This window comes from Camelus bactrianus, chromosome 21 (genome assembly GCF_048773025.1).
Source record: "Camelus bactrianus isolate YW-2024 breed Bactrian camel chromosome 21, ASM4877302v1, whole genome shotgun sequence".
In the NCBI taxonomy this organism is placed as follows: domain Eukaryota; kingdom Metazoa; phylum Chordata; class Mammalia; order Artiodactyla; family Camelidae; genus Camelus; species Camelus bactrianus.
The window spans coordinates 31,730,370-32,018,727 of NC_133559.1; positions in this window are offsets into that span (position 1 = coordinate 31,730,370).

Consider the following 288,358-nt stretch of genomic DNA (forward strand, 5'->3'; position numbering starts at 1 on the left):
TAAGTGTGTGTGAAAGCCGTACATCACCTAGCTTGTTGGGAACACAAAGTTTCTTTTCAGTTGCAAACTGAACTCCATACATATATATTTGGAGGTTCAAGATCCAACTTTATTTTACAGTGAAAACTGCAGGAAATTCAAACCGGCACTAGGAAACAGACTTTGAAACAAGAGTAAATGTTTCTCCTGCAACCCGTTCCATTTGAGCTAGATGAACGAACGTCTCTCCAAATGCTCAGTTCTGAGAGATATGTGTGTGTGTAAGCCGTACTTCCCCAAGCTTGTTGGGAACACAAAGATTCTTTTCAGTTGCAAACACCAATCCATACATATACAAAGGAAAGTACTAGCTCCAACTCAGTTTTACACTGAAACCTGCAGGAACTTCAATTCGGCAGTAGGAAACAGACTGAGAAACCAGAGAAAAAGTTTCTCCTGTAACCCGTTCCCTTTGTACGAGATGAACGAACATCTCTCCACATGCTCATTTCTGAGAGATAATTGTGTGTGTAAGCCGTCCTTCACCTTGCTTGTTGGGAACATGAAGTTTCTTTTCAGATTCAATTTACCATTCATACATATATATGGGGAGGTACTAGCTCCAAATCCTTTTTACAGTGAATACTGCAGGAAGTTCAAACTGGCACTAGGAAACAGACTGTGAAATCAGAGTAAATGTTTCTTCAGCATCCGTTCACTTTGTGCTAGATTAGTGAACGTCTCTCTACAGGCTCAGTTCTGAGAGATAAGTGTGTGTGAAAGCCGTGCTTCGGCTAGCTTGATGGGAAGAAAAAAATTCTTTTCAGTTGCAAACAGCACTCCATACATATATATGTTGTGGTACTAGCTCCAACTCGGTTTTACAGTGAAAAATTCAGGAACTTCAAACCGGCACTAGGAAAGAGACTTTGAAACAAGAGCAAATATTTCTCCTGCAACCCGTTCTCTTTGGGCTAGATGAACGAACGTCTCTCCAAATGCTCAGTTCTGAGAGATATGTGTGTGTGTAAGCCGTACTTCAACAAGCTTGTTGGGAACACAAAATTTCTTTTGAGTTACAAATTCCAATCCATACATAAATAAAGGGAGATTCTAGCTCCAACTCGGTTTTACAGTGAAAACTGCAGGAAATTTAAACAGGCACTAGAACACAGACTGAGAAACCAGGGTAAACATTTCTCCTGTAACCAGTTCCCTTTGTGCTAGCTGAACGATAGTCTCTCCACATGCTCAGTTCTGAGAGGAAAGTGTGTGTGAAAGCCTCCCTTCTCCTAGCTTGTTGGGAAAACAAAGTTTCTTTTCAGTTGCAAACTCCATTCCTTACATATATAATGGGTGGTACTAGCTCCAATTCGGTTTTACAGTGAAAAATTCAGGAACTTCAAACCGGCACTAGGAAACAGACTGAAAAACCAGAGTAAAATTTCACCAGCAACCATTCCCTTTTTGCTAGATGAACGAACGTCTCTCCACATGCTCATTTCAGAGAGATAAGAGTGTGTGAAAGCCGTATTTCAGCTAGCTTGATGGGAACACAAAGATTCTTTTCAGTTGCACACAGCATTCCATACATATATATGGGGAGGTACAAGCTCCAACTCGGTTTTACAGTGAAACCTGCAGAAACTTCAAACCCGATCAAGGAATCAGACTGAGAAACCAGAGAACTAGTTTCTCCTGCAACCTGTTCCCTTTGTGCTAGATGAATGAACGTCTCTCCACATGCTCAGTTCTGAAAAATAAGTGTGTGTGAAAGCCGTTCTTTACCTAGCTTGTTGGGAACAAAAAGTTTATTTCAGTTGCAAACTCCACTCCATACATATATATATGGTGAGGTCCTAGCTCCAACTCGGTTTTACAGAGAAAACTGCAGGAAATTCAAACCGGCACTAGGAAAGAGACTTTGAAACAAGAGCAAATATTTCTCCTGCAACCCGTTCTCTTTGGGCTAGATGAACGAACGTCTCTCCAAATGCTCAGTTCTGAGAGATATGTGTGTTTGTAAGCCGTACTTCAACAAGCTTGTTGGGAACTCAAAATTTCTTTTGAATTCCAATCTCCAATCCATACATAAATAAAGGTAGGTACTAGCTCCAGCACGGTTTTACAGTGAAAACTGCAGGAAATTTAAACCGGCACTAGAAAACAGACTGAGAAACCAGAGAAAAAATTTATCCAGCAACCCGTTCCATTTGTGCTAGATGAAAGAACGTCTTTCCACATGCTCATTTCTGAGAGATAAATGTGTGTGAAAGCCGCCATTCACATAGGTTGATGGGAACACAAAGATTCCTTTCAGTTGCAAAGTTCAGTGCATACATATATATGGGGAGGTACAAGCTGCAACTCGGTTTTACAGTGAAAACTGCAGGAACTTCAAAGCGGCACTAGGAAACAGACTGAGAAACAAGAGTAAAATTTCCCTGCAATCCTTTCCTTTTGTGCTAGCTAAACGAACGTCTCTCCACATGCTCAGTTCTGAGAGATGTATGTGTGAAAGCCGACCTTCACGTAGCTTGATGGGAACACAAAATTTCCTTCCAGTTTCAAACTCCTCTCCATAAATATACATGGACAGTACTAGTTTCAACTCGGTTTTACAGTGAAAACTGCGTTAACTTCAAACCGGCTCTAGGAAACATACTGAGAAACCAGAGTCAAAATTTCTCCAGCAAAAGTTCCCTTTGTGCTAGATGAACTAACGTCTCTCCACATGCTCAGTTCTGAGAGATAATTCTGTGTGAAAGCCGTACAACACCTTGCTTGTTGGGAATACAAAGTTTCTTTTCAGTAACAAAATGCACTCCATACATATATATGGGGAGGTAAAAGATCCAACTTTATTTTACAGTGAAAACTGCAGGAACTTCAAAACGGCACTAGGAAACAGAGTTTGAAACAAGAGTAAATGTTTCTCCTGCAACTCGTTCCCTTTATTCTAGATGAACGAACGTCTCTCCAAATGCTCAGTTCTGGGAGATATGTGTGTGTGTAAGCCGTACTCCCCCAAGCTTGTTGTGAACACAAAGTTTCTTTTCAGTTGCAAACTCCAATCCATACATATACAGAGGAATGTACACACTCCAACTCGGTTTTACACTGAAACCTGCAGGAACTTCAGTCCGGCACTAGGAAACAGACTGAGAAACCAGTGTAAAAGTTTCTCCTGTAAACCGTTCCCTTTGTGCAAGATGAACGAACGTCTCTCCACATGCTCATTTCTGAGAGATAATTGTGCGTATAAGCCATCTTTCAACTTGCTTGTTGGGAACACCAAGTTTCTTTTCAGATGCAAATTACAATCCATACATATATATGGGGAGGTAATAGCTCCAAATCAGTTTTACAGTGAATACTGCAGGAATTTCAAATCGGCACTAGGAAACAGACTGAGAAACCAGAGTAAAAGTGTCTTCAGCATCCGTTCAGTTTGTGCTAGATTAATGAACGTCTCTATACAGGCTCAGTTCTGAGAGATAAGTGTGTGTGAAAGCCGTCCTTCAGCTAGCTTGATGGGAAGGAAAAGATTCTTTTCAGTTGCAAACAGCACTCCATACATATATATGTTGAGGTACTATCTCCAACTCGGTTTTACAGTGGAAAATGCAGGAACATCAAATCGGCACTAGGAAACAGACTGAAAAACCAGAGTAAAATTTTTCCAGCAACAGTTCCCATTTTGCTAGATGAACGAACGTCTCTCCACATGCTCATTTCTGAGAGATAAGTGTGTGTGAAAGCCGTATTTCAGCTAGCTTGATGGGAATACAAAGTTTCTTTTCAGTTGCACACAGCATTCCTTACATATATATGGGGAGGTACAAGCTCCAACTCGGTTTAACAGTGAATACTTCAGGAAATTCACACCAGTCCTAGGAAACAGACTGAGAAACCAGAGAAAAAGTTTCCCCAACAACCAGTTCCCTTTGTGCTAGATGAAAGAACGTCTCTCCACATGCTCACTTCTGAGAGATATGTGTGTGTTAAAGCCGTCCTTCACATATCTTGTTGGGAACACAAAGTTTCCTTTCAGTTGTAAACTCCATTCCTTATATATATATATAGGGATTTACTACCCGAACTCGGTTTTATAGTGAAAACTGCATGAACTTCAAACCGGCACTAGGAAACAGACTGAGAAACCAGGGTAAACATTTCTCCTGCAACCCGTTCCCTTTGTGCTAGATGAACGAAAGACTCTCCACATGCTCAGTTCTGAGAGAAAATTGTGTGTGAAAGCCTCCCATCACCTAGCTTGTTGAGAAAACAAAGTTTCTTTTCAGTTGCAAACTACACTCCTTACATATATATGGGGAGGTTCTAGCTCCAACTCGGTTTAACAGTGAAATCTTCAGGAAATTCACACCAGCACTAGAAAACAGACTGAGAAACCAGAGTAAAACTTTCCCTGCAATCCGTTCCTTTTGTGCTAGCTAAACGAACGTCTCTCCACATGCTCAGTTTTGAGAGATGTGTGTGTGAAAGCCGTCCTTCACGTAGCTTGATGGGAACACAAAGTTTCCTTTCAGTTGCAAACTCCATTCCTTATATATATATAGGGATTTACTAGCCAAAATTATGTTTTACAGTGAAAAATGCATGAACTTCAAACCGAATCAAGGAATCAGACTGAGAAACCAGAGAACTAGTTTCTCCTGCAACCTGTTCCCTTTGTGCTAGCTAAACAAACGTCTCTCCACATGATCAGTTCTGAGAGATGTGTGTGTGAAAGCCGTCCTTCACGTAGCTTGATGGGAACACAAAATTTCCTTTCAGTTTCAAACTCCTCTCCATATATATACATGGACAGTACTAGTTAAACTCGGTTTTACAGTGAAAACTGCGGGAACTTCAAACCGGCTCTAGGAAACAGACTGAGAAAACAGAATAAAAGTTTCTCCAGCAACAGTTCCCTTTCTGCTAGATGAACTAACGTCTCTCCACATGCTCAGTTCTGAGAGATAATTGTGTGTGAAAGCCGTACATCACCTAGCTTGTTGGGAACACAAAGTTTCTTTTCAGTTGCAAACTGAACTCCATACATATATATTTGGAGGTTCAAGATCCAACTTTATTTTACAGTGAAAACTGCAGGAAATTCAAACCGGCACTAGGAAACAGACTTTGAAACAAGAGTAAATGTTTCTCCTGCAACCCGTTCCATTTGAGCTAGATGAACGAACGTCTCTCCAAATGCTCAGTTCTGAGAGATATGTGTGTGTGTAAGCCGTACTTCCCCAAGCTTGTTGGGAACACAAAGATTCTTTTCAGTTGCAAACACCAATCCATACATATACAAAGGAAAGTACTAGCTCCAACTCAGTTTTACACTGAAACCTGCAGGAACTTCAATTCGGCAGTAGGAAACAGACTGAGAAACCAGAGAAAAAGTTTCTCCTGTAACCCGTTCCCTTTGTACGAGATGAACGAACATCTCTCCACATGCTCATTTCTGAGAGATAATTGTGTGTGTAAGCCGTCCTTCACCTTGCTTGTTGGGAACATGAAGTTTCTTTTCAGATTCAATTTACCATTCATACATATATATGGGGAGGTACTAGCTCCAAATCCTTTTTACAGTGAATACTGCAGGAAGTTCAAACTGGCACTAGGAAACAGACTGTGAAATCAGAGTAAATGTTTCTTCAGCATCCGTTCACTTTGTGCTAGATTAGTGAACGTCTCTCTACAGGCTCAGTTCTGAGAGATAAGTGTGTGTGAAAGCCGTGCTTCGGCTAGCTTGATGGGAAGAAAAAGATTCTTTTCAGTTGCAAACAGCACTCCATACATATATATGTTGTGGTACTAGCTCCAACTCGGTTTTACAGTGAAAAATTCAGGAACTTCAAACCGGCACTAGGAAAGAGACTTTGAAACAAGAGCAAATATTTCTCCTGCAACCCGTTCTCTTTGGGCTAGATGAACGAACGTCTCTCCAAATGCTCAGTTCTGAGAGATATGTGTGTGTGTAAGCCGTACTTCAACAAGCTTGTTGGGAACACAAAATTTCTTTTGAGTTACAAATTCCAATCCATACATAAATAAAGGGAGATTCTAGCTCCAACTCGGTTTTACAGTGAAAACTGCAGGAAATTTAAACAGGCACTAGAACACAGACTGAGAAACCAGGGTAAACATTTCTCCTGTAACCAGTTCCCTTTGTGCTAGCTGAACGATAGTCTCTCCACATGCTCAGTTCTGAGAGGAAAGTGTGTGTGAAAGCCTCCCTTCTCCTAGCTTGTTGGGAAAACAAAGTTTCTTTTCAGTTGCAAACTCCATTCCTTACATATATAAGGGGTGGTACTAGCTCCAATTCGGTTTTACAGTGAAAAATTCAGGAACTTCAAACCGGCACTAGGAAACAGACTGAAAAACCAGAGTAAAATTTCACCAGCAACCATTCCCTTTTTGCTAGATGAACGAACGTCTCTCCACATGCTCATTTCAGAGAGATAAGAGTGTGTGAAAGCCGTATTTCAGCTAGCTTGATGGGAACACAAAGATTCTTTTCAGTTGCACACAGCATTCCATACATATATATGGGGAGGTACAAGCTCCAACTCGGTTTTACAGTGAAACCTGCAGAAACTTCAAACCCGATCAAGGAATCAGACTGAGAAACCAGAGAACTAGTTTCTCCTGCAACCTGTTCCCTTTGTGCTAGATGAATGAACGTCTCTCCACATGCTCAGTTCTGAAAAATAAGTGTGTGTGAAAGCCGTTCTTTACCTAGCTTGTTGGGAACAAAAAGTTTATTTCAGTTGCAAACTCCACTCCATACATATATATATGGTGAGGTCCTAGCTCCAACTCGGTTTTACAGAGAAAACTGCAGGAAATTCAAACCGGCACTACGAAACACAAAGAGACTTTGAAACAAGAGCAAATATTTCTCCTGCAACCCGTTCTCTTTGGGCTAGATGAACGAACGTCTCTCTAAATGCTCAGTTCTGAGAGATATGTGTGTTTGTAAGCCGTACTTCAACAAGCTTGTTGGGAACTCAAAATTTCTTTTGAATTCCAATCTCCAATCCATACATAAATAAAGGTAGGTACTAGCTCCAGCACGGTTTTACAGTGAAAACTGCAGGAAATTTAAACCGGCACTAGAAAACAGACTGAGAAACCAGAGAAAAAATTTATCCAGCAACCCGTTCCATTTGTGCTAGATGAAAGAACGTCTTTCCACATGCTCATTTCTGAGAGATAAATGTGTGTGAAAGCCGCCATTCACATAGGTTGATGGGAACACAAAGATTCCTTTCAGTTGCAAAGTTCAGTGCATACATATATATGGGGAGGTACAAGCTGCAACTCGGTTTTACAGTGAAAACTGCAGGAACTTCAAAGCGGCACTAGGAAACAGACTGAGAAACAAGAGTAAAATTTCCCTGCAATCCTTTCCTTTTGTGCTAGCTAAACGAACGTCTCTCCACATGCTCAGTTCTGAGAGATGTATGTGTGAAAGCCGACCTTCACGTAGCTTGATGGGAACACAAAATTTCCTTCCAGTTTCAAACTCCTCTCCATAAATATACATGGACAGTACTAGTTTCAACTCGGTTTTACAGTGAAAACTGCGTTAACTTCAAACCGGCTCTAGGAAACATACTGAGAAACCAGAGTCAAAATTTCTCCAGCAAAAGTTCCCTTTGTGCTAGATGAACTAACGTCTCTCCACATGCTCAGTTCTGAGAGATAATTCTGTGTGAAAGCCGTACAACACCTTGCTTGTTGGGAATACAAAGTTTCTTTTCAGTAACAAAATGCACTCCATACATATATATGGGGAGGTAAAAGATCCAACTTTATTTTACAGTGAAAACTGCAGGAACTTCAAAACGGCACTAGGAAACAGAGTTTGAAACAAGAGTAAATGTTTCTCCTGCAACCCGTTCCCTTTATTCTAGATGAACGAACGTCTCTCCAAATGCTCAGTTCTGGGAGATATGTGTGTGTGTAAGCCGTACTCCCCCAAGCTTGTTGTGAACACAAAGTTTCTTTTCAGTTGCAAACTCCAATCCATACATATACAGAGGAATGTACACACTCCAACTCGGTTTTACACTGAAACCTGCAGGAACTTCAGTCCGGCACTAGGAAACAGACTGAGAAACCAGTGTAAAAGTTTCTCCTGTAAACCGTTCCCTTTGTGCAAGATGAACGAACGTCTCTCCACATGCTCATTTCTGAGAGATAATTGTGCGTATAAGCCATCTTTCAACTTGCTTGTTGGGAACACCAAGTTTCTTTTCAGATGCGAATTACAATCCATACATATATATGGGGAGGTAATAGCTCCAAATCAGTTTTACAGTGAATACTGCAGGAATTTCAAATCGGCACTAGGAAACAGACTGAGAAACCAGAGTAAAAGTGTCTTCAGCATCCGTTCAGTTTGTGCTAGATTAATGAACGTCTCTATACAGGCTCAGTTCTGAGAGATAAGTGTGTGTGAAAGCCGTCCTTCAGCTAGCTTGATGGGAAGGAAAAGATTCTTTTCAGTTGCAAACGGCACTCCATACATATATATGTTGAGGTACTATCTCCAACTCGGTTTTACAGTGGAAAATGCAGGAACATCAAATCGGCACTAGGAAACAGACTGAAAAACCAGAGTAAAATTTTTCCAGCAACAGTTCCCATTTTGCTAGATGAACGAACGTCTCTCCACATGCTCATTTCTGAGAGATAAGTGTGTGTGAAAGCCGTATTTCAGCTAGCTTGATGGGAATACAAAGTTTCTTTTCAGTTGCACACAGCATTCCTTACATATATATGGGGAGGTACAAGCTCCAACTCGGTTTAACAGTGAATACTTCAGGAAATTCACACCAGTCCTAGGAAACAGACTGAGAAACCAGAGAAAAAGTTTCCCCAACAACCAGTTCCCTTTGTGCTAGATGAAAGAACGTCTCTCCACATGCTCACTTCTGAGAGATATGTGTGTGTTAAAGCCGTCCTTCACATATCTTGTTGGGAACACAAAGTTTCCTTTCAGTTGTAAACTCCATTCCTTATATATATATATAGGGATTTACTACCCGAACTCGGTTTTATAGTGAAAACTGCATGAACTTCAAACCGGCACTAGGAAACAGACTGAGAAACCAGGGTAAACATTTCTCCTGCAACCCGTTCCCTTTGTGCTAGATGAACGAAAGACTCTCCACATGCTCAGTTCTGAGAGAAAATTGTGTGTGAAAGCCTCCCATCACCTAGCTTGTTGAGAAAACAAAGTTTCTTTTCAGTTGCAAACTACACTCCTTACATATATATGGGGAGGTTCTAGCTCCAACTCGGTTTAACAGTGAAATCTTCAGGAAATTCACACCAGCACTAGAAAACAGACTGAGAAACCAGAGTAAAACTTTCCCTGCAATCCGTTCCTTTTGTGCTAGCTAAACAAACGTCTCTCCACATGCTCAGTTTTGAGAGATGTGTGTGTGAAAGCCGTCCTTCACGTAGCTTGATGGGAACACAAAGTTTCCTTTCAGTTTCAAACTCCTCTCCATAAATATACATAGACAGTACTAGTTAAACTCGGTTTTACAGTGAAAACTGCGGGAACTTCAAACCGGCTCTAGGAAACAGACTGAGAAACCAGAGTAAAAGTTTCTCCAGCAACAGTTCCTTTTGTGCTATATGAACTAACGTCTCTCCACATGCTCAGTTCTGAGAGATAATTGTGTTTGAAAGCCTTACATACCCAACCTTGTTGGGAACATAAAGTTTCTTTTAAGTTGCAAACTGCACTCCATACATATATATGGGGAAGTAAAAGATCCAACTTATTTTACAGTGAAAACTGCGGGAACTTCAAACCAGCACTAGGAAACAGACTTAGAAACTAGAGTAAATGTTTCCCCTGCAACCCGTTCCATTTGGGCTAGATGAACGAACGTCTCTCCAAATGCTCAGTTCTGAGAGATAATTGTGTGTGTAAGCCGTACATCCCAAAGCTTGTTGGGAACACAAAGTGTCTTTTCAGTTGCAAACTCCAATCCATACATATACAAAGGAAAGTACTAGCTCCAACTCGGTTTTACACTGAAACATGCAGGAACTTCAATCCGGCACTAGGAACTGACTGATAAAACAGAGTAAATGTTTTTCCACCAACCCGTTCCATTTTTGCTAGATGAAAGAACTTCTCACCACATGATCATTTCTGAGAGATATGTGTGTGTAAAAGCCGTATTTCAGCTAGCTTGATGGGAACACTAAGATTCCTATCAGTTGCCAACTACACTGCATACAGTTATATGGGGAGGTACTAGCTCCAACTCGGTTTAACAGTGAAAATTTCAGGAAATTCACACCAGCACTAGGAAAGAGACTGGGAAACCAGAGTAAAAGTTTCTCCAACAATCATTTCCCTTTGTGCTAGATGAAAGAACGTCTCTCAACATGCTCAGTTCTGAGAGATATGTGTGTGTGAAAGCCGTCCTTCACCTATCTTGTTGGGAACACAAAGTTTCCTTTCAGTTGCAAACTCCATTCCTTATATATATATAGGGATTTAATAGCCCCAACTCGGTTTTACAGTGAAAACTGCAGGAACTTCAAACTGGAACTAGGAAAGTGCCTGAGAAACTAGGGTAATCATTTCTCCTGCAAAGCTTTCCCTTTGTACTAGCTGAACGAAAGAATCTCCACATGCTCATTTCTGAGAGATAATTGTGTGTGTAAGCCGTCCTTCACCTTGCTTGTTGGGAACACGAAGTTTCTTTTCAGTTGCAATTTACAGTCCATACATATATATGGGGAGGTACTAGCTCCAAATCCGTTTTACAGTGAATACTGCAAGAACTTCAAAACGGCACTAGGAAAAAGACTGAGAAACCAGAGTAAAGTTTCTTCAGCATCCGTTCACTTTGTTCTAGATTAATGAACGTCTCACTACAGGCTCAGTTCTGAGAGATAAGTGTGTGTGAAAGCCGTCCTTCAGCTAGCTTGATGGGAAGAAAAAGATTCTTTTCAGTTGCAAACGGCACTCCATACATATATATGTTGAGGTACTAGCTCCTTCTCTGTATTAAAGTGAAAACTGCAGGAAATTCACAACGGCTCTAGGAAACAGACTGAGAAACCTGATTAAAAGTTTCTCCTGCAAAACTTTCCCTTTGGGCTAGATGAACAAACGTCTCTCCACATGCTCAGTCCAGAGAGTTAAGTGTGTGTGAAAGCCGTCCTTCAAATATCTTGTTTGGAACATAAAATTTCTTTTCAGTTGCAAACCCCAATCCATATGTATATATGGGGATGTACTAGCTAAAACTCTGTTTTACAGTGAAAACTGCAGGAACTTCATACCGGCACTAGGAAAAACAATAAGAAACCAGAGTAAAAGTTTCTCCTGCAGATGGTTCCCTTTGTGCTAGATGAACGAATGTCTCTCCACATGCTCAGTATTCAGAGATATTTTTGTGTGAAATCTGTCCTTAAATTAGCTTGATGGGAACACAAAGTTTCCATTCAGTTGCAAACTCCACTCTTTACATATACATGGGCAGTACTAGTTCCAACTCGGTTTTAATGTGAAAACTGCAGGAAATTCAAACCGGCATTAGGAAACAGACTGAAAATCCAGAGTAAAATTTCTCCAGCAACCGTTCCTTTTGTGCTAGATGAAAGAACGTCTCTCCACATGCTCACTTCTGAGAGATATGTGTGTGTTAAAGCCGTCCTTCACATATCTTGTTGGGAACACAAAGTTTCCTTTCAGTTGTAAACTCCATTCCTTATATATATATATAGGGATTTACTACCCGAACTCGGTTTTATAGTGAAAACTGCATGAACTTCAAACCGGCACTAGGAAACAGACTGAGAAACCAGGGTAAACATTTCTCCTGCAACCCGTTCCCTTTGTGCTAGATGAACGAAAGACTCTCCACATGCTCAGTTCTGAGAGAAAATTGTGTGTGAAAGCCTCCCATCACCTAGCTTGTTGAGAAAACAAAGTTTCTTTTCAGTTGCAAACTACACTCCTTACATATATATGGGGAGGTTCTAGCTCCAACTCGGTTTAACAGTGAAATCTTCAGGAAATTCACACCAGCACTAGAAAACAGACTGAGAAACCAGAGTAAAACTTTCCCTGCAATCCGTTCCTTTTGTGCTAGCTAAACGAACGTCTCTCCACATGCTCAGTTTTGAGAGATGTGTGTGTGAAAGCCGTCCTTCACGTAGCTTGATGGGAACACAAAGTTTCCTTTCAGTTTCAAACTCCTCTCCATAAATATACATAGACAGTACTAGTTAAACTCGGTTTTACAGTGAAAACTGCGGGAACTTCAAACCGGCTCTAGGAAACAGACTGAGAAACCAGAGTAAAAGTTTCTCCAGCAACAGTTCCTTTTGTGCTATATGAACTAACGTCTCTCCACATGCTCAGTTCTGAGAGATAATTGTGTTTGAAAGCCGTACATACCCAACCTTGTTGGGAACATAAAGTTTCTTTTAAGTTGCAAACTGCACTCCATACATATATATGGGGAAGTAAAAGATCCAACTTATTTTACAGTGAAAACTGCGGGAACTTCAAACCAGCACTAGGAAACAGACTTAGAAACTAGAGTAAATGTTTCCCCTGCAACCCGTTCCATTTGGGCTAGATGAACGAACGTCTCTCCAAATGCTCAGTTCTGAGAGATAATTGTGTGTGTAAGCCGTACATCCCAAAGCTTGTTGGGAACACAAAGTGTCTTTTCAGTTGCAAACTCCAATCCATACATATACAAAGGAAAGTACTAGCTCCAACTCGGTTTTACACTGAAACATGCAGGAACTTCAATCCGGCACTAGGAACTGACTGATAAAACAGAGTAAATGTTTTTCCACCAACCCGTTCCATTTTTGCTAGATGAAAGAACTTCTCACCACATGATCATTTCTGAGAGATATGTGTGTGTAAAAGCCGTATTTCAGCTAGCTTGATGGGAACACTAAGATTCCTATCAGTTGCCAACTACACTGCATACAGTTATATGGGGAGGTACTAGCTCCAACTCGGTTTAACAGTGAAAATTTCAGGAAATTCACACCAGCACTAGGAAAGAGACTGGGAAACCAGAGTAAAAGTTTCTCCAACAATCATTTCCCTTTGTGCTAGATGAAAGAACGTCTCTCAACATGCTCAGTTCTGAGAGATATGTGTGTGTGAAAGCCGTCCTTCACCTATCTTGTTGGGAACACAAAGTTTCCTTTCAGTTGCAAACTCCATTCCTTATATATATATAGGGATTTAATAGCCCCAACTCGGTTTTACAGTGAAAACTGCAGGAACTTCAAACTGGAACTAGGAAAGTGCCTGAGAAACTAGGGTAATCATTTCTCCTGCAAAGCTTTCCCTTTGTACTAGCTGAACGAAAGAATCTCCACATGCTCATTTCTGAGAGATAATTGTGTGTGTAAGCCGTCCTTCACCTTGCTTGTTGGGAACACGAAGTTTCTTTTCAGTTGCAATTTACAGTCCATACATATATATGGGGAGGTACTAGCTCCAAATCCGTTTTACAGTGAATACTGCAAGAACTTCAAAACGGCACTAGGAAAAAGACTGAGAAACCAGAGTAAAGTTTCTTCAGCATCCGTTCACTTTGTTCTAGATTAATGAACGTCTCACTACAGGCTCAGTTCTGAGAGATAAGTGTGTGTGAAAGCCGTCCTTCAGCTAGCTTGATGGGAAGAAAAAGATTCTTTTCAGTTGCAAACGGCACTCCATACATATATATGTTGAGGTACTAGCTCCTTCTCTGTATTAAATTGAAAACTGCAGGAAATTCACAACGGCTCTAGGAAACAGACTGAGAAACCTGATTAAAAGTTTCTCCTGCAAAACTTTCCCTTTGGGCTAGATGAACAAACGTCTCTCCACATGCTCAGTCCAGAGAGTTAAGTGTGTGTGAAAGCCGTCCTTCAAATATCTTGTTTGGAACATAAAATTTCTTTTCAGTTGCAAACTCCAATCCATATGTATATATGGGGATGTACTAGCTAAAACTCTGTTTTACAGTGAAAACTGCAGGAACTTCATACCGGCACTAGGAAAAACAATAAGAAACCAGAGTAAAAGTTTCTCCTGCAGATGGTTCCCTTTGTGCTAGATGAACGAATGTCTCTCCACATGCTCAGTATTCAGAGATATTTTTGTGTGAAATCTGTCCTTAAATTAGCTTGATGGGAACACAAAGTTTCCATTCAGTTGCAAACTCCACTCTTTACATATACATGGGCAGTACTAGTTCCAACTCGGTTTTAATGTGAAAACTGCAGGAAATTCAAACCGGCATTAGGAAACAGACTGAAAATCCAGAGTAAAATTTCTCCAGCAACCGTTCCTTTTGTGCTAGATGAAAGAACGTCTCTCCACATGCTCACTTCTGAGAGATATGTGTGTGTTAAAGCCGTCCTTCACATATCTTGTTGGGAACACAAAGTTTCCTTTCAGTTGTAAACTCCATTCCTTATATATATATATAGGGATTTACTACCCGAACTCGGTTTTATAGTGAAAACTGCATGAACTTCAAACCGGCACTAGGAAACAGACTGAGAAACCAGGGTAAACATTTCTCCTGCAACCCGTTCCCTTTGTGCTAGATGAACGAAAGACTCTCCACATGCTCAGTTCTGAGAGAAAATTGTGTGTGAAAGCCTCCCATCACCTAGCTTGTTGAGAAAACAAAGTTTCTTTTCAGTTGCAAACTACACTCCTTACATATATATGGGGAGGTTCTAGCTCCAACTCGGTTTAACAGTGAAATCTTCAGGAAATTCACACCAGCACTAGAAAACAGACTGAGAAACCAGAGTAAAACTTTCCCTGCAATCCGTTCCTTTTGTGCTAGCTAAACGAACGTCTCTCCACATGCTCAGTTTTGAGAGATGTGTGTGTGAAAGCCGTCCTTCACGTAGCTTGATGGGAACACAAAGTTTCCTTTCAGTTGCAAACTCCATTCCTTATATATATATAGGGATTTACTAGCCAAAATTATGTTTTACAGTGAAAAATGCATGAACTTCAAACCGAATCAAGGAATCAGACTGAGAAACCAGAGAACTAGTTTCTCCTGCAACCTGTTCCCTTTGTGCTAGCTAAACAAACGTCTCTCCACATGATCAGTTCTGAGAGATGTGTGTGTGAAAGCCGTCCTTCACGTAGCTTGATGGGAACACAAAATTTCCTTTCAGTTTCAAACTCCTCTCCATATATATACATGGACAGTACTAGTTAAACTCGGTTTTACAGTGAAAACTGCGGGAACTTCAAACCGGCTCTAGGAAACAGACTGAGAAAACAGAATAAAAGTTTCTCCAGCAACAGTTCCCTTTCTGCTAGATGAACTAACGTCTCTCCACATGCTCAGTTCTGAGAGATAATTGTGTGTGAAAGCCGTACATCACCTAGCTTGTTGGGAACACAAAGTTTCTTTTCAGTTGCAAACTGAACTCCATACATATATATTTGGAGGTTCAAGATCCAACTTTATTTTACAGTGAAAACTGCAGGAAATTCAAACCGGCACTAGGAAACAGACTTTGAAACAAGAGTAAATGTTTCTCCTGCAACCCGTTCCATTTGAGCTAGATGAACGAACGTCTCTCCAAATGCTCAGTTCTGAGAGATATGTGTGTGTGTAAGCCGTACTTCCCCAAGCTTGTTGGGAACACAAAGATTCTTTTCAGTTGCAAACACCAATCCATACATATACAAAGGAAAGTACTAGCTCCAACTCAGTTTTACACTGAAACCTGCAGGAACTTCAATTCGGCAGTAGGAAACAGACTGAGAAACCAGAGAAAAAGTTTCTCCTGTAACCCGTTCCCTTTGTACGAGATGAACGAACATCTCTCCACATGCTCATTTCTGAGAGATAATTGTGTGTGTAAGCCGTCCTTCACCTTGCTTGTTGGGAACATGAAGTTTCTTTTCAGATTCAATTTACCATTCATACATATATATGGGGAGGTACTAGCTCCAAATCCTTTTTACAGTGAATACTGCAGGAAGTTCAAACTGGCACTAGGAAACAGACTGTGAAATCAGAGTAAATGTTTCTTCAGCATCCGTTCACTTTGTGCTAGATGAAAGAACGTCTCTCAACATGCTCAGTTCTGAGAGATAAGTGTGTGTGAAAGCCGTGCTTCGGCTAGCTTGATGGGAAGAAAAAGATTCTTTTCAGTTGCAAACAGCACTCCATACATATATATGTTGTGGTACTAGCTCCAACTCGGTTTTACAGTGAAAAATTCAGGAACTTCAAACCGGCACTAGGAAAGAGACTTTGAAACAAGAGCAAATATTTCTCCTGCAACCCGTTCTCTTTGGGCTAGATGAACGAACGTCTCTCCAAATGCTCAGTTCTGAGAGATATGTGTGTGTGTAAGCCGTACTTCAACAAGCTTGTTGGGAACACAAAATTTCTTTTGAGTTACAAATTCCAATCCATACATAAATAAAGGGAGATTCTAGCTCCAACTCGGTTTTACAGTGAAAACTGCAGGAAATTTAAACAGGCACTAGAACACAGACTGAGAAACCAGGGTAAACATTTCTCCTGTAACCAGTTCCCTTTGTGCTAGCTGAACGATAGTCTCTCCACATGCTCAGTTCTGAGAGGAAAGTGTGTGTGAAAGCCTCCCTTCTCCTAGCTTGTTGGGAAAACAAAGTTTCTTTTCAGTTGCAAACTCCATTCCTTACATATATAAGGGGTGGTACTAGCTCCAATTCGGTTTTACAGTGAAAAATTCAGGAACTTCAAACCGGCACTAGGAAACAGACTGAAAAACCAGAGTAAAATTTCACCAGCAACCATTCCCTTTTTGCTAGATGAACGAACGTCTCTCCACATGCTCATTTCAGAGAGATAAGAGTGTGTGAAAGCCGTATTTCAGCTAGCTTGATGGGAACACAAAGATTCTTTTCAGTTGCACACAGCATTCCATACATATATATGGGGAGGTACAAGCTCCAACTCGGTTTTACAGTGAAACCTGCAGAAACTTCAAACCCGATCAAGGAATCAGACTGAGAAACCAGAGAACTAGTTTCTCCTGCAACCTGTTCCCTTTGTGCTAGATGAATGAACGTCTCTCCACATGCTCAGTTCTGAAAAATAAGTGTGTGTGAAAGCCGTTCTTTACCTAGCTTGTTGGGAACAAAAAGTTTATTTCAGTTGCAAACTCCACTCCATACATATATATATGGTGAGGTCCTAGCTCCAACTCGGTTTTACAGAGAAAACTGCAGGAAATTCAAACCGGCACTAGGAAAGAGACTTTGAAACAAGAGCAAATATTTCTCCTGCAACCCGTTCTCTTTGGGCTAGATGAACGAACGTCTCTCCAAATGCTCAGTTCTGAGAGATATGTGTGTTTGTAAGCCGTACTTCAACAAGCTTGTTGGGAACTCAAAATTTCTTTTGAATTCCAATCTCCAATCCATACATAAATAAAGGTAGGTACTAGCTCCAGCACGGTTTTACAGTGAAAACTGCAGGAAATTTAAACCGGCACTAGAAAACAGACTGAGAAACCAGAGAAAAAATTTATCCAGCAACCCGTTCCATTTGTGCTAGATGAAAGAACGTCTTTCCACATGCTCATTTCTGAGAGATAAATGTGTGTGAAAGCCGCCATTCACATAGGTTGATGGGAACACAAAGATTCCTTTCAGTTGCAAAGTTCAGTGCATACATATATATGGGGAGGTACTAGCTGCAACTCGGTTTTACAGTGAAAACTGCAGGAACTTCAAAGCGGCACTAGGAAACAGACTGAGAAACAAGAGTAAAATTTCCCTGCAATCCTTTCATTTTGTGCTAGCTAAACGAACGTCTCTCCACATGCTCAGTTCTGAGAGATGTATGTGTGAAAGCCGACCTTCACGTAGCTTGATGGGAACACAAAATTTCCTTTCAGTTTCAAACTCCTCTCCATAAATATACATGGACAGTACTAGTTTCAACTCGGTTTTACAGTGAAAACTGCGTTAACTTCAAACCGGCTCTAGGAAACATACTGAGAAACCAGAGTAAAAATTTCTCCAGCAAAAGTTCCCTTTGTGCTAGTTGAACTAACGTCTCTCCACATGCTCAGTTCTGAGAGATAATTCTGTGTGAAAGCCGTACAACACCTTGCTTGTTGGGAATACAAAGTTTCTTTTCAGTAACAAAATGCACTCCATACATATATATGGGGAGGTAAAAGATCCAACTTTATTTTACAGTGAAAACTGCAGGAACTTCAAAACGGCACTAGGAAACAGAGTTTGAAACAAGAGTAAATGTTTCTCCTGCAACCCGTTCCCTTTATTCTAGATGAACGAACGTCTCTCCAAATGCTCAGTTCTGGGAGATATGTGTGTGTGTAAGCCGTACTCCCCCAAGCTTGTTGTGAACACAAAGTTTCTTTTCAGTTGCAAACTCCAATCCATACATATACAGAGGAATGTACACACTCCAACTCGGTTTTACACTGAAACCTGCAGGAACTTCAATCCGGCACTAGGAAACAGACTGAGAAACCAGTGTAAAAGTTTCTCCTGTAAACCGTTCCCTTTGTGCAAGATGAACGAACGTCTCTCCACATGCTCATTTCTGAGAGATAATTGTGCGTATAAGCCATCTTTCAACTTGCTTGTTGGGAACACCAAGTTTCTTTTCAGATGCAAATTACAATCCATACATATATATGGGGAGGTAATAGCTCCAAATCAGTTTTACAGTGAATACTGCAGGAATTTCAAATCGGCACTAGGAAACAGACTGAGAAACCAGAGTAAAAGTGTCTTCAGCATCCGTTCAGTTTGTGCTAGATTAATGAACGTCTCTATACAGGCTCAGTTCTGAGAGATAAGTGTGTGTGAAAGCCGTCCTTCAGCTAGCTTGATGGGAAGGAAAAGATTCTTTTCAGTTGCAAACGGCACTCCATACATATATATGTTGAGGTACTATCTCCAACTCGGTTTTACAGTGGAAAATGCAGGAACATCAAATCGGCACTAGGAAACAGACTGAAAAACCAGAGTAAAATTTTTCCAGCAACAGTTCCCATTTTGCTAGATGAACGAACGTCTCTCCACATGCTCATTTCTGAGAGATAAGTGTGTGTGAAAGCCGTATTTCAGCTAGCTTGATGGGAATACAAAGTTTCTTTTCAGTTGCACACAGCATTCCTTACATATATATGGGGAGGTACAAGCTCCAACTCGGTTTAACAGTGAATACTTCAGGAAATTCACACCAGTCCTAGGAAACAGACTGAGAAACCAGAGAAAAAGTTTCCCCAACAACCAGTTCCCTTTGTGCTAGATGAAAGAACGTCTCTCCACATGCTCACTTCTGAGAGATATGTGTGTGTTAAAGCCGTCCTTCACATATCTTGTTGGGAACACAAAGTTTCCTTTCAGTTGTAAACTCCATTCCTTATATATATATATAGGGATTTACTACCCGAACTCGGTTTTATAGTGAAAACTGCATGAACTTCAAACCGGCACTAGGAAACAGACTGAGAAACCAGGGTAAACATTTCTCCTGCAACCCGTTCCCTTTGTGCTAGATGAACGAAAGACTCTCCACATGCTCAGTTCTGAGAGAAAATTGTGTGTGAAAGCCTCCCATCACCTAGCTTGTTGAGAAAACAAAGTTTCTTTTCAGTTGCAAACTACACTCCTTACATATATATGGGGAGGTTCTAGCTCCAACTCGGTTTAACAGTGAAATCTTCAGGAAATTCACACCAGCACTAGAAAACAGACTGAGAAACCAGAGTAAAACTTTCCCTGCAATCCGTTCCTTTTGTGCTAGCTAAACGAACGTCTCTCCACATGCTCAGTTTTGAGAGATGTGTGTGTGAAAGCCGTCCTTCACGTAGCTTGATGGGAACACAAAGTTTCCTTTCAGTTTCAAACTCCTCTCCATAAATATACATAGACAGTACTAGTTAAACTCGGTTTTACAGTGAAAACTGCGGGAACTTCAAACCGGCTCTAGGAAACAGACTGAGAAACCAGAGTAAAAGTTTCTCCAGCAACAGTTCCTTTTGTGCTATATGAACTAACGTCTCTCCACATGCTCAGTTCTGAGAGATAATTGTGTTTGAAAGCCTTACATACCCAACCTTGTTGGGAACATAAAGTTTCTTTTAAGTTGCAAACTGCACTCCATACATATATATGGGGAAGTAAAAGATCCAACTTATTTTACAGTGAAAACTGCGGGAACTTCAAACCAGCACTAGGAAACAGACTTAGAAACTAGAGTAAATGTTTCCCCTGCAACCCGTTCCATTTGGGCTAGATGAACGAACGTCTCTCCAAATGCTCAGTTCTGAGAGATAATTGTGTGTGTAAGCCGTACATCCCAAAGCTTGTTGGGAACACAAAGTGTCTTTTCAGTTGCAAACTCCAATCCATACATATACAAAGGAAAGTACTAGCTCCAACTCGGTTTTACACTGAAACATGCAGGAACTTCAATCCGGCACTAGGAACTGACTGATAAAACAGAGTAAATGTTTTTCCACCAACCCGTTCCATTTTTGCTAGATGAAAGAACTTCTCACCACATGATCATTTCTGAGAGATATGTGTGTGTAAAAGCCGTATTTCAGCTAGCTTGATGGGAACACTAAGATTCCTATCAGTTGCCAACTACACTGCATACAGTTATATGGGGAGGTACTAGCTCCAACTCGGTTTAACAGTGAAAATTTCAGGAAATTCACACCAGCACTAGGAAAGAGACTGGGAAACCAGAGTAAAAGTTTCTCCAACAATCATTTCCCTTTGTGCTAGATGAAAGAACGTCTCTCAACATGCTCAGTTCTGAGAGATATGTGTGTGTGAAAGCCGTCCTTCACCTATCTTGTTGGGAACACAAAGTTTCCTTTCAGTTGCAAACTCCATTCCTTATATATATATAGGGATTTAATAGCCCCAACTCGGTTTTACAGTGAAAACTGCAGGAACTTCAAACTGGAACTAGGAAAGTGCCTGAGAAACTAGGGTAATCATTTCTCCTGCAAAGCTTTCCCTTTGTACTAGCTGAACGAAAGAATCTCCACATGCTCATTTCTGAGAGATAATTGTGTGTGTAAGCCGTCCTTCACCTTGCTTGTTGGGAACACGAAGTTTATTTTCAGTTGCAATTTACAGTCCATACATATATATGGGGAGGTACTAGCTCCAAATCCGTTTTACAGTGAATACTGCAAGAACTTCAAAACGGCACTAGGAAAAAGACTGAGAAACCAGAGTAAAGTTTTTTCAGCATCCGTTCACTTTGTTCTAGATTAATGAACGTCTCACTACAGGCTCAGTTCTGAGAGATAAGTGTGTGTGAAAGCCGTCCTTCAGCTAGCTTGATGGGAAGAAAAAGATTCTTTTCAGTTGCAAACGGCACTCCATACATATATATGTTGAGGTACTAGCTCCTTCTCTGTATTAAAGTGAAAACTGCAGGAAATTCACAACGGCTCTAGGAAACAGACTGAGAAACCTGATTAAAAGTTTCTCCTGCAAAACTTTCCCTTTGGGCTAGATGAACAAACGTCTCTCCACATGCTCAGTCCAGAGAGTTAAGTGTGTGTGAAAGCCGTCCTTCAAATATCTTGTTTGGAACATAAAATTTCTTTTCAGTTGCAAACTCCAATCCATATGTATATATGGGGATGTACTAGCTAAAACTCTGTTTTACAGTGAAAACTGCAGGAACTTCATACCGGCACTAGGAAAAACAATAAGAAACCAGAGTAAAAGTTTCTCCTGCAGATGGTTCCCTTTGTGCTAGATGAACGAATGTCTCTCCACATGCTCAGTATTCAGAGATATTTTTGTGTGAAATCTGTCCTTAAATTAGCTTGATGGGAACACAAAGTTTCCATTCAGTTGCAAACTCCACTCTTTACATATACATGGGCAGTACTAGTTCCAACTCGGTTTTAATGTGAAAACTGCAGGAAATTCAAACCGGCATTAGGAAACAGACTGAAAATCCAGAGTAAAATTTCTCCAGCAACCGTTCCTTTTGTGCTAGATGAACGAACGTCTCTCCACATGCTCATTTCTGAGAGATAAGTGTGTGTGAAAGCCGTATTTAAGCCAGCTTGATGGGAACACAAAACTTCTTTTCAGTTGCACACTGCATTCCATACATATATATGGGGAGGTACTAGCTCCAACTCGGTTTTACAGTGAAAACTGCTGAAACTTCAAACCGGATCAAGGAATCAGACTGAGAAACCAGAGAACTAGTTTCTCCTGCAACCTGTTCCCTTTGTGCTAGATGAATGAACGTCTCTCCACATGCTCAGTTCTGAGAAATAAGTGTGTGTGAAAGAAGTTCTTCACCTAGCTTGTTGGGAACACAAAGTTTATTTTAGTTGCAAACTCCACTCCATACATATATATGGGGAGGTCCTAGCTCCAACTCCGTTTTACAGTGAAAACTGCAGGAAATTCAAACTGGCACTGGGAAATATATAGAGCGACCTGAGTAAAAGTTTCTCCTACAACCAGTTCCCTTTGTGCTAAATGAATGAACGTCTCTCCACATGCTCAGTTCTGGGAGATAAGTGTGTGTGAAAACCTTACTTCACCTAGCTTGATGTGAACACAAAGTTTCTTTTCAGTTCCAAACTACACTGTATAAATATATATGGGTGATACAAGCTGCAACTAGCTTTTACAGTGAAAACTGCAGGTACTTCAAACCGGCACTAGGAAACAGACTGAGAAACCAGAGTAAACGTATCTCCTGCAACCCGTTCCCTTTGTGTAGGCTGAAGGAAAGTCTGTCCACACGCTAAGTCCTGAGAGAAAATTCTGTGTGAAAGCCTCCCTTCACCAAGCTTGTCGGGAAAAAAAAGGTTCTTTTTTATTGCAAAATACACTCCATACATATATATGGGGAGGTACTAGCTCCAACTCGTTTTTGCAGTGAATACTGCAGGAATTTCAAACCGGCACTAGGAATCAGACTGAGAAACCAGAGTAAAATTTTCCCTGCATACCATTCCCATTGTGCTAGCTAAACGAACGTCTCTCCACATGCTCATTTCTGAGAGATAAGTGTGTGTGAAAGCCGTCCTTCACGTAGCTTGATGGGAACACAAAGTTTCCTTTCAGTTTCAAACTCCTCTCCATAATTATACAAGGACCGTACTAGTTCCAACTCGGTTTTACAGTGAAAATTGTGGGAACTTCAAACCGGCTCTAGGAAACAGACTGAGAAACCAGAGTAAAAGTTTCTCCAGCAACAGTTCCCTTTGTGCTAGATGAACTAACTTCTCTCCACATGCTCAGTTCTGAGAGATAATTGTGTGTGAGAGCCGTTCTTCACCTAGCTTGTTGGGAACACAAAGTTTCTTTTCAGTTGCAAACTGCACTCCATACATACATATGGGGTGGTACAAGATCCAACTTTATTTTACAGTGAAAACTGCAGAAATTTCAAACAGGCACTAGGAAACAGACTTTGAAACAAGAGTAAATGTTTCTCTTGCAACCCGTTCCCTTTGGGTTAGGTGAACGAACGTCTCTCCAAATGCTCTGTTCTGACAGATATGTGTGTTTGTAAGCCGTACTTCCCCAAGCTTGTTGAGAATACAAATTTTCTTTTCAGTTGCATACTACAATCCATACATATACAAAGAAAAGTAGAAGCTCCAACTCGTTTTTACACTGAAACTTGCAGGAACTTCATTTCGGCACTAGGAAACAGACTGAGAATCCACAGAAATTGTTTCTCCTGCATCCCGTTGCCTTTGTGCTAGAAGAATGAACGTCTCTCCACATGCTCAGTTCTGAGAGATATTTGTGGGTGAAAGCCGTACTTCAGCTAGCTTGTTGGGAACACAAAGTTTTATTTCAGTTGCCAACTACTCTACATAAATATATATGGGGTGGTGCTAGCTCCTTCTCTGTTTTAAAGTGAAAACTGCAGGAACTTCAAACCGGCAGTAGGAAACAGACTGAGAAACCAGAGTTAAAATTCCACCAGCAATCCTTTCCCATTGTGCTAGATGAACGAACGTCTCTCCACATGCTCAATTCTGAGAGATAAGTGTGTGTGAAAGCCGTCCTTCACCTAGCTTGTTGGGAACAGAAAGTTTCTTTTCACTTACAAACTGCACTCCATACATATATATTGGGAGGTACATGCTCCAAAATTATTTTACAGTGAAAACTCCAATAACTTCTAACCGGCACTAGGAAACAGACTTAGAAACTAGAGTAAATGTTTCTCCTGCATCCCGTTCATTTTGGGCTAGATGAACGTATTTCTCTCCGCATGATCAGTTTTGAGAGATAATTTTGTGTGAAAGCTCTCCTTCACCTAGCTTGATGGGAACACAAAGTTTCCATTCATTTGCAAAATCCACTCCATACATTTACAAGGGCAGTACTAGTTCCAACTCGGTTTTAATGAGAAAACTGCAGGAAATTCAAACCGGCACTAGGAAACAGACTGAAAAACCAGAGTAAAATTTCTCCAGCAACCGTTCCCTTTGTGCTAGATGAACGAACGTCTCTCCACAGGCTCATTTCTGAGAGATAATTGTGTGTGTAAGCCGTCCTTCACCTTGCTTGTTTGGAACACGAAGTTTCTTTTCAGTTGCAATTTACAGTCCATACATATATATGGGGAGGTACTAGCTCCAAATCGGTTTTACAGTGAATACTGCAGGAACTTCAAACCGGCACTAGGAAACAGACTGAGAAACCAGAGTAAAAGTTCCTTCAGCATCCGTTCACTTTGTGCTAGATTAATGAACGTCTCTCTACAGGCTCAGTTCTGAGAGATAAGTGTGTGTGAAAGCCGTCCTTCAGCTAGTTTGATGGGAAGAAAAAGATTCTTTTCAGTTGCAAACAGCACTCCATACATATATAAGTTGAGGTACTAGCTCCAACTCGGTTTTACGGTGAAAAATGCAGGAACTTAAAACCGGCACTAGGAAACAGACTGAGAATCCACAGAAATAGGTTCTCCTGTAACCCGCTGCTTTTGTGCTAGAAGAATGAACGTCTCTCCACATGCTCAGTTCTGAGAGATAAGTGTGGGTGAAATCCGTACTTTAGCTAGCTTGTTGGGAACACAAAGTTTTATTTCAGTTGCCAACTCATTTCCATACTTATATATGGGGTGGTGCTAGCTCCTTCTCAGTTTTAAAGTGAAAACTGCAGGAACTTCTCACCGGCTCTACGAAACAGACTAAGAAACCAGATTAAAAGTTTCTCCGTCAATCCGTTCCCTTTGTGCTAGATGAACGAACGTCTCTCCACATGCTCAATTCTGAGAGATGAGTGTGTGTGAAAGCCGTCCTTCACCTAGCTTGTTGGGAACACAATATTTCTTTTCAGTTGCAATCTGCACAACATACATATATATTTGGAGGTACTAGCTAAAATTCTGTTTTACAGTGAAAACTGCAGGAACTTCAAACCGGCACTAGGAAACAGAATAAGAAACCAGAGTAAAAGTTTCTCCTGCAGATCGTTCCCTTTGTGCTAGATGAACGAATGTCTATCCACATGCTCAGATTTGAGAGATATTTTTGTGTGTAATCTGTCCTTAACGTAGCTTGATGAGAACACAAATTTTCCATTCAGTTGCAAACTCCACACCATATATTTACAAGGGCAGTACTAGTTCCAACTCGGTTTTAATGTGAAAACTGCAGGAAATGTATACCGGCACTAGGAAACAGACTGAAAATCCAGAGTAAAATTCCTCCAGCAACCGTTCCCCTTTTGCTAGATGAACGAAAGTCTCTCCACATGCTCATTTCTAAGAGATAAGTGTGTTTGAAAGCCGTATTTCAGCTAGCTTGATGGGAACACAAAGTTTCATTTCAGTTGCACAATGCATTCCATACATATATATAGGGAGGTTGAAGCTCCAACTCGGTTTTACAGTGAAAACTGTAGAAACTTCAAACCGAATCAAGGAAGCAGACTGAGAAACCAGAGAATTAGTTTCTCCTGCCACCTGTTCCCTTTGTGCTAGATGAATGAACGTCTCTCCACATGCTCAGTTCTGAGAAATAATTGTGTGTGAAAGCCGTTCTTCACCTTGCTTGTTGGGAACACAAAGTTTATTTCAGTTGCAAACTCCACTCCATACATATATATGGGGAGGTACTTAGCTCCAACTCGTTTTTAAATTGAAAATTGCAGGCACTTCAAACCGGCACTATGAAAGACACTTTCAAAGCAGAGTAAATGTTTCTCCTGCAACACGTTCCCTTTGGGCCAGATGAATGACCGTCTCTCCAAATGCTCAGTTCTGAGAGATATGTGTGTGTGAAAGCCGCCGTTCACTTAGGTTGATGGGAACACAAAGATTCCTTTCAGTTGCAAACGACACTGCATACATATATATGGGGAGGTACTATCTCCAACTCGGTTTAATATTGAAAACTGCACGAATTTCACACCAGCACTAGGAAACAGACTGAGAAACCAGAGTAAAAGTTTCTCCAACAACCCGTTCCCTTTGTGCTAGATGAAAGAACGTCTCTCCACATGCTCAGTTCTGAGAGATATGTGTGTGTGAAAGCCGTACTTCACCTATCTTCTTGGGAAAACAAAGTTTCCTTTCAGTTGCAAACCCTATTCCTTACATATATATAGGGATTTACTAGCCCCAACACGGTGTTACATTGAAAAATGCAGGAACTACATTCCGGCACTAGGAAACAGACTGAGAAACCAGAGTATTCGTTTCTCCTGCAACCCGTTCCCTTTGTTCTAACTGAAAGAAATTCTCTCCACACGCTCAGTTCTGAGAGAAAAGTGTGTGTGAAAGCCTCCCTTCACCAAGCTTGTTGGGAACATAAAATTCCTTTTCAGTTGCCAAAGCGAATCCATACATATATATGGAGAAGTACAAGCTAAAACTCTGTTTCACAGTGAAAACTGCAGGAAACTCAAACCAGCACTAGGAAACAGAATAAGAAACCAGAGTAAAAATTTCTCCTCCAGATCGTTACATTTGTCCTAGATGAACGAATGTCTCTCCACATGCTCATTTTTGAGAGATATTTTTGTGTGAAATCTGTCCTTCACGTAGCTTGATGGGAACACAAAGTTTCCATTCAGTTGCAACCTCCACTCCTTACATATACATGGGCAGTACTAGTTCCAACTCGGTTTTAATGTGAAAACTGCAGGAAATTCAAACCGGCACTAGGAAACAGACTGAAAAACCAGAGTAAAATTTCTCCAGCAACCGTTCCCTTTGTGCTAGATGAACAAACGTCTCTCCACATGCTCAGTTCTGTGAGATAAGTGTGTGTGAAAGCCGTATTTCAGCCAGCTTGATGGGAACACAAAGTTTCTTTTCAGTTGCACACTGCATTCCATACATATATATGGGGAGGTACTAGCTCCAACTCAGTTTTACAGTGAAAACTGCAGAAATTTCAAAACGGATCAAGGAATCAGACTGAGAAACCAGTGAACTAGTTTCTCCTGCAAACTGTTCCCTTTGTGCTAGATGAACGAACGACTCTCCACATGCTCAGTTCTGAGAGATAATTTTGTGTGAAAGCCGTACTTCACCTAGCTTGTTGGGAACACAAAGTTTCTTTTCAGTTTCAAACTCCACTCCATACATATATATGGGTTGGTACTAGCTCCAACTCCGTTTTAGAGTGAAAAATGCAGGAACTTCAAACAGGCACTTGGAAAAGGACTGGGAAACCAGAGTAAAAGCTTCTCTTGCAAACCGTTCCGTTTGTGCTAGATGAACAAAAGTTTCTCCACATGCTCAGTTCTGAGAGATAATTGTGTGTGAAAGCCATCCTTCACAAAGCTTATTGGGAACACAAATTTTCTTTTAAGTTGCATACCCCACTCCATACATCTATATGGGGAGGTACAAGATCCAACTCCGTTTTACAGTGAAAACTGCAGGAACTTCAAACTGGCACTAGGAAACAGACTGAGAAACTAGAGTAAAAGTTTCTCCTGCAACCCGTTCCATTTGTGCTAGATGAACGAACGTCTCTCCACATGCTCAGTCCTGAGAGATAAGTGGGTGTGAAAGCCGTACTTCACCTAGCTTGTTTGGAACACAAAGTTTCTTTTCAGTTGCAAACTCCACTCCTTACATATATATGGGGCGGTACTAACACCAACTCGGTTTTACAGTGATAACTGCAGGAAGATCCAACCGGCACTTGGAAAAACACTGAGAAACCAGAGTAAAAATAACTCCTGCTAACCGTTCCCTTTGTGCTAGATGAACGAAAGTCGCTACCCATGCTCAGTTCTGATAGATAAGTTTGTTTCAAAGCCGTCCTTCACCTAGATTGTTGGAAACACAAAGTTTCTTTTCAGTTGCAAACTCCATCCATACATATATATGGGGAGGTACTAGCTCCTACTCGGTTTTACAGTGAAAACTACAGGAAATTCAGGCCGGCACTAGGAAAAACACTGAGAAACCAGTTTAAAAGTTTATCCTGCAACCAATTCCGTTTGTGCTAGATGAACGAACGACTCTCCACATGCTCAGGTCTGAGAGATAATTGAGTGTGAAAGCCGTCCTTCAGGTAGCTTATTGGGAACACAAATTTTCTATTAAGTTGCATACTCCACTCCATAAAAATATTTGGGAAGGTACTATCTCCAAATCTGTTTTACAGTGAAAACTGCAGGAACTTCAAACCGGCACTAGGAAACAGACTGAGAACTTAAAGGAAAGTTTCTCCTGCAACCCGTTCCTTTTGTGCTAGATAAACGAACGTCTCTTTACATGCTCAGTTCTGAGGGATAGGTGTGTGTGAAAGCCGAACTTCACCTATCTTGTTTCGAAAGCAAAGTTTCTTTTCAGTTGCAAACTCAACTCCGTACATATATATGGGGAAGTACTAGTTCCAACTCTGTTTTACCGTGAAAACTGCAGGAAATTCAAACCGGCCCTAGGATACACACTGAGAATCCAGAGTAAAATTTTCTCCTGCTACCCATTCCCTTTGTGCTAAATGAACGAAGGACTCTCCACATGCTCAGTTCTGAGAGATAATTGTGTGTGAAAGCCGTACTTAACTTAGCTTATTGGGAACACAAAGTTTCCTTCAGTTGAAAACTCCACTCCTTACATATATATGGGGAGGTACAAGCTCCAAATCTACTTTCCAGTGAAAACTGCAGGAACTTTGAACCGGCAATTGGAATAAAACTGAGAAAACAGAGAAAAATTTACTCCTGCAAACCGTTCCATTTGTGCTAGATGAACGAACGTCTCTCCACATGCTCAGTTCTGAGAGGTAACTGTGTGTGAAAGCCGTCCTTCACCTAGCTTGTTGGGAACACAAAGTTTCTTTTCAGTTGCAAACTCCACTCCATACATATATATGGGGAGGTACCAGATCCAACAAGGTTTCACAGTGAAAACTGCAGGAACTTCAAACCGGCACTAGGAAACACACTGAGAAACAAGAGTAAAAGTTTCTCCTGAAACCAGTTCCCTTTGGCCTAGATGAACGAACGTCTCTCCACATGCTCAGTTCTGAGAGGAATGTGTGTGTGAAAGCCGTCCTTAACCTAGCTTGTTAGAAACACAAAGTTTCTTTCAGTTGCAAACTCTACTCCTTACATATATATGGGATATACTAGCACCAACTCGGTTTTACAGTGAAAACAGCAGGAAATTCAAACCGGCACTAGGAAACACTCTAAGAAACCAGAGTAAAAATTTCTTCTGCAAACCGTTCAATTTGTGCTAGATGAACGAACGTCTCTGCACATGATCAGTTCTGAGAAATCAGTGTGTGTGAAAGCCGTTCTTCACCTAGCATGTAGGGAACACAAAGTTTCTTTTCATTTTCAAACTACACTCCATTCATATATATGGCGTGGTATTAGCTCCAACTCGGTTTTATAGTGAAAACTGCAGGAACTTCAAACCGGCACTAGGAAACACACTGAGAAACCAGATTAAAAGTTTATCCTGCAACCCATTCCATTTGTGCTAGATGAACGAACGACTCTCCACATGCTCAGTTCTGAGAGATAATTGAGTGTGAAAGCCGTCCTTCAGGTAGCTTATTGGGAACACAAATTTTCTATTAAGTTGCATACTCCACTCCATACAAATATATGGGGAGGTACTATCTCCAACTCTGTTTTACAGTGAAAACTGCAGGAACTTCAAACCGGCACTAGGAAACAGACTGAGAACTTACAGGAAAGTTTCTCCTGCAACCCATTCCATTTGTGCTAGATGAACGAACGACTCTCCACATGCTCAGTTCTGAGAGATATTTGAGTGTGAAAGCCGTCCTTCAGGTAGCTTATTGGGAACACAAATTTTCTATTAAATTGCATACTCCACTCCATACAAATATATGGGGAGGTACTATCTCCAACTCTGTTTTACAGTGAAAACTGCAGGAACTTCAAAACGGCACTAGGAAACAGACTGAGAACTTACAGGAAAGTTTCTCCTGCAACCCGTTCCTTTTGTGCTAGATGAACGAAAGACTCTCCACATGCTCAGTTCTGAGAGATAATTGTGTGTGACAGCCGTCCTTCACCTATCTTGTTGGGAACACATAGTTACTTTTATGTTGCCAACTTCACTCCATACACTTATATGGGTAGATACTAGCTCCAACTCGGTTTTACAGGGAAAACTGCAGGAACTTCAAACCGGCACTAGGAAACACACTGAGAAACCAGAGTAAAAGTTTCTCCTGCAACCCATTCCCTTTTTGCTAGATGAACGATCTTCTCTCCACATGCTCAGTTCTGAGTATAAGAGTGTGTGAAACCGTCCTTCACCTAGCTTGTTAGGAACAAAAAGTTTCTTTCAGTTGCAAACTCCACTCCTTACATATATATTGTGAGGTACTAGCACCAACTCTGTTTTACAGTGAAAACTGCAGGAACTTTTAACCGGCACTAGGAATCACACTGAGAACCAGAGAAAAAGTTTCTCCTGCAATCCGTTCCATTTTTGCTAGATGAATGAAAGTCTCTCCACATGCTCAGATCTGAGAAATCAGTGTGTTTGAAAGCCGTACTTCAACTAGCTTGCTGGGAACACAAAGTTTCTTTTCAGTTGCAAACACCACTCCTTACATATATGTGAGGAGGTATCAGATCCAAAACTTTTTCACAGTGAAAACTGCAGGAACTTCAAACTGGCACTGGGAAACACACTGAGAAACAAGAGTAAAAGTTTCTCCTGCAACCCGTTCCATTTGTGCTAGATAAATGAACGTCTCTCTACATGCTCAGTTCTGAGGGATAAGTGTGTGTGAAAGCCGACCTTCACCTATCTTGTTTGGAAAACAAAGTTTCTTTTCAGTTGCAAACTCAACTCCGTACATATATATGGGGAGGTACTAGTTCCAACTCGGTTTTACCTTGAAAATTGCAGGAACTTCAAACCGGCCATAGGATACACACTGAGAATCCAGAGTAAAATTTTCTCCTGCTACCCGTTCCTTTTGTGCTAGATGAACGAAGGACTCTCCACATGCTCAGTTCTGAAAGATAATTGTGTGTGAAAGTCGTACTTCACTTAGCTTATTTGGAACACAAAGTTTCTTTTCAGTTGAATACGCCACTTCATACATATATATGGGGAGATACAAGCTCCAACACGGTTTTACCGTGAAAACTGCAGGAACATCAAACCGGCACTAGGAAACAGAATGAGAAACTAGAGTAAAAGTTTCTCCTGCAATCCGTTACCTTTGTGCTAGATGAACGAACGTCCTTCCACATGCGCAGTTCTGAGAGATAAGTGTGTGTGAAAGCCGTCCTTCAGCTAGCTTGTTGGGAACACAAAATTTCTTTTCAGTTTCAAACTCCACTCTATACATATATATGAGTTGGTACTAGCTCCAAAACGTTTTAGAGTGAAAACTGCAGGAAATTCAAACAGGCACTTGGAAAAGCACTGGGAAACCAGAGTAAAAGCTTCTCTTTCAAACTGTTCCCTTTGTGCTAGATGAACCAAAGTTTCTCCACATGCTCAGTTCTGAGAGATAATTGTGTGTGAAAGCCGTTCTTCACATAGCCTATTATGAACACAAAGTTTCTTTTCAGTTGCATACCCCACTCCATACATCTATATGGGGAGGTACAAGCTCCAACTCCGTTTTACAGTGAAAACAGCAGGAACTTCAAACTGGCACTAGGAAACAGACTGAGAAACTAGAGTTAAAGTTTCTCCTGCAACCCGTTCCCTTGTGCTAGATGAACGAAAGTCTCTCCACATGCTCAGTTCTGAGAGATAAGTGGGTGTGAAAGCCGTACTTCACCTAGCTTGTTTGGAACACAAAGTTCCTTTTCAGTTGCAAACTCCACTCCTTACATATATATGGGGCGGTACTAGCACCAACTCGGTTTTACAGTGATAACTGCAGGAAGATCCAACCGGCACTTGGAAAAACACTGAGAAACCAGAGTAAAAATAACTCCTGCTAACCGTTCCCTTTGTGCTAGATGAACGAACGTCTCTCCACATGCTCAGTTCTGATAGATAAGTTTGTGTGAAAGCCGACCTTCACCTAGATTGTTGGAAACACAAAGTTTCTTTTCAGTTGCAAACTCCATTCATACATATATATGGGGAGGTACTAGCTCCAACTCGGTTTTACAGTGAAAACTGCAGGAAATTCAAGCCGGCACTAGGAAACACACTGAGAAACCAGAGTAAAAATTTCTTCTGCAACCCATTCCCTTTGTGCTAGATGAACGAACGACTCTCCACATGCTCAGTTCTGAGAGATAAGTGTGTGTTAAAGCCGTCCTTCACATAGCTTGTATGGAATACAAACTTTCTTTTCAGTTGCAAACTCCACTCCTTACATATATATGGGGAGGTATCAGATCCAACATTGTTTCACAGTGAAAACTGCAGGAACTACAAACTGGCACTATTAAACACACTGAGAAACAAGAGTAAAAGTTTCTCGTGCAACCCGTTCCTTTTGTGCTAGATAAACGAACGTCTCTCTACATGCTCAGTTCTGAGGGATAAGTGTGTGTGAAAGCCGACCTTCACCTTTCTTGTTTGGAAAGCAAAGTTTCTTTTCAGTTGCAAACTCAACTCCGTACATATATATGGGGAAGTACTAGTTCCAACTCGGTTTTACCGTGAAAACTGCAGGAAATTCAAACGGGCCCTAGGATACACACTGAGATTCCAGAGTAAAATTTTCTCCTGCTACCCGTTCCCTTTGTGCTAAATGAACGAAGGACTCCCCACATGCTCAGTTCTGAGAGATAATTGTGTGTGAAAGCCGTACTTAACTTAGCTTATTGGGAACACAAAGTTTCTTTCAGTTGCAAACTCCACTCCTTAAATATATATTGGGAGGTACTAGCACCAACTCGGTTTTACAGTGAAAACTACAGGAACGTTAAACCGGCACTAGGAAACACACTGAGAATCCAGAGTAAAACATTCTACTGCAATCAGTTCCATTTTTGCTAGATGAACGAACGTCTCTCCACATGCTCATTTCAGAGAAATCAGTGTGTGTGAAAGCCGTACTTTACCTAGCTTGTTGGGAACACAAAGTTTCTTTCAGTTGCAAACTCCACTCCTTACATATATATTGTGAGGTACTAGCACCAACTCTGTTTTACACTGAAAACTGCAGGAACTTTAAACCGGCACTAGGAATCACACTGAGAACCAGAGAAAAAGTTTCTCCTGCAATCCGTTCCATTTTTGCTAGATGAATGAAAGTCTCTCCACATGCTCAGATCTGAGAAATCAGTGTGTTTGAAAGCCGTACTTCAACTAGCTTGCTGGGAACACAAAGTTTCTTTTCAGTTGCAAACACCACTCCTTACATATATGTGAGGAGGTATCAGATCCAAAACTCTTTCACAGTGAAAACTGCAGGAACTTCAAACTGGCACTGGGAAACACACTGAGAAACAAGAGTAAAAGTTTCTCCTGCAACCCGTTCCATTTGTGCTAGATAAATGAACGTCTCTCTACATGCTCAGTTCTGAGGGATAAGTGTGTGTGAAAGCCGACCTTCACCTATCTTGTTTGGAAAACAAAGTTTCTTTTCAGTTGCAAACTCAACTCCGTACATATATATGGGGAGGTACTAGTTCCAACTCGGTTTTACCTTGAAAATTGCAGGAACTTCAAACCGGCCATAGGATACACACTGAGAATCCAGAGTAAAATTTTCTCCTGCTACCCGTTCCTTTTGTGCTAGATGAACGAAGGACTCTCCACATGCTCAGTTCTGAAAGATAATTGTGTGTGAAAGTCGTACTTCACTTAGCTTATTTGGAACACAAAGTTTCTTTTCAGTTGAATACGCCACTTCATACATATATATGGGGAGATACAAGCTCCAACACGGTTTTACCGTGAAAACTGCAGGAACATCAAACCGGCACTAGGAAACAGAATGAGAAACTAGAGTAAAAGTTTCTCCTGCAATCCGTTACCTTTGTGCTAGATGAACGAACGTCCTTCCACATGCGCAGTTCTGAGAGATAAGTGTGTGTGAAAGCCGTCCTTCAGCTAGCTTGTTGGGAACACAAAATTTCTTTTCAGTTTCAAACTCCACTCTATACATATATATGAGTTGGTACTAGCTCCAAAACGTTTTAGAGTGAAAACTGCAGGAAATTCAAACAGGCACTTGGAAAAGCACTGGGAAACCAGAGTAAAAGCTTCTCTTTCAAACTGTTCCCTTTGTGCTAGATGAACCAAAGTTTCTCCACATGCTCAGTTCTGAGAGATAATTGTGTGTGAAAGCCGTTCTTCACATAGCCTATTATGAACACAAAGTTTCTTTTCAGTTGCATACCCCACTCCATACATCTATATGGGGAGGTACAAGCTCCAACTCCGTTTTACAGTGAAAACAGCAGGAACTTCAAACTGGCACTAGGAAACAGACTGAGAAACTAGAGTTAAAGTTTCTCCTGCAACCCGTTCCCTTGTGCTAGATGAACGAAAGTCTCTCCACATGCTCAGTTCTGAGAGATAAGTGGGTGTGAAAGCCGTACTTCACCTAGCTTGTTTGGAACACAAAGTTCCTTTTCAGTTGCAAACTCCACTCCTTACATATATATGGGGCGGTACTAGCACCAACTCGGTTTTACAGTGATAACTGCAGGAAGATCCAACCGGCACTTGGAAAAACACTGAGAAACCAGAGTAAAAATAACTCCTGCTAACCGTTCCCTTTGTGCTAGATGAACGAACGTCTCTCCACATGCTCAGTTCTGATAGATAAGTTTGTGTGAAAGCCGACCTTCACCTAGATTGTTGGAAACACAAAGTTTCTTTTCAGTTGCAAACTCCATTCATACATATATATGGGGAGGTACTAGCTCCAACTCGGTTTTACAGTGAAAACTGCAGGAAATTCAAGCCGGCACTAGGAAACACACTGAGAAACCAGAGTAAAAATTTCTTCTGCAACCCATTCCCTTTGTGCTAGATGAACGAACGACTCTCCACATGCTCAGTTCTGAGAGATAAGTGTGTGTTAAAGCCGTCCTTCACATAGCTTGTATGGAATACAAACTTTCTTTTCAGTTGCAAACTCCACTCCTTACATATATATGGGGAGGTATCAGATCCAACATTGTTTCACAGTGAAAACTGCAGGAACTACAAACTGGCACTATTAAACACACTGAGAAACAAGAGTAAAAGTTTCTCGTGCAACCCGTTCCTTTTGTGCTAGATAAACGAACGTCTCTCTACATGCTCAGTTCTGAGGGATAAGTGTGTGTGAAAGCCGACCTTCACCTTTCTTGTTTGGAAAGCAAAGTTTCTTTTCAGTTGCAAACTCAACTCCGTACATATATATGGGGAAGTACTAGTTCCAACTCGGTTTTACCGTGAAAACTGCAGGAAATTCAAACGGGCCCTAGGATACACACTGAGATTCCAGAGTAAAATTTTCTCCTGCTACCCGTTCCCTTTGTGCTAAATGAACGAAGGACTCCCCACATGCTCAGTTCTGAGAGATAATTGTGTGTGAAAGCCGTACTTAACTTAGCTTATTGGGAACACAAAGTTTCTTTCAGTTGCAAACTCCACTCCTTAAATATATATTGGGAGGTACTAGCACCAACTCGGTTTTACAGTGAAAACTACAGGAACGTTAAACCGGCACTAGGAAACACACTGAGAATCCAGAGTAAAACATTCTACTGCAATCAGTTCCATTTTTGCTAGATGAACGAACGTCTCTCCACATGCTCATTTCAGAGAAATCAGTGTGTGTGAAAGCCGTACTTTACCTAGCTTGTTGGGAACACAAAGTTTCTTTCAGTTGCAAACTCCACTCCTTACATATATATTGTGAGGTACTAGCACCAACTCTGTTTTACACTGAAAACTGCAGGAACTTTAAACCGGCACTAGGAATCACACTGAGAACCAGAGAAAAAGTTTCTCCTGCAATCCGTTCCATTTTTGCTAGATGAATGAAAGTCTCTCCACATGCTCAGATCTGAGAAATCAGTGTGTTTGAAAGCCGTACTTCAACTAGCTTGCTGGGAACACAAAGTTTCTTTTCAGTTGCAAACACCACTCCTTACATATATGTGAGGAGGTATCAGATCCAAAACTCTTTCACAGTGAAAACTGCAGGAACTTCAAACTGGCACTGGGAAACACACTGAGAAACAAGAGTAAAAGTTTCTCCTGCAACCCGTTCCATTTGTGCTAGATAAATGAACGTCTCTCTACATGCTCAGTTCTGAGGGATAAGTGTGTGTGAAAGCCGACCTTCACCTATCTTGTTTGGAAAACAAAGTTTCTTTTCAGTTGCAAACTCAACTCCGTACATATATATGGGGAGGTACTAGTTCCAACTCGGTTTTACCTTGAAAATTGCAGGAACTTCAAACCGGCCATAGGATACACACTGAGAATCCAGAGTAAAATTTTCTCCTGCTACCCGTTCCTTTTGTGCTAGATGAACGAAGGACTCTCCACATGCTCAGTTCTGAAAGATAATTGTGTGTGAAAGTCGTACTTCACTTAGCTTATTTGGAACACAAAGTTTCTTTTCAGTTGAATACGCCACTTCATACATATATATGGGGAGATACAAGCTCCAACACGGTTTTACCGTGAAAACTGCAGGAACATCAAACCGGCACTAATAAACAGAATGAGAAACTAGAGTAAAAGTTTCTCCTGCAATCCGTTACCTTTGTGCTAGATGAACGAACGTCCTTCCACATGCGCAGTTCTGAGAGATAAGTGTGTGTGAAAGCCGTCCTTCAGCTAGCTTGTTGGGAACACAAAATTTCTTTTCAGTTTCAAACTCCACTCTATACATATATATGAGTTGGTACTAGCTCCAAAACGTTTTAGAGTGAAAACTGCAGGAAATTCAAACAGGCACTTGGAAAAGCACTGGGAAACCAGAGTAAAAGCTTCTCTTTCAAACTGTTCCCTTTGTGCTAGATGAACCAAAGTTTCTCCACATGCTCAGTTCTGAGAGATAATTGTGTGTGAAAGCCGTTCTTCACATAGCCTATTATGAACACAAAGTTTCTTTTCAGTTGCATACCCCACTCCATACATCTATATGGGGAGGTACAAGCTCCAACTCCGTTTTACAGTGAAAACAGCAGGAACTTCAAACTGGCACTAGGAAACAGACTGAGAAACTAGAGTTAAAGTTTCTCCTGCAACCCGTTCCCTTGTGCTAGATGAACGAAAGTCTCTCCACATGCTCAGTTCTGAGAGATAAGTGGGTGTGAAAGCCGTACTTCACCTAGCTTGTTTGGAACACAAAGTTCCTTTTCAGTTGCAAACTCCACTCCTTACATATATATGGGGCGGTACTAGCACCAACTCGGTTTTACAGTGATAACTGCAGGAAGATCCAACCGGCACTTGGAAAAACACTGAGAAACCAGAGTAAAAATAACTCCTGCTAACCGTTCCCTTTGTGCTAGATGAACGAACGTCTCTCCACATGCTCAGTTCTGATAGATAAGTTTGTGTGAAAGCCGACCTTCACCTAGATTGTTGGAAACACAAAGTTTCTTTTCAGTTGCAAACTCCATTCATACATATATATGGGGAGGTACTAGCTCCAACTCGGTTTTACAGTGAAAACTGCAGGAAATTCAAGCCGGCACTAGGAAACACACTGAGAAACCAGAGTAAAAATTTCTTCTGCAACCCATTCCCTTTGTGCTAGATGAACGAACGACTCTCCACATGCTCAGTTCTGAGAGATAAGTGTGTGTTAAAGCCGTCCTTCACATAGCTTGTATGGAATACAAACTTTCTTTTCAGTTGCAAACTCCACTCCTTACATATATATGGGGAGGTATCAGATCCAACATTGTTTCACAGTGAAAACTGCAGGAACTACAAACTGGCACTATTAAACACACTGAGAAACAAGAGTAAAAGTTTCTCGTGCAACCCGTTCCTTTTGTGCTAGATAAACGAACGTCTCTCTACATGCTCAGTTCTGAGGGATAAGTGTGTGTGAAAGCCGACCTTCACCTTTCTTGTTTGGAAAGCAAAGTTTCTTTTCAGTTGCAAACTCAACTCCGTACATATATATGGGGAAGTACTAGTTCCAACTCGGTTTTACCGTGAAAACTGCAGGAAATTCAAACGGGCCCTAGGATACACACTGAGATTCCAGAGTAAAATTTTCTCCTGCTACCCGTTCCCTTTGTGCTAAATGAACGAAGGACTCCCCACATGCTCAGTTCTGAGAGATAATTGTGTGTGAAAGCCGTACTTAACTTAGCTTATTGGGAACACAAAGTTTCTTTCAGTTGCAAACTCCACTCCTTAAATATATATTGGGAGGTACTAGCACCAACTCGGTTTTACAGTGAAAACTACAGGAACGTTAAACCGGCACTAGGAAACACACTGAGAATCCAGAGTAAAACATTCTACTGCAATCAGTTCCATTTTTGCTAGATGAACGAACGTCTCTCCACATGCTCATTTCAGAGAAATCAGTGTGTGTGAAAGCCGTACTTTACCTAGCTTGTTGGGAACACAAAGTTTCTTTCAGTTGCAAACTCCACTCCTTACATATATATTGTGAGGTACTAGCACCAACTCTGTTTTACAGTGAAAACTGCAGGAACTTTAAACCGGCACTAGGAATCACACTGAGAACCAGAGAAAAAGTTTCTCCTGCAATCCGTTCCATTTTTGCTAGATGAACCAACGTCTCTCCACATGCTTAGTTCTGAGGGATAATTGTGTGTGAAAGCCGTCCTTCCCATAACTTATTGGGAACACAAAGTTTCTTTTCAGTTGCATACCCCACTCCATACATATATATGGGGAGGTACAAGCTCCAAATCTGTTTTACAGTGAAAACTGCAGGAATTTTAAACCGGCAATTGGAATAAAACTGAGAAAACAGAGAAAAAGTTACTCCTGCATTACGTTCCATTCGTGCTAGATGAACGAACGTCTCTCCACATGATCAGTTTTGAGAGATAATTGTGTCTGAAAGCCGTACTTCACCTAGCTTTTTGGGAACACAATGTTTCTTCTCATTTGCAAACCCCACTCCATACATTTATATGGGGAGGTACAAGCTCCACCTCGATTTTACAGTGAAAACTGCAGGAATTTCAAACCGTTACTAGGAAACACATTGAGAATCCAGAGTAAAAGTTTCTCCTGCAACCCATTCCCTTTGTGATAGACGAATGTACGACTCTCCACATGCTCATTTCTGGGAGATAATTGTGTGTGAAAGCCGTCTTTGAGCTAACTTGTTTGGAACACAAATTTTGTTTTCAGTTGCAAACTCCAATCCTTACATATATATGGGGAGGTACCAGATCCAACACGGTTTCACAGTGAAAACTGCAGGAACTTCAAACCGGCACTAGGAAACACACTGAGAAACAAGAGTAAAAGTTTCTCCTGCAACCCGTTCCCTTTGTGCTAGATGAACGAACGTCTCTCCACATGCTCAGTTCTGGGAGATAATTGTGTGTGAAAGCCGTACTTCACCTAGCTGTTTGGGAACACAAAGTTTCTTCTCATTTGCAAACCCCACTCCATACATGTATATGGGGAGGTACAAGCTCCACCTCGATTTTACAGTGAAAACTGCAGGAACTTCAAACCGGTACTAGGAAACACATTAAGAAACCAGAGTAAAAGTTTCTCCTGCAACCCATTCCCTTTATGCTAGATGAACGAACGTCTCTCCACATGCTCAGTTCTGAGAGATTACTGTGTGTTAAAGCCATTCTTCAACTGGCTTGTTGGGAACACAAAGTTTCTTTTCAGTGGCAAACACCTCTCCATACATATATATGGGGAGCTACTAGCTCCAAACATGTTTTACAGTGACAACTGCAGGAACTTCATACCAGCACTAGGAAACACACTGAGAAACCATAGTAAAAGTTTCTCCTGCAACCCGTTCCCATTTTGCTAGATGAACGAAATTATCACCACATGCTCACTTCTGAGAGATAAGTGTGTGTGAAAACCGTACTTCACCTAGCTTTTTGGGAACACAAAGTTTCTTTTCATTTGCAAACTCCACTCCGTACATATATATGGGGAGGTAGAAGCTCCAAATCTATTTTCCAGTGAAAACTGCAGGAACTTCAAACCGGCACTAGGAAACACACTGAGAAACCAGATTAAATGTTTATCCTGCAACCCATTCCATTTGTGCTAGATGAACGAACGACTCTCCACATGCTCAGTTCTGAAAGATAATTGAGTGTGAAAGCCGTCGTTCACGTAGCTTATTGGGAACACAAATTTTCTATTAAGTTGCATACTCCACTCCATACAAATATATGGGGAGGTACTAGATCCAACTCTGTTTTACAGTGAAAACTGCAGGAACTTCCAACCGGCACTAGGAAACACACTGAGAAACCAGATTAAATGTTTATCCTGCAACCCATTCCATTTGTGCTAGATGAACGAAAGATTCTCCACATGCTCAGTTCTGAGAGAGAATTGTGTGTGAAAGCCGTCCTTCACCTATCTTGTTGGGAACACATAGTTACTTTATGTTGCCAACTTCACTCCATACACTTATATGGGTAGGTACTAGCTCCAACTCGGTTTTACAGGGAAAACTGCAGGAACTTCAAACCGGCACTAGGAAACACACTGAGAAACCAGAGTAAAAGTTTCTCCTGCAAACCATTCCCTTTGTGCTAGATGAACGATCTTCTCTCCACATGCTCAGTTCTGAGAGATAAGAGTGTGTGAAACCGTCCTTCACCTAGCTTGTTAGGAACACAAAGTTTCTTTCAGTTGCAAACTCCACTCCTTACATATATATTGTGAGGTACTAGCACCAACTCGGTTTTACAGTGAAAACTGCAGGAACTTTAAACCGGCACTAGGAAACACACTGAGAACCAGAGTAAAAGTTTCTCCTGCAACCAGTTCCCTTTTTGCTAGATAAACGAACGTCTCTCCACATGATCAGTTCTGATAGAAAAGTTTGTTTGAAAGCCGAACTTCACCTAGATTGATGGAAACACAAAGTTTTTTCAGTTGCAAACTCCACTCCATACATACATAAGGGGAGGTAATCGCTCCAACTTGGTTTTACTGTGAGAACTGCAGGAACTTCAAACCGGCTCTAGGAAACACACTGAGAATCCAGTGTAAAAATTTCACCTGCAACCCATTCACTTTGTACTAGATGAAAGAACGACTCTCCACATGCCTGGTTCTGAGAGATAAGTGTGATGTGAAAGCCGTACTTCACCTAGCTTGTTGGGAAAACAAAGTATCTATTCAGGTGCAAAATCCAATCCTTACATATATATGGGGAGTTACCAGCTCCAACACGGTTTTACAGTGAAATTTCCAGGAACTTCAAAAAGGCGCTAGGAAACACACTGAGAAATCAGAGTAAAAGTTTTTCCTGCAACAGGTTCGCTTTGTGCTAGATGAACGAACGACTCTCCACATGCTCAGTTCTCAGAAATATGTGTGTGTGAAAGCTGTCCTTCACCTCCCTTGTTTCGATCACAAAGTTACTTTTCAGTTGCAAACTCCAAACCTTAAATATATATGGGGAGTTACCAGCTCCAACAGGGTTTTACAGTGAAAACTGCAGGAAATTCAAACCGGCTCTAGGAAACACACTGAGAACCAGAGTAAAAGTTTCTCCTGCAATCCGTTTCGTTTTTGCTAGATGAATGAACGTCTCTCCACATGCTCAGTTCTGAGAAATCAGTGTGTTTGAAAGCCGTACTTCAACTAGCTTGTTAGGAACACAAAGTTTCTTTTCAGTTGCAAACTCCACTCCTTACATATATATGAGGAGGTATCAGATCCAAAACTTTTTCACAGTGAAAACTGCAGGAACTTCAAACTGGCACTAGGAAACACACTGAGAAACAAGAGTAAAAGTTTCTCCTGCAACCCGTTCCCTCTGTGCTAGATAAACGAACGTCAGTCTACATGCTCAGTTCTGAGGGATAAGTGTGTGTGAAAGCCGACCTTCACCTATCTTGTTTGGAAAACAAAGTTTCTTTTCAGTTGCAAACTCAACTCAGTACATATATATGGTGAGGTACTAGTTCCAACTCGGTTTTACCGTGAAAATTGCAGGAACTTCAAACCGGCCATAGGATACACACTGAGAATCCAGAGTAAAATTTTTTCCTGCTACACGTTCCCTTTGTGCTAGATGAACGAAGGACTCTCCACATGCTCAGTTCTGAGAGATACGTGTGTGTGAAAGCCGTCCTTCACCTAGCTTGTTGCGAACACAAAGATTCTTTTCAGTTGCAAACCCCACTCCTTACATATATATGGGATATACTAGCACCAACTCGGTTTTACAGTGAAAACAGCAGGAAATTCAAACCGGCACTAGGAAACACTCTAAGAAACCAGAGTAAAAATTTCTTCTGCAAACCGTTCAATTTGTGCTAGATGAACGAACGTCTCTGCACATGATCAGTTCTGAGAAATAAGTGTGTGTGAAAGCCGTTCTTCACCTAGCATGTAGGGAACACAAAGTTTCTTTTCATTTTCAAACTACACTCCATTCATATATATGGCGTGGTATTAGCTCCAACTCGGTTTTATAGTGAAAACTGCAGGAACTTCAAACCGGCACTAGGAAACACACTGAGAAACCAGATTAAAAGTTTATCCTGCAACCCATTCCATTTGTGCTAGATGAACGAACGACTCTCCACATGCTCAGTTCTGAGAGATAATTGAGTGTGAAAGCCGTCCTTCAGGTAGCTTATTGGGAACACAAATTTTCTATTAAGTTGCATACCCCACTCCATACAAATATATGGGGAGGTACTATCTCCAACTATGTTTTACAGTGAAAACTGCAGGAACTTCAAACCGGCACTAGGAAACAGACTGAGAACTTACAGGAAAGTTTCTCCTGCAACCCATTCCATTTGTGCTAGATGAACGAACGACTCTCCACATGCTCAGTTCTGAGAGATATTTGAGTGTGAAAGCCGTCCTTCAGGTAGCTTATTGGGAACACAAATTTTCTATTAAGTTGCATACTCCACTCCATACAAATATATGGGGAGGTACTATCTCCAACTCTGTTTTACAGTGAAAACTGCAGGAACTTCAAAACGGCACTAGGAAACAGACTGAGAACTTACAGGAAAGTTTCCCTGCAACCCGTTCCTTTTGTGCTAGATGAACGAAAGACTCTCCACATGCTCAGTTCTGAGAGATAATTGTGTGTGACAGCCGTCCTTCACCTATCTTGTTGGGAACACATAGTTACTTTTATGTTGCCAACTTCACTCCATACACTTATATGGGTAGGTACTAGCTCCAACTCGGTTTTACAGGGAAAACTGCAGGAACTTCAAACCGGCACTAGGAAACACACTGAGAAACCAGAGTAAAAGTTTCTCCTGCAACCCGTTCCATTTGTGCTAGATAAATGAACGTCTCTCTACATGCTCAGTTCTGAGGGATAAGTGTGTGTGAAAGCCGACCTTCACCTATCTTGTTTGGAAAACAAAGTTTCTTTTCAGTTGCAAACTCAACTCCGTACATATATATGGGGAGGTACTAGTTCCAACTCGGTTTTACCTTGAAAATTGCAGGAACTTCAAACCGGCCATAGGATACACACTGAGAATCCAGAGTAAAATTTTCTCCTGCTACCCGTTCCTTTTGTGCTAGATGAACGAAGGACTCTCCACATGCTCAGTTCTGAAAGATAATTGTGTGTGAAAGTCGTACTTCACTTAGCTTATTTGGAACACAAAGTTTCTTTTCAGTTGAATACGCCACTTCATACATATATATGGGGAGATACAAGCTCCAACACGGTTTTACCGTGAAAACTGCAGGAACATCAAACCGGCACTAGGAAACAGAATGAGAAACTAGAGTAAAAGTTTCTCCTGCAATCCGTTACCTTTGTGCTAGATGAACGAACGTCCTTCCACATGCGCAGTTCTGAGAGATAAGTGTGTGTGAAAGCCGTCCTTCAGCTAGCTTGTTGGGAACACAAAATTTCTTTTCAGTTTCAAACTCCACTCTATACATATATATGAGTTGGTACTAGCTCCAAAACGTTTTAGAGTGAAAACTGCAGGAAATTCAAACAGGCACTTGGAAAAGCACTGGGAAACCAGAGTAAAAGCTTCTCTTTCAAACTGTTCCCTTTGTGCTAGATGAACCAAAGTTTCTCCACATGCTCAGTTCTGAGAGATAATTGTGTGTGAAAGCCGTTCTTCACATAGCCTATTATGAACACAAAGTTTCTTTTCAGTTGCATACCCCACTCCATACATCTATATGGGGAGGTACAAGCTCCAACTCCGTTTTACAGTGAAAACAGCAGGAACTTCAAACTGGCACTAGGAAACAGACTGAGAAACTAGAGTTAAAGTTTCTCCTGCAACCCGTTCCCTTGTGCTAGATGAACGAAAGTCTCTCCACATGCTCAGTTCTGAGAGATAAGTGGGTGTGAAAGCCGTACTTCACCTAGCTTGTTTGGAACACAAAGTTCCTTTTCAGTTGCAAACTCCACTCCTTACATATATATGGGGCGGTACTAGCACCAACTCGGTTTTACAGTGATAACTGCAGGAAGATCCAACCGGCACTTGGAAAAACACTGAGAAACCAGAGTAAAAATAACTCCTGCTAACCGTTCCCTTTGTGCTAGATGAACGAACGTCTCTCCACATGCTCAGTTCTGATAGATAAGTTTGTGTGAAAGCCGACCTTCACCTAGATTGTTGGAAACACAAAGTTTCTTTTCAGTTGCAAACTCCATTCATACATATATATGGGGAGGTACTAGCTCCAACTCGGTTTTACAGTGAAAACTGCAGGAAATTCAAGCCGGCACTAGGAAACACACTGAGAAACCAGAGTAAAAATTTCTTCTGCAACCCATTCCCTTTGTGCTAGATGAACGAACGACTCTCCACATGCTCAGTTCTGAGAGATAAGTGTGTGTTAAAGCCGTCCTTCACATAGCTTGTATGGAATACAAACTTTCTTTTCAGTTGCAAACTCCACTCCTTACATATATATGGGGAGGTATCAGATCCAACATTGTTTCACAGTGAAAACTGCAGGAACTACAAACTGGCACTATTAAACACACTGAGAAACAAGAGTAAAAGTTTCTCGTGCAACCCGTTCCTTTTGTGCTAGATAAACGAACGTCTCTCTACATGCTCAGTTCTGAGGGATAAGTGTGTGTGAAAGCCGACCTTCACCTTTCTTGTTTGGAAAGCAAAGTTTCTTTTCAGTTGCAAACTCAACTCCGTACATATATATGGGGAAGTACTAGTTCCAACTCGGTTTTACCGTGAAAACTGCAGGAAATTCAAACGGGCCCTAGGATACACACTGAGATTCCAGAGTAAAATTTTCTCCTGCTACCCGTTCCCTTTGTGCTAAATGAACGAAGGACTCCCCACATGCTCAGTTCTGAGAGATAATTGTGTGTGAAAGCCGTACTTAACTTAGCTTATTGGGAACACAAAGTTTCTTTCAGTTGCAAACTCCACTCCTTAAATATATATTGGGAGGTACTAGCACCAACTCGGTTTTACAGTGAAAACTACAGGAACGTTAAACCGGCACTAGGAAACACACTGAGAATCCAGAGTAAAACATTCTACTGCAATCAGTTCCATTTTTGCTAGATGAACGAACGTCTCTCCACATGCTCATTTCAGAGAAATCAGTGTGTGTGAAAGCCGTACTTTACCTAGCTTGTTGGGAACACAAAGTTTCTTTCCAGTTTCAAACTCCACTCCATACATTTATATGGGTTGGTACTAGCTCCAACTCCGTTTTATGGTGTAAACTGCAGGAATTTCAAACAGGCATTTGGAAAAGCGCTGGGAAAACAGAGTAAAAGTTTCCCTTGCAAACCGTTCCCTTTGTGGTAGATGAACCAACGTCTCTCCACATGCTCAGTTCTGAGGGATAATTGTGTGTGAAAGCCGTCCTTCCCATAACTTATTGGGAACACAAAGTTTCTTTTCAGTTGCATACCCCACTCCATACATATATATGGGGAGGTACAAGCTCCAAATCTGTTTTACAGTGAAAACTGCAGGAATTTTAAACCGGCAATTGGAATAAAACTGAGAAAACAGAGAAAAAGTTACTCCTGCATTACGTTCCATTCGTGCTAGATGAACGAACGTCTCTCCACATGATCAGTTTTGAGAGATAATTGTGTCTGAAAGCCGTACTTCACCTAGCTTTTTGGGAACACAATGTTTCTTCTCATTTGCAAACCCCACTCCATACATTTATATGGGGAGGTACAAGCTCCACCTCGATTTTACAGTGAAAACTGCAGGAACTTCAAACCGTTACTAGGAAACACATTGAGAATCCAGAGTAAAAGTTTCTCCTGCAACCCATTCCCTTTGTGATAGACGAACGTACGACTCTCCACATGCTCATTTCTGGGAGATAATTGTGTGTGAAAGCCGTCTTTGAGCTAACTTGTTTGGAACACAAATTTTGTTTTCAGTTGCAAACTCCAATCCTTACATATATATGGGGAGGTACCAGATCCAACACGGTTTCACAGTGAAAACTGCAGGAACTTCAAACCGGCACTAGGAAACACACTGAGAAACAAGAGTAAAAGTTTCTCCTGCAACCCGTTCCCTTTGTGCTAGATGAACGAACGTCTCTCCACATGCTCAGTTCTGGGAGATAATTGTGTGTGAAAGCCGTACTTCACCTAGCTGTTTGGGAACACAAAGTTTCTTCTCATTTGCAAACCCCACTCCATACATGTATATGGGGAGGTACAAGCTCCACCTCGGTTTTACAGTGAAAACTGCAGGAACTTCAAACCGGTACTAGGAAACACATTAAGAAACCAGAGTAAAAGTTTCTCCTGCAACCCATTCCCTTTATGCTCGATGAACGAACGTCTCTCCACATGCTCAGTTCTGAGAGATTACTGTGTGTTAAAGCCATTCTTCAACTGGCTTGTTGGGAACACAAAGTTTCTTTTCAGTGGCAAACACCTCTCCATACATATATATGGGGAGCTACTAGCTCCAAACATGTTTTACAGTGACAACTGCAGGAACTTCATACCAGCACTAGGAAACACACTGAGAAACCATAGTAAAAGTTTCTCCTGCAACCCGTTCCCATTTTGCTAGATGAACGAAATTATCACCACATGCTCACTTCTGAGAGATAAGTGTGTGTGAAAGCCGTACTTCACCTAGCTTTTTGGGAACACAAAGTTTCTTTTCATTTGCAAACCCCACTCCGTACATATATATGGGGAGGTAGAAGCTCCAAATCTATTTTCCAGTGAAAACTGCAGGAACTTCAAACCGGCACTAGGAAACACACTGAGAAACCAGATTAAATGTTTATCCTGCAACCCATTCCATTTGTGCTAGATGAACGAACGACTCTCCACATGCTCAGTTCTGAAAGATAATTGAGTGTGAAAGCCGTCGTTCACGTAGCTTATTGGGAACACAAATTTTCTATTAAGTTGCATACTCCACTCCATACAAATATATGGGGAGGTACTAGATCCAACTCTGTTTTACAGTGAAAACTGCAGGAACTTCCAACCGGCACTAGGAAACACACTGAGAAACCAGATTAAATGTTTATCCTGCAACCCATTCCATTTGTGCTAGATGAACGAAAGACTCTCCACATGCTCAGTTCTGAGAGAGAACTGTGTGTGAAAGCCGTCCTTCACTTATCTTGTTGGGAACACATAGTTACTTTTATGTTGCCAACTTCACTCCATACACTTATATGGGTAGGTACTAGCTCCAACTCGGTTTTACAGGGAAAACTGCAGGAACTTCAAACCGGCACTAGGAAACACACTGAGAAACCAGAGTAAAAGTTTCTCCTGCAAACCATTCCCTTTGTGCTAGATGAACGATCTTCTCTCCACATGCTCAGTTCTGAGAGATAAGAGTGTGTGAAACCGTCCTTCACCTAGCTTGTTAGGAACACAAAGTTTCTTTCAGTTGCAAACTCCACTCCTTACATATATATTGTGAGGTACTAGCACCAACTCGGTTTTACAGTGAAAACTGCAGGAACTTTAACCCGGCACTAGGAAACACACTGAGAACCAGAGTAAAAGTTTCTCCTGCAACCAGTTCCCTTTTTGCTAGATGAACGAACGTCTCTCCACATGATCAGTTCTGATAGAAAAGTTTGTTTGAAAGCCGAACTTCACCTAGATTGATGGAAACACAAAGTTTTTTCAGTTGCAAACTCCACTCCATACATACATAAGGGGAGGTAATCGCTCCAACTTGGTTTTACTGTGAGAACTGCAGGAACTTCAAACCGGCACTAGGAAACACACTGAGAATCCAGTGTAAAAATTTCACCTGCAACCCATTCACTTTGTACTAGATGAAAGAACGACTCTCCACATGCCTGGTTCTGAGAGATAATTGTGATGTGAAAGCCGTACTTCACCTAGCTTGTTGGGAAAACAAAGTATCTATTCAGGTGCAAAATCCAATCCTTACATATATATGGGGAGTTACCAGCTCCAACACGGTTTTACAGTGAAATTTCCAGGAACTTCAAAAAGGCGCTAGGAAACACACTGAGAAATCAGAGTAAAAGTTTTTCCTGCAACAGGTTCGCTTTGTGCTAGATGAACGAACGACTCTCCACATGCTCAGTTCTCAGAAATATGTGTGTGTGAAAGCTGTCCTTCACCTCCCTTGTTTCGATCACAAAGTTACTTTTCAGTTGCAAACTCCAAACCTTAAATATATATGGGGAGTTACCAGCTCCAACAGGGTTTTACAGTGAAAACTGCAGGAAATTCAAACCGGCTCTAGGAAACACACTGAGAACCAGAGTAAAAGTTTCTCCTGCAATCCGTTTCGTTTTTGCTAGATGAATGAACGTCTCTCCACATGCTCAGTTCTGAGAAATCAGTGTGTTTGAAAGCCGTACTTCAACTAGCTTGTTAGGAACACAAAGTTTCTTTTCAGTTGCAAACTCCACTCCTTACATATATATGAGGAGGTATCAGATTCAAAACTTTTTCACAGTGAAAACTGCAGGAACTTCAAACTGGCACTAGGAAACACACTGAGAAACAAGAGTAAAAGTTTCTCCTGCAACCCGTTCCCTCTGTGCTAGATAAACGAACGTCAGTCTACATGCTCAGTTCTGAGGGATAAGTGTGTGTGAAAGCCGACCTTCACCTATCTTGTTTGGAAAACAAAGTTTCTTTTCAGTTGCAAACTCAACTCAGTACATATATATGGTGAGGTACTAGTTCCAACTCGGTTTTACCGTGAAAATTGCAGGAACTTCAAACCGGCCATAGGATACACACTGAGAATCCAGAGTAAAATTTTCTCCTGCTACACGTTCCCTTTGTGCTAGATGAACGAAGGACTCTCCACATGCTCAGTTCTGAGAGATACGTGTGTGTGAAAGCCGTCCTTCACCTAGCTTGTTGCGAACACAAAGATTCTTTTCAGTTGCAAACCCCACTCCTTACATATGTATGGGAAGGTACAAGCTCCAGCTCGGTTTTACTGTGAAAACTGCAGGAAATTCAAACCGGCACTAGGAAACACACAGAGAATCCAGTGTAAAAATTTCCACTGCAACGCATTCCCTTTGTACTAGATGAACGAACGACTCTCCACATGCTGAGTTCTGAGAGATAAGTGTGTGTGAAAGCCGTCCTTCACCTAGCTTGTTGGGAGAACAAAGTATCTTTTCAGTTGGAAATTCCAAACCTTAAATATATATGGGGAGTTACCAGCTCCACCACGGTTTTAGAGTGAAAACTGCAGGAACTGCAAACCGGCTCTAGGAAACACACTGAGAAACCAGAGTTAAAGTGTCTCCTGCAACACGTTCACTTTGTGCTAGATGAACAAACGTCTCTACACATGCTCAATTCTCAGAGTTCAATGTGTGTTAAAGCCGTCCTTCAACTAGCTTGTTGGGAACACAAAGTTACTTTTCAGTTGCAAACTACACTCCATACATATATATGGGGAGATACTAGCTCCAACACGGTTTTACTGTGAAAACTGCAGGAAATTCAAACCTGCACTAGGAAACACACTGAGAAACCAGAGTAAAAGTGCCTCCTGCAACACGTTCACTTTTTGCTAGATGAACGAACGTCTCTACACATGCTCATTTCTCAGAGATCAATGTGTGTTAAAGCCGTCCTTCAACTAGCTTGTTGGGAACAAAAAGTTCTTTTCAGTTGTAAACTCCACTCCTTACATATATAAGGGGAGGTATCAGATCCAACACTGTTACACAGTGAAAACTGCAGGAACTTCAAACCGGAACTAGGAAACACACTGAGAAACAAGAGTAAAAGTTCCTCCTGCAACCCGTTCCATTTGTGCTAGATAAACGAACGTCTATCCACATGCTCAGTTCTGAGGTATAAGAGTGTGTGAAAGCCGACCTTCACCTATCTTGTTTGGAAAACAAAGTTTCTTTTCAGTTGCAAACTCAACTCCGTACATATATATGGGGAGGTACTAGCTCCAAATCGGTTTTACAGTGAAATCTGCAGGAACTTCAAACCGGCCCTAGGAAACACTCTGAGAATCCGGAGAAAAAATTTTCTCCTGCTACCCGTGCCCTTTGTGCTAGGTGAACGAAGGACACTCCACATGCTCATTTCTGAGAGATAAGTGTGTGTGAAACCGTCCTTAACCTAGCTTGTTGGGAAAACAAAGTATCTATTCAGTTGCAAACTCCAATCCTTACATATATATGGGGAGTTACCAGCTCCAACACGATTTTACAGTGAAATTTCCAGGAACTTCAAACCGGCGCTAGGAAACACACTGAGAAATGAGAGTAAAAGTTTCTCCTGCAACCGTTTCCCTTTTTGCTAGATGAACGAACGACTCTCCACATGCTCAGTTCTGAGAAATATGTGTGTGTGAAAGCCGTCCTTCACCTAGCTTGTTGGGAACACAAAGTTTCTTTTCAGTTGCAAACTCCAAACCTTAAATATGTATGGGGAGTTACCAGCTCCAACACGGTTTTACAGTGAAAACTGCAGGAAGTTCAAACCGGCTCTAGGAAACACACTGAGAAACCAGAGTAAAAGTGTCTCCTGCAAACCGTTCACTTTGTGCAAGATGAACGAACGTCTCTAGACATGCTCCGTTCTCAGAGATCAGTGTGTGTGAAAGCCGTCCTTCACCTAGCTTGTTGGGAACACAAAGTTTCTATTCAGTTGCAAATTCCAGTCCATACATATATATGGGAGATACTAGCTCCAACTCGGTTTTACATTGAAACCTGCAGGAAGTTCAAAACGGCTCTAGGAAACACACTGAGAAACCAGAGTAAAAGTTTCTCCTGCAACCCGTTCCCTTTGTGCTAGATGAACGAATGTCTCTCTACATGTTCAGTTCTGAGAGATACGTGTGTGTGAAAGCCGTCCTTCACCTAGCTTGTTGTGAACACAAAGATTCTTTTCAGTTGCAAACTCCACTCCATACATATATATGGGAAGGTACAAGCTCCAGCTTGGTTTTACTGTGAAAACTGCAGGAAATTCAAACCGGCACTAGGAAACACACTGAGAAACCAGAGTAAAAGTTTCTCCTGCAACCAGTTCCCTTTTTGCTAGATGAACGAACGTCTCTCCACATGATCAGTTCTGATAGAAAAGTTTGTTTGAAAGCCGAACTTCACATAGATTGATGGAAACACAAAGTTTTTTCAGTTGCAAACTCCACTCCATACATACATATGGGGAGGTAATAGATCCAACTTTGTTTTACTGTGAGAACTGCAGGAACTTCAAACCGGCACTAGGAAACACACTGAGAATCCAGTGTAAAAATTTCACCTGCAACCCATTCACTTTGTACTAGATGAAAGAACGACCCTCCACATGCCTGGTTCTGAGAGATAAGTGTGTGTGAAAGCCGTACTTCACCTAGCTTGTTGGGAAAACAAGGTATCTATTCAGGTGCAAAATCCAATCCTTACATATATATGGGGAGTTACCAGCTCCAACACGGTTTTACAGTGAAATTTCCAGGAACTTCAAAAAGGCGCTAGGAAACACACTGAGAAATCAGAGTAAAAGTTTTTCCTGCAACAGGTTCCCTTTGTGCTAGATGAACGAACGACTCTCCACAATCTCAGTTCTGAGAAATATCTGTGTGTGAAAGCTGTCCTTCACCTCCCTTGTTTCGATCACAAAGTTACTTTTCAGTTGCAAACTCCAAACCTTAAATATATATGGGGAGTTACCAGCTCCAACACGGTTTTACAGTGAAAACTGCAGGAACTTCAAACCGGCTCTAGGAAACACACTGAGAAACCAGAGTAAAAGTGTCTCCTGCAACACGTTAACTTTGTGCTAGATGAACGAACGTCTCTACACATGCTCTGTTCTCAGAGATCAGTGTGTGTTAAAGCCATCCTTCAACTAGCTTGTTGGGAACACAAAGTTACTTTTCAGTTGCAAATTCCACCCCATACATATATATGGGGAGATACTAGCTCCAGCTCTGTTTTACAGAGAAAACTGCAGGAAGTTCAAACCGGCTCTAGGAAACACACTGAGAAACCAGAGATAAAGTTTCTCCAGCAACCCGTTCCCTTTGTGCTAGATGAAAGAACGTCTCTCCACATGATCAGTTCTGATAGAAAAGTTTGTTTGAAAGCCGACCTTCACCTAGATTGTTGGAAAAACATAGTTTTTCAGTTGCAAACCCCACTCCATACATACATATGGGGAGGTAATAACTCCAACTCGGTATTACAGTGAAAACTGTAGGAACTTCAAACCGGCACTAAGAAACACACTGAGAAACTACAGTAAAAATTTCTCCAGCAAACCATTCCCTTTGTGCTAGATGAACGAGCGTCTCTCCACATGATCAGTTCTGATAGAAAAGTTTGTTTGAAAGCCGACCTACACCTAGATTGTTGGAAACACATAGCTTTTCAGTTGCAAACCCCACTCCATACATATATATGGGGAGGTAATAACTCCAACTTGGTATTACAGTGAAAACTGTAGGAACTTCAAACCGGCACTAGGAAACACACTGAGAAACCAGAGTAAAAATTTCTTCTGCAACCCATTCCCTTTGTGCTAGATGAACGAACGTATCTCCACATGCTCAGTTCTGAGAGATAAGTGTGTGTTAAAGCCGTCCTTCACCTAGCTTGTTTGGAACAAAAAGTTTCTTTTCAGTTGCAAACCCCACTCCTTACATATATAAGTGGAGGTACCAGATCCAAAACTGTTTCACAGTAAAAACTGCAGGAACTTCAAACCGGAACTAGGAAACACACTGAGAAACCAGAGTAAAGTTTATCCTGCAACCCGTTCATTTGTGCTAGATGAACGAACGTATCTCCACATGCTCAGTTCTGAAAGATAATTGTGTGTGAAAGCCGACCTTCACCTAGCTTGTTCTGAACTCAAAGTTTCTTTTCAGTTGCAAACCCCAATCCATACATATATATGGGGTGGTACTAGCTCCAACTCCGTTTTATAGTGAAAACTGCAGGAACTTCAAACAGACACTTGGAAAAGCACTGGGAAAAGAGAGTAAAAGTTTCTCTTGCAAACCGTTCCCTTTGTGCTAGATGAACCAACGTCTCTAAACATGCTCAGTTCTGAGAGATAAGTGTGTGTGAAAGCCGTCCTTCAACTAGCTTGTTGAGAACACAAAGTTTCTTTTCAGTTGCAAACTCCACTCCATACATATATATGGGGAGGTACTAGCTCCAACTCGGTTTTATAGTGAAAACTGAAGGAACTTCAAACCGGCACTAGGAAACACACTGAGAATCCAGAGTAAAAACTTCCCCTGCAACCCATTCCCTTTGTACTAGATGAACGAACGACTCTCCACATGCTGAGTTCTGAGAGATAAGTGTGTGTGAAAGCCGTCCTTCACCTAGCTTGTTGGGAAAAGAAAGTTTCTTTTCAGTTGCAAACTCCAATCCTTACATATATATTGGGAGTTACCAGATCCAACACGATTTTACAGTGAAATCTCCAGGAACTTCAAACCGGCGCTAGGAAACACACTGAGAAATCAGAGTTAATGTTTCTCCTGCAACCGGTTCCTTTTGTGCTAGATGAACGAACGACACTCCAAATGCTAAGTTCTGAGATATATCAGTGTGTGAAAGCCGTCCTTCACCTAGCTTGTTGGGACACAAAATTTCTTTTCAGTTGCAAACACCAAACCTTAATTATATATGGGAAGTTATCAGCTCCAACACGGTTTTACAGTGATAACTGCAGGAATTTCAATCCGGCTCTAGGAAACACCCTGAGAAACCCGAGTAAAAGTGTCTCCTGCAACCAGTTCACTTTGTGCTAGATGAACGAACGACTCTCCACATGCTCAGTTCTCACAGATCTGTGTGTGTGAAAGCCGTCCTTCAACTAGATTGTTGGAAACACAAAGTTTTTTTCAGTTGCAAACGCCACTCCGTACATATATATGGGGAGGTACTAGCTCCAACTCGGTTTTACAGTGAAATCTGCAGGAACTTCAAACCGGCACTAGGAAACACACTGAGTGTCCAGAGTAAAACTTTCCCCTGCTAACCGTTCCCTTTGTGCTAGATGAACGAAGGACACTCCAATGCTCAGTTCTGAGAGATAATTGTTTGTGAAAGCTCTATTTCACTTAGCTTATTGGGAACACAATGTTTCTTTTCAGTTGCATACGCCATTCCATACATATATATGGGGAGATACAAGCTCCTACACTGTTTTACCTTGAAAACAGCAAGAACATCAAACCGGCACTAGGAAACACACTGAGAAAGCCAGAGTAAAAGTTTCTCCTGCAACCCGTTCCCTTTGTGCTAGATGAACGAACGTCTCTCCACATGCTGAGTTCTGAAATGTAAGTGTGTGTGAAAGCCGATCTTCACCTAGCTTGTTCTGAACTCAAAGTTTCTTTTCAGTTGCAAACCCCACTCCATACATATATATGTGGTGGTAATAGCTCCAACCCCGTTTTATAGTGAAAACTGCAGGAACTTCAAACAGGCACTTGGAAAAGCACTGGGAAACAAGTGTAAATGTTTCTCTTGCGAACCGTTCCCTTTGTACTAGATGAATGAACTACTCTCCACATGCTGAGTTCTGAGAGATAAATGTGTGTGAAAGCCGTCCTTCACCTAGCTTGTTGGGAAAAGAAAGTTTCTTTTCAGTTGCAAACTCCAATCCTTACATATATATGGGGAGGTACCAGATCCAACACGGTATCACAGTGAAAACTGCAGGAACTTCAAACCGGCAATAGGAAACACACTGAGAAACCAGAGTAAAAGTTTGTCCTGCAACCCGTTCCGTTTGTGCTAGATGAACGAACGTCTCTCCACATGCTCATTTCTGAGGGATAAGTGTGAGTGAAAGCCGAACTTCAAATATCATGTTTGGAAAACAAAGTTTCTTTTCAGTTGCAAACTCCACTCCGTACATATATATGGGGAGGTACTAGCTCCAACTCGGTTTCACAGTGAAATCTGCAGGAATTTCAAACCTGCACTAGGAAACACACTGAGAAACCAGAGTAAAACTTTCTCCTGCTACCCGTTCCCTTTGTGCTAGATGAACGAAGGACACTCCACATGCTCAGTTCTGAGAGATAATTGTGTGTGAAAGCTCTAATTCAATTAGCTTATTGGGAACACAAAGTTTCTTTTCATTTGCATATGCCACTCCGTACATATATATGGGGAGGTACAAGCTCCAACTCTGTTTTACCTTGAAAACAGCAGGAACATCAAACCGGCACTAGGAAACACACTGAGAAAGCCAGAGTAAAAGGTTCTCCTGCAACCAGTTCCCTTTGTGGTGGATGAACGAACTTCTCTCCACATGCTCAGTTCTGATAGAATGTTTGTTTGAAAGCCGTCCTTCAACTAGATTGTTGGAAACACAATGTTTTTTTCAGTTGCAAACTACACTCCATACATGTATATGGGGAGGTAATACCTCCAACTCAGTTTTAAAGTGAAAACTGCAGGAACTTCAAACCGGAACTAGGAAACACACTGAGAAACCACAGTAAAAATTTCTCCTGCAACCCATTCCCTTTGTGCTAGATGAACGAACGACACACCACATGCTCAGTTCTGATAGATAATTGTGTGTGAAAACCGTCCTTCACATAGCTTGTTGGGAAAAGAAAGTTTATTTCAGTTGCAAACTCCAATCCTTACATATATATTGGGAGTTACCAGCTCTAACACGATTTTATAGTGAAATCTCCAGGAACTTCAAACCGGCGCTAGGAAACACACTGAGAAATCAGAGTTAAATTTTCTCCTGCAACCGGTTCCCTTTGTGCTAGATGAACGAACGACTCTCCACATGCTCAGTTCTGAGTTATATCAGTGTGTGAAAGCCGTCCTTCACCTAGCTGTTTGGGACACAAAGTTTCTTTTCAGTTGCAAACTCCAAACCTTAAATATATATGGGGAATTACCAGCTCCAACATGGTTTTACAGTGAAAACTGCAGGAAGTTCAAACCGGCTCTAGGAAACACACTGAGAAACCAGAGTAAAAGTTTCTCCTGCAACCCGTTCCCTTTGTGCTAGATGAAAGAATGTCTCTCCACATCAACAGTTCTGATAGAAAAGTTTGTTTGAAAGCCGACCTTCAGCTAGAGTGTTGGAAACACAAAGTTTTTTCACTTGCAAACTCCACTCCATACATATATATGGGGAGGTAATAGCTCCAACTCGGTTTTACAGTGAAAACTGTAGGAAATTCAAACTGGCACTAAGAAACACACTGAGAAACCACAGTAAAAATTTCTCCTGCAACCCATTCCCTTTGTGCTAGATGAACGAACGTCTCTCCACATGCTCAGTTCTGAGAGATAAGTGTGTGTTAAAGCCGTCCTTCACCTAGCATGTTTGGAACAAAAAGTTTCTTTTCAGTTGCAAACCCCACTCCTTACATATATAAGTGGAGGTACCAGATCCAAAACTGTTTCACTGTAAAAACTGCAGGAACTTCAAACCGGAACTAGGAAACACACTGAGAAACCAGAGTAAAGTTTATCCTGCAACCCGTTCATTTGTGCTAGATGAACGAACGTATCTCCACATGCTCAGTTCTGAAAGATAATTGTGTGTGAAAGCCGACCTTCACCTAGCTTGTTCTGAACTCAAAGTTTCTTTTCAGTTGCAAACCCCAATCCATACATATATATGGGGTGGTACTAGCTCCAACTCCGTTTTATAGTGAAAACTGCAGGAACTTCAAACAGACACTTGGAAAAGCACTGGGAAAAGAGAGTAAAAGTTTCTCTTGCAAACCGTTCCCTTTGTGCTAGATGAACCAACGTCTCTAAACATGCTCAGTTCTGAGAGATAAGTGTGTGTGAAAGCCGTCCTTCAACTAGCTTGTTGGGAACACAAAGTTTCTTTTCAGTTGCAAACTCCACTCCATACATATATATGGGGAGGTACTAGCTCCAACTCGGTTTTATAGTGAAAACTGAAGGAACTTCAAACCGGCACTAGGAAACACACTGAGAATCCAGAGTAAAAACTTCCCCTGCAACCCATTCCCTTTGTACTAGATGAACGAACGACTCTCCACATGCTGAGTTCTGAGAGATAAGTGTGTGTGAAAGCCGTCCTTCACCTAGCTTGTTGGGAAAAGAAAGTTTCTTTTCAGTTGCAAACTCCAATCCTTACATATATATTGGGAGTTACCAGATCCAACACGATTTTACAGTGAAATCTCCAGGAACTTCAAACCGGCGCTAGGAAACACACTGAGAAATCAGAGTTAATGTTTCTCCTGCAACCGGTTCCTTTTGTGCTAGATGAACGAACGACACTCCAAATGCTAAGTTCTGAGATATATCAGTGTGTGAAAGCCGTCCTTCACCTAGCTTGTTGGGACACAAAATTTCTTTTCAGTTGCAAACACCAAACCTTAATTATATATGGGAAGTTATCAGCTCCAACACGGTTTTACAGTGATAACTGCAGGAATTTCAATCCGGCTCTAGGAAACACCCTGAGAAACCCGAGTAAAAGTGTCTCCTGCAACCAGTTCACTTTGTGCTAGATGAACGAACGACTCTCCACATGCTCAGTTCTCACAGATCTGTGTGTGTGAAAGCCGTCCTTCAACTAGATTGTTGGAAACACAAAGTTTTTTTCAGTTGCAAACGCCACTCCGTACATATATATGGGGAGGTACTAGCTCCAACTCGGTTTTACAGTGAAATCTGCAGGAACTTCAAACCGGCACTAGGAAACACACTGAGTGTCCAGAGTAAAACTTTCCCCTGCTAACCGTTCCCTTTGTGCTAGATGAACGAAGGACACTCCAATGCTCAGTTCTGAGAGATAATTGTTTGTGAAAGCTCTATTTCACTTAGCTTATTGGGAACACAATGTTTCTTTTCAGTTGCATACGCCATTCCATACATATATATGGGGAGATACAAGCTCCTACACTGTTTTACCTTGAAAACAGCAAGAACATCAAACCGGCACTAGGAAACACACTGAGAAAGCCAGAGTAAAAGTTTCTCCTGCAACCCGTTCCCTTTGTGCTAGATGAACGAACGTCTCTCCACATGCTGAGTTCTGAAATGTAAGTGTGTGTGAAAGCCGATCTTCACCTAGCTTGTTCTGAACTCAAAGTTTCTTTTCAGTTGCAAACCCCACTCCATACATATATATGTGGTGGTAATAGCTCCAACCCCGTTTTATAGTGAAAACTGCAGGAACTTCAAACAGGCACTTGGAAAAGCACTGGGAAACAAGTGTAAATGTTTCTCTTGCGAACCGTTCCCTTTGTACTAGATGAATGAACTACTCTCCACATGCTGAGTTCTGAGAGATAAATGTGTGTGAAAGCCGTCCTTCACCTAGCTTGTTGGGAAAAGAAAGTTTCTTTTCAGTTGCAAACTCCAATCCTTACATATATATGGGGAGGTACCAGATCCAACACGGTATCACAGTGAAAACTGCAGGAACTTCAAACCGGCAATAGGAAACACACTGAGAAACCAGAGTAAAAGTTTGTCCTGCAACCCGTTCCGTTTGTGCTAGATGAACGAACGTCTCTCCACATGCTCATTTCTGAGGGATAAGTGTGAGTGAAAGCCGAACTTCAAATATCATGTTTGGAAAACAAAGTTTCTTTTCAGTTGCAAACTCCACTCCGTACATATATATGGGGAGGTACTAGCTCCAACTCGGTTTCACAGTGAAATCTGCAGGAATTTCAAACCTGCACTAGGAAACACACTGAGAAACCAGAGTAAAACTTTCTCCTGCTACCCGTTCCCTTTGTGCTAGATGAACGAAGGACACTCCACATGCTCAGTTCTGAGAGATAATTGTGTGTGAAAGCTCTAATTCAATTAGCTTATTGGGAACACAAAGTTTCTTTTCATTTGCATATGCCACTCCGTACATATATATGGGGAGGTACAAGCTCCAACTCTGTTTTACCTTGAAAACAGCAGGAACATCAAACCGGCACTAGGAAACACACTGAGAAAGCCAGAGTAAAAGGTTCTCCTGCAACCAGTTCCCTTTGTGGTGGATGAACGAACTTCTCTCCACATGCTCAGTTCTGATAGAATGTTTGTTTGAAAGCCGTCCTTCAACTAGATTGTTGGAAACACAATGTTTTTTTCAGTTGCAAACTACACTCCATACATGTATATGGGGAGGTAATACCTCCAACTCAGTTTTAAAGTGAAAACTGCAGGAACTTCAAACCGGAACTAGGAAACACACTGAGAAACCACAGTAAAAATTTCTCCTGCAACCCATTCCCTTTGTGCTAGATGAACGAACGACACACCACATGCTCAGTTCTGATAGATAATTGTGTGTGAAAACCGTCCTTCACATAGCTTGTTGGGAAAAGAAAGTTTATTTCAGTTGCAAACTCCAATCCTTACATATATATTGGGAGTTACCAGCTCTAACACGATTTTATAGTGAAATCTCCAGGAACTTCAAACCGGCGCTAGGAAACACACTGAGAAATCAGAGTTAAATTTTCTCCTGCAACCGGTTCCCTTTGTGCTAGATGAACGAACGACTCTCCACATGCTCAGTTCTGAGTTATATCAGTGTGTGAAAGCCGTCCTTCACCTAGCTGTTTGGGACACAAAGTTTCTTTTCAGTTGCAAACTCCAAACCTTAAATATATATGGGGAATTACCAGCTCCAACATGGTTTTACAGTGAAAACTGCAGGAAGTTCAAACCGGCTCTAGGAAACACACTGAGAAACCAGAGTAAAAGTTTCTCCTGCAACCCGTTCCCTTTGTGCTAGATGAAAGAATGTCTCTCCACATCAACAGTTCTGATAGAAAAGTTTGTTTGAAAGCCGACCTTCAGCTAGAGTGTTGGAAACACAAAGTTTTTTCACTTGCAAACTCCACTCCATACATATATATGGGGAGGTAATAGCTCCAACTCGGTTTTACAGTGAAAACTGTAGGAAATTCAAACTGGCACTAAGAAACACACTGAGAAACCACAGTAAAAATTTCTCCTGCAACCCATTCCCTTTGTGCTAGATGAACGAACGTCTCTCCACATGCTCAGTTCTGAGAGATAAGTGTGTGTTAAAGCCGTCCTTCACCTAGCATGTTTGGAACAAAAAGTTTCTTTTCAGTTGCAAACCCCACTCCTTACATATATAAGTGGAGGTACCAGATCCAAAACTGTTTCACTGTAAAAACTGCAGGAACTTCAAACCGGAACTAGGAAACACACTGAGAAACCAGAGTAAAGTTTATCCTGCAACCCGTTCATTTGTGCTAGATGAACGAACGTATCTCCACATGCTCAGTTCTGAAAGATAATTGTGTGTGAAAGCCGACCTTCACCTAGCTTGTTCTGAACTCAAAGTTTCTTTTCAGTTGCAAACCCCAATCCATACATATATATGGGGTGGTACTAGCTCCAACTCCGTTTTATAGTGAAAACTGCAGGAACTTCAAACAGACACTTGGAAAAGCACTGGGAAAAGAGAGTAAAAGTTTCTCTTGCAAACCGTTCCCTTTGTGCTAGATGAACCAACGTCTCTAAACATGCTCAGTTCTGAGAGATAAGTGTGTGTGAAAGCCGTCCTTCAACTAGCTTGTTGGGAACACAAAGTTTCTTTTCAGTTGCAAACTCCACTCCATACATATATATGGGGAGGTACTAGCTCCAACTCGGTTTTATAGTGAAAACTGAAGGAACTTCAAACCGGCACTAGGAAACACACTGAGAATCCAGAGTAAAAACTTCCCCTGCAACCCATTCCCTTTGTACTAGATGAACGAACGACTCTCCACATGCTGAGTTCTGAGAGATAAGTGTGTGTGAAAGCCGTCCTTCACCTAGCTTGTTGGGAAAAGAAAGTTTCTTTTCAGTTGCAAACTCCAATCCTTACATATATATTGGGAGTTACCAGATCCAACACGATTTTACAGTGAAATCTCCAGGAACTTCAAACCGGCGCTAGGAAACACACTGAGAAATCAGAGTTAATGTTTCTCCTGCAACCGGTTCCTTTTGTGCTAGATGAACGAACGACACTCCAAATGCTAAGTTCTGAGATATATCAGTGTGTGAAAGCCGTCCTTCACCTAGCTTGTTGGGACACAAAATTTCTTTTCAGTTGCAAACACCAAACCTTAATTATATATGGGAAGTTATCAGCTCCAACACGGTTTTACAGTGATAACTGCAGGAATTTCAATCCGGCTCTAGGAAACACCCTGAGAAACCAGAGTAAAAGTGTCTCCTGCAACCAGTTCACTTTGTGCTAGATGAACGAACGACTCTCCACATGCTCAGTTCTCACAGATCTGTGTGTGTGAAAGCCGTCCTTCAACTAGATTGTTGGAAACACAAAGTTTTTTTCAGTTGCAAACGCCACTCCGTACATATATATGGGGAGGTACTAGCTCCAACTCGGTTTTACAGTGAAATCTGCAGGAACTTCAAACCGGCACTAGGAAACACACTGAGTGTCCAGAGTAAAACTTTCCCCTGCTAACCGTTCCCTTTGTGCTAGATGAACGAAGGACACTCCAATGCTCAGTTCTGAGAGATAATTGTTTGTGAAAGCTCTATTTCACTTAGCTTATTGGGAACACAATGTTTCTTTTCAGTTGCATACGCCATTCCATACATATATATGGGGAGATACAAGCTCCTACACTGTTTTACCTTGAAAACAGCAAGAACATCAAACCGGCACTAGGAAACACACTGAGAAAGCCAGAGTAAAAGTTTCTCCTGCAACCCGTTCCCTTTGTGCTAGATGAACGAACGTCTCTCCACATGCTGAGTTCTGAAATGTAAGTGTGTGTGAAAGCCGATCTTCACCTAGCTTGTTCTGAACTCAAAGTTTCTTTTCAGTTGCAAACCCCACTCCATACATATATATGTGGTGGTAATAGCTCCAACCCCGTTTTATAGTGAAAACTGCAGGAACTTCAAACAGGCACTTGGAAAAGCACTGGGAAACAAGTGTAAATGTTTCTCTTGCGAACCGTTCCCTTTGTACTAGATGAATGAACTACTCTCCACATGCTGAGTTCTGAGAGATAAATGTGTGTGAAAGCCGTCCTTCACCTAGCTTGTTGGGAAAAGAAAGTTTCTTTTCAGTTGCAAACTCCAATCCTTACATATATATGGGGAGGTACCAGATCCAACACGGTATCACAGTGAAAACTGCAGGAACTTCAAACCGGCAATAGGAAACACACTGAGAAACCAGAGTAAAAGTTTGTCCTGCAACCCGTTCCGTTTGCGCTAGATGAACGAACGTCTCTCCACATGCTCATTTCTGAGGGATAAGTGTGAGTGAAAGCCGAACTTCAAATATCATGTTTGGAAAACAAAGTTTCTTTTCAGTTGCAAACTCCACTCCGTACATATATATGGGGAGGTACTAGCTCCAACTCGGTTTCACAGTGAAATCTGCAGGAATTTCAAACCTGCACTAGGAAACACACTGAGAAACCAGAGTAAAACTTTCTCCTGCTACCCGTTCCCTTTGTGCTAGATGAACGAAGGACACTCCACATGCTCAGTTCTGAGAGATAATTGTGTGTGAAAGCTCTAATTCAATTAGCTTATTGGGAACACAAAGTTTCTTTTCATTTGCATATGCCACTCCGTACATATATATGGGGAGGTACAAGCTCCAACTCTGTTTTACCTTGAAAACAGCAGGAACATCAAACCGGCACTAGGAAACACACTGAGAAAGCCAGAGTAAAAGGTTCTCCTGCAACCAGTTCCCTTTGTGGTGGATGAACGAACTTCTCTCCACATGCTCAGTTCTGATAGAATGTTTGTTTGAAAGCCGTCCTTCAACTAGATTGTTGGAAACACAATGTTTTTTTCAGTTGCAAACTACACTCCATACATGTATATGGGGAGGTAATACCTCCAACTCGGTTTTACAGTGAAAACTGCAGGAACTTCAAACTGGCACTAGGAAACAGACTGAGATACCAGAGTAAAACTTTCTCCTGCAACCCGTTCCTTTTGTGCTAGATGAACGAACGTCTCTCCACATGCTCAGTTCTGAGAGATAAGTGTGTGTGAAAGCCGTCCTTCACCTAGCTTGTTGGGAAAAGAAAGTTTCTTTTCAGTTGCAAACTCCAATCCTTACAAATATATTGGGAGTTACCAGCTCCAACAAGACTTTACAGTGAAATCTCCAGGAACTTTATACCGGCGCTAGGAAACACACTGAGAAATCAGAGTTAAAGTTTCTCCTGCAACCCGTTCCCTTTGTGCTAGATGAACGAACGACTCTCCACATGCTAAGTTCTGAGGTATATCAGTGTGTGAAAGCCGTCCTTCACCTAGCTTGTTGGGACACAAAATTTCTTTTCAGTTGCAATCTCCAAACCTTAAATATATATGGGAAGTTATCAGCTCCAACACGGTTTTACAGTGATAACTGCAGGAAGTTCAATCCGGCTCTAGGAAACACCCTGAGAAACCAGAGTAAAAGTGTCTCCTGCAACCCGTTCACTTTGTGCTAGATGAACGAACGTCTCTCCACATGCTCAGTTCTGAAATGTAAGTGTGTGTCCAAGCCGACCTTCACCTTGCTTGTTCTGAACACAAAGTTTCCTTTCAGGTGCAAACTCCATTTCAAATATATATATGGGGATGTAATGGCTCCAACTCGGTTTTACAGTGATAACTGCAGGAAGATCAAACCGGCATTTGGAAAAACACTGAGAAACCAGAGTAAACATAACTCCTGCAACCCGTTCCCTTTGTGCTAGATGAACGAACGTCTCTCCACATGCTCAGTTCTGAGGGATAATTGTGTGTAAAGCCAAAATTCACCTATTTTATTGGGAACACAAAGTTTCTTTTCAGTTGCAAACGCCAATCCTTACATATATATGGGGAGGTACCAGATCCAACACGGTATCACAGTGAAAACTGCAGGAACTTCAAACTGGCAATAGGAAACACACTGAGAAACCAAAGTAAATGTTTGTCCTGCAACCCGTTCCGTTTGTGCTAGATTAACGAACGTCTCTCCACATGCTCAGTTCTGAGGGATAAGTGTGAGTGAAAGCCGAACTTCAAATATCTTGTTTGGAAAACAAAGATTCTTTTCAGTTGCAAACTCCACTCCGTACATATATATGGGGAGGTACTAGCTCCAACTCGGTTTCACAGTGAAATCTGCAGGAATTTCAAACCTGCACAAGGAAACACACTGAGAAACCAGAGTAAAACTTTCTCCTGCTACCCGTTCCCTTTGTGCTAGATGAACGAACGACTCTCCACATGCTCAGTTCTGAGAGATAATTGTGTGTGAAACCTCTACTTCACTTAGCTTATTGGGAACACAAAGTTTCTTTTCATTTGCATGCGCCACTCCATACATATATAGGGAGGTACAAGCTCCAACTCTGTTTTACCTTGAAAACATCAGGAACATCAAACCGGCACTAGGAAACACACTGAGAAAGCCAGAGTAAAAGTTTCTCCTGCAACCCGTTCACTTTGTGCTAGATGAACAAACGACTCTCCACATGCTCAGTTCTCACAGATCTGTGTGTGTGAAAGCAGTCCTTCACCTAGATTGTTGGAAACACAAAGTTTTTTTCAGTTGCAAACTCCACTCCGTACATATATATGGGGAGGTACTAGCTCCAACTCGGCTTTACAGTGAAATCTGCAGGAACTTCAAACCGGCACTAGGAAACACACTGAGAAACCCAGAGTAAAAGTTTTTCCTGCAACCCATTCCCTTTGTGCTAGATGATCGAACGTCTCTCCACATGCTGAGTTCTGAGAGATTAGTGTGTGTGAAAGCTGTCCTTCACCTAGCTTGTTGGGAAAACAAAGTATCTATTCAGTTGCAAAATCCAATCCTTACATATATATGGGGAGTTACAAGCTCCAACACGGTTTTACAGTGAAATTTCCTGGAATTTCAAACCGGCGCTAGGAAACACACTGAGAAATCAGAGTAAAAGTTTCTCCTGCAACCGGTTCCATTTGTGCTAGATGAACGAACGACTCTCCACATGCTGAGTTCTGAGAGATAAGTGTGTGTGAAAGCCGTCCTTCACCTAGCTTGTTGGGAAAAGAAAGTTTCTTTTCAGTTGCAAACTCCAATCCTTACATATATATTGGGAGTTACCAGCTCCAACCCGAATTTACAGTGAAATCTCCAGGAACTTCAAACCGGCGCTAGGAAACACACTGAGAAATCAGAGTTAAAATTTCTCCTGCAACCCGTTCCCTTTGTACTAGATGAACGAACGACTCTCCACATGCTCAGTTCTGAGATATATCAGTATGTGAAAGCCATCCTTCACCTAGATTTTTGGGACACAAAGTTTCTTTTCAGTTGCAAACACCAAACCTTAAATATATATGGGTAGTTACCAGCTCCAACACGGTTTTACAGTGAAAACTGCAGGAAGTTCAAACCGGCTCTAGGAAACACACTGAGAAACCAGAGTAAAAGTGTCTCCTGCATCCCGTTCAATTTGTGCTAGATGAACGAACGTCTCTACACATGCTCTGTTCTCAGAGATCAGGGTGGGTGAAAGCCGTCCTTCACCTAGCTTGTTGTGAACACTAAGATTCTTTTCAGTTGCAAACTCCACTCCATACATATATATGGGAATGTACTAGCTCCAACTCGGTTTTACTGTGAAAACTGCAGGAAATTCAAACCGGCACTAGGAAACACACAGAGAATCCAGTGTAAAAATTTCCCCTGCAAACCATTCCCTTTGTACTTGATGAACGAACGACCCTCCACATGCTGAGTTCTGAGAGATATGTGTGTGTGAAAGCCGTAGTTCACCTAGCTTGTTGGGAAAACAAAGTATCTTTTCAGTTGCAAACTCCAAACCTTAAATATATATGGGGAGTTACCAGCTCAAACACGGTTTTACAGTGAAAACTGCAGGAAGTTCAAGCCGGCTCTAGGAAACACACTGAGAAACCAGAGTAAAAGTGTCTCCTGCAACACGTTCACTTTGTGCTAGATGAACGAACGTCTCTACACATGCTCAAATCTCAGAGATCAATGTGTGTTAAAGCCGACTTTCAACTAGCTTGTTGGGAACACAAAGTTACTTTTCAGTTGCAAACTACACTCCATACATATATATGGGGAGATACTAGCTCCAACTCAGTTTTACAGTGAAAACTGCAGGAAATTCAAACCGGCTCTAGGAAACACACTGAGAAACCAGAGTAAAAGTTTCTCCTGCAACCAGTTCCCTTTTTGCTAGATGAACGAACGTCTCTCCACATGATCAGTTCTGATAGAAAAGTTTTTTTGAAAGCCGAACTTCACCTAGATTGATGGAAACACAAAGTTTTTTCAGTTGCAAACTCCACTCCATACATACATATGGGGAGGTAATAGATCCAACTTGGTTTTACTGTGAAAACTGCAGGAAATTCAAACCGGCACTAGGAAACACACTGAGAATCCAGTGTAAAAATTTCACCTGCAACCCATTCACTTTGTACTAGATGAAAGAACGACTCTCCACATGCCTGGTTTTGAGAGATAAGTGTGTGTGAAAGCCGTACTTCACCTAGCTTGTTGGGAAAACAAAGTATCTTTTCAGGTGCAAAATCCAATCCTTACATATATATGGGGAGTTACCAGCTCCAACACGGTTTTACACTGAAATTTCCAGGAACTTCAAAAAGGCGCTAGGAAACACACTGAGAAATCAGAGTAAAAGTTTTTCCTGCAACAGGTTCCCTTTGTGCTAGATGAACGAACGACTCTCCACATGCTCAGTTCTGAGAAATATGTATGTGTGAAAGCTGTCCTTCACCTTCCTTGTTTCGAACACAAAGTTAATTTTCAGTTGCAAACTCCAAACCTTAAATATATATGGGGAGTTACCAGCTCCAACACGGTTTTACAGTGAAAACTGCAGGAACTTCAAACCGGCTCTAGGAAACACACTGAGAAACCAGAGTAAAAGTGTCTCCTGCAACACGTTCACTTTGTGCTAGATGAACGAACGTCTCTACACATGCTTTGTTCTCAGAGATCAGTGTGTGTGAAAGCCGTCCTTCAACTAGCTTGTTGGGAACACAAAGTTACTTTTCAGTTGCAAACTCCACCCCATACATATATATGGGGAGATACTAGCTCCAACTCGGTTTTACAGTGAAAAATGCAGGAAGTTCAAACCGGCTCTAGGAAACACACTGAGAAACCAGAGAAAAATTTCTCCTGCCACCCGTTCCCTTTGTGCCAGATGAAAGAATGTCTCTCCACAAGATCAATTCTGATAGAAAATTTTGTTTGAAAGCCGACCTTCAGCTAGATTGTTGGAAACACATAGTTTTTCAGTTGCAAAACCCACTCCATACATATATATGGGGAGGTAATAACTCCAACTTGGTATTACAGTGAAAACTGTAGGAACTTCAAACCGGCACTAAGAAACACACTGAGAAACAAGAGTAAAAGTTTCTCCTGAAACCCGTTCCATTTGTGCTAGATAAACGAACGTCTATCCACATGCTCAGTTCTGAGGTATATGTGTGTGTGAAAGCCGACCTTCAACTATCTTGTTTGGAAAACAAAGTTTCTTTTCAGTTGCAAACTCAACTCCGTACATATATATGGGGAGGTACTAGCTCCAACTCGGTTTTACAGTGAAATCTGCAGGAAATTCAAACCGGCCCTAGGATACACACTGAGAATCCGGAGAAGAAATTTTCTCCTGCTTCCCGTTCCATTTGTGCTAGGTGAAAGAAGGACTCTCCACATGCTCAGTTCTGAGAGATAGTTGTGTGTGAAAGCCGTACTTCACTTAGCTTATTGGGAACACAAAGTTTCTTTTCAGTTGAATACGCCACTTCATACATATATATGGGGAGATACTAGCTCCAACTCGGTTTTACCGTGAAAACTGCAGGAACATCAAACCGGCACTAGGAAACACACTGAGAAAGCCAGAGTAAAATTTTTTCCTGCAACCCGTTCCCTTTGTGCTAGATGATCAAACGTCTCTCCACATGCTGAGTTCTGAGAGATAAGTGTGTGTGAAAGCCGTCCTTCACCAAGCTTGTTGGGAAAACAAAGTATCTATTCAGTTGCAAACTCCAATCCTTACATATATATGGGGAGTTACCAGCTCCAACACGGTTTTACAGTGAAATTTCCAGGAAATTCAAACCGGCGCTAGGAAACACACTGAGAAACCAGAGTAAAAGTTTCTCCTGCAACACGTTCACTTTGTGCTAGATGAACGAACGTCTCTACACATGCTCAAATCTCAGAGATCAATGTGTGTTAAAGCCGACCTTCAACTAGCTTGTTGGGAACCCAAAGTTACTTTTCAGTTGCAAACTACACTCCATACATATATATGGGGAGTTACCAGCTCCAACACGGTTTTACAGTGAAATTTCCAGGAACTTCAAAAAGGCGCTAGGAAACACACTGAGAAATCAGAGTAAAAGTTTTTCCTGCAAAAGGTTCCCTTTGTGCTAGATGAACGAACGACTCTCCACATGCTCAGTTCTGAGAAATATGTGTGTGTGAAAGCCGTCCTTCACCTACGTTGTTTCGAACACAAAGTTACTTTTCAGTTGCAAACTACAAACCTTAAATATATAAGGGGAGTTACCAGCTAAAACACGGTTTTACAGTGAAAACTGCAGGAACTTCAAACCGGCTCTAGGAAACACACTGAGAAACCAGAGTAAAAGTGTCTCCTGCAACACGTTCATTTTGTGCTAGATTAACGAACGTCTCTACACATGCTCTGTTCTCAGAGATCAGTGTGTGTTAAAGCCGTCCTTCAACTAGCTTGTTGGGAACACAAAGTTACTTTTCAGTTGCAAACTCCACCCCATACATTTATATGGGGAGATACTAGCTCCAACTCGGTTTTACAGTGAAAACTGCAGGAAGTTCAAACCGGCTCTAGGAAACACACTGAGTAACCAGAGAAAAATTTCTCCTGCAAACCGTTCCCTTTGTGCCAGATGAAAGAATGTCTCTCCACATGATCAGTTCTGATAGAAAATTTTGTTTGAAAGCCGACCTTCACCTAGATTGTTGGAAACACAAAGTTTTTTTCAGTTGCAAACTACACTCTGTAAATATATATGGGGAGGTACTAGCTCCAACTCGGTTTTACAGTGAAATCTGCAGGAACTTCAAACCGGCACTAGGAAACACACTGAGAATCCAGAGTAAAACTTTCCCCTGCTACCCGTTCCCTTTGTGCTAGATGAACGAAGGACACTCCACATGCTCAGTTCTGAGAGATAATTGTGTGTGAAAGCTCTATTTCAATTAGCTTATTGGGATCACACAGTTTCTTTTCAGTAGCATACGCCATTCCATATATATATATGGGGAGATACAACTCCTACACTGTTTTACCTTGAAAACAGCAGGAACATCAAACCGGCACTAGGAAACACACTGAGAAAGCCAGAGTAAAAGTTTCTCCTGCAACCCGTTCCCTTTGTGCTAGATGAACGAACGTCTCTCCACATGCTCAGTTCTGAAATGTAAGTGTGTGTGAAAGCCGATCTTCACCTAGCTTGTACTGAACTCAAAGTTTCTTTACAGTTGCAAACCCCACTCCATACATATATATGGGGTGGTAATAGCTCCAACTCCGTTTTATAGTGAAAACTGCAGGAACTTCAAACAGGCACTTGGAAAAGCACTGGGAAACCAGAGTAAAAGTTTCACTTGCAAACCATTCCCTTTGTGCTAGATGAACCAACGTCTCTACACATGCTCAGTTCTGAGAGATAATTGTGTGTGAAAGCCGTCCTTCACATAGCTTATTGGGAACACAAAGTTTCCTTTCAGGTGCAAACTCCATTTCAAATATATATATGGGGATGTAATGGCTCCAACTCGGTTTTACAGTGATAACTGCAGGAAGATCAAACCGGCATTTGGAAAAACACTGAGAAACCAGAGTAAACATAACTCCTGCAACCCGTTCCCTTTGTGCTAGATGAACGAACGTCTCTCCACAATCTCAGTTCTGAGGGATAATTGTGTGTAAAGCCAAAATTCACCTATCTTATTGGGAACACAAAGTTTCTTTTCAGTTGCAAACGCCAATCCTTACATATATATGGGGAGGTACCAGATCCAACACGGTATCACAGTGAAAACTGCAGGAACTTCAAACTGGCAATAGGAAACACACTGAGAAACCAGAGTAAATGTTTGTCCTGCAACCCGTCCCGTTTGTGCTAGATTAACGAACGTCTCTCCACATGCTCAGTTCTGAGGGATAAGTGTGAGTGAAAGCCGAACTTCAAATATCTTGTTTGGAAAACAAAGATTCTTTTCAGTTGCAAACTCCACTCAGTTCATATATATGGGGAGGTACTAGCTCCAACTCGGATTCACAGTGAAATCTGCAGGAATTTCAAACCTGCACTAGGAAACACACTGAGAAACCAGAGTAAAACTTTCTCCTGCTACCCGTTCCCTTTGTGCTAGATGAATGAACGACTCTCTCATGCTCAGTTCTGAGAGATAATTGTGTGTGAAAACTCTACTTCACTTAGCTTATTGGGAAAACAAAGATTCTTTTCATTTGCATACGCCACTCCATACATATATATATGGGGAGATACAAGCTCCTACTCGGTTTTACCGTGAAAACTGCAGGAACATCAAACTGGCACTAGGAAACACACTGAGAAAGCCAGAGTAAAAGTTTCTCCTGCAACCCGTTCACTTTGTGCTAGATGAACGAACGACTCTCCACATGCTCAGTTCTCACAGATCTGTGTGTGTGAAAGCAGTCCTTCACCTAGATTGTTGGAAACACAAAGTTTTTTTCAGTTGCAAACTCCACTCCGTACATATATATGGGGAGGTACTATCTCCAACTCGGCTTTACAGTGAAATCTGCAGGAACTTCAAACCGGCACTAGGAAACACACTGAGAAAGCCAGAGTAAAAGTTTTTCCTGCAACCCATTCCCTTTGTGCTAGATGATCGAACGTCTCTCCACATGCTGAGTTCTGAGAGATAAGTGTGTGTGAAAGCCGTCCTTCACCTAGCTTGTTGGGAAAACAAAGTATCTTTTCAGTTGCAAACTCCAAACCTTAAATATATATGGGGAGTTACCAGCTCCAACACGGTTTTACAGTGAAAACTGCAGGAAGTTCAAACCTGCTCTAGGAAACACACTGAGAAACCAGAGTAAAAGTGTATCCTGCAACACGTTCACTTTGTGCTAGATGAACGAACGTCTCTACACATGCTCAAATCTCAGAGATCAATGTGTGTTAAAGCCGACCTTCAACTAGCTTGTTGGGAACACAAAGTTATTTTTCAGATGCAAACTACACTCCATACATATATATGGGGAGATACTAGCTCCAACTCGGTTTTACACTGAAAACTGCAGGAAATTCAAACTGGCTCTAGGAAACACACAGAGAAACCAGAGTAAAAGTTTCTCCTGCAACCAGTTCCCTTTTAGCTAGATTAACGAACGTATCTCCACATGATCAGTTCTGATAGAAAAGTTTTTTTGAAAGCTGAACTTCACCTAGATTGATGGAAACACAAAGTTTTTTCAGTTGCAAACTCCACTCCATACATACATATGGGGAGGTAATAGATCCAACTTGGTTTTACTGTGAAAACTGCAGGAACTTCAAACCGGCACTAGGAAACACACTGAGAATCCAGTGTAAAAATTTCACCTGCAACCCATTCACTTTGTACTAGATGAAAGAACGACTCTCCACATGCCTGGTTCTGAGAGATAAGTGTGTGTGAAAGCCGTACTTCACCTAGCTTGTTGGGAAAACAAAGTATCTTTTCAGGTGCAAAATCCAATCCTTAAATATATATGGGGAGTTACCAGCTCCAACACGGTTTTACAGTGAAATTTCCAGGAACTTCAAAAAGGCGCTAGGAAACACACTGAGAAATCAGAGTAAAAGATTTTCCTGCAACAGGTTCCCTTTGTGCTAGATGAACGAACGACTCTCCACATGCTCAGTTCTGAGAAATATGTATGTGTGATAGCCGTCCTTCACCTTCCTTGTTTCAAACACAAAGTTACTTTTCAGTTGCAAACTCCAAACCTTAAATATATATGGGGAGTTACCAGCTCCAACACGGTTTTACAGTGAAAACTGCAGGAACTTCAAACCGGCTCTAGGAAACACACTGAGAAACCAGAGTAAAAGTGTCTCCTGCAACACGTTCACTTTGTGCTAGATGAACGAACGTCTCTACACATGCTTTGTTCTCAGAGATCAGTGTGTGTGAAAGCCGTCCTTCAACTAGCTTGTTGGGAACACAAAGTTACTTTTCAGTTGCAAACTCCACCCCATACATATATATGGGTAGATACTAGCTCCAACTCGGTTTTACAGTGAAAACTGCAGGAAGTTCAAACCGGCTCTAGGAAACACACTGAGAAATCAGAGAAAAATTTCTCCTGAGACCCGTTCCCTTTGTGCCAGATGAAAGAATGTCTCTCCACATGATCAGTTCTGATAGAAAATTTTGTTTGAAAGCCGACCTTCACCTAGATTGTTGGAAACACATAGTTTTTCAGTTGCAAAACCCACTCCATACATATATATGGGGAGGTAATAACTCCAACTTGGTATTACAGTGAAAACTGTAGGAACTTCAAACCGGCACTAAGAAACACACTGAGAAACCACAGTAAAAATTTCTCCAGCAAACAATTCCCTTTGTGCTAGATGAACGAGCGACTCTCCACATGCTCAGTTCTGAGTGATAAGTGTGTGTGAAAGCCGTCCTTCACCTAGCTTGTTGGGAACACAAAGTTGCTTTTCAGTTGCAAACCCCACTCCTTACATATATAAGGGGAGGTACCAGATCCAAAACTGTTTCACAGTGAAAACTGCAGGAACTTCAAACCGGAACTAGGAAACACACTGAGAAACAAGAGTAAAAGTTTCTCCTGCAACCCGTTCCATTTGTGCTAGATAAACGAACGTCTATCCACATGCTCAGTTCTGAGGTATAAGTGTGTGTGAAAGCCGAACTTCAACTATCTTGTTTGGAAAACAAAGTTTCTTTTCAGTTGCAAACTCAACTCCGTACATATATATGGGGAGGTACTAGCTCCAACTCGGTTTTACAGTGAAATCTGCAGGAAATTCAAACCGGCCCTAGGATACACACTGAGAATCCGGAGAAGAAATTTTCTCCTGCTACCCGTTCCATTTGTGCTAGGTGAAAGAAGGACTCTCCACATGCTCAGTTCTGAGAGATAGTTGTGTGTGAAAGCCGTACTTCACTTAGCTTATTGGGAACACAAAGTTTCTTTTCAGTTGAATACGCCACTTCATACATATATATGGGGAGATACTAGCTCCAACTCGGTTTTACTGTGAAAACTGCAGGAACATCAAACCGGCACTAGGAAACACACTGAGAAAGCCAGAGTAAAATTTTTTCCTGCAACCCGTACCCTTTGTGCTAGATGATCGAACGTCTCTCCACATGCTGAGTTCTGAGAGATAAGTGTGTGTGAAAGCCGTCCTTCACATAGCTTGTTGGGAAAACAAAGTATCTATTCAGTTGCAAACTCCAATCCTTACATATATATGGGGAGTTACCAGCTCCAACCCGGTTTTACAGTGAAATTTCCAGGAACTTCAAACCGGCGCTAGGAAACACACTGAGAAATCAGAGTTAAAGTTTCTCCTGCAACCGGTTCCCTTTGTGCTAGATGAACGAACGACTCTCCACATGCTCAGTTCTGAGAAATATGTGTGTGTGAAAGCCGTCCTTCACCTAGCTTGTTGGGAACACAAAGTTTCTTTTCAGTTGCAAACTCCAAACCTTAAATATATATGGGGAGTTACCAGCTCCAACATGGTTTTACAGTGAAAACTGCAGGAAGTTCAAACCGGCTCTAGGAAACACACTGAGAAACCAGAATGAAAGTTTTTCCTGCAACCCGTTCCCTTTTCGCTAGATGAACGAACATCTCTCCACATGATCAGTTCTGATAGAAAAGTTTTTTTGGAAGCCGAACTTCACCTAGATTGATGGAAACACAAAGTTTTTTCAGTTGCAAACTCCACTCCATACATACATATGGGGAGGTAATAGATCCAACTTGGTTTTACTGTGAAAACTGCAGGAACTTCAAACCGGCACTAGGAAACACACTGAGAATCCAGTGTAAAAATTTCACCTGCAACCCATTCACTTTGTACTAGATGAAAGAACGACTCTCCACATGCCTGGTTCTGAGAGATAAGTGTGTGTGAAAGCCGTACTTCACCTAGCTTGTTGGGAAAACAAAGTATCTTTTCAGGTGCAAAATCCAATCCTTACATATATATGGGGAGTTACCAGCTCCAACACGGTTTTACAGTGAAATTTCCAGGAACTTCAAAAAGGCGCTAGGAAACACACTGAGAAATCAGAGTAAAAGTTTTTCCTGCAACAGGTTCCCTTTGTGCTAGATGAACGAACGACACTCCACATGCTCAGTTCTGAGAAATATGTGTGGGTGAAAGCCGTCCTTCACCTACCTTGTTTCGAACACAAAGTTACTTTTCAGTGGCAAACTCCAAACCTTAAATATATATGGGGAGTTACCAGCTCCAACACGGTTTTACAGTGAAAACTGCAGGAACTTCAAACCGGCTCTAGGAAACACACTGAGAAACCAGAGTAAAAGTGTCTCCTGCAACACGTTCACTTTGTGCTAGATGAACGAACGTCTCTACACATGCTCTGTTCTCAGAGATCAGTGTGTGTTAAAGCCGTCCTTCAACTAGCTTGTTGGGAACACAAAGTTACTTTTCAGTTGCAAACTCCACCCCATACATATATATGGGGAGATACTAGCTCCAACTCGGTTTTACAGTGAAACCTGCAGGAACTTCAAACCGGCACTAGGAAACAGACTGAGAAGCCAGAGTAAACGTTTCTCCTGCAACCAGTTCCCTTTGGGCTAGATGAACGAACGTCTCACCACATGCTCAGTTCTGAGAGATAAGTGTGTGTGAGAGCCGTCCTTCACCAAGCTTGTTGGGAATACAAAGTTTCTTTTCAGTTGCAAACTCCACTCCATACATTTATAAGGGGAGGTACTAACTCCAACTCGGTTTTACAGTGAAAACTGCAGGAACTTCAAACCAGCACTAGGAAACAGACTGAGAAACCAGAGTAAAAGTTTCTCCTGCAACCCGTTCCCTTTGTGCTAGATGAATGAACGTCTCTCCACATGCTCAGTTCTGAGAGATAAGTGTGTGTGAAAGCCGTCCTCCACCTAGCTTGTTGGGAACACAAAGTTTCATTTCAGTTGCAAACTCCACTCCATACATTTATATGGGGAGGTACTAGCTCCAACTCGGTTTTACAGTGAAAACTGCAGGAACTTCAAACCGGCACTAGGAAACAGACTGAGAAACCAGAGTAAAAGTTTCTCCTGCAACCCGTTCCCTTTGTGCTAGATGAACGAACGTCTTTCCACATGCTCAGTTCTGAGAGATAAGTGTCTGTGAAAGCCGTCCTTCACCTAGCTTGTTGGGAACACAACGTTTCTTTTCAGTTGGAAACACCATTCCATACATATATATGGGGTGGTACTAGCTCCAACACGGTTTTACAGTGAAAACTGCAGGAACTTCAAACAGGCACTAGGAAACAGACTGAGAAACCAGAGTAAAAGTTTCTCATGCAACCCGTTCCTTTTGTGCTAGATGAACGAATGCCTCTCCACATGCTCAGTTCTGAGAGATAAGTGTGGGTGAAAGCCGTCCTACACCTAGCTTGTTGGGAACACAAAGTTTCTTTTCACTTGCAAACTCCATTCCATACATATATATGGGGTGGTTCTAGCTCCAACTCGGTTTTACAGTGAAAACTGGAGGAACGTCAAACCGGCACTAGGAAACAGACTGAGAAACCAGAGTAAAAGTTTCTCCTGCAACCCGTTCCCTTTGTGCTAGATGAGCGAACGTCTCTCCACATGCTCAGTTCTGAGAGATAAATGTGTGTGAAAGCCGTCCTTCACCTAGCTTGTTGGGAAAACAAAGTTTCTTTTCAGATGCAAACTCCGCTCCATACATATATATGGGAAGGTACTAGCTCCAATTCGGTTTTACAGTGAAAACTGCAGGAACTTCAAACCGGCACTAGGAAACAGACTGAGAAACCGGAGTAAAAGTTTCTCCTGCAACCCGTTCCCTTTGTGCTAGATGAACGGACGTCTCTCCACATGCTCAGTTCTGAGAGGAAAGTGTGTGTGAAAGCCGTCATTCACCTAGCTTGTTGGGAACACAAAGTTTCATTTCAGTTGCAAACTCCACTCCATACATATATAAGGGGAGGTACTAGCTCCAACTCGGTTTACAGTGAAAAATGCAGGAACTTCAAACCGGCACTAGGAAACAGACTGAGAAACCAGAGTATAAGATTCTCCTGCAACCCGTTCCATTTGTGCTAGATGAGCGAACGTCTCTCCACATGCTCAGTTCTGAGAGATAAGTGTGTGTGAAATAGGTGCTTCACCTAGCTTGTTGGGAACACAAAATTTCTTTTCAGTTGCAAACTCCACTCCATACATGTATATGTGGAGGTAAGAGCCCCAAATCGGTTTTACAGTGAAAACAGCAGGAACTGCAAACCGGCACTAGGAAACAGACTGAGAAGCCAGAGTAAAAGTTTCTCCTGCAACCCGTTCCCTTTGTGCTAGATAAACGGACGTCTCTCCACATGCTCAGTTCTGAGAGGAAAGTGTGTGTGAAAGCCGTCATTCACATAGTTTGTTGGGAACACAAAGTTTCATTTAGGTTGCAAACTCCACTCCATATATATATAAGGGGTGGTACAAGCTCCAACTCGGTTTTACAGTGAAAACTGCAGGAACTTCCAAACGGCACTAGGAAACAGACTGAGAAACCAGAGTAAAAGTTTCTCCTGCATCCCGTTCCCTTTGTGCTAGATGAACGGACGTCTCTCCACATGCTCAGTTCTGAGAGGTAAGTGTGTGTGAGAGCCGTCTTTCACCTAGCTTGTTGGGAACACAAAGTTTCTTTTCAGTTGCAAACTCCACTCCATACGTATATATGGGAAGGTACTAGCTCCAACTCGGTTTTACAGTGAAAACTGCAGGAACTTCAAACCGGCACTAGAAATCATACTGAGAAACCAGAGTAAAAGATTCTCCTGCAACCCGTTCCCTTTGTGCTAGATGAGCGAACGTCTCTCCACATGCTCAGTTCTGAGAGATAAGTGTGTGTGAAAGAGGTGCTTCACCTAGCTTGTTGGGAACACAAAATTTCTTTTCAGTTGCAAACTCCACTCCATACATATATATGGGGAGGTACGAGCTCCAACTCGGTTTTACAGTGAAAACTGCAGAAACTGCAAACCGTCACTAGGAAACAGACTGAGAAACCAGAGTAAAAGTTTCTCCTGCAACCCGTTCCCTTTGTGCTAGATAAACGAACGTCTCTCCACATTCTCAGTTCTGAGAGATAAGTGTGTGTGAAATCCGTCCTTCAACTAGCTTGTTGGGAACACAAAGTTTCTTTTCAGTTGCAAACTCCATTCCATACATATATATGGGGTGGTACTAGCTCCAACTCGGTTTTACAGTGAAAACTGCAGGAACTTCAAACCGGCACTAGGAAACAGACTGAGAAACCAGAGTAAAAGTTTCTCCTGCAACCCGTTCCTTTTGTGCTAGATGAGCGAACGTCTCTACACATGCTCAGTTCTGAGAGATAAATGTGTGTGAAAGCCGTCCTTCACCTAGCTTGTTGGGAATACAAAGTTTCTTTTCAGATGCAAACTCCGCTCCATACATATATATGGGAAGGTACTAGCTCCAACTCGGTTTTACAGTGAAACTGCAGGAACTTCAAACCGGCACTAGGAAACAGACTGAGAAACCAGAGTAAAAGTTTCTCCTGCAACCCGTTTCCTTTGTGCTAGATGAGCGAACGTCTCTCCACATGCTCAGTTCTGAGAGATAAATGTGTGTGAAAGCCGTCCTTCACCTAGCTTGTTGGGAACACAAAGTTCCTTTTCAGATGCATACTCCGCTCCATACATATATATGGGAAGGTACTAGCTCCAATTCGGTTTTACAGTGAAAACTGCAGGAACTTCAAACCGGCACTAGGAAACAGACTGAGAAACCAGAGTAAAAGTTTCTCCTGCAACCCGATCCCTTTGTGCTAGATGAACGGACGTCCCTCCACATGCTCTGTTCTGAGAGGAAAGTGTGTGTGAAAGCCGTCATTCACCTAGCTTGTTGGGAACACAAAGATTCATTTCAGTTGCAAACTCCACTCCATACATATATAAGGGGTGGGACTAGCTCCAACTCGGTTTTACAGTGAAAACTGCAGGAACTTCAAACCGGCACTAGGAAACAGACTGAGAAACCAGAGTAAAAGTTTCTCCTGCAACCCGTTCCCTTTTTGCTAGATGAACGAACGTCTCTCCACATGCTCAGTTCTGAGAGGTAAGTGTGTGTGAGAGCCGTCCTTCACCTAGCTTGTTGGGAACACAAAGTTTCTTTTCAGTTGCAAACTCCACTCCATACGTATATATGGGGAGGTACTAGCTCCAACTCGGTTTTACAGTGAAAACTGCAGGAACTTCAAACCGGCACTAGGAAACAGACTGAGAAACCAGAGTAAAAGATTCTCCTGCAACCCGTTCCCTTTGTGCTAGATGAGCGAACCTCTCTCCACATGCTCAGTTCTGAGAGATAAGTGTGTGTGAAAGAGGTGCTTCACCTAGCTTGTTGGGAACACAAAATTTCTTTTCAGTTGCAAACTCCACTCCATACATATATATGGGGAGGTACGAGCTCCAACTCGGTTTTACAGTGAAAACTGCAGGAACTGCAAACAGGCACTAGGAAACAGACTGAGAAACCAGAGTAAAAGTTTCTCCTGCAACCCGTTCCCTTTGTGCTAGATGAACGAACGTCTCTCCACATGCTCAGTTCTGAGAGATAAGTGTCTGTGAAAGCCGTCCTTCATCTAGCTTCTTTGGAACACAAAGTTTCTTTTCACTTGCAATCTCCAATCCATACATATATATGGGGAGGTACTAGCTCCAACTCGGTTTTACAGTGAAAACTGCAGGAACTTCAAACTGGCACTAGGAAACAGACTGAGAAACCAGAGTAAAAGTTTCTCCTGCAACCCGTTCCCTTTTTGCTAGATGAACGAACGTCTCTCCACATGCTTAGTTCTGAGGGATAATTGAGTGTGAGAGCCGTCCTTCACCTAGCTTGTTGGGAACACAAAGTTTCTTTTCAGTTGCAAACTACTCTCCATACGTATATATGGGTAGGTACTAGCTCCAACTCGGTTTTACAGTGAAAACTGCAGGAACTTCAAACCGGCACTAGGAAACAGACTGAGAAACCAGAGTAAAAGATTCTCCTGCAACCCGTTCCTTTGTGCTAGATGAGCGAACGTCTCTCCACATGCTCAGTTCAGAGAGATAAGTGTGTGTGAAAGAGGTGCTTCACCTAGCTTGTTGGGAACACAAAATTTCTATTCAGTTGCAAACTCCACTCCATACATATATATGGGGAGGTACGAGCTCCATCTCGGTTTTACAGTGAAAACTGCAGGAACTGCAAACCAGCACTAGGAAACAGACTGAGAAACCAGAGTAAAAGTTTCTCCTGCAACCAGTTCCCTTTGTGCTAGATAAACGGACGTCTCTCCACATGCTCAGTTTTGAGAGGAAAGTGTGTGTGAAGCCGTCATTCACATAGTTTGTTGGGAACACAAAGTTTCATTTCAGTTGCAAACTCCACTCCATACATATATAAGGGGTGGTACAAGCTCCAACTCGGTTTTACAGTGAAAACTGCAGGAACTTCAAAACGGCACTAGGAAACAGACTGAGAAACCAGAGTAAAAGTTTCTCCTGCAACCCGTTCCCTTTTTGCTAGATGAACGAACGTCTCTCCACATGCTCAGTTCTGAGAGGTAAGTGTGTGTGAGAGCCGTCTTTCACCTAGCTTGTTGGGAACACAAAGTTTCTTTTCAGTTGCAAACTCCACTCCACACGTATATATGGGGAGGTACTAGCTCCAACTCGGTTTTACAGTGAAAACTGCAGGAACTTCAAACCGGCACTAGGAAACAGACTGAGAAACCAGAGTAAAAGATTCTCCTGCAACCCGTTCCCTTTGTGCTAGATGAGCGAACGTCTCTCCACATGCTCAGTTCTGAGAGATAAGTGTGTGTGAAAGAGGTGCTTCACCTAGCTTGTTGGGAACACAAAATTTCTTTTCAGTTGCAAACTCCACTACATACATATATATGGGGAGGTACGAGCTCCAACTCGGTTTTACAGTGAAAACTGCAGGAACTGCAAACCGGCACTAGGAAACAGACTGAGAAACCAGAGTAAATGTTTCTCCTGCATCCCGTTCCCTTTGTGCTAGATGAACGAACGTCTCTCCACATGCTCAGTTCTGAGAGATAAGTGTGTGTGAAATCCGTCCTTCAACTAGCTTGTTGGGAACACAAAGTTTCTTTTCAGTTGCAAACTCCATTCCATACATATATATGGGCTGGTACTAGCTCCAACTCGGTTTTACAGTGAAAACTGCAGGAACTTCAAAACGGCACTAGGAAACAGACTGAGAAACCAGAGTAAAAGTTTCTCCTGCAACCCGTTCCCTTTGTGCTAGATGAGCGAACGTCTCTACACATGCTCAGTTCTGAGAGATAAATGTGTGTGAAAGCCGTCCTTCACCTAGCTTGTTGGGAATACAAAGTTTCTTTTCAGATGCAAACTCCGCTCCATACATATATATGGGAAGGTACTAGCTCCAACTCGGTTTTACAGTGAAAACTGTAGGAACTTCAAACCGGCACTAGGAAACAGACTGAGAAACCAGAGTAAAAGTTTCTCCTGCAACCCGTTCCCTTTGTGCTAGATGAGCGAACGTCTCTCCACATGCTCAGTTCTGAGAGGTAAGTGTGTGTGAGAGCCGTCCTTCACCTAGCTTGTTGGGAACACAAAGTTTCTTTTCAGTTGCAAACTCCACTCCATACGTATATATCGGGAGGTACTAGCTCCAAAACGGTTTTACAGTGAAAACTGCAGGAACTTCAAAACGGCACTAGGAAACAGACTGAGAAACCAGAGTAAAAGATTCTCCTGCAACCCGTTCCCTTTGTGCTAGATGAGCGAACGTCTCTCCACATGCTCAGTTCTGAGAGATAAGTGTGTGTGAAAGAGGTGATTCACCTAGCTTGTTGGGAACACAAAATTTCTTTTCAGTTGCAAACTCCACTCCATACATATATATGGGGAGGTTCGAGCTCCAACTCGGTTTTACAGTGAAAACTGCAGGAACTGCAAACCGGCACTAGGAAACAGACTGAGAAACCAGAGTAAAAGTTTCTCCTGCAACCCGTTCCCTTTGTGCTAGATGAACGAACGTCTCTCCACATGCTCAGTTCTGAGAGATAAGTGTCTGTGAAAGCCGTCCTTCATCTAGCTTCTTTGGAACACAAAGTTTCTTTTCACTTGCAATCTCCAATCCATACATATATATGGGGAGGTACTAGCTCCAACTCGGTTTTACAGTGAAAACTGCAGAAACTTCCAACCGGCACTAGGAAACAGACTGAGAAACCAGAGTAAAAGTTTCTCCTGCAACCCGTTCCCTATTTGCTAGATGAACGAACGTCTCTCCACATGCTCAGTTCTGAGGGATAAGTGAGTGTGAGAGCCGTACTTCACCTAGCTTGTTGGGAACACATAGTTTCTTTTCAGTTGCAAACTCCTCTCCATACGTATATATGGGAAGGTACTAGCTCCAATTCGGTTTTACAGTGAAAACTGCAGGAACTTCAAACCGGCACTAGGAAACAGACTGAGAAACCAGAGTAAAAGTTTCTCCTGCAACCCGATCCCTTTGTGCTAGATGAACGGACGTCTCTCCACATGCTCAGTTCTGAGAGATAAATGTGTGTGAAAGCCGTCATTCACCTAGCTTGTTGGGAACACAAAGTTTCATTTCAGTTGCAAACTCCACTCCATACATATATAAGGGGAGGTACTAGCTCCAACTCGGTTTTACAGTGAAAACTGCAGGAACTTCAAACTGGCACTAGGAAACAGACTGAGAAACCAGAGTAAAAGTTTCTCCTGCAACCCGTTCCCTTTTTGCTAGATGAACGAACGTCTCTCCACATGCTCAGTTCTGAGGGATAATTGAGTGTGAGAGCCGTACTTCACCTAGCTTGTTAGGAACACAAAGTTTCTCTTCAGTTGCAAACTACTCTCCATACGTATATATGGGTAGGTACAAGCTCCAACTCGGTTTTACAGTGAAAACTGCAGGAACTTCAAACCGGCACTAGGAAACAGACTGAGAAACCAGAGTAAAAGATTCTCCTGCAACCCGTTCCCTTTGTGCTAAATGAGCGAACGTCTCTCCACATGCTCAGTTCTGAGAGATAAGTGTGTGTGAAAGAGGTGCTTCACCTAGCTTGTTGGGAACACAAAATTTCTTTTCAGTTGCAAACTCCAATCCATACATATATATGGGGAGGTACGAGCTCCAACTCGGTTTTACAGTGAAAACTGCAGGAACTGCAAACCAGCACTAGGAAACAGACTGAGAAACCAGAGTAAAAGTTTCTCCTGCAACCCGTTCCCTTTGTGCTAGATAAACGGACGTCTCTCCACATGCTCAGTTCTGAGAGGAAAGTGTGTGTGAAAGCCGTAATTCACATAGCTTGTTGGGAACACAAAGTTTCATTTCAGTTGCAAACTCCACTCCATACATATATAAGGGGTGGTACTAGCTCCAACTCGGTTTTACAGTGAAAACTGCAGGAACTTCAAAACGGCACTAGGAAACAGACTGAGAAACCAGAGTAAAAGTTTCTCCTGCAACCCGTTCCCTTTTTGCTAGATGAACGAACGTCTCTCCACATGCTCAGTTCTGAGAGGTAAGTGTGTGTGAGAGCCGTCCTTCACCTAGCTTGTTGGGAACACAAAGTTTCTTTTCAGTTGCAAACTCCACTCCAACATATATATGGGGAGGTACGAGCTCCAACTCGGTTTTACAGTGAAAACTGCAGGAACTGCAAACCGGCACTAGGAAACAGACTGAGAAACCAGAGTAAAAGTTTCTCCTGCAACCCGTTCCCTTTTTGCTAGATGAACGAATGTCTCTCCACATGCTCAGTTCTGAGAGATAAGTGTCTGTGAAAGCCGTCCTTCATCTAGTTTCTTTGGAACACAAAGTTTCTTTTCACTTGCAATCTCCAATCCATAAATATATATGGGGAGGTACTAGCTCCAACTCGGTTTTACAGTGAAAACTGCAGAAACTTCCAACCGGCACTAGGAAAAAGACTGAGAAACCAGAGTAAAATTTCTCCTGCAACCCGTTCCCTATTTGCTAGATGAACGAACGTCTCTCCACATGCTCAGTTCTGAGGGATAAGTGAGTGTGAGAGCCGTACTTCACCTAGCTTGTTGGGAACACATAGTTTCTTTTCAGTTGCACACTCCTCTCCATACGTATATATGGGAAGGTACTAGCTCCAATTCGGTTTTACAGTGAAAACTGCAGGAACTTCAAACCGGCACTAGGAAACAGACTGAGAAACCAGAGTAAAAGTTTCTCCTGCAACCCGATCCCTTTGTGCTAGATGAACGGACGTCTCTCCACATGCTCAGTTCTGAGAGATAAATGTGTGTGAAAGCCGTCATTCACCTAGCTTGTTGGGAACACAAAGTTTCATTTCAGTTGCAAACTCCACTCCATACATATATAAGGGGAGGTACAAGCTCCAACTCGGTTTTACATTGAAAACTGCAGGAACTTCAAACCGGCACTAGGAAACAGACTGAGAAACCAGAGTAAAAGTTTCTCCTGCAACCCGTTCCCTTTTTGCTAGATGAACGAACGTCTCTCCACATGCTCAGTTCTGAGGGATAATTGAGTGTGAGAGCCGTCCTTCACCTAGCTTGTTAGGAACACAAAGTTTCTCTTCAGTTGCAAACTACTCTCCATACGTATATATGGGTACGTACAAGCTCCAACTCGGTTTTACAGTGAAAACTGCAGGAACTTCAAACCGGCACTAGGAAACAGACTGAGAAACCAGAGTAAAAGATTCTCCTGCAACCCGTTCCCTTTGTGCTAAATGAGCGAACGTCTCTCCACATGCTCAGTTCTGAGAGATAAGTGTGTGTGAAAGAGGTGCTTCACCTAGCTTGTTGGGAACACAAAATTTCTTTTCAGTTGCAAACTCCACTCCATACATATATATGGGGAGGTACGAGCTCCAACTCGGTTTTACAGTGAAAACTGCAGGAACTGCAAACCGGCACTAGGAAACAGACTGAGAAACCAGAGTAAAAGTTTCTCCTGCAACCCGTTCCCTTTGTGCTAGATGAACGAACGTCTCTCCACATGCTCAGTTCTGAGAGATAAGTGTCTGTGAAAGCCGTCCTTCATCTAGTTTCTTTGGAACACAAAGTTTCTTTTCACTTGCAATCTCCAATCCATAAATATATATGGGGAGGTACTAGCTCCAACTCGGTTTTACAGTGAAAACTGCAGAAACTTCCAACCGGCACTAGGAAACAGACTGAGAAACCAGAGTAAAAGATTCTCCTGCAACCCGTTCCCTTTGTGCTAAATGAGCGAACGTCTCTCCACATGCTCAGTTCTGAGAGATAAGTGTGTGTGAAAGAGGTGCTTCACCTAGCTTGTTGGGAACACAAAATTTCTTTTCAGTTGCAAACTCCACTCCATACATATATATGGGGAGGTACGAGCTCCAACTCGGTTTTACAGTGAAAACTGCAGGAACTGCAAACCAGCACTAGGAAACAGACTGAGAAACCAGAGTAAAAGTTTCTCCTGCAACCCGTTCCCTTTGTGCTAGATAAACGGACGTCTCTCCACATGCTCAGTTCTGAGAGGAAAGTGTGTGTGAAAGCCGTAATTCACATAGCTTGTTGGGAACACAAAGTTTCATTTCAGTTGCAAACTCCACTCCATACATATATAAGGGGTGGTACTAGCTCCAACTCGGTTTTACAGTGAAAACTGCAGGAACTTCAAACCGGCACTAGGAAACAGACTGAGAAACCAGAGTAAAAGTTTCTCCTGCAACCCGTTCCCTTTTTGCTAGATGAACGAACGTCTCTCCACATGCTCAGTTCTGAGAGGTAAGTGTGTGTGAGAGCCGTCCTTCACCTAGCTTGTTGGGAACACAAAGTTTCTTTTCAGTTGCAAACTCCACTCCATACGTATATATGGGGAGGTACTAGCTCCAACTTGGTTTTACAGTGAAAACTGCAGGAACTTCAAACCGGCACTAGGAAACAGACTGAGAAACCAGAGTAAAAGATTCTCCTGCAACCCGTTCCCTTTGTGCTAGATGAGCGAACGTCTCTCCACATGCTCAGTTCTGATAGATAAGTGTGTGTGAAAGAGGTGCTTCACCTAGCTTGTTGGGAACACAAAATTTCTTTTCAGTTGCAAACTCCACTCCATACATATATATGGGGAGGTACGAGCTCCAACTCGGTTTTACAGTGAAAACTGCAGGAACTGCAAACCGGCACTAGGAAACAGACTGAGAATCCAGAGTAAAAGTTTCTCCTGCAACCCGTTCCCTTTGTGCTAGATGAACGAACGTCTCTCCACATGCTCAGTTCTGAGAGATAAGTGCCTGTGAAAGCCGTCCTTCATCTAGCTTCTTTGGAACACAAAGTTTCTTTTCACTTGCAATCTCCAATCCATACATATTTATGGGGAGGTACTAGCTCCAACTCGGTTTTACAGTGAAAACTGCAGAAACTTCCAACCGGCACTAGGAAACAGACTGAGAAACCAGAGTAAAAGTTTCTCCTGCAACCCGTTCCTTTTTGCTAGATGAACGAACGTCTCTCCACATGCTCAGTTCTGAGGGATAAGTGAGTGTGAGAGCCGTCCTTCACCTAGCTTGTTGGGAACACAAAGTTTCTTTTCAGTTGCAAACTCCTCTCCATACGTATATATGGGTAGGTACTAGCTCCAATTCGGTTTTACAGTGAAAACTGCAGGAACTTCAAACCGGCACTAGGAAACAGACTGAGAAACCAGAGTAAAAGTTTCTCCTGCAACCCGTTCCCTTTGTGCTAGATGAGCGAACGTCTCTCCACATGCTCAGTTCTGAGAGATAAATGTGTGTGAAAGCCGTCCTTCACCTAGCTTGTTGGGAACACAAAGTTCCTTTTCAGATGCATACTCCGCTCCATATATATATATGGGAAGGTACGAGCTCCAATTCGGTTTTACAGTGAAAACTGCAGGAACTTCAAACCGGCACTAGGAAACAGAATGAGAAACCAGAGTAAAAGTTTCTCCTGCAACCCGTTCCCTTTGTGCTAAATGAGCGAACGTCTCTCCATATGCTCAGTTCTGAGAGATAAGTGTGTGTGAAAGAGGTGCTTCACCTAGCTTGTTGGGAACACAAAATTTCTATTCAGTTGCAAACTCCACTCCATACATATATATGGGGAGGTACGAGCTCCAACTCGGTTTTACAATGAAAACTGCAGGAACTGCAAACCAGCACTAGGAAACAGACTGAGAAACCAGAGTAAAAGTTTCTCCTGCAACCCGTTCCCTTTGTGCTAGATAAATGGACGTCTCTCCACATGCTCAGTTCTGAGAGGAAAGTGTGTGTGAAAGCCGTAATTCACATAGCTTGTTGGGAACACAAAGTTTCATTTCAGTTGCAAACTCCACTCCATACATATATAAGGGGTGGTACTAGCTCCAACTCGGTTTTACAGTGAAAACTGCAGGAACTTCAAAACGGCACTAGGAAACAGACTGAGAAACCAGAGTAAAAGTTTCTCCTGCAACCCGTTCCCTTTTTGCTAGATGAACGAACGTCTCTCCACATGCTCAGTTCTGAGAGGTAAGTGTGTGTGAGAGCCGTCCTTCACCTAGCTTGTTGGGAACACAAAGTTTCTTTTCAGTTGCAAACTCCACTCCAACATATATATGGGGAGGTACGAGCTCCAACTCGGTTTTACAGTGAAAACTGCAGGAACTGCAAACCGGCACTAGGAAACAGACTGAGAAACCAGAGTAAAAGTTTCTCCTGCAACCCGTTCCCTTTGTGCTAGATGAACGAATGTCTCTCCACATGCTCAGTTCTGAGAGATAAGTGTCTGTGAAAGCCGTCCTTCATCTAGTTTCTTTGGAACACAAAGTTTCTTTTCACTTGCAATCTCCAATCCATAAATATATATGGGGAGGTACTAGCTCCAACTCGGTTTTACAGTGAAAACTGCAGAAACTTCCAACCGGCACTAGGAAAAAGACTGAGAAACCAGAGTAAAATTTCTCCTGCAACCCGTTCCCTATTTGCTAGATGAACGAACGTCTCTCCACATGCTCAGTTCTGAGGGATAAGTGAGTGTGAGAGCCGTACTTCACCTAGCTTGTTGGGAACACATAGTTTCTTTTCAGTTGCACACTCCTCTCCATACGTATATATGGGAAGGTACTAGCTCCAATTCGGTTTTACAGTGAAAACTGCAGGAACTTCAAACCGGCACTAGGAAACAGACTGAGAAACCAGAGTAAAAGTTTCTCCTGCAACCCGATCCCTTTGTGCTAGATGAACGGACGTCTCTCCACATGCTCAGTTCTGAGAGATAAATGTGTGTGAAAGCCGTCATTCACCTAGCTTGTTGGGAACACAAAGTTTCATTTCAGTTGCAAACTCCACTCCATACATATATAAGGGGAGGTACAAGCTCCAACTCGGTTTTACATTGAAAACTGCAGGAACTTCAAACCGGCACTAGGAAACAGACTGAGAAACCAGAGTAAAAGTTTCTCCTGCAACCCGTTCCCTTTTTGCTAGATGAACGAACGTCTCTCCACATGCTCAGTTCTGAGGGATAATTGAGTGTGAGAGCCGTCCTTCACCTAGCTTGTTAGGAACACAAAGTTTCTCTTCAGTTGCAAACTACTCTCCATACGTATATATGGGTACGTACAAGCTCCAACTCGGTTTTACAGTGAAAACTGCAGGAACTTCAAACCGGCACTAGGAAACAGACTGAGAAACCAGAGTAAAAGATTCTCCTGCAACCCGTTCCCTTTGTGCTAAATGAGCGAACGTCTCTCCACATGCTCAGTTCTGAGAGATAAGTGTGTGTGAAAGAGGTGCTTCACCTAGCTTGTTGGGAACACAAAATTTCTTTTCAGTTGCAAACTCCACTCCATACATATATATGGGGAGGTACGAGCTCCAACTCGGTTTTACAGTGAAAACTGCAGGAACTGCAAACCGGCACTAGGAAACAGACTGAGAAACCAGAGTAAAAGTTTCTCCTGCAACCCGTTCCCTTTGTGCTAGATGAACGAACGTCTCTCCACATGCTCAGTTCTGAGAGATAAGTGTCTGTGAAAGCCGTCCTTCATCTAGTTTCTTTGGAACACAAAGTTTCTTTTCACTTGCAATCTCCAATCCATAAATATATATGGGGAGGTACTAGCTCCAACTCGGTTTTACAGTGAAAACTGCAGAAACTTCCAACCGGCACTAGGAAACAGACTGAGAAACCAGAGTAAAATTTCTCCTGCAACCCGTTCCCTATTTGCTAGATGAACGAACGTCTCTCCACATGCTCAGTTCTGAGGGATAAGTGAGTGTGAGAGCCGTACTTCACCTAGCTTGTTGGGAACACATAGTTTCTTTTCAGTTGCAAACTCCTCTCCATACGTATATATGGGAAGGTACTAGCTCCAATTCGGTTTTACAGTGAAAACTGCAGGAACTTCAAACCGGCACTAGGAAACAGACTGAGAAACCAGAGTAAAAGTTTCTCCTGCAACCCGATCCCTTTGTGCTAGATGAACGGACGTCTCTCCACATGCTCAGTTCTGAGAGATAAATGTGTGTGAAAGCCGTCATTCACCTAGCTTGTTGGGAACACAAAGTTTCATTTCAGTTGCAAACTCCACTCCATACATATATAAGGGGAGGTACAAGCTCCAACTCGGTTTTACATTGAAAACTGCAGGAACTTCAAACCGGCACTAGGAAACAGACTGAGAAACCAGAGTAAAAGTTTCTCCTGCAACCCGTTCCCTTTTTGCTAGATGAACGAACGTCTCTCCACATGCTCAGTTCTGAGGGATAATTGAGTGTGAGAGCCGTCCTTCACCTAGCTTGTTAGGAACACAAAGTTTCTCTTCAGTTGCAAACTACTCTCCATACGTATATATGGGTACGTACAAGCTCCAACTCGGTTTTACAGTGAAAACTGCAGGAACTTCAAACCGGCACTAGGAAACAGACTGAGAAACCAGAGTAAAAGATTCTCCTGCAACCCGTTCCCTTTGTGCTAAATGAGCGAACGTCTCTCCACATGCTCAGTTCTGAGAGATAAGTGTGTGTGAAAGAGGTGCTTCACCTAGCTTGTTGGGAACACAAAATTTCTTTTCAGTTGCAAACTCCACTCCATACATATATATGGGGAGGTACGAGCTCCAACTCGGTTTTACAGTGAAAACTGCAGGAACTGCAAACCAGCACTAGGAAACAGACTGAGAAACCAGAGTAAAAGTTTCTCCTGCAACCCGTTCCCTTTGTGCTAGATAAACGGACGTCTCTCCACATGCTCAGTTCTGAGAGGAAAGTGTGTGTGAAAGCCGTAATTCACATAGCTTGTTGGGAACACAAAGTTTCATTTCAGTTGCAAACTCCACTCCATACATATATAAGGGGTGGTACTAGCTCCAACTCGGTTTTACAGTGAAAACTGCAGGAACTTCAAACCGGCACTAGGAAACAGACTGAGAAACCAGAGTAAAAGTTTCTCCTGCAACCCGTTCCCTTTTTGCTAGATGAACGAACGTCTCTCCACATGCTCAGTTCTGAGAGGTAAGTGTGTGTGAGAGCCGTCCTTCACCTAGCTTGTTGGGAACACAAAGTTTCTTTTCAGTTGCAAACTCCACTCCATACGTATATATGGGGAGGTACTAGCTCCAACTTGGTTTTACAGTGAAAACTGCAGGAACTTCAAACCGGCACTAGGAAACAGACTGAGAAACCAGAGTAAAAGATTCTCCTGCAACCCGTTCCCTTTGTGCTAGATGAGCGAACGTCTCTCCACATGCTCAGTTCTGATAGATAAGTGTGTGTGAAAGAGGTGCTTCACCTAGCTTGTTGGGAACACAAAATTTCTTTTCAGTTGCAAACTCCACTCCATACATATATATGGGGAGGTACGAGCTCCAACTCGGTTTTACAGTGAAAACTGCAGGAACTGCAAACCGGCACTAGGAAACAGACTGAGAATCCAGAGTAAAAGTTTCTCCTGCAACCCGTTCCCTTTGTGCTAGATGAACGAACGTCTCTCCACATGCTCAGTTCTGAGAGATAAGTGCCTGTGAAAGCCGTCCTTCATCTAGCTTCTTTGGAACACAAAGTTTCTTTTCACTTGCAATCTCCAATCCATACATATTTATGGGGAGGTACTAGCTCCAACTCGGTTTTACAGTGAAAACTGCAGAAACTTCCAACCGGCACTAGGAAACAGACTGAGAAACCAGAGTAAAAGTTTCTCCTGCAACCCGTTCCTTTTTGCTAGATGAACGAACGTCTCTCCACATGCTCAGTTCTGAGGGATAAGTGAGTGTGAGAGCCGTCCTTCACCTAGCTTGTTGGGAACACAAAGTTTCTTTTCAGTTGCAAACTCCTCTCCATACGTATATATGGGTAGGTACTAGCTCCAATTCGGTTTTACAGTGAAAACTGCAGGAACTTCAAACCGGCACTAGGAAACAGACTGAGAAACCAGAGTAAAAGTTTCTCCTGCAACCCGTTCCCTTTGTGCTAGATGAGCGAACGTCTCTCCACATGCTCAGTTCTGAGAGATAAATGTGTGTGAAAGCCGTCCTTCACCTAGCTTGTTGGGAACACAAAGTTCCTTTTCAGATGCATACTCCGCTCCATATATATATATGGGAAGGTACGAGCTCCAATTCGGTTTTACAGTGAAAACTGCAGGAACTTCAAACCGGCACTAGGAAACAGAATGAGAAACCAGAGTAAAAGTTTCTCCTGCAACCCGTTCCCTTTGTGCTAAATGAGCGAACGTCTCTCCATATGCTCAGTTCTGAGAGATAAGTGTGTGTGAAAGAGGTGCTTCACCTAGCTTGTTGGGAACACAAAATTTCTATTCAGTTGCAAACTCCACTCCATACATATATATGGGGAGGTACGAGCTCCAACTCGGTTTTACAGTGAAAACTGCAGGAACTGCAAACCAGCACTAGGAAACAGACTGAGAAACCAGAGTAAAAGTTTCTCCTGCAACCCGTTCCCTTTGTGCTAGATAAATGGACTTCTCTCCACATGCTCACTTCTGAGAGGAAAGTGTGTGTGAAAGCCGTCATTCACATAGTTTGTTGGGAACACAAAGTTTCATTTCAGTTGCAAACTCCAATCCATACATATATAAGGGGTGGTACAAGCTCCAACTCGGTTTTACAGTGAAAACTGCAAGAACTTCAAAACAGCACTAGGAAACACACTGAGAAACCAGAGTAAAAGTTTCTCCTGCAACCCGTTCCCTTTTTGCTAGATGAACGAACGTCTCTCCACATGCTCAGTTCTGAGAGGTAAGTGTGTGTGAGAGCCGTCCTTCACCTAGCTTGTTGGGAACACAAAGTTTCTTTTCAGTTGCAAACTCCACTCCATACGTATATATGGGGAGGTACTAGCTCCAACTCGGTTTTACAGTGAAAACTTCAGGAACTTCAAACCGGCACTAGGAAACAGACTGAGATACCAGAGTAAAAGATTCTCCTGCAACCCGTTCCCTTTGTGCTAGATGAGCGAACGTCTCTCCACATGCTCAGTTCTGAGAGATAAGTGTGTGTGAAAGAGGTGCTTCACCTAGCTTGTTGGGAACACAAAATTTCTTTTCAGTTGCAAACTCCACTCCATAAATATATATGGGGAGGTGCGAGCTCCAACTCGGTTTTACAGTGAAAACTGCAGGAACTGCAAACCGGTACTAGGAAACAGACTGAGAAACCAGAGTAAATGTTTCTCCTGCATCCCGTTCCCTTTGTGCTAGATGAACGAACGTCTCTCCACATTCTCAGTTCTGAGAGATAAGTGTGTGTGAAATCCGTCCTTCAACTAGCTTGTTGGGAACACAAAGTTTCTTTTCAGTTGCAAACTCCATTCCATACATATATATGGGCTGGTACTATCTCCAACTCGGTTTTACAGTGAAAACTGCAGGAACTTGAAACCGGCACTAGGAAACAGACTGAGAAACCAGAGTAAAAGTTTCTCCTGCAACCCGTTCCCTTTGTGCTAGATGAGCGAACGTCTCTACACATGCTCAGTTCTGAGAGATAAATGTGTGTGAAAGCCGTCCTTCACCTAGCTTGTTGGGAACACAAAGTTCCTTTTCAGATGCATACTCCGCTCCATACATATATATGGGAAGGTACTAGCTCCAATTCCGTTTTACAGTGAAAACAGTAGGAACTTCAAACCGGCACTAGGAAACAGACTGAGAAAGCAGAGTAAAAGTTTCACCTGCAACCCGTTCCCTTTTTGCTAGATGAACGAACGTCTCTCCACATGCTCAGTTCTGAGGGATAATTGAGTGTGAGAGCCGTCCTTCACCTAGCTTGTTGGGAACACAAAGTTTCTTTTCAGTTGCAAACTACTCTCCATACGTATATATGGGTAGGTACTAGCTCCAACTCGGTTTTACAGTGAAAACTGCAGGAACTTCAAAGCGGCACTAGGAAACAGACTGAGAAACCAGAGTAAAAGTTTCTCCTGCAACCCGTTCCCTTTGTGCTAGATAAACGGACGTCTCTCCACATGCTCAGTTCTGAGAGGAAAGTGTGTGTGAAAGCCGTAATTCACATAGCTTGTTGGGAACACAAAGTTTCATTTCAGTTGCAAACTCCACTCCATACATATATAAGGGGTGGTACTAGCTCCAACTCGGTTTTACAGTGAAAACTGCAGGAACTTCAAACCGGCACTAGGAAACAGACTGAGAAACCAGAGTAAAAGTTTCTCCTGCAACCCGTTCCCTTTTTGCTAGATGAACGGACGTCTCTCCACATGCTCAGTTCTGAGAGGTAAGTGTGTGTGAGAGCCGTCCTTCACCTAGCTTGTTGGGAACACAAAGTTTCTTTTCAGTTGCAAACTCCACTCCATACGTATATATGGGGAGGTACTAGCTCCAACTTGGTTTTACAGTGAAAACTGCAGGAACTTCAAACCGGCACTAGGAAACAGACTGAGAAACCAGAGTAAAAGATTCTCCTGCAACCCGTTCCCTTTGTGCTAGATGAGCGAACGTCTCTCCACATGCTCAGTTCTGATAGATAAGTGTGTGTGAAAGAGGTGCTTCACCTAGCTTGTTGGGAACACAAAATTTCTTTTCAGTTGCAAACTCCACTCCATACATATATATGGGGAGGTACGAGCTCCAACTCGGTTTTACAGTGAAAACTGCAGGAACTGCAAACCGGCACTAGGAAACAGACTGAGAATCCAGAGTAAAAGTTTCTCCTGCAACCCGTTCCCTTTGTGCTAGATGAACGAACGTCTCTCCACATGCTCAGTTCTGAGAGATAAGTGCCTGTGAAAGCCGTCCTTCATCTAGCTTCTTTGGAACACAAAGTTTCTTTTCACTTGCAATCTCCAATCCATACATATTTATGGGGAGGTACTAGCTCCAACTCGGTTTTACAGTGAAAACTGCAGAAACTTCCAACCGGCACTAGGAAACAGACTGAGAAACCAGAGTAAAAGTTTCTCCTGCAACCCGTTCCTTTTTGCTAGATGAACGAACGTCTCTCCACATGCTCAGTTCTGAGGGATAAGTGAGTGTGAGAGCCGTCCTTCACCTAGCTTGTTGGGAACACAAAGTTTCTTTTCAGTTGCAAACTCCTCTCCATACGTATATATGGGTAGGTACTAGCTCCAATTCGGTTTTACAGTGAAAACTGCAGGAACTTCAAACCGGCACTAGGAAACAGACTGAGAAACCAGAGTAAAAGTTTCTCCTGCAACCCGTTCCCTTTGTGCTAGATGAGCGAACGTCTCTCCACATGCTCAGTTCTGAGAGATAAATGTGTGTGAAAGCCGTCCTTCACCTAGCTTGTTGGGAACACAAAGTTCCTTTTCAGATGCATACTCCGCTCCATATATATATATGGGAAGGTACGAGCTCCAATTCGGTTTTACAGTGAAAACTGCAGGAACTTCAAACCGGCACTAGGAAACAGAATGAGAAACCAGAGTAAAAGTTTCTCCTGCAACCCGTTCCCTTTGTGCTAAATGAGCGAACGTCTCTCCATATGCTCAGTTCTGAGAGATAAGTGTGTGTGAAAGAGGTGCTTCACCTAGCTTGTTGGGAACACAAAATTTCTATTCAGTTGCAAACTCCACTCCATACATATATATGGGGAGGTACGAGCTCCAACTCGGTTTTACAGTGAAAACTGCAGGAACTGCAAACCAGCACTAGGAAACAGACTGAGAAACCAGAGTAAAAGTTTCTCCTGCAACCCGTTCCCTTTGTGCTAGATAAATGGACTTCTCTCCACATGCTCACTTCTGAGAGGAAAGTGTGTGTGAAAGCCGTCATTCACATAGTTTGTTGGGAACACAAAGTTTCATTTCAGTTGCAAACTCCAATCCATACATATATAAGGGGTGGTACAAGCTCCAACTCGGTTTTACAGTGAAAACTGCAAGAACTTCAAAACGGCACTAGGAAACACACTGAGAAACCAGAGTAAAAGTTTCTCCTGCAACCCGTTCCCTTTTTGCTAGATGAACGAACGTCTCTCCACATGCTCAGTTCTGAGAGGTAAGTGTGTGTGAGAGCCGTCCTTCACCTAGCTTGTTGGGAACACAAAGTTTCTTTTCAGTTGCAAACTCCACTCCATACGTATATATGGGGAGGTACTAGCTCCAACTCGGTTTTACAGTGAAAACTTCAGGAACTTCAAACCGGCACTAGGAAACAGACTGAGAAACCAGAGTAAAAGATTCTCCTGCAACCCGTTCCCTTTGTGCTAGATGAGCGAACGTCTCTCCACATGCTCAGTTCTGAGAGATAAGTGTGTGTGAAAGAGGTGCTTCACCTAGCTTGTTGGGAACACAAAATTTCTTTTCAGTTGCAAACTCCACTCCATAAATATATATGGGGAGGTGCGAGCTCCAACTCGGTTTTACAGTGAAAACTGCAGGAACTGCAAACCGGCACTAGGAAACAGACTGAGAAACCAGAGTAAATGTTTCTCCTGCATCCCGTTCCCTTTGTGCTAGATGAACGAACGTCTCTCCACATTCTCAGTTCTGAGAGATAAGTGTGTGTGAAATCCGTCCTTCAACTAGCTTGTTGGGAACACAAAGTTTCTTTTCAGTTGCAAACTCCATTCCATACATATATATGGGCTGGTACTATCTCCAACTCGGTTTTACAGTGAAAACTGCAGGAACTTGAAACCGGCACTAGGAAACAGACTGAGAAACCAGAGTAAAAGTTTCTCCTGCAACCCGTTCCCTTTGTGCTAGATGAGCGAACGTCTCTACACATGCTCAGTTCTGAGAGATAAGTGCCTGTGAAAGCCGTCCTTCATCTAGCTTCTTTGGAACACAAAGTTTCTTTTCACTTGCAATCTCCAATCCATACATATTTATGGGGAGGTACTAGCTCCAACTCGGTTTTACAGTGAAAACTGCAGAAACTTCCAACCGGCACTAGGAAACAGACTGAGAAACCAGAGTAAAAGTTTCTCCTGCAACCCGTTCCTTTTTGCTAGATGAACGAACGTCTCTCCACATGCTCAGTTCTGAGGGATAAGTGAGTGTGAGAGCCGTCCTTCACCTAGCTTGTTGGGAACACAAAGTTTCTTTTCAGTTGCAAACTCCTCTCCATACGTATATATGGGTAGGTACTAGCTCCAATTCGGTTTTACAGTGAAAACTGCAGGAACTTCAAACCGGCACTAGGAAACAGACTGAGAAACCAGAGTAAAAGTTTCTCCTGCAACCCGTTCCCTTTGTGCTAGATGAGCGAACGTCTCTCCACATGCTCAGTTCTGAGAGATAAATGTGTGTGAAAGCCGTCCTTCACCTAGCTTGTTGGGAACACAAAGTTCCTTTTCAGATGCATACTCCGCTCCATATATATATATGGGAAGGTACGAGCTCCAATTCGGTTTTACAGTGAAAACTGCAGGAACTTCAAACCGGCACTAGGAAACAGAATGAGAAACCAGAGTAAAAGTTTCTCCTGCAACCCGTTCCCTTTGTGCTAAATGAGCGAACGTCTCTCCATATGCTCAGTTCTGAGAGATAAGTGTGTGTGAAAGAGGTGCTTCACCTAGCTTGTTGGGAACACAAAATTTCTATTCAGTTGCAAACTCCACTCCATACATATATATGGGGAGGTACGAGCTCCAACTCAGTTTTACAGTGAAAACTGCAGGAACTGCAAACCAGCACTAGGAAACAGACTGAGAAACCAGAGTAAAAGTTTCTCCTGCAACCCGTTCCCTTTGTGCTAGATAAATGGACTTCTCTCCACATGCTCACTTCTGAGAGGAAAGTGTGTGTGAAAGCCGTCATTCACATAGTTTGTTGGGAACACAAAGTTTCATTTCAGTTGCAAACTCCAATCCATACATATATAAGGGGTGGTACAAGCTCCAACTCGGTTTTACAGTGAAAACTGCAAGAACTTCAAAACGGCACTAGGAAACACACTGAGAAACCAGAGTAAAAGTTTCTCCTGCAACCCGTTCCCTTTTTGCTAGATGAACGAACGTCTCTCCACATGCTCAGTTCTGAGAGGTAAGTGTGTGTGAGAGCCGTCCTTCACCTAGCTTGTTGGGAACACAAAGTTTCTTTTCAGTTGCAAACTCCACTCCATACGTATATATGGGGAGGTACTAGCTCCAACTCGGTTTTACAGTGAAAACTTCAGGAACTTCAAACCGGCACTAGGAAACAGACTGAGAAACCAGAGTAAAAGATTCTCCTGCAACCCGTTCCCTTTGTGCTAGATGAGCGAACGTCTCTCCACATGCTCAGTTCTGAGAGATAAGTGTGTGTGAAAGAGGTGCTTCACCTAGCTTGTTGGGAACACAAAGTTTCTTTTCAGTTGCAAACTCCATTCCATACATATATATGGGCTGGTACTATCTCCAACTCGGTTTTACAGTGAAAACTGCAGGAACTTGAAACCGGCACTAGGAAACAGACTGAGAAACCAGAGTAAAAGTTTCTCCTGCAACCCGTTCCCTTTGTGCTAGATGAGCGAACGTCTCTACACATGCTCAGTTCTGAGAGATAAATGTGTGTGAAAGCCGTCCTTCACCTAGCTTGTTGGGAATACAAAGTTTATTTTCAGATACAAACTCCGCTCCATACATATATATGGGAAGGTACTAGCTCCAACTCGGTTTTACAGTGAAAACTGCAGGAACTTCAAAACGGTTCTAGGAAACAGACTGAGAAACCAGAGTAAAAGTTTCTCCTGCAACCCGTTCCCTTTGTGCTAGATGAGCGAACGTCTCTCCACATGCTCAGTTCTGAGAGATAAATGTGTGTGAAAGCCGTCCTTCACCTAGCTTGTTGGGAACACAAAGTTCCTTTTCAGATGCATACTCCGCTCCATACATATATATGGGAAGGTACTAGCTCCAATTCCGTTTTACAGTGAAAACAGTAGGAACTTCAAACCGGCACTAGGAAACAGACTGAGAAAGCAGAGTAAAAGTTTCACCTGCAACCCGTTCCCTTTTTGCTAGATGAACGAACGTCTCTCCACATGCTCAGTTCTGAGGGATAATTGAGTGTGAGAGCCGTCCTTCACCTAGCTTGTTGGGAACACAAAGTTTCTTTTCAGTTGCAAACTACTCTCCATACGTATATATGGGTAGGTACTAGCTCCAACTCGGTTTTACAGTGAAAACTGCAGGAACTTCAAAGCGGCACTAGGAAACAGACTGAGAAACCAGAGTAAAAGTTTCTCCTGCAACCCGTTCCCTTTGTGCTAAATGAGCGAACGTCTCTCCACATGCTCAGTTCTGAGAGATAAATGTGTGTGAAAGAGGTGCTTCACCTAGCTTGTTGGGAACACAAAATTTCTTTTCAGTTGCAAACTCCACTCCATACATATATATGGGGAGGTACGAGCTCCAACTCGGTTTTACAGTGAAAACTGCAGAAACTGCAAACCAGCACTAGGAAACAGACTGAGAAACCAGAGTAAAAGTTTCTCCTGCAACCCGTTCCCTTTGTGCTAGATAAACGGACGTCTCTCCACATGCTCATTTCTGAGAGGAAAGTGTGTGTGAAAGCCGTCATTCACATAGCTTGTTGGGAACACAAAGTTTCATTTCAGTTGCAAACTCCACTCCATACATATATAAGGGGTGGTACTAGCTCCAACTCGGTTTTACAGTGAAAACTGCAGGAACTTCAAAACGGCACTAGGAAACAGACTGAGAAACCAGAGTAAATGTTTCTCCTGCAACCCGTTCACTTTTTGCTAGATGAACGAACTTCTCTCCACATGCTCAGTTCTGAGAGGTATGTGTGTGTGAGAGCCGTCCTTCACCTAGCTTGTTGGGAACACAAAATTTCTTTTCAGTTGCAAACTCCACTCCATACATATATATGGGGAGGTACGAGCTCCAACTCGGTTTTACAGTGAAAACTGCAGGAACTGCAAACCGGCACTAGGAAACAGACTGAGAAACCAGAGTAAAAGTTTCTCCTGCAACCCGTTCCCTTTGTGCTAGATGAACGAACGTCTCTCCACATGCTCAGTTCTGAGAGATAAGTGTCTGTGAAAGCCGTCCTTCATCTAGCTTCTTTGGAACACAAAGTTTGTTTTCACTTGCAATCTCCAATCCATACATATATATGGGGAGGTACTAGCTCCAACTCGGTTTTACAGTGAAAACTGCAGAAACTTCCAACCGGCACTAGGAAACAGACTGAGAAACCAGAGTAAAAGTTTCTCCTGCAACCCGTTCCCTATTTGCTAGATGAACGAACGTCTCTCCACATGCTCAGTTCTGAGGGATAAGTGAGTGTGAGAGCCGTACTTCACCTAGCTTGTTGGGAACACATAGTTTCTTTTCAGTTGCAAACTCCTCTCCATACGTATATATGGGAAGGTACTAGCTCCAATTCGGTTTTACAGTGAAAACTGCAGGAACTTCAAACCGGCACTAGGAAACAGACTGAGAAACCAGAGTAAAAGTTTCTCCTGCAACCCGATCCCTTTGTGCTAGATGAACGGACGTCTCTCCACATGCTCAGTTCTGAGAGATAAATGTGTGTGAAAGCCGTCATTCACCTAGCTTGTTGGGAACACAAAGTTTCATTTCAGTTGCAAACTCCACTCCATACATATATAAGGGGAGGTACTAGCTCCAACTCGGTTTTACAGTGAAAACTGCAGGAACTTCAAACTGGCACTAGGAAACAGACTGAGAAACCAGAGTAAAAGTTTCTCCTGCAACCCGTTCCCTTTTTGCTAGATGAACGAACGTCTCTCCACATGCTCAGTTCTGAGGGATAATTGTGTGTGAGAGCCGTCCTTCACCTAGCTTGTTAGGAACACAAAGTTTCTCTTCAGTTGCAAACTACTCTCCATACGTATATATGGGTAGGTACAAGCTCCAACTCGGTTTTACAGTGAAAACTGCAGGAAATTCAAACCGGCACTAGGAAACAGACTGAGAAACCAGAGTAAAAGATTCTCCTGCAACCCGTTCCCTTTGTGCTAAATGAGCGAACGTCTCTCCACATGCTCAGTTCTGAGAGATAAGTGTGTATGAAAGAGGTGCTTCACCTAGCTTGTTGGGAACACAAAATTTCTTTTCAGTTGCAAACTCCACTCCATACATATATATGGGGAGGTACGAGCTCCAACTCGGTTTTACAGTGAAAACTGCAGGAACTGCAAACCAGCACTAGGAAACAGACTGAGAAACCAGAGTAAAAGTTTCTCCTGCAACCCGTTCCCTTTGTGCTAGATAAACGGACGTCTCTCCACATGCTCAGTTCTGAGAGGAAAGTGTGTGTGAAAGCCGTCTTTCACATAGCTTGTTGGGAACACAAAGTTTCATTTCAGTTGCAAACTCCACTCCATACATATATAAGGGGTGGTACTAGCTCCAACTCGGTTTTACAGTGAAAACTGCAGAAACTTCAAAACGGCACTAGGAAACAGACTGAGAAACCAGAGTAAAAGTTTCTCCTGCAACCCGTTCCCTTTTTGCTAGATGAACGTACGTCTCTCCACATGCTCAGTTCTGAGAGGTAAGTGTGTGTGAGAGCCGTCCTTCACCTAGCTTGTTGGGAACACAAAGTTTCTTTTCAGTTGCAAACTCCACTCCATACATATATATGGGGAGGTACGAGCTCCAACTCGGTTTTACAGTGAAAACTGCAGGAACTGCAAACCGGCACTAGGAAACAGACTGAGAAACCAGAGTAAAGTTTCTCCTGCAACCCGTTCCCTTTGTGCTAGATGAACGAACGTCTCTCCACATGCTCAGTTCTGAGAGATAAGTGACTGTGAAAGCCGTCCTTCATCTAGCTTCTTTGGAACACAAAGTTTCTTTTCACTTGCAATCTCCAATCCATACATATATATGGGGAGGTACTAGCTCCAACTCGGTTTTACAGTGAAAACTGCAGAAACTTCCAACCGGCACTAGGAAACAGACTGAGAAACCAGAGTAAAAGTTTCTCCTGCCACCCGTTCCCTATTTGCTAGATGAACGAACGTCTCTCCACATGCTCAGTTCTGAGGGATAAGTGAGTGTGAGAGCCGTACTTCACCTAGCTTGTTGGGAACACATAGTTTCTTTTCAGTTGCAAACTCCTCTCCATACGTATATATGGGAAGGTACTAGCTCCAATTCTGTTTTACAGTGAAAACTGCAAGAACTTCAAACCGGCACTAGGAAACAGACTGAGAAACCAGAGTAAAAGTTTCTCCTGCAACCCGATCCCTTTGTGCTAGATGAACGGACGTCTCTCCACATGCTCAGTTCTGAGAGATTAATGTGTGTGAAAGCCGTCATTCACCTAGCTTGTTGGGAACACAAAGTTTCATTTCAGTTGCAAACTCCACTCCATAAATATATAAGGGGAGGTACTAGCTCCAACTCGGTTTTACAGTGAAAACTGCAGGAACTTCAAACTGGCACTAGGAAACAGACTGAGAAACCAGAGTAAAAGTTTCTCCTGCAACCCGTTCCCTTTGTGCTAGATGAACGAACGTCTCTCCACATGCTCAGTTCTGAGGGATAATTGAGTGTGAGAGCCGTCCTTCACCTAGCTTGTTAGGAACACAAAGTTTCTCTTCAGTTGCAAACTACTCTCCATACGTATATATGGTTAGGTACAAGCTCCAACTCGGTTTTACAGTGAAAACTGCAGGAACTTCAAACCGGCACTAGGAAACAGACTGAGAAACCAGAGTAAAAGATTCTCCTGCAACCCGTTCCCTTTGTGCTAAATGAGCGAACGTCTCTCCACATGCTCAGTTCTGAGAGATAAGTGTGTGTGAAAGAGGTGCTTCACCTAGCTTGTTGGGAACACAAAATTTCTTTTCAGTTGCAAACTCCACTCCATACATATATATGGGGAGGTACGAGCTCCAACTCGGTTTTACAGTGAAAACTGCAGGAACTGCAAACCAGCACTAGGAAACAGACTGAGAAACCAGAGTAAAAGTTTCTCCTGCAACCCGTTCCCTTTGTGCTAGATAAACGGACGTCTCTCCACATGCTCAGTTCTGAGAGGAAAGTGTGTGTGAAAGCCGTAATTCACATAGCTTGTTGGGAACACAAAGTTTCATTTCAGTTGCAAACTCCACTCCATACATATATAAGGGGTGGTACTAGCTCCAACTCGGTTTTACAGTGAAAACTGCAGGAACTTCAAAACGGCACTAGGAAACAGACTGAGAAACCAGAGTAAAAGTTTCTCCTGCAACCCGTTCCCTTTTTGCTAGATGAACGAACGTCTCTCCACATGCTCAGTTCTGAGAGGTAAGTGTGTGTGAGAGCCGTCCTTCACCTAGCTTGTTGGGAACACAAAGTTTCTTTTCAGTTGCAAACTCCACTCCATACGTATATATGGGGAGGTACTAGCTCCAACTTGGTTTTACAGTGAAAACTGCAGGAACTTCAAACCGGCACTAGGAAACAGACTGAGAAACCAGAGTAAAAGATTCTCCTGCAACCCGTTCCCTTTGTGCTAGATGAGCGAACGTCTCTCCACATGCTCAGTTCTGATAGATAAGTGTGTGTGAAAGAGGTGCTTCACCTAGCTTGTTGGGAACACAAAATTTCTTTTCAGTTGCAAACTCCAATCCATACCTTTATATGGGGAGGTACGAGCTCCAACTCGGTTTTACAGTGAAAACTGCAGGAACTGCAAACCGGCACTAGGAAACAGACTGAGAATCCAGAGTAAAAGTTTCTCCTGCAACCCGTTCCCTTTGTGCTAGATGAACGAACGTCTCTCCACATGCTCAGTTCTGAGAGATAAGTGTCTGTGAAAGCCGTCCTTCATCTAGCTTCTTTGGAACACAAAGTTTCTTTTCACTTGCAATCTCCAATCCATACATATATATGGGGAGGTACTAGCTCCAACTCGGTTTTACAGTGAAAACTGCAGAAACTTCCAACCGGCACTAGGAAACAGACTGAGAAACCAGAGTAAAAGTTTCTCATGCAACCCGTTCCTTTTTGCTAGATGAACGAACGTCTCTCCACATGCTCAGTTCTGAGGGATAAGTGAGTGTGAGAGCCGTCCTTCACCTAGCTTGTTGGGAACACAAAGTTTCTTTTCAGTTGCAAACTCCTCTCCATACGTATATATGGGTAGGTACTAGCTCCAATTCGGTTTTACAGTGAAAACTGCAGGAACTTCAAACCGGCACTAGGAAACAGACTGAGAAACCAGAGTAAAAGTTTCTCCTGCAACCCGTTCCCTTTGTGCTAGATGAGCGAACGTCTCTCCACATGCTCAGTTCTGAGAGATAAATGTGTGTGAAAGCCGTCCTTCACCTAGCTTGTTGGGAACACAAAGTTCCTTTTCAGATGCATACTCCGCTCCATATATATATATGGGAAGGTACGAGCTCCAATTCGGTTTTACAGTGAAAACTGCAGGAACTTCAAACCGGCACTAGGAAACAGACTGAGAAACCAGAGTAAAAGTTTCTCATGCAACCCGTTCCCTTTGTGCTAAATGAGCGAACGTCTCTCCACATGCTCAGTTCTGAGAGATAAGTGTGTGTGAAAGAGGTGCTTCACCTAGCTTGTTGGGAACACAAAATTTCTATTCAGTTGCAAACTCCACTCCATACATATATATGGGGAGGTACGAGCTCCAACTCGGTTTTACAGTGAAAACTGCAGGAACTTCAAACCGGCACTAGGAAACAGACTGAGAAACCAGAGTAAAAGTTTCTCCTGCAACCCGTTCCCTTTGTGCTAGATAAATGGACTTCTCTCCACATGCTCAGTTCTGAGAGGAAAGTGTGTGTGAAAGCCGTCATTCACATAGTTTGTTGGGAACACAAAGTTTCATTTCAGTTGCAAACTCCAATCCATACATATATAAGGGGTGGTACAAGCTCCAACTCGGTTTTACAGTGAAAACTGCAAGAACTTCAAAACGGCACTAGGAAACACACTGAGAAACCAGAGTAAAAGTTTCTCCTGCAACCCGTTCCCTTTTTGCTAGATGAACGAACGTCTCTCCACATGCTCAGTTCTGAGAGGTAAGTGTGTGTGAGAGCCGTCCTTCACCTAGCTTGTTGGGAACACAAAGTTTCTTTTCAGTTGCAAACTCCACTCCATACGTATATATGGGGAGGTACTAGCTCCAACTCGGTTTTACAGTGAAAACTTCAGGAACTTCAAACCGGCACTAGGAAACAGACTGAGAAACCAGAGTAAAAGATTCTCCTGCAACCCGGTCCCTTTGTGCTAGATGAGTGAACGTCTCTCCACATGCTCAGTTCTGAGAGATAAGTGTGTGTGAAAGAGGTGCTTCACCTAGCTTGTTGGGAACACAAAATTTCTTTTCAGTTGCAAACTCCACTCCATAAATATATATGGGGATGTGCGAGCTCCAACTCGGTTTTACAGTGAAAACTGCAGGAACTGCAAACCGGCACTAGGAAACAGACTGAGAAACCAGAGTAAATGTTTCTCCTGCATCCCGTTCCCTTTGTGCTAGATGAACGAACGTCTCTCCACATTCTCAGTTCTGAGAGATAAGTGTGTGTGAAATCCGTCCTTCAACTAGCTTGTTGGGAACACAAAGTTTCTTTTCAGTTGCAAACTCCATTCCATACATATATATGGGCTCGTACTAGCTCCAACTCGCTTTTACAGTGAAAAATGCAGGAACTTCAAACCGGCACTAGGAAACAGACTGAGAAACCAGAGTAAAAGTTTCTCCTGCAACCCGTTCCCTTTGTGCTAGATGAGTGAACGTCTCTACACATGCTCAGTTCTGAGAGATAAATGTGTGTGAAAGCCGTCCTTCACCTAGCTTGTTGGGAATACAAAGTTTATTTTCAGATACAAACTCCGCTCCATACATATATATGGGAAGGTACTAGCTCCAACTCGGTTTTACAGTGAAAACTGCAGGAACTTCAAACCGGTTCTAGGAAACAGACTGAGAAACCAGAGTAAAAGTTTCTCCTGCAACCCGTTCCCTTTGTGCTAGATGAGCGAACGTCTCTCCACATGCTAAGTTCTGAGAGATAAATGTGTGTGAAAGCCGTCCTTCACCTAGCTTGTTGGGAACACAAAGTTCCTTTTCAGATGCATACTCCGCTCCATACATATATAAGGGGAGGTACTAGCTCCAACTCGGTTTTACAGTGAAAACTGCAGGAACTTCAAACTGGCACTAGGAAACAGACTGAGAAACCAGAGTAAAAGTTTCTCCTGCAACCCGTTCCCTTTTTGCTAGATGAACGAACGTCTCTCCACATGCTCAGTTCTGAGGGATAATTGAGTGTGAGAGCCGTCCTTCACCTAGCTTGTTAGGAACACAAAGTTTCTCTTCAGTTGCAAACTACTCTCCATACGTATATATGGGTAGGTACAAGCTCCAACTCGATTTTACAGTGAAAACTTCAGGAACTTCAAACCGGCACTAGGAAACAGACTGAGAAACCAGAGTAAAAGATTCTCCTGCAACCCGTTCCCTTTGTGCTAAATGAGCGAACGTCTCTCCACATGCTCAGTTCTGAGAGATAAGTGTGTGTGAAAGAGGTGCTTCACCTAGCTTGTTGGGAACACAAAATTTCTTTTCAGTTGCAAACTCCACTCCATACATATATATGGGGAGGTACGAGCTCCAACTCGGTTTTACAGTGAAAACTGCAGGAACTGCAAACCAGCACTAGGAAACAGACTGAGAAACCAGAGTAAAAGTTTCTCCTGCAACCCGTTCCCTTTGTGCTAGATAAACGGACGTCTCTCCACATGCTCAGTTCTGAGAGGAAAGTGTGTGTGAAAGCCGTAATTCACATAGCTTGTTGGGAACACAAAGTTTCATTTCAGTTGCAAACTCCACTCCATACATATATAAGGGGTGGTACTAGCTCCAACTCGGTTTTACAGTGAAAACTGCAGGAACTTCAAAACGGCACTAGGAAACAGACTGAGAAACCAGAGTAAAAGTTTCTCCTGCAACCCGTTCCCTTTTTGCTAGATGAACGAACGTCTCTCCACATGCTCAGTTCTGAGAGGTAAGTGTGTGTGAGAGCCGTCCTTCACCTAGCTTGTTGGGAACACAAAGTTTCTTTTCAGTTGCAAACTCCACTCCATACATATATATGGGGAGGTACGAGCTCCAACTCGGTTTTACAGTGAAAACTGCAGGAACTGCAAACCGGCACTAGGAAACAGACTGAGAAACCAGAGTAAAAGTTTCTCCTGCAACCCGTTCCCTTTGTGCTAGATAAACGAACGTCTCTCCACATGCTCAGTTCTGAGAGATAAGTGTCTGTGAAAGCCGTCCTTCATCTAGCTTCTTTGGAACACAAAGTTTCTTTTCACTTGCAATCTCCAATCCATACATATATATGGGGAGGTACAAGCTCCAACTCGGTTTTACAGTGAAAACTGCAGAAACTTCCAACCGGCACTAGGAAACAGACTGAGAAACCAGAGTAAAAGTTTCTCCTGCAACCCGTTCCCTATTTGCTAGATGAACGAACGTCTCTCCACATGCTCAGTTCTGAGGGATAAGTGAGTGTGAGAGCCGTCCTTCACCTAGCTTGTTGGGAACACAAAGTTTCTTTTCAGTTGCAAACTCCTCTCCATACGTATATATGGGTAGGTACTAGCTCCAATTGGGTTTTACAGTGAAAACTGCAGGAACTTCAAACCGGCACTAGGAAACAGACTGAGAAACCGGAGTAAAAGTTTCTCCTGCAACCCGTTCCCTTTGTGCTAGATGAGCGAACGTCTCTCCACATGCTCAGTTCTGAGAGATAAATGTGTGTGAAAGCCGTCCTTCACCTAGCTTGTTGGGAACACAAAGTTCCTTTTCAGATGCATACTCCGCTCCATACATATATATGGGAAGGTACGAGCTCCAATTCGGTTTTACAGTGAAAACTGCAGGAAATTCAAACCGGCACTAGGAAACAGACTGAGAAACCACAGTAAAAGTTTCTCCTGCAACCCGTTCCCTTTGTGCTAAATGAGCGAACGTCTCTCCACATGCTCAGTTCTGAGAGATAAGTGTGTGTGAAAGAGGTGCTTCACCTAGCTTGTTGGGAACACAAAATTTCTATTCAGTTGCAAACTCCACTCCATACATATATATGGGGAGGTACGAGCTCCAACTCGGTTTTACAGTGAAAACTGCAGGAACTGCAAACCAGCACTAGGAAACAGACTGAGAAACCAGAGTAAAAGTTTCTCCTGCAACCCGTTCCCTTTGTGCTAGATAAATGGACTTCTCTCCACATGCTCAGTTCTGAGAGGAAAGTGTGTGTGAAAGCCGTCATTCACATAGTTTGTTGGGAACACAAAGTTTCATTTCAGTTGCAAACTCCAATCCATACATATATAAGGGGTGGTACAAGCTCCAACTCGGTTTTACAGTGAAAACTGCAAGAACTTCAAAACGGCACTAGGAAACACACTGAGAAACCAGAGTAAAAGTTTCTCCTGCAACCCGTTCCCTTTTTGCTAGATGAACGAACGTCTCTCCACATGCTCAGTTCTGAGAGGTAAGTGTGAGTGAGAGCCGTCCTTCACCTAGCTTGTTGGGAACACAAAGTTTCTTTTCAGTTGCAAACTCCACTCCATACGTATATATGGGGAGGTACTAGCTCCAACTCGGTTTTACAGTGAAAACTTCAGGAACTTCAAACCGGCACTAGGAAACAGACTGAGAAACCAGAGTAAAAGTTTCTCCTGCAACCCGTTCCCTTTGTGCTAGATGAGCGAACGTCTCTCCACATGCTCAGTTCTGAGAGATAAGTGTGTGTGAAAGAGGTGCTTCACCTAGCTTGTTGGGAACACAAAATTTCTTTTCAGTTGCAAACTCCAATCCATAAATATATATGGGGAGGTGCGAGCTCCAACTCGGTTTTACAGTGAAAACTGCAGGAACTGCAAACCGGCACTAGGAAACAGACTGAGAAACCAGAGTAAATGTTTCTCCTGCATCCCGTTCCCTTTGTGCTAGATGAACGAACGTCTCTCCACATTCTCAGTTCTGAGAGATAAGTGTGCGTGAAATCCGTCCTTCAACTAGCTTGTTGGGAACACAAAGTTTCTTTTCAGTTGCAAACTCCATTCCATACATATATATGGGCTGGTACTAGCTCCAACTCGGTTTTACAGTGAAAACTGCAGGAACTTCAAACCGGCACTAGGAAACAGACTGAGAAACCAGAGTAAAAGTTTCTCCTGCAACCCGTTCCCTTTGTGCTAGATGAGCGAACGTCTCTACACATGCTCAGTTCTGAGAGATAAATGTGTGTGAAAGCCGTCCTTCACCTAGCTTGTTGGGAATACAAAGTTTATTTTCAGATACAAACTCTGCTCCATACATATATATGGGAAGGTACTAGCTCCAACTTGGTTTTACAGTGAAAACTGCAGGAACTTCAAACCGGTTCTAGGAAACAGACTGAGAAACCAGAGTAAAAGTTTCTCCTGCAACCCGTTCCCTTTGTGCTAGATGAGCGAACGTCTCTCCACATGCTCAGTTCTGAGAGATAAATGCGTGTGAAAGCCGTCCTTCACCTAGCTTGTTGGGAACACAAAGTTCCTTTTCAGATGCATACTCCGCTCCATACATATATATGGGAAGGTACTAGTTCCAATTCGGTTTTACAGTGAAAACTGTAGGAACTTCAAACCGGCACTAGGAAACAGACTGAGAAAGCAGAGTAAAAGTTTCACCTGCAACCCTTTCCCTTTTTGCTAGATGAACGAACGTCTCTCCACATGCTCAGTTCTGAGGGATAATTGAGTGTGAGAGCCGTCCTTCACCTAGCTTGTTGGGAACACAAAGTTTCTTTTCAGTTGCAAACTACTCTCCATACGTATATATGGGTAGGTACTAGTTCCAACTCGGTTTTACAGTGAAAACTGCAGGAATTTCAAAGCGGCACTAGGAAACAGACTGAGAAACCAGAGTAAAAGTTTCTCCTGCAACCCGTTCCCTTTGTGCTAAATGAGCGAACGTCTCTCCACATGCTCAGTTCTGAGAGATAAATGTGTGTGAAAGAGGTGCTTCACCTAGCTTGTTGGGAACACAAAATTTCTTTTCAGTTGCAAACTCCACTCCATACATATATATGGGGAGGTACGAGCTCCAACTCGGTTTTACAGTGAAAACTGCAGAAACTGCAAACCAGCACTAGGAAACAGACTGAGAAACCAGAGTAAAAGTTTCTCCTGCAACCCGTTCCCTTTGTGCTAGATGAACGAACGTCTCTCCACATGCTCAGTTCTGAGAGATAAGTGTCTGTGAAAGCCGTCCTTCATCTAGCTTCTTTGGAACACAAAGTTTCTTTTCACTTGCAATCTCCAATCCATACATATATATGGGGAGGTACTAGCTCCAACTCGGTTTTACAGTGAAAACTGCAGAAACTTCCAACCGGCACTAGGAAACAGACTGAGAAACCAGAGTAAAAGTTTCTCCTGCAACCCGTTCCCTATTTGCTAGATGAACGAACGTCTCTCCACATGCTCAGTTCTGAGGGATAAGTGAGTGTGAGAGCCGTACTTCACCTAGCTTGTTGGGAACACATAGTTTCTTTTCAGTTGCAAACTCCTCTCCATACGTATATATGGGAAGGTACTAGCTCCAATTCGGTTTTACAGTGAAAACTGCAGGAACTTCAAACCGGCACTAGGAAACAGACTGAGAAACCAGAGTAAAAGTTTCTCCTGCAACCCGATCCCTTTGTGCTAGATGAACGGACGTCTCTCCACATGCTCAGTTCTGAGAGATAAATGTGTGTGAAAGCCGTCATTCACCTAGCTTGTTGGGAACACAAAGTTTCATTTCAGTTGCAAACTCCACTCCATACATATATAAGGGGAGGTACTAGCTCCAACTCGGTTTTACAGTGAAAACTTCAGGAACTTCAAACCGGCACTAGGAAACAGACTGAGAAACCAGAGTAAAAGTTTCTCCTGCAACCCGTTCCCTTTGTGCTAGATGAGCGAACGTCTCTCCACATGCTCAGTTCTGAGAGATAAGTGTGTGTGAAAGAGGTGCTTCACCTAGCTTGTTGGGAACACAAAATTTCTTTTCAGTTGCAAACTCCACTCCATAAATATATATGGGGAGGTGCGAGCTCCAACTCGGTTTTACAGTGAAAACTGCAGGAACTGCAAACCGGCACTAGGAAACAGACTGAGAAACCAGAGTAAATGTTTCTCCTGCATCCCGTTCCCTTTGTGCTAGATGAACGAACGTCTCTCCACATTCTCAGTTCTGAGAGATAAGTGTGTGTGAAATCCGTCCTTCAACTAGCTTGTTGGGAACACAAAGTTTCTTTTCAGTTGCAAACTCCATTCCATACATATATATGGGCTGGTACTAGCTCCAACTCGGTTTTACAGTGAAAACTGCAGGAACTTCAAACCGGCACTAGGAAACAGACTGAGAAACCAGAGTAAAAGTTTCTCCTGCAACCCGTTCCCTTTGTGCTAGATGAGCGAACGTCTCTACACATGCTCAGTTCTGAGAGATAAATGTGTGTGAAAGCCGTCCTTCACCTAGCTTGTTGGGAACACAAAGTTCCTTTTCAGATGCATACTCCGCTCCATACATATATATGGGAAGGTACTAGCTCCAATTCGGTTTTACAGTGAAAACTGTAGGAACTTCAAACCGGCACTAGGAAACAGACTGAGAAAGCAGAGTAAAAGTTTCACCTGCAACCCGTTCCCTTTTTGCTAGATGAACGAACGTCTCTCCACATGCTCAGTTCTGAGGGATAATTGAGTGTGAGAGCCGTCCTTCACCTAGCTTGTTGGGAACACAAAGTTTCTTTTCAGTTGCAAACTACTCTCCATACGTATATATGGGTAGGTACTAGCTCCAAGTCGGTTTTACAGTGAAAACTGCAGGAACTTCAAAGCGGCACTAGGAAACAGACTGAGAAACCAGAGTAAAAGTTTCTCCTGCAACCCGTTCCCTTTGTGCTAAATGAGCGAACGTCTCTCCACATACTCAGTTCTGAGAGATAAATGTGTGTGAAAGAGGTGCTTCACCTAGCTTGTTGGGAACACAAAATTTCTTTTCAGTTGCAAACTCCACTCCATACATATATATGGGGAGGTACGAGCTCCAACTCGGTTTTACAGTGAAAACTGCAGAAACTGCAAACCAGCACTAGGAAACACACTGAGAAACCAGAGTAAAAGTTTCTCCTGCAACCCGTTCCCTTTGTGCTAGATAAACGGACGTCTCTCCACATGCTCAGTTCTGAGAGGAAAGTGTGTGTGAAAGCCGTCATTCACATAGCTTGTTGGGAACACAAAGTTTCATTTCAGTTGCAAAATCCACTCCATACATATATATGGGGAGGTACGATCTCCAACTCGGTTTTACAGTGAAAACTGCAGGAACTGCAAACCAGCACTAGGAAACAGACTGAGAAACCAGAGTAAAAATTTCTCCTGCAACCCGTTCCCTTTTTGCTAGATGAACGAACGTCTCTCCACATGCTCAGTTCTGAGGGATAATTGAGTGTGAGAGCCGTCCTTCACCTAGCTTGTTGGGAACACAAAGTTTCTTTTCAGTTGCAAACTACTCTCCATATGTATATATGGGTAGGTACTAGCTCCAACTCGGTTTTACAGTGAAAACTGCAGGAACTTCAAACCGGCACTAGGAAACAGACTGAGAAACCAGAGTAAAAGATTCTCCTGCAACCCGTTCCCTTTGTGCTAGATGAGCGAACGTCTCTCCACATGCTCAGTTCTGAGAGATAAGTGTGTGTGAAAGAGGTGCTTCACCTAGCTTGTTGGGAACACAAAATTTCTATTCAGTTGCAAACTCCACTCCATACATATATATGGGGAGGTACGAGCTCCAACTCGGTTTTACAGTGAAAACTGCAGGAACTGCAAACCAGCACTAGGAAACAGACTGAGAAACCAGAGTAAAAGTTTCTCCTGCAACCCGTTCCCTTTGTGCTAGATAAACGGACGTCTCTCCACATGCTCAGTTCTGAGAGGAAAGTGTGTGTGAAAGCCGTCATTCACATAGTTTGATGGGAACACAAAGTTTCATTTCAGTTGCAAACTCCACTCCATACATATATACGGGGTGGTACAAGCTCCAACTCGGTTTTACAGTGAAAACTGCAGGAACTTCAAACCGGAACTAGGAAACAGACTGAGAAACCAGAGTAAAAGTTTCTCCTGCAACCCGTTCCCTTTGTGCTAGATGAACGAAAGTCTCTCCACATGCTCAGTTCTGAGAGGTAAGTGTATGTGAGAGCCGTCTTTCACTTAGCTTGTTGGGAACACAAAGTTTCTTTTCAGTTGCAAACTCCACTCCATACGTATATATGGGGAGGTACTAGCTCCAACTCGGTTTTACAGTGAAAACTGCAGGAACTTCAAACCGGCACTAGGAAACAGACTGAGAAACCAGAGTAAAAGATTCTCCTGCAACCCGTTCCCATTGTGCTAGATGAGCGAAGGTCTCTCCACATGCTCAGTTCTGAGAGATAAGTGTGTGTGAAAGAGGTGCTTCACTTAGCTTGTTGGGAACACAAAGTTTCTTTTCAGTTGCAAACTCCATTCCATACATATATATGGGCTGGTACTAGCTCCAACTCGGTTTTACAGTGAAAACTGCAGGAACTTCAAACCGGCACTAGGAAACAGACTGAGAAACCAGAGTAAAAGTGTCTCCTGCAACCCGTTCCCTTTGTGCTAGATGAGCGAACGTCTCTACACATGCTCAGTTCTGAGAGTAAATGTGTGTGAAAGCCGTCCTTCACCTAGCTTGTTGGGAATACAAAGTTTCTTTTCAGATGCAAACTCCGCTCCATACATATATATGGGAAGGTACTAGCTCCAATTCGGTTTTACAGTGAAAACTGCAGGAACTTCAAACCGGCACGAGGAAACAGACTGAGAAACCAGAGTAAAAGTTTCTCCTGCAACCCGATCCCTTTCTGCTAGATGAACGGACGTCTCTCCACATGCACAGTTCTGAGAGGAAAGTGTGTGTGAAAGCCGTCATTCACCTAGCTTGTTGGGAACACAAAGTTTCATTTCAGTTGCAAACTCCACTCCATACATATATTAGGGGAGGTACAAGCTCCAACTCGGTTTTACAGTGAAAACTGCAGGAACTTCAAACTGGCACTAGGAAACAGACTGAGAAACCAGAGTAAAAGTTTCTCCTGCAACCCGTTCCCTTTTTGCTAGATGAACGAACGTCTCTCCACATGCTCAGTTCTGAGGGATAATTGAGTGTGAGAGCCGCCCTTAACCTAGCTTGTTGGGAACACAAAGTTTCTTTTCAGTTGCAAACTACTCTCCATTCGTATATATGGGTAGGTACTAGCTCCAACTCGGTTTTACAGTGAAAACTGCAGGAACTTCAAACCGGCACTAGGAAACAGACGGAGAAACCAGAGTAAAAGATTCTCCTGCAACCCGTTCCCTTTGTGCTAAATGAGCGAACGTCTCTCCACATGCTCAGTTCTGAGAGATAAGTGTGTGTGAAAGAGGTGCTTCACCTAGATTGTTGGGAACACAAAATTTCTTTTTAGTTGCAAACTCCACTCCATACATATATATGGGGAGGTACGAGCTCCAACTCGGTTTTACAGTGAAAACTGCAGGAACTGCAAACCAGCACTAGGAAACAGACTGAGAAACCAGAGTAAAAGTTTCTCCTGCAACCCGTTCCCTTTGTGCTAGATAAACGGACGTCTCTCCACATGCTCAGTTCTGAGAGGAAATTGTGTGTGAAAGCCGTCATTCACATAGCTTGTTGGGAACACAAAGTTTCATTTCAGTTGCAAACTCCACTCCATACATATATAAGGGGTGGTACTAGCTCCAACTCGGTTTTACAGTGAAAACTGCAGGAAATTCAAAACGGGACTAGGAAACAGACTGAGAAACCAGAGTAAAAGTTTCTCCTGCAACCCGTTCCCTTTTTGCTAGATGAACGAACGTCTCTCCACATGCTCAGTTCTGAGAGGTAAGTGTGTGTGAGAGCCGTCCTTCACCTAGCTTGTTGGGAACACAAAGTTTCTTTTCAGTTGCAAACTCCACTCCATACGTATATATGGGGAGGTACTAGCTCCAACTCGGTTTTACAGTGAAAACTGCAGGAACTTCAAACCGGCACTAGGAAACAGACTGAGAAACCAGAGTAAAAGATTCTCCTGCAACCCGTTTGCTTTGTGCTAGATGAGCGAACGTCTCTCCACATGCTCAGTTCTGAGAGATAAGTGTGTGTGAAAGAGGTGATTCACCTAGCTTGTTGGGAACACAAAATTTCTTTTCAGTTGCAAACTCCACTCCATACATATATATGGGGAGGTACGAGCTCCAACTCGGTTTTACAGTGAAAACTGCAGGAACTGCAAACCGGCACTAGGAAACAGACTGAGAAACCAGAGTAAAAGTTTCTCCTGCAACCCGTTCCCTTTGTGCTAGATGAACGAACGTCTCTCCACATGCTCAGTTCTGAGAGATAAGTGTCTGTGAAAGCCGTCCTTCATCTAGCTTCTTTGGAACACAAAGTTTCTTTTCACTTGCAATCTCCAATCCATACATATAAATGGGGAGGTACTAGCTCCAACTCGGTTTTACAGTGAAAACTGCTGAAACTTCCAACCGGCACTAGGAAACAGACTGAGAAACCAGAGTAAAAGTTTCTCCTGCAACCCGTTCCATTTTTGCTAGATGAACGAACGTCTCTCCACATGCTCAGTTCTGAGGGATAAGTGAGTGTGAGAGCCGTCCTTCACCTAGCTTGTTGGGAACACAAAGTTTCTTTTCAGTTGCAAACTCCTCTCCATACGTATATATGGGGTGGTACTAGCTCCAACTCGGTTTTACAGTGAAAACAGCAGGAACTTCAAACCGGCACTAGGAAACAGACTGAGAAACCAGAGTAAAAGTTTCTCCTGCAACCCGTTCCCTTTGTGCTAGATGAGCGAACGTCTCTCCACATGCTCAGTTCTGAGAGATAAGTGTGTGTGAAAGAGGTGCTTGACCTAGTTTGTTGGGAACACAAAATTTCTTTTCAGTTGCAAACTCAATTCCATACGTATATATGGGGAGGTACGAGCTCCAACTCGGTTTTACAGTGAAAACTGCAGGAACTGCAAACCGGCACTAGGAAACAGACTGAGAAACCAGAGTAAAAGTTTCTCCTGCAACCCGTTCCCTTTGTGCTAGATAAACGGACGTCTCTCCACATGCTCAGTTCTGAGAGGAAAGTGTGTGTGAAAGCCGTCATTCACATAGCTTGTTGGGAACACAAAGTTTCATTTCAGTTGCAAACTCCACTCCATACATATATAAGGGGTGGTACTAGCTCCAACTCGGTTTTACAGTGAAAACTGCAGGAACTTCAAAACGGCACTAGGAAACAGACTGAGAAACCAGAGTAAATGTTTCTCCTGCATCCCGTTCCCTTTGTGCTAGATGAACGAACGTCTCTCCACATTCTCAGTTCTGAGAGATAAGTGTGTGTGAAATCCGTCCTTCAACTAGCTTGTTGGGAACACAAAGTTTCTTTTCAGTTGCAAACTCCATTCCATACATATATATGGGCTCGTACTAGCTCCAACTCGCTTTTACAGTGAAAAATGCAGGAACTTCAAACCGGCACTAGGAAACAGACTGAGAAACCAGAGTAAAAGTTTCTCCTGCAACCCGTTCCCTTTGTGCTAGATGAGTGAACGTCTCTACACATGCTCAGTTCTGAGAGATAAATGTGTGTGAAAGCCGTCCTTCACCTAGCTTGTTGGGAATACAAAGTTTATTTTCAGATACAAACTCCGCTCCATACATATATATGGGAAGGTACTAGCTCCAACTCGGTTTTACAGTGAAAACTGCAGGAACTTCAAACCGGTTCTAGGAAACAGACTGAGAAACCAGAGTAAAAGTTTCTCCTGCAACCCGTTCCCTTTGTGCTAGATGAGCGAACGTCTCTCCACATGCTAAGTTCTGAGAGATAAATGTGTGTGAAAGCCGTCCTTCACCTAGCTTGTTGGGAACACAAAGTTCCTTTTCAGATGCATACTCCGCTCCATACATATATAAGGGGAGGTACTAGCTCCAACTCGGTTTTACAGTGAAAACTGCAGGAACTTCAAACTGGCACTAGGAAACAGACTGAGAAACCAGAGTAAAAGTTTCTCCTGCAACCCGTTCCCTTTTTGCTAGATGAACGAACGTCTCTCCACATGCTCAGTTCTGAGGGATAATTGAGTGTGAGAGCCGTCCTTCACCTAGCTTGTTAGGAACACAAAGTTTCTCTTCAGTTGCAAACTACTCTCCATACGTATATATGGGTAGGTACAAGCTCCAACTCGATTTTACAGTGAAAACTTCAGGAACTTCAAACCGGCACTAGGAAACAGACTGAGAAACCAGAGTAAAAGATTCTCCTGCAACCCGTTCCCTTTGTGCTAAATGAGCGAACGTCTCTCCACATGCTCAGTTCTGAGAGATAAGTGTGTGTGAAAGAGGTGCTTCACCTAGCTTGTTGGGAACACAAAATTTCTTTTCAGTTGCAAACTCCACTCCATACATATATATGGGGAGGTACGAGCTCCAACTCGGTTTTACAGTGAAAACTGCAGGAACTGCAAACCAGCACTAGGAAACAGACTGAGAAACCAGAGTAAAAGTTTCTCCTGCAACCCGTTCCCTTTGTGCTAGATAAACGGACGTCTCTCCACATGCTCAGTTCTGAGAGGAAAGTGTGTGTGAAAGCCGTAATTCACATAGCTTGTTGGGAACACAAAGTTTCATTTCAGTTGCAAACTCCACTCCATACATATATAAGGGGTGGTACTAGCTCCAACTCGGTTTTACAGTGAAAACTGCAGGAACTTCAAAACGGCACTAGGAAACAGACTGAGAAACCAGAGTAAAAGTTTCTCCTGCAACCCGTTCCCTTTTTGCTAGATGAACGAACGTCTCTCCACATGCTCAGTTCTGAGAGGTAAGTGTGTGTGAGAGCCGTCCTTCACCTAGCTTGTTGGGAACACAAAGTTTCTTTTCAGTTGCAAACTCCACTCCATACATATATATGGGGAGGTACGAGCTCCAACTCGGTTTTACAGTGAAAACTGCAGGAACTGCAAACCGGCACTAGGAAACAGACTGAGAAACCAGAGTAAAAGTTTCTCCTGCAACCCGTTCCCTTTGTGCTAGATAAACGAACGTCTCTCCACATGCTCAGTTCTGAGAGATAAGTGTCTGTGAAAGCCGTCCTTCATCTAGCTTCTTTGGAACACAAAGTTTCTTTTCACTTGCAATCTCCAATCCATACATATATATGGGGAGGTACAAGCTCCAACTCGGTTTTACAGTGAAAACTGCAGAAACTTCCAACCGGCACTAGGAAACAGACTGAGAAACCAGAGTAAAAGTTTCTCCTGCAACCCGTTCCCTATTTGCTAGATGAACGAACGTCTCTCCACATGCTCAGTTCTGAGGGATAAGTGAGTGTGAGAGCCGTCCTTCACCTAGCTTGTTGGGAACACAAAGTTTCTTTTCAGTTGCAAACTCCTCTCCATACGTATATATGGGTAGGTACTAGCTCCAATTGGGTTTTACAGTGAAAACTGCAGGAACTTCAAACCGGCACTAGGAAACAGACTGAGAAACCGGAGTAAAAGTTTCTCCTGCAACCCGTTCCCTTTGTGCTAGATGAGCGAACGTCTCTCCACATGCTCAGTTCTGAGAGATAAATGTGTGTGAAAGCCGTCCTTCACCTAGCTTGTTGGGAACACAAAGTTCCTTTTCAGATGCATACTCCGCTCCATACATATATATGGGAAGGTACGAGCTCCAATTCGGTTTTACAGTGAAAACTGCAGGAAATTCAAACCGGCACTAGGAAACAGACTGAGAAACCACAGTAAAAGTTTCTCCTGCAACCCGTTCCCTTTGTGCTAAATGAGCGAACGTCTCTCCACATGCTCAGTTCTGAGAGATAAGTGTGTGTGAAAGAGGTGCTTCACCTAGCTTGTTGGGAACACAAAATTTCTATTCAGTTGCAAACTCCACTCCATACATATATATGGGGAGGTACGAGCTCCAACTCGGTTTTACAGTGAAAACTGCAGGAACTGCAAACCAGCACTAGGAAACAGACTGAGAAACCAGAGTAAAAGTTTCTCCTGCAACCCGTTCCCTTTGTGCTAGATAAATGGACTTCTCTCCACATGCTCAGTTCTGAGAGGAAAGTGTGTGTGAAAGCCGTCATTCACATAGTTTGTTGGGAACACAAAGTTTCATTTCAGTTGCAAACTCCAATCCATACATATATAAGGGGTGGTACAAGCTCCAACTCGGTTTTACAGTGAAAACTGCAAGAACTTCAAAACGGCACTAGGAAACACACTGAGAAACCAGAGTAAAAGTTTCTCCTGCAACCCGTTCCCTTTTTGCTAGATGAACGAACGTCTCTCCACATGCTCAGTTCTGAGAGGTAAGTGTGAGTGAGAGCCGTCCTTCACCTAGCTTGTTGGGAACACAAAGTTTCTTTTCAGTTGCAAACTCCACTCCATACGTATATATGGGGAGGTACTAGCTCCAACTCGGTTTTACAGTGAAAACTTCAGGAACTTCAAACCGGCACTAGGAAACAGACTGAGAAACCAGAGTAAAAGTTTCTCCTGCAACCCGTTCCCTTTGTGCTAGATGAGCGAACGTCTCTCCACATGCTCAGTTCTGAGAGATAAGTGTGTGTGAAAGAGGTGCTTCACCTAGCTTGTTGGGAACACAAAATTTCTTTTCAGTTGCAAACTCCAATCCATAAATATATATGGGGAGGTGCGAGCTCCAACTCGGTTTTACAGTGAAAACTGCAGGAACTGCAAACCGGCACTAGGAAACAGACTGAGAAACCAGAGTAAATGTTTCTCCTGCATCCCGTTCCCTTTGTGCTAGATGAACGAACGTCTCTCCACATTCTCAGTTCTGAGAGATAAGTGTGCGTGAAATCCGTCCTTCAACTAGCTTGTTGGGAACACAAAGTTTCTTTTCAGTTGCAAACTCCATTCCATACATATATATGGGCTGGTACTAGCTCCAACTCGGTTTTACAGTGAAAACTGCAGGAACTTCAAACCGGCACTAGGAAACAGACTGAGAAACCAGAGTAAAAGTTTCTCCTGCAACCCGTTCCCTTTGTGCTAGATGAGCGAACGTCTCTACACATGCTCAGTTCTGAGAGATAAATGTGTGTGAAAGCCGTCCTTCACCTAGCTTGTTGGGAATACAAAGTTTATTTTCAGATACAAACTCTGCTCCATACATATATATGGGAAGGTACTAGCTCCAACTTGGTTTTACAGTGAAAACTGCAGGAACTTCAAACCGGTTCTAGGAAACAGACTGAGAAACCAGAGTAAAAGTTTCTCCTGCAACCCGTTCCCTTTGTGCTAGATGAGCGAACGTCTCTCCACATGCTCAGTTCTGAGAGATAAATGCGTGTGAAAGCCGTCCTTCACCTAGCTTGTTGGGAACACAAAGTTCCTTTTCAGATGCATACTCCGCTCCATACATATATATGGGAAGGTACTAGTTCCAATTCGGTTTTACAGTGAAAACTGTAGGAACTTCAAACCGGCACTAGGAAACAGACTGAGAAAGCAGAGTAAAAGTTTCACCTGCAACCCTTTCCCTTTTTGCTAGATGAACGAACGTCTCTCCACATGCTCAGTTCTGAGGGATAATTGAGTGTGAGAGCCGTCCTTCACCTAGCTTGTTGGGAACACAAAGTTTCTTTTCAGTTGCAAACTACTCTCCATACGTATATATGGGTAGGTACTAGTTCCAACTCGGTTTTACAGTGAAAACTGCAGGAACTTCAAAGCGGCACTAGGAAACAGACTGAGAAACCAGAGTAAAAGTTTCTCCTGCAACCCGTTCCCTTTGTGCTAAATGAGCGAACGTCTCTCCACATGCTCAGTTCTGAGAGATAAATGTGTGTGAAAGAGGTGCTTCACCTAGCTTGTTGGGAACACAAAATTTCTTTTCAGTTGCAAACTCCACTCCATACATATATATGGGGAGGTACGAGCTCCAACTCGGTTTTACAGTGAAAACTGCAGAAACTGCAAACCAGCACTAGGAAACAGACTGAGAAACCAGAGTAAAAGTTTCTCCTGCAACCCGTTCCCTTTGTGCTAGATGAACGAACGTCTCTCCACATGCTCAGTTCTGAGAGATAAGTGTCTGTGAAAGCCGTCCTTCATCTAGCTTCTTTGGAACACAAAGTTTCTTTTCACTTGCAATCTCCAATCCATACATATATATGGGGAGGTACTAGCTCCAACTCGGTTTTACAGTGAAAACTGCAGAAACTTCCAACCGGCACTAGGAAACAGACTGAGAAACCAGAGTAAAAGTTTCTCCTGCAACCCGTTCCCTATTTGCTAGATGAACGAACGTCTCTCCACATGCTCAGTTCTGAGGGATAAGTGAGTGTGAGAGCCGTACTTCACCTAGCTTGTTGGGAACACATAGTTTCTTTTCAGTTGCAAACTCCTCTCCATACGTATATATGGGAAGGTACTAGCTCCAATTCGGTTTTACAGTGAAAACTGCAGGAACTTCAAACCGGCACTAGGAAACAGACTGAGAAACCAGAGTAAAAGTTTCTCCTGCAACCCGATCCCTTTGTGCTAGATGAACGGACGTCTCTCCACATGCTCAGTTCTGAGAGATAAATGTGTGTGAAAGCCGTCATTCACCTAGCTTGTTGGGAACACAAAGTTTCATTTCAGTTGCAAACTCCACTCCATACATATATAAGGGGAGGTACTAGCTCCAACTCGGTTTTACAGTGAAAACTTCAGGAACTTCAAACCGGCACTAGGAAACAGACTGAGAAACCAGAGTAAAAGTTTCTCCTGCAACCCGTTCCCTTTGTGCTAGATGAGCGAACGTCTCTCCACATGCTCAGTTCTGAGAGATAAGTGTGTGTGAAAGAGGTGCTTCACCTAGCTTGTTGGGAACACAAAATTTCTTTTCAGTTGCAAACTCCACTCCATAAATATATATGGGGAGGTGCGAGCTCCAACTCGGTTTTACAGTGAAAACTGCAGGAACTGCAAACCGGCACTAGGAAACAGACTGAGAAACCAGAGTAAATGTTTCTCCTGCATCCCGTTCCCTTTGTGCTAGATGAACGAACGTCTCTCCACATTCTCAGTTCTGAGAGATAAGTGTGTGTGAAATCCGTCCTTCAACTAGCTTGTTGGGAACACAAAGTTTCTTTTCAGTTGCAAACTCCATTCCATACATATATATGGGCTGGTACTAGCTCCAACTCGGTTTTACAGTGAAAACTGCAGGAACTTCAAACCGGCACTAGGAAACAGACTGAGAAACCAGAGTAAAAGTTTCTCCTGCAACCCGTTCCCTTTGTGCTAGATGAGCGAACGTCTCTACACATGCTCAGTTCTGAGAGATAAATGTGTGTGAAAGCCGTCCTTCACCTAGCTTGTTGGGAACACAAAGTTCCTTTTCAGATGCATACTCCGCTCCATACATATATATGGGAAGGTACTAGCTCCAATTCGGTTTTACAGTGAAAACTGTAGGAACTTCAAACCGGCACTAGGAAACAGACTGAGAAAGCAGAGTAAAAGTTTCACCTGCAACCCGTTCCCTTTTTGCTAGATGAACGAACGTCTCTCCACATGCTCAGTTCTGAGGGATAATTGAGTGTGAGAGCCGTCCTTCACCTAGCTTGTTGGGAACACAAAGTTTCTTTTCAGTTGCAAACTACTCTCCATACGTATATATGGGTAGGTACTAGCTCCAAGTCGGTTTTACAGTGAAAACTGCAGGAACTTCAAAGCGGCACTAGGAAACAGACTGAGAAACCAGAGTAAAAGTTTCTCCTGCAACCCGTTCCCTTTGTGCTAAATGAGCGAACGTCTCTCCACATACTCAGTTCTGAGAGATAAATGTGTGTGAAAGAGGTGCTTCACCTAGCTTGTTGGGAACACAAAATTTCTTTTCAGTTGCAAACTCCACTCCATACATATATATGGGGAGGTACGAGCTCCAACTCGGTTTTACAGTGAAAACTGCAGAAACTGCAAACCAGCACTAGGAAACACACTGAGAAACCAGAGTAAAAGTTTCTCCTGCAACCCGTTCCCTTTGTGCTAGATAAACGGACGTCTCTCCACATGCTCAGTTCTGAGAGGAAAGTGTGTGTGAAAGCCGTCATTCACATAGCTTGTTGGGAACACAAAGTTTCATTTCAGTTGCAAAATCCACTCCATACATATATATGGGGAGGTACGATCTCCAACTCGGTTTTACAGTGAAAACTGCAGGAACTGCAAACCAGCACTAGGAAACAGACTGAGAAACCAGAGTAAAAATTTCTCCTGCAACCCGTTCCCTTTTTGCTAGATGAACGAACGTCTCTCCACATGCTCAGTTCTGAGGGATAATTGAGTGTGAGAGCCGTCCTTCACCTAGCTTGTTGGGAACACAAAGTTTCTTTTCAGTTGCAAACTACTCTCCATATGTATATATGGGTAGGTACTAGCTCCAACTCGGTTTTACAGTGAAAACTGCAGGAACTTCAAACCGGCACTAGGAAACAGACTGAGAAACCAGAGTAAAAGATTCTCCTGCAACCCGTTCCCTTTGTGCTAGATGAGCGAACGTCTCTCCACATGCTCAGTTCTGAGAGATAAGTGTGTGTGAAAGAGGTGCTTCACCTAGCTTGTTGGGAACACAAAATTTCTATTCAGTTGCAAACTCCACTCCATACATATATATGGGGAGGTACGAGCTCCAACTCGGTTTTACAGTGAAAACTGCAGGAACTGCAAACCAGCACTAGGAAACAGACTGAGAAACCAGAGTAAAAGTTTCTCCTGCAACCCGTTCCCTTTGTGCTAGATAAACGGACGTCTCTCCACATGCTCAGTTCTGAGAGGAAAGTGTGTGTGAAAGCCGTCATTCACATAGTTTGATGGGAACACAAAGTTTCATTTCAGTTGCAAACTCCACTCCATACATATATACGGGGTGGTACAAGCTCCAACTCGGTTTTACAGTGAAAACTGCAGGAACTTCAAACCGGAACTAGGAAACAGACTGAGAAACCAGAGTAAAAGTTTCTCCTGCAACCCGTTCCCTTTGTGCTAGATGAACGAAAGTCTCTCCACATGCTCAGTTCTGAGAGGTAAGTGTATGTGAGAGCCGTCTTTCACTTAGCTTGTTGGGAACACAAAGTTTCTTTTCAGTTGCAAACTCCACTCCATACGTATATATGGGGAGGTACTAGCTCCAACTCGGTTTTACAGTGAAAACTGCAGGAACTTCAAACCGGCACTAGGAAACAGACTGAGAAACCAGAGTAAAAGATTCTCCTGCAACCCGTTCCCATTGTGCTAGATGAGCGAAGGTCTCTCCACATGCTCAGTTCTGAGAGATAAGTGTGTGTGAAAGAGGTGCTTCACTTAGCTTGTTGGGAACACAAAGTTTCTTTTCAGTTGCAAACTCCATTCCATACATATATATGGGCTGGTACTAGCTCCAACTCGGTTTTACAGTGAAAACTGCAGGAACTTCAAACCGGCACTAGGAAACAGACTGAGAAACCAGAGTAAAAGTGTCTCCTGCAACCCGTTCCCTTTGTGCTAGATGAGCGAACGTCTCTACACATGCTCAGTTCTGAGAGTAAATGTGTGTGAAAGCCGTCCTTCACCTAGCTTGTTGGGAATACAAAGTTTCTTTTCAGATGCAAACTCCGCTCCATACATATATATGGGAAGGTACTAGCTCCAATTCGGTTTTACAGTGAAAACTGCAGGAACTTCAAACCGGCACGAGGAAACAGACTGAGAAACCAGAGTAAAAGTTTCTCCTGCAACCCGATCCCTTTCTGCTAGATGAACGGACGTCTCTCCACATGCACAGTTCTGAGAGGAAAGTGTGTGTGAAAGCCGTCATTCACCTAGCTTGTTGGGAACACAAAGTTTCATTTCAGTTGCAAACTCCACTCCATACATATATTAGGGGAGGTACAAGCTCCAACTCGGTTTTACAGTGAAAACTGCAGGAACTTCAAACTGGCACTAGGAAACAGACTGAGAAACCAGAGTAAAAGTTTCTCCTGCAACCCGTTCCCTTTTTGCTAGATGAACGAACGTCTCTCCACATGCTCAGTTCTGAGGGATAATTGAGTGTGAGAGCCGCCCTTAACCTAGCTTGTTGGGAACACAAAGTTTCTTTTCAGTTGCAAACTACTCTCCATTCGTATATATGGGTAGGTACTAGCTCCAACTCGGTTTTACAGTGAAAACTGCAGGAACTTCAAACCGGCACTAGGAAACAGACGGAGAAACCAGAGTAAAAGATTCTCCTGCAACCCGTTCCCTTTGTGCTAAATGAGCGAACGTCTCTCCACATGCTCAGTTCTGAGAGATAAGTGTGTGTGAAAGAGGTGCTTCACCTAGATTGTTGGGAACACAAAATTTCTTTTTAGTTGCAAACTCCACTCCATACATATATATGGGGAGGTACGAGCTCCAACTCGGTTTTACAGTGAAAACTGCAGGAACTGCAAACCAGCACTAGGAAACAGACTGAGAAACCAGAGTAAAAGTTTCTCCTGCAACCCGTTCCCTTTGTGCTAGATAAACGGACGTCTCTCCACATGCTCAGTTCTGAGAGGAAATTGTGTGTGAAAGCCGTCATTCACATAGCTTGTTGGGAACACAAAGTTTCATTTCAGTTGCAAACTCCACTCCATACATATATAAGGGGTGGTACTAGCTCCAACTCGGTTTTACAGTGAAAACTGCAGGAAATTCAAAACGGGACTAGGAAACAGACTGAGAAACCAGAGTAAAAGTTTCTCCTGCAACCCGTTCCCTTTTTGCTAGATGAACGAACGTCTCTCCACATGCTCAGTTCTGAGAGGTAAGTGTGTGTGAGAGCCGTCCTTCACCTAGCTTGTTGGGAACACAAAGTTTCTTTTCAGTTGCAAACTCCACTCCATACGTATATATGGGGAGGTACTAGCTCCAACTCGGTTTTACAGTGAAAACTGCAGGAACTTCAAACCGGCACTAGGAAACAGACTGAGAAACCAGAGTAAAAGATTCTCCTGCAACCCGTTTGCTTTGTGCTAGATGAGCGAACGTCTCTCCACATGCTCAGTTCTGAGAGATAAGTGTGTGTGAAAGAGGTGATTCACCTAGCTTGTTGGGAACACAAAATTTCTTTTCAGTTGCAAACTCCACTCCATACATATATATGGGGAGGTACGAGCTCCAACTCGGTTTTACAGTGAAAACTGCAGGAACTGCAAACCGGCACTAGGAAACAGACTGAGAAACCAGAGTAAAAGTTTCTCCTGCAACCCGTTCCCTTTGTGCTAGATGAACGAACGTCTCTCCACATGCTCAGTTCTGAGAGATAAGTGTCTGTGAAAGCCGTCCTTCATCTAGCTTCTTTGGAACACAAAGTTTCTTTTCACTTGCAATCTCCAATCCATACATATAAATGGGGAGGTACTAGCTCCAACTCGGTTTTACAGTGAAAACTGCTGAAACTTCCAACCGGCACTAGGAAACAGACTGAGAAACCAGAGTAAAAGTTTCTCCTGCAACCCGTTCCATTTTTGCTAGATGAACGAACGTCTCTCCACATGCTCAGTTCTGAGGGATAAGTGAGTGTGAGAGCCGTCCTTCACCTAGCTTGTTGGGAACACAAAGTTTCTTTTCAGTTGCAAACTCCTCTCCATACGTATATATGGGGTGGTACTAGCTCCAACTCGGTTTTACAGTGAAAACAGCAGGAACTTCAAACCGGCACTAGGAAACAGACTGAGAAACCAGAGTAAAAGTTTCTCCTGCAACCCGTTCCCTTTGTGCTAGATGAGCGAACGTCTCTCCACATGCTCAGTTCTGAGAGATAAGTGTGTGTGAAAGAGGTGCTTGACCTAGTTTGTTGGGAACACAAAATTTCTTTTCAGTTGCAAACTCAATTCCATACGTATATATGGGGAGGTACGAGCTCCAACTCGGTTTTACAGTGAAAACTGCAGGAACTGCAAACCGGCACTAGGAAACAGACTGAGAAACCAGAGTAAAAGTTTCTCCTGCAACCCGTTCCCTTTGTGCTAGATAAACGGACGTCTCTCCACATGCTCAGTTCTGAGAGGAAAGTGTGTGTGAAAGCCGTCATTCACATAGCTTGTTGGGAACACAAAGTTTCATTTCAGTTGCAAACTCCACTCCATACATATATAAGGGGTGGTACTAGCTCCAACTCGGTTTTACAGTGAAAACTGCAGGAACTTCAAAACGGCACTAGGAAACAGACTGAGAAACCAGAGTAAATGTTTCTCCTGCAACCCGTTCCCTTTTTGCTAGATGAACGAACGTCTCTCCACATGCTCAGTTCTGAGAGGTATGTGTGTGTGAGAGCCGTCCTTCACCTAGCTTGTTGGGAACACAAAGTTCCTTTTCAGATGCATACTCCACTCCATACATATATATGGGAAGGTACTAGCTCCAATTCGGTTTTACAGTGAAAACTGAAGGAACTTCAAACCGGCACTAGGAAACAGACTGAGAAACCAGAGTAAAAGTTTCTCCTGCAACCCGATCCCTTTGTGCTAGATGAACGGACGTCTCTCCACATGCTCATTTCTGAGAGGAAAGTGTGTGTGAAAGCCGTCATTCACATAGCTTGTTGGGAACACAAAGTTTCATTTCAGTTGCAAAATCCACTCCATACATATATATGGGGAGGTACGATCTCCAACTCGGTTTTACAGTGAAAACTGCAGGAACTGCAAACCAGCACTAGGAAACAGACTGAGAAACCAGAGTAAAAGTTTCTCCTGCAACAAGTTCCCTTTTTGCTAGATGAACGAACGTCTCTCCACATGCTCAGTTCTGAGGGATAATTGAGTGTGAGAGCCGTTCTTCACCTAGCTTGTTGGGAACACAAAGTTTCTTTTCAGTTGCAAACTACTCTCCATATGTATATATGGGTAGGTACTAGCTCCAACTCGGTTTTACAGTGAAAACTGCAGGAACTTCAAACCGGCACTAGGAAACAGACTGAGAAACCAGAGTAAAAGATTCTCCTGCAACCCGTTCCCTTTGTGCTAGATGAGCGAACGTCTCTCCACATGCTCAGTTCTGAGAGATAGGTGTGTGTGAAAGAGGTGCTTCACCTAGCTTGTTGGGAACACAAAATTTCTATTCAGTTGCAAACTCCACTCCATACATATATATGGGGAGGTACGAGCTCCAACTCGGTTTTACAGTGAAAACTGCAGGAACTGCAAACCAGCACTAGGAAACAGACTGAGAAACCAGAGTAAAAGTTTCTCCTGCAACCCGTTCCCTTTGTGCTAGATAAACGGACGTCTCTCCACATGCTCAGTTCTGAGAGGAAAGTGTGTGTGAAAGCCGTCATTCACATAGTTTGATGGGAACACAAAGTTTCATTTCAGTTGCAAACTCCACTCCATACATATATACGGGGTGGTACAAGCTCCAACTCGGTTTTACAGTGAAAACTGCAGGAACTTCAAACCGGAACTAGGAAACAGACTGAGAAACCAGAGTAAAAGTTTCTCCTGCAACCCGTTCCCTTTTTGCTAGATGAACGAACGTCTCTCCACATGCTCAGTTCTGAGAGGTAAGTGTATGTGAGAGCCGTCTTTCACCTAGCTTGTTGGGAACACAAAGTTTCTTTTCAGTTGCAAACTCCACTCCATACGTATATATGGGGAGGTACTAGCTCCAACTCGGTTTTACAGTGAAAACTGCAGGAACTTCAAACCGGCACTAGGAAACAGACTGAGAAACCAGAGTAAAAGATTCTCCTGCAACCCGTTCCCATTGTGCTAGATGAGCGAAGGTCTCTCCACATGCTCAGTTCTGAGAGATAAGTGTGTGTGAAAGAGGTGCTTCACTTAGCTTGTTGGGAACACAAAATTTCTTTTCAGTTGCAAACTCCACTCCATACATATATATGGGGAGGTACGAGCTCCAACACAGTTTTACAGTGAAAACTGCAGGAACTGCAAACCGGCACTAGGAAACAGACTGAGAAACCAGAGTAAATGTTTCTCCTGCATCCCGTTCCCTTTGTGCTAGATGAACGAACGTCTCTCCACATTCTCAGTTCTGAGAGATAAGTGTGTGTGAAATCCGTCCTTCAACTAGCTTGTTGGGAACACAAAGTTTCTTTTCAGTTGCAAACTCCATTCCATACATATATATGGGCTGGTACTAGCTCCAACTCGGTTTTACAGTGAAAACTGCAGGAACTTCAAACCGGCACTAGGAAACAGACTGAGAAACCAGAGTAAAAGTGCCTCCTGCAACCCGTTCCCTTTGTGCTAGATGAGCGAACGTCTCTACACGTGCTCAGTTCTGAGAGATAAATGTGTGTGAAAGCCGTCCTTCACCTAGCTTGTTGGGAATACAAAGTTTCTTTTCAGATGCAAACTCCGCTCCATACATATATATGGGAAGGTACTAGCTCCAACTCGGTTTTACAGTGAAAACTGCAGGAACTTCAAACCGGCACTAGGAAACAGACTGAGAAACCAGAGTAAAAGTTTCTCCTGCAACCCGTTCCCTTTGTGCTAGATGAGCGAACGTCTCTCCACATGCTCAGTTCTGAGAGATAAATGTGTGTGAAAGCCGTCCTTCACCTAGCTTGTTGGGAACACAAAGTTCCTTTTCAGATGCATACTCCGCTCCATACATATATATGGGAAGGTACTAGCTCCAATTCGGTTTTACAGTGAAAACTGCAGGAACTTCAAACCGGCACGAGGAAACAGACTGAGAAACCAGAGTAAAAGTTTCTCCTGCAACCCGATCCCTTTGTGCTAGATGAACGGACGTCTCTCCACATGCACAGTTCTGAGAGGAAAGTGTGTGTGAAAGCCGTCATTCACCTAGCTTGTTGGGAACACAAAGTTTCATTTCAGTTGCAAACTCCACTCCATACATATATTAGGGGAGGTACAAGCTCCAACTCGGTTTTACAGTGAAAACTGCAGGAACTTCAAACTGGCACTAGGAAACAGACTGAGAAACCAGAGTAAAAGTTTCTCCTGCAACCCGTTCCCTTTTTGCTAGATGAACGAACGTCTCTCCACATGCTCAGTTCTGAGGGATAATTGAGTGTGAGAGCCGCCCTTAACCTAGCTTGTTGGGAACACAAAGTTTCTTTTCAGTTGCAAACTACTCTCCATTCGTATATATGGGTAGGTACTAGCTCCAACTCGGTTTTACAGTGAAAACTGCAGGAACTTCAAACCGGCACTAGGAAACAGACGGAGAAACCAGAGTAAAAGATTCTCCTGCAACCCGTTCCCTTTGTGCTAAATGAGCGAACGTCTCTCCACATGCTCAGTTCTGAGAGATAAGTGTGTGTGAAAGAGGTGCTTCACCTAGATTGTTGGGAACACAAAATTTCTTTTTAGTTGCAAACTCCACTCCATACATATATATGGGGAGGTACGAGCTCCAACTCGGTTTTACAGTGAAAACTGCAGGAACTGCAAACCAGCACTAGGAAACAGACTGAGAAACCAGAGTAAAAGTTTCTCCTGCAACCCGTTCCCTTTGTGCTAGATAAACGGACGTCTCTCCACATGCTCAGTTCTGAGAGGAAATTGTGTGTGAAAGCCGTCATTCACATAGCTTGTTGGGAACACAAAGTTTCATTTCAGTTGCAAACTCCACTCCATACATATATAAGGGGTGGTACTAGCTCCAACTCGGTTTTACAGTGAAAACTGCAGGAAATTCAAAACGGGACTAGGAAACAGACTGAGAAACCAGAGTAAAAGTTTCTCCTGCAACCCGTTCCCTTTTTGCTAGATGAACGAACGTCTCTCCACATGCTCAGTTCTGAGAGGTAAGTGTGTGTGAGAGCCGTCCTTCACCTAGCTTGTTGGGAACACAAAGTTTCTTTTCAGTTGCAAACTCCACTCCATACGTATATATGGGGAGGTACTAGCTCCAACTCGGTTTTACAGTGAAAACTGCAGGAACTTCAAACCGGCACTAGGAAACAGACTGAGAAACCAGAGTAAAAGATTCTCCTGCAACCCGTTTGCTTTGTGCTAGATGAGCGAACGTCTCTCCACATGCTCAGTTCTGAGAGATAAGTGTGTGTGAAAGGGGTGATTCACCTAGCTTGTTGGGAACACAAAATTTCTTTTCAGTTGCAAACTCCACTCCATACATATATATGGGGAGGTACGAGCTCCAACTCGGTTTTACAGTGAAAACTGCAGGAACTGCATACCGGCACTAGGAAACAGACTGAGAAATCAGAGTAAAAGTTTCTCCTGCAACCCGTTCCCTTTGTGCTAGATGAACGAACGTCTCTCCACATGCTCAGTTCTGAGAGATAAGTGTCTGTGAAAGCCGTCCTTCATCTAGCTTCTTTGGAACACAAAGTTTCTTTTCACTTGCAATCTCCAATCCATACATATAAATGGGGAGGTACTAGCTCCAACTCGGTTTTACAGTGAAAACTGCTGAAACTTCCAACCGGCACTAGGAAACAGACTGAGAAACCAGAGTAAAAGTTTCTCCTGCAACCCGTTCCATTTTTGCTAGATGAACGAACGTCTCTCCACATGCTCAGTTCTGAGGGATAAGTGAGTGTGAGAGCCGTCCTTCACCTAGCTTGTTGGGAACACAAAGTTTCTTTTCAGTTGCAAACTCCTCTCCATACGTATATATGGGGTGGTACTAGCTCCAACTCGGTTTTACAGTGAAAACAGCAGGAACTTCAAACCGGCACTAGGAAACAGACTGAGAAACCAGAGTAAAAGTTTCTCCTGCAACCCGTTCCCTTTGTGCTAGATGAGCGAACGTCTCTCCACATGCTCAGTTCTGAGAGATAAGTGTGTGTGAAAGAGGTGCTTGACCTAGCTTGTTGGGAACACAAAATTTCTTTTCAGTTGCAAACTCAATTCCATACGTATATATGGGGAGGTACGAGCTCCAACTCGGTTTTACAGTGAAAACTGCAGGAACTGCAAACCGGCACTAGGAAACAGACTGAGAAACCAGAGTAAAAGTTTCTCCTGCAACCGGTTCCCTTTGTGCTAGATAAACGGACGTCTCTCCACATGCTCAGTTCTGAGAGGAAAGTGTGTGTGAAAGCCGTCATTCACCTAGCTTGTTGGGAACACAAAGTTTCATTTCAGTTGCAAACTCCACTCCATACATATATAAGGGGAGGTACTAGCTCCAACTCGGTTTTACAGTGAAAACTGCAGGAACTTCAAAACGGCACTAGGAAACAGACTAAGAAACCAGAGTAAAAGATTCCCCTGCAACCCATTCCCTTTTTGCTAGATGAACGAACGTCTCTCCACATGCTCAGTTCTGAGAGATAAGTGTGTGTGAGAGCCGTACTTCACCTAGCTTGTTGGGAACACAATGTTTCTTTTCAGTTGCAAACTCCACTCCATACGTATATATGGGGGGGTACTAGCTCCAACACTATTTTATAGTGAAAACTGCAGGAACTTCAAACCGGCACTAGGAAACAGACTAAGAACCCAGAGTAAAAGTTTCTCCTGCAGCCCGTTCCCTTTGTGCTAGATGAACGAACGTCCCTCCACATGCTCAGTTCTGAGAGATAAGTGTGTGTGAAAGAGGTGCTTCACCTAGCTTGTTGGGAACACAAAATTTCTTTTCAGTTGCAAACTCCACTCCATACATATATATGGGGAGGTTCGAGCTCCAACTCGGTTTTACAGTGAAAACTGCAGGAACTGCAAACCGGCACTAGGAAACAGACTGAGAAACCAGAGTAAAAGTGCCTCCTACAACCCTTTCCTTTGTGCTAGATGAACGAACGTCTCTCCACATGCTCAGTTCTGAGAGATAAGTGTGTGTGAAAGCCGTCCTTCACCTAGCTTGTTTTGAACACAAAGTATCTTTTCAGTTGCAAACTCCACTCCATACGTATATATGGGGTGGTACTAGCTCCAACTCGGTTTTACAGTGAAAACTGCAGGAACTTCAAACCGGCACTAGGAAACAGACTGAGAAACCAGAGTAAAATTTTCTCCTGCAACCCGTTCCCTTTGTGCTAGATGAGCGAACGTCTCTCCACATGCTCAGTTCTGAGAGATAAGTGTGTGTGAAAGAGGTGCTTCACCTAGCTTGTTGGGAACACAAAATTTCTTTTCAGTTACAAACTCCACTCCATACATATATATGGGGAGGTACGAGCTCCAATTCGGTTTTACAGTGAAAACTGCAGGAACTGCAAACCGGCACTAGGAAACAGACTGAGAAACCAGAGTAAAAGTTCCTCCTGCAACCCGTTCCCTTTGTGCTAGATGAACTTACGTCTCTCCACATGCTCAGTTCTGAGAGTAATGTGTGTGTGAAAGCCGTCATTCACCTAGCTTGTTGGAAACACAAAGTTTCATTTCAGTTGCAAACTCCACTCCATACAAATATAAGGGGAGGTACTAGCTCCAAATCGGTTTTACAGTGAAAACTGCAGGAACTTCAAAACGGCACTAGGAAACAGACTGAGAAACCAGAGTAAAACTTTCCCCTGCAACCCGTTCCCTTTTTGCTAGATGAACGAACGTCTCTCCACATGCTCAGTTCTGAGAGTTAAGTGTGTGTGAGAGCCGTCCTTCACCTAGCTTGTTGGGAACACAAAGTTTCTTTTCAGTTGCAAACTCCACTCAACACATATATATGGGGAGGTACGAGCTCCAACTCGGTTTTACAGTGAAAACTGCAGGAACTTCAAACCGGCACTAGGAAACAGACTGAGAATCCAGAGTAAAAGTTTCTCCTGCAACCCGTTCCCTTTGTGCTAGATGAACGAACGTCTCTCCACATGCTCACTTCTGAGAGATAAGTGTGTGTGAGAGCCGTCCTTCACCTTGCTTGTTGGGAACACAAAGTTTCTTTTCATTTGCAAACTCCACTCCATACATTTTTATGGGGAGGTACTAACTCCAACTCGGTTTTACAGTGAAAACTGCAGGAACTTCAAACCGGCACTAGGAAACAGACTGAGAATCCAGAGTAAAAGTTTCTCCTGCAAAACGTTCCCTTTGTGCTAGATGAACGAACGTCTCCCCACATGCTCAGTTCTGAGAGATAAGTGTGTGTGAAAGCCGTCCTTCACCTAGCTTGTTGGGAACACAAAGTTTCTTTTCAGTTGCAAACTCCACTCCATACGTATATATGGGGAGGTACTAGCTCCAACTCTGTTTTACAGTGAAAACTGCAGGAACTTCTAACCGGCACTAGGAAACAGACTGAGAAACCAGAGTAAAAGATTCTCCTGCAACCCGTTCCCTTTGTGCTAGATGAGCGAACGTCTCTCCACATGCTCAGTTCTGAGAGATAAGTGTGTGTGAAAGAGGTGCTTCACCTAGCTTGTTGGGAACACAAAATTTCTTTTCAGTTGCAAACTCCATTCCATACATATATATGGGGTGGTACTAGATCCAAATCTGTATTACAGTGAAAACTGCAGGAACTTCAAACAGGCACTAGGAAGCAGACTGAGAAACCAGAGTAAAAGTTTCTCCTGCAACCAGTTCACTTTGTGCTAGATGAACGGACGTCTCTCCACATGCTCAGTTCTGAGATTAATGTGTGTGTGAGAGCCGTCCTTCACCTTGCTTGTTGGGAACACAAAGTTTCTTTTCAGTTGCAAACTCCACACCATACATTTATATGGGGAGGTACTAACTCCAACTCGGTTTTACAGTGAAAACTGCAGGAACTTCAAACCGGCACTAGGAAACAGACTGAGAAACCAGAGTAAAAGTTTCTCCTGCAACACGTTCCCTTTGTGCTAGATGAACGAACGTCTCTCCACATGCTCAGTTCTGAGAGATAAGTGTGTGTGAAAGCCGTCCTTCACATAGCTTGTTGGGAACACAAAGTTTCTTTTCATTTGCAAACTCCACTCCATGCATATATATGGGGAGGTTCTACCTCCAAATCGGTTTTACACTGAAAACTGCAGGAACTTCAAACCAGCACTAGGAAACAGACTGAGACACCAGAGTAAAAGTTTCTCCTGCAACCCGTTCCCTTTGTGCTAGATGAACGAACGTCTCTCCACATGCTCAGTTCTGAGAGATAAGTGTGTGTGAAAGCCGTCCTTCACCTAGCTTGATGGGAACACAAAATTTCTTTTCAGTTGCAAACTCCTCTCCATACATATATATGGGGAGGTACGAGCTCCAAATCGGTTTTACAGTGAAAACTGCAGGAACTTCAAACCGGCACTAAGAAACAGACTGAGATACCAGAGTAAAAGTACCTCCTACAACCCGTTCCTTTGTGCTAGATGAACGAACGTCTCTCCACATGATCAGTTCTGAGAGATAAGTGTGTGTGAAAGCCGTCCTTCACCTAGCTTGTTGGAAACACAAAGTTTGTTTTCAGTTGCAAACTCCACTCCATACGTATATATGGGGAGGTACTAGCTCCAACTCGGTTTTACAGTGAAAACTGCAGGAACTTCAAACCGGCACTAGGAAACAGACTGAGAAACCAGAGTAAAAGATTCTCCTGCAACCCGTTCCCTTTGTGCTAGATGAGCGAACGTCTCTCCACATGCTCAGTTCTGAGAGATAAATGTGTGTGAAAGCCGTCCTTCACCTAGCTTGTTGGGAACACAAAGTTCCTTTTCAGATGCATACTCCGCTCCATACATATATATGGGAAGGTACTAGCTCCAATTCGGTTTTACAGTGAAAACTGCAGGAACTTCAAACCGGCACTAGGAAACAGACTGAGAAACCAGAGTAAAAGTTTCTCCTGCAACCCGATCCCTTTGTGCTAGATGAACGGACGTCTCTCCACATGCTCAGTTCTGAGAGGAAAGTGTGTGTGAAAGCCGTCATTCACCTAGCTTGTTGGGAACACAAAGTTTCATTTCAGTTGCAAACTCCACTCCATACATATATAAGGGGACGTACTATCTCCAACTCGGTTTTACAGTGAAAACTGCAGGAACTTCAAACTGGCACTAGGAAACAGCCTGAGAAACCAGAGAAAAAGTTTCTCCTGCAACCCGTTCCTTTTTGCTAGATGAACGAACGTCTCTCCACATGCTCAGTTCTGAGGGATAATTGAGTGTGAGAGCCGCACTTCACCTAGCTTGTTGGGAACACAAAGTTTCTTTTCAGTTGCAAACTACTCTCCATACGTATATATGGGTAGGTACTAGCTCCAACTCGGTTTTACAGTGAAAACTGCAGGAACTTCAAACCGGCACTAGGAAACAGACTGAGAAACCAGAGTAAAAGATTCTCCTGCAACCCGTTCCCTTTGTGCTAGATGAGCGAACGTCTCTCGACATGCTCAGTTCTGAGAGATAAGTGTGTGTGAAAGAGGTGCTTCACCTAGCTTGTTGGGAACACAAAATTTCTGTTCAGTTGCAAACTCCACTCCATACATATATATGGGGAGGTACGAGCTCCAACTCGCTTTTACAGTGAAAACTGCAGGAACTGCAAACCGGCACTAGGAAACAGACTGAGAAACCAGAGTAAAAGTTTCTCCTGCAACCCGTTCCCTTTGTGCTAGATGAACGAACGTCTCTCCACATGCTCAGTTCTGAGAGATAAGTGTCTGTGAAAGCCGTCCTTCACCTAGCTTGTTGGGAACACAAAGTTCCTTTTCAGATGCATACTCCGCTCCATACATATATATGGGAAGGTACTAGCTCCAATTCGGTTTTACAGTGAAAACTGCAGGAACTTCAAACCGGCACTAGGAAACAGACTGAGAAACCAGAGTAAAAGTTTCTCCTGCAACCCGATCCCTTTGTGCTAGATGAACGGACGTCTCTCCACATGCTCAGTTCTGAGAGGAAAGTGTGTGTGAAAGCCGTCATTCACCTAGCTTGTTGGGAACACAAAGTTTCATTTCAGTTGCAAACTCCACTCCATACATATATAAGGGGAGGTACTATCTCCAACTCGGTTTTACAGTGAAAACTGCAGGAACTTCAAACCGGCACTAGGAAACAGACTGAGAAACCAGAGTAAAAGTTTCTCCTGCAACCCGTTCCCTTTGTGCTAGATGAACGAACGTCTCTCCACATGCTCAGTTCTGAGAGATAAGTGTCTGTGAAAGCCGTCCTTCATCTAGCTTCTTTGGAACACAAAGTTTCTTTTCACTTGCAATCTCCAATCCATACATATATATGGGGAGGTACTAGTTCCAACTCGGTTTTACAGTGAAAACTGCAGAAACTTCCAACCGGCACTAGGAAACAGACTGAGAAACCAGAGTAAAAGTTTCTCCTGCAACCCGTTCCCTTTTTGCTAGATGAACGAACGTCTCTCCACATGCTCAGTTCTGAGGGATAAGTGAGTGTGAGAGCCGCACTTCACCTAGCTTGTTGGGAACACAAAGTTTCTTTTCAGTTGCAAACTCCTCTCCATACGTATATATGGGGTGGTACTAGCTCCAACTTGGTTTTACAGTGAAAACTGCAGGAACTTCAAACCGGCACTAGGAAACAGACTGAGAAACCAGAGTAAAATTTTCTCCTGCAACCCGTTCCCTTTGTGCTAGATGAGCGAACGTCTCTCCACATGCTCAGTTCTGAGAGATAAGTGTGTGTGAAAGAGGTGCTTCACCTAGCTTGTTGGGAACACAAAATTACTTTTCAGTTGCAAACTCCATTCCATACGTATATATGGGGAGGTACGAGCTCCAACTCGGTTTTACAGTGAAAACTGCTGGAACTGCAAACCGGCACTAGGAAACAGACTGAGAAACCAGAGTAAAAGTTTCCCCTGCAACCGGTTCCATTTGTGCTAGATAAACGGACGTCTCTCCACATGCTCAGTTGTGAGAGGAAAGTGTGTGTGAAAGCCGTCATTCACCTAGCTTGTTGGGAACACAAAGTTTCATTTCAGTTGCAAACTCCACTCCATACATATATAAGGGGAGGTACTAGCTCCAACTCGGTTTTACAGTGAAAACTGCAGGAACTTCAAAACGGCACTAGGAAACAGACTGAGAAACCAGAATAAAAGATTCTCCTGCAACCCATTCCCTTTTTGCAAGATGAACGAACGTCTCTCCACATGCTCAGTTCTGAGAGATAAGTGTGTGTGAGAGCCGTACTTCATCTAGCTTGTTGGGAACACAAAGTTTCTTTTCAGTTGCAAACTCCACTCCATACGTATATATGGGGAGGTACTAGCTCCAACACGATTTTACAGTGAAAACTGCAGGAACTTCAAACCGGCACTAGGAAACAGACTAAGAACCCAGAGTAAAAGTTTCTCCTGCAGCCCGTTCCCTTTGTGCTAGATGAACGAACGTCCCTCCACATGCTCAGTTCTGAGAGATAAGTGTGTGTGAAAGAGGTGCTTCACCTAGCTTGTTGGGAACACAAAATTTCTTTTCAGTTGCAAACTCCACTCCATACATATATATGGGGAGGTTCGAGCACCAACTCGGTTTTACAGTGAAAACTGCAGGAACTGCAAACCGGCACTAGGAAACAGACTGAGAAACCAGAGTAAAAGTTTCTCCTGCAACCCGTTCCCTTTTTGCTAGATGAACGAACGTCTCTCCACATTCTCAGTTCTGAGAGATAAGTGTGTGTGAAATCCGTCCTTCAACTAGCTTGTTGGGAACACAAAGTTTCTTTTCAGTTGCAAACTCCATTCCATACATATATATGGGCTGGTACTAGCTCCAACTCGGTTTTACAGTGAATACTGCAGGAACTTCAAACCGGCACTAGGAAACAGACTGAGAAACCAGAGTAAAAGATTCTCCTGCAACCCGTTTGCTTTGTGCTAGATGAGCGAACGTCTCTCCACATGCTCAGTTCTGAGAGATAAGTGTGTGTGAAAGGGGTGATTCACCTAGCTTGTTGGGAACACAAAATTTCTTTTCAGTTGCAAACTCCACTCCATACATATATATGGGGAGGTACGAGCTCCAACTCGGTTTTACAGTGAAAACTGCAGGAACTGCAAACAGGCACTAGGAAGCAGACTGAGAAACCAGAGTAAAAGTTTCTCCTGCAACCCGTTCCCTTTGTGCTAGATGAACGAACGTCTCTCCACATGCTCAGTTCTGAGAGATAAGTGTCTGTGAAAGCCGTCCTTCATCTAGCTTCTTTGGAACACAAAGTTTCTTTTCACTTGCAATCTCCAATCCATACATATAAATGGGGAGGTACTAGCTCCAACTCGGTTTTACAGTGAAAACTGCTGAAACTTCCAACCGGCACTAGGAAACAGACTGAGAAACCAGAGTAAAAGTTTCTCCTGCAACCCGTTCCATTTTTGCTAGATGAACGAACGTCTCTCCACATGCTCAGTTCTGAGGGATAAGTGAGTGTGAGAGCCGTCCTTCACCTAGCTTGTTGGGAACACAAAGTTTCTTTTCAGTTGCAAACTCCTCTCCATACGTATATATGGGGTGGTACTAGCTCCAACTCGGTTTTACAGTGAAAACAGCAGGAACTTCAAACCGGCACTAGGAAACAGACTGAGAAACCAGAGTAAAAGTTTCTCCTGCAACCCGTTCCCTTTGTGCTAGATGAGCGAACGTCTCTCCACATGCTCAGTTCTGAGAGATAAGTGTGTGTGAAAGAGGTGCTTGACCTAGCTTGTTGGGAACACAAAATTTCTTTTCAGTTGCAAACTCAATTCCATACGTATATATGGGGAGGTACGAGCTCCAACTCGGTTTTACAGTGATAACTGCAGGAACTGCAAACCGGCACTAGGAAACAGACTGAGAAACCAGAGTAAAAGTTTCTCCTGCAACCGGTTCCCTTTGTGCTAGATAAACGGACGTCTCTCCACATGCTCAGTTCTGAGAGGAAAGTGTGTGTGAAAGCCGTCATTCACCTAGCTTGTTGGGAACACAAAGTTTCATTTCAGTTGCAAACTCCACTCCATACATATATAAGGGGAGGTACTAGCTCCAACTCGGTTTTACAGTGAAAACTGCAGGAACTTCAAAACGGCACTAGGAAACAGACTAAGAAACCAGAGTAAAAGATTCCCCTGCAACCCATTCCCTTTTTGCTAGATGAACGAACGTCTCTCCACATGCTCAGTTCTGAGAGATAAGTGTGTGTGAGAGCCGTACTTCACCTAGCTTGTTGGGAACACAATGTTTCTTTTCAGTTGCAAACTCCACTCCATACGTATATATGGGGGGGTACTAGCTCCAACACTATTTTATAGTGAAAACTGCAGGAACTTCAAACCGGCACTAGGAAACAGACTAAGAACCCAGAGTAAAAGTTTCTCCTGCAGCCCGTTCCCTTTGTGCTAGATGAACGAACGTCCCTCCACATGCTCAGTTCTGAGAGATAAGTGTGTGTGAAAGAGGTGCTTCACCTAGCTTGTTGGGAACACAAAATTTCTTTTCAGTTGCAAACTCCACTCCATACATATATATGGGGAGGTTCGAGCTCCAACTCGGTTTTACAGTGAAAACTGCAGGAACTGCAAACCGGCACTAGGAAACAGACTGAGAAACCAGAGTAAAAGTTTCTCCTGCAACCCGTTCCCTTTGTGCTAGATGAACGAACGTCTCTCCACATGCTCAGTTCTGAGAGATAAGTGTCTGTGAAAGCCGTCCTTCATCTAGCTTCTTTGGAACACAAAGTTTCTTTTCACTTGCAATCTCCAATCCATACATATATATGGGGAGGTACTAGCTCCAACTCGGTTTTACAGTGAAAACTGCAGGAAATTCCAAACGGCACTAGGAAACAGACTGAGAAACCAGAGTAAAGTTCCTCCTGCAAACCGTTCCCTTTGTGCTAGATGAACGAACGTCTCTCCACATGCTCAGTTCTGAGAGATAAGTGTGTGTGAGAGCCGTACTTCACCTTGCTTGTTGGGAACACAAAGTTTCTTTTCACTTGCAAACTCCACTCCATACATATATATGGGGAGGTACTAGTTCCAACTCGGTTTTACAGTGAAAACTGCAGGAACTTCAAACCGGCACTAGGAAACAGACTGAGAAACCAGAGTAAAAGTTTCTCCTGCAACCCGTTCCCATTGTGCTAGATGAACGAACGTCTCTCCACATGCTCAGTTCTGAGATATAAGTGTATGTGAAAGCCGTGCTTCAACTACCTTTTTGGGAACACAAAATTACTTTTCAGTTGCAAACACCATTGCATACATATATATGGGGAGGTACGAGCTCCAACTCGGTTTTAAAGTGAAAACTGCAGGAACTTCAAACCAGCACTAAGAAACAGACTGAGAAACCAGAGTAAAAGTGCCTCCTACAACCCTTTCCTTTGTGCTAGATGAACGAACGTCTCTCCACATGCTCAGTTCTGAGAGATAAGTGTGTGTGAAAGCCGTCCTTCACCTAGCTTGTTTTGAACACAAAGTATCTTTTCAGTTGCAAACTCCACTCCATACGTATATATGGGGTGGTACTAGCTCCAACTCGGTTTTACAGTGAAAACTGCAGGAACTTCAAACCGGCACTAGGAAACAGACTGAGAAACCAGAGTAAAATTTTCTCCTGCAACCCGTTCCCTTTGTGCTAGATGAGCGAACGTCTCTCCACATGCTCAGTTCTGAGAGATAAGTGTGTGTGAAAGAGGTGCTTCACCTAGCTTGTTGGGAACACAAAATTTCTTTTCAGTTACAAACTCCACTCCATACATATATATGGGGAGGTACGAGCTCCAAGTCGGTTTTACAGTGAAAACTGCAGGAACTGCAAACCGGCACTAGGAAACAGACTGAGAAACCAGAGTAAAAGTTCCTCCTGCAACCCGTTCCCTTTGTGCTAGATGAACTTACGTCTCTCCACATGCTCAGTTCTGAGAGTAATGTGTGTGTGAAAGCCGTCATTCACCTAGCTTGTTGGGAACACAAAGTTTCATTTCAGTTGCAAACTCCACTCCATACAAATATAAGGGGAGGTACTAGCTCCAAATCGGTTTTACAGTGAAAACTGCAGGAACTTCAAAACGGCACTAGGAAACAGACTGAGAAACCAGAGTAAAACTTTCCCCTGCAACCCGTTCCCTTTTTGCTAGATGAACGAACGTCTCTCCACATGCTCAGTTCTGAGAGTTAAGTGTGTGTGAGAGCCGTCCTTCACCTAGCTTGTTGGGAACACAAAGTTTCTTTTCAGTTGCAAACTCCACTCAACACATATATATGGGGAGGTACGAGCTCCAACTCGGTTTTACAGTGAAAACTGCAGGAACTTCAAACCGGCACTAGGAAACAGACTGAGAATCCAGAGTAAAAGTTTCTCCTGCAACCCGTTCCCTTTGTGCTAGATGAACGAACGTCTCTCCACATGCTCACTTCTGAGAGATAAGTGTGTGTGAGAGCCGTCCTTCACCTTGCTTGTTGGGAACACAAAGTTTCTTTTCATTTGCAAACTCCACTCCATACATTTTTATGGGGAGGTACTAACTCCAACTCGGTTTTACAGTGAAAACTGCAGGAACTTCAAACCGGCACTAGGAAACAGACTGAGAATCCAGAGTAAAAGTTTCTCCTGCAAAACGTTCCCTTTGTGCTAGATGAACGAACGTCTCCCCACATGCTCAGTTCTGAGAGATAAGTGTGTGTGAAAGCCGTCCTTCACCTAGCTTGTTGGGAACACAAAGTTTCTTTTCAGTTGCAAACTCCACTCCATACGTATATATGGGGAGGTACTAGCTCCAACTCTGTTTTACAGTGAAAACTGCAGGAACTTCTAACCGGCACTAGGAAACAGACTGAGAAACCAGAGTAAAAGATTCTCCTGCAACCCGTTCCCTTTGTGCTAGATGAGCGAACGTCTCTCCACATGCTCAGTTCTGAGAGATAAGTGTGTGTGAAAGAGGTGCTTCACCTAGCTTGTTGGGAACACAAAATTTCTTTTCAGTTGCAAACTCCATTCCATACATATATATGGGGTGGTACTAGATCCAAATCTGTATTACAGTGAAAACTGCAGGAACTTCAAACAGGCACTAGGAAGCAGACTGAGAAACCAGAGTAAAAGTTTCTCCTGCAACCAGTTCACTTTGTGCTAGATGAACGGACGTCTCTCCACATGCTCAGTTCTGAGATTAATGTGTGTGTGAGAGCCGTCCTTCAACTTGCTTGTTGGGAACACAAAGTTTCTTTTCAGTTGCAAACTCCACACCATACATTTATATGGGGAGGTACTAACTCCAACTCGGTTTTACAGTGAAAACTGCAGGAACTTCAAACCGGCACTAGGAAACAGACTGAGAAACCAGAGTAAAAGTTTCTCCTGCAACCCGTTCCCATTGTGCTAGATGAACGAACGTCTCTCCACATGCTCAGTTCTGAGATATAAGTGTATGTGAAAGCCGTGCTTCAACTACCTTTTTGGGAACACAAAATTACTTTTCAGTTGCAAACACCATTGCATACATATATATGGGGAGGTACGAGCTCCAACTCGGTTTTACAGTGAAAACTGCAGGAACTTCAAACCAGCACTAAGAAACAGACTGAGAAACCAGAGTAAAAGTGCCTCCTACAACCCTTTCCTTTGTGCTAGATGAACGAACGTCTCTCCACATGCTCAGTTCTGAGAGATAAGTGTGTGTGAAAGCCGTCCTTCACCTAGCTTGTTTTGAACACAAAGTATCTTTTCAGTTGCAAACTCCACTCCATACGTATATATGGGGTGGTACTAGCTCCAACTCGGTTTTACAGTGAAAACTGCAGGAAATTCAAACCGGCACTAGGAAACAGACTGAGAAACCAGAGTAAAATTTTCCCCTGCAACCCGTTCCCTTTGTGCTAGATGAGCGAACGTCTCTCCACATGCTCAGTTCTGAGAGATAAGTGTGTGTGAAAGAGGTGCTTCACCTAGCTTGTTGGGAACACAAAATTTCTTTTCAGTTACAAACTCCACTCCATACATATATATGGGGAGGTACGAGCTCCAAGTCGGTTTTACAGTGAAAACTGCAGGAACTGCAAACCGGCACTAGGAAACAGACTGAGAAACCAGAGTAAAAGTTCCTCCTGCAACCCGTTCCCTTTGTGCTAGATGAACTTACGTCTCTCCACATGCTCAGTTCTGAGAGTAATGTGTGTGTGAAAGCCGTCATTCACCTAGCTTGTTGGGAACACAAAGTTTCTTTTCAGTTGCAAACTCCACTCAACACATATATATGGGGAGGTACGAGCTCCAACTCGGTTTTACAGTGAAAACTGCAGGAACTTCAAACCGGCACTAGGAAACAGACTGAGAATCCAGAGTAAAAGTTTCTCCTGCAACCCGTTCCCTTTGTGCTAGATGAACGAACGTCTCTCCACATGCTCACTTCTGAGAGATAAGTGTGTGTGAGAGCCGTCCTTCACCTTGCTTGTTGGGAACACAAAGTTTCTTTTCATTTGCAAACTCCACTCCATACATTTTTATGGGGAGGTACTAACTCCAACTCGGTTTTACAGTGAAAACTGCAGGAAATTCAAACCGGCACTAGGAAACAGACTGAGAATCCAGAGTAAAAGTTTCTCCTGCAAAACGTTCCCTTTGTGCTAGATGAACGAACGTCTCCCCACATGCTCAGTTCTGAGAGATAAGTGTGTGTGAAAGCCGTCCTTCACCTAGCTTGTTGGGAACACAAAGTTTCTTTTCAGTTGCAAACTCCACTCCATACGTATATATGGGGAGGTACTAGCTCCAACTCTGTTTTACAGTGAAAACTGCAGGAACTTCTAACCGGCACTAGGAAACAGACTGAGAAACCAGAGTAAAAGATTCTCCTGCAACCCGTTCCCTTTGTGCTAGATGAGCGAACGTCTCTCCACATGCTCAGTTCTGAGAGATAAGTGTGTGTGAAAGAGGTGCTTCACCTAGCTTGTTGGGAACACAAAATTTCTTTTCAGTTGCAAACTCCATTCCATACATATATATGGGGTGGTACTAGATCCAAATCTGTATTACAGTGAAAACTGCAGGAACTTCAAACAGGCACTAGGAAGCAGACTGAGAAACCAGAGTAAAAGTTTCTCCTGCAACCAGTTCACTTTGTGCTAGATGAACGGACGTCTCTCCACATGCTCAGTTCTGAGATTAATGTGTGTGTGAGAGCCGTCCTTCACCTTGCTTGTTGGGAACACAAAGTTTCTTTTCAGTTGCAAACTCCACACCATACATTTATATGGGGAGGTACTAACTCCAACTCGGTTTTACAGTGAAAACTGCAGGAACTTCAAACCGGCACTAGGAAACAGACTGAGAAACCAGAGTAAAAGTTTCTCCTGCAACCCGTTCCCATTGTGCTAGATGAACGAACGTCTCTCCACATGCTCAGTTCTGAGATATAAGTGTATGTGAAAGCCGTGCTTCAACTACCTTTTTGGGAACACAAAATTACTTTTCAGTTGCAAACACCATTGCATACATATATATGGGGAGGTACGAGCTCCAACTCGGTTTTACAGTGAAAACTGCAGGAACTTCAAACCAGCACTAAGAAACAGACTGAGAAACCAGAGTAAAAGTGCCTCCTACAACCCTTTCCTTTGTGCTAGATGAACGAACGTCTCTCCACATGCTCAGTTCTGAGAGATAAGTGTGTGTGAAAGCCGTCCTTCACCTAGCTTGTTTTGAACACAAAGTATCTTTTCAGTTGCAAACTCCACTCCATACGTATATATGGGGTGGTACTAGCTCCAACTCGGTTTTACAGTGAAAACTGCAGGAACTTCAAACCGGCACTAGGAAACAGACTGAGAAACCAGAGTAAAATTTTCTCCTGCAACCCGTTCCCTTTGTGCTAGATGAGCGAACGTCTCTCCACATGCTCAGTTCTGAGAGATAAGTGTGTGTGAAAGAGGTGCTTCACCTAGCTTGTTGGGAACACAAAGTTTCATTTCAGTTGCAAACTCCACTCCATACATATATAAGGGGAGGTACTAGCTCCAACTCGGTTTTACAGTGAAAACTGCAGGAACTTCAAAACGGCACTAGGAAACAGACTAAGAAACCAGAGTAAAAGATTCCCCTGCAACCCATTCCCTTTTTGCTAGATGAACGAACGTCTCTCCACATGCTCAGTTCTGAGAGATAAGTGTGTGTGAGAGCCGTACTTCACCTAGCTTGTTGGGAACACAATGTTTCTTTTCAGTTGCAAACTCCACTCCATACGTATATATGGGGGGGTACTAGCTCCAACACTATTTTATAGTGAAAACTGCAGGAACTTCAAACCGGCACTAGGAAACAGACTAAGAACCCAGAGTAAAAGTTTCTCCTGCAGCCCGTTCCCTTTGTGCTAGATGAACGAACGTCCCTCCACATGCTCAGTTCTGAGAGATAAGTGTGTGTGAAAGAGGTGCTTCACCTAGCTTGTTGGGAACACAAAATTTCTTTTCAGTTGCAAACTCCACTCCATACATATATATGGGGAGGTTCGAGCTCCAACTCGGTTTTACAGTGAAAACTGCAGGAACTGCAAACCGGCACTAGGAAACAGACTGAGAAACCAGAGTAAAAGTGCCTCCTACAACCCTTTCCTTTGTGCTAGATGAACGAACGTCTCTCCACATGCTCAGTTCTGAGAGATAAGTGTGTGTGAAAGCCGTCCTTCACCTAGCTTGTTTTGAACACAAAGTATCTTTTCAGTTGCAAACTCCACTCCATACGTATATATGGGGTGTTACTAGCTCCAACTCGGTTTTACAGTGAAAACTGCAGGAACTTCAAACCGGCACTAGGAAACAGACTGAGAAACCAGAGTAAAATTTTCTCCTGCAACCCGTTCCCTTTGTGCTAGATGAGCGAACGTCTCTCCACATGCTCAGTTCTGAGAGATAAGTGTGTGTGAAAGAGGTGCTTCACCTAGCTTGTTGGGAACACAAAATTTCTTTTCAGTTACAAACTCCACTCCATACATATATATGGGGAGGTACGAGCTCCAAGTCGGTTTTACAGTGAAAACTGCAGGAACTGCAAACCGGCACTAGGAAACAGACTGAGAAACCAGAGTAAAAGTTCCTCCTGCAACCCGTTCCCTTTGTGCTAGATGAACTTACGTCTCTCCACATGCTCAGTTCTGAGAGTAATGTGTGTGTGAAAGCCGTCATTCACCTAGCTTGTTGGAAACACAAAGTTTCATTTCAGTTGCAAACTCCACTCCATACAAATATAAGGGGAGGTACTAGCTCCAAATCGGTTTTACAGTGAAAACTGCAGGAACTTCAAAACGGCACTAGGAAACAGACTGAGAAACCAGAGTAAAACTTTCCCCTGCAACCCGTTCCCTTTTTGCTAGATGAACGAACGTCTCTCCACATGCTCAGTTCTGAGAGTTAAGTGTGTGTGAGAGCCGTCCTTCACCTAGCTTGTTGGGAACACAAAGTTTCTTTTCAGTTGCAAACTCCACTCAACACATATATATGGGGAGGTACGAGCTCCAACTCGGTTTTACAGTGAAAACTGCAGGAACTTCAAACCGGCACTAGGAAACAGACTGAGAATCCAGAGTAAAAGTTTCTCCTGCAAACCGTTCCCTTTGTGCTAGATGAACGAACGTCTCTCCACATGCTCACTTCTGAGAGATAAGTGTGTGTGAGAGCCGTCCTTCACCTTGCTTGTTGGGAACACAAAGTTTCTTTTCATTTGCAAACTCCACTCCATACATTTTTATGGGGAGGTACTAACTCCAACTCGGTTTTACAGTGAAAACTGCAGGAACTTCAAACCGGCACTAGGAAACAGACTGAGAATCCAGAGTAAAAGTTTCTCCTGCAAAACGTTCCCTTTGTGCTAGATGAACGAACGTCTCCCCACATGCTCAGTTCTGAGAGATAAGTGTGTGTGAAAGCCGTCCTTCACCTAGCTTGTTGGGAACACAAAGTTTCTTTTCAGTTGCAAACTCCACTCCATACGTATATATGGGGAGGTACTAGCTCCAACTCTGTTTTACAGTGAAAACTGCAGGAACTTCTAACCGGCACTAGGAAACAGACTGAGAAACCAGAGTAAAAGATTCTCCTGCAACCCGTTCCCTTTGTGCTAGATGAGCGAACGTCTCTCCACATGCTCAGTTCTGAGAGATAAGTTTGTGTGAAAGAGGTGCTTCACCTAGCTTGTTGGGAACACAAAATTTCTTTTCAGTTGCAAACTCCATTCCATACATATATATGGGGTGGTACTAGATCCAAATCTGTATTACAGTGAAAACTGCAGGAACTTCAAACAGGCACTAGGAAGCAGACTGAGAAACCAGAGTAAAAGTTTCTCCTGCAACCAGTTCACTTTGTGCTAGATGAACGGACGTCTCTCCACATGCTCAGTTCTGAGATTAATGTGTGTGTGAGAGCCGTCCTTCACCTTGCTTGTTGGGAACACAAAGTTTCTTTTCAGTTGCAAACTCCACACCATACATTTATATGGGGAGGTACTAACTCCAACTCGGTTTTACAGTGAAAACTGCAGGAACTTCAAACCGGCACTAGGAAACAGACTGAGAAACCAGAGTAAAAGTTTCTCCTGCAACCCGTTCCCATTGTGCTAGATGAACGAACGTCTCTCCACATGCTCAGTTCTGAGATATAAGTGTATGTGAAAGCCGTGCTTCAACTACCTTTTTGGGAACACAAAATTACTTTTCAGTTGCAAACACCATTGCATACATATATATGGGGAGGTACGAGCTCCAACTCGGTTTTACAGTGAAAACTGCAGGAACTTCAAACCAGCACTAAGAAACAGACTGAGAAACCAGAGTAAAAGTGCCTCCTACAACCCTTTCCTTTGTGCTAGATGAACGAACGTCTCTCCACATGCTCAGTTCTGAGAGATAAGTGTGTGTGAAAGCCGTCCTTCACCTAGCTTGTTTTGAACACAAAGTATCTTTTCAGTTGCAAACTCCACTCCATACGTATATATGGGGTGGTACTAGCTCCAACTCGGTTTTACAGTGAAAACTGCAGGAACTTCAAACCGGCACTAGGAAACAGACTGAGAAACCAGAGTAAAATTTTCTCCTGCAACCCGTTCCCTTTGTGCTAGATGAGCGAACGTCTCTCCACATGCTCAGTTCTGAGAGATAAGTGTGTGTGAAAGAGGTGCTTCACCTAGCTTGTTGGGAACACAAAGTTTCATTTCAGTTGCAAACTCCACTCCATACATATATAAGGGGAGGTACTAGCTCCAACTCGGTTTTACAGTGAAAACTGCAGGAACTTCAAAACGGCACTAGGAAACAGACTAAGAAACCAGAGTAAAAGATTCCCCTGCAACCCATTCCCTTTTTGCTAGATGAACGAACGTCTCTCCACATGCTCAGTTCTGAGAGATAAGTGTGTGTGAGAGCCGTACTTCACCTAGCTTGTTGGGAACACAATGTTTCTTTTCAGTTGCAAACTCCACTCCATACGTATATATGGGGGGGTACTAGCTCCAACACTATTTTATAGTGAAAACTGCAGGAACTTCAAACCGGCACTAGGAAACAGACTAAGAACCCAGAGTAAAAGTTTCTCCTGCAGCCCGTTCCCTTTGTGCTAGATGAACGAACGTCCCTCCACATGCTCAGTTCTGAGAGATAAGTGTGTGTGAAAGAGGTGCTTCACCTAGCTTGTTGGGAACACAAAATTTCTTTTCAGTTGCAAACTCCACTCCATACATATATATGGGGAGGTTCGAGCTCCAACTCGGTTTTACAGTGAAAACTGCAGGAACTGCAAACCGGCACTAGGAAACAGACTGAGAAACCAGAGTAAAAGTGCCTCCTACAACCCTTTCCTTTGTGCTAGATGAACGAACGTCTCTCCACATGCTCAGTTCTGAGAGATAAGTGTGTGTGAAAGCCGTCCTTCACCTAGCTTGTTTTGAACACAAAGTATCTTTTCAGTTGCAAACTCCACTCCATACGTATATATGGGGTGGTACTAGCTCCAACTCGGTTTTACAGTGAAAACTGCAGGAACTTCAAACCGGCACTAGGAAACAGACTGAGAAACCAGAGTAAAATTTTCTCCTGCAACCCGTTCCCTTTGTGCTAGATGAGCGAACGTCTCTCCACATGCTCAGTTCTGAGAGATAAGTGTGTGTGAAAGAGGTGCTTCACCTAGCTTGTTGGGAACACAAAATTTCTTTTCAGTTACAAACTCCACTCCATACATATATATGGGGAGGTACGAGCTCCAAGTCGGTTTTACAGTGAAAACTGCAGGAACTGCAAACCGGCACTAGGAAACAGACTGAGAAACCAGAGTAAAAGTTCCTCCTGCAACCCGTTCCCTTTGTGCTAGATGAACTTACGTCTCTCCACATGCTCAGTTCTGAGAGTAATGTGTGTGTGAAAGCCGTCATTCACCTAGCTTGTTGGAAACACAAAGTTTCATTTCAGTTGCAAACTCCACTCCATACAAATATAAGGGGAGGTACTAGCTCCAAATCGGTTTTACAGTGAAAACTGCAGGAACTTCAAAACGGCACTAGGAAACAGACTGAGAAACCAGAGTAAAACTTTCCCCTGCAACCCGTTCCCTTTTTGCTAGATGAACGAACGTCTCTCCACATGCTCAGTTCTGAGAGTTAAGTGTGTGTGAGAGCCGTCCTTCACCTAGCTTGTTGGGAACACAAAGTTTCTTTTCAGTTGCAAACTCCACTCAACACATATATATGGGGAGGTACGAGCTCCAACTCGGTTTTACAGTGAAAACTGCAGGAACTTCAAACCGGCACTAGGAAACAGACTGAGAATCCAGAGTAAAAGTTTCTCCTGCAACCCGTTCCCTTTGTGCTAGATGAACGAACGTCTCTCCACATGCTCACTTCTGAGAGATAAGTGTGTGTGAGAGCCGTCCTTCACCTTGCTTGTTGGGAACACAAAGTTTCTTTTCATTTGCAAACTCCACTCCATACATTTTTATGGGGAGGTACTAACTCCAACTCGGTTTTACAGTGAAAACTGCAGGAACTTCAAACCGGCACTAGGAAACAGACTGAGAATCCAGAGTAAAAGTTTCTCCTGCAAAACGTTCCCTTTGTGCTAGATGAACGAACGTCTCCCCACATGCTCAGTTCTGAGAGATAAGTGTGTGTGAAAGCCGTCCTTCACCTAGCTTGTTGGGAACACAAAGTTTCTTTTCAGTTGCAAACTCCACTCCATACGTATATATGGGGAGGTACTAGCTCCAACTCTGTTTTACAGTGAAAAATGCAGGAACTTCTAACCGGCACTAGGAAACAGACTGAGAAACCAGAGTAAAAGATTCTCCTGCAACCCGTTCCCTTTGTGCTAGATGAGCGAACGTCTCTCCACATGCTCAGTTCTGAGAGATAAGTGTGTGTGAAAGAGGTGCTTCACCTAGCTTGTTGGGAACACAAAATTTCTTTTCAGTTGCAAACTCCATTCCATACATATATATGGGGTGGTACTAGATCCAAATCTGTATTACAGTGAAAACTGCAGGAACTTCAAACAGGCACTAGGAAGCAGACTGAGAAACCAGAGTAAAAGTTTCTCCTGCAAACAGTTCACTTTGTGCTAGATGAACGGACGTCTCTCCACATGCTCAGTTCTGAGATTAATGTGTGTGTGAGAGCCGTCCTTCACCTTGCTTGTTGGGAACACAAAGTTTCTTTTCAGTTGCAAACTCCACACCATACATTTATATGGGGAGGTACTAACTCCAACTCGGTTTTACAGTGAAAACTGCAGGAACTTCAAACCGGCACTAGGAAACAGACTGAGAAACCAGAGTAAAAGTTTCTCCTGCAACACGTTCCCTTTGTGCTAGATGAACGAACGTCTCTCCACATGCTCAGTTCTGAGAGATAAGTGTGTGTGAAAGCCGTCCTTCACATAGCTTGTTGGGAACACAAAGTTTCTTTTCATTTGCAAACTCCACTCCATGCATATATATGGGGAGGTTCTACCTCCAAATCGGTTTTACACTGAAAACTGCAGGAACTTCAAACCAGCACTAGGAAACAGACTGAGACACCAGAGTAAAAGTTTCTCCTGCAACCCGTTCCCTTTGTGCTAGATGAACGAACGTCTCTCCACATGCTCAGTTCTGAGAGATAAGTGTGTGTGAAAGCCGTCCTTCACCTAGCTTGATGGGAACACAAAATTTCTTTTCAGTTGCAAACTCCTCTCCATACATATATATGGGGAGGTACGAGCTCCAAATCGGTTTTACAGTGAAAACTGCAGGAACTTCAAACCGGCACTAAGAAACAGACTGAGATACCAGAGTAAAAGTACCTCCTACAACCCGTTCCTTTGTGCTAGATGAACGAACGTCTCTCCACATGATCAGTTCTGAGAGATAAGTGTGTGTGAAAGCCGTCCTTCACCTAGCTTGTTGGAAACACAAAGTTTGTTTTCAGTTGCAAACTCCACTCCATACGTATATATGGGGAGGTACTAGCTCCAACTCGGTTTTACAGTGAAAACTGCAGGAACTTCAAACCGGCACTAGGAAACAGACTGAGAAACCAGAGTAAAAGATTCTCCTGCAACCCGTTCCCTTTGTGCTAGATGAGCGAACGTCTCTCCACATGCTCAGTTCTGAGAGATAAATGTGTGTGAAAGCCGTCCTTCACCTAGCTTGTTGGGAACACAAAGTTCCTTTTCAGATGCATACTCCGCTCCATACATATATATGGGAAGGTACTAGCTCCAATTCGGTTTTACAGTGAAAACTGCAGGAACTTCAAACCGGCACTAGGAAACAGACTGAGAAACCAGAGTAAAAGTTTCTCCTGCAACCCGATCCCTTTGTGCTAGATGAACGGACGTCTCTCCACATGCTCAGTTCTGAGAGGAAAGTGTGTGTGAAAGCCGTCATTCACCTAGCTTGTTGGGAACACAAAGTTTCATTTCAGTTGCAAACTCCACTCCATACATATATAAGGGGACGTACTATCTCCAACTCGGTTTTACAGTGAAAACTGCAGGAACTTCAAACTGGCACTAGGAAACAGCCTGAGAAACCAGAGAAAAAGTTTCTCCTGCAACCCGTTCCTTTTTGCTAGATGAACGAACGTCTCTCCACATGCTCAGTTCTGAGGGATAATTGAGTGTGAGAGCCGCACTTCACCTAGCTTGTTGGGAACACAAAGTTTCTTTTCAGTTGCAAACTACTCTCCATACGTATATATGGGTAGGTACTAGCTCCAACTCGGTTTTACAGTGAAAACTGCAGGAACTTCAAACCGGCACTAGGAAACAGACTGAGAAACCAGAGTAAAAGATTCTCCTGCAACCCGTTCCCTTTGTGCTAGATGAGCGAACGTCTCTCGACATGCTCAGTTCTGAGAGATAAGTGTGTGTGAAAGAGGTGCTTCACCTAGCTTGTTGGGAACACAAAATTTCTGTTCAGTTGCAAACTCCACTCCATACATATATATGGGGAGGTACGAGCTCCAACTCGCTTTTACAGTGAAAACTGCAGGAACTGCAAACCGGCACTAGGAAACAGACTGAGAAACCAGAGTAAAAGTTTCTCCTGCAACCCGTTCCCTTTGTGCTAGATGAACGAACGTCTCTCCACATGCTCAGTTCTGAGAGATAAGTGTCTGTGAAAGCCGTCCTTCACCTAGCTTGTTGGGAACACAAAGTTCCTTTTCAGATGCATACTCCGCTCCATACATATATATGGGAAGGTACTAGCTCCAATTCGGTTTTACAGTGAAAACTGCAGGAACTTCAAACCGGCACTAGGAAACAGACTGAGAAACCAGAGTAAAAGTTTCTCCTGCAACCCGATCCCTTTGTGCTAGATGAACGGACGTCTCTCCACATGCTCAGTTCTGAGAGGAAAGTGTGTGTGAAAGCCGTCATTCACCTAGCTTGTTGGGAACACAAAGTTTCATTTCAGTTGCAAACTCCACTCCATACATATATAAGGGGAGGTACTATCTCCAACTCGGTTTTACAGTGAAAACTGCAGGAACTTCAAACCGGCACTAGGAAACAGACTGAGAAACCAGAGTAAAAGTTTCTCCTGCAACCCGTTCCCTTTGTGCTAGATGAACGAACGTCTCTCCACATGCTCAGTTCTGAGAGATAAGTGTCTGTGAAAGCCGTCCTTCATCTAGCTTCTTTGGAACACAAAGTTTCTTTTCACTTGCAATCTCCAATCCATACATATATATGGGGAGGTACTAGTTCCAACTCGGTTTTACAGTGAAAACTGCAGAAACTTCCAACCGGCACTAGGAAACAGACTGAGAAACCAGAGTAAAAGTTTCTCCTGCAACCCGTTCCCTTTTTGCTAGATGAACGAACGTCTCTCCACATGCTCAGTTCTGAGGGATAAGTGAGTGTGAGAGCCGCACTTCACCTAGCTTGTTGGGAACACAAAGTTTCTTTTCAGTTGCAAACTCCTCTCCATACGTATATATGGGGTGGTAATAGCTCCAACTTGGTTTTACAGTGAAAACTGCAGGAACTTCAAACCGGCACTAGGAAACAGACTGAGAAACCAGAGTAAAATTTTCTCCTGCAACCCGTTCCCTTTGTGCTAGATGAGCGAACGTCTCTCCACATGCTCAGTTCTGAGAGATAAGTGTGTGTGAAAGAGGTGCTTCACCTAGCTTGTTGGGAACACAAAATTACTTTTCAGTTGCAAACTCCATTCCATACGTATATATGGGGAGGTACGAGCTCCAACTCGGTTTTACAGTGAAAACTCCTGGAACTGCAAACCGGCACTAGGAAACAGACTGAGAAACCAGAGTAAAAGTTTCCCCTGCAACCGGTTCCATTTGTGCTAGATAAACGGACGTCTCTCCACATGCTCAGTTGTGAGAGGAAAGTGTGTGTGAAAGCCGTCATTCACCTAGCTTGTTGGGAACACAAAGTTTCATTTCAGTTGCAAACTCCACTCCATACATATATAAGGGGAGGTACTAGCTCCAACTCGGTTTTACAGTGAAAACTGCAGGAACTTCAAAACGGCACTAGGAAACAGACTGAGAAACCAGAATAAAAGATTCTCCTGCAACCCATTCCCTTTTTGCAAGATGAACGAACGTCTCTCCACATGCTCAGTTCTGAGAGATAAGTGTGTGTGAGAGCCGTACTTCACCTAGCTTGTTGGGAACACAAAGTTTCTTTTCAGTTGCAAACTCCACTCCATACGTATATATGGGGAGGTACTAGCTCCAACACGATTTTACAGTGAAAACTGCAGGAACTTCAAACCGGCACTAGGAAACAGACTAAGAACCCAGAGTAAAAGTTTCTCCTGCAGCCCGTTCCCTTTGTGCTAGATGAACGAACGTCCCTCCACATGCTCAGTTCTGAGAGATAAGTGTGTGTGAAAGAGGTGCTTCACCTAGCTTGTTGGGAACACAAAATTTCTTTTCAGTTGCAAACTCCACTCCATACATATATATGGGGAGGTTCGAGCACCAACTCGGTTTTACAGTGAAAACTGCAGGAACTGCAAACCGGCACTAGGAAACAGACTGAGAAACCAGAGTAAAAGTTTCTCCTGCAACCCGTTCCCTTTTTGCTAGATGAACGAACGTCTCTCCACATTCTCAGTTCTGAGAGATAAGTGTGTGTGAAATCCGTCCTTCAACTAGCTTGTTGGGAACACAAAGTTTCTTTTCAGTTGCAAACTCCATTCCATACATATATATGGGCTGGTACTAGCTCCAACTCGGTTTTACAGTGAAAACTGCAGGAACTTCAAACCGGCACTAGGAAACAGACTGAGAAACCAGAGTAAAAGATTCTCCTGCAACCCGTTTGCTTTGTGCTAGATGAGCGAACGTCTCTCCACATGCTCAGTTCTGAGAGATAAGTGTGTGTGAAAGGGGTGATTCACCTAGCTTGTTGGGAACACAAAATTTCTTTTCAGTTGCAAACTCCACTCCATACATATATATGGGGAGGTACGAGCTCCAACTCGGTTTTACAGTGAAAACTGCAGGAACTGCAAACCGGCACTAGGAAACAGACTGAGAAACCAGAGTAAAAGTTTCTCCTGCAACCCGTTCCCTTTGTGCTAGATGAACGAACGTCTCTCCACATGCTCAGTTCTGAGAGATAAGTGTCTGTGAAAGCCGTCCTTCATCTAGCTTCTTTGGAACACAAAGTTTCTTTTCACTTGCAATCTCCAATCCATACATATAAATGGGGAGGTACTAGCTCCAACTCGGTTTTACAGTGAAAACTGCTGAAACTTCCAACCGGCACTAGGAAACAGACTGAGAAACCAGAGTAAAAGTTTCTCCTGCAACCCGTTCCATTTTTGCTAGATGAACGAACGTCTCTCCACATGCTCAGTTCTGAGGGATAAGTGAGTGTGAGAGCCGTCCTTCACCTAGCTTGTTGGGAACACAAAGTTTCTTTTCAGTTGCAAACTCCTCTCCATACGTATATATGGGGTGGTACTAGCTCCAACTCGGTTTTACAGTGAAAACAGCAGGAACTTCAAACCGGCACTAGGAAACAGACTGAGAAACCAGAGTAAAAGTTTCTCCTGCAACCCGTTCCCTTTGTGCTAGATGAGCGAACGTCTCTCCACATGCTCAGTTCTGAGAGATAAGTGTGTGTGAAAGAGGTGCTTGACCTAGCTTGTTGGGAACACAAAATTTCTTTTCAGTTGCAAACTCAATTCCATACGTATATATGGGGAGGTACGAGCTCCAACTCGGTTTTACAGTGAAAACTGCAGGAACTGCAAACCGGCACTAGGAAACAGACTGAGAAACCAGAGTAAAAGTTTCTCCTGCAACCGGTTCCCTTTGTGCTAGATAAACGGACGTCTCTCCACATGCTCAGTTCTGAGAGGAAAGTGTGTGTGAAAGCCGTCATTCACCTAGCTTGTTGGGAACACAAAGTTTCATTTCAGTTGCAAACTCCACTCCATACATATATAAGGGGAGGTACTAGCTCCAACTCGGTTTTACAGTGAAAACTGCAGGAACTTCAAAACGGCACTAGGAAACAGACTAAGAAACCAGAGTAAAAGATTCCCCTGCAACCCATTCCCTTTTTGCTAGATGAACGAACGTCTCTCCACATGCTCAGTTCTGAGAGATAAGTGTGTGTGAGAGCCGTACTTCACCTAGCTTGTTGGGAACACAATGTTTCTTTTCAGTTGCAAACTCCACTCCATACGTATATATGGGGGGGTACTAGCTCCAACACTATTTTATAGTGAAAACTGCAGGAACTTCAAACCGGCACTAGGAAACAGACTAAGAACCCAGAGTAAAAGTTTCTCCTGCAGCCCGTTCCCTTTGTGCTAGATGAACGAACGTCCCTCCACATGCTCAGTTCTGAGAGATAAGTGTGTGTGAAAGAGGTGCTTCACCTAGCTTGTTGGGAACACAAAATTTCTTTTCAGTTGCAAACTCCACTCCATACATATATATGGGGAGGTTCGAGCTCCAACTCGGTTTTACAGTGAAAACTGCAGGAACTGCAAACCGGCACTAGGAAACAGACTGAGAAACCAGAGTAAAAGTTTCTCCTGCAACCCGTTCCCTTTGTGCTAGATGAACGAACGTCTCTCCACATGCTCAGTTCTGAGAGATAAGTGTCTGTGAAAGCCGTCCTTCATCTAGCTTCTTTGGAACACAAAGTTTCTTTTCACTTGCAATCTCCAATCCATACATATATATGGGGAGGTACTAGCTCCAACTCGGTTTTACAGTGAAAACTGCAGGAAATTCCAAACGGCACTAGGAAACAGACTGAGAAACCAGAGTAAAGTTCCTCCTGCAAACCGTTCCCTTTGTGCTAGATGAACGAACGTCTCTCCACATGCTCAGTTCTGAGAGATAAGTGTGTGTGAGAGCCGTACTTCACCTTGCTTGTTGGGAACACAAAGTTTCTTTTCACTTGCAAACTCCACTCCATACATATATATGGGGAGGTACTAGTTCCAACTCGGTTTTACAGTGAAAACTGCAGGAACTTCAAACCGGCACTAGGAAACAGACTGAGAAACCAGAGTAAAAGTTTCTCCTGCAACCCGTTCCCATTGTGCTAGATGAACGAACGTCTCTCCACATGCTCAGTTCTGAGATATAAGTGTATGTGAAAGCCGTGCTTCAACTACCTTTTTGGGAACACAAAATTACTTTTCAGTTGCAAACACCATTGCATACATATATATGGGGAGGTACGAGCTCCAATTCGGTTTTACAGTGAAAACTGCAGGAACTTCAAACCAGCACTAAGAAACAGACTGAGAAACCAGAGTAAAAGTGCCTCCTACAACCCTTTCCTTTGTGCTAGATGAACGAACGTCTCTCCACATGCTCAGTTCTGAGAGATAAGTGTGTGTGAAAGCCGTCCTTCACCTAGCTTGTTTTGAACACAAAGTATCTTTTCAGTTGCAAACTCCACTCCATACGTATATATGGGGTGGTACTAGCTCCAACTCGGTTTTACAGTGAAAACTGCAGGAACTTCAAACCGGCACTAGGAAACAGACTGAGAAACCAGAGTAAAATTTTCTCCTGCAACCCGTTCCCTTTGTGCTAGATGAGCGAACGTCTCTCCACATGCTCAGTTCTGAGAGATAAGTGTGTGTGAAAGAGGTGCTTCACCTAGCTTGTTGGGAACACAAAATTTCTTTTCAGTTACAAACTCCACTCCATACATATATATGGGGAGGTACGAGCTCCAAGTCGGTTTTACAGTGAAAACTGCAGGAACTGCAAACCGGCACTAGGAAACAGACTGAGAAACCAGAGTAAAAGTTCCTCCTGCAACCCGTTCCCTTTGTGCTAGATGAACTTACGTCTCTCCACATGCTCAGTTCTGAGAGTAATGTGTGTGTGAAAGCCGTCATTCACCTAGCTTGTTGGGAACACAAAGTTTCATTTCAGTTGCAAACTCCACTCCATACAAATATAAGGGGAGGTACTAGCTCCAAATCGGTTTTACAGTGAAAACTGCAGGAACTTCAAAACGGCACTAGGAAACAGACTGAGAAACCAGAGTAAAACTTTCCCCTGCAACCCGTTCCCTTTTTGCTAGATGAACGAACGTCTCTCCACATGCTCAGTTCTGAGAGTTAAGTGTGTGTGAGAGCCGTCCTTCACCTAGCTTGTTGGGAACACAAAGTTTCTTTTCAGTTGCAAACTCCACTCAACACATATATATGGGGAGGTACGAGCTCCAACTCGGTTTTACAGTGAAAACTGCAGGAACTTCAAACCGGCACTAGGAAACAGACTGAGAATCCAGAGTAAAAGTTTCTCCTGCAACCCGTTCCCTTTGTGCTAGATGAACGAACGTCTCTCCACATGCTCACTTCTGAGAGATAAGTGTGTGTGAGAGCCGTCCTTCACCTTGCTTGTTGGGAACACAAAGTTTCTTTTCATTTGCAAACTCCACTCCATACATTTTTATGGGGAGGTACTAACTCCAACTCGGTTTTACAGTGAAAACTGCAGGAACTTCAAACCGGCACTAGGAAACAGACTGAGAATCCAGAGTAAAAGTTTCTCCTGCAAAACGTTCCCTTTGTGCTAGATGAACGAACGTCTCCCCACATGCTCAGTTCTGAGAGATAAGTGTGTGTGAAAGCCGTCCTTCACCTAGCTTGTTGGGAACACAAAGTTTCTTTTCAGTTGCAAACTCCACTCCATACGTATATATGGGGAGGTACTAGCTCCAACTCTGTTTTACAGTGAAAACTGCAGGAACTTCTAACCGGCACTAGGAAACAGACTGAGAAACCAGAGTAAAAGATTCTCCTGCAACCCGTTCCCTTTGTGCTAGATGAGCGAACGTCTCTCCACATGCTCAGTTCTGAGAGATAAGTGTGTGTGAAAGAGGTGCTTCACCTAGCTTGTTGGGAACACAAAATTTCTTTTCAGTTGCAAACTCCATTCCATACATATATATGGGGTGGTACTAGATCCAAATCTGTATTACAGTGAAAACTGCAGGAACTTCAAACAGGCACTAGGAAGCAGACTGAGAAACCAGAGTAAAAGTTTCTCCTGCAACCAGTTCACTTTGTGCTAGATGAACGGACGTCTCTCCACATGCTCAGTTCTGAGATTAATGTGTGTGTGAGAGCCGTCCTTCACCTTGCTTGTTGGGAACACAAAGTTTCTTTTCAGTTGCAAACTCCACACCATACATTTATATGGGGAGGTACTAACTCCAACTCGGTTTTACAGTGAAAACTGCAGGAACTTCAAACCGGCACTAGGAAACAGACTGAGAAACCAGAGTAAAAGTTTCTCCTGCAACCCGTTCCCATTGTGCTAGATGAACGAACGTCTCTCCACATGCTCAGTTCTGAGATATAAGTGTATGTGAAAGCCGTGCTTCAACTACCTTTTTGGGAACACAAAATTACTTTTCAGTTGCAAACACCATTGCATACATATATATGGGGAGGTACGAGCTCCAACTCGGTTTTACAGTGAAAACTGCAGGAACTTCAAACCAGCACTAAGAAACAGACTGAGAAACCAGAGTAAAAGTGCCTCCTACAACCCTTTCCTTTGTGCTAGATGAACGAACGTCTCTCCACATGCTCAGTTCTGAGAGATAAGTGTGTGTGAAAGCCGTCCTTCACCTAGCTTGTTTTGAACACAAAGTATCTTTTCAGTTGCAAACTCCACTCCATACGTATATATGGGGTGGTACTAGCTCCAACTCGGTTTTACAGTGAAAACTGCAGGAACTTCAAACCGGCACTAGGAAACAGACTGAGAAACCAGAGTAAAATTTTCTCCTGCAACCCGTTCCCTTTGTGCTAGATGAGCGAACGTCTCTCCACATGCTCAGTTCTGAGAGATAAGTGTGTGTGAAAGAGGTGCTTCACCTAGCTTGTTGGGAACACAAAATTTCTTTTCAGTTACAAACTCCACTCCATACATATATATGGGGAGGTACGAGCTCCAAGTCGGTTTTACAGTGAAAACTGCAGGAACTGCAAACCGGCACTAGGAAACAGACTGAGAAACCAGAGTAAAAGTTCCTCCTGCAACCCGTTCCCTTTGTGCTAGATGAACTTACGTCTCTCCACATGCTCAGTTCTGAGAGTAATGTGTGTGTGAAAGCCGTCATTCACCTAGCTTGTTGGGAACACAAAGTTTCATTTCAGTTGCAAACTCCACTCCATACAAATATAAGGGGAGGTACTAGCTCCAAATCGGTTTTACAGTGAAAACTGCAGGAACTTCAAAACGGCACTAGGAAACAGACTGAGAAACCAGAGTAAAACTTTCCCCTGCAACCCGTTCCCTTTTTGCTAGATGAACGAACGTCTCTCCACATGCTCAGTTCTGAGAGTTAAGTGTGTGTGAGAGCCGTCCTTCACCTAGCTTGTTGGGAACACAAAGTTTCTTTTCAGTTGCAAACTCCACTCAACACATATATATGGGGAGGTACGAGCTCCAACTCGGTTTTACAGTGAAAACTGCAGGAACTTCAAACCGGCACTAGGAAACAGACTGAGAATCCAGAGTAAAAGTTTCTCCTGCAACCCGTTCCCTTTGTGCTAGATGAACGAACGTCTCTCCACATGCTCACTTCTGAGAGATAAGTGTGTGTGAGAGCCGTCCTTCACCTTGCTTGTTGGGAACACAAAGTTTCTTTTCATTTGCAAACTCCACTCCATACATTTTTATGGGGAGGTACTAACTCCAACTCGGTTTTACAGTGAAAACTGCAGGAACTTCAAACCGGCACTAGGAAACAGACTGAGAATCCAGAGTAAAAGTTTCTCCTGCAAAACGTTCCCTTTGTGCTAGATGAACGAACGTCTCCCCACATGCTCAGTTCTGAGAGATAAGTGTGTGTGAAAGCCGTCCTTCACCTAGCTTGTTGGGAACACAAAGTTTCTTTTCAGTTGCAAACTCCACTCCATACATATATATGGGGAGGTACTAGCTCCAACTCTGTTTTACAGTGAAAACTGCAGGAACTTCTAACCGGCACTAGGAAACAGACTGAGAAACCAGAGTAAAAGATTCTCCTGCAACCCGTTCCCTTTGTGCTAGATGAGCGAACGTCTCTCCACATGCTCAGTTCTGAGAGATAAGTGTGTGTGAAAGAGGTGCTTCACCTAGCTTGTTGGGAACACAAAATTTCTTTTCAGTTGCAAACTCCATTCCATACATATATATGGGGTGGTACTAGATCCAAATCTGTATTACAGTGAAAACTGCAGGAACTTCAAACAGGCACTAGGAAGCAGACTGAGAAACCAGAGTAAAAGTTTCTCCTGCAACCAGTTCACTTTGTGCTAGATGAACGGACGTCTCTCCACATGCTCAGTTCTGAGATTAATGTGTGTGTGAGAGCCGTCCTTCACCTTGCTTGTTGGGAACACAAAGTTTCTTTTCAGTTGCAAACTCCACACCATACATTTATATGGGGAGGTACTAACTCCAACTCGGTTTTACAGTGAAAACTGCAGGAACTTCAAACCGGCACTAGGAAACAGACTGAGAAACCAGAGTAAAAGTTTCTCCTGCAACACGTTCCCTTTGTGCTAGATGAACGAACGTCTCTCCACATGCTCAGTTCTGAGAGATAAGTGTGTGTGAAAGCCGTCCTTCACATAGCTTGTTGGGAACACAAAGTTTCTTTTCATTTGCAAACTCCACTCCATGCATATATATGGGGAGGTTCTACCTCCAAATCGGTTTTACACTGAAAACTGCAGGAACTTCAAACCAGCACTAGGAAACAGACTGAGACACCAGAGTAAAAGTTTCTCCTGCAACCCGTTCCCTTTGTGCTAGATGAACGAACGTCTCTCCACATGCTCAGTTCTGAGAGATAAGTGTGTGTGAAAGCCGTCCTTCACCTAGCTTGATGGGAACACAAAATTTCTTTTCAGTTGCAAACTCCTCTCCATACATATATATGGGGAGGTACGAGCTCCAAATCGGTTTTACAGTGAAAACTGCAGGAACTTCAAACCGGCACTAAGAAACAGACTGAGAAACCAGAGTAAAAGTACCTCCTACAACCCGTTCCTTTGTGCTAGATGAACGAACGTCTCTCCACATGATCAGTTCTGAGAGATAAGTGTGTGTGAAAGCCGCCCTTCACCTAGCTTGTTGGAAACACAAAGTTTGTTTTCAGTTGCAAACTCCACTCCATACGTATATATGGGGAGGTACTAGCTCCAACTCGGTTTTACAGTGAAAACTGCAGGAACTTCAAACCGGCACTAGGAAACAGACTGAGAAACCAGAGTAAAAGATTCTCCTGCAACCCGTTCCCTTTGTGCTAGATGAGCGAACGTCTCTCCACATGCTCAGTTCTGAGAGATAAATGTGTGTGAAAGCCGTACTTCACCTAGCTTGTTGGGAACACAAAGTTCCTTTTCAGATGCATACTCCGCTCCATACATATATATGGGAAGGTACTAGCTCCAATTCGGTTTTACAGTGAAAACTGCAGGAACTTCAAACCGGCACTAGGAAACAGACTGAGAAACCAGAGTAAAAGTTTCTCCTGCAACCCGATCCCTTTGTGCTAGATGAACGGACGTCTCTCCACATGCTCAGTTCTGAGAGGAAAGTGTGTGTGAAAGCCGTCATTCACCTAGCTTGTTGGGAACACAAAGTTTCATTTCAGTTGCAAACTCCACTCCATACATATATAAGGGGACGTACTATCTCCAACTCGGTTTTACAGTGAAAACTGCAGGAACTTCAAACTGGCACTAGGAAACAGACTGAGAAACCAGAGAAAAAGTTTCTCCTGCAACCCGTTCCTTTTTGCTAGATGAACGAACGTCTCTCCACATGCTCAGTTCTGAGGGATAATTGAGTGTGAGAGCCGCACTTCACTTAGCTTGTTGGGAACATTAAGTTTCTTTTCAGTTGCAAACTACTCTCCATACGTATATATGGGTAGGTACTAGCTCCAACTCGGTTTTACAGTGAAAACTGCAGGAACTTCAAACCGGCACTAGGAAACAGACTGAGAAACCAGAGTAAAAGATTCTCCTGCAACCCGTTCCCTTTGTGCTAGATGAGCGAACGTCTCTCGACATGCTCAGTTCTGAGAGATAAGTGTGTGTGAAAGAGGTGCTTCACCTAGCTTGTTGGGAACACAAAATTTCTGTTCAGTTGCAAACTCCACTCCATACATATATATGGGGAGGTACGAGCTGCAACTCGCTTTTACAGTAAAAACTGCAGGAACTGCAAACCGGCACTAGGAAACAGACTGAGAAACCAGAGTAAAAGTTTCTCCTGCAACCCGTTCCCTTTGTGCTAGATGAACGAACGTCTCTCCACATGCTCAGTTCTGAGAGATAAGTGTCTGTGAAAGCCGTCCTTCACCTAGCTTGTTGGGAACACAAAGTTCCTTTTCAGATGCATACTCCGCTCCATACATATATATGGGAAGGTACTAGCTCCAATTCGGTTTTACAGTGAAAACTGCAGGAACTTCAAACCGGCACTAGGAAACAGACTGAGAAACCAGAGTAAAAGTTTCTCCTGCAACCCGATCCCTTTGTGCTAGATGAACGGACGTCTCTCCACATGCTCAGTTCTGAGAGGAATGTGTGTGTGAAAGCCGTCATTCACCTAGCTTGTTGGGAACACAAAGTTTCATTTCAGTTGCAAACTCCACTCCATACATATATAAGGGGAGGTACTATCTCCAACTCGGTTTTACAGTGAAAACTGCAGGAACTTCAAACCGGCACTAGGAAACAGACTGAGAAACCAGAGTAAAAGTTTCTCCTGCAACCCGTTCCCTTTGTGCTAGATGAACGAACGTCTCTCCACATGCTCAGTTCTGAGAGATAAGTGTCTGTGAAAGCCGTCCTTCATCTAGCTTCTTTGGAACACAAAGTTTCTTTTCACTTGCAATCTCCAATCCATACATATATATGGGGAGGTACTAGTTCCAACTCGGTTTTACAGTGAAAACTGCAGAAACTTCCAACCGGCACTAGGAAACAGACTGAGAAACCAGAGTAAAAGTTTCTCCTGCAACCCGTTCCCTTTTTGCTAGATGAACGAACGTCTCTCCACATGCTCAGTTCTGAGGGATAAGTGAGTGTGAGAGCCGCACTTCACCTAGCTTGTTGGGAACACAAAGTTTCTTTTCAGTTGCAAACTCCTCTCCATACGTATATATGGGGTGGTACTAGCTCCAACTTGGTTTTACAGTGAAAACTGCAGGAACTTCAAACCGGCACTAGGAAACAGACTGAGAAACCAGAGTAAAATTTTCTCCTGCAACCCGTTCCCTTTGTGCTAGATGAGCGAACGTCTCTCCACATGCTCAGTTCTGAGAGATAAGTGTGTGTGAAAGAGGTGCTTCACCTAGCTTGTTGGGAACACAAAATTACTTTTCAGTTGCAAACTCCATTCCATACGTATATATGGGGAGGTACGAGCTCCAACTCGGTTTTACAGTGAAAACTGCAGGAACTGCAAACCGGCACTAGGAAACAGACTGAGAAACCAGAGTAAAAGTTTCCCCTGCAACCGGTTCCATTTGTGCTAGATAAACGGACGTCTCTCCACATGCTCAGTTGTGAGAGGAAAGTGTGTGTGAAAGCCGTCATTCACCTAGCTTGTTGGGAACACAAAGTTTCATTTCAGTTGCAAACTCCACTCCATACATATATAAGGGGAGGTACTAGCTCCAACTCGGTTTTACAGTGAAAACTGCAGGAACTTCAAAACGGCACTAGGAAACAGACTGAGAAACCAGAATAAAAGATTCTCCTGCAACCCATTCCCTTTTTGCAAGATGAACGAACGTCTCTCCACATGCTCAGTTCTGAGAGATAAGTGTGTGTGAGAGCCGTACTTCACCTAGCTTGTTGGGAACACAAAGTTTCTTTTCAGTTGCAAACTCCACTCCATACGTATATATGGGGAGGTACTAGCTCCAACACGATTTTACAGTGAAAACTGCAGGAACTTCAAACCGGCACTAGGAAACAGACTAAGAACCCAGAGTAAAAGTTTCTCCTGCAGCCCGTTCCCTTTGTGCTAGATGAACGAACGTCCCTCCACATGCTCAGTTCTGAGAGATAAGTGTGTGTGAAAGAGGTGCTTCACCTAGCTTGTTGGGAACACAAAATTTCTTTTCAGTTGCAAACTCCACTCCATACATATATATGGGGAGGTTCGAGCACCAACTCGGTTTTACAGTGAAAACTGCAGGAACTGCAAACCGGCACTAGGAAACAGACTGAGAAACCAGAGTAAAAGTTTCTCCTGCAACCCGTTCCCTTTTTGCTAGATGAACGAACGTCTCTCCACATTCTCAGTTCTGAGAGATAAGTGTGTGTGAAATCCGTCCTTCAACTAGCTTGTTGGGAACACAAAGTTTCTTTTCAGTTGCAAACTCCATTCCATACATATATATGGGCTGGTACTAGCTCCAACTCGGTTTTACAGTGAAAACTGCAGGAACTTCAAACCGGCACTAGGAAACAGACTGAGAAACCAGAGTAAAAGTGCCTCCTGCAACCCGTTCCCTTTGTGCTAGATGAGCGAACGTCTCTACACATGCTCAGTTCTGAGAGATAAATGTGTGTGAAAGCCGTCCTTCACCTAGCTTGTTGGGAATACAAAGTTTCTTTTCAGATGCAAACTCCGCTCCATACATATATATGGGAAGGTACTAGCTCCAACTCGGTTTTACAGTGAAAACTGCAGGAACTTCAAACCGGCACTAGGAAACAGACTGAGAAACCAGAGTAAAAGTTTCTCCTGCAACCCGTTCCCTTTGTGCTAGATGAGCGAACGTCTCTCCACATGCTCAGTTCTGAGAGATAAATGTGTGTGAAAGCCGTCCTTCACCTAGCTTGTTGGGAACACAAAGTTCCTTTTCAGATGCATACTCCGCTCCATACATATATATGGGAAGGTACTAGCTCCAATTCGGTTTTACAGTGAAAACTGCAGGAACTTCAAACCGGCACGAGGAAACAGACTGAGAAACCAGAGTAAAAGTTTCTCCTGCAACCCGATCCCTTTGTGCTAGATGAACGGACGTCTCTCCACATGCACAGTTCTGAGAGGAAAGTGTGTGTGAAAGCCGTCATTCACCTAGCTTGTTGGGAACACAAAGTTTCATTTCAGTTGCAAACTCCACTCCATACATATATAAGGGGAGGTACAAGCTCCAACTCGGTTTTACAGTGAAAACTGCAGGAACTTCAAACTGGCACTAGGAAACAGACTGAGAAACCAGAGTAAAAGTTTCTCCTGCAACCCGTTCCCTTTTTGCTAGATGAACGAACGTCTCTCCACATGCTCAGTTCTGAGGGATAATTGAGTGTGAGAGCCGCCCTTAACCTAGCTTGTTGGGAACACAAAGTTTCTTTTCAGTTGCAAACTACTCTCCATTCGTATATATGGGTAGGTACTAGCTCCAACTCGGTTTTACAGTGAAAACTGCAGGAACTTCAAACCGGCACTAGGAAACAGACGGAGAAACCAGAGTAAAAGATTCTCCTGCAACCCGTTCCCTTTGTGCTAAATGAGCGAACGTCTCTCCACATGCTCAGTTCTGAGAGATAAGTGTGTGTGAAAGAGGTGCTTCACCTAGATTGTTGGGAACACAAAATATCTTTTTAGTTGCAAACTCCACTCCATACATATATATGGGAAGGTACGAGCTCCAACTCGGTTTTACAGTGAAAACTGCAGGAACTGCAAACCAGCACTAGGAAACAGACTGAGAAACCAGAGTAAAAGTTTCTCCTGCAACCCGTTCCCTTTGTGCTAGATAAACGGACGTCTCTCCACATGCTCAGTTCTGAGAGGAAATTGTGTGGGAAAGCCGTCATTCACATAGCTTGTTGGGAACACAAAGTTTCATTTCAGTTGCAAACTCCACTCCATACATATATAAGGGGTGGTACTAGCTCCAACTCGGTTTTACAGTGAAAACTGCAGGAAATTCAAAACGGGACTAGGAAACAGACTGAGAAACCAGAGTAAAAGTTTCTCCTGCAACCCGTTCCCTTTTTGCTAGATGAACGAACGTCTCTCCACATGCTCAGTTCTGAGAGGTAAGTGTGGGTGAGAGCCGTCCTTCACCTAGCTTGTTGGGAACACAAAGTTTCTTTTCAGGTGCAAACTCCACTCCATACGTATATATGGGGAGGTACTAGCTCCAACTCGGTTTTACAGTGAAAACTGCAGGAACTTCAAACCGGCACTAGGAAACAGACTGAGAAACCAGAGTAAAAGATTCTCCTGCAACCCGTTTGCTTTGTGCAAGATGAGCGAACGTCTCTCCACATGCTCAGTTCTGAGAGATAAGTGTGTGTGAAAGAGGTGATTCACCTAGCTTGTTGGGAACACAAAATTTCTTTTCAGTTGCAAACTCCACTCCATACATATATATGGGGAGGTACGAGCTCCAACTCGGTTTTACAGTGAAAACTGCAGGAACTGCAAACCGGCACTAGGAAACAGACTGAGAAACCAGAGTAAAAGTTTCTCCTGCAACCCGTTCCCTTTGTGCTAGATGAACGAACGTCTCTCCACATGCTCAGTTCTGAGAGGTAAGTGTATGTGAGAGCCGTCTTTCACCTAGCTTGTTGGGAACACAAAGTTTCTTTTCAGTTGCAAACTCCACTCCATACGTATATATGGGGAGGTACTAGCTCCAACTCGGTTTTACAGTGAAAACTGCAGGAACTTCAAACCGGCACTAGGAAACAGACTGAGAAACCAGAGTAAAAGATTCTCCTGCAACCCGTTCCCATTGTGCTAGATGAGCGAAGGTCTCTCCACATGCTCAGTTCTGAGAGATAAGTGTGTGTGAAAGAGGTGCTTCACTTAGCTTGTTGGGAACACAAAATTTCTTTTCACTTGCAAACTCCACTCCATACATATATATGGGGAGGTACGAGCTCCAACTCAGTTTTACAGTGAAAACTGCAGGAACTGCAAACCGGCACTAGGAAACAGACTGAGAAACCAGAGTAAATGTTTCTCCTGCATCCCGTTCCCTTTGTGCTAGATGAACGAATGTCTCTCCACATTCTCAGTTCTGAGAGATAAGTGTGTGTGAAATCCGTCCTTCAACTAGCTTGTTGGGAACACAAAGTTTCTTTTCAGTTGCAAACTCCATTCCATACATATATATGGGCTGGTACTAGCTCCAACTCGGTTTTACAGTGAAAACTGCAGGAACTTCAAACCGGCACTAGGAAACAGACTGAGAAACCAGAGTAAAAGTGCCTCCTGCAACCCGTTCCCTTTGTGCTAGATGAGCGAACGTCTCTACACATGCTCAGTTCTGAGAGATAAATGTGTGTGAAAGCCGTCCTTCACCTAGCTTGTTGGGAATACAAAGTTTCTTTTCAGATGCAAACTCCGCTCCATACATATATATGGGAAGGTACTAGCTCCAACTCGGTTTTACAGTGAAAACTGCAGGAACTTCAAACCGGCACTAGGAAACAGACTGAGAAACCAGAGTAAAAGTTTCTCCTGCAACCCGTTCCCTTTGTGCTAGATGAGCGAACGTCTCTCCACATGCTCAGTTCTGAGAGATAAATGTGTGTGAAAGCCGTCCTTCACCTAGCTTGTTGGGAACACAAAGTTCCTTTTCAGATGCATACTCCGCTCCATACATATATATGGGAAGGTACTAGCTCCAACTCGGTTTTACAGTGAAAACTGCAGGAACTGCAAACCAGCACTAGGAAACAGACTGAGAAACCAGAGTAAAAGTTTCTCCTGCAACCCGTTCCCTTTGTGCTAGATAAACGGACGTCTCTCCACATGCTCAGTTCTGAGAGGAAATTGTGTGTGAAAGCCGTCATTCACATAGCTTGTTGGGAACACAAAGTTTCATTTCAGTTGCAAACTCCACTCCATACATATATAAGGGGTGGTACTAGCTCCAACTCGGTTTTACAGTGAAAACTGCAGGAAATTCAAAACGGGACTAGGAAACAGACTGAGAAACCAGAGTAAAAGTTTCTCCTGCAACCCGTTCCCTTTTTGCTAGATGAACGAACGTCTCTCCACATGCTCAGTTCTGAGAGGTAAGTGTGTGTGAGAGCCGTCCTTCACCTAGCTTGTTGGGAACACAAAGTTTCTTTTCAGTTGCAAACTCCACTCCATACGTATATATGGGGAGGTACTAGCTCCAACTCGGTTTTACAGTGAAAACTGCAGGAACTTCAAACCGGCACTAGGAAACAGACTGAGAAACCAGAGTAAAAGATTCTCCTGCAACCCGTTTGCTTTGTGCTAGATGAGCGAACGTCTCTCCACATGCTCAGTTCTGAGAGATAAGTGTGTGTGAAAGGGGTGATTCACCTAGCTTGTTGGGAACACAAAATTTCTTTTCAGTTGCAAACTCCACTCCATACATATATATGGGGAGGTACGAGCTCCAACTCGGTTTTACAGTGAAAACTGCAGGAACTGCAAACCGGCACTAGGAAACAGACTGAGAAACCAGAGTAAAAGTTTCTCCTGCAACCCGTTCCCTTTGTGCTAGATGAACGAACGTCTCTCCACATGCTCAGTTCTGAGAGATAAGTGTCTGTGAAAGCCGTCCTTCATCTAGCTTCTTTGGAACACAAAGTTTCTTTTCACTTGCAATCTCCAATCCATACATATAAATGGGGAGGTACTAGCTCCAACTCGGTTTTACAGTGAAAACTGCTGAAACTTCCAACCGGCACTAGGAAACAGACTGAGAAACCAGAGTAAAAGTTTCTCCTGCAACCCGTTCCATTTTTGCTAGATGAACGAACGTCTCTCCACATGCTCAGTTCTGAGGGATAAGTGAGTGTGAGAGCCGTCCTTCACCTAGCTTGTTGGGAACACAAAGTTTCTTTTCAGTTGCAAACTCCTCTCCATACGTATATATGGGGTGGTACTAGCTCCAACTCGGTTTTACAGTGAAAACAGCAGGAACTTCAAACCGGCACTAGGAAACAGACTGAGAAACCAGAGTAAAAGTTTCTCCTGCAACCCGTTCCCTTTGTGCTAGATGAGCGAACGTCTCTCCACATGCTCAGTTCTGAGAGATAAGTGTGTGTGAAAGAGGTGCTTGACCTAGCTTGTTGGGAACACAAAATTTCTTTTCAGTTGCAAACTCAATTCCATACGTATATATGGGGAGGTACGAGCTCCAACTCGGTTTTACAGTGAAAACTGCAGGAACTGCAAACCGGCACTAGGAAACAGACTGAGAAACCAGAGTAAAAGTTTCTCCTGCAACCGGTTCCCTTTGTGCTAGATAAACGGACGTCTCTCCACATGCTCAGTTCTGAGAGGAAAGTGTGTGTGAAAGCCGTCATTCACCTAGCTTGTTGGGAACACAAAGTTTCATTTCAGTTGCAAACTCCACTCCATACATATATAAGGGGAGGTACTAGCTCCAACTCGGTTTTACAGTGAAAACTGCAGGAACTTCAAAACGGCACTAGGAAACAGACTAAGAAACCAGAGTAAAAGATTCCCCTGCAACCCATTCCCTTTTTGCTAGATGAACGAACGTCTCTCCACATGCTCAGTTCTGAGAGATAAGTGTGTGTGAGAGCCGTACTTCACCTAGCTTGTTGGGAACACAAAGTTTCTTTTCAGTTGCAAACTCCACTCCATACGTATATATGGGGGGGTACTAGCTCCAACACTATTTTATAGTGAAAACTGCAGGAACTTCAAACCGGCACTAGGAAACAGACTAAGAACCCAGAGTAAAAGATTCTCCTGCAGCCCGTTCCCTTTGTGCTAGATGAACGAACGTCCCTCCACATGCTCAGTTCTGAGAGATAAGTGTGTGTGAAAGAGGTGCTTCACCTAGCTTGTTGGGAACACAAAATTTCTTTTCAGTTGCAAACTCCACTCCATACATATATATGGGGAGGTTCGAGCTCCAACTCGGTTTTACAGTGAAAACTGCAGGAACTGCAAACCGGCACTAGGAAACAGACTGAGAAACCAGAGTAAAAGTTTCTCCTGCAACCCGTTCCCTTTGTGCTAGATGAACGAACGTCTCTCCACATGCTCAGTTCTGAGAGATAAGTGTCTGTGAAAGCCGTCTTTCATCTAGCTTCTTTGGAACACAAAGTTTCTTTTCACTTGCAATCTCCAATCCATACATATATATGGGGAGGTACTAGCTCCAACTCGGTTTTACAGTGAAAACTGCAGGAACTTCAAACCGGCACTAGGAAACAGACTGAGAATCCAGAGTAAAAGTTTCTCCTGCAACCCGTTCCCTTTGTGCTAGATGAACGAACGTCTCTCCACATGCTCACTTCTGAGAGATAAGTGTGTGTGAGAGCCGTCCTTCACCTTGCTTGTTGGGAACACAAAGTTTCTTTTCATTTGCAAACTCCACTCCATACATTTTTATGGGGAGGTACTAACTCCAACTCGGTTTTACAGTGAAAACTGCAGGAACTTCAAACCGGCACTAGGAAACAGACTGAGAATCCAGAGTAAAAGTTTCTCCTGCAAAACGTTCCCTTTGTGCTAGATGAACGAACGTCTCCCCACATGCTCAGTTCTGAGAGATAAGTGTGTGTGAAAGCCGTCCTTCACCTAGCTTGTTGGGAACACAAAGTTTCTTTTCAGTTGCAAACTCCACTCCATACGTATATATGGGGAGGTACTAGCTCCAACTCTGTTTTACAGTGAAAACTACAGGAACTTCTAACCGGCACTAGGAAACAGACTGAGAAACCAGAGTAAAAGTTTCTCCTGCAACCAGTTCACTTTGTGCTAGATGAACGGACGTCTCTCCACATGCTCAGTTCTGAGATTAATGTGTGTGTGAGAGCCGTCCTTCACCTTGCTTGTTGGGAACACAAAGTTTCTTTTCAGTTGCAAACTCCACACCATACATTTATATGGGGAGGTACTAACTCCAACTCGGTTTTACAGTGAAAACTGCAGGAACTTCAAACCGGCACTAGGAAACAGACTGAGAAACCAGAGTAAAAGTTTCTCCTGCAACACGTTCCCTTTGTGCTAGATGAACGAACGTCTCTCCACATGCTCAGTTCTGAGAGATAAGTGTGTGTGAAAGCCGTCCTTCACATAGCTTGTTGGGAACACAAAGTTTCTTTTCATTTGCAAACTCCACTCCATGCATATATATGGGGAGGTTCTACCTCCAAATCGGTTTTACACTGAAAACTGCAGGAACTTCAAACCAGCACTAGGAAACAGACTGAGACACCAGAGTAAAAGTTTCTCCTGCAACCCGTTCCCTTTGTGCTAGATGAACGAACGTCTCTCCACATGCTCAGTTCTGAGAGATAAGTATGTGTGAAAGCCGTCCTTCACCTAGCTTGATGGGAACACAAAATTTCTTTTCAGTTGCAAACTCCTCTCCATACATATATATGGGGAGGTACGAGCTCCAACTCGGTTTTACAGTGAAAACTGCAGGAACTTCAAACCGGCACTAAGAAACAGACTGAGAAACCAGAGTAAAAGTACCTCCTACAACCCGTTCCTTTGTGCTAGATGAACGAACGTCTCTCCACATGATCAGTTCTGAGAGATAAGTGTATGTGAAAGCCGTCCTTCACCTAGCTTGTTGGAAACACAAAGTTTGTTTTCAGTTGCAAACTCCACTCCATACGTATATATGGGGAGGTACTAGCTCCAACTCGGTTTTACAGTGAAAATTGCAGGAACTTCAAACCGGCACTAGGAAACAGACTGAGAAACCAGAGTAAAAGATTCTCCTGCAACCCGTTCCCTTTGTGCTAGATGAGCGAACGTCTCTCCACATGCTCAGTTCTGAGAGATAAATGTGTGTGAAAGCCGTCCTTCACCTAGCTTGTTGGGAACACAAAGTTCCTTTTCAGATGCATACTCCGCTCCATACATATATATGGGAAGGTACTAGCTCCAATTCGGTTTTACAGTGAAAACTGCAGGAACTTCAAACCGGCACTAGGAAACAGACTGAGAAACCAGAGTAAAAGTTTCTCCTGCAACCCGATCCCTTTGTGCTAGATGAACGGACGTCTCTCCACATGCTCAGTTCTGAAAGGAAAGTGTGTGTGAAAGCCGTCATTCACCTAGCTTGTTGGGAACACAAAGTTTCATTTCAGTTGCAAACTCCACTCCATACATATATAAGGGGAGGTACTATCTCCAACTCGGTTTTACAGTGAAAAATGCAGGAAATTCAAACTGGCACTAGGAAACAGACTGAGAAACCAGAGAAAAAGTTTCTCCTGCAACCCGTTCCCTTTTTGCTAGATGAACGAACGTCTCTCCACATGCTCAGTTCTGAGGGATAATTGAGTGTGAGAGCCGCACTTCACCTAGCTTGTTGGGAACACAAAGTTTCTTTTCAGTTGCAAACTACTCTCCATACGTATATATGGGTAGGTACTAGCTCCAACTCGGTTTTACAGTGAAAACTGCAGGAACTTCAAACCGGCACTAGGAAACAGACTGAGAAACCAGAGTAAAAGATTCTCCTGCAACCCGTTCCCTTTGTGCTAGATGAGCGAACGTCTCTCGACATGCTCAGTTCTGAGAGGTAAGTGTGTGTGAAAGCCTTCATTGAACTAGCTTGTTGGGAACACAAAGTTTCATTTCAGTTGCAAACTCCACTCCATACATATATAAGAGGAGGTACTAGCTCCAACTCGGTTTTACAGTGAAAACTGCAGGAACTTCAAAACGGCACTAGGAAACAGACTGAGAAACCAGAGTAAAAGTTTCTCCTGCAACCCGTTCCCTTTTTGCTAGATGAACGAACGTCTCTCCACATGCTCAGTTCTGAGAGATAAGTGTGTGTGAGAGCCGTCCTTTACCTAGCTTGTTGGGAACACAAAGTTTCTTTTCAGTTGCAAACTCCACTCCATACGTATATATGGGGAGGTACTAGCTCCAACTCGGTTTTACATTGAAAACTGCAGGAACTTCAAACCGGCACTAGGAAACAGACTGAGAAACCAGAGTAAAAGATTCTCCTGCAACCCGTTCCCTTTGTGCTAGATGAGCGAACGTCTCTCCACATGCTCAGTTCTGAGAGATAAGTGTGTGTGAAAGCCGTCCTTCACCTAGCTTGTTGGGAACACAAAGTTTCTTTTCAGTTGCAAACTCCATTCCATACATATATATGGGGTGGTACTAGATCCAACTCTGTTTTACAGTGAAAACTGCAGGAACTTCAAACCGGCACTAGGAAACAGACTGAGAAACCAGAGTAAAAGTTTCTCCTGCAACCCGTTCCCATTGTGCTAGATGAGCGAACGTCTCTCCACATGCTCAGTTCTGATAGATAAATTTGTGTGAAAGCCGTCCTTCACCTAGCTTGTTGGGAACACAAAGTTTCTTTTCAGATGCAAACTCCGCTCCATACATATATATGGGGAGGTACGAGCTCCAACTCGGTTTTACAGTGAAAACTGCAGGAACTTCAAACCGGCACTAGGAAACAGACTGAGAATCCAGAGTAAAAGTTTCCCCTGCAACCCGTTCCCTTTGTGCTAGATGAACGAACGTCTCTCCACATGCTCAGTTCTGAGAGGTAAGTGTGTGTGAAAGCCGTCCTTCACCTAGCTTGTTGGGAACACAAAATTTCTTTTCAGTTGCAAACTCCACTCCATACATATATATGGGGAGGTACGAGCTCCAACTCTGTTTTACAGTGAAAACTGCAGGAACTTCAAACCGGCACTAGGAAACACACTGAGAAACCAGAGTAAATGTTTCTCCTGCAACCCGTTCCCTTTGTGCTAGATGAACGAACGTCTCTCCACATGCTCACTTCTGAGAGATAAGTGTGTGTGAGAGCCGTACTTCACCTTGCTTGTTGGTAACACAAAGTTTCTTTTCAGTTGCAAACTCCACTCCATACATTTATATGGGGAGGTACTAGCTCCAACTCGGTTTTACAGTGAAAACTGCAGGAACTTCAAACCGGCACTAGGAAACAGACTGAGAAACCAGAGTAAAAGTTTCTCCTGCAACCCGTTCCCTTTGTGCTAGATGAACGAACGTCTCTCCACATGCTCAGTTCTGAGAGATAAGTGTGTGTGAAAGCCGTCCTTCACATAGCTTGTTGGGAACACAAAGTTTTTTTCAGTTGCAAACTTCACTCCATGCATATATATGGGGAGGTTCTAGCTCCAACTCGGTTTTACAGTGAAAACTGCAGGAACTTCAAACCGGCACTAGGAAACAGACTGAGAAACCAGAGTAAAAGTTTCTCCTGCAACCCGTTCCCTTTGTGCTAGATGAACGAAAGTCTCTCCACATGCTCAGTTCTGAGAGATAAGTGTGTGTGAAAGCCGTCCTTCAACTAGCTTGTTGGGAACACAAAGTTTCTTTTCAGATGCAAACTCCGCTCCATACATATATATGGGGAGGTACGAGCTCCAACTCAGTTTTACAGTGAAAACTGCAGGAACTGCAAACCGGCACTAGGAAACAGACTGAGAAACCAGAGTAAAAGTTTCTCCTGCAACCCGTTCCCTTTGTGCTAGATGAACGAACGTCTCTCCACATGCTCAGTTCTGAGAGATAAATGTGTGTGAAAGCCGTCCTTCACCTAGCTTGATGGGAACACAAAATTTCTTTTCAGTTGCAAACTCCTCTCCATACATATATATGGGGAGGTACGAGCTCCAACTCGGTTTTACAGTGAAAACTGCAGGAACTTCAAACCGGCACTAAGAAGCAGACTGAGAAACCAGAGTAAAAGTGCCTCCTACAACCCGTTCCTTTGTGCTAGATGAACGAACGTCTCTCCACATGATCATATCTGAGAGATAAGTGTGTGTGAAAGACGTCCTTCACCTAGCTTGTTGGGAACACAAAGTTTCTTTTCAGTTGCAAATTCCACTCCATACGTATATATGGGGAGGTACTAGCTCCAACTCGGTTTTACAGTGAAAACTGCAGGAACTTCAAACCGGCACTAGGAAACAGAATGAGAAACCAGAGTAAAAGATTCTCCTGCAACCCGTTTGCTTTGTGCTAGATGAGCGAACGTCTCTCCACATGCTCAGTTCTGAGAGATAAGTGTGTGTGAAAGAGGTGCTTCACCTAGCTTGTTGGGAACACAAAATTTCTTTTCAGTTGCAAACTCCACTCCATACATATATATGGGGAGGTACGAGCTCCAACTCGGTTTTACAGTGAAAACTGCAGGAACTGCAAACCGGCACTAGGAAACAGACTGAGAAACCAGAGTAAATTTTCTCCTGCCACCCGTTCCCTTTGTGCTAGATGAACGGACGTCTCTCCACATGCTCAGTTCTGAGAGTAATGTGTGTGTGAAAGCCGTCATTCACCTAGCTTGTTGGGAACACAAAGTTTCATTTCAGTTGCAAACACCACTCCATACATATATAAGGGGAGGTACTAGCTCCAACTCGGTTTTACAGTGAAAACTGCAGGAACTTCAAAACGGCACTAGGAAACAGACTGAGAAACCAGAGTAAAAGTTTCTCCTGCAACCCGTTCCCATTGTGCTAGATGAGCGAACGTCTCTCCACATGCTCAGTTCTGATAGATAAATTTGTGTGAAAGCCGTCCTTCACCTAGCTTGTTGGGAACACAAAGTTTCTTTTCAGTTGCAAACTCCACTCCATACATATATATGGGGAGGTAAGAGCTCCAACTCTGTTTTACAGTGAAAACTGCAGGAACTTCAAACCGGCACTAGGAAACACACTGAGAAACCAGAGTAAATGTTTCTCCTGCAACCCATTCCCTTTGTGCTAGATGAACGAACGTCTCTCCACATGCTCACTTCTGAGAGATAAGTGTGTGTGAGAGCCGTCCTTCACCTTGCTTGTTGGTAACACAAAGTTTCTTTTCAGTTGCAAACTCCACTCCATACATTTATATGGGGAGGTACTAACTCCAACTCGGTTTTACAGTGAAAACTGCAGGAACTTCAAACCGGCACTAGGAAACACACTGAGAAACCAGAGTAAAAGTTTCTCCTGCAACCCGTTCCCTTTTTGCTAGATGAACGAACGTCTCTCCACATGCTCAGTTCTGAGAGATAAGTGTGTGTGAAAGCCGTCCTTCACATAGCTTGTTGGGAACACAAAGTTTTTTTCAGTTGCAAACTTCACTCCATGCATATATATGGGGAGGTTCTAGCTCCAACTCGGTTTTACAGTGAAAACTGCAGGAACTTCAAACCGGCACTAGGAAACAGACTGAGAAACCAGAGTAAAAGTTTCTCCTGCAACCCGTTCCCTTTGTGCTAGATGAACGAAAGTCTCTCCACATGCTCAGTTCTGAGAGATAAGTGTGTGTGAAAGCCGTCCTTCACATAGCTTGTTTGGACACAAAGTTTCTTTTCAGTAGCAAACTCCATTCCATACATATATATGGGGCGGTACTAGATCCAACTCTGTTTTACAGTGAAAACTGCAGGAACTGCAAACCGGCACTAGGAAACAGACTGAGAAACCAGAGTAAAAGCTTCTCCTGCAAACCGTTCCCTTTGTGCTTGATGAACGGACGTCTCTCCACATGCTCAGTTCTGAGAGGTAAGTGTGTGTGAAAGCCGTCCTTCACTTAGCTTGTTGGGAACACAAAACTTCTTTTCAGTTGCAAACTCCACTCCATACATATATATGGGGAGATACGAGCTCCAACTCGGTTTTATAGTGAAAACTGCAGGAACTTCAAACCGGCACTAGGAAACAGACAGAGAATCCAGAGTAAAAGTTTCTCCTGCAACCCGTTCCCTTTGTGCTAGATGAACGAACGTCTCTCCACATGCTCAGTTCTGAGAGATAAGTGTGTTTGAAAGCCGTCCTTCACCTAGCTTGTTGGGAACACAAAGTTTCTTTTCAGATGCAAACTCCGCTCCATACATATATATGGGGAGGTACGAGCTCCAACTCAGTTTTACAGTGAAAACTGCAGGAACTGCAAACGGGCACTAGGAAACAGACTGAGAAACCAGAGTAAAAGTTTCTCCTGCAACCCGTTCCCTTTGTGCTAGATGAACGAACGTCTCTCCACATGCTCAGTTCTGAGAGATAAATGTGTGTGAAAGCCGTCCTTCACCTAGCTTGATGGGAACACAAAATTTCTTTTCAGTTGCAAACTCCTCTCCATACATATATATGGGGAGGTACGAGCTCCAACTCGGTTTTACAGTGAAAACTGCAGGAACTTCAAACCGGCACTAAGAAGCAGACTGAGAAACCAGAGTAAAAGTGCCTCCTACAACCCGTTCCTTTGTGCTAGATGAACGAACGTCTCTCCACATGATCATTTCTGAGAGATAAGTGTGTGTGAAAGACGTCCTTCACCTAGCTTGTTGGGAACACAAAGTTTCTTTTCAGTTGCAAACTCCACTCCATACGTATATATGGGGAGGTACTAGCTCCAACTCGGTTTTACAGTGAAAACTGCAGGAACTTCAAACCGGCACTAGGAAACAGACTGAGAAACCAGAGTAAAAGATTCTCCTGCAACCCGTTTGCTTTGTGCTAGATGAGCGAACATCTCTCCACATGCTCAGTTCTGAGAGATAAGTGTGTGTGAAAGAGGTGCTTCACCTAGCTTGTTGGGAACACAAAATTTCTTTTCAGTTGCAAACTCCACTCCATACATATATATGGGGAGGTACGAGCTCCAACTCGGTTTTACAGTGAAAACTGCAGGAACTGCAAACCGGCACTAGGAAACAGACTGAGAAACCAGAGTAAATTTTCTCCTGCAACCCGTTCACTTTGTGCTAGATGAACGGACGTCTCTCCACATGCTCAGTTCTGAGAGTAATGTGTGTGTGAAAGCCGTCATTCACCTAGCTTGTTGGGAACACAAAGTTTCCTTTCAGTTGCAAACTCCATTCCATACATATATATGGGGTGGTACTAGATCCAACTCTGTTTTACAGTGAAAACTGCAGGAACTTCAAACCGGCACTAGGAAACAGACTGAGAAACCAGAGTAAAAGTTTCTCCTGCAACCCGTTCCCATTGTGCTAGATGAGCGAACGTCTCTCCACATGCTCAGTTCTGATAGATAAATTTGTGTGAAAGCCGTCCTTCACCTAGCTTGTTGGGAACACAAAGTTTCTTTTCAGATGCAAACTCCGCTCCATACATATATATGGGGAGGTACGAGCTCCAACTCGGTTTTACAGTGAAAACTGCAGGAACTTCAAACCGGCACTAGGAAACAGACTGAGAATCTAGAGTAAAAGTTTCTCCTGCAACCCGTTCCCTTTGTGCTAGATGAACGAACGTCTCTCCACATGCTCAGTTCTGAGAGGTAAGTGTGTGTGAAAGCCGTCCTTCACCTAGCTTGTTGGGAACACAAAATTTCTTTTCAGTTGCAAACTCCAATCCATACATATATATGGGGAGGTACGAGCTCCAACTCTGTTTTACAGTGAAAACTGCAGGAACTTCAAATCGGCACTAGGAAACACACTGAGAAACCAGAGTAAAAGTTTCTCATGCAACCCGTTCCCTTTGTGCTAGATGAACGAACGTCTCTCCACATGCTCACTTCTGAGAGATAAGTGTGTGTGAGAGCCGTCCTTCACCTTGCTTGTTGGTAACACAAAGTTTCTTTTCAGTTGCAAACTCCACTCCATACATTTATATGGGGAGGTACTAACTCCAACTCGGTTTTACAGTGAAAACTGCAGGAACTTCAAACCGGCACTAGGAAACAGACTGAGAAACCAGAGTAAAAGTTTCTCCAGCAACCCGTTCCCTTTGTGCTAGATGAACGAACGTCACTCCACATGCTCAGTTCTGAGAGATAAGTGTGTGTGAAAGCCGTCCTTCACATAGCTTGTTGGGAACACAAAGTTTTCTTCAGTTGCAAACTTCACTCCATGCATATATATGGGGAGGTTCTAGCTCCAACCCGGTTTTACAGTGAAAACTGCAGGAACTTCAAACCGGCACTAGGAAACAGACTGAGAAACCAGAGTAAAAGTTTCTCCTGCAAACCGTTCCCTTTGTGCTAGATGAACGAAAGTCTCTCCACATGCTCAGTTCTGAGAGATAAGTGTGTGTGAAAGCCGTCCTTCACATAGCTTGTTGGGAACACAAAGTTTCTTTTCAGTAGCAACCTCCATTCCATACATATATATGGGGTGGTACTAGATCCAACTCTGTTTTACAGTGAAAACTGCAGGAAATTCAAAACGGCACTAGGAAACAGACTGAGAAACCAGAGTAAAAATTTCTCCTGCAACCCGTTCCCATTGTGCTAGATGAGCGAACGTCTCTCCACATGCTCAGTTCTGAGAGATAAATTTGTGTGAAAGCCGTCCTTCACCTAGCTTGTTGGGAACACAAAGTTTCTTTTCAGATGCAAACTCCGCTCCATACATATATATGGGGAGGTACGAGCTCCAACTCAGTTTTACAGTGAAAACTGCTGGAACTGCAAACCGGCACTAGGAAACAGACTGAGAAACCAGAGTAAAAGCTTCTCCTGCAAACCGTTCCCTTTGTGCTTGATGAACGGACGTCTCCCAACATGCTCAGTTCTGAGAGGTAAGTGTGTGTGAAAGCCGTCCTTCACCTAGCTTGTTGGGAACACAAAACATCTTTTCAGTTGCAAACTCCACTCCATACATATATATGGGGAGATACGAGCTCCAACTCGGTTTTATAGTGAAAACTGCAGGAACTTCAAACCGGCACTTGGAAACAGACTGAGAATCCAGAGTAAAAGTTTCTCCTGCAACCCGTTCCCTTTTTACTAGATGAACGAACGTCTCTCCACATGCACAGTTCTGAGAGATAAGTGTGTTTGAAAGCCGTCCTTCACCTAGCTTGATGGGAACACAAAATTTCTTTTCAGTTGCAAACTCCACTCCATACATAAATATGGGGAGGTACGAGCTCCAACTCGGTTTTACAGTGAAAACTGCAGGAACTTCAAACCGGCACTAGGAAACACACTGAGAAACCAGAGTAAAAGTTTCTCCTGCAACCCGTTCCCTTTGTGCTAGATGAACGAACGTCTCTCCACATGCTCACTTCTGAGAGATAAATGTGTGTGAAAGCCGTCCTTCACCTAGCTTGATGGGAACACAAAATTTCTTTTCAGTTGCAAACTCCTCTCCATACATATATATGGGGAGGTTCGAGCTCCAACTCGGTTTTACAGTGAAAACTGCAGGAACTTCAAACCGGCACTAAGAAGCAGACTGAGAAACCAGAGTAAAAGTGCCTCCTACAACCCGTTCCTTTGTGCTAGATGAACGAACGTCTCTCCACATGATCATTTCTGAGAGATAAGTGTGTGTGAAAGACGTCCTTCACCTAGCTTGTTGGGAACACAAAGTTTCTTTTCAGTTGCAAACTCCACTCCATACGTATATATGGGGAGGTACTAGCTCCAAATCGGTTTTACAGTGAAAACTGCAGGAACTTCAAACCGGCACTAGGAAACAGACTGAGAAACCAGAGTAAAAGATTCTCCTGCAACCCGTTTGCTTTGTGATAGATGAGCGAACGTCTCTCCACATGCTCAGTTCTGAGAGATAAGTGTGTGTGAAAGAGGTGCTTCACCTAGCTTGTTGGGAACACAAAATTTCTTTTCAGTTGCAAACACCACTCCATACATATATATGGGGAGGAACGAGCTCCAACTCGGTTTTACAGTGAAAACTGCAGTAACTGCAAACCGGCACTAGGAAACAGACTGAGAAACCAGAGTAAAAGTTTCTCCTGCAACCCGTTCCCTATGTGCTAGATGAACGAACGCCTCTGCACATGCTCAGTTCTGAGAGATAAGTGTGTGTGAAAGTCGTCCTTCACCTAGCTTGTTGGGAACACAAAGTTTCTTTTCACTTGCAAACTCCACTCCATACATATATATGGGGAAGTACTAGCTCCAACTCGGTTTTACAGTGAAAACTGCAGGAACTTCAAACCGGCACTAGGAAACAGACTGAGAAACCAGAGTAAATGTTTCTCCTGCAACCCGTTCCCATTGTGCTAGATGAGCGAACGTCTCTCCACATGCTCAGTTCTGAGAGATAAATTTGTGTGAAAGCCGTCCTTCACCTAGCTTGTTGGGAACACAAAGTTTCTTTTCAGATGCAAACTCCGCTCCATACATATATATGGGGAGGTACGAGCTCCAACTCAGTTTTACAGTGAAAACTGCTGGAACTGCAAACCGGCACTAGGAAACAGACTGAGAAACCAGAGTAAAAGCTTCTCCTGCAAACCGTTCCCTTTGTGCTTGATGAACGGACGTCTCCCAACATGCTCAGTTCTGAGAGGTAAGTGTGTGTGAAAGCTGTCCTTCACCTAGCTTGTTGGGAACACAAAACATCTTTTCAGTTGCAAACTCCACTCCATACATATATATGGGGAGATACGAGCTCCAACTCGGTTTTATAGTGAAAACTGCAGGAACTTCAAACCGGCACTAGGAAACAGACTGAGAATCCAGAGTAAAAGTTTCTCCTGCAACCCGTTCCCTTTTTACTAGATGAACGAACGTCTCTCCACATGCACAGTTCTGAGAGATAAGTGTGTTTGAAAGCCGTCCTTCACTTAGCTTGATGGGAACACAAAATTTCTTTTCAGTTGCAAACTCCACTCCATACATAAATATGGGGAGGTACGAGCTCCAACTCGGTTTTACAGTGAAAACTGCAGGAACTTCAAACCGGCACTAGGAAACACACTGAGAAACCAGAGTAAAAGTTTCTCCTGCAACCCGTTCCCTTTGTGCTAGATGAACGAACGTCTCTCCACATGCTCACTTCTGAGAGATAAATGTGTGTGAAAGCCGTCCTTCACCTAGCTTGATGGGAACACAAAATTTCTTTTCAGTTGCAAACTCCTCTCCATACATATATATGGGGAGGTTCGAGCTCCAACTCGGTTTTACAGTGAAAACTGCAGGAACTTCAAACCGGCACTAAGAAGCAGACTGAGAAACCAGAGTAAAAGTGCCTCCTACAACCCGTTCCTTTGTGCTAGATGAACGAACGTCTCTCCACATGATCATTTCTGAGAGATAAGTGTGTGTGAAAGACGTCCTTCACCTAGCTTGTTGGGAACACAAAGTTTCTTTTCAGTTGCAAACTCCACTCCATACGTATATATGGGGAGGTACTAGCTCCAACTCGGTTTTACAGTGAAAACTGCAGGAACTTCAAACCGGCACTAGGAAACAGACTGAGAAACCAGAGTAAAAGATTCTCCTGCAACCCGTTTGCTTTGTGATAGATGAGCGAACGTCTCTCCACATGCTCAGTTCTGAGAGATAAGTGTGTGTGAAAGAGGTGCTTCACCTAGCTTGTTGGGAACACAAAATTTCTTTTCAGTTGCAAACACCACTCCATACATATATATGGGGAGGAACGAGCTCCAACTCGGTTTTACAGTGAAAACTGCAGTAACTGCAAACCGGCACTAGGAAACAGACTGAGAAACCAGAGTAAAAGTTTCTCCTGCAACCCGTTCCCTATGTGCTAGATGAACGAACGCCTCTGCACATGCTCAGTTCTGAGAGATAAGTGTGTGTGAAAGTCGTCCTTCACCTAGCTTGTTGGGAACACAAAGTTTCTTTTCACTTGCAAACTCCACTCCATACATATATATGGGGAAGTACTAGCTCCAACTCGGTTTTACAGTGAAAACTGCAGGAACTTCAAACCGGCACTAGGAAACAGACTGAGAAACCAGAGTAAATGTTTCTCCTGCAACCCGTTCCCTTTTTGCTAGATGAACGAACGTCTCTCCACATGCTCAGTTCTGAGAGATAAATTTGTGTGAAAGCCGTCCTTCAACTAGCTTGTTGGGAACACAAAGTTTCTTTTCAGTTGCAAACTCCATTCCATACATATATATAGGGTGGTACTAGCTCCAACTCGGTTTTACAGTGAAAACTGCAGGAACTTCAAAGGGGCACTAGGAAACATACTGAGAAACCAGAGTAAAAGTTTCTCCTGCAACCCGTTCCCTTTGTGCTAGATGAGCGAAAGTCTCTCCACATGCTCAGTTCTGAGAGATAAATGTGTGTGAAAGCCGTCCTGCTCCTAGCTTGTTGGGAACACAAAGTTTCTTTTCAGATGCAAACTCCGCTCCATACATATATATGGGTAGGTACTAGCTCCAACTCGGTTTTACATTGAAAACTGCAGGAACTTCAAACCGGCACTAGGAAACAGACTGAGAAACCAGAGTAAAAGTTTCTCCTGCAACCCGTTCCCTTTGTGCTAAATGAACGGACGTCTCTCCACATGTCAGTTCTGAGAGGTAAGTGTGTGTGAAAGCCTTCATTGAACTAGCTTGTTGGGAACACAAAGTTTCATTTCAGTTGCAAACTCCACTCCATACATATATAAGGGGAGGTACTAGCTCCAACTCTGTTTTACAGTGAAAACTGCAGGAACTTCAAAACGGCACTAGGAAACAGACTGAGAAACCAGAGTAAAAGTTTCTCCTGCAACCCGTTCCCTTTTTGCTAGATGAACGAACGTCTCTCCACATGCTCAGTTCTGAGAGATAAGTGTGTGTGAGAGCCGTCCTTCACCTAGCTTGTTGGGAACACAAAGTTTCTTTTCAGTTGCAAACTCCACTCCATACGTATATATGGGGAGGTACTAGCTCCAACTCGGTTTTACATTGAAAACTGCAGGAACTTCAAACCGGCACTAGGAAACAGACTGAGAAACCAGAGTAAAAGATTCTCCTGCAACCCGTTCCCTTTGTGCTAGATGAGCGAACGTCTCTCCACATGCTCAGTTCTGAGAGATAAGTGTGTGTGAAAGCCGTCCTTCACCTAGCTTGTTGGGAACCCAAAGTTTCTTTTCAGTTGCAAACTCCATTCCATACATATATATGGGGTGGTACTAGATCCAACTCGGTTTTACAGTGAAAATTGCAGGAACTTCAAAACGGAACTAGGAAACAGACTGAGAAACTAGAGTAAAAGTTCCTCCTGCAACCCGTTCCCTTAGTGCTAGATGAACGAACGTCTCTCCACATGCTCAGTTCTGAGAGATAAGTGTGTGTGAAAGCCGTCCTTCACATAGCTTGTTGGGAACACAAAGTTTCTTTTCAGTTGCAAACTCCATTCCATACATATATATGGGGTGGTACTAGATCCAACTCTGTTTTACAGTGAAAACTGCAGGAACTTCAAACCGGCACTAGGAAACAGACTGAGAAACCAGAGTAAAAGTTTCTCCTGCAACCCGTTCCCATTGTGCTAGATGAGCGAACGTCTCTCCACATGCTCAGTTCTGATAGATAAATTTGTGTGAAAGCCGTCCTTCACCTAGCTTGTTGGGAACACAAAGTTTCTTTTCAGATGCAAACTCCGCTCCATACATATATATGGGGAGGTACGAGCTCCAACTCGGTTTTACAGTGAAAACTGCAGGAACTTCAAACCGGCACTAGGAAACAGACTGAGAATCCAGAGTAAAAGTTTCTCCTGCAACCCGTTCCCTTTGTGCTAGATGAACGAACGTCTCTCCACATGCTCAGTTCTGAGAGGTAAGTGTGTGTGAAAGCCGTCCTTCACCTAGCTTGTTGGGAACACAAAATTTCTTTTCAGTTGCAAACTCCACTCCATACATATGTATGGGGAGGTATGAGCTCCAACTCTGTTTTACAGTGAAAACTGCAGGAACTTCAAACCGGCAATAGGAAACACACTGAGAAACCAGAGTAAAAGTTTCTCCTGCAACCCGTTCCCTTTGTGCTAGATGAAAGAACGTCTCTCCACATGCTCACTTCTGAGAGATAAGTGTGTGTGAGAGCCGTCCTTCACCTTGCTTGTTGGTAACACAAAGTTTCTTTTCAGTTGCAAACTCCACTCCATACATTTACATGGGGAGGTACAAACTCCAACTCGGTTTTACAGTGAAAACTGCAGGAACTTCAAACCGGCACTAGGAAACAGACTGAGAAACCAGAGTAAAAGTTTCTCCTGCAACCCGTTCCCTTTGTGCTAGATGAACGAACGTCTCTCCACATGCTCAGTTCTGAGAGATAAGTGTGTGTGAAAGCCGTCCTTCACATAGCTTGTTGGGAACACAAAGTTTTTTTCAGTTGCAAACTTCACTCCATGCATATATATGGGGAGGTTCTAGCTCCAACTCGGTTTTACAGTGAAAACTGCAGGAACTTCAAACCGGCACTAGGAAACAGACTGAGAAACCAGAGTAAAAGTTTCTCCTGCAACCCGTTCCCTTTGTGCTAGATGAACGAAAGTCTCTCCACATGCTCAGTTCTGAGAGATAAGTGTGTGTGAAAGCCGTCCTTCACATAGCTTGTTGGGAACACAAAGTTTCTTTTCAGTAGCAAACTCCATTCCATACATATATATGGGGTGGTACTAGATCCAACTCTGTTTTACAGTTAAAATTGCAGGAACTTCAAACCGGCACTAGGAAACAGACTGAGAAACCAGAGTAAAAATTTCTCCTGCAACCCGTTCCCATTGTGCTAGATGAGCGAACGTCTCTCCACATGCTCAGTTCTGAGAGATAAATGTGTGTGAAAGCCGTCCTGCTCCTAGCTTGTTGGGAACACAAAGTTTCTTTTCACATGCAAACTCCGCTCCATACATATATATGGGTAGGTACTAGCTCCAACTCGGTTTTACATTGAAAACTGCAGGAACTTCAAACCGGCACTAGGAAACAGACTGAGAAACCAGAGTAAAAGTTTCTCCTGCAACCCGTTCCCTTTGTGCTAAATGAACGGACGTCTCTCCACATGCTCAGTTCTGAGAGGTAAGTGTGTGTGAAAGCCTTCATTGAACTAGCTTGTTGGGAACACAAAGTTTCATTTCAGTTGCAAACTCCACTCCATACATATATAAGAGGAGGTACTAGCTCCAACTCGGTTTTACAGTGAAAACTGCAGGAACTTCAAAACGGCACTAGGAAACAGACTGAGAAACCAGAGTAAAAGTTTCTCCTGCAACCCGTTCCCTTTTTGCTAGATGAACGAACGTCTCTCCACATGCTCAGTTCTGAGAGATAAGTGTGTGTGAGAGCCGTCCTTCACCTAGCTTGTTGGGAACACAAAGTTTCTTTTCAGTTGCAAACTCCACTCCATACGTATATATGGGGAGGTACTAGCTCCAACTCGGTTTTACATTGAAAACTGCAGGAACTTCAAACCGGCACTAGGAAACAGACTGAGAAACCAGAGTAAAAGATTCTCCTGCAACCCGTTCCCTTTGTGCTAGATGAGCGAACGTCTCTCCACATGCTCAGTTCTGAGAGATAAGTGTGTGTGAAAGCCGTCCTTCACCTAGCTTGTTGGGAACACAAAGTTTCTTTTCAGATGCAAACTCCGCTCCATACATATATATGGGGAGGTACGAGCTCCAACTCAGTTTTACAGTGAAAACTGCAGGAACTGCAAACCGGCACTAGGAAACAGACTGAGAAACCAGAGTAAAAGTTTCTCCTGCAACCCGTTCCCTTTGTGCTAGATGAACGAACGTCTCTCCACATGCTCAGTTCTGAGAGATAAATGTGTGTGAAAGCCGTCCTTCACCTAGCTTGATGGGAACACAAAATTTCTTTTCAGTTGCAAACTCCTCTCCATACATATATATGGGGAGGTACGAGCTCCAACTCGGTTTTACAGTGAAAACTGCAGGAACTTCAAACCGGCACTAAGAAGCAGACTGAGAAACCAGAGTAAAAGTGCCTCCTACAACCCGTTCCTTTGTGCTAGATGAACGAACGTCTCTCCACATGATCATTTCTGAGAGATAAGTGTGTGTGAAAGACGTCCTTCAACTAGCTTGTTGGGAACACAAAGTTTCTTTTCAGTTGCAAATTCCACTCCATACGTATATATGGGGAGGTACTAGCTCCAACTCGGTTTTACAGTGAAAACTGCAGGAACTTCAAACCGGCACTAGGAAACAGACTGAGAAACCAGAGTAAAAGTTTCTCCTGCAACCCGTTCCCATTGTGCTAGATGAGCGAACGTCTCTCCACATGCTCAGTTCTGATAGATAAATTTGTGTGAAAGCCGTCCTTCACCTAGCTTGTTGGGAACACAAAGTTTCTTTTCAGATGCAAACTCCGCTCCATACATATATATGGGGAGGTACGAGCTCCAACTCGGTTTTACAGTGAAAACTGCAGGAACTGCAAACCGGCACTAGGAAACAGACTGAGAATCCAGAGTAAAAGTTTCTCCTGCAACCCGTTCCCTTTGTGCTAGATGAACGAACGTCTCTCCACATGCTCAGTTCTGAGAGGTAAGTGTGTGTGAAAGCCGTCCTTCACCTAGCTTGTTGGGAACACAAAACTTCTTTTCAGTTGCAAACTCCACTCCATACATATATAAGGGGAGGTACTAGCTTCAACTCTGTTTTACAGTGAAAACTGCAGGAACTTCAAAACGGCACTAGGAAACAGACTGAGAAACCAGAGTAAAAGTTTCTCCTGCAACCCGTTCCCTTTTTGCTAGATGAATGAACGTCTCTCCACATGCTCAGTTCTGAGAGATAAGTGTGTGTGAGAGCCGTCCTTCACCTAGCTTGTTGGGAACACAAAGTTTCTTTTCAGTTGCAAACTCCACTCCATACGTATATATGGGGAGGTACTAGCTCCAACTCGGTTTTACATTGAAAACTGCAGGAACTTCAAACCGGCGCTAGGAAACAGACTGAGAAACCAGAGTAAAAGATTCTCCTGCAACCCGTTCCCTTTGTGCTAGATGAGCGAACGTCTCTCCACATGCTCAGTTCTGAGAGATAAGTGTGTGTGAAAGCCGTCCTTCACCTAGCTTGTTGGGAACCCAAAGTTTCTTTTCAGTTGCAAACTCCAATCCATACATATATATGGGGTGGTACTAGATCCAACTCGGTTTTACAGTGAAAATTGCAGGAACTTCAAAACGGAACTAGGAAACAGACTGAGAAACTAGAGTAAAAGTTTCTCCTGCAACCCGTTCCCTTTGTGCTAGATGAACGGACGTCTCTCCACATGCTCAGTTCTGAGAGATAAGTGTGTGTGAAAGCCTTCATTCAACTAGCTTGTTGGGAACACAAAGTTTCTTTTCAGTTGCAAACTCCATTCCATACATATATATGGGGTGGTACTAGATCCAACTCTGTTTTACAGTGAAAACTGCAGGAACTTCAAACCGGCACTAGGAAACAGACTGAGAAACCAGAGTAAAAGTTTCTCCTGCAACCCGTTCCCATTGTGCTAGATGAGCGAACGTCTCTCCACATGCTCAGTTCTGATAGATAAATTTGTGTGAAAGCCGTCCTTCACCTAGCTTGTTGGGAACACAAAGTTTCTTTTCAGATGCAAACTCCGCTCCATACATATATATGGGGAGGTACGAGCTCCAACTCTGTTTTACAGTGAAAACTGCAGGAACTTCAAACCGGCACTAGGAAACAGACTGAGAATCCAGAGTAAAAGTTTCTCCTGCAACCCGTTCCCTTTGTGCTAGATGAACGAACGTCTCTCCACATGCTCAGTTTTGAGAGGTAAGTGTGTGTGAAAGCCGTCCTTCACCTAGCTTGTTGGGAACACAAAATTTCTTTTCAGTTGCAAACTCCACTCCATACATATGTATGGGGAGGTATGAGCTCCAACTCTGTTTTACAGTGAAAACTGCAGGAACTTCAAACCGGCAATAGGAAACACACTGAGAAACCAGAGTAAAAGTTTCTCCTGCAACCCGTTCCCTTTGTGCTAGATGAAAGAACGTCTCTCCACATGCTCACTTCTGAGAGATAAGTGTGTGTGAGACCCGTCCTTCACCTTGCTTGTTGGTAACACAAAGTTTCTTTTCAGTTGCAAACTCCACTCCATACATTTACATGGGGAGGTACAAACTCCAACTCGGTTTTACAGTGAAAACTGCAGGAACTTCAAACCGGCACTAAGAAACAGACTGAGAAACCAGAGTAAAAGTTTCTCCTGCAACCCGTTCCCTTTGTGCTAGATGAACGAACGTCTCTCCACATGCTCAGTTCTGAGAGATAAGTGTGTGTGAAAGCCGTCCTTCACATAGCTTGTTGGGAACACAAAGTTTTTTTCAGTTGCAAACTTCACTCCATGCATATATATGGGGAGGTTCTATCTCCAACTCGGTTTTACAGTGAAAACTGCAGGAACTTCAAACCGGCACTAGGAAACAGACTGAGAAACCAGAGTAAAAGTTTCTCCTGCAACCCGTTCCCTTTGTGCTAGATGAACGAAAGTCTCTCCACATGCTCAGTTCTGAGAGATAAGTGTGTGTGAAAGCCGTCCTTCACATAGCTTGTTGGGAACACAAAGTTTCTTTTCAGTAGCAAACTCCATTCCATACATATATATGGGGTGGTACTAGATCCAACTCTGTTTTACAGTGAAAACTGCAGGAACTTCAAACCGGCACTAGGAAACAGACTGAGAAACCAGAGTAAAAATTTCTCCTGCAACCCGTTCCCATTGTGCTAGATGAGCGAACGTCTCTCCACATGCTCAGTTCTGAGAGATAAATTTGTGTGAAAGCCGTCCTTCACCTAGCTTGTTGGGAACACAAAGTTTCTTTTCAGATGCAAACTCCGCTCCATACATATATATGGGGAGGTACGAGCTCCAACTCGGTTTTACAGTGAAAACTGCAGGAACTGCAAACCGGCACTAGGAAACAGACTGAGAATCCAGAGTAAAAGTTTCTCCTGCAACCCGTTCCCTTTGTGCTAGATGAACGAACGTCTCTCCACATGCTCAGTTCTGAGAGGTAAGTGTGTGTGAAAGCCGTCCTTCACCTAGCTTGTTGGGAACACAAAACTTCTTTTCAGTTGCAAACTCCACTCCATACATATATAAGGGGAGGTACTAGCTTCAACTCTGTTTTACAGTGAAAACTGCAGGAACTTCAAAACGGCACTAGGAAACAGACTGAGAAACCAGAGTAAAAGTTTCTCCTGCAACCCGTTCCCTTTTTGCTAGATGAATGAACGTCTCTCCACATGCTCAGTTCTGAGAGATAAGTGTGTGTGAGAGCCGTCCTTCACCTAGCTTGTTGGGAACACAAAGTTTCTTTTCAGTTGCAAACTCCACTCCATACGTATATATGGGGAGGTACTAGCTCCAACTCGGTTTTACATTGAAAACTGCAGGAACTTCAAACCGGCGCTAGGAAACAGACTGAGAAACCAGAGTAAAAGATTCTCCTGCAACCCGTTCCCTTTGTGCTAGATGAGCGAACGTCTCTCCACATGCTCAGTTCTGAGAGATAAGTGTGTGTGAAAGCCGTCCTTCACCTAGCTTGTTGGGAACCCAAAGTTTCTTTTCAGTTGCAAACTCCAATCCATACATATATATGGGGTGGTACTAGATCCAACTCGGTTTTACAGTGAAAATTGCAGGAACTTCAAAACGGAACTAGGAAACAGACTGAGAAACTAGAGTAAAAGTTTCTCCTGCAACCCGTTCCCTTTGTGCTAGATGAACGGACGTCTCTCCACATGCTCAGTTCTGAGAGATAAGTGTGTGTGAAAGCCTTCATTCAACTAGCTTGTTGGGAACACAAAGTTTCTTTTCAGTTGCAAACTCCATTCCATACATATATATGGGGTGGTACTAGATCCAACTCTGTTTTACAGTGAAAACTGCAGGAACTTCAAACCGGCACTAGGAAACAGACTGAGAAACCAGAGTAAAAGTTTCTCCTGCAACCCGTTCCCATTGTGCTAGATGAGCGAACGTCTCTCCACATGCTCAGTTCTGATAGATAAATTTGTGTGAAAGCCGTCCTTCACCTAGCTTGTTGGGAACACAAAGTTTCTTTTCAGATGCAAACTCCGCTCCATACATATATATGGGGAGGTACGAGCTCCAACTCTGTTTTACAGTGAAAACTGCAGGAACTTCAAACAGGCACTAGGAAACAGACTGAGAATCCAGAGTAAAAGTTTCTCCTGCAACCCGTTCCCTTTGTGCTAGATGAACGAACGTCTCTCCACATGCTCAGTTTTGAGAGGTAAGTGTGTGTGAAAGCCGTCCTTCACCTAGCTTGTTGGGAACACAAAATTTCTTTTCAGTTGCAAACTCCACTCCATACATATGTATGGGGAGGTATGAGCTCCAACTCTGTTTTACAGTGAAAACTGCAGGAACTTCAAACCGGCAATAGGAAACACACTGAGAAACCAGAGTAAAAGTTTCTCCTGCAACCCGTTCCCTTTGTGCTAGATGAAAGAACGTCTCTCCACATGCTCACTTCTGAGAGATAAGTGTGTGTGAGACCCGTCCTTCACCTTGCTTGTTGGTAACACAAAGTTTCTTTTCAGTTGCAAACTCCACTCCATACATTTACATGGGGAGGTACAAACTCCAACTCGGTTTTACAGTGAAAACTGCAGGAACTTCAAACCGGCACTAAGAAACAGACTGAGAAACCAGAGTAAAAGTTTCTCCTGCAACCCGTTCCCTTTGTGCTAGATGAACGAACGTCTCTCCACATGCTCAGTTCTGAGAGATAAGTGTGTGTGAAAGCCGTCCTTCACATAGCTTGTTGGGAACACAAAGTTTTTTTCAGTTGCAAACTTCACTCCATGCATATATATGGGGAGGTTCTATCTCCAACTCGGTTTTACAGTGAAAACTGCAGGAACTTCAAACCGGCACTAGGAAACAGACTGAGAAACCAGAGTAAAAGTTTCTCCTGCAACCCGTTCCCTTTGTGCTAGATGAACGAAAGTCTCTCCACATGCTCAGTTCTGAGAGATAAGTGTGTGTGAAAGCCGTCCTTCACATAGCTTGTTGGGAACACAAAGTTTCTTTTCAGTAGCAAACTCCATTCCATACATATATATGGGGTGGTACTAGATCCAACTCTGTTTTACAGTGAAAACTGCAGGAACTTCAAACCGGCACTAGGAAACAGACTGAGAAACCAGAGTAAAAATTTCTCCTGCAACCCGTTCCCATTGTGCTAGATGAGCGAACGTCTCTCCACATGCTCAGTTCTGAGAGATAAATTTGTGTGAAAGCCGTCCTTCACCTAGCTTGTTGGGAACACAAAGTTTCTTTTCAGATGCAAACTCCGCTCCATACATATATATGGGGATGTACGAGCTCCAACTCAGTTTTACAGTGAAAACTGCAGGAACTGCAAACCGGCACTAGGAAACAGACTGAGAAACCAGAGTAAAAGCTTCTCCTGCAAACCGTTCCCTTTGTGCTAGATGAACGGACGTCTCTCCACATGCTCAGTTCTGAGAGGTAAGTGTGTGTGAAAGCCGTCCTTCACCTAGCTTGTTGGGAACACAAAACTTCTTTTCAGTTGCAAACTCCACTCCATACATATATATGGGGAGATACGAGCTCCAACTCGGTTTTATAGTGAAATCTGCAGGAACTTCAAACCGGCACTAGGAAACAGACTGAGAATCCAGAGTAAAAGTTTCTCCTGCAACCCGTTCCCTTTGTGCTAGATGAACGAACGTCTCTCCACATGCTCAGTTCTGAGAGATAAGTGTGTTTGAAAGCCGTCCTTCACCTAGCTTGATGGGAACACAAAATTTCTTTTCAGTTGCAAACTCCACTCCATACATAAATATGGGGAGGTACGAGCTCCAACTCGGTTTTACAGTGAAAACTGCAGGAACTTCAAACCGGCACTAGAAAACAGACTGAGAAACCAGAGTAAAAGATTCTCCTGCAACCCGTTCCCTTTGTGCTAGATGAGCGAACGTCTCTCCACATGCTCAGTTCTGAGAGATAAGTGTGTGTGAAAGCCGTCCTTCACCTAGCTTGTTGGGAACACAAAGTTTCTTTTCAGTTGCAAACTCCAATCCATACATATATAAGGGGAGGTACTAGCTCCAACTCGGTTTTACAGTGAAAACTGCAGGAACTTCAAACCGGCACTAGGAAACACACTGAGAAACCAGAGTAAAAGTTTCTCCTGCAACCCGTTCCCTTTGTGCTAGATGAACGAACGTCTCTCCACATGCTCACTTCTGAGAGATAAGTGTGTGTGAGAGCCGTCCTTCACCTTGCTTGTTGGTAACACAAAGTTTCTTTTCAGTTGCAAACTCCACTCCATACATTTATATGGGGAGGTACTAACTCCAACTCGGTTTTACAGTGAAAACTGCAGGAACTTCAAACCGGCACTAGGAAACAGACTGAGAAACCAGAGTAAAAGTTTCTCCTGCAACCCGTTCCCTTTGTGCTAGATGAACGAACGTCTCTCCACATGCTCAGTTCTGAGAGATAAGTGTGTGTGAAAGCCGTCCTTCATATAGCTTGTTGGGAACACAAAGTTTTTTTCAGTTGCAAACTTCACTCCATGCATATATATGGGGAGGTTCTAGCTCCAACTCGGTTTTACAGTGAAAACTGCAGGAACTTCAAACCGGCACTAGGAAACAGACTGAGAAACCAGAGTAAAAGTTGCTCCTGCAACCCGTTCCATTTGTGCTAGATGAACGAAAGTCTCTCCACATGCTCAGTTCTGAGAGATAAGTGTGTGTGAAAGCCGTCCTTCACATAGCTTGTTGGGAACACAAAGTTTCTTTTCAGTAGCAAACTCCATTCCATACATATATATGGGGTGGTACTAGATCCAACTCTGTTTTACAGTGAAAACTGCAGGAACTTCAAACCGGCACTAGGAAACAGACTGAGAAACCAGAGTAAATATTTCTCCTGCAACCCGTTCCCATTGTGCTAGATGAGCGAACGTCTCTCCACATGCTCAGTTCTGAGAGATAAATTTGTGTGAAAGCCGTCCTTCACCTAGCTTGTTGGGAACACAAAGTTTCTTTTCAGATGCAAACTCCGCTCCATACATATATATGGGGAGGTACGAGCTCCAACTCGGTTTTACAGTGAAAACTGCAGGAACTGCAAACCGGCACTAGGAAACAGACTGAGAAACCAGAGTAAAAGCTTCTCCTGCAAACCGTTCCCTTTGTGCTTGATGAACGGACGTCTCTCCACATGCTCAGTTCTGAGAGGTAAGTGTGTGTGAAAGCCGTCCTTCACCTAGCTTGTTGGGAACACAAAACTTCTTTTCAGTTGCAAACTCCACTCCATACATATATATGGGGAGATACGAGCTCCAAATCGGTTTTATAGTGAAAACTGCAGGAACTGCAAACCGGCCCTAGGAAACAGACTGAGAAACCAGAGTAAAAGTTTCTCCTGCAACCCGTTCCCTTTGTGCTAGATGAACGAACGTCTCTCCACATGCTCAGTTCTGAGAGATAAGTGTGTTTGAAAGCCGTCCTTCACCTAGCTTGATGGGAACACAAAATTTCTTTTCAGTTGCAAACTCCTCTCCATACATATATATGGGGAGGTACGAGCTCCAACTCGGTTTTACAGTGAAAACTGCAGTAACTGCAAACCGGCACTAGGAAACAGACTGAGAAACCAGAGTAAAAGTGCTTCCTACAACCCGTTCCTTTGTGCTAGATGAACGAACGTCTCTCCACATGATCAGTTCTGAGAGATAAGTGTGTGTGAAAGCCGTCCTTCACCTATCTTTTTGGGAACACAAAGTTTCTTTTCAGTTGCAAACTCCACTCCATACGTATATATGGGGAGGTACTAGCTCCAACTCGGTTTTACAGTGAAAACTGCAGGAACTTCAAACCGGCACTAGGAAACAGACTGAGAAACCAGAGTAAAAGTTTCTCCTGCAACCCGCTCCCTTTGAGCTAGATGAGCGAACGTCTCTCCACATGCTCAGTTCTGAGAGATAAGTGTGTGTGAAAGAGGTGTTTCACCTAGCTTGTTGGGAACACAAAATTTCTTTTCAGTTGAAAACTCCTCTCCATACATATATATGGGGAGGTACGAGCTCCAAATCGGTTTTACAGTGAAAACTGCAGTAACTGCAAACCGGCACTAGGAAACAGACTGAGAAACCAGAGTAAAAGTTTCTCCTGCAACCCGTTCCATTTGTGCTAGATGAACGAACGCCTCTCCACATGCTCAGTTCTGAGAGATAAGTGTGTGTGAAAGCCGTCCTTCACCTAGCTTGTTGGGAACACAAAGTTTCTTTTCACTTGCAAACTCCACTCCATAAATATATATGGGGAGGTACTAGCTCCAACTCTGTTTTACAGAGAAAACTGCAGGAACTTCAAACCGGCAATAGGAAACATACTGAGAAACCAGAGTAAAAGTTTCTCCTGCAACCCGTTCCCTTTGTGCTAGATGAAAGAACGTCTCTCCACATGCTCACTTCTGAGAGATAAGTGTGTGTGAGAGCCGTCCTTCACCTTGCTTGTTGGTAACACAAAGTTTCTTTTCAGTTGCAAACTCCACTCCATACATTTACATGGGGAGGTACTAACTCCAACTCGGTTTTACAGTGAAAACTGCAGGAACTTCAAACCGGCACTAGGAAACAGACTGAGAAACCAGAGTAAAAGTTTCTCCTGCAACCCGTTCCCTTTGTGCTAGATGAACGAACGTCTCTCCACATGCTCAGTTCTGAGAGATAAGTGTGTGTGAAAGCCGTCCTTCACATAGCTTGTTGGGAACACAAAGTTTTTTTCAGTTGCAAACTTCACTCCATGCATATATATGGGGAGGTTCTAGCTCCAACTCGGTTTTACAGTGAAAACTGCAGGAACTTCAAACCGGCACTAGGAAACAGACTGAGAAACCAGAGTAAAAGTTTCTCCTGCAACCCGTTCCCTTTGTGCTAGATGAACGAAAGTCTCTCCAAATGCTCAGTTCTGAGAGATAAGTGTGTGTGAAAGCCGTCCTTCACATAGCTTGTTGGGAACACAAAGTTTCTTTTCAGTAGCGAACTCCATTCCATACATATATATGGGGTGGTACTAGATCCAACTCTGTTTTACAGTGAAAACTGCAGGAACTTCAAACCGGCACTAGGAAACAGACTGAGAAACCAGAGTAAAAATTTCTCCTGCAACCCGTTCCCATTGTGCTAGATGAGCGAACGTCTCTCCACATGCTCAGTTCTGAGAGATAAATTTGTGTGAAAGCCGTCCTTCACCTAGCTTGTTGGGAACACAAAGTTTCTTTTCAGATGCAAACTCCGCTCCATACATATATATTGGGAGGTACGAGCTCCAACTCAGTTTTACAGTGAAAACTGCAGGAACTGCAAACCGGCACTAGGAAACAGACTGAGAAACCAGAGTAAAAGTGCTTCCTACAACCCGTTCCTTTGTGCTAGATGAACGAACGTCTCTCCACATGATCAGTTCTGAGAGATAAGTGTGTGTGAAAGCCGTCCTTCACCTAGCTTTTTGGGAACACAAAGTTTCTTTTCAGTTGCAAACTCCACTCCATACGTATATATGGGGAGGTACTAGCTCCAACTCGGTTTTACAGTGAAAACTGCAGGAACTTCAAACCGGCACTAGGAAACAGACTGAGAAACCAGAGTAAAAGTTTCTCCTGCAACCCGTTCCCTTTGAGCTAGATGAGCGAACATCTCTCCACATGCTCAGTTCTGAGAGATAAGTGTGTGTGAAAGAGGTGTTTCACCTAGCTTGTTGGGAACACAAAATTTCTTTTCAGTTGAAAACTCCTCTCCATACATATATATGGGGAGGTACGAGCTCCAAATCGGTTTTACAGTGAAAACTGCAGTAACTGCAAACCGGCACTAGGAAACAGACTGAGAAACCAGAGTAAAAGTTTCTCCTGCAACCCGTTCCATTTGTGCTAGATGAACGAACGCCTCTCCACATGCTCAGTTCTGAGAGATAAGTGTGTGTGAAAGCCGTCCTTCACCTAGCTTGTTGGGAACACAAAGTTTCTTTTCAGTAGCAAACTCCATTCCATACATATATATGGGGTGGTACTAGATCCAACTCGGTTTTACAGTGAAAACTGCAGGAACTTCAAACCGGCACTAGGAAACAGACTGAGAAACCAGAGTAAAAATTTCTCCTGCAACCCGTTCCCATTGTGCTAGATGAGCGAACGTCTCTCCACATGCTCAGTTCTGAGAGATAAATTTGTGTGAAAGCCGTCCTTCACCTAGCTTGTTGGGAACACAAAGTTTCTTTTCAGATGCAAACTCCGCTCCATACATATATAAGGGGAGGTACGAGCTCCAACTCAGTTTTACAGTGAAAACTGCAGGAACTGCAAACCGGCACTAGGAAACAGACTGAGAAACCAGAGTAAAAGCTTCTCCGGCAAACCGTTCCCTTTGTGCTTGATGAACGGACGTCTCTCCACATGCTCAGTTCTGAGAGGTAAGTGTGTGTGAAAGCCGTACTTCACCTAGCTTGATGGGAACACAAAATTTCTTTTCAGTTGCAAACTCCACTCCATACATAAATATGGGGAGGTACGAGCTCCAACTCGGTTTTACAGTGAAAACTGCAGGAACTTCAAACCGGCACTAGGAAACAGACTGAGAAACCAGAGTAAAAGATTCTCCTGCAACCCGTTCCCTTTGTGCTAGATGAGCGAACGTCTCTCCACATGCTCAGTTCTGAGAGATAAGTGTGTGTGAAAGCCGTCCTTCACCTAGCTTGTTGGGAACACAAAGTTTCTTTTCAGTTGCAAACTCCAATCCATACATATATAAGGGGAGGTACTAGCTCCAACTCGGTTTTACAGTGAAAACTGCAGGAACTTCAAACCGGCACTAGGAAACACACTGAGAAACCAGAGAAAAAGTTTCTCCTGCAACCCGTTCCCTTTGTGCTAGATGAACGAACGTCTCTCCACATGCTCACTTCTGAGAGATAAGTGTGTGTGAGAGCCGTCCTTCACCTTGCTTGTTGGTAACACAAAGTTTCTTTTCAGTTGCAAACTCCACTCCATACATTTATATGGGGAGGTACTAACTCCAACTCGGTTTTACAGTGAAAACTGCAGGAACTTCAAACCGGCAGTAGGAAACAGACTGAGAAACCAGAGTAAAAGTTTCTCCTGCAACCCGTTCCCTTTGTGCTAGATGAACGAACGTCTCTCCACATGCTCAGTTCTGAGAGATTAGTGTGTGTGAAAGCCGTCCTTCATATAGCTTGTTGGGAACACAAAGTTTTTTTCAGTTGCAAACTTCACTCCATGCATATATATGGGGAGGTTCTAGCTCCAACTCGGTTTTACAGTGAAAACTGCAGGAACTTCAAACCGGCACTAGGAAACAGACTGAGAAACCAGAGTAAAAGTTGCTCCTGCAACCCGTTCCCTTTGTGCTAGATGAACGAAAGTCTCTCCACATGCTCAGTTCTGAGAGATAAGTGTGTGTGAAAGCCGTCCTTCACCTAGCTTGTTGGGAACACAAAGTTTCTTTTCAGATGCAAACTCCGCTCCATACATATATATTGGGAGGTACGAGCTCCAACTCAGTTTTACACTGAAAACTGCAGGAACTGCAAACCGGCACTAGGAAACAGACTGAGAAACCAGAGTAAAAGCTTCTCCTGCAAACCGTTCCCTTTGTGCTTGATGAACGGACGTCTCTCCACATGCTCAGTTCTGAGAGGTAAGTGTGTGTGAAAGCCGTCCTTCACCTAGCTTGTTGGGAACACAAAACTTCTTTTCAGTTGCAAACTCCACTCCATACATATATATGGGGATATACGAGCTCCAACTCGGTTATATAGTGAAAACTGCAGGAACTGCAAACCGGCACTAGGAAACAGACTGAGAAACCAGAGTAAAAGTTTCCCCTGCAACCCGTTCCCTTTGTGCTAGATGAACGAACGTCTCTCCACATGCTCAGTTCTGAGAGATAAGTGTGTTTGAAAGCCGTCCTTCACCTAGCTTGATGGGAACACAAAATTTCTTTTCAGTTGCAAACTCCTCTCCATACATATATATGGGGAGGTACGAACTCCAACTCGGTTTTACAGTGAAAACTGCAGGAACTTCAAACCGGCACTAGGAAACAGACTGAGAAACCAGAGTAAAAGTGCCTCCTACAACCCGTTCCTTTGTGCTAGATGAACGAACGTCTCTCCACATGATCAGTTCTGAGAGATAAGTGTGTGTGAAAGCCGTCCTTCACCTAGCTTTTTGGGAACACAAAGTTTCTTTTCAGTTGCAAACTCCACTCCATACGTATATATGGGGAGGTACTAGCTCCAACTCGGTTTTACAGTGAAAACTGCAGGAACTTCAAACCGGCACTAGGAAACAGACTGAGAAACCAGAGTAAAAGTTTCTCCTGCAACCCGTTCCCTTTGAGCTAGATGAGCGAACGTCTCTCCACATGCTCAGTTCTGAGAGATAAGTGTGTGTGAAAGAGGTGCTTCACCTAGCTTGTTGGGAACACAAAATTTCTTTTCAGTTGAAAACTCCTCTCCATACATATATATGGGGAGGTACGAGCTCCAACTCGGTTTTACAGTGAAAACTGCAGAAACTGCAAACCGGCACTAGGAAACAGACTGAGAAACCAGAGTAAAAGTTTCTCCTGCAACCCGTTCCATTTGTGCTAGATGAACGAACGCCTCTCCACATGCTCAGTTCTGAGAGATAAGTGTGTGTGAAAGCCGTCCTTCACCTAGCTTGTTGGGAACACAAAGTTTCTTTTCACTTGCAAACTCCACTCCATAAATATATATGGGGAGGTACTAGCTCCAACTCGGTTTTACAGTGAAAACTGCAGGAACTTCAAACCGGCACTAGGAAACAGACTGAGAAACCAGAGTAAAAGTTGCTCCTGCAACCCGTTCCCTTTGTGCTAGATGAGCGAAAGTCTCTCCACATGCTCAGTTCTGAGAGATAAATGTGTGTGAAAGCCGTCCTGCACCTAGCTTGTTGGGAACACAAAGTTTCTTTTCAGATGCAAACTCCGCTCCATACATATATATGGGAAGGTACAAGTTCCAACTCGGTTTTACACTGAAAACTGCAGGAACTTCAAACCGGCACTAGGAAACAGACTGAGAAACCAGAGTAAAAGATTCTCCTGCAACCCGTTCCCTTTGTGCTAGATGAGCGAACGTCTCTCCACATGCTCAGTTCTGAGAGATAAGTGTGTGTGAAAGCCGTCCTTCACCTAGCTTGTTGGGAACACAAAGTTCCTTTTCAGTTGCAAACTCCAATTCATACATATATAAGGGGAGGTACTAGCTCCAACTCGGTTTTACAGTGAAAACTGCAGGAACTTCAAACCGGCACTAGGAAACAGACTGAGAAACCAGAGTAAAAGTTTCTCCTGCAACCCGTTCCCTTTGTGCTAGATGAACGAACGTCTCTCCACATGCTCAGTTCTGAGAGATAAGTGTGTGTGAGAGCCGTTCTTCACCTAGCTTGTTGGGAACACAAAGTTTCTTTTCAGTTGCAAACTCCACTCCATACGTATATATGGGGAGGTACTAGCTCCAACTCGGTTTTACATTGAAAACTGCAGGAACTTCAAACCGGCACTAGGAAACAGACTGAGAAACCAGAGTAAAAGATTCTCCTGCAACCCGTTCCCTTTGTGCTAGATGAGCGAAAATCTCTCCACATGCTCAGTTCTGAGAGATAAGTGTGTGTGAAAGCCGTCCTTCACCTAGCTTGTTGGGAACACAAAGTTTCTTTTCAGTTGCAAACTCCATTCCATACATATATATGGGGAGGTACGAGCTCCAACTCTGTTTTACAGTGAAAACTGCAGGAACTTCAAACCGGCACTAGGAAACACACTGAGAAACCAGAGTAAAAGTTTCTCCTGCAACCCGTTCCCTTTGTGCTAGATGAACGAACGTCTCTCCACATGCTCACTTCTGAGAGATATGTGTGTGTGAGAGCCGTCCTTCACCTTGCTTGTTGGTAACACAAAGTTTCTTCTCAGTTGCAAACTCCACTCCATACATTTATATGGGGAGGTACTAACTCCAACTCGGTTTTACAGTGAAAACTGCAGGAACTTCAAACCGGCACTAGGAAACAGACTGAGAAACCAGAGTAAAAGTTTATCCTGCAACCCGTTCCCTTTGTGCTAGATGAACGAACGTCTCTCCACATGCTCAGTTCTGAGAGATAAGTGTGTGTGAAAGCCGTCCTTCACATAGCTTGTTGGGAACACAAAGTTTTTTACAGTTGCAAACTTCACTCCATGCATATATATGGGGAGGTTCGAGCTCCAACTCGGTTTTGCAGTGAAAACTGCAGGAACTTCAAACCGGCACTAGGAAACAGACTGAGAAACCAGAGTAAAAGTTTCTCCTGCAACCCGTTCCCTTTGTGCTAGATGAACGAAAGTCTCTCCACATGCTCAGTTCTGAGAGATAAGTGTGTGTGAAAGCCGTCCTTCACATAGCTTGTTGGGAACACAAAGTTTCTTTTCAGATGCAAACTCCGCTCCATACATATATATGGGGAGGTACCAGCTCCAACTCAGTTTTACAGTGAAAACTGCAGGAACTGCAAACCGGCACTAGGAAACAGACTGAGAAACCAGAGTAAAAGCTTCTCCTGCAAACCGTTCCCTTTGTGCTTGATGAACGGACGTCTCTCCACATGCTCAGTTCTGAGAGGTAAGTGTGTGTGAAAGCCGTCCTTCACCTAGCTTGTTGGGAAAACAAAACTTCTTTTCAGTTGCAAACTCCACTCCATACATATATATGGGGAGATACGAGCTCCAACTCGGTTTTATAGTGAAAACTGCAGGAACTTCAAACCGGCACTAGGAAACAGACTGAGAATCCAGAGTAAAAGTTTCTCCTGCAACCCGTTCCCTTTGTGCTAGATGAACGAACGTCTCTCCACATGCTCAGTTCTGAGAGATAAGTGTGTTTGAAAGCCGTCCTTCACCTAGCTTGATGGGAACACAAAATTTCTTTTCAGTTGCAAACTCCACTCCATACATAAATATGGGGAGGTACGAGCTCCAACTCGGTTTTACAGTGAAAACTGCAGGAACTTCAAACCGGCACTAGGAAACAGACTGAGAAACCAGAGTAAAAGATTCTCCTGCAACCCGTTCCCTTTGTGCTAGATGAGCGAACGTCTCTCCACATGCTCAGTTCTGAGAGATAAGTGTGTGTGAAAGCCGTCCTTCACCTAGCTTGTTGGGAACACAAAGTTTCTTTTCAGTTGCAAACTACAATCCATACATATATATGGGGAGGTACTAGCACCAACTCGGTTTTACAGTGAAAACTGCAGGAACTTCAAACCTGCACTAGGAAACACACTGAGAAACCAGAGTAAAAGTTTCTTCTGCAACCCGTTCCCTTTGTGCTAGATGAACGAACGTCTCTCCACATGCTCACTTCTGAGAGATAAGTGTGTGTGAGAGCCGTCCTTCACCTTGCTTGTTGGTAACACAAAGTTTCTTTTCAGTTGCAAACTCCACTCCATACATTTATATGGGGAGGTACTAACTCCAACTCGGTTTTACAGTGAAAACTGCAGGAACTTCAAACCGGCACTAGGAAACAGACTGAGAAACCAGAGTAAAAGTTTTTCCTGCAACCCGTTCCCTTTGTGCTAGATGAACGAACGTCTCTCCACATGCTCAGTTCTGAGAGATAAGTGTGTGTGAAAGCCGTCCTTCACATAGCTTGTTGGGAACACAAAGTTTTTTTCAGTTGCAAACTTCACTCCATGCATATATATGGGGAGGTTCTAGCTCCAACTCGGTTTTACAGTGAAAACTGCAGGAACTTCAAACCGGCACTAGGAAACAGACTGAGAAACCAGAGTAAAAGTTGCTCCTGCAACCCGTTCCCTTTGTGCTAGATGAACGAAAGTCTCTCCACATGCTCAGTTCTGAGAGATAAGTGTGTGTGAAAGCCGTCCTTCACATAGCTTGTTGGGAACACAAAGTTTCTTTTCAGTAGCAAACTCCATTCCATACATATATATGGGGTGGTACTAGATCCAACTCTGTTTTACAGTGAAAACTGCAGGAACTTCAAACCGGCACTAGGAAACAGACTGAGAAACCAGAGTAAAAATTTCTCCTGCAACCCGTTCCCATTGTGCTAGATGAGCGAACGTCTCTCCACATGCTCAGTTCTGAGAGATAAATTTGTGTGAAAGCCGTCCTTCACCTAGCTTGTTGGGAACACAAAGTTTCTTTTCAGATGCAAACTCCGCTCCATACATATATATGGGGAGGTACGAGCTCCAACTCAGATTTACAGTGAAAACTGCAGGAACTGCAAACCGGCACTAGGAAACAGACTGAGAAACCAGAGTAAAAGCTTCTCCTGCAAACCGTTCCCTTTGTGCTTGATGAACGGACGTCTCTCCACATGCTCAGTTCTGAGAGGTAAGTGTGTGTGAAAGCCGTCCTTCACCTAGCTTGTTGGGAACACAAAACTTCTTTTCAGTTGCAAACTCCACTCCATACATATATATGGGGAGATACGAGCTCCAACTCGGTTTTATAGTGAAAACTGCAGGAACTGCAAACCGGCACTAGGAAACAGACTGAGAAACCAGAGTAAAAGTTTCTCCTGCAACCCGTTCCCTTTGTGCTAGATGAACGAACGTCTCTCCACATGCTCAGTTCTGAGAGATAAGTGTGTTTGAAAGCCGTCCTTCACCTAGCTTGATGGGAACACAAAATTTCTTTTCAGTTGCAAACTCCTCTCCATACATATATATGGGGAGGTACGAGCTCCAACTCGGTTTTACAGTGAAAACTGCAGGAACTTCAAACCGGCACTAGGAAACAGACTGAGAAACCAGAGTAAAAGTGCATCCTACAACCCGTTCCTTTGTGCTAGATGAACGAACGTCTCTCCACATGATCAGTTCTGAGAGATAAGTGTGTGTGAAAGCCGTCCTTCACCTAGCTTTTTGGGAACACAAAGTTTCTTTTCAGTTGCAAACTCCACTCCATACGTATATATGGGGAGGTACTAGCTCCAACTCGGTTTTACAGTGAAAACTGCAGGAACTTCAAACCGGCACTAGGAAACAGACTGAGAAACCAGAGTAAATGTTTCTCCTGCAACCCGTTCCCTTTGAGCTAGATGAGCGAACGTCTCTCCACATGCTCAGTTCTGAGAGATAAGTGTGTGTGAAACAGGTGCTTCACCTAGCTTGTTGGGAACACAAAATTTCTTTTCAGTTGAAAACTCCTCTCCATACATATATATGGGGAGGTACGAGCTCCAAATCGGTTTTACAGTGAAAACTGCAGTAACTGCAAACCGGCACTAGGAAACAGACTGAGAAACCAGAGTAAAAGTTTCTCCTGTAAACCGTTCCATTTGTGCTAGATGAACGAACGTCTCTCCACATGCTCAGTTCTGAGAGATAAGTGTGTGTGAAAGCCGTCCTTCACCTAGCTTGTTGGGAACACAAAGTTTCTTTTCACTTGCAAACTCCACTCCATAAATATATATGGGGAGGTACTAGCTCCAACTCTGTTTTACAGTGAAAACTGCAGGAACTTCAAACCGGCACTAGGAAACAGACTGAGAAACCAGAGTAAAAGTTTCTCCTGCAACCCGTTCCCTTTGTGCTAGATGAGCGAAAGTCTCTCCACATGCTCAGTTCTGAGAGATAAATGTGTGTGAAAGCCGTCCTGACCCTAGCTTGTTGGGAACACAAAGTTTCTTTTCAGATGCAAACTCCGCTCCATACATATATATGGGAAGGTACAAGCTCCAACTCGGTTTTACAGTGAAAACTGCAGGAACTTCAAACCGGCACTAGGAAACAGACTGAGAAACCAGAGTAAAAGATTCTCCTGCAACCCGTTCCCTTTGTGCTAGATGAGCGAACGTCTCTCCACATGCTCAGTTCTGAGAGATAAGTGTGTGTGAAAGCCGTCCTTCACCTAGCTTGTTGGGAACACAAAGTTTCTTTTCAGTTGCAAACTCCAATCCATACATATATAAGGGGAGGTACTAGCTCCAACTCGGTTTTACAGTGAAAACTGCAGGAACTTCAAACCGGCACTAGGAAACACACTGAGAAACCAGAGTAAAAGTTTCTCCTGCAACCCGTTCCCTTTGTGCTAGATGAACGAACGTCTCTCCACATGCTCACTTCTGAGAGATAAGTGTGTGTGAGAGCCGTCCTTCACCTTGCTTGTTGGTAACACAAAGTTTCTTTTCAGTTGCAAACTCCACTCCATACATTTATATGGGGAGGTACTAACTCCAACTCGGTTTTACAGTGAAAACTGCAGGAACTTGAAACCGGCACTAGGAAACAGACTGAGAAACCAGAGTAAAAGTTTCTCCTGCAACCCGTTCCCTTTGTGCTAGATGAACGAACGTCTCTCCACATGCTCAGTTCTGAGAGATAAGTGTGTGTGAAAGCCGTCCTTCACATAGCTTGTTGGGAACACAAAGTTTTTTTCAGTTGCAAACTTCACTCCATGCATATATATGGGGAGGTTCTAGCTCCAACTCGGTTTTACAGTGAAAACTGCAGGAACTGCAAACCGGCACTATTAAACAGACTGAGAAACCAGAGTAAAAGTTTCTCCTGCAACCCGTTCCCTTTGTGCTAGATGAACGAACGTCTCTCCACATGCTCAGTTCTGAGAGGTAAGTGTGTTTGAAAGCCGTCCTTCACCTAGCTTGATGGGAACACAAAATTTCTTTTCAGATGCAAACTCCTCTCCATACATATATATGGGGAGGTTCGAGCTCCAACTCGGTTTTACAGTGAAAACTGCAGGAACTTCAAACCGGCACTAAGAAACAGACTGAGAAACCAGAGTAAAAGTGCCTCCTACAACCCGTTCCTTTGTGCTAGATGAACGAACGTCTCTCCACATGATCAGTTCTGAGAGATAAGTGTGTGTGAAAGCCGTCCTTCACCTAGCTTTTTGGGAACACAAAGTTTCTTTTCAGTTGCAAACTCCACTCCATACGTATATATGGGGAGGTACTAGCTCCAACTCGGTTTACAGTGAAAACTGCAGGAACTTCAAACCGGCACTAGGAAACAGACTGAGAAACCAGAGTAAATGATTCTCCTGCAACCCGTTCCCTTTGTGCTAGATGAGCGAACGTCTCTCCACATGCTCAGTTCTGAGAGATAATTCTGTGTGAAAGAGGTGCTTCACCTAGCTTGTTGGGAACACAAAATTTCTTTTCAGTTGAAAACTCCACTCCATACATATATATGGGGAGGTACGAGCTCCAAATCGGTTTTACAGTGAAAACTGCAGTAACTGCAAACCGGCACTAGGAATCAGACTGAGAAACCAGAGTAAAAGTTTCTCCTGCAACCCGTTCCATTTGTGCTAGATGAACGAACGCCTCTCCACATGCTCAGTTCTGAGAGATAAGTGTGTGTGAAAGCCGTCCTTCACCTAGCTTGTTGGGAACACAAAGTTTCTTTTCACTAGCAAACTCCACTCCATAAATATATATGGGGAGGTACAAGCTCCAACTCTGTTTTACAGTGAAAACTGCAGGAACTTCAAACCGGCACTAGGAAACAGACTGAGAAACCAGAGTAAAAGTTTCTCCTGCAACCCGTTCCCTTTGTGCTAGATGAGCGAAAGTCTCTCCACATGCTCAGTTCTGAGAGATAAATGTGTGTGAAAGCCGTCCTGCACCTAGCTTGTTGGGAACACAAAGTTTCTTTTCAGATGCAAACTCCGCTCCATACATATATATGGGAAGGTACAAGCTCCAACTCGGTTTTACAGTGAAAACTGCAGGAACTTCAAACCGGCACTAGGAAACAGACTGAGAAACCAGAGTAAAAGTTTCTCCTGCAACCCGTTCACTTTGTGCTAAATGAACGGACGTCTCTCCACATGCTCAGTTCTGAGAGGTAAGTGTGTGTGAAAGCCTTCATTCAACTAGCTTGTTGGGAACACAAAGTTTCATTTCAGTTGCAAACTCCACTCCATACATATATAAGGGGAGGTACTAGCTCCAACACGGTTTTACAGTGAAAACTGCAGGAACTTCAAAACGGCACTAGGAAACAGACTGAGAAACCAGAGTAAAAGTTTCTCCTGCAACCCGTTCCATTTGTGCTAGATGAACGAACGTCTCTCCACATGCTCAGTTCTGAGAGATAAGTGTGTGTGAGAGCCGTTCTTCACCTAGCTTGTTGGGAACACAAAGTTTCTTTTCAGTTGCAAACTCCACTCCATACGTATATATGGGGAGGTACTAGCTCCAACTCGGTTTTACATTGAAAACTGCAGGAACTTCAAACCGGCACTAGGAAACAGACTGAGAAACCAGAGTAAAAGATTCTCCTGCAACCCGTTCCCTTTGTGCTAGATGAGCGAAAGTCTCTCCACATGCTCAGTTCTGAGAGATAAGTGTGTGTGAAAGCCGTCCTTCACCTAGCTTGTTGGGAACACAAAGTTTCTTTTCAGTTGCAAACTCCATTCCATACATATATATGGGGAGGTACGAGCTCCAACTCTGTTTTACAGTGAAAACTGCAGGAACTTCAAACCGGCACTAGGAAACACACTGAGAAACCAGAGTAAAAGTTTCTCCTGCAACCCGTTCCCTTTGTGCTAGATGAACGAACGTCTCTCCACATGCTCACTTCTGAGAGATAAGTGTGTGTGAGAGCCGTCCTTCACCTTGCTTGTTGGTAACACAAAGTTTCTTTTCAGTTGCAAACTCCACTCCATACATTTATATGGGGAGGTACTAACTCCAACTCGGTTTTACAGTGAAAACTGCAGGAACTTCAAACCGTCACTAGGAAACAGACTGAGAAACCAGAGTAAAAGTTTCTCCTGCAACCCCTTCCCTTTGTGCTAGATGAACGAACGTCTCTCCACATGCTCAGTTCTGAGAGATAAGTGTGTGTGAAAGCCGTCCTTCACATAGCTTGTTGGGAACACAAAGTTTTTTACAGTTGCAAACTTCACTCCATGCATATATATGGGGAGGTTTGAGCTCCAACTCGGTTTTGCAGTGAAAACTGCAGGAACTTCAAACCGGCACTAGGAAACAGACTGAGAAACCAGAGTAAAAGTTTCTCCTGCAACCCGTTCCCTTTGTGCTAGATGAACGAAAGTCTCTCCACATGCTCAGTTCTGAGAGATAAGTGTGTGTGAAAGCCGTCCTTCACATAGCTTGTTGGGAACACAAAGTTTCTTTTCAGTAGCAAACTCCATTCCATACATATATATGGGGTGGTACTAGATCCAACTCTGTTTTACAGTGAAAACTGCAGGAACTTCAAACCGGCACTAGGAAACAGACTGAGAAACCAGATTAAAAATTTCTCCTGCAACCCGTTCCCATTGTGCTAGATGAGCGAACGTCTCTCCACATGCTCAGTTCTGAGAGATAAATTTGTGTGAAAGCCGTCCTTCACCTAGCTTGTTGGGAACACAAAGTTTCTTTTCAGATGCAAACTCCGCTCCATAAATATATATGGGGAGGTACCAGCTCCAACTCAGTTTTACAGTGAAAACTGCAGGAACTTCAAACCGGCACTAGGAAACAGACTGAGAAACCAGAGTAAAAGTTTCTCCTGCAACCCGTTCCCTTTGTGCTAGATGAACGAACGTCTCTCCACATGCTCACTTCTGAGAGATAAGTGTGTGTGAAAGCCGTCCTTCACATAGCTTGTTGGGAACACAAAGTTTTTTTCAGTTGCAAACTTCACTCCATGCATATATATGGGGAGGTTCTAGCTCCAACTCGGTTTTACAGTGAAAACTGCAGGAACTGCAAACCGGCACTATTAAACAGACTGAGAAACCAGAGTAAAAGTTTCTCCTGCAACCCGTTCCCTTTGTGCTAGATGAACGAACGTCTCTCCACATGCTCAGTTCTGAGAGGTAAGTGTGTTTGAAAGCCGTCCTTCACCTAGCTTGATGGGAACACAAAATTTCTTTTCAGATGCAAACTCCTCTCCATACATATATATGGGGAGGTTCGAGCTCCAACTCGGTTTTACAGTGAAAACTGCAGGAACTTCAAACCGGCACTAAGAAACAGACTGAGAAACCAGAGTAAAAGTGCCTCCTACAACCCGTTCCTTTGTGCTAGATGAACGAACGTCTCTCCACATGATCAGTTCTGAGAGATAAGTGTGTGTGAAAGCCGTCCTTCACCTAGCTTTTTGGGAACACAAAGTTTCTTTTCAGTTGCAAACTCCACTCCATACGTATATATGGGGAGGTACTAGCTCCAACTCGGTTTTACAGTGAAAACTGCAGGAACTTCAAACCGGCACTAGGAAACAGACTGAGAATCCAGAGTAAATGATTCTCCTGCAACCCGTTCCCTTTGTGCTAGATGAGCGAACGTCTCTCCACATGCTCAGTTCTGAGAGATAATTGTGTGTGAAAGAGGTGCTTCACCTAGCTTGTTGGGAACACAAAATTTCTTTTCAGTTGAAAACTCCACTCCATACATATATATGGGGAGGTACGAGCTCCAAATCGGTTTTACAGTGAAAACTGCAGTAACTGCAAACCGGCACTAGGAAACAGACTGAGAAACCAGAGTAAAAGTTTCTCCTGCAACCCGTTCCATTTGTGCTAGATGAACGAACGCCTCTCCACATGCTCAGTTCTGAGAGATAAGTGTGTGTGAAAGCCGTCCTTCACCTAGCTTGTTGGGAACACAAAGTTTCTTTTCACTTGCAAACTCCACTCCATAAATATATATGGGGAGGTACAAGCTCCAACTCTGTTTTACAGTGAAAACTGCAGGAACTTCAAACCGGCACTAGGAAACAGACTGAGAAACCAGAGTAAAAGTTTCTCCTGCAACCCGTTCCCTTTGTGCTAGATGAGCGAAAGTCTCTCCACATGCTCAGTTCTGAGAGATAAATGTGTGTGAAAGCCGTCCTGCACCTAGCTTGTTGGGAACACAAAGTTTCTTTTCAGATGCAAACTCCGCTCCATACATATATATGGGAAGGTACAAGCTCCAACTCGGTTTTACAGTGAAAACTGCAGGAACTTCAAACCGGCACTAGGAAACAGACTGAGAAACCAGAGTAAAAGTTTCTCCTGCAACCCGTTCACTTTGTGCTAAATGAACGGACGTCTCTCCACATGCTCAGTTCTGAGAGGTAAGTGTGTGTGAAAGCCTTCATTCAACTAGCTTGTTGGGAACACAAAGTTTCATTTCAGTTGCAAACTCCACTCCATACATATATAAGGGGAGGTACTAGCTCCAACACGGTTTTACAGTGAAAACTGCAGGAACTTCAAAACGGCACTAGGAAACAGACTGAGAAACCAGAGTAAAAGTTTCTCCTGCAACCCGTTCCCTTTGTGCTAGATGAACGAACGTCTCTCCACATGCTCAGTTCTGAGAGATAAGTGTGTGTGAGAGCCGTTCTTCACCTAGCTTGTTGGGAACACAAAGTTTCTTTTCAGTTGCAAACTCCACTCCATACGTATATATGGGGAGGTACTAGCTCCAACTCGGTTTTACATTGAAAACTGCAGGAACTTCAAACCGGCACTAGGAAACAGACTGAGAAACCAGAGTAAAAGATTCTCCTGCAACCCGTTCCCTTTGTGCTAGATGAGCGAAAGTCTCTCCACATGCTCAGTTCTGAGAGATATGTGTGTGTGAAAGCCGTCCTTCACCTAGCTTGTTGGGAACACAAAGTTTCTTTTCAGTTGCAAACTCCATTCCATACATATATATGGGGAGGTACGAGCTCCAACTCTGTTTTACAGTGAAAACTGCAGGAACTTCAAACCGGCACTAGGAAACACACTGAGAAACCAGAGTAAAAGTTTCTCCTGCAACCCGTTCCCTTTGTGCTAGATGAACGAACGTCTCTCCACATGCTCACTTCTGAGAGATAAGTGTGTGTGAGAGCCGTCCTTCACCTTGCTTGTTGGTAACACAAAGTTTCTTTTCAGTTGCAAACTCCACTCCATACATTTATATGGGGAGGTACTAACTCCAACTCGGTTTTACAGTGAAAACTGCAGGAACTTCAAACCGGCACTAGGAAACAGACTGAGAAACCAGAGTAAAAGTTTCTCCTGCAACCCGTTCCCTTTGTGCTAGATGAACGAACGTCTCTCCACATGCTCAGTTCTGAGAGATAAGTGTGTGTGAAAGCCGTCCTTCACATAGCTTGTTGGAAACACAAAGTTTTTTACAGTTGCAAACTTCACTCCATGCATATATATGGGGAGGTTCGAGCTCCAACTCGGTTTTGCAGTGAAAACTGCAGGAACTTCAAACCGGCACTAGGAAACAGACTGAGAAACCAGAGTAAAAGTTTCTCCTGCAACCCGTTCCCTTTGTGCTAGATGAACGAAAGTCTCTCCACATGCTCAGTTCTGAGAGATAAGTGTGTGTGAAAGCCGTCCTTCACATAGCTTGTTGGGAACACAAAGTTTCTTTTCAGTAGCAAACTCCATTCCATACATATATATGGGGTGGTACTAGATCCAACTCTGTTTTACAGTGAAAACTGCAGGAACTTCAAACCGGCACTAGAAAACAGACTGAGAAACCAGATTAAAAATTTCTCCTGCAACCCGTTCCCATTGTGCTAGATGAGCGAACGTCTCTCCACATGCTCAGTTCTGAGAGATAAATTTGTGTGAAAGCCGTCCTTCACCTAGCTTGTTGGGAACACAAAGTTTCTTTTCAGATGCAAACTCCGCTCCATACATATATATGGGGAGGTACCAGCTCCAACTCAGTTTTACAGTGAAAACTGCAGGAACTCAAACCGGCACTAGGAAACAGACTGAGAAACCAGAGTAAAAGCTTCTCCTGCAAACCGTTCCCTTTGTGCTAGATGAACGAACGTCTCTCCACATGCTCAGTTCTGAGAGATAAGTGTGTTTGAAAGCCGTCCTTCACCTAGCTTGATGGGAACACAAAATTTCTTTTCAGTTGCAAACTCCACTCCATACATAAATATGGGGAGGTACGAGCTCCAACTCGGTTTTACAGTGAAAACTGCAGGAACTTCAAACCGGCACTAGGAAACAGACTGAGAAACCAGAGTAAAAGATTCTCCTGCAACCCGTTCCCTTTGTGCTAGATGAGCGAACGTCTCTCCACATGCTCAGTTCTGAGAGATAAGTGTGTGTGAAAGCCGTCCTTCACCTAGCTTGTTGGGAACACAAAGTTTCTTTTCAGTTGCAAACTCCAATCCATACATATATATGGGGAGGTACTAGCTCCAACTCGGTTTTACAGTGAAAACTGCAGGAACTTCAACCGGCACTAGGAAACACACTGAGAAACCAGAGTAAAATTTTCTCCTGCAACCCGTTCCCTTTGTGCTAGATGAACGAACGTCTCTCCACATGCTCACTTCTGAGAGATAAGTGTGTGTGAGAGCCGTCCTTCACCTTGCTTGTTGGTAACACAAAGTTTCTTTTCAGTTGCAAACTCCACTCCATACATTTATATGGGGAGGTACTAACTCCAACTCGGTTTTACAGTGAAAACTGCAGGAACTTCAAACCGGCACTAGGAAACAGACTGAGAAACCAGAGTAAAAGTTTCTCCTGCAACCCGTTCCCTTTGTGCTAGATGAACGAACGTCTCTCCACATGCTCAGTTCTGAGAGATAAGTGTGTGTGAAAGCCGTCCTTCACATAGCTAGTTGGGAACACAAAGTTTTTTTCAGTTGCAAACTTCACTCCATGCATATATATGGGGAGGTTCTAGCTCCAACTCGGTTTTACAGTGAAAACTGCAGGAACTTCAAACCGGCACTAGGAAACAGACTGAGAAACCAGAGTAAAAGTTGCTCCTGCAACCCGTTCCCTTTGTGCTAGATGAACGAAAGTCTCTCCACATGCTCAGTTCTGAGAGATAAGTGTGTGTGAAAGCCGTCCTTCACATAGCTTGTTGGGAACACAAAGTTTCTTTTCAGTAGCAAACTCCATTCCATACATATATATGGGGTGGTACTAGATCCAACTCTGTTTTACAGTGAAAACTGCAGGAACTTCAAACCGGCACTAGGAAACAGACTGAGAAACCAGAGTAAAAATTTCTCCTGCAACCCGTTCCCATTGTGCTAGATGAGCGAACGTCTCTCCACATGCTCAGTTCTGAGAGATAAATATGTGTGAAAGCCGTCCTTCACCTAGCTTGTTGGGAACACAAAGTTTCTTTTCAGATGCAAACTCCGCTCCATACATATATATGGGGAGGTACGAGCTCCAACTCAGTTTTACAGTGAAAACTGCAGGAACTGCAAACCGGCACTAGGAAACAGACTGAGAAACCAGAGTAAAAGCTTCTCCTGCAAACCGTTCCCTTTGTGCTTGATGAACGGACGTCTCTCCACATGCTCAGTTCTGAGAGGTAAGTGTGTTTGAAAGCCGTCCTTCACCTAGCTTGATGGGAACACAAAATTTCTTTTCAGTTGCAAACTCCTCTCCATACATATATATGGGGAGGTACGAGCTCCAACTCGGTTTTACAGTGAAAACTGCAGGAACTTCAAACAGGCACTAAGAAACAGACTGAGAAACCAGAGTAAAAGTGCCTCCTACAACCCGTTCCTTTGTGCTAGATGAACGAACGTCTCTCCACATGATCAGTTCTGAGAGATAAGTGTGTGTGAAAGCCGTCCTTCACCTAGCTTTTTGGGAACACAAAGTTTCTTTTCAGTTGCAAACTCCACTCCATACGTATATATGGGGATGTACTAGCTCCAACTCGGTTTTACAGTGAAAATTGCAGGAACTTCAAACCGGCACTAGGAAACAGACTGAGAAACCAGAGTAAAAGATTCTCCTGCAACCCGTTCCCTTTGTGCTAGATGAGCGAACGTCTCTCCACATGCTCAGTTCTGAGAGATAAGTGTGTGTGAAAGAGGTGCTTCACCTAGCTTGTTGGGAACACAAAATTTCTTTTCAGATGAAAACTCCACTCCATACATATATATGGGGAGGTACGAGCTCCAAATCGGTTTTACAGTGAAAACTGCAGTAACTGCAAACCGGCACTAGGAAACAGACTGAGAAACCAGAGTAAAAGTTTCTCCTGCAACCCGTTCCCTTTGTGCTAGATGAGCGAAAGTCTCTCCACATGCTCAGTTCTGAGAGATAAATGTGTGTGAAAGCCGTCCTGCACCTAGCTTGTTGGGAACACAAAGTTTCTTTTCAGATGCAAACTCCGCTCCATACATATATATGGGAAGGTACAAGCTCCAACTCTGTTTTACAGTGAAAACTGCAGGAACTTCAAACCGGCACTAGGAAACAGACTGAGAAACCAGAGTAAAAGTTTCTCCTGCAACCCGTTCCCTTTGTGCTAGATGAGCGAAAGTCTCTCCACATGCTCAGTTCTGAGAGATAAATGTGTGTGAAAGCCGTCCTGACCCTAGCTTGTTGGGAACACAAAGTTTCTTTTCAGATGCAAACTCCGCTCCATACATATATATGGGAAGGTACAAGCTCCAACTCGGTTTTACAGTGAAAACTGCAGGAACTTCAAACCGGCACTAGGAAACAGACTGAGAAACCAGAGTAAAAGATTCTCCTGCAACCCGTTCCCTTTGTGCTAGATGAGCGAACGTCTCTCCACATGCTCAGTTCTGAGAGATAAGTGTGTGTGAAAGCCGTCCTTCACCTAGCTTGTTGGGAACACAAAGTTTCTTTTCAGTTGCAAACTCCAATCCATACATATATAAGGGGAGGTACTAGCTCCAACTCGGTTTTACAGTGAAAACTGCAGGAACTTCAAACCGGCACTAGGAAACACACTGAGAAACCAGAGTAAAAGTTTCTCCTGCAACCCGTTCCCTTTGTGCTAGATGAACGAACGTCTCTCCACATGCTCACTTCTGAGAGATAAGTGTGTGTGAGAGCCGTCCTTCACCTTGCTTGTTGGTAACACAAAGTTTCTTTTCAGTTGCAAACTCCACTCCATACATTTATATGGGGAGGTACTAACTCCAACTCGGTTTTACAGTGAAAACTGCAGGAACTTGAAACCGGCACTAGGAAACAGACTGAGAAACCAGAGTAAAAGTTTCTCCTGCAACCCGTTCCCTTTGTGCTAGATGAACGAACGTCTCTCCACATGCTCAGTTCTGAGAGATAAGTGTGTGTGAAAGCCGTCCTTCACATAGCTTGTTGGGAACACAAAGTTTTTTTCAGTTGCAAACTTCACTCCATGCATATATATGGGGAGGTTCTAGCTCCAACTCGGTTTTACAGTGAAAACTGCAGGAACTGCAAACCGGCACTATTAAACAGACTGAGAAACCAGAGTAAAAGTTTCTCCTGCAACCCGTTCCCTTTGTGCTAGATGAACGAACGTCTCTCCACATGCTCAGTTCTGAGAGGTAAGTGTGTTTGAAAGCCGTCCTTCACCTAGCTTGATGGGAACACAAAATTTCTTTTCAGATGCAAACTCCTCTCCATACATATATATGGGGAGGTTCGAGCTCCAACTCGGTTTTACAGTGAAAACTGCAGGAACTTCAAACCGGCACTAAGAAACAGACTGAGAAACCAGAGTAAAAGTGCCTCCTACAACCCGTTCCTTTGTGCTAGATGAACGAACGTCTCTCCACATGATCAGTTCTGAGAGATAAGTGTGTGTGAAAGCCGTCCTTCACCTAGCTTTTTGGGAACACAAAGTTTCTTTTCAGTTGCAAACTCCACTCCATACGTATATATGGGGAGGTACTAGCTCCAACTCGGTTTACAGTGAAAACTGCAGGAACTTCAAACCGGCACTAGGAAACAGACTGAGAAACCAGAGTAAATGATTCTCCTGCAACCCGTTCCCTTTGTGCTAGATGAGCGAACGTCTCTCCACATGCTCAGTTCTGAGAGATAATTCTGTGTGAAAGAGGTGCTTCACCTAGCTTGTTGGGAACACAAAATTTCTTTTCAGTTGAAAACTCCACTCCATACATATATATGGGGAGGTACGAGCTCCAAATCGGTTTTACAGTGAAAACTGCAGTAACTGCAAACCGGCTCTAGGAATCAGACTGAGAAACCAGAGTAAAAGTTTCTCCTGCAACCCGTTCCATTTGTGCTAGATGAACGAACGCCTCTCCACATGCTCAGTTCTGAGAGATAAGTGTGTGTGAAAGCCGTCCTTCACCTAGCTTGTTGGGAACACAAAGTTTCTTTTCACTAGCAAACTCCACTCCATAAATATATATGGGGAGGTACAAGCTCCAACTCTGTTTTACAGTGAAAACTGCAGGAACTTCAAACCGGCACTAGGAAACAGACTGAGAAACCAGAGTAAAAGTTTCTCCTGCAACCCGTTCCCTTTGTGCTAGATGAGCGAAAGTCTCTCCACATGCTCAGTTCTGAGAGATAAATGTGTGTGAAAGCCGTCCTGCACCTAGCTTGTTGGGAACACAAAGTTTCTTTTCAGATGCAAACTCCGCTCCATACATATATATGGGAAGGTACAAGCTCCAACTCGGTTTTACAGTGAAAACTGCAGGAACTTCAAACCGGCACTAGGAAACAGACTGAGAAACCAGAGTAAAAGTTTCTCCTGCAACCCGTTCACTTTGTGCTAAATGAACGGACGTCTCTCCACATGCTCAGTTCTGAGAGGTAAGTGTGTGTGAAAGCCTTCATTCAACTAGCTTGTTGGGAACACAAAGTTTCATTTCAGTTGCAAACTCCACTCCATACATATATAAGGGGAGGTACTAGCTCCAACACGGTTTTACAGTGAAAACTGCAGGAACTTCAAAACGGCACTAGGAAACAGACTGAGAAACCAGAGTAAAAGTTTCTCCTGCAACCCGTTCCATTTGTGCTAGATGAACGAACGTCTCTCCACATGCTCAGTTCTGAGAGATAAGTGTGTGTGAGAGCCGTTCTTCACCTAGCTTGTTGGGAACACAAAGTTTCTTTTCAGTTGCAAACTCCACTCCATACGTATATATGGGGAGGTACTAGCTCCAACTCGGTTTTACATTGAAAACTGCAGGAACTTCAAACCGGCACTAGGAAACAGACTGAGAAACCAGAGTAAAAGATTCTCCTGCAACCCGTTCCCTTTGTGCTAGATGAGCGAAAGTCTCTCCACATGCTCAGTTCTGAGAGATAAGTGTGTGTGAAAGCCGTCCTTCACCTAGCTTGTTGGGAACACAAAGTTTCTTTTCAGTTGCAAACTCCATTCCATACATATATATGGGGAGGTACGAGCTCCAACTCTGTTTTACAGTGAAAACTGCAGGAACTTCAAACCGGCACTAGGAAACACACTGAGAAACCAGAGTAAAAGTTTCTCCTGCAACCCGTTCCCTTTGTGCTAGATGAACGAACGTCTCTCCACATGCTCACTTCTGAGAGATAAGTGTGTGTGAGAGCCGTCCTTCACCTTGCTTGTTGGTAACACAAAGTTTCTTTTCAGTTGCAAACTCCACTCCATACATTTATATGGGGAGGTACTAACTCCAACTCGGTTTTACAGTGAAAACTGCAGGAACTTCAAACCGTCACTAGGAAACAGACTGAGAAACCAGAGTAAAAGTTTCTCCTGCAACCCCTTCCCTTTGTGCTAGATGAACGAACGTCTCTCCACATGCTCAGTTCTGAGAGATAAGTGTGTGTGAAAGCCGTCCTTCACATAGCTTGTTGGGAACACAAAGTTTTTTACAGTTGCAAACTTCACTCCATGCATATATATGGGGAGGTTTGAGCTCCAACTCGGTTTTGCAGTGAAAACTGCAGGAACTTCAAACCGGCACTAGGAAACAGACTGAGAAACCAGAGTAAAAGTTTCTCCTGCAACCCGTTCCCTTTGTGCTAGATGAACGAAAGTCTCTCCACATGCTCAGTTCTGAGAGATAAGTGTGTGTGAAAGCCGTCCTTCACATAGCTTGTTGGGAACACAAAGTTTCTTTTCAGTAGCAAACTCCATTCCATACATATATATGGGGTGGTACTAGATCCAACTCTGTTTTACAGTGAAAACTGCAGGAACTTCAAACCGGCACTAGGAAACAGACTGAGAAACCAGATTAAAAATTTCTCCTGCAACCCGTTCCCATTGTGCTAGATGAGCGAACGTCTCTCCACATGCTCAGTTCTGAGAGATAAATTTGTGTGAAAGCCGTCCTTCACCTAGCTTGTTGGGAACACAAAGTTTCTTTTCAGATGCAAACTCCGCTCCATAAATATATATGGGGAGGTACCAGCTCCAACTCAGTTTTACAGTGAAAACTGCAGGAACTTCAAACCGGCACTAGGAAACAGACTGAGAAACCAGAGTAAAAGTTTCTCCTGCAACCCGTTCCCTTTGTGCTAGATGAACGAACGTCTCTCCACATGCTCACTTCTGAGAGATAAGTGTGTGTGAAAGCCGTCCTTCACATAGCTTGTTGGGAACACAAAGTTTTTTTCAGTTGCAAACTTCACTCCATGCATATATATGGGGAGGTTCTAGCTCCAACTCGGTTTTACAGTGAAAACTGCAGGAACTGCAAACCGGCACTATTAAACAGACTGAGAAACCAGAGTAAAAGTTTCTCCTGCAACCCGTTCCCTTTGTGCTAGATGAACGAACGTCTCTCCACATGCTCAGTTCTGAGAGGTAAGTGTGTTTGAAAGCCGTCCTTCACCTAGCTTGATGGGAACACAAAATTTCTTTTCAGATGCAAACTCCTCTCCATACATATATATGGGGAGGTTCGAGCTCCAACTCGGTTTTACAGTGAAAACTGCAGGAACTTCAAACCGGCACTAAGAAACAGACTGAGAAACCAGAGTAAAAGTGCCTCCTACAACCCGTTCCTTTGTGCTAGATGAACGAACGTCTCTCCACATGATCAGTTCTGAGAGATAAGTGTGTGTGAAAGCCGTCCTTCACCTAGCTTTTTGGGAACACAAAGTTTCTTTTCAGTTGCAAACTCCACTCCATACGTATATATGGGGAGGTACTAGCTCCAACTCGGTTTTACAGTGAAAACTGCAGGAACTTCAAACCGGCACTAGGAAACAGACTGAGAATCCAGAGTAAATGATTCTCCTGCAACCCGTTCCCTTTGTGCTAGATGAGCGAACGTCTCTCCACATGCTCAGTTCTGAGAGATAATTGTGTGTGAAAGAGGTGCTTCACCTAGCTTGTTGGGAACACAAAATTTCTTTTCAGTTGAAAACTCCACTCCATACATATATATGGGGAGGTACGAGCTCCAAATCGGTTTTACAGTGAAAACTGCAGTAACTGCAAACCGGCACTAGGAAACAGACTGAGAAACCAGAGTAAAAGTTTCTCCTGCAACCCGTTCCATTTGTGCTAGATGAACGAACGCCTCTCCACATGCTCAGTTCTGAGAGATAAGTGTGTGTGAAAGCCGTCCTTCACCTAGCTTGTTGGGAACACAAAGTTTCTTTTCACTTGCAAACTCCACTCCATAAATATATATGGGGAGGTACAAGCTCCAACTCTGTTTTACAGTGAAAACTGCAGGAACTTCAAACCGGCACTAGGAAACAGACTGAGAAACCAGAGTAAAAGTTTCTCCTGCAACCCGTTCCCTTTGTGCTAGATGAGCGAAAGTCTCTCCACATGCTCAGTTCTGAGAGATAAATGTGTGTGAAAGCCGTCCTGCACCTAGCTTGTTGGGAACACAAAGTTTCTTTTCAGATGCAAACTCCGCTCCATACATATATATGGGAAGGTACAAGCTCCAACTCGGTTTTACAGTGAAAACTGCAGGAACTTCAAACCGGCACTAGGAAACAGACTGAGAAACCAGAGTAAAAGTTTCTCCTGCAACCCGTTCACTTTGTGCTAAATGAACGGACGTCTCTCCACATGCTCAGTTCTGAGAGGTAAGTGTGTGTGAAAGCCTTCATTCAACTAGCTTGTTGGGAACACAAAGTTTCATTTCAGTTGCAAACTCCACTCCATACATATATAAGGGGAGGTACTAGCTCCAACACGGTTTTACAGTGAAAACTGCAGGAACTTCAAAACGGCACTAGGAAACAGACTGAGAAACCAGAGTAAAAGTTTCTCCTGCAACCCGTTCCCTTTGTGCTAGATGAACGAACGTCTCTCCACATGCTCAGTTCTGAGAGATAAGTGTGTGTGAGAGCCGTTCTTCACCTAGCTTGTTGGGAACACAAAGTTTCTTTTCAGTTGCAAACTCCACTCCATACGTATATATGGGGAGGTACTAGCTCCAACTCGGTTTTACATTGAAAACTGCAGGAACTTCAAACCGGCACTAGGAAACAGACTGAGAAACCAGAGTAAAAGATTCTCCTGCAACCCGTTCCCTTTGTGCTAGATGAGCGAAAGTCTCTCCACATGCTCAGTTCTGAGAGATATGTGTGTGTGAAAGCCGTCCTTCACCTAGCTTGTTGGGAACACAAAGTTTCTTTTCAGTTGCAAACTCCATTCCATACATATATATGGGGAGGTACGAGCTCCAACTCTGTTTTACAGTGAAAACTGCAGGAACTTCAAACCGGCACTAGGAAACACACTGAGAAACCAGAGTAAAAGTTTCTCCTGCAACCCGTTCCCTTTGTGCTAGATGAACGAACGTCTCTCCACATGCTCACTTCTGAGAGATAAGTGTGTGTGAGAGCCGTCCTTCACCTTGCTTGTTGGTAACACAAAGTTTCTTTTCAGTTGCCAACTCCACTCCATACATTTATATGGGGAGGTACTAACTCCAACTCGGTTTTACAGTGAAAACTGCAGGAACTTCAAACCGGCACTAGGAAACAGACTGAGAAACCAGAGTAAAAGTTTCTCCTGCAACCCGTTCCCTTTGTGCTAGATGAACGAACGTCTCTCCACATGCTCAGTTCTGAGAGATAAGTGTGTGTGAAAGCCGTCCTTCACATAGCTTGTTGGAAACACAAAGTTTTTTACAGTTGCAAACTTCACTCCATGCATATATATGGGGAGGTTCGAGCTCCAACTCGGTTTTGCAGTGAAAACTGCAGGAACTTCAAACCGGCACTAGGAAACAGACTGAGAAACCAGAGTAAAAGTTTCTCCTGCAACCCGTTCCCTTTGTGCTAGATGAACGAAAGTCTCTCCACATGCTCAGTTCTGAGAGATAAGTGTGTGTGAAAGCCGTCCTTCACATAGCTTGTTGGGAACACAAAGTTTCTTTTCAGTAGCAAACTCCATTCCATACATATATATGGGGTGGTACTAGATCCAACTCTGTTTTACAGTGAAAACTGCAGGAACTTCAAACCGGCACTAGAAAACAGACTGAGAAACCAGATTAAAAATTTCTCCTGCAACCCGTTCCCATTGTGCTAGATGAGCGAACGTCTCTCCACATGCTCAGTTCTGAGAGATAAATTTGTGTGAAAGCCGTCCTTCACCTAGCTTGTTGGGAACACAAAGTTTCTTTTCAGATGCAAACTCCGCTCCATACATATATATGGGGAGGTACCAGCTCCAACTCAGTTTTACAGTGAAAACTGCAGGAACTCAAACCGGCACTAGGAAACAGACTGAGAAACCAGAGTAAAAGCTTCTCCTGCAAACCGTTCCCTTTGTGCTAGATGAACGAACGTCTCTCCACATGCTCAGTTCTGAGAGATAAGTGTGTTTGAAAGCCGTCCTTCACCTAGCTTGATGGGAACACAAAATTTCTTTTCAGTTGCAAACTCCACTCCATACATAAATATGGGGAGGTACGAGCTCCAACTCGGTTTTACAGTGAAAACTGCAGGAACTTCAAACCGGCACTAGGAAACAGACTGAGAAACCAGAGTAAAAGATTCTCCTGCAACCCGTTCCCTTTGTGCTAGATGAGCGAACGTCTCTCCACATGCTCAGTTCTGAGAGATAAGTGTGTGTGAAAGCCGTCCTTCACCTAGCTTGTTGGGAACACAAAGTTTCTTTTCAGTTGCAAACTCCAATCCATACATATATATGGGGAGGTACTAGCTCCAACTCGGTTTTACAGTGAAAACTGCAGGAACTTCAACCGGCACTAGGAAACACACTGAGAAACCAGAGTAAAATTTTCTCCTGCAACCCGTTCCCTTTGTGCTAGATGAACGAACGTCTCTCCACATGCTCACTTCTGAGAGATAAGTGTGTGTGAGAGCCGTCCTTCACCTTGCTTGTTGGTAACACAAAGTTTCTTTTCAGTTGCAAACTCCACTCCATACATTTATATGGGGAGGTACTAACTCCAACTCGGTTTTACAGTGAAAACTGCAGGAACTTCAAACCGGCACTAGGAAACAGACTGAGAAACCAGAGTAAAAGTTTCTCCTGCAACCCGTTCCCTTTGTGCTAGATGAACGAACGTCTCTCCACATGCTCAGTTCTGAGAGATAAGTGTGTGTGAAAGCCGTCCTTCACATAGCTAGTTGGGAACACAAAGTTTTTTTCAGTTGCAAACTTCACTCCATGCATATATATGGGGAGGTTCTAGCTCCAACTCGGTTTTACAGTGAAAACTGCAGGAACTTCAAACCGGCACTAGGAAACAGACTGAGAAACCAGAGTAAAAGTTGCTCCTGCAACCCGTTCCCTTTGTGCTAGATGAACGAAAGTCTCTCCACATGCTCAGTTCTGAGAGATAAGTGTGTGTGAAAGCCGTCCTTCACATAGCTTGTTGGGAACACAAAGTTTCTTTTCAGTAGCAAACTCCATTCCATACATATATATGGGGTGGTACTAGATCCAACTCTGTTTTACAGTGAAAACTGCAGGAACTTCAAACCGGCACTAGGAAACAGACTGAGAAACCAGAGTAAAAATTTCTCCTGCAACCCGTTCCCATTGTGCTAGATGAGCGAACGTCTCTCCACATGCTCAGTTCTGAGAGATAAATATGTGTGAAAGCCGTCCTTCACCTAGCTTGTTGGGAACACAAAGTTTCTTTTCAGATGCAAACTCCGCTCCATACATATATATGGGGAGGTACGAGCTCCAACTCAGTTTTACAGTGAAAACTGCAGGAACTGCAAACCGGCACTAGGAAACAGACTGAGAAACCAGAGTAAAAGCTTCTCCTGCAAACCGTTCCCTTTGTGCTTGATGAACGGACGTCTCTCCACATGCTCAGTTCTGAGAGGTAAGTGTGTTTGAAAGCCGTCCTTCACCTAGCTTGATGGGAACACAAAATTTCTTTTCAGTTGCAAACTCCTCTCCATACATATATATGGGGAGGTACGAGCTCCAACTCGGTTTTACAGTGAAAACTGCAGGAACTTCAAACAGGCACTAAGAAACAGACTGAGAAACCAGAGTAAAAGTGCCTCCTACAACCCGTTCCTTTGTGCTAGATGAACGAACGTCTCTCCACATGATCAGTTCTGAGAGATAAGTGTGTGTGAAAGCCGTCCTTCACCTAGCTTTTTGGGAACACAAAGTTTCTTTTCAGTTGCAAACTCCACTCCATACGTATATATGGGGATGTACTAGCTCCAACTCGGTTTTACAGTGAAAATTGCAGGAACTTCAAACCGGCACTAGGAAACAGACTGAGAAACCAGAGTAAAAGATTCTCCTGCAACCCGTTCCCTTTGTGCTAGATGAGCGAACGTCTCTCCACATGCTCAGTTCTGAGAGATAAGTGTGTGTGAAAGAGGTGCTTCACCTAGCTTGTTGGGAACACAAAATTTCTTTTCAGATGAAAACTCCACTCCATACATATATATGGGGAGGTACGAGCTCCAAATCGGTTTTACAGTGAAAACTGCAGTAACTGCAAACCGGCACTAGGAAACAGACTGAGAAACCAGAGTAAAAGTTTCTCCTGCAACCCGTTCCCTTTGTGCTAGATGAGCGAAAGTCTCTCCACATGCTCAGTTCTGAGAGATAAATGTGTGTGAAAGCCGTCCTGCACCTAGCTTGTTGGGAACACAAAGTTTCTTTTCAGATGCAAACTCCGCTCCATACATATATATGGGAAGGTACAAGCTCCAACTCTGTTTTACAGTGAAAACTGCAGGAACTTCAAACCGGTACTAGGAAACAGACTGAGAAACCAGAGTAAAAGTTTCTCCTGCAACCCGTTCCCTTTGTGCTAAATGAACGGACGTCTCTCCACATGCTCAGTTCTGAGAGGTAAGTGTGTGTGAAAGCCTTCATTCAACTAGCTTGTTGGGAACACAAAGTTTCATTTCAGTTGCAAACTCCACTCCATACATATATAAGGGGAGGTACTAGCTCCAACACGGTTTTACAGTGAAAACTGCAGGAACTTCAAAACGGCACTAGGAAACAGACTGAGAAACCAGAGTAAAAGTATCTCCTGCAACCCGTTCCCTTTGTGCTAGATGAACGAACGTCTCTCCACATGCTCAGTTCTGAGAGATAAGTGTGTGTGAGAGCCGTTCTTCAAATAGCTTGTTGGGAACACAAAGTTTCTTTTCAGTTGCAAACTCCACTCCATACGTATATATGGGGAGGTACTAGCTCCAACTCGGTTTTACAGTGAAAACTGCAGGAACTTCAAACCGGCACTAGGAAACAGACTGAGAAACCAGAGTAAAAGATTCTCCTGCAACCCGTTCCCTTTGTGCTAGATGAGCGAACGTCTCTCCACATGCTCAGTTCTGAGAGATAATTGTGTGTGAAAGCCGTACTTCAACTAGATTGTTGGGAACACAAAGTTTCTTTTCAGTTGCAAACTCCATTCCATACATATATATGGGGTGGTACTAGATCCAACTCGGTTTTACAGTGAAAATTGCAGGAACTTCAAACCGGCACTAGGAAACAGACTGAGAAACTAGAGTAAAAGTTTCTCCTGCAACCCGTACCCTTTGTGCTAGATGAAAGAACGTCTCTCCACATGCTCAGTTCTGAGAGATAAGTGTGTGTGAAAGCCGTCCTTCACCTAGCTTGTTGGGAACACAAAGTTTCTTTTCAGTTGCCAACTCCATTCCATACATATATATGGGGTGGTACTAGATCCAACTCTGTTTTACAGTAAAAACTGCAGGAACTTCAAACCGGCACTAGGAAACAGACTGAGAAACCAGAGTAAAAGTTTCTCCTGCAAACCGTTCCCATTGTGCTAGATGAGCGAACGTCTCTCCACATGCTCAGTTCTGAGAGATAAATTTGTGTGAAAGCCGTCCTTCACCTAGCTTGTTGGGAACACAAAGTTTCTTTTCAGATGCAAATTCCGCTCCATACATATATATGGGGGAGGTACGAGCTCCAACTCGGTTTTACAGTGAAAACTGCAGGAACTTCAAACCGGCACTAGGAAACATACTGAGAAACCAGAGTAAAAGTTTCTCCTGCAACCCGTTCCCTTTGTGCTAGATGAACGGACGTCTCTCCACATGCTCAGTTCTGAGAGGTAAGTGTGTGTGAAAGCCGTCCTTCACCTAGCTTGTTGGGAACACAAAATTTCTTTTCAGTTGCAAACTCCACTCCATACATATATATGGGGAGGTACGAGCTCCAAATCGGTTTTACAGTGAAAACTGAAGGAACTGCAAACCGGCACTAGGAAACAGACTGAGAAACCAGAGTAAAAGTTTCTCCTGCAACCCTTTACCTTTGTGCTTGATGAACGAACGTCTCTCCACATGCTCAGTTCTGAGAGATAAGTGTGTGAAAGCAATCCTTAACCTAGCTTGTTGGGAACACAAAATTTCTTTTCAGTTGCAAACTCCACTCCATACATAAATATGGGGAGGTACGAGCTCCAACTCGGTTTTACAGTGAAAACTGCAGGAACTTCAAACCGGCACTAGGAAACAGACTGAGAAACCAGAGTAAAAGATTCTCCAGCAACCCGTTCCCTTTGTGCTAGATGAGCGAACGTCTCTCCACATGCTCAGTTCTGAGAGATAAGTGTGTGTGAAAGCCGTCCTTCACCTAGCTTGTTGGGAACACAAAGTTTCTTTTCAGTTGCAAACTCCAATCCATACATATATATGGGGAGGTACTAGCTCCAACTCGGTTTTACAGTGAAAACTGCAGGAACTTCAAACCGGCACTAGGAAACAGACTGAGAAACCAGAGTAAAAGTTTCTCCTGCAACCCGTTCCCTTTGTGCTAGATGAACGAACGTCTCTCCACATGCTCAGTTCTGAGAGTTAAGTGTGTGTGAGAACCATCCTTCACCTTGCTTGTTGGGAACACAAAGTTTCTTTTCAGTTGCAAACTCCACTCCATACATTTATATGGGGAGGTACTAACTCCAACTCGGTTTTACAGTGAAAACTGCAGGAACTTCAAACCGGCACTAGGAAACAGACTGAGAAACTAGAGTAAAAGTTTCTCCTGCAACCCGTTCCCTTTGTGCTAGATGAACGAACGTCTCTCCACATGCTCAGTTCTGAGAGATAAGTGTGTGTGAAAGCCGTACTTCACATAGCTTGTTGGGAACACAAAGTTTTTTTCAGTTGCAAACTTCACTCCATGCATATATATGGGGAGGTTCTAGCTCCAACTCGGTTTTACAGTGAAAACTGCAGGAACTTCAAACCGGCACTAGGAAACAGACTGAGAAACCAGAGTAAAAGTTGCTCCTGCAACCCGTTCCCTTTGTGCTAGATGAACAAAAGTCTCTCCACATGCTCAGTTCTGAGAGATAAGTGTGTGTGAAAGCCGTCCTTCACATAGCTTGTTGGGAACATAAAGTTTCTTTTCAGTAGCAAACTCCATTCCATACATATATATGGGGTGGTACTAGATCCAAATCTGTTTTACAGTGAAAACTGCAGGAACTTCAAACCGGCACTAGGAAACAGACTGAGAAACCAGAGTAAAAATTTCTCCTGCAACCCGTTCCCATTGTGCTAGATGAGCGAACGTCTCTCCACATGCTCAGTTCTGAGAGATAAATTTGTGTGAAAGCCGTCCTTCACCTAGCTTGTTGGGAACACAAAGTTTCTTTTCAGATGCAAACTCCGCTCCATACATATATAAGGGGAGGTACGAGCTCCAACTCAGTTTTACAGTGAAAACTGCAGGAACTGCAAACCGGCACTAGGAAACAGACTGAGAAACCAGAGTAAAAGCTTCTCCTGCAAACCGTTCTCTTTGTGCTTGATGAACGGACGTCTCTCCACATGCTCAGTTCTGAGAGGTAAGTGTGTGTGAAAGCCGTCCTTCAACTAGCTTGTTGGGAATACAAAACTTCTTTTCAGTTGCAAACTCCACTCCATACATATATATGGGGAGATACGAGCTCCAACTCGGTTTTATAGTGAAAACTGCAGGAACTGCAAACCGGCATTAGGAAACAGACTGAGAATCCAGAGTAAAAGTTTCTCCTGCAAACCGTTCCCTTTGTGCTAGATGAACGAACGTCTCTCCACATGCTCAGTTCTGAGAGATAAGTGTGTTTGAAAGCCGTCCTTCAACTAGCTTGATGGGAACACAAAATTTCTTTTCAGTTGCAAACTCCTCTCCATACATATATATGGGGAGGTACGAGCTCCAACTCGGTTTTACAGTGAAAACTGCAGGAACTTCAAACCGGCACTAGGAAACAGACTGAGAAACTAGAGTAAAAGTTTCTCCTGCAACCCGTTCCCTTTGTGCTAGATGAACGAACGTCTCTCCACATGCTCAGTTCTGAGAGATAAGTGTGTGTGAAAGCCGTACTTCACATAGCTTGTTGGGAACACAAAGTTTTTTTCAGTTGCAAACTTCACTCCATGCATATATATGGGGAGGTTCTAGCTCCAACTCGGTTTTACAGTGAAAACTGCAGGAACTTCAAACCGGCACTAGGAAACAGACTGAGAAACCAGAGTAAAAGTTGCTCCTGCAACCCGTTCCCTTTGTGCTAGATGAACGAAAGTCTCTCCACATGCTCAGTTCTGAGAGATAAGTGTGTGTGAAAGCCGTCCTTCACATAGCTTGTTGGGAACATAAAGTTTCTTTTCAGTAGCAAACTCCATTCCATACATATATATGGGGTGGTACTAGATCCAACTCTGTTTTACAGTGAAAACTGCAGGAACTTCAAACCGGCACTAGGAAACAGACTGAGAAACCAGAGTAAAAATTTCTCCTGCAACCCGTTCCCATTGTGCTAGATGAGCGAACGTCTCTCCACATGCTCAATTCTGAGAGATAAATTTGTGTGAAAGCCGTCCTTCACCTAGCTTGTTGGGAACACAAAGTTTCTTTTCAGATGCAAACTCCGCTCCATACATATATAAGGGGAGGTACGAGCTCCAACTCAGTTTTACAGTGAAAACTGCAGGAACTGCAAACCGGCACTAGGAAACAGACTGAGAAACCAGAGTAAAAGCTTCTCCTGCAAACCGTTCTCTTTGTGCTTGATGAAAGGACGTCTCTCCACATGCTCAGTTCTGAGAGGTAAGTGTGTGTGAAAGCCGTCCTTCAACTAGCTTGTTGGGAACACAAAACTTCTTTTCAGTTGCAAACTCCACTCCATACATATATATGGGGAGATACGAGCTCCAACTCGGTTTTATAGTGAAAACTGCAGGAACTGCAAACCGGCACTAGGAAACAGACTGAGAATCCAGAGTAAAAGTTTCTCCTGCAAACCGTTCCCTTTGTGCTAGATGAACGAACGTCTCTCCACATGCTCAGTTCTGAGAGATAAGTGTGTTTGAAAACCGTCCTTCAACTAGCTTGATGGGAACACAAAATTTCTTTTCAGTTGCAAACTCCTCTCCATACATATATATGGGGAGGTACGAGCTCCAACTCGGTTTTACAGTGAAAACTGCAGGAACTTCAAACCGGCACTAAGAAACAGACTGAGAAACCAGAGTAAAAGTGCCTCCTACAACCCGTTCTTTTGTGCTAGATGAACGAACGTCTCTCCACATGATCAGTTCTGAGAAATAAGTGTGTGTGAAAGCCGTCCTTCACCTAGCTTGTTGGGAACACAAAGTTTCTTTTCACTTGCAAACTCCACTCCATAAATATATATGGGGAGGTACTAGCTCCAACTCGGTTTTACAGTGAAAACTGCAGGAACTTCAAACCGGCACTAGGAAACAGACTGAGAAACCAGAGTAAAAGTTTCTCCTGCAACCCGTTCCCTTTGTGCTAGATGAGCGAAAGTCTCTCCACATGCTCAGTTCTGAGAGATAAATGTGTGTGAAAGCCGTCCTTCACCTAGCTTGTTGGGAACACAAAGTTTCTTTTCAGATGCAAACTCCGCTCCATACATATATATGGGAAGGTACAAGCTCCAACTCGGTTTTACAGTGAAAACTGCAGGAACTTCAAACCGGCACTAGGAAACAGACTGAGAAACCAGAGTAAAAGTTTCTCCTGCAACCCGTTCCCTTTGTGCTAAATGAACGGACGTCTCTCCACATGCTCAGTTCTGAGAGGTAAGTGTGTGTGAAAGCCTTCATTCAACTAGCTTGTTGGGAACACAAAGTTTCATTTCAGTTGCACACTCCACTCCATACATATATAATGGGAGGTACTAGCTCCAACACGGTTTTACAGTGAAAACTGCAGGAACTTCAAAACGGCACTAGGAAACAGACTGAGAAACCAGAGTAAAAGTTGCTCCTGCAACCCGTTCCCTTTGTGCTAGATGAACGAAAGTCTCTCCACATGCTCAGTTCTGAGAGATAAGTGTGTGTGAAAGCCGTCCTTCACATAGCTTGTTGGGAACATAAAGTTTATTTTCAGTAGCGAACTCCATTCCATACATATATATGGGGTGGTACTAGATCCAACTCTGTTTTACAGTGAAAACTGCAGGAACTTCAAACCGGCACTAGGAAACAGACTGAGAAACCAGAGTAAAAATTTCTCCTGCAACCCGTTCCCATTGTGCTAGATGAGCGAACGTCTCTCCACATGCTCAGTTCTGAGAGATAAATTTGTGTGAAAGCCGTCCTTCACCTAGCTTGTTGGGAACACAAAGTTTCTTTTCAGATGCAAACTCCGCTCCATACATATATAAGGGGAGGTACGAGCTCCAACTCAGTTTTACAGTGAAAACTGCAGGAACTGCAAACCGGCACTAGGAAACAGACTGAGAAACCAGAGTAAAACCTTCTCCTGCAAACCGTTCCCTTTGTGCTTGATGAACGGACGTCTCTCCACATGCTCAGTTCTGAGAGGTAAGTGTGTGTGAAAGCCGTCCTTCACCTAGCTTGATGGGAACACAAAATTTCTTTTCAGTTGCAAACTCCACTCCATACATAAATATGGGAAGGTACGAGCTCCAACTCGGTTTTACAGTGAAAACTGCAGGAACTTCAAACCGGCACTAGGAAACAGACTGAGAAACCAGAGTAAAAGATTCTCCTGCAACCCGTTCCCTTTGTGCTAGATGAGCGAACGTCTCTCCACATGCTCAGTTCTGAGAGATAAGTGTGTGTGAAAGCCGTCCTTCACCTAGCTTGTTGGGAACACAAAGTTTCTTTTCAGTTGCAAACTCCAATCCATACATATATAAGGGGAGGTACTAGCTCCAACTCGGTTTTACAGTGAAAACTGCAGGAACTTCAAACCGGCACTAGGAAACACACTGAGAAACCAGAGTAAAAGTTTCTCCTGCAACCCGTTCCCTTTGTGCTAGATGAACGAACGTCTCTCCACATGCTCAGTTCTGAGAGATAAGTGTGTGTGAAAGCCGTCCTTCACCTAGCTTGTTGGGAACACAAAGTTTCTTTTCAGTAGCAAACTCCGCTCCATACATATATATGGGGTGGTACTAGATCCAACTCTGTTTTACAGTGAAAACTGCAGGAACTTCAAACCGGCACTAGGAAACAGACTGAGAAACCAGAGTAAAAATTTCTCCTGCAACCCGTTCCCATTGTGCTAGATGAGCGAACGTCTCTCCACATGCTCAGTTGTGAGAGATAAATTTGTGTGAAAGCCGTCCTTCACCTAGCTTGTTGGGAACACAAAGTTTCTTTTCAGATGCAAACTCCGCTCCATACATATATATTGGGAGGTACGAGCTCCAACTCAGTTTTACAGTGAAAACTGCAGGAACTGCAAACCGGCACTAGGAAACAGACTGAGAAACCAGAGTAAAAGTGCTTCCTACAACCCGTTCCTTTGTGCTAGATGAACGAACGTCTCTCCACATGATCAGTTCTGAGAGATAAGTGTGTGTGAAAGCCGTCCTTCACCTAGCTTTTTGGGAACACAAAGTTTCTTTTCAGTTGCAAACTCCACTCCATACGTATATATGGGGAGGTACTAGCTCCAACTCGGTTTTACAGTGAAAACTGCAGGAACTTCAAACCGGCACTAGGAAACAGACTGAGAAACCAGAGTAAAAGTTTCTCCTGCAACCCGTTCCCTTTGAGCTAGATGAGCGAACATCTCTCCACATGCTCAGTTCTGAGAGATAAGTGTGTGTGAAAGAGGTGTTTCACCTAGCTTGTTGGGAACACAAAATTTCTTTTCAGTTGAAAACTCCTCTCCATACATATATATGGGGAGGTACGAGCTCCAAATCGGTTTTACAGTGAAAACTGCAGTAACTGCAAACCGGCACTAGGAAACAGACTGAGAAACCAGAGTAAAAGTTTCTCCTGCAACCCGTTCCATTTGTGCTAGATGAACGAACGCCTCTCCACATGCTCAGTTCTGAGAGATAAGTGTGTGTGAAAGCCGTCCTTCACCTAGCTTGTTGGGAACACAAAGTTTCTTTTCAGTAGCAAACTCCATTCCATACATATATATGGGGTGGTACTAGATCCAACTCTGTTTTACAGTGAAAACTGCAGGAACTTCAAACCGGCACTAGGAAACAGACTGAGAAACCAGAGTAAAAATTTCTCCTGCAACCCGTTCCCATTGTGCTAGATGAGCGAACGTCTCTCCACATGCTCAGTTCTGAGAGATAAATTTGTGTGAAAGCCGTCCTTCACCTTGCTTGTTGGTAACACAAAGTTTCTTTTCAGTTGCAAACTCCACTCCATACATTTATATGGGGAGGTACTAACTCCAACTCGGTTTTACAGTGAAAACTGCAGGAACTTCAAACCGGCACTAGGAAACAGACTGAGAAACCAGAGTAAAAGTTGCTCCTGCAACCCGTTCCCTTTGTGCTAGATGAACGAAAGTCTCTCCACATGCTCAGTTCTGAGAGATAAGTGTGTGTGAAAGCCGTCCTTCACCTAGCTTGTTGGGAACACAAAGTTTCTTTTCAGATGCAAACTCCGCTCCATACATATATATTGGGAGGTACGAGCTCCAACTCAGTTTTACACTGAAAACTGCAGGAACTGCAAACCGGCACTAGGAAACAGACTGAGAAACCAGAGTAAAAGCTTCTCCTGCAAACCGTTCCCTTTGTGCTTGATGAACGGACGTCTCTCCACATGCTCAGTTCTGAGAGGTAAGTGTGTGTGAAAGCCGTTCTTCACCTAGCTTGTTGGGAACACAAAACTTCTTTTCAGTTGCAAACTCCACTCCATACATATATATGGGGATATACGAGCTCCAACTCGGTTATATAGTGAAAACTGCAGGAACTGCAAACCGGCACTAGGAAACAGACTGAGAAACCAGAGTAAAAGTTTCCCCTGCAACCCGTTCCCTTTGTGCTAGATGAACGAACGTCTCTCCACATGCTCAGTTCTGAGAGATAAGTGTGTTTGAAAGCCGTCCTTCACCTAGCTTGATGGGAACACAAAATTTCTTTTCAGTTGCAAACTCCTCTCCATACATATATATGGGGAGGTACGAACTCCAACTCGGTTTTACAGTGAAAACTGCAGGAACTTCAAACCGGCACTAGGAAACAGACTGAGAAACCAGAGTAAAAGTGCCTCCTACAACCCGTTCCTTTGTGCTAGATGAACGAACGTCTCTCCACATGATCAGTTCTGAGAGATAAGTGTGTGTGAAAGCCGTCCTTCACCTAGCTTTTTGGGAACACAAAGTTTCTTTTCAGTTGCAAACTCCACTCCATACGTATATATGGGGAGGTACTAGCTCCAACTCGGTTTTACAGTGAAAACTGCAGGAACTTCAAACCGGCACTAGGAAACAGACTGAGAAACCAGAGTAAAAGTTTCTCCTGCAACCCGTTCCCTTTGAGCTAGATGAGCGAACGTCTCTCCACATGCTCAGTTCTGAGAGATAAGTGTGTGTGAAAGAGGTGCTTCACCTAGCTTGTTGGGAACACAAAATTTCTTTTCAGTTGAAAACTCCTCTCCATACATATATATGGGGAGGTACGAGCTCCAACTCGGTTTTACAGTGAAAACTGCAGAAACTGCAAACCGGCACTAGGAAACAGACTGAGAAACCAGAGTAAAAGTTTCTCCTGCAACCCGTTCCATTTGTGCTAGATGAACGAACGCCTCTCCACATGCTCAGTTCTGAGAGATAAGTGTGTGTGAAAGCCGTCCTTCACCTAGCTTGTTGGGAACACAAAGTTTCTTTTCACTTGCAAACTCCACTCCATAAATATATATGGGGAGGTACTAGCTCCAACTCGGTTTTACAGTGAAAACTGCAGGAACTTCAAACCGGCACTAGGAAACAGACTGAGAAACCAGAGTAAAAGTTGCTCCTGCAACCCGTTCCCTTTGTGCTAGATGAGCGAAAGTCTCTCCACATGCTCAGTTCTGAGAGATAAATGTGTGTGAAAGCCGTCCTGCACCTAGCTTGTTGGGAACACAAAGTTTCTTTTCAGATGCAAACTCCGCTCCATACATATATATGGGAAGGTACAAGTTCCAACTCGGTTTTACACTGAAAACTGCAGGAACTTCAAACCGGCACTAGGAAACAGACTGAGAAACCAGAGTAAAAGATTCTCCTGCAACCCGTTCCCTTTGTGCTAGATGAGCGAACGTCTCTCCACATGCTCAGTTCTGAGAGATAAGTGTGTGTGAAAGCCGTCCTTCACCTAGCTTGTTGGGAACACAAAGTTCCTTTTCAGTTGCAAACTCCAATTCATACATATATAAGGGGAGGTACTAGCTCCAACTCGGTTTTACAGTGAAAACTGCAGGAACTTCAAACCGGCACTAGGAAACAGACTGAGAAACCAGAGTAAAAGTTTCTCCTGCAACCCGTTCCCTTTGTGCTAGATGAACGAACGTCTCTCCACATGCTCAGTTCTGAGAGATAAGTGTGTGTGAGAGCCGTTCTTCACCTAGCTTGTTGGGAACACAAAGTTTCTTTTCAGTTGCAAACTCCACTCCATACGTATATATGGGGAGGTACTAGCTCCAACTCGGTTTTACATTGAAAACTGCAGGAACTTCAAACCGGCACTAGGAAACAGACTGAGAAACCAGAGTAAAAGATTCTCCTGCAACCCGTTCCCTTTGTGCTAGATGAGCGAAAATCTCTCCACATGCTCAGTTCTGAGAGATAAGTGTGTGTGAAAGCCGTCCTTCACCTAGCTTGTTGGGAACACAAAGTTTCTTTTCAGTTGCAAACTCCATTCCATACATATATATGGGGAGGTACGAGCTCCAACTCTGTTTTACAGTGAAAACTGCAGGAACTTCAAACCGGCACTAGGAAACACACTGAGAAACCAGAGTAAAAGTTTCTCCTGCAACCCGTTCCCTTTGTGCTAGATGAACGAACGTCTCTCCACATGCTCACTTCTGAGAGATAAGTGTGTGTGAAAGCCGTCCTTCACCTAGCTTGTTGGGAACACAAAGTTTCTTTTCACTTGCAAACTCCACTCCATAAATATATATGGGGAGGTACTAGCTCCAACTCTGTTTTACAGTGAAAACTGCAGGAACTTCAAACCGGCACTAGGAAACAGACTGAGAAACCAGAGTAAAAGTTTCTCCTGCAACCCGTTCCCTTTGTGCTAGATGAGCGAAAGTCTCTCCACATGCTCAGTTCTGAGAGATAAATGTGTGTGAAAGCCGTCCTGACCCTAGCTTGTTGGGAACACAAAGTTTCTTTTCAGATGCAAACTCCGCTCCATACATATATATGGGAAGGTACAAGCTCCAACTCGGTTTTACAGTGAAAACTGCAGGAACTTCAAACCGGCACTAGGAAACAGACTGAGAAACCAGAGTAAAAGATTCTCCTGCAACCCGTTCCCTTTGTGCTAGATGAGCGAACGTCTCTCCACATGCTCAGTTCTGAGAGATAAGTGTGTGTGAAAGCCGTCCTTCACCTAGCTTGTTGGGAACACAAAGTTTCTTTTCAGTTGCAAACTCCAATCCATACATATATAAGGGGAGGTACTAGCTCCAACTCGGTTTTACAGTGAAAACTGCAGGAACTTCAAACCGGCATTAGGAAACACACTGAGAAACCAGAGTAAAAGTTTCTCCTGCAACCCGTTCCCATTGTGCTAGATGAACGAACGTCTCTCCACATGCTCACTTCTGAGAGATAAGTGTGTGTGAGAGCCGTCCTTCACCTTGCTTGTTGGTAACACAAAGTTTCTTTTCAGTTGCAAACTCCACTCCATACATTTATATGGGGAGGTACTAACTCCAACTCGGTTTTACAGTGAAAACTGCAGGAACTTCAAACCGGCACTAGGAAACAGACTGAGAAACCAGAGTAAAAGTTTCTCCTGCAACCCGTTCCCTTTGTGCTAGATGAACGAACGTCTCTCCACATGCTCAGTTCTGAGAGATAAGTGTGTGTGAAAGCCGTCCTTCACATAGCTTGTTGGGAACACAAAGTTTTTTTCAGTTGCAAACTTCACTCCATGCATATATATGGGGAGGTTCTAGCTCCAACTCGGTTTTACAGTGAAAACTGCAGGAACTGCAAACCGGCACTATTAAACAGACTGAGAAACCAGAGTAAAAGTTTCTCCTGCAACCCGTTCCCTTTGTGCTAGATGAACGAACGTCTCTCCACATGCTCAGTTCTGAGAGATAATTCTGTGTGAAAGAGGTGCTTCACCTAGCTTGTTGGGAACACAAAATTTCTTTTCAGTTGAAAACTCCACTCCATACATATATATGGGGAGGTACGAGCTCCAAATCGGTTTTACAGTGAAAACTGCAGTAACTGCAAACCGGCACTAGGAATCAGACTGAGAAACCAGAGTAAAAGTTTCTCCTGCAACCCGTTCCATTTGTGCTAGATGAACGAACGCCTCTCCACATGCTCAGTTCTGAGAGATAAGTGTGTGTGAAAGCCGTCCTTCACCTAGCTTGTTGGGAACACAAAGTTTCTTTTCACTAGCAAACTCCACTCCATAAATATATATGGGGAGGTACAAGCTCCAACTCTGTTTTACAGTGAAAACTGCAGGAACTTCAAACCGGCACTAGGAAACAGACTGAGAAACCAGAGTAAAAGTTTCTCCTGCAACCCGTTCCCTTTGTGCTAGATGAGCGAAAGTCTCTCCACATGCTCAGTTCTGAGAGATAAATGTGTGTGAAAGCCGTCCTGCACCTAGCTTGTTGGGAACACAAAGTTTCTTTTCAGATGCAAACTCCGCTCCATACATATATATGGGAAGGTACAAGCTCCAACTCGGTTTTACAGTGAAAACTGCAGGAACTTCAAACCGGCACTAGGAAACAGACTGAGAAACCAGAGTAAAAGTTTCTCCTGCAACCCGTTCACTTTGTGCTAAATGAACGGACGTCTCTCCACATGCTCAGTTCTGAGAGGTAAGTGTGTGTGAAAGCCTTCATTCAACTAGCTTGTTGGGAACACAAAGTTTCATTTCAGTTGCAAACTCCACTCCATACATATATAAGGGGAGGTACTAGCTCCAAAACGGTTTTACAGTGAAAACTGCAGGAACTTCAAAACGGCACTAGGAAACAGACTGAGAAACCAGAGTAAAAGTTTCTCCTGCAACCCGTTCCATTTGTGCTAGATGAACGAACGTCTCTCCACATGCTCAGTTCTGAGAGATAAGTGTGTGTGAGAGCCGTTCTTCACCTAGCTTGTTGGGAACACAAAGTTTCTTTTCAGTTGCAAACTCCACTCCATACGTATATATGGGGAGGTACTAGCTCCAACTCGGTTTTACATTGAAAACTGCAGGAACTTCAAACCGGCACTAGGAAACAGACTGAGAAACCAGAGTAAAAGATTCTCCTGCAACCCGTTCCCTTTGTGCTAGATGAGCGAAAGTCTCTCCACATGCTCAGTTCTGAGAGATAAGTGTGTGTGAAAGCCGTCCTTCACCTAGCTTGTTGGGAACACAAAGTTTCTTTTCAGTTGCAAACTCCATTCCATACATATATATGGGGAGGTACGAGCTCCAACTCTGTTTTACAGTGAAAACTGCAGGAACTTCAAACCGGCACTAGGAAACACACTGAGAAACCAGAGTAAAAGTTTCTCCTGCAACCCGTTCCCTTTGTGCTAGATGAACGAACGTCTCTCCACATGCTCACTTCTGAGAGATAAGTGTGTGTGAGAGCCGTCCTTCACCTTGCTTGTTGGTAACACAAAGTTTCTTTTCAGTTGCAAACTCCACTCCATACATTTATATGGGGAGGTACTAACTCCAACTCGGTTTTACAGTGAAAACTGCAGGAACTTCAAACCGTCACTAGGAAACAGACTGAGAAACCAGAGTAAAAGTTTCTCCTGCAACCCCTTCCCTTTGTGCTAGATGAACGAACGTCTCTCCACATGCTCAGTTCTGAGAGATAAGTGTGTGTGAAAGCCGTCCTTCACATAGCTTGTTGGGAACACAAAGTTTTTTACAGTTGCAAACTTCACTCCATGCATATATATGGGGAGGTTTGAGCTCCAACTCGGTTTTGCAGTGAAAACTGCAGGAACTTCAAACCGGCACTAGGAAACAGACTGAGAAACCAGAGTAAAAGTTTCTCCTGCAACCCGTTCCCTTTGTGCTAGATGAACGAAAGTCTCTCCACATGCTCAGTTCTGAGAGATAAGTGTGTGTGAAAGCCGTCCTTCACATAGCTTGTTGGGAACACAAAGTTTCTTTTCAGTAGCAAACTCCATTCCATACATATATATGGGGTGGTACTAGATCCAACTCTGTTTTACAGTGAAAACTGCAGGAACTTCAAACCGGCACTAGGAAACAGACTGAGAAACCAGATTAAAAATTTCTCCTGCAACCCGTTCCCATTGTGCTAGATGAGCGAACGTCTCTCCACATGCTCAGTTCTGAGAGATAAATTTGTGTGAAAGCCGTCCTTCACCTAGCTTGTTGGGAACACAAAGTTTCTTTTCAGATGCAAACTCCGCTCCATAAATATATATGGGGAGGTACCAGCTCCAACTCAGTTTTACAGTGAAAACTGCAGGAACTTCAAACCGGCACTAGGAAACAGACTGAGAAACCAGAGTAAAAGTTTCTCCTGCAACCCGTTCCCTTTGTGCTAGATGAACGAACGTCTCTCCACATGCTCACTTCTGAGAGATAAGTGTGTGTGAAAGCCGTCCTTCACATAGCTTGTTGGGAACACAAAGTTTTTTTCAGTTGCAAACTTCACTCCATGCATATATATGGGGAGGTTCTAGCTCCAACTCGGTTTTACAGTGAAAACTGCAGGAACTGCAAACCGGCACTATTAAACAGACTGAGAAACCAGAGTAAAAGTTTCTCCTGCAACCCGTTCCCTTTGTGCTAGATGAACGAACGTCTCTCCACATGCTCAGTTCTGAGAGGTAAGTGTGTTTGAAAGCCGTCCTTCACCTAGCTTGATGGGAACACAAAATTTCTTTTCAGATGCAAACTCCTCTCCATACATATATATGGGGAGGTTCGAGCTCCAACTCGGTTTTACAGTGAAAACTGCAGGAACTTCAAACCGGCACTAAGAAACAGACTGAGAAACCAGAGTAAAAGTGCCTCCTACAACCCGTTCCTTTGTGCTAGATGAACGAACGTCTCTCCACATGATCAGTTCTGAGAGATAAGTGTGTGTGAAAGCCGTCCTTCACCTAGCTTTTTGGGAACACAAAGTTTCTTTTCAGTTGCAAACTCCATTCCATACGTATATATGGGGAGGTACTAGCTCCAACTCGGTTTTACAGTGAAAACTGCAGGAACTTCAAACCGGCACTAGGAAACAGACTGAGAATCCAGAGTAAATGATTCTCCTGCAACCCGTTCCCTTTGTGCTAGATGAGCGAACGTCTCTCCACATGCTCAGTTCTGAGAGATAATTGTGTGTGAAAGAGGTGCTTCACCTAGCTTGTTGGGAACACAAAATTTCTTTTCAGTTGAAAACTCCACTCCATACATATATATGGGGAGGTACGAGCTCCAAATCGGTTTTACAGTGAAAACTGCAGTAACTGCAAACCGGCACTAGGAAACAGACTGAGAAACCAGAGTAAAAGTTTCTCCTGCAACCCGTTCCATTTGTGCTAGATGAACGAACGCCTCTCCACATGCTCAGTTCTGAGAGATAAGTGTGTGTGAAAGCCGTCCTTCACCTAGCTTGTTGGGAACACAAAGTTTCTTTTCACTTGCAAACTCCACTCCATAAATATATATGGGGAGGTACAAGCTCCAACTCTGTTTTACAGTGAAAACTGCAGGAACTTCAAACCGGCACTAGGAAACAGACTGAGAAACCAGAGTAAAAGTTTCTCCTGCAACCCGTTCCCTTTGTGCTAGATGAGCGAAAGTCTCTCCACATGCTCAGTTCTGAGAGATAAATGTGTGTGAAAGCCGTCCTGCACCTAGCTTGTTGGGAACACAAAGTTTCTTTTCAGATGCAAACTCCGCTCCATACATATATATGGGAAGGTACAAGCTCCAACTCGGTTTTACAGTGAAAACTGCAGGAACTTCAAACCGGCACTAGGAAACAGACTGAGAAACCAGAGTAAAAGTTTCTCCTGCAACCCGTTCACTTTGTGCTAAATGAACGGACGTCTCTCCACATGCTCAGTTCTGAGAGGTAAGTGTGTGTGAAAGCCTTCATTCAACTAGCTTGTTGGGAACACAAAGTTTCATTTCAGTTGCAAACTCCACTCCATACATATATAAGGGGAGGTACTAGCTCCAACACGGTTTTACAGTGAAAACTGCAGGAACTTCAAAACGGCACTAGGAAACAGACTGAGAAACCAGAGTAAAAGTTTCTCCTGCAACCCGTTCCATTTGTGCTAGATGAACGAACGTCTCTCCACATGCTCAGTTCTGAGAGATAAGTGTGTGTGAGAGCCGTTCTTCACCTAGCTTGTTGGGAACACAAAGTTTCTTTTCAGTTGCAAACTCCACTCCATACGTATATATGGGGAGGTACTAGCTCCAACTCGGTTTTACATTGAAAACTGCAGGAACTTCAAACCGGCACTAGGAAACAGACTGAGAAACCAGAGTAAAAGATTCTCCTGCAACCCGTTCCCTTTGTGCTAGATGAGCGAAAGTCTCTCCACATGCTCAGTTCTGAGATATAAGTGTGTGTGAAAGCCGTCCTTCACCTAGCTTGTTGGGAACACAAAGTTTCTTTTCAGTTGCAAACTCCATTCCATACATATATATGGGGAGGTACGAGCTCCAACTCTGTTTTACAGTGAAAACTGCAGGAACTTCAAACCGGCACTAGGAAACACACTGAGAAACCAGAGTAAAAGTTTCTCCTGCAACCCGTTCCCTTTGTGCTAGATGAACGAACGTCTCTCCACATGCTCACTTCTGAGAGATAAGTGTGTGTGAGAGCCGTCCTTCACCTTGCTTGTTGGTAACACAAAGTTTCTTTTCAGTTGCAAACTCCACTCCATACATTTATATGGGGAGGTACTAACTCCAACTCGGTTTTACAGTGAAAACTGCAGGAACTTCAAACCGGCACTAGGAAACAGACTGAGAAACCAGAGTAAAAGTTTCTCCTGCAACCCGTTCCCTTTGTGCTAGATGAACGAACGTCTCTCCACATGCTCAGTTCTGAGAGATAAGTGTGTGTGAAAGCCGTCCTTCACATAGCTTGTTGGGAACACAAAGTTTTTTACAGTTGCAAACTTCACTCCATGCATATATATGGGGAGGTTCGAGCTCCAACTCGGTTTTGCAGTGAAAACTGCAGGAACTTCAAACCGGCACTAGGAAACAGACTGAGAAACCAGAGTAAAAGTTTCTCCTGCAACCCGTTCCCTTTGTGCTAGATGAACGAAAGTCTCTCCACATGCTCAGTTCTGAGAGATAAGTGTGTGTGAAAGCCGTCCTTCACATAGCTTGTTGGGAACACAAAGTTTCTTTTCAGTAGCAAACTCCATTCCATACATATATATGGGGTGGTACTAGATCCAACTCTGTTTTACAGTGAAAACTGCAGGAACTTCAAACCGGCACTAGAAAACAGACTGAGAAACCAGATTAAAAATTTCTCCTGCAACCCGTTCCCATTGTGCTAGATGAGCGAACGTCTCTCCACATGCTCAGTTCTGAGAGATAAATTTGTGTGAAAGCCGTCCTTCACCTAGCTTGTTGGGAACACAAAGTTTCTTTTCAGATGCAAACTCCGCTCCATACATATATATGGGGAGGTACCAGCTCCAACTCAGTTTTACAGTGAAAACTGCAGGAACTCAAACCGGCACTAGGAAACAGACTGAGAAACCAGAGTAAAAGCTTCTCCTGCAAACCGTTCCCTTTGTGCTAGATGAACGAACGTCTCTCCACATGCTCAGTTCTGAGAGATAAGTGTGTTTGAAAGCCGTCCTTCACCTAGCTTGATGGGAACACAAAATTTCTTTTCAGTTGCAAACTCCACTCCATACATAAATATGGGGAGGTACGAGCTCCAACTCGGTTTTACAGTGAAAACTGCAGGAACTTCAAACCGGCACTAGGAAACAGACTGAGAAACCAGAGTAAAAGATTCTCCTGCAACCCGTTCCCTTTGTGCTAGATGAGCGAACGTCTCTCCACATGCTCAGTTCTGAGAGATAAGTGTGTGTGAAAGCCGTCCTTCACCTAGCTTGTTGGGAACACAAAGTTTCTTTTCAGTTGCAAACTCCAATCCATACATATATATGGGGAGGTACTAGCTCCAACTCGGTTTTACAGTGAAAACTGCAGGAACTTCAACCGGCACTAGGAAACACACTGAGAAACCAGAGTAAAATTTTCTCCTGCAACCCGTTCCCTTTGTGCTAGATGAACGAACGTCTCTCCACATGCTCACTTCTGAGAGATAAGTGTGTGTGAGAGCCGTCCTTCACCTTGCTTGTTGGTAACACAAAGTTTCTTTTCAGTTGCAAACTCCACTCCATACATTTATATGGGGAGGTACTAACTCCAACTCGGTTTTACAGTGAAAACTGCAGGAACTTCAAACCGGCACTAGGAAACAGACTGAGAAACCAGAGTAAAAGTTTCTCCTGCAACCCGTTCCCTTTGTGCTAGATGAACGAACGTCTCTCCACATGCTCAGTTCTGAGAGATAAGTGTGTGTGAAAGCCGTCCTTCACATAGCTAGTTGGGAACACAAAGTTTTTTTCAGTTGCAAACTTCACTCCATGCATATATATGGGGAGGTTCTAGCTCCAACTCGGTTTTACAGTGAAAACTGCAGGAACTTCAAACCGGCACTAGGAAACAGACTGAGAAACCAGAGTAAAAGTTGCTCCTGCAACCCGTTCCCTTTGTGCTAGATGAACGAAAGTCTCTCCACATGCTCAGTTCTGAGAGATAAGTGTGTGTGAAAGCCGTCCTTCACATAGCTTGTTGGGAACACAAAGTTTCTTTTCAGTAGCAAACTCCATTCCATACATATATATGGGGTGGTACTAGATCCAACTCTGTTTTACAGTGAAAACTGCAGGAACTTCAAACCGGCACTAGGAAACAGACTGAGAAACCAGAGTAAAAATTTCTCCTGCAACCCGTTCCCATTGTGCTAGATGAGCGAACGTCTCTCCACATGCTCAGTTCTGAGAGATAAATATGTGTGAAAGCCGTCCTTCACCTAGCTTGTTGGGAACACAAAGTTTCTTTTCAGATGCAAACTCCGCTCCATACATATATATGGGGAGGTACGAGCTCCAACTCAGTTTTACAGTGAAAACTGCAGGAACTGCAAACCGGCACTAGGAAACAGACTGAGAAACCAGAGTAAAAGCTTCTCCTGCAAACCGTTCCCTTTGTGCTTGATGAACGGACGTCTCTCCACATGCTCAGTTCTGAGAGGTAAGTGTGTTTGAAAGCCGTCCTTCACCTAGCTTGATGGGAACACAAAATTTCTTTTCAGTTGCAAACTCCTCTCCATACATATATATGGGGAGGTACGAGCTCCAACTCGGTTTTACAGTGAAAACTGCAGGAACTTCAAACAGGCACTAAGAAACAGACTGAGAAACCAGAGTAAAAGTGCCTCCTACAACCCGTTCCTTTGTGCTAGATGAACGAACGTCTCTCCACATGATCAGTTCTGAGAGATAAGTGTGTGTGAAAGCCGTCCTTCACCTAGCTTTTTGGGAACACAAAGTTTCTTTTCAGTTGCAAACTCCACTCCATACGTATATATGGGGATGTACTAGCTCCAACTCGGTTTTACAGTGAAAATTGCAGGAACTTCAAACCGGCACTAGGAAACAGACTGAGAAACCAGAGTAAAAGATTCTCCTGCAACCCGTTCCCTTTGTGCTAGATGAGCGAACGTCTCTCCACATGCTCAGTTCTGAGAGATAAGTGTGTGTGAAAGAGGTGCTTCACCTAGCTTGTTGGGAACACAAAATTTCTTTTCAGATGAAAACTCCACTCCATACATATATATGGGGAGGTACGAGCTCCAAATCGGTTTTACAGTGAAAACTGCAGTAACTGCAAACCGGCACTAGGAAACAGACTGAGAAACCAGAGTAAAAGTTTCTCCTGCAACCCGTTCCCTTTGTGCTAGATGAGCGAAAGTCTCTCCACATGCTCAGTTCTGAGAGATAAATGTGTGTGAAAGCCGTCCTGCACCTAGCTTGTTGGGAACACAAAGTTTCTTTTCAGATGCAAACTCCGCTCCATACATATATATGGGAAGGTACAAGCTCCAACTCTGTTTTACAGTGAAAACTGCAGGAACTTCAAACCGGTACTAGGAAACAGACTGAGAAACCAGAGTAAAAGTTTCTCCTGCAACCCGTTCCCTTTGTGCTAAATGAACGGACGTCTCTCCACATGCTCAGTTCTGAGAGGTAAGTGTGTGTGAAAGCCTTCATTCAACTAGCTTGTTGGGAACACAAAGTTTCATTTCAGTTGCAAACTCCACTCCATACATATATAAGGGGAGGTACTAGCTCCAACACGGTTTTACAGTGAAAACTGCAGGAACTTCAAAACGGCACTAGGAAACAGACTGAGAAACCAGAGTAAAAGTATCTCCTGCAACCCGTTCCCTTTGTGCTAGATGAACGAACGTCTCTCCACATGCTCAGTTCTGAGAGATAAGTGTGTGTGAGAGCCGTTCTTCAAATAGCTTGTTGGGAACACAAAGTTTCTTTTCAGTTGCAAACTCCACTCCATACGTATATATGGGGAGGTACTAGCTCCAACTCGGTTTTACAGTGAAAACTGCAGGAACTTCAAACCGGCACTAGGAAACAGACTGAGAAACCAGAGTAAAAGATTCTCCTGCAACCCGTTCCCTTTGTGCTAGATGAGCGAACGTCTCTCCACATGCTCAGTTCTGAGAGATAATTGTGTGTGAAAGCCGTACTTCAACTAGATTGTTGGGAACACAAAGTTTCTTTTCAGTTGCATACTCCATTCCATACATATATATGGGGTGGTACTAGATCCAACTCGGTTTTACAGTGAAAATTGCAGGAACTTCAAACCGGCACTAGGAAACAGACTGAGAAACTAGAGTAAAAGTTTCTCCTGCAACCCGTACCCTTTGTGCTAGATGAAAGAACGTCTCTCCACATGCTCAGTTCTGAGAGATAAGTGTGTGTGAAAGCCGTCCTTCACCTAGCTTGTTGGGAACACAAAGTTTCTTTTCAGTTGCCAACTCCATTCCATACATATATATGGGGTGGTACTAGATCCAACTCAATTTTACAGTAAAAACTGCAGGAACTTCAAACCGGCACTAGGAAACAGACTGAGAAACCAGAGTAAAAGTTTCTCCTGCAAACCGTTCCCATTGTGCTAGATGAGCGAACGTCTCTCCACATGCTCAGTTCTGAGAGATAAATTTGTGTGAAAGCCGTCCTTCACCTAGCTTGTTGGGAACACAAAGTTTCTTTTCAGATGCAAACTCCGCTCCATACATATATATGGGGGAGGTACGAGCTCCAACTCGGTTTTACAGTGAAAACTGCAGGAACTTCAAACCGGCACTAGGAAACATACTGAGAAACCAGAGTAAAAGTTTCTCCTGCAACCCGTTCCCTTTGTGCTAGATGAACGGACGTCTCTCCACATGCTCAGTTCTGAGAGGTAAGTGTGTGTGAAAGCCGTCCTTCACCTAGCTTGTTGGGAACACAAAATTTCTTTTCAGTTGCAAACTCCACTCCATACATATATATGGGGAGGTACGAGCTCCAACTCGGTTTTACAGTGAAAACTGAAGGAACTGCAAACCGGCACTAGGAAACAGACTGAGAAACCAGAGTAAAAGTTTCTCCTGCAACCCTTTACCTTTGTGCTTGATGAACGAACGTCTCTCCACATGCTCAGTTCTGAGAGATAAGTGTGTGAAAGCAATCCTTAACCTAGCTTGTTGGGAACACAAAATTTCTTTTCAGTTGCAAACTCCACTCCATACATAAATATGGGGAGGTACGAGCTCCAACTCGGTTTTACAGTGAAAACTGCAGGAACTTCAAACCGGCACTAGGAAACAGACTGAGAAACCAGAGTAAAAGATTCTCCTGCAACCCGTTCCCTTTGTGCTAGATGAGCGAACGTCTCTCCACATGCTCAGTTCTGAGAGATAAGTGTGTGTGAAAGCCGTCCTTCACCTAGCTTGTTGGGAACACAAAGTTTCTTTTCAGTTGCAAACTCCAATCCATACATATATATGGGGAGGTACTAGCTCCAACTCGGTTTTACAGTGAAAACTGCAGGAACTTCAAACCGGCACTAGGAAACAGACTGAGAAACCAGAGTAAAAGTTTCTCCTGCAACCCGTTCCCTTTGTGCTAGATGAACGAACGTCTCTCCACATGCTCAGTTCTGAGAGTTAAGTGTGTGTGAGAACCATCCTTCACCTTGCTTGTTGGGAACACAAAGTTTCTTTTCAGTTGCAAACTCCACTCCATACATTTATATGGGGAGGTACTAACTCCAACTCGGTTTTACAGTGAAAACTGCAGGAACTTCAAACCGGCACTAGGAAACAGACTGAGAAACTAGAGTAAAAGTTTCTCCTGCAACCCGTTCCCTTTGTGCTAGATGAACGAACGTCTCTCCACATGCTCAGTTCTGAGAGATAAGTGTGTGTGAAAGCCGTACTTCACATAGCTTGTTGGGAACACAAAGTTTTTTTCAGTTGCAAACTTCACTCCATGCATATATATGGGGAGGTTCTAGCTCCAACTCGGTTTTACAGTGAAAACTGCAGGAACTTCAAACCGGCACTAGGAAACAGACTGAGAAACCAGAGTAAAAGTTGCTCCTGCAACCCGTTCCCTTTGTGCTAGATGAACAAAAGTCTCTCCACATGCTCAGTTCTGAGAGATAAATGTGTGTGAAAGCCGTCCTTCACATAGCTTGTTGGGAACATAAAGTTTCTTTTCAGTAGCAAACTCCATTCCATACATATATATGGGGTGGTACTAGATCCAAATCTGTTTTACAGTGAAAACTGCAGGAACTTCAAACCGGCACTAGGAAACAGACTGAGAAACCAGAGTAAAAATTTCTCCTGCAACCCGTTCCCATTGTGCTAGATGAGCGAACGTCTCTCCACATGCTCAGTTCTGAGAGATAAATTTGTGTGAAAGCCGTCCTTCACCTAGCTTGTTGGGAACACAAAGTTTCTTTTCAGATGCAAACTCCGCTCCATACATATATAAGGGGAGGTACGAGCTCCAACTCAGTTTTACAGTGAAAACTGCAGGAACTGCAAACCGGCACTAGGAAACAGACTGAGAAACCAGAGTAAAAGCTTCTCCTGCAAACCGTTCTCTTTGTGCTTGATGAACGGACGTCTCTCCACATGCTCAGTTCTGAGAGGTAAGTGTGTGTGAAAGCCGTCCTTCAACTAGCTTGTTGGGAATACAAAACTTCTTTTCAGTTGCAAACTCCACTCCATACATATATATGGGGAGATACGAGCTCCAACTCGGTTTTATAGTGAAAACTGCAGGAACTGCAAACCGGCATTAGGAAACAGACTGAGAATCCAGAGTAAAAGTTTCTCCTGCAAACCGTTCCCTTTGTGCTAGATGAACGAACGTCTCTCCACATGCTCAGTTCTGAGAGATAAGTGTGTTTGAAAGCCGTCCTTCAACTAGCTTGATGGGAACACAAAATTTCTTTTCAGTTGCAAACTCCTCTCCATACATATATATGGGGAGGTACGAGCTCCAACTCGGTTTTACAGTGAAAACTGCAGGAACTTCAAACCGGCACTAGGAAACAGACTGAGAAACTAGAGTAAAAGTTTCTCCTGCAACCCGTTCCCTTTGTGCTAGATGAACGAACGTCTCTCCACATGCTCAGTTCTGAGAGATAAGTGTGTGTGAAAGCCGTACTTCACATAGCTTGTTGGGAACACAAAGTTTTTTTCAGTTGCAAACTTCACTCCATGCATATATATGGGGAGGTTCTAGCTCCAACTCGGTTTTACAGTGAAAACTGCAGGAACTTCAAACCGGCACTAGGAAACAGACTGAGAAACCAGAGTAAAAGTTGCTCCTGCAACCCGTTCCCTTTGTGCTAGATGAAAGAAAGTCTCTCCACATGCTCAGTTCTGAGAGATAAGTGTGTGTGAAAGCCGTCCTTCACATAGCTTGTTGGGAACATAAAGTTTCTTTTCAGTAGCAAACTCCATTCCATACATATATATGGGGTGGTACTAGATCCAACTCTGTTTTACAGTGAAAACTGCAGGAACTTCAAACCGGCACTAGGAAACAGACTGAGAAACCAGAGTAAAAATTTCTCCTGCAACCCGTTCCCATTGTGCTAGATGAGCGAACGTCTCTCCACATGCTCAATTCTGAGAGATAAATTTGTGTGAAAGCCGTCCTTCACCTAGCTTGTTGGGAACACAAAGTTTCTTTTCAGATGCAAACTCCGCTCCATACATATATAAGGGGAGGTACGAGCTCCAACTCAGTTTTACAGTGAAAACTGCAGGAACTGCAAACCGGCACTAGGAAACAGACTGAGAAACCAGAGTAAAAGCTTCTCCTGCAAACCGTTCTCTTTGTGCTTGATGAAAGGACGTCTCTCCACATGCTCAGTTCTGAGAGGTAAGTGTGTGTGAAAGCCGTCCTTCAACTAGCTTGTTGGGAACACAAAACTTCTTTTCAGTTGCAAACTCCACTCCATACATATATATGGGGAGATACGAGCTCCAACTCGGTTTTATAGTGAAAACTGCAGGAACTGCAAACCGGCACTAGGAAACAGACTGAGAATCCAGAGTAAAAGTTTCTCCTGCAAACCGTTCCCTTTGTGCTAGATGAACGAACGTCTCTCCACATGCTCAGTTCTGAGAGATAAGTGTGTTTGAAAACCGTCCTTCAACTAGCTTGATGGGAACACAAAATTTCTTTTCAGTTGCAAACTCCTCTCCATACATATATATGGGGAGGTACGAGCTCCAACTCGGTTTTACAGTGAAAACTGCAGGAACTTCAAACCGGCACTAAGAAACAGACTGAGAAACCAGAGTAAAAGTGCCTCCTACAACCCGTTCTTTTGTGCTAGATGAACGAACGTCTCTCCACATGATCAGTTCTGAGAAATAAGTGTGTGTGAAAGCCGTCCTTCACCTAGCTTGTTGGGAACACAAAATTTCTTTTCACTTGCAAACTCCACTCCATAAATATATATGGGGAGGTACTAGCTCCAACTCGGTTTTACAGTGAAAACTGCAGGAACTTCAAACCGGCACTAGGAAACAGACTGAGAAACCAGAGTAAAAGTTTCTCCTGCAACCCGTTCCCTTTGTGCTAGATGAGCGAAAGTCTCTCCACATGCTCAGTTCTGAGAGATAAATGTGTGTGAAAGCCGTCCTTCACCTAGCTTGTTGGGAACACAAAGTTTCTTTTCAGATGCAAACTCCGCTCCATACATATATATGGGAAGGTACAAGCTCCAACTCGGTTTTACAGTGAAAACTGCAGGAACTTCAAACCGGCACTAGGAAACAGACTGAGAAACCAGAGTAAAAGTTTCTCCTGCAACCCGTTCCCTTTGTGCTAAATGAACGGACGTCTCTCCACATGCTCAGTTCTGAGAGGTAAGTGTGTGTGAAAGCCTTCATTCAACTAGCTTGTTGGGAACACAAAGTTTCATTTCAGTTGCACACTCCACTCCATACATATATAATGGGAGGTACTAGCTCCAACACGGTTTTACAGTGAAAACTGCAGGAACTTCAAAACGGCACTAGGAAACAGACTGAGAAACCAGAGTAAAAGTTGCTCCTGCAACCCGTTCCCTTTGTGCTAGATGAACGAAAGTCTCTCCACATGCTCAGTTCTGAGAGATAAGTGTGTGTGAAAGCCGTCCTTCACATAGCTTGTTGGGAACATAAAGTTTCTTTTCAGTAGCAAACTCCATTCCATACATATATATGGGGTGGTACTAGATCCAACTCTGTTTTACAGTGAAAACTGCAGGAACTTCAAACCGGCACTAGGAAACAGACTGAGAAACCAGAGTAAAAATTTCTCCTGCAACCCGTTCCCATTGTGCTAGATGAGCGAACGTCTCTCCACATGCTCAGTTCTGAGAGATAAATTTGTGTGAAAGCCGTCCTTCACCTAGCTTGTTGGGAACACAAAGTTTCTTTTCAGATGCAAACTCCGCTCCATACATATATAAGGGGAGGTACGAGCTCCAACTCAGTTTTACAGTGAAAACTGCAAGAACTGCAAACCGGCACTAGGAAACAGACTGAGAAACCAGAGTAAAAGCTTCTCCTGCAAACCGTTCTCTTTGTGCTTGATGAACGGACGTCTCTCCACATGCTCAGTTCTGAGAGGTAAGTGTGTGTGAAAGCCGTCCTTCAACTAGCTTGTTGGGAACACAAAACTTCTTTTCAGTTGCAAACTCCACTCCATACATATATATGGGGAGATACGAGCTCCAACTCGGTTTTATAGTGAAAACTGCAGGAACTGCAAACCGGCACTAGGAAACAGACTGAGAATCCAGAGTAAAAGTTTCTCCTGCAAACCGTTCCCTTTGTGCTAGATGAACGAACGTCTCTCCACATGCTCAGTTCTGAGAGATAAGTGTGTTTGAAAGCCGTCCTTCAACTAGCTTGATGGGAACACAAAATTTCTTTTCAGTTGCAAACTCCTCTCCATACATATATATGGGGAGGTACGAGCTCCAACTCGGTTTTACAGTGAAAACTGCAGGAACTTCAAACCGGCACTAAGAAACAGACTGAGAAACCAGAGTAAAAGTGCCTCCTACAACCCGTTCTTTTGTGCTAGATGAACGAACGTCTCTCCACATGATCAGTTCTGAGAAATAAGTGTGTGTGAAAGCCGTCCTTCACCTAGCTTGTTGGGAACACAAAGTTTCTTTTCACTTGCAAACTCCACTCCATAAATATATATGGGGAGGTACTAGCTCCAACTCGGTTTTACAGTGAAAACTGCAGGAACTTCAAACCGGCACTAGGAAACAGACTGAGAAACCAGAGTAAAAGTTTCTCCTGCAACCCGTTCCCTTTGTGCTAGATGAGCGAAAGTCTCTCCACATGCTCAGTTCTGAGAGATAAATGTGTGTGAAAGCCGTCCTTCACCTAGCTTGTTGGGAAAACAAAGTTTCTTTTCAGATGCAAACTCCGCTCCATACATATATATGGGAAGGTACAAGCTCCAACTCGGTTTTACAGTGAAAACTGCAGGAACTTCAAACCGGCACTAGGAAACAGACTGAGAAACCAGAGTAAAAGTTTCTCCTGCAACCCGTTCCCTTTGTGCTAAATGAACGGACGTCTCTCCACATGCTCAGTTCTGAGAGGTAAGTGTGTGTGAAAGCCTTCATTCAACTAGCTTGTTGGGAACACAAAGTTTCATTTCAGTTGCACACTCCACTCCATACATATATAAGGGGAGGTACTAGCTCCAACACGGTTTTACAGTGAAAACTGCAGGAACTTCAAAACGGCACTAGGAAACAGACTGAGAAACCAGAGTAAAAGTTTCTCCTGCAACCCGTTCCCTTTGTGCTAGATGAACGAACGTCTCTCCACATGCTCAGTTCTGAGAGATAAGTGTGTGTGAGAGCCGTTCTTCACCTAGCTTGTTGGGAACACAAAGTTTCTTTTCAGTTGCAAACTCCACTCCATACGTATATATGGGGAGGTACTAGCTCCAACTCAGTTTTACATTGAAAACTGCAGGAACTTCAAACCGGCACTAGGAAACAGACTGAGAAACCAGAGCAAAAGATTCTCCTGCAACCCGTTCCCTTTGTGCTAGATGAGCGAAAGTCTCTCCACATGCTCAGTTCTGAGAGATAAGTGTGTGTGAAAGCCGTCCTTCAACTAGCTTGTTGGGAACACAAAGTTTCTTTTCAGTTGCAAACTCCATTCCATACATATATATGGGGTGGTACTAGATCCAACTCGGTTTTACAGTGAAAATTGCAGGAACTTCAAACCGGCACTAGGAAACAGACTGAGAAACTAGAGTAAAAGTTTCTCCTGCAACCCGTACCCTTTGTGCTAGATGAAAGAACGTCTCTCCACATGCTCAGTTCTGAGAGATAAGTGTGTGTGAAAGCCGTCCTTCACATAGCTTGTTGGGAACACAAAGTTTCTTTTCAGTTGCCAACTCCATTCCATACATATATATGGGGTGGTACTAGATCCAACTCTGTTTTACAGTGAAAAATGCAGGAACTTCAAACCGGCACTAGGAAACAGACTGAGAAACCAGAGTAAAAGTTTCTCCTGCAACCCGTTCCCATTGTGCTAGATGAGCAAACGTCTCTCCACATGCTCAGTTCTGAGAGATAAATTTGTGTGAAAGCCGTCCTTCACCTAGCTTGTTGGGAACACAAAGTTTCTTTTCAGATGCAAACTCCGCTCCATACATATATATGGGGGAGGTACGAGCTCCAACTCGGTTTTACAGTGAAAACTGCAGGAACTTCAAACCGGCACTAGGAAACATACTGAGAATCCAAAGTAAAAGTTTCTCCTGCAACCCTTTCCCTTTGTGCTAGATGAACGGACGTCTCTCCACATGCTCAGTTCTGAGAGGTAAGTGTGTGTGAAAGCCGTCCTTCACCTAGCTTGTTGGGAACAGAAAATTTCTTTTCAGTTGCAAACTCCACTCCATACATATATATGGGGAGGTACGAGCTCCAACTCGGTTTTACAGTGAAAACTGCAGGAACTGCAAACCGGTACTAGGAAACAGACTGAGAAACCAGAGTAAAAGTTTCTCCTGCAACCCTTTACATTTGTGCTTGATGAACGAACGTCTCTCCACATGCTCAGTTCTGAGAGATAAGTGTGTGTGAAAGCAATCCTTAACCTAGCTTGTTGGGAACACAAAATTTCTTTTCAGTTGCAAACTCCACTCCATACATAAATATGGGGAGGTACGAGCTCCAACTCGGTTCTACAGTGAAAACTGCAGGAACTTCAAACCGGCACTAGGAAACAGACTGAGAAACCAGAGTAAAAGATTCTCCTGCAACCCGTTCCCTTTGTGCTAGATGAGCGAACGTCTCTCCACATGCTCAGTTCTGAGAGATAAGTGTGTGTGAAAGCCGTCCTTCCCCTAGCTTGTTGGGAACACAAAGTTTCTTTTCAGTTGCAAACTCCAATCCATACATATATATGGGGGAGGTACGAGCTCCAACTCGGTTTTACAGTGAAAACTGCAGGAACTTCAAACCGGCACTAGGAAACATACTGAGAATCCAAAGTAAAAGTTTCTCCTGCAACCCTTTCCATTTGTGCTAGATGAACGGACGTCTCTCCACATGCTCAGTTCTGAGAGGTAAGTGTGTGTGAAAGCCGTCCTTCACCTAGCTTGTTGGGAACAGAAAATTTCTTTTCAGTTGCAAACTCCACTCCATACATATATATGGGGAGGTACGAGCTCCAACTCGGTTTTACAGTGAAAACTGCAGGAACTGCAAACCGGTACTAGGAAACAGACTGAGAAACCAGAGTAAAAGTTTCTCCTGCAACCCGTTCCCTTTGTGCTAGATGAACGAACGTCTCTCCACATGCTCAGTTCTGAGAGTTAAGTGTGTGTGAGAGCCGTCCTTCACCTTGCTTGTTGGGAACACAAAGTTTCTTTTCAGTTGCAAACTCCACTCCATACATTTATTTGGGGAGGTACTAACTCCAACTCGGTTTTACAGTGAAAACTGCAGGAACATCAAACCGGCACTAGGAAACAGACTGAGAAACCAGAGTAAAAGTTTCTCCTGCAACCCGTTCCCTTTGTGCTAGATGAACGAACGTCTCTCCACATGCTCAGTTCTGAGAGATAAGTGTGTGTGAAAGCCGTCCTTCACATAGCTTGTTGGGAACACAAAGTTTCTTTTCAGTTGCAAATACCATTCCATACATATATATGGGGTGGTACTAGATCCAACTCTGTTTTACAGTGAAAACTGCAGGAACATCAAACCGGCACTAGGAAACAGACTGAGAATCCAGAGTAAAAGTTTCTCCTGCAACCGGTTCCATTTGTGCTAGATGAACGGACGTCTATCCACATGCTCAGTTCTGACAGGTAATTGTGTGTGAAATCCGTCCTTCAACTAGCTTGTAGGGAACACAAAGTTTCTTTTCAGTTGCAAACTCCATTCCATACATATATATGGGGTGGTACTAGCTCCAACTCTGTTTTACAGTGAAAACTGCAGGAACTTCAAACCGGCACTAGGAAACAGACTGAGAAACCAGAGTAAAAGTTTCTCCTGCAACCCGTTCCCTTTGTGCTAGATGAGCGAACGTCTCTCCACATGCTCAGTTCTGAGAGATAAATGTGTGTGAAAGCCGTCCTTCACCTAGCTTGTTGGGAACACAAATTTTCTTTTCAGATGCAAACTCTGCTCCATACATATATATGGGAAGGTACTAGCTCCAACTCGGTTTTACAGTGAAAACTGCAGGAACTTCAAACCGGCACTAGGAAACAGACTGAGAAACCAGAGTAAAAGTTTCTCCTGCAATCCATTCCCTTTGTGCTAGATGAACGGACGTCTCCCCACATGCTCAGTTCTGAGAGGTAAGTGTGTGTGAAAGCCGTCTTTCACCTAGCTTGTTGGGAACACAAAGTTTCATTTCAGTTGCAAACTCCACTCCATACATATATAAGGGAAGGTACTAGCTCCAACTCGGTTTTACAGTGAAAACTGCAGGAACTTCAAACCGGCACTAGGAAACCGACTGAGAAACCAGAGTAAAAGTTTCTCCTGCAACCCGTTCCCTTTTTGCTAGATGAACGAACGTCTCTCCACATGCTCATTTCTGAGAGGTAAGTGTGTGTGAGAGCCGTCTTTCACCTAGCTTGTTGGGAACACAAAGTTTCTTTTCAGTTGCAAACTCCACTCCATTCGTATATATGAGGAGGTACTAGCTCCAACTCGGTTTTACATTGAAAACTGCAGGAACTTCAAACCGGCACTAGGAAACAGACTGAGAAAACAGAGTAAAAGATTCTCCTGAAACCCGTTCCCTTTGTGCTCGATGAGCGAAAGTCTCTCCACATGCTCAGTTCTGAGAGATAAGTGTGTGTGAAAGCCGTCCTTCACCTAGCTTGTTGGGAACACATAGTTTCTTTTCAGTTGCAAAGTCCACTCCATACATATATATGGGGAGGTACTAGCTCCAACTCGGTTTTACAGTGAAAACTGCAGGAACTTCAAACCGGCACTAGGAAACAGACTGAGAAACCAGAGTAAAAGTTTCTCCTGCAACCCGTTCCCTTTGTGCTAGATGAACGAACGTCTCTCCACATGCTCAGTTCTGAGAGATAAATGTGTGTGAGAGCCTTCCTTCACCTTGCTTGTTGGGAACACAAAGTTTCTTTTCAGTTGCAAACTCCACTCCATACATTTATTTGGGGAGGTACTAACTCCAACTCGGTTTTACAGTGAAAACTGCAGGAACTTCAAACCGGCACTAGGAAACAGACTGAGAAACCAGAGTAAAAGTTTCACCTGCAACCCGTTCATTTTGTGCTAGATGAACGGACGTCTCTCCACATGCTCAGTTCTGAGAGGTAAGTGTGTGTGAAAGCCGTCCTTCACTTAGCTTGTTGGGAACACAAAGTTTCTTTTCAGATGCAAACACCGCTCCATACATATATATGGGGAGGTACGAGCTCCAACTCGGTTTTACAGTGAAAACTGCAGGAACTTCAAACCGGCACTAGGAAACAGACTGAGAATCCAGAGTAAAAGTTTCTCCTGCAACCCGTTCCCTTTGAGCTAGATGAACGGACGTCTATCCACATGCTCAATTCTGAGAGGTAAGTGTGTGTGAAAGCCGTCCTTCACCTAGCTTGTTGGGAACACAAAATTTCTTTTCAGTTGCAAACTCCAATCCATACATATATATGGGGAGGTACGAGCTCCAACTCGGTTTTACAGTGAAAACTGCAGGAACTGCAAACCGTCACTAGGAAACAGACTGAGAAACCAGAGTAAAAGTTTCTCCTGCAACACGTTCCCTTTTTGCTAGATGAACGAACGTCTCTCCACATGCTCAGTTCTGAGAGATAAGTGTGTGTGAAATCCGTACTTCAACTAGCTTGTTGGGAACACAAAGTTTCTTTTCAGTTGCAAACTCCATTCCATACATATATATGGGGTGGTACTAGCTCCAACTCTCTTTTACAGTGAAAACTGCAGGAACTTCAAACCGGCACTAGGAAACAGACTGAGAAACCAGAGTAAAAGTTTCTCCTGCAACCCGTTCCTTTTGTGCTAGATGAGCGAACGTCTCTCCACATGCTCAGTTCTGAGAGATAAATGTGTGTGAAAGCCGTCCTTCACCTATCTTGTTGGGAACACAAATTTTCTTTTCAGATGCAAACTCCGCTCCATACATATATATGGGAAGGTACTAGCTCCAAATCGGTTTTACAGTGAAAACTGCAGGAACTTCAAACCGGCACTAGGAAACAGACTGAGAAACCAGAGTAAAAGTTTCTCCTGCAACCCGTTCCCTTAGTGCTAGATGAACGGACGTCTCTCCACATGCTCAGTTCTGAGATATAAGTGTGTGTGAAAGCCGTCTTTCACCAAGCTGGTTGGGAACACAAAGTTTCTTTTCAGTTGCAAACTCCACCCCATACATATATATGGGGAGGTACAAGCTCCAACTCGGTTTTACATTGAAAACGCAGGAACTTGAAACTGGCACTAGGAAACAGACTGAGAAACCAGAGTAAAAGATTCTCCTGCAACCCGTTCCCTTTGTGCTCGATGAGCGAACGTCTCTCCACATGCTCAGTTCTGAGAGATAAGTGTGTGTGAAAGCCATCCTTCACCTAGCTTGTTGGGAACACAAAGTTTCTTTTCAGTTGCAAAGTCCACTCCATACATATATATGGGGAGGTACTAGCTCCAACTCGGTTTTACAGTGAAAACTAAAGGAACTTCCAACCGGCACTAGGAAACACACTGAGAAACCAGAGTAAAAGTTTCTCCTGCAACCCGTTCCCTTTGTGCTAGATGAACGAACGTCTCTCCACATGATCAGTTCTGAGAGATAAGTGTGTGTGAGAGCCGTCCTTCACCTTGCTTGTTGGGAACACAAAGTTTCTTTTCAGTTGCAAAGTCCACTCCATACATTTATTTGGGGAGGTACTAACTCCAACTCGGTTTTACAGTGAAAACTGCAGGAACTTCAAACCGGCACTAGGAAACAGACTGAGAAACCAGAGTAAAAGTTTCTCCTGCAACCCGTTCCCTTTGTGCTAGATGAACGAACGTCTCTCCACATGATCAGTTCTGAGAGATAAATGTGTGTGAGAGCCTTCCTTCACCTTGCTTGTTGGGAACACAAAGTTTCTTTTCAGTTGCAAACTCCACTCCATACATTTATTTGGGGAGGTACTAACTCCAACTCGGTTTTACAGTGAAAACTGCAGGAACTTCAAACCGGCACTAGGAAACAGACTGAGAAACCAGAGTAAAAGTTTCACCTGCAACCCGTTCATTTTGTGCTAGATGAACGAACGTCTCTCCACATGCTCAGTTCTGAGAGGTAAGTGTGTGTGAAAGCCGTCCTTCACTTAGCTTGTTGGGAACACAAAGTTTCTTTTCAGATGCAAACACCGCTCCATACATATATATGGGGAGGTACGAGCTCCAACACGGTTTTACAGTGAAAACTGCAGGAACTTCAAACCGGCACTAGGAAACAGACTGAGAATCCAGAGTAAAAGTTTCTCCTGCAACCCGTTCCCTTTGAGCTAGATGAACGGACGTCTATCCACATGCTCAATTCTGAGAGGTAAGTGTGTGTGAAATCCGTACTTCAACTAGCTTGTTGGGAACACAAAGTTTCTTTTCAGTTGCAAACTCCATTCCATACATATATATGGGGTGGTACTAGCTCCAACTCTGTTTTACAGTGAAAACTGCAGGAACTTCAAACCGGCACTAGGAAACAGACTGAGAAACCAGAGTAAAATTTTCTCCTGCAACCCGTTCCTTTTGTGCTAGATGAGCGAACGTCTCTCCACATGCTCAGTTCTGAGAGATAAATGTGTGTGAAAGCCGTCCTTCACCTAGCTTGTTGGGAACACAAATTTTCTTTTCAGATGCAAACACCGCTCCATACATATATATGGGAAGGTACTAGCTCCAAATCGGTTTTACAGTGAAAACTGCAGGAACTTCAAACCGGCACTAGGAAACAGACTGAGAAACCAGAGTAAAAGTTTCTCTTGCAACCCGTTCCCTTAGTGCTAGATGAACGGACGTCTCTCCACATGCTCAGTTCTGAGAGATAAGTGTGTGTGAAAGCCGTCTTTCACCAAGCTGGTTGGGAACACAAAGTTTCTTTTCAGTTGCAAACTCCACTCCATACATATATATGGGGAGGTACAAGCTCCAACTCGGTTTTACATTGAAAACTGCAGGAACTTCAAACTGGCACTAGGAAACAGACTGAGAAACCAGAGAAAAGATTCTCCTGCAACCCGTTCCCTTTGTGCTCGATGAGCGAACGTCTCTCCACATGCTCAGTTCTGAGAGATAAGTGTGTGTGAAAGCCATCCTTCACCTAGCTTGTTGGGAACACAAAGTTTCTTTTCAGTTGCAAAGTCCACTCCATACATATATATGGGGAGGTACTAGTTCCAACTCGGTTTTACAGTGAAAACTAAAGGAACTTCCAACCGGCACTAGGAAACACACTGAGAAACCAGAGTAAAAGTTTCTCCTGCAACCCGTTCCCTTTGTGCTAGATGAACGAACGTCTCTCCACATGATCAGTTCTGAGAGATAAGTGTGTGTGAGAGCCGTCCTTCACCTTGCTTGTTGGGAACACAAAGTTTCTTTTCAGTTGCAAACTCCACTCCATACATTTATTTGGGGAGGTACTAACTCCAACTCGGTTTTACAGTGAAAACTGCAGGAACTTCAAACCGGCACTAGGAAACAGACTGAGAAACCAGAGTAAAAGTTTCTCCTGCAAACCGTTCCCTTTGTGCTAGATGTACGGACGTCTCTCCACATGCTCAGTTCTGAGAGGTAAGTGTGTGTGAAAGCCGTCCTTCACCTAGCTTGTTGGGAACACAAAATTTCTTTTCAGTTGCAAACTCCAATCCATACATATATATGGGGAGGTACGAGCTCCAACTCGGTTTTACAGTGAAAACTGCAGGAACTGCAAACCGTCACTAGGAAACAGACTGAGAAACCAGAGTAAAAGTTTCTCCTGTAACCCGTTCCCTTTGTGCTAGATGAACGAACGTCTCTTAACATGCTCAGTTCTGAGAGATAAGTGTGTGTGAAATCCGTCCTTCAACTAGCTTGTTGGGAACACAAAGTTTCTATTCAGTTGCAAACTCCATTCCATACATATATATGGGGTGGTACTAGCTCCAACTCTGTTTTACAGTGAAAACTGCAGGAACTTCAAACCGGCACTAGGAAACAGACTGAGAAACCAGAGTAAAAGTTTCTCCTGCAACCCGTTCCTTTTGTGCTAGATGAGCGAACGTCTCTCCACATGCTCAGTTCTGAGAGATAAATGTGTGTTAAAGCCGTCCTTCACCTAGCTTGTTGGGAACACATATTTTCTTTTCAGATGCAAACTCCGATCCATACATATATATGGGAAGGTACTAGCTCCAACTCGGTTTTACAGTGAAAACTGCAGGAACTTCAAACCGGCACTAGGAAACAGACTGAGAAACCAGAGTAAAAGTTTCTCCTGCAACCCGTTCCCTTTGTGCTAGATGAAAGAACGTCTCTCCACATGCTCAGTTCTGAGAGGTAAGTGTGTGTGAAAGCCGTCTTTCACCTAGCTTGTTGGGAACACAAAGTTTCTTTTCAGTTGCAAACTCCACTCCATACTTATATATGGGGAGGTACTAGCTCCAAATCGGTTTTACAGTGAAAACTGCAGGAACTTCAAACCGGCACTAGGAAACAGACTGAGAAACCAGAGTAAAAGTTTCTCCTGCAAACCGTTCCCTTTGTGCTAGATGTACGGACGTCTCTCCACATGCTCAGTTCTGAGAGGTAAGTGTGTGTGAAAGCCGTCCTTCACCTAGCTTGTTGGGAACACAAAATTTCTTTTCAGTTGCAAACTCCAATCCATACATATATATGGGGAGGTACGAGCTCCAACTCGGTTTTACAGTGAAAACTGCAGGAACTGCAAACCGTCACTAGGAAACAGACTGAGAAACCAGAGTAAAAGTTTCTCCTGTAACCCGTTCCCTTTGTGCTAGATGAACGAACGTCTCTCCACATGCTCAGTTCTGAGAGATAAGTGTGTGTGAAATCCGTCCTTCAACTAGCTTGTTGGGAACACAAAGTTTCTATTCAGTTGCAAACTCCATTCCATACATATATATGGGGTGGTACTAGCTCCAACTCTGTTTTACAGTGAAAACTGCAGGAACTTCAAACCGGCACTAGGAAACAGACTGAGAAACCAGAGTAAAAGTTTCTCCTGCAACCCGTTCCTTTTGTGCTAGATGAGCGAACGTCTCTCCACATGCTCAGTTCTGAGAGATAAATGTGTGTTAAAGCCGTCCTTCACCTAGCTTGTTGGGAACACATATTTTCTTTTCAGATGCAAACTCCGATCCATACATATATATGGGAAGGTACTAGCTCCAACTCGGTTTTACAGTGAAAACTGCAGGAACTTCAAACCGGCACTAGGAAACAGACTGAGAAACCAGAGTAAAAGTTTCTCCTGCAACCCGTTCCCTTTGTGCTAGATGAAAGAACGTCTCTCCACATGCTCAGTTCTGAGAGGTAAGTGTGTGTGAAAGCCGTCTTTCACCTAGCTTGTTGGGAACACAAAGTTTCTTTTCAGTTGCAAACTCCACTCCATACTTATATATGGGGAGGTACTAGCTCCAAATCGGTTTTACAGTGAAAACTGCAGGAACTTCAAACCGGCACTAGGAAACAGACTGAGAAACCAGAGTAAAAGATTCTCCTGCAACCCGTTACATTTGTGCTCGATGAGCGAACGTCTCTCCACATGCTCAGTTCTGAGAGATAAGTGTGTGTGAAAGCCGTCCTTCACCTAGCTTGTTGGGAACACAAAGTTTCTTTTCAGTTGCAAAGTCCACTCCATACATATATATGGGGAGGTACTAGCTCCAACTCGGTTTTACAGTGAAAACTGCAGGAACTTCAAACCGGCACTAGGGAACACACTGAGAAACCAGAGTAAAAGTTTCTCCTGCAACCCGTTCCCTTTGTGCTAGATGAACGAACGTCTCTCCACATGATCAGTTCTGAGAGATAAGTGTGTGTGAGAGCCGTCCTTCACCTTGCTTGTTGGGAACACAAAGTTTCTTTTCAGTTGCAAACTCCACTCCATACATTTATTTGGGGAGGTACTAACTCCAACTCGGTTTTACAGTGAAAACTGCAGGAACTTCAAACTGGCACTAGGAAACAGACTGAGAAACCAGAGTAAAAGTTTCTCCTGCAAACCGTTCCGTTTGGGCTAGATGAACGGACGTCTCTCCACATGCTCAGTTCTGAGAGGTAAGTGTGTGTGAAAGCCGTCCTTCACCTAGCTTGTTGGGAACACAAAATTTCTTTTCAGTTGCAAACTCCAATCCATACATATATATGGGGAGGTACGAGCTCCAACTCGGTTTTACAGTGAAAACTGCAGGAACTGCAAACCGTCACTAGGAAACAGACTGAGAAACCAGAGAAAAGTTTCTCCTGCAACCCGTTCCCTTTGTGCAAGATGTACGAACGTCTCTCCACATGCTCAGTTCTGAGAGATAAGTGTGTGTGAAATCCGTCCTTCAACTAGCTTGTTGGGAACACAAAGTTTCTATTCAGTTGCAAACTCCATTCCATACATATATATGGGGTGGTACTAGCTCCAACTCTGTTTAACAGTGAAAACTGCAGGAACTTCAAACCGGCACTAGGAAACAGACTGAGAAACCAGAGTAAAAGTTTCTCCTGCAACCCGTTCCTTTGTGCTAGATGAACGGACGTCTCTCCACATGCTCAGTTCTGAGAGATAAATGTGTGTGAAAGCCGTCCTTCACCTAGCTTGTTGGGAACACAAATTTTCTTTTCAGATGCAAACTCCGCTCCATACATATATATGGGAAGGTACTAGCTCCAACTCGGTTTTACAGTGAAAACTGCAGGAACTTCAAACCGGCACTAGGAAACAGACTGAGAAACCAGAGTAAAAGTTTCTCCTGCAACCCGTTCCCTTTGTGCTAGATGAACGGACGTCTCTCCACATGCTCAGTTCTGAGAGGTAAGTGTGTGTGAAAGCCGTCTTTCACCTAGCTTGTTGGGAACACAAAGTTTCATTTCAGTTGCAAACTCCACTCCATACATATATAAGGGGAGGTACTAGCTCCAACTCGGTTTTACAGTTAAAACTGCAGGAACTTCAAAACGGCACTAGGAAACAGACTGAGAAACCAGAGTAAAAGTTTCTCCTGCAACCCGTTCCCTTTGTGCTAGATGAACGAACGTCTCTCCACATGCTCAGTTCTGAGAGATAAGTGTGTGTGAGAGCCGTCCTTCACCTAGCTTGTTGGGAACACAAAGTTTCTTTTCAGTTGCAAACTCCACTCCATACGTATATATGGGGAGGTACTAGCTCCAACTCGGTTTTACATTGAAAACTGCAGGAACTTCAAACCGGCACTACGAAACACACTGAGAAACCAGAGTAAAAGATTCTCCTGAAACCCGTTCCCTTTGTGCTCGATGAGCGAACGTCTCTCCACATGCTCAGTTCTGAGAGATAAGTGTGTGTGAAAGCCGTCCTTCACCTAGCTTGTTGGGAACACAAAGTTTCTTTTCAGTTGCAAAGTCCACTCCATACATATATATGGGGAGGTACTAGCTCCAACTCGGTTTTACAGTGAAAACTGCAGGAACTTCAAACCGGCACTAGGAAACACACTGAGAAACCAGAGTAAAAGTTTCTCCTGCAACCCGTTCACTTTGTGCTAGATGAACGAACGTCTCTCCACATGATCAGTTCTGAGAGATAAGTGTGTGTGAGAGCCGTCTTTCACCTTGCTTGTTGGGAACACAAAGTTTCTTTTCAGTTGCAAACTCCACTCCATACATTTATTTGGGGAGGTACTAACTCCAACTCGGTTTTACAGTGAAAACTGCAGGAACTTCAAACCGGCACTAGGAAACAGACTGAGAAACCAGAGTAAAAGTTTCTCCTGCAACCCGTTCCCTTTGTGCTAGATGAACGAACGTCTCTCCACATGCTCAGTTCTGAGAGATAAGTGTGTGTGAAAGCCGTCGTTCACATAGCTTGTTGGGAAAACAAAGTTTCTTTTCAGTTGCAAATTCCATTCCATATATATATATGGGGTGGTACTAGATCCAACTCTGTTTTTCAGTGAAAACTGCAGGAACTTCAAACCGACACTAGGAAACAGACTGAGAAACCAGAGTAAAAGTTTCTCCTGCAACCCGTTCCCATTGTGCTAGATGAGCGAACGTCTCTCCACATGCTCAGTTCTGAGAGATAAATTTGTGTGAAAGCCGTCCTTCACCTAGCTTGTTGGGAACACAAAGTTTCTTTTCAGATGCAAACTCCGCTCCATATATATATATGGGGAGGTACTAGCTCCAACTCGGTTTTACAGTGAAAACTGCAGGAACTTCAAACCGGCACTAGGAAACAGACTGAGAAACCAGAGTAAAAGTTTCTCCTGCAACCCGTTCCCTTTGTGCTAGATGAACGAACGTCTCTCCACATGATCAGTTCTGAGAGATAAGTGTGTGTCAGAGCCGTCCTTCACCTTGCTTGTTGGGAACACAAAGTTTCTTTTCAGTTGCAAACTCCACTCCATACATTTATTTGGGGAGGTACTAACTCCAACTCGGTTTTACAGTGAAAACTGCAGGAACTTCAAACTGGCACTAGGAAACAGACTGAGAAACCAGAGTAAAAGTTTCTCCTGCAAACCGTTCCGTTTGGGCTAGATGAACGGACGTCTCTCCACATGCTCAGTTCTGAGAGGTAAGTGTGTGTGAAAGCCGTCCTTCACCTAGCTTGTTGGGAACACAAAATTTCTTTTCAGTTGCAAACTCCAATCCATACATATATATGGGGAGGTACGAGCTCCAACTCGGTTTTACAGTGAAAACTGCAGGAACTGCAAACCGTCACTAGGAAACAGACTGAGAAACCAGAGAAAAGTTTCTCCTGCAACCCGTTCCCTTTGTGCAAGATGTACGAACGTCTCTCCACATGCTCAGTTCTGAGAGATAAGTGTGTGTGAAATCCGTCCTTCAACTAGCTTGTTGGGAACACAAAGTTTCTATTCAGTTGCAAACTCCATTCCATACATATATATGGGGTGGTACTAGCTCCAACTCTGTTTAACAGTGAAAACTGCAGGAACTTCAAACCGGCACTAGGAAACAGACTAAGAAACCAGAGTAAAAGTTTCTCCTGCAACCCGTTCCCTTTGTGCTAGATGAACGGACGTCTCTCCACATGCTCAGTTCTGAGAGATAAATGTGTGTGAAAGCCGTCCTTCACCTAGCTTGTTGGGAACACAAATTTTCTTTTCAGATGCAAACTCCGCTCCATACATATATATGGGAAGGTACTAGCTCCAACTCGGTTTTACAGTGAAAACTGCAGGAACTTCAAACCGGCACTAGGAAACAGACTGAGAAACCAGAGTAAAAGTTTCTCCTGCAACCCGTTCCCTTTGTGCTAGATGAACGGACGTCTCTCCACATGCTCAGTTCTGAGAGGTAAGTGTGTGTGAAAGCCGTCTTTCACCTAGCTTGTTGGGAACACAAAGTTTCATTTCAGTTGCAAACTCCACTCCATACATATATAAGGGGAGGTACTAGCTCCAACTCGGTTTTACAGTGAAAACTGCAGGAACTTCAAAACGGCACTAGGAAACAGACTGAGAAACCAGAGTAAAAGTTTCTCCTGCAACCCGTTCCCTTTGTGCTAGATGAACGAACGTCTCTCCACATGCTCAGTTCTGAGAGATAAGTGTGTGTGAGAGCCGTCCTTCACCTAGCTTGTTGGGAACACAAAGTTTCTTTTCAGTTGCAAACTCCACTCCATACGTATATATGGGGAGGTACTAGCTCCAACTCGGTTTTACATTGAAAACTGCAGGAACTTCAAACCGGCACTACGAAACACACTGAGAAACCAGAGTAAAAGATTCTCCTGAAACCCGTTCCCTTTGTGCTCGATGAGCGAACGTCTCTCCACATGCTCAGTTCTGAGAGATAAGTGTGTGTGAAAGCCGTCCTTCACCTAGCTTGTTGGGAACACAAAGTTTCTTTTCAGTTGAAAACTCCACTCCATACATATATATGGGGAGGTACTAGCTCCAACTCGGTTTTACAGTGAAAACTGCAGGAACTTCAAACCGGCACTAGGAAACACACTGAGAAACCAGAGTAAAAGTTTCTCCTGCAACCCGTTCCCTTTGTGCTAGATGAACGAACGTCTCTCCACATGATCAGTTCTGAGAGATAAGTGTGTGTGAGAGCCGTCTTTCACCTTGCTTGTTGGGAACACAAAGTTTCTTTTCAGTTGCAAACTCCACTCCATACATTTATTTGGGGAGGTACTAACTCCAACTCGGTTTTACAGTGAAAACTGCAGGAACTTCAAACCGGCACTAGGAAACAGACTGAGAAACCAGAGTAAAAGTTTCTCCTGCAACCCGTTCCCTTTGTGCTAGATGAACGAACGTCTCTCCACATGCTCAGTTCTGAGAGATAAGTGTGTGTGAAAGCCGTCGTTCACATAGCTTGTAGGTAAAACAAAGTTTCTTTTCAGTTGCAAATTCCATTCCATATATATATATGGGGTGGTACTAGATCCAACTCTGTTTTTCAGTGAAAACTGCAGGAACTTCAAACCGACACTAGGAAACAGACTGAGAAACCAGAGTAAAAGTTTCTCCTGCAACCCGTTCCCATTGTGCTAGATGAGCGAACGTCTCTCCACATGCTCAGTTCTGAGAGATAAATTTGTGTGAAAGCCGTCCTTCACCTAGCTTGTTGGGAACACAAAGTTTCTTTTCAGATGCAAACTCCGCTCCATATATATATATGGGGAGGTACTAGCTCCAACTCGGTTTTACAGTGAAAACTGCAGGAACTTCAAACCGGCACTACGAAACACACTGAGAAACCAGAGTAAAAGTTTCTCCTGCAACCCGTTCCCTTTGTGCTAGATGAACGAACGTCTCTCCACATGCTCACTTCTGAGAGATAAGTGTGTGTGAAAGCCGTCCTTCACCTAGCTTGTTGGGAACACAAAATTTCTTTTCAGTTGCAAACTCCACTCCATACATATATATGGGTAGGTACGAGCTCCAAATCGGTTTTACAGTGAAAACTGCAGGAACGTCCAACCGGCACTGGGAAACAGACTGAGAAACCAGAGTAAAAGTTTCTCCTGCAACCCGTTACCTTTGTGCTAGATGAACGAACGTCTCTCCACATGCTCAGTTCTGAGAGATAAGTGTGTGTGAAAGCCGTCCTTCACCTAGCTTGTTGGGAACACAAAATTTCTTTTCAGTTGCAAACTCCACTCCATACATATATATGGGGAGGTACGAGCTCCAACTCGGTTTTACAGTGAAAACTGCAGGAACTTCATACATGCACTAGGAAACAGAATGAGAAACAAGAGTAAAAGTTTCTCCTGCAACCCGTTCCTTTTGTGCTAGATGAACGGACGTCTCTCCACATGCTCAGTTCTAAGAGATAAGTGTGTGTGAAAGCCGTCCTTCACCTAGCTTGTTGGGAACAAAAAGTTTCATTTCAGTTGCAATCTCCACTCCATACATATATAAGGGGAGGTACAAGCTCCAACACGGTTTTACAGTGAAAACTGCAGGAACTTCAAAACGGCACTAGGAAACAGACTGAGAAACCAGAGTAAAAGTTTCTCCTGCAACCCGTACCCTTTGTGCTAGATGAACGAACGTCTCTCGACATGCTCAGTTCTGAGAGATAAGTGTGTGTGAGAGCCGTCCTTCACCTTGCTTGTTGGGAACACAAAGTTTCTTTTCAGTTGCAAACTCCACTCCATACATATATATGGGGAGGTACTAGCTCCAACTCGGTTTTACAGTGAAAACTGCAGGAACTTGAAACCGGCACTAGGAAACAGACTGAGAAACCAGAGTAAAAGTTTCACCTGCAACCCGTTCCCTTTGTGCTAGATGAACGAACGTCTCTCCACATGCTCTGTTCTGAGAGATAATGTGTGTGAAAGAGGTGCTTCACCTAGCTTGTTGGGAACACAAAATTTCTTTTCAGTAGCAAACTCCACTCCATACATATATATGGGGAGGTAAGAGCTCCAACTCGGTTTTACAGTGAAAACTGCAGGAACTTCAAACCGGCACTAGGAAACAGACTGAGAAACCAGAGTAAAAGTTTCCCCTGCAACCCGTTCCCTTTGTGCTAGATGAACGAACGTCTCTCCACATGCTCAGTTCTGAGAGATAAGTGTCTGTGAAAGCCGTCCTTCATCTAGCTTCTTTGGAACACAAAGTTTCTTTTCACTTGCAATCTCCAATCCATACATATATATGGGGAGGTAATAGCTCCAACTCGGTTTTACAGTGAAAACTACAGGAACTTCCAACCGGCACTAGGAAACAGACTGAGAAACCAGAGTAAATGTTTCCCCTGTAACCCGTTCCCTTTGTGCTAGATGAACGAACACCTCTCCACATGCTCAGTTCTGAGAGATAAGTGTGTGTGAAAGCCATCCTTCACCTAGCTTGTTGGGAACACAAAGTTTCTTTTCACTTGCAAACTCCACTCCATACATTTATAAGGGGAGGTACAAGCTCCAACTCGCTTTTACAGTGAAAACTGCATCAACTGCAAACCGGCACTAGGAAACAGACTGAGAAACCAGAGTAAATGTTTCTCCTGCAACCCGTTCCCTTTGTGCTAGATGAACGAACGTCTCTCCACATGCTCAGTTCTGAGAGATAAATGTGTGTGAAATCCGTCCTTCAACTAGCTTGTTGGGAACACAAAGTTTCTTTTCAGTTGCAAACTCCATTCCATACATATATATAGGGTGGTACTTGCTCCAACACGGTTTTACAGTGAAAACTGCAGGAACTTCACACCACACTAGGAAACAGACTGAGAAACCAGAGTAAAAGTTTCTCCTGCAACCCGTTCCCTTTGTGCTAGATGAGCGAACGTCTCTCCACATGCTCAGTTCTGAGAGATAAATGTGTGTGAAAGCCGTCCTTCACCTAGCTTGTTGGGAACACAAAGTTTCTTTTTAGATGCAAACTCCGCTCCATACATATATATGGGTAGGTACTAGCTCCAACTCGATTTTACAATGAAAACTGCAGGAACTTCAAACCGGCACTAGGAAACAGACTGAGAAACCAGAGTAAAAGTTTCTCCTGCAACCCGTTCCCTTTGTGCTAGATGAACGGACGTCTCTCCACATGCTCAGTTCTGAGAGATAAGTGTGTGTGAAAGCCGTCATTCACCTAGCTTGTTGGGAACACAAAGTTTCATTTCAGTTGCAAACTCCACTCCATACATATATAAGGGGAGGTAAGAGCTCCAACTCGGTTTTACAGTGAAACTGCAGGAACTTCAAAACGGCACTAGGAAACAGACTGAGAAGCCAGAGTAAAAGTTTCTCCTGCAACCCGTTCCCTTTGTGCTAGATGAACGAACGTCTCTCCACATGCTCAGTTCTGGGAGTTAAGTGTGTGTGAGAGCCGTCCTTAACCTAGCTTGTTGGGAACACAAAGTTTTTTATCAGTTGCAAACTCCACTCCATACGTATATATGGGGAGGTACTAGCTCCAACTCGGTTTTACATCGAAAACTGCAGGAACTTCAAACCGGCACTAGGAAACAGACTGAGAAACCAGAGTAAAAGATTCTCCTGCAAACAGTTCTCTTTGTGCTAGATGAACGAACGTCTCTCCACATGCTGACTTCTGAGAGATAAGTGTGTGTGAAAGCCGTCCTTCACCTATCTTGTTGGGAACACAAAATTTCTTTTCAGTTGCAAACTCCACTCCATACATATATATGGGGAGGTACGAGCTCCAACTCGTTTTTACAGTGAAAACTGCAGGAACTGCAAACCGGCACTAGGAAACAGACTGAGAAACCAGAGTAAAAGTTTCTCCTGCAAACCGTTCCCTTTGTGCTAGATGAACGAACGTATCTCCACATGCTCAGTTCTGAGAGATAAGTGTGTGTGAAAGCCTTCCTTCACCTAGCTTGTTGGGAACACAAAATTTCTTTTCAGTTGCAAACTCCACTCCATACATATATATGGGGAGGAACGAGCTCCAACTCGGTTTTTCAGTGAAAACTGCAGGAACTTCAAACCGGCACTAAGAAACAGACTGAGAAACCAGAGTAAAAGTGCCTCCTACAACCCGTTCCTTTGTGCTAGATGAACGAACGTCTCTCCACATGATCAGTTCTGAGAGATAAGTGTGTTTTAAAGCCGTCCTTCACCTAGCTTGTTGGGAACACAAAGTTTCTTTTCACTTGTAAACTCGACTCCATATATATATATGGGGAGGTACAAGCTCCAAATCGGTTTTACAGTGAAATCTGCAGGAACTTCAAACCGGCACTAGGAAACAGACTGAGAAACCAGAGTAAAATTTTCTCCTGCAACACGTTCCCTTTGAGCTAGATGAACGAACGTCTCTCCACATGCTCAGTTCTGAGAGATAAGTGTGTGTGAAAGCCGTCCTTCACATAGCTTGTTGGGAACACAAAGTTTCTTTTCAGTTGCAAACTTCACTCCATGCATATATATGGGGAGGTTCTAGCTCCAACTCGGTTTTACAGTGAAAACTGCAGGAACTTCAAACCGGCACTAGAAAACAGACTGAGAAACCAGAGTAAAAGTTTCTCCTGCAACCCGTTCCCTTTGTGCTAGATGAACGAAAGTCTCTCCACATGCTCAGTTCTGAGAGATAGGTGTGTGTGAAAGCCGTCCTTCACATAGCTTGTTGGGAACATAAAGTTTCTTTTCAGTAGCAAACTACATTCCATACATATATATGGGGTGGTACTAGATCCAACTCTGTTTTACAGTGAAATCTGCAGGAACTTCAAACCGGCACTAGGAAACAGACTGAGAAACCAGAGTAAAAATTTCTCCTGCAACCCGTTCCCATTGTGCTAGATGAGCGAACGTCTCTCCACATGCTCAGTTCTGAGAGATAAATTTGTGTGAAAGCCGTCCTTCACCTAGCTTGTTGGGAACACTAAGTTTCTTTTCAGATGCAAACTCCGCTCCATACATATATATGGGGAGGTACGAGCTCCAACTCAGTTTTACAGTGAAAACTGCAGGAACTGCGAACCGGCACTAGGAAACAGACTGAGAAACCAGAGTAAAAATTCTCCTGCAAACCGTTCCCTTTGTGCTTGATGAACGGACGTCTCTCCACATGCTCAGTTCTCAGAGGTAAGTGTGTGTGAAAGCCGTCCTTCACCTAGCTTGTTGGGAACACAAAACTTCTTTTCAGTTGCAAATTCCACTCCATACATACATATGGGGAGATACGAGCTCCAACTCGGTTTTATAGTGAAAACTGCAGGAACTGCAAACCGGCACTAGGAAACAGACTGAGAATCCAGAGTAAAAGTTTCTCCTGCAACCCGTTCCCTTTTTGCTAGATGAACGAACGTCTCTCCACATGCTCAGTTCTGAGAGATAAGTGTGTGTGAAAGCCGTCCTTCACCTAGCTTGATGGGAACACTAAATTTCTTTTCAGTTGCAAACTCCTCTCCATAGATATATATGGGGTGGTACGAGCTCCAACTCGGTTTTACAGTGAAAACTGCAGGAACTTCAAACCGGCACTAAGAAACAGACTGAGAAACCAGAGTAAAAGTGCCTCCTACAACCGGTTCCTTTGTGCTAGATGAACGAACGTCTCTCCACATGATCAGTTCTGAGAGATAAGTGTGTGTGAAAGCCGTCCTTCACCTAGTTTGTTGGGAACACAAAGTTTCTTTTCAGTTGCAAACTCCAATCCTTACGTATATATGGGGAGGTACTAGCTCCAACTCGGTTTTACAGTGAAAACTGCAGGAACTTCAAACCGGCACTAGGAAACAGACTGAGAAACCAGAGTAAAAGATTCTCCTGCAACCCGTTCCCATTGTGCTAGATGAGCGAAAGTCTCTCCACATGCTCAGTTCTGAGAGATAAATTTGTGTGAAAGCCGTCCTTCACCTAGCTTGTTGGGAACACAAAGTTTCTTTTCAGATGCAAACTCCGCTCCATACATATATATGGGGAGGTACGAGCTCCAACTCAGTTTTACAGTGAAAACTGCAGGAACTGCGAACCGGCACTAGGAAACAGACTGAGAAACCAGAGTAAAAATTCTCCTGCAAACCGTTCCTTTTGTTCTTGATGAACGGACGTCTCTCCACATGCTCAGTTCTCAGAGGTAAGTGTGTGTGAAAGCCGTCCTTCACCTAGCTTGTTGGGAACACAAAACTTCTTTTCAGTTGCAAACTCCACCGCATACATATATATGGGGAGATACGAGCTCCAACTCGGTTTTATAGTGAAAACTGCAGGAACTACAAACCGGCACTAGGAAACAGACTGAGAATCCAGAGTAAAAGTTTCTCCTGCAACCCGTTCCATTTGTGCTAGATGAACGAACGTCTCTCCACATGCTCAGTTCTGAGAGATAAGTGTGTGTGAAAGCCGTCCTTCACCTAGCTTGATGGGAACACTAAATTTCTTTTCAGTTGCAAACTCCTCTCCATACATATATATGGGGTGGTACGAGCTCCAACTCGGTTTTACAGTGAAAACTGCCGGAACTTCAAACCGGCACTAAGAAACAGACTGAGAAACCAGAGTAAAAGTGCCTCCTACAACCCGTTCCTTTGTGCTAGATGAACGAACGTCTCTCCACATGATCAGTTCTGAGAGATAAGTGTGTGTGAAAGCCGTCCTTCACCTAGCTTGTTGGGAACACAAAGTTTCTTTTCAGTTGCAAACTCCAATCCTTACGTATATATGGGGAGGTACTAGCTCCAACTCGGTTTTACAGTGAAAACTGCAGGAACTTCAAACCGGCACTAGGAAACAGACTGAGAACCCAGAGTAAAAGGTTCTCCTGCAAAGAGTTCCCTTTGTGCTAGATGAACGAACGTCTCTCCACATGCTCAGTTCTGAGAGATAAGTGTGTGTGAAAGCCGTCCTTCACCTAGCTTGTTGGGAACACAAAATTTCTTTTCAGTTGCAAACTCCACTCCATACATATATATGGGGAGGTACGAGCTCCAACTCGGTTTTACAGTGAAAACTGCAGGAACTGCAAACCGGCACTAGGAAACAGACTGAGAAACCAGAGTAAAAGTTTCTCCTGCAAACCGTTCCCTTTGTGCTAGATGAACGAACGTCTCTCCACATGCTCAGTTCTGAGAGATAAGTGTGTGTGAAAGCCTTCATTCACCTAGCTTGTTGGGAACACAAAATTTCTTTTCAGTTGCAAACTCCACTCCATACATATATATGGGGAGGAACGAGCTCCAACTCGGTTTTTCAGTGAAAACTGCAGGAACTTCAAACCGGCACTAAGAAACAGACTGAGAAACCAGAGTAAAAGTGCCTCCTACAACCCGTTCCTTTGTGCTAGATGAACGAACGTCTCTCCACATGATCAGTTCTGAGAGATAAGTGTGTATTAAAGCCGTCCTTCACCTAGCTTGTTGGGAACACAAAGTTTCTTTTCACTTGTAAACTCGACTCCATATATATATATCGGGAGGTACAAGCTCCAAATCGGTTTTACAGTGAAATCTGCAGGAACTTCAAACCGGCACTAGGAAACAGACTGAGAAACCAGAGTAAAAGTTTCTCCTGCAACACGTTCCCTTTGAGCTAGATGAACGAACGTCTCTCCACATGCTCAGTTCTGAGAGATAAGTGTGTGTGGAAGCCGTCCTTCACATAGCTTGTTGGGAACACAAAGTTTCTTTTCAGTTGCAAACTTCACTCCATGCATATATATGGGGAGGTTCTAGCTCCAACTCTGTTTTACAGTGAAATCTGCAGGAACTTCAAACCGGCACTAGGAAACAGACTGAGAAACCAGAGTAAAAATTTCTCCTGCAACCCGTTCCCATTGTGCTAGATGAGCGAACGTCTCTCCACATGCTCAGTTCTGAGAGATAAATTTGTGTGAAAGCCGTCCTTCACCTAGCTTGTTGGGAACACAAAGTTTCTTTTCAGATGCACACTCCGCTCCATACATATATATATGGAGGTACGAGCTCCAACTCAGTTTTACAGTGAAAACTGCAGGAACTGTGAACCGGCACTAGGAAACAGACTGAGAAACCAGAGTAAAAATTCTCCTGCAAACCGTTCCCTTTGTGCTTGATGAACGGACGTCTCTCCACATGCTCAGTTCTCAGAGGTAAGTGTGTGTGAAAGCCGTCCTTCACCTAGCTTGTTGGGAACACAAAACTTCTTTTCAGTTGCAAACTCCACTCCATACATACATATGGGGAGATACGAGCTCCAACTCGGTTTTATAGTGAAAACTGCAGGAACTGCAAACCGGCACTAGGAAACAGACTGAGAATACAGAGTAAAAGTTTCTCCTGCAACCCGTTCCCTTTGTGCTAGATGAACGAACGTCTCTCCACATGCTCAGTTCTGAGAGATAAGTGTGTGTGAAAGCCGTCCTTCACCTAGCTTGATGGGAACACTAAATTTCTTTTCAGTTGCAAACTCCTCTCCATAGATATATATGGGGTGGTACGAGCTCCAACTCGGTTTTACAGTGAAAACTGCAGGAACTTCAAACCGGCACTAAGAAACAGACTGAGAAACCAGAGTAAAAGTGCCTCCTACAACCCGTTCCTTTGTGCTAGATGAACGAACGTCTCTCCACATGATCAGTTCTGAGAGATAAGTGTGTGTGAAAGCCGTCCTTCACCTAGCTTGTTGGGAACACAAAGTTTCTTTTCAGTTGCAAACTCCAATCCTTACGTATATATGGGGAGGTACTAGCTCCAACTCGGTTTTACAGTGAAAACTGCAGGAACTTCAAACCGGCACTAGGAAACAGACTGAGAAACCAGAGTAAAAGATTCTCCTGCAACCCGTTCCCATTGTGCTAGATGAGCGAAAGTCTCTCCACATGCTCAGTTCTGAGAGATAAATTTGTGTGAAAGCCGTCCTTCACCTAGCTTGTTGGGAACACAAAGTTTCTTTTCAGATGCAAACTCCACTCCATACATATATATGGGGAGGTACGAGCTCCAACTCAGTTTTACAGTGAAAACTGCAGGAACTGCGAACCAGCACTAGGAAACAGACTGAGAAACCAGAGTAAAAATTCTCCTGCAAACCGTTCCCTTTGTTCTTGATGAACGGACGTCTCTCCACATGCTCAGTTCTCAGAGGTAAGTGTGTGTGAAAGCCGTCCTTCACCTAGCTTGTTGGGAACACAAAACTTCTTTTCAGTTGCAAACTCCACTCCATACATATATATGGGGAGATACGAGCTCCAACTCGGTTTTATACTGAAAACTGCAGGAACTGCAAACCGGCACTAGGAAACAGACTGAGAATCCAGAGTAAAAGTTTCTCCTGCAACCCGTTCCGTTTGTGCTAGATGAACGAACGTCTCTCCACATGCTCAGTTCTGAGAGATTAGTGTGTGTGAAAGCCGTCCTTCACCTAGCTTGATGGGAACACTAAATTTCTTTTCAGTTGCAAACTCCTCTCCATACATATATATGGGGTGGTACGAGCTCCAACTCGGTTTTACAGTGAAAACTGCAGGAACTTCAAACCGGCACTAAGAAACAGACTGAGAAACCAGAGTAAAAGTGCCTCCTACAACCCGTTCCTTTGTGCTAGATGAACGAACGTCTCTCCACATGATCAGTTCTGAGAGATAAGTGTGTGTGAAAGCCGTCCTTCACCTAGCTTGTTGGGAACACAAAGTTTCTTTTCACTTGCAAACTCCAATCCTTACGTATATATGGGGAGGTACTAGCTCCAACTCGGTTTTACAGTGAAAACTGCAGGAACTTCAAACCGGCACTAGGAAACAGACTGAGAAACCAGAGTAAAAGATTCTCCTGCAACCCGTTCCCTTTGTGCTACATGAGCGAACGTCTCTCCACATGCTCAGTTCTGAGAGTAATGTGTGTGTGAAAGCCGTCATTCACCTAGCTTGTTGGGAACACAAAGTTTCATTTCAGTTGCAAACTCCACTCCATACATATATAAGGGGAGGTACTAGCTCCAACTCGGTTTTACAGTGAAAACTGCAGGAACTTCTAAACGGCACTAGGAAACAGACTGAGAAACCAGAGTAAAAGTTTCTCCTGCAACCCGTTCCCTTTGTGCTAGATGAACGAACGTCTCTCCACATGCTCAGTTCTGAGAGATAAGTGTGTGTGAAAGAGGTGCTTCACCTAGCTTGTTGGGAACACAAAATTTCTTTTCAGTTGCAAACTCCACTCCATACATATATATGGGGAGGAACGAGCTCCAACTCGGTTTTACAGTGAAAACTGCAGTAACTGCAAACAGGCATTAGGAAACAGACTGAGAAACCAGAGTAAAAGTTTCTCCTGCAACCCGTTCCCTTTGTGCTAGATGAACGAACGCCTCTCCACATGCTCAGTTCTGAGAGATAAGTGTGTGTGAAAGCCGTCCTTCACCTAGCTTGTTGGGAAAACAAAGTTTCTTTTCAGTTGCAAACTCCAGTCCATACATATATATGGGGAGGTACGAGCTCCAACTCGGTTTTACAGTGAAAACTGCAGGAACTGCAAACCGGCACTAGGAAACAGACTGAGAAACCAGAGTAAAAATTTCTCCTGCAAACCGTTCCCTTTGTGCTAGATGAACGAACGTCTCTCCACATGCTCAGTTCTGAGATATAAGTGTGTGTGAAAGCCTTCCTTCACCTAGCTTGTTGGGAACACAAAATTTCTTTTCAGTTGCAAACTCCACTCCATACATATATATGGGGAGGAACGAGCTCCAACTCGGTTTTTCAGTGAAAACTGCAGGAACTTCAAACCGGCACTAAGAAACAGACTGAGAAACCAGAGTAAAAGTGCCTCCTACAACCCGTTCCTTTGTGCTAGATGAACGAACGTCTCTCCACATGATCAGTTCTGAGAGATAAATGTGTTTTAAAGCCGTCCTTCACCTAGCTTGTTGGGAACACAAAGTTTCTTTTCACTTGTAAACTCGACTCCATATATATATATGGGGAGGTACAAGCTCCAAATCGGTTTTACAGTGAAATCTGCAGGAACTTCAAACCGGCACTAGGAAACAGACTGAGAAACCAGAGTAAAAGTTTCTCCTGCAACACGTTCCCTTTGAGCTAGATGAACGAACGTCTCTCCACATGCTCAGTTCTGAGAGATAAGTGTGTGTGAAAGCCGTCCTTCACATAGCTTGTTGGGAACACAAAGTTTCTTTTCAGTTGCAAACTTCACTCCATGCATATATATGGGGAGGTTCTAGCTCCAACTCGGTTTTACAGTGAAAACTGCAGGAACTTCAAACCGGCACTAGAAAACAGACTGAGAAACCAGAGTAAAAGTTTCTCCTGCAACCCGTTCCCTTTGTGCTAGATGAACGAAAGTCTCTCCCCATGCTCAGTTCTGAGAGATAAATTTGTGTGAAAGCCGTCCTTCACCTAGCTTGTTGGGAACACAAAGTTTCTTTTCAGATGCAAACTCCGCTCCATACATATATATGGGGAGGTACGAGCTCCAACTCAGTTTTACAGTGAAAACTGCAGGAACTGCGAACCGGCACTAGGAAACAGACTGAGAAACCAGAGTAAAAATTCTCCTGCAAACCGTTCCCTTTGTGCTTGATGAACGGACGTCTCTCCACATGCTCAGTTCTCAGAGGTAAGTGTGTGTGAAAGCCGTCCTTCACCTAGCTTGTTGGGAACACAAAACTTCTTTTCAGTTGCAAACTCCACTCCATACATATATATGGGGAGATACGAGCACCAACTCGGTTTTATAGTGAAAACTGCAGGAACTGCAAACCGGCACTAGGAAACAGACTGAGAATCCAGAGTAAAAGTTTCTCCTGCAACCCGTTCCCTTTGTGCTAGATGAACGAACGTCTCTCCACATGCTCAGTTCTGAGAGATAAGTGTGTGTGAAAGCCGTCCTTCATCTAGCTTGATGGGAACACTAAATTTCTTTTCAGTTGCAAACTCCTCTCCATACATATATATGGGGAGGTACGAGCTCCAACTCGGTTTTACAGTGAAAACTGCAGGAACTTCAAACCGGCACTAAGAAACAGACTGAGAAACCAGAGTAAAAGTGCCTCCTACAACCCGTTCCTTTGTGCTAGATGAACGAACGTCTCTCCACATGATCAGTTCTGAGAGATAAGTGTGTGTGAAAGCCGTCCTTCACCTAGCTTGTTGGGAACACAAAGTTTCTTTTCAGTTGCAAACTCCAATCCTTACGTGTATATGGGGAGGTACTAGCTCCAACTCGGTTTTACAGTGAAAACTGCAGGAACTTCAAACCGGCACTAGGAAACAGACTGAGAAACCAGAGTAAAAGATTATCCTGCAACCCGTTCCCTTTGTGCTAGATGAGCGAACGTCTCTCCACATGCTCAGTTCTGAGAGATAAGTGTGTGTGAAAGAGGTGCTTCACCTATCTTGTTGGGAACACAAAATTTCTTTTTAGTTGAAAACTCCACTCCATACATATATATGGGGAGGTACGAGCTCCAAATCGGTTTTACAGTGAAAACTGCAGGAACTGCAAACCGGCACTAGGAAACAGACTGAGAAACCAGAGTAAAAGTTTCTCCTGCAAACCGTTCCCTTTGTGCTAGATGAACGGACGTCTCTCCACATGCTCAGTTCTGAGAGTAATGTGTGTGTGAAAGCCGTCATTCACCTAGCTTGTTGGGAACACAAAGTTTCATTTCAGTTGCAAACTCCACTCCATACATATATAAGGGGAGGTACTAGCTCCAACTCGGTTTTACAGTGAAAACTGCAGGAACTTCTAAACGGCACTAGGAAACAGACTGAGAAACCAGAGTAAAAGTTTCTCCTGCAAACCGTTCCCTTTGTGCTAGATGAACGAACGTCTCTCCACATGCTCAGTTCTGAGAGATAAGTGTGTGTGAGAGCCGTCCTTCACCTAGCTTGTTGGGAACACAAAGTTTCTTTTAAGTTGCAAACTCCACTCCATACATATATATGGGGAGGTACTAGCTCCAACTCGGTTTTACAGTGAAAACTGCAGGAACTTCAAACCGGCACTAGGAAACAGTCTGAGAAACCAGAGTAAAAGATTCTCCTGCAACCCGTTCCCTTTGTGCTACATGAGCGAACGTCTCTCCACATGCTCAGTTCTGAGAGATAAGTGTGTGTGAAAGAGGTGCTTCACCTAGCTTGTTGGGAACACAAAATTTCTTTTCAGTTGAAAACTCCACTCCATACATATATATGGGGAGGTACGAGCTCCAAATCGGTTTTACAGTGAAAACTGCAGGAACTGCAAACCGGCACTAGGAAACAGACTGAGAAACCAGAGTAAAAGTTTCTCCTGCAACCCGTTCCCTTTGTGCTAGTTGAACGGACGTCTCTCCACATGCTCAGTTCTGAGAGTAATGTGTGTGTGAAAGCCGTCATTCACCTAGCTTGTTGGGAACACAAAGTTTCATTACAGTTGCAAACTCCACTCCATACATATATAAGGGGAGGTACTAGCTCAAACTCGGTTTTACAGTGAAAACTGCAGGAACTTCTAAACGGCACTAGGAAACAGACTGAGAAACCAGAGTAAAAGTTTCTCCTGCAACCCGTTCCCTTTGTGCTAGATGAACGAACGTCTCTCCACGTGCTGAGTTCTGAGAGATAAGTGTGTGTGAGAGCCGTCCTTCACCTAGCTTGTTGGGAACACAAAGTTTCTTTTAAGTTGCAAACTCCACTCCATACATATATATGGGGAGGTACTAGCTCCAACTCGGTTTTACAGTGAAAACTGCAGGAACTTCAAACCGGCACTAGGAAACAGACTGAGAAACCAGAGTAAAAATTCTCCTGCATCCCGTTCCCTTTGTGCTAGATGAGCGAACGTCTCTCCACATGCTCAGTTCTGAGAGATAAGTGTGTGTGAAATCCGTCCTTCAACTAGCTTGTTGGGAACACAAAGTTTCTTTTCAGTTGCAAACTCCATACCATATATATATATAGGGTGGTACTAGCTCCAACTCGGTTTTACAGTGAAAACTTCAGGAACTTCAAACCGGCACTCGGAAACAGACTGAGAAACCAGAGTAAAAGTTTCTCCTGCAACCCGTTCCCTTTGTGCTAGATGAGCGAATGTCTCTCCACATGCTCAGTTCTGAGAGATAAATGTGTGTGAAAGCCGTCCTGCACCTAGCTTGTTGGGAACACAAAGTTTCTTTTCAGATGCAAACTCCGCTCCATACATATATATGGGAAGGTACAAGCTCCAACTCGATTTTATAGTGAAAACTGCAGGAACTTCAAACCGGCACTAGGAAACAGACTGAGAAACCAGAGTAAAAGTTTCTCCTGCAACCCGTTCCCTTTGTGCTAAATGAACGGACGTCTCTCCACATGCTCAGTTCTGAGAGGTAAGTGTGTGTGAAAGCCTTCATTCAACTAGCTTGTTGGGAACACAAAGTTTCATTTCAGTTGCAAACTCCACTCCATACATATATAAGGGGAGGTACTAGCTCCAACACGGTTTTACAGTGAAAACTGCAGGAACTTCAAAACGGCACTAGGAAATAGACTGAGAAACCAGAGTAAAAGTTTCTGCTGCAACCCGTTCCCTTTGTGCTAGATGAACGAACGTCTCTCCACATGCTCAGTTCTGAGAGATAAGTGTGTGTGAGAGCCGTTCTTCACCTAGCTTGTTGGGAACACAAAGTTTCTTTTCAGTTGCAAACTCCACTCCATACGTATATATGGGGAGGTACTAGCTCCAACTCGGTTTTACATTGAATACTGCAGGAACTTCAAACCGGCACTAGGAAACAGACTGAGAAACCAGAGTAAAAGATTCTCCTGCAACCAGTTTCCTTTGTGCTAGATGAGCGAAAGTCTCTCCACATGCTCAGTTCTGAGAGATAAGTGTGTGTGAAAGCCGTCCTTCACCTAGCTTGTTGGGAACACAAAGTTTCTTTTCAGTTGCAAACTCCATTCCATACATATATATGGGGTGGTACTAGATCCAACTCGGTTTTACAGTGAAAATTGAAGGAACTTCAAACCGGCACTAGGAAACAGACTGAGAAACTAGAGTAAAAGTTTCTAATGCAACCCGTTCCCTTTGTGCTAGATGAACGAACGTCTCTCCACATGCTCAGTTCTGAGAGATAAGTGTGTGTGAAAGCCGTCCTTCACCTTGCTTGTTGGGAATACAAAGTTTCTTTTCATTTGCCAACTCCATTCCATACATATATATGGGGTGGTACTAGATCCAACTCTGTTTTACAGTGAAAACTGCAGGAACTTCAAACCGGCACTAGGAAACAGACTGAGAAACCAGAGTAAAAGTTTCTCCTGCAACCCGTTCCCATTGTGCTAGATGAGCGAACGTCTCTCCACATGCTCAGTTCTGAGAGATAAGTGTGTGTGAAAGCCGTCCTTCACCTAGCTTGTTGGGAACACAAAATTTCTTTTCAGTTGCAAACTCCACTCCATACATATATATGGGGAGGTACGAGCTCCAACTCGGTTTTACAGTGAAAACTGCAGGAACTGCAAACCGGCACTAGGAAACAGACTGAGAAACCAGAGTAAAATTTCTCCTGCAACCCTTTACCTTTGTGCTTGATGAACGAACGTCTCTCAACATGCTCAGTTCTGAGAGATAAGTGTGTGTGAAAGCAATCCTTAAACTAGCTTGTTGGTAACACAAAATTTCTTTTCAGTTGCAAACTCCACTCCATACATAAATATGGGGAGGTACTAGCTCCAACTCGGTTTTACAGTGAAAACTGCAGGAACTTCAAACCGGCACTAGGAAACAGACTGAGAAACCAGAGTAAAAGATTCTCCTGCAACCCGTTCCCTTTGTGCTAGATGAGAGAACGTCTCTCCACATGCTCAGTTCTGAGAGATAAGTGTGTGTGAAAGCCGTCCTTCACCTAGCTTGTTGGGAACACAAAGTTTCTTTTCAGTTGCAAACTCCACTCCATACATATATATGGGGAGGAACGAGCTCCAACTCGGTTTTACAGTGAAAACTGCAGTAACTGCAAACCGGCACTAGGAAACAGACTGAGAAACCAGAGTAAAACTTTCTCCTGCAACCCGTTCCATTTGTGCTAGATGAACGAACGCCTCTCCACATGCTCAGTTCTGAGAGATAAGTGTGTGTGAAAGCCGTCCTTCACCTAGCTTGTTGGGAACACAAAGTTTCTTTTCATTGCAAACTCCACTCCATACATATATATGGGGAGGTACTAGCTCCAACTCGGTTTTACAGTGAAAACTGCAGGAACTTCAAACCGGCACTAGGAAACAGACTGAGAAACCAGAGTAAATGTTTCTCCTGCAACCCGTTCCCTTTTTGCTAGATGAACGAACGTCTCTCCACATGCTCAGTTCTGAGAGATAAGTGTGTGTGAAATCCTTCCTTCAACTAGCTTGTTGGGAACACAAAGTTTCTTTTCAGTTGCAAACTCCATTCCATACATATATATAGGGTGGTACTAACTCCAACTCGTTTTTACGGTGAAAACTGCAGGAACTTCAAACCGGCACTAGGAAACAGACTCAGAAACCAGAGTAAAAGTTTCTCCTGCAACCCGTTCCCTTTGTGCTAGAGGAGCGAATGTCTCTCCACATGCTCAGTTCTGAGAGATAAATGTGTGTGAAAGCCGTCCTGCACTTAGCTTGTTGGGAACACAAAGTTTCTTTTCAGATGCAAACTCCGCTCCATACATATATATGGGAAGGTACAAGCTCCAACTCGGTTTTACAGTGAAAACTGCAGGAACTTCAAACCGGCACTAGGAAACAGACTGAGAAACCAGAGTAAAAGTTTCTCCTGCAAACCGTTCCCTTTGTGCCAAATGAACGGACGTCTCTCCACATGCTCAGTTCTGAGAGGTAAGTGTGTGTGAAAGCCTTCATTCAACTAGCTTGTTGGGAACACAAAGTTTCATTTCAGTTGCAAACTCCACTCCATACATATATAAGGGGAGGTACTAGCTCCAACACGGTTTTACAGTGAAAACTGCAGGAACTTCTAAACGGCACTAGGAAACAGACTGAGAAACCAGAGTAAAAGTTCTCCTGCAACCCGTTCCCTTTGTGCTAGATGAACGAACGTCTCTCCACATGCTCAGTTCTGAGAGATATGTGTGTGTGAGAGCCGTTCTTCACCTAGCTTGTTGGGAACACAAAGTTTCTTTTCAGTTGCAAACTCCACTCCATACGTATATATGGGGAGGTACTAGCTCCAACTCGGTTTTACATTGAAAACTGCAGGAACTTCAAACTGGCACTAGGAAACAGACTGAGAAACCAGAGTAAAAGTTTCTCTTGCAACCCGTTCACTTTGTGCTAGATGAACGAACGTCTCTCCACATGCTCAGTTCTGAGAGATAAGTGTGTGTGAAAGCCGTCCTTCACCTAGCTTGTTGGGAACACAAAGTTTCTTTTCAGTTGCCAACTCCATTCCATACATATATATGGGGTGGTACTAGATCCAACTCTGTTTTACAGTGAAAACTGCAGGAACTTCAAACCGGCACTAGGAAACAGACTGAGAAACCAGAGTAAAAGTTTCTCCTGCAACCCGTTCCCATTGTGCTAGATGAGCGAACGTCTCTCCACATGCTCAGTTCTGAGAGATAAATTTGTGTGAAAGCCGTCCTTCACCTAGCTTGTTGGGAACACAAAGTTTCTTTTCAGATGCAAACTCCGCTCCATACATATATATGGGGAGGTACGAGCTCCAACTCGGTTTTACAGTGAAAACTGCAGGAACTTCTAACCGGCACTAGGAAACAGACTGAGAATCCAGAGTAAAAGTTTCTCCTGCAACCCGTTCCCTTTGTGCTAGATGAACGGACGTCTCTCCACATGCTCAGTTCTGAGAGGTAAGTGTGTGTGAAAGCCGTCCTTCACCTAGCTTTTTGGGAACACAAAATTTCTTTTCAGTTGCAAACTCCACTCCATACATATATATGGGGAGGTACGAGCTCCAACTCGGTTTTACAGTGAAAACTGCAGGAACTGCAAACCGGCACTAGGAAACAGACTGAGAAACCAGAGTAAAAGTTTCTCCTGCAAACCATTACCTTTGTGCTTGATGAACGAACGTCTCTCCACATGCTCAGTTCTGAGAGATAAGTGTGTGTGAAAGCAATCCTTAACCTAGCTTGTTGGGAACACAAAATTTCTTTTCAGTTGCAAACTCCACTCCATACATAAATATGGGGAGGTACGAGCTCCAAATCGGTTTTACAGTGAAAACTGCAGGAACTTCAAACCGGCACTAGGAAACAGACTGAGAAACCAGAGTAAAAGATTCTCCTGCAACCCGTTCCCTTTGTGCTAGATGAGCGAACGTCTCTCCACATGCTCAGTTCTGAGAGATAAGTGTGTGTGAAAGCCGTCCTTCACCTAGCTTGTTGGGAACACAAAGTTTCTTTTCAGTTGCAAACTCCAATCCATACATATATATGGGGAGGTACTAGCTCCAACTCGGTTTTACAGTGAAAACTGCAGGAAATTCAAACCGGCACTAGGAAACAGACAGAGAAACCAGAGTAAAAGTTTCTCCTGCAACCCGTTCCCTTTGTGCTAGATGAACGAACGTCTCTCCACATGCTCAGTTCTGAGAGATAAGTGTGTGTGAGAGCCGTCCTTCACCTTGCTTGTTGGGAACACAAAGTTTCTTTTCAGTTGCAAACTCCACTCCATACATTTATTTGGGGAGGTACTAACTCCAACTCGGTTTTACAGTGAAAACTGCAGGAACTTCAAACCGGCACTAGGAAACAGACTTTGAAACAAGAGTAAATGTTTCTCCTGCAACCCGTTCCATTTGAGCTAGATGAACGAACGTCTCTCCAAATGCTCAGTTCTGAGAGATATGTGTGTGTGTAAGCCGTACTTCCCCAAGCTTGTTGGGAACACAAAGATTCTTTTCAGTTGCAAACACCATTCCATACATATACAAAGGAAAGTACTAGCTCCAACTCAGTTTTACACTGAAACCTGCAGGAACTTCAATTCGGCAGTAGGAAACAGACTGAGAAACCAGAGAAAAAGTTTCTCCTGTAACCCGTTCCCTTTGTACGAGATGAACGAACATCTCTCCACATGCTCATTTCTGAGAGATAATTGTGTGTGTAAGCCGTCCTTCACCTTGCTTGTTGGGAACATGAAGTTTCTTTTCAGATTCAATTTACCATTCATACATATATATGGGGAGGTACTAGCTCCAAATCCTTTTTACAGTGAATACTGCAGGAAGTTCAAACTGGCACTAGGAAACAGACTGAGAAACCAGAGTAAAAGTTTCTCCTGCAACCCGTTCCATTTGTGCTAGATGAACGAACGTCTCTCCACATGCTCAGTTCTGAGAGATAAGTGTGTGTGAAAGCCGTCCTTCACCTAGCTTGTTGGGAACACAAAGTTTCTTTTCAGTTGCAAATTCCATTCCATACATATATATGGGGTGGTACTAGATCCAACTCTGTTTTACAGTGAAAACTGCAGGAACATCAAACCGGCACTAGGAAACAGACTGAGAATCCAGAGTAAAAGTTTCTCCTGCAACCCGTTCCCTTTGTGCTAGATGAACGGACGTCTCTCCACATGCTCAGTTCTGAGAGGTAAGTGTGTGTGAAAGCCGTCCTTCACCTAGCTTGCTGGGAACACAAAATTTCTTTTCAGTTGCAAACCCCACTCCATACATATATATGGGGAAGTACGAGCTCCAACTCGGTTTTACAGTGAAAACTGCAGGAACTGCAAACCGGCACTAGGAAACAGACTGAGAAACCAGAGAAAAAGTTTCTCCTGCAACCCTTTACATTTGTGCTAGATGAACGAACGTCTCTCCACATGCTCAGTTCTGAGAGGTAAGTGTGTGTGAAAGCCGTCCTTCACCTAGCTTGTTGGGAACACAAAGTTTCTTTTCAGATGCAAACACCGCTCCATACATATATATGGGGAGGTACGAGCTCCAACTCGGTTTTACAGTGAAAACTGCAGGAACTTCAAACCGGCACTAGGAAACAGACTGAGAACCCAGAGTAAAAGTTTCTCCTGCATCCCGTTCCCTTTGTGCTAGATGAACGGACGTCTATCCACATGCTCAGTTCTGAGAGGTAAGTGTGTGTGAAAGCCGTCCTTCACCTAGCTAGTTGGGAACACAAAATTTCTTTTCAGTTGCAAACTCCACTCCATACATATATATGGGGAGGTACGAGCTCCAACTCGGTTTTACAGTGAAAACTGCAGGAACTGCAAACCGTCACTAGGAAACAGACTGAGAAACCAGAGTAAAAGTTTCTCCTGCAACCCGTTCCTTTTGTGCTAGATGAACGAACGTCTCTCCACATGCTCAGTTGTGAGAGATAATTGTGTGTGAAATCCGTACTTCAACTAGCTTGTAGGGAACACAAAGATTCTTTTCAGTTGCAAACTCCACTCCATACATATATATGGGGAGGTACTAGCTCCAACTCGGTTTTACAGTGAAAACTGCAGGAACTTCAAACCGGCACTCGGAAACAGACTGAGAAACCAGAGTAAAAGTTTCTCCTGCAACCCGTTCCCTTTGTGCTAGATGAGCGAATGTCTCTCCACATGCTCAGTTCTGAGAGATAAATGTGTGTGAAAGCCGTCCTGCACCTAGCTTGTTGGGAACACAAAGTTTCTTTTCAGATGCAAACTCCGCTCCATACATATATATGGGAAGGTACAAGCTCCAACTCGATTTTATAGTGAAAACTGCAGGAACTTCAAACCGGCACTAGGAAACAGACTGAGAAACCAGAGTAAAAGTTTCTCCTGCAACCCGTTCCCTTTGTGCTAAATGAACGGACGTCTCTCCACATGCTCAGTTCTGAGAGGTAAGTGTGTGTGAAAGCCTTCATTCAACTAGCTTGTTGGGAACACAAAGTTTCATTTCAGTTGCAAACTCCACTCCATACATATATAAGGGGAGGTACTAGCTCCAACACGGTTTTACAGTGAAAACTGCAGGAACTTCAAAACGGCACTAGGAAATAGACTGAGAAACCAGAGTAAAAGTTTCTGCTGCAACCCGTTCCCTTTGTGCTAGATGAACGAACGTCTCTCCACATGCTCAGTTCTGAGAGATAAGTGTGTGTGAGAGCCGTTCTTCACCTAGCTTGTTGGGAACACAAAGTTTCTTTTCAGTTGCAAACTCCACTCCATACGTATATATGGGGAGGTACTAGCTCCAACTCGGTTTTACATTGAATACTGCAGGAACTTCAAACCGGCACTAGGAAACAGACTGAGAAACCAGAGTAAAAGATTCTCCTGCAACCAGTTTCCTTTGTGCTAGATGAGCGAAAGTCTCTCCACATGCTCAGTTCTGAGAGATAAGTGTGTGTGAAAGCCGTCCTTCACCTAGCTTGTTGGGAACACAAAGTTTCTTTTCAGTTGCAAACTCCATTCCATACATATATATGGGGTGGTACTAGATCCAACTCGGTTTTACAGTGAAAATTGAAGGAACTTCAAACCGGCACTAGGAAACAGACTGAGAAACTAGAGTAAAAGTTTCTAATGCAACCCGTTCCCTTTGTGCTAGATGAACGAACGTCTCTCCACATGCTCAGTTCTGAGAGATAAGTGTGTGTGAAAGCCGTCCTTCACCTAGCTTGTTGGGAATACAAAGTTTCTTTTCATTTGCCAACTCCATTCCATACATATATATGGGGTGGTACTAGATCCAACTCTGTTTTACAGTGAAAACTGCAGGAACTTCAAACCGGCACTAGGAAACAGACTGAGAAACCAGAGTAAAAGTTTCTCCTGCAACCCGTTCCCATTGTGCTAGATGAGCGAACGTCTCTCCACATGCTCAGTTCTGAGAGATAAGTGTGTGTGAAAGCCGTCCTTCACCTAGCTTGTTGGGAACACAAAATTTCTTTTCAGTTGCAAACTCCACTCCATA